General features: G+C 45.1%; 9 protein-coding genes and 2 long non-coding RNA genes across 16 annotated transcripts; 6 read left to right on the forward strand and 5 right to left on the reverse strand.

Annotated features, from left to right (window-relative positions):
• The first annotated feature begins 2,138 nt into the window (after positions 1 to 2,138).
• On the forward strand, positions 2,139 to 21,350 carry DNAJA2 (DnaJ heat shock protein family (Hsp40) member A2). The gene is made up of 9 exons (XM_081015550.1): positions 2,139 to 2,456; positions 7,487 to 7,546; positions 8,318 to 8,541; positions 12,400 to 12,480; positions 13,086 to 13,219; positions 16,427 to 16,623; positions 19,227 to 19,371; positions 19,510 to 19,637; positions 20,531 to 21,350. The coding sequence occupies exons 1-9, from the start codon at positions 2,379 to 2,381 to the stop codon at positions 20,717 to 20,719; spliced, it is 1,236 nt and encodes a 411-aa protein (XP_080871676.1). The 5' UTR covers positions 2,139 to 2,378; the 3' UTR covers positions 20,720 to 21,350.
• Positions 21,351 to 24,064: 2,714 nt separating this feature from the next.
• On the reverse strand, positions 24,065 to 35,342 carry LOC308482867 (borealin-2-like). 2 transcript variants are annotated; one of them, XM_081016349.1, is made up of 10 exons: positions 35,131 to 35,342; positions 34,186 to 34,314; positions 31,503 to 31,555; positions 30,269 to 30,326; positions 28,475 to 28,551; positions 27,478 to 27,545; positions 26,020 to 26,121; positions 25,374 to 25,503; positions 24,844 to 24,930; positions 24,065 to 24,226 (listed from the first exon to the last, which is right to left on the reverse strand). In XM_081016349.1, the coding sequence occupies exons 1-10, from the start codon at positions 35,264 to 35,266 to the stop codon at positions 24,185 to 24,187; spliced, it is 882 nt and encodes a 293-aa protein (XP_080872475.1). In that variant the 5' UTR covers positions 35,267 to 35,342; the 3' UTR covers positions 24,065 to 24,184. The 2 variants fall into 2 exon arrangements, with proteins under 2 accessions (XP_080872475.1, XP_080872474.1); XM_081016348.1 differs by having other exon boundaries at positions 30,269 to 30,329.
• Positions 35,343 to 37,878: 2,536 nt separating this feature from the next.
• Positions 37,879 to 67,942, reverse strand: GPT2 (glutamic--pyruvic transaminase 2). The gene is made up of 11 exons (XM_081015533.1): positions 66,842 to 67,942; positions 51,703 to 51,792; positions 50,214 to 50,322; positions 45,688 to 45,821; positions 42,806 to 43,049; positions 42,282 to 42,361; positions 42,061 to 42,197; positions 40,338 to 40,512; positions 39,809 to 39,964; positions 39,099 to 39,211; positions 37,879 to 38,973 (listed from the first exon to the last, which is right to left on the reverse strand). The coding sequence occupies exons 1-11, from the start codon at positions 67,157 to 67,159 to the stop codon at positions 38,883 to 38,885; spliced, it is 1,647 nt and encodes a 548-aa protein (XP_080871659.1). The 5' UTR covers positions 67,160 to 67,942; the 3' UTR covers positions 37,879 to 38,882.
• A 1,956-nt stretch (positions 67,943 to 69,898) lies between these two features.
• LOC308482466 lies at positions 69,899 to 76,509 on the forward strand. Its single transcript, XR_013989289.1, has 2 exons — positions 69,899 to 73,062; positions 74,160 to 76,509. It is a non-coding gene; the product is annotated as an uncharacterized lncRNA (long non-coding RNA).
• On the reverse strand, positions 74,282 to 76,903 carry LOC308482462. Its single transcript, XR_013989283.1, has 2 exons — positions 76,765 to 76,903; positions 74,282 to 74,474 (listed from the first exon to the last, which is right to left on the reverse strand). It is a non-coding gene; the product is annotated as an uncharacterized lncRNA (long non-coding RNA).
• A 141-nt stretch (positions 76,904 to 77,044) lies between these two features.
• Positions 77,045 to 89,288, forward strand: LOC308482450 (UPF0547 protein C16orf87). The gene is made up of 4 exons (XM_081015567.1): positions 77,045 to 77,199; positions 85,241 to 85,334; positions 86,471 to 86,653; positions 88,581 to 89,288. The coding sequence occupies exons 1-4, from the start codon at positions 77,134 to 77,136 to the stop codon at positions 88,697 to 88,699; spliced, it is 462 nt and encodes a 153-aa protein (XP_080871693.1). The 5' UTR covers positions 77,045 to 77,133; the 3' UTR covers positions 88,700 to 89,288.
• A 4,861-nt stretch (positions 89,289 to 94,149) lies between these two features.
• On the forward strand, positions 94,150 to 128,316 carry MYLK3 (myosin light chain kinase 3). 5 transcript variants are annotated; one of them, XM_081015517.1, is made up of 15 exons: positions 94,150 to 94,302; positions 94,395 to 94,517; positions 106,738 to 106,828; positions 107,958 to 108,369; positions 110,000 to 110,562; positions 111,686 to 111,791; positions 113,608 to 113,701; positions 115,179 to 115,288; positions 116,606 to 116,747; positions 119,640 to 119,710; positions 120,239 to 120,367; positions 121,001 to 121,153; positions 122,331 to 122,463; positions 124,226 to 124,631; positions 128,108 to 128,316. In XM_081015517.1, exons 2-14 carry the CDS (start codon positions 94,467 to 94,469, stop codon positions 124,295 to 124,297), a joined length of 2,127 nt encoding a protein of 708 aa, XP_080871643.1. In that variant the 5' UTR covers positions 94,150 to 94,302; positions 94,395 to 94,466; the 3' UTR covers positions 124,298 to 124,631; positions 128,108 to 128,316. The 5 variants fall into 5 exon arrangements, with proteins under 5 accessions (XP_080871643.1, XP_080871641.1, XP_080871642.1 ...); XM_081015515.1 differs by lacking the exons at positions 94,150 to 94,302; positions 94,395 to 94,517 and adding an exon at positions 98,702 to 98,914; XM_081015516.1 differs by lacking the exons at positions 94,150 to 94,302; positions 94,395 to 94,517 and adding an exon at positions 98,702 to 98,914 and having other exon boundaries at positions 106,738 to 106,810.
• An 856-nt stretch (positions 128,317 to 129,172) lies between these two features.
• On the reverse strand, positions 129,173 to 137,205 carry ORC6 (origin recognition complex subunit 6). The gene is made up of 7 exons (XM_081015566.1): positions 136,968 to 137,205; positions 135,955 to 136,084; positions 134,370 to 134,533; positions 133,759 to 133,848; positions 132,904 to 133,016; positions 132,598 to 132,672; positions 129,173 to 129,996 (listed from the first exon to the last, which is right to left on the reverse strand). Exons 1-7 carry the CDS (start codon positions 137,030 to 137,032, stop codon positions 129,869 to 129,871), a joined length of 765 nt encoding a protein of 254 aa, XP_080871692.1. The 5' UTR covers positions 137,033 to 137,205; the 3' UTR covers positions 129,173 to 129,868.
• A 303-nt stretch (positions 137,206 to 137,508) lies between these two features.
• Positions 137,509 to 174,779, forward strand: VPS35 (VPS35 retromer complex component). The gene is made up of 17 exons (XM_081015522.1): positions 137,509 to 137,625; positions 142,334 to 142,432; positions 143,078 to 143,174; positions 143,935 to 144,058; positions 144,373 to 144,555; positions 146,611 to 146,824; positions 148,315 to 148,398; positions 159,367 to 159,476; positions 163,380 to 163,476; positions 164,942 to 165,090; positions 166,199 to 166,406; positions 166,615 to 166,770; positions 167,798 to 167,920; positions 168,849 to 169,028; positions 170,461 to 170,700; positions 172,325 to 172,468; positions 173,607 to 174,779. Exons 1-17 carry the CDS (start codon positions 137,623 to 137,625, stop codon positions 173,784 to 173,786), a joined length of 2,391 nt encoding a protein of 796 aa, XP_080871648.1. The 5' UTR covers positions 137,509 to 137,622; the 3' UTR covers positions 173,787 to 174,779.
• A 3,105-nt stretch (positions 174,780 to 177,884) lies between these two features.
• Positions 177,885 to 184,954, reverse strand: LOC308482356 (histamine H3 receptor-like). The gene is made up of 3 exons (XM_081015377.1): positions 184,259 to 184,954; positions 181,737 to 181,903; positions 177,885 to 179,881 (listed from the first exon to the last, which is right to left on the reverse strand). The coding sequence occupies exons 1-3, from the start codon at positions 184,524 to 184,526 to the stop codon at positions 178,997 to 178,999; spliced, it is 1,320 nt and encodes a 439-aa protein (XP_080871503.1). The 5' UTR covers positions 184,527 to 184,954; the 3' UTR covers positions 177,885 to 178,996.
• A 27,624-nt stretch (positions 184,955 to 212,578) lies between these two features.
• SHCBP1 (SHC binding and spindle associated 1) lies at positions 212,579 to 234,273 on the forward strand. The gene is made up of 13 exons (XM_081015370.1): positions 212,579 to 212,967; positions 214,763 to 214,948; positions 216,437 to 216,552; positions 217,464 to 217,675; positions 218,302 to 218,394; positions 221,344 to 221,577; positions 222,716 to 222,884; positions 223,663 to 223,783; positions 228,677 to 228,808; positions 230,894 to 231,012; positions 231,473 to 231,559; positions 232,512 to 232,662; positions 233,343 to 234,273. Exons 1-13 carry the CDS (start codon positions 212,703 to 212,705, stop codon positions 233,654 to 233,656), a joined length of 2,199 nt encoding a protein of 732 aa, XP_080871496.1. The 5' UTR covers positions 212,579 to 212,702; the 3' UTR covers positions 233,657 to 234,273.
• The last annotated feature ends 50,894 nt before the right edge of the window (positions 234,274 to 285,167 follow it).

Below are 285,167 nucleotides of genomic sequence, written 5' to 3' on the forward strand. Positions count from 1 at the left end.
CAGCATTTAAGTATAAAGTTCGAGGAAAGCACACGCCTAAATCTCCCAAATGTTTGAAAATAGCTTATGGGTACAACTCAAAGTGCTGCTTTTGATCTTTAAGGCCTTAAACCTCTTGGGATCAGTTAACCCACAAGGACCATATACTGTAAGCTGACGTGGATCCTTAGTTCTTCTTCATAGCCTCTTCTTCAGAAGTTGTGATGGGGAGCTTGACTTGCAATAGGACCTTTAGGAAGCTGAAGGTAGCGTGCATGGCTCCTCCATTATAGATTCACAACAACCCTGTGAAGTAGGTGATGCTGAGAGACAATGGTTGAGAGACAGCAATGGGGATGCTGCTTTGCCAGGGATCTAGATTCAGGTAGGTAGCCGTGTTGGTCTGACGCAGTCGAAATATATATAAAAATAAAAAAAATTGTCCAGTATACCAAGAACAAACTTAGTTGGTCTCTAAGGTGCTACTTGCCAGGAATGTTATGGAGTTGTCCAACCCCATTCTAGACCCCATGAAATTATTCTTCAAGAGCATCAGCATCTGTGGCCAGTAGGGATGCTGGAGAATTCCGACGGAAACAGGAGCACAAATTGCCAGCGTTCATTTATCTGCCCCATGTCTGGAATGGAAAGTAATCCAGCAGACACCCTCCATATTCAATTTTGTTGCTTCTGCTTTCGGTTTCCAAAGGATACATAATTTATTACGTGTTTGTTTGTGTGTGTGTGTGTGTGTGTGTGTGTCCCCATTTTGCACTGTGTTTCCTTTCCATTGAAATGAATGGGGTGTAATAATGCAAGGACAACATAATTTACATAATTTCAAGAGCATCGGCATTTGTGGTCAGTAGGGCTTGATTACACAAATAATAGATGAACCAGAATGGGTTGGAAAACAGTGCCTTCTCACATCCCTAGGGGCCAGTTACTGTATTTGTCACTATTATCGTGAACAATCCACTTGGCCCGCACATTGCCTGTGCACAAATTACTGCAATGTGTCTGGTTCAGAAACTCCAGCTGGTGCAGAATGCAGCAGCCAGACTGCTAAGGGGAGCTTCTGGTTGAGAACATGTGACGCCAGCTGCAATGGCTGTCCCTCTACTACTGAGACAGGTTCAAGCTCCTTGTATGAGTTTACAAAGCCCTGAACAACTTAGGTCCAGGATACCTCAGGGGCATCCCAGCTTGATAACAGAGATAATCGGCAGGAGTGTTGCTGGTCATTTCCTGAGTTGCTGAGGCTCCTTGACAAAAAAAAACCTGAACCAAGCCTTTAGTGCCATCAGCCCAATCCTGTGGAATGCTCTGCCAAAAGAGATTCAGGGGCACAAAAACAGAGGGTGGAAGGGATTATCATTATTACTAAGATGTTTACATTTGATTTTTGTTAAGCCTCAATGGTGTCATCCTGGGAACTTCGTTAGACTTCTCTGTACTCCGCTCCACACCCTTTCCCCATTTTTTCCTGCTCTCTTTCAATAAACTAAGGAGCGTCCTACTAATGTAGATCAAAATAATGCAAGGAATTCAGATCCAAGTTTTTATTATTGATAAGTTTTTCTGCGTTATGCGTACTGGATTTGTTTTTCCTCACATACACACACACACACACACACACACACACACACGCATATTGTGTGTGTGTGTGTGTGTGTGTGTGTGTAAACGTGATATGCAAAGTTATATGACATACACACACACCCCTATAAAAATAATGCACATTATGTCATTTGGGCTTAATTACCTTGTTTTTATTTTGAATTATATATGCGGAGGTTGGGGGAACACAATCACCTTTTCACCTCTAAAAGGCCTTTAATCCGCCCCTGCCCAGAACTACAATTCCCAGCATACACTAGGGAAAAAGGGGGCGGCAGTGGCGACAACTAACGTTCAGCACAAACTCCTAAGAACCCCGATCCCTTCGGTCTAACTCCACTCCCGTGTTTCCCCTCCCCCTTCTCCCCTTCACTTCCTGGAGTTCGCGCGGAGCAGAAAGCGGAGGCGGGGCGTTCTTTCGCCGCGAGGCCGGTGCGAGTGGGCGGGGCCTCCTCCTCCCCGCCCACCAACCCTCTCCCTCTCGCTCCCCTGTCATCCGGGTGTGCGCTGCGGTGCGTGCGTCGCGACGTGACGACGTCGACGCGTGCGTGGCGGAGGGCCTTCCCCCTTCTTCCACTCACCCGTTCTCTCTCTCTCTCTCTCGCGCTCTCTCTCTCCTCTTTTCCCCCCTCCCTCCCTTCCTTCTTTCCCTCACACACACACACACGCGGGGGCGCGCGCGCGGCCTCCTCCTCCCGGCCTTTCTCCCCGCAACCTACCCGGGCGGCTTCATCGTCGTCGTCTTCGTCGCCCTTCCCTCCTCCTCCCAGCCGGCCGCCATGGCGAACGTAGCCGACACGAAACTGTACGACATCCTCGGAGTGCCGCCGGGGGCCTCGGACAACGAGCTCAAGAAGGTCTGCCTGGCGGGGGGGGGGAGCCGGGGGGCGGCAGCGGTGAGAGGGAGGCCCAGGCGGGAGGGAGGCCGGCTTGTGACCGGGGTCATTGGAGACGCCCGGGGTTGGAGCAGGCCTCGCCTGGCTAGGCCTGGCCGGGGGTCGGGCGGTGGGGGGAGGCGGCGGCGGCCTGGATGGGGCCTTCGGGGCCGGTTGCGGGGAGGGGGAGGCGGCAGGAGCTCAGGGTCAGGCCCAGGCTTGTTGGGTAGCGTTGGGTGGCCGTGTTTGTATGTGGTGGAGGAGGAGGAGGAAGGGAAGGCCGCTTGTGGGGGGGGGGAGGTGGGAGTGAGCTCTCGGCGTGTGCTGGCCCTGGAAGGTGGCCCTCCTGCCAGGAGGAGGGGGAGGGAAGATTATACATATATAATTTGCTTATATAATTATACATATATAATTTGCTTATGGCGCTTGTATCCAACCTATGCACACACACAAACACACACCTCCGCGCTCACCATGCCGGTTAGTGGTGGGTGTTGTGTGGAGGAGGAAGGGCCACCGGTTGAGGCGGGAGCCGGTGTTTGTTGTGGTGTTGGCTCTGGAAGGTAAGTAGGCCCTGAAGGAGAAGGTGGATGCTGTGTTGTGTTGGATTGATTGGGTTTATATCCTAGAGTCACTTCTCTTTCCACACCATTGAAATATACATTTGGGTGGGGGTTGCTTATGCATCCCCCCTGCCATCTTACTTGGACAAATTTGTGGAGGAAAGAGCTGATGGTGTCTGCTAGCCACAATGGCAAAGTGGATGCTTTTGAATACCAGTTGTTGGACGGGGGACGGAGTGCTCTTGTGCTTGGGTCCTTCTTGAGGGTTTCTCATAATAGGCATCTGGTTGAGCACTATGAGAACAGGATTCTGGACTACATGGGTCAGACAGAGACAAGCTTTCTTTTTTCCTTCTCTTCCCCCTCCCGTCTTTAGTGTTGTTATCTAACCCATAATACTTTACTAGATAGAAAGGTATGTTCAGAAGCAACAATAACCCATCCCAGCTTCCCAGTAGTTTGTACCTTGGGGATTGTTTTTAGAGTGGCAGTGAGGGAAAGCTGGATGCTGCCCCCTCCCCATTTTCTTTCCTGTGTACCGCTCCCCTAGATGAGAGTTAAGACTTGCTTCATGATCACAAGGAGGGGAGGAATATTTTCTTGTTAATTCCACTCTTTATCCTCTCCACCCTTTGCAGACTTTATTATTTAATTTGTTGCCTGACCTTCAGTGGATTTCAGCATTAAAACCTAACATTCTATCCAGAACCACAGCACCCATAGATTTTATATGGCTGGTGAGTTATTTTTACGGTGGCAAGAAGAAAGACCTGGGGATTAGGTCCCCCATTTTTAAAAATTCTGTGTGCCTTGCTTCATGGTGGCAAGGGTGAGCCAGAGGCTGGCCTTCCTTTTCTCTCCCCATTTTCTCTTTGCCGCCTTCTTGTACCCCCCATAAAAAACCCTTTTGTGCCTTGAAAGTTAAACTTAGGGTAGCAGTAAGGGAAAACAGAGACTATTTCACCAATATTCTTATTTCCTCCCCACAGTTGAGGCTTGCTGCATGGTATCAAGAGCCTACTTGTCTTCCCTCTCCTCACAAGTTTGTGCCTTTCTGGATTGGCCATGTGAGAACATGGATGACCTATCAGTTTCCAGTCTCACCATTTTTTATTCCCCTTGTCACTCCATCTCCTGTAACCTTGAGGAGTTTCTTATGATGGTGAGGGAAATCTGGAGCTTAGCTCTTTGCCCTTTTATTTTCTACTCTTCTGTCCATTACCAACCCCCAACCCAGGCATGGCCAAACTTGGCCCTCCATCTGTTTTGGGACTACAACTCCCACCATCCCTAGCTAACAGGACCAGTGGTCAGGGATGAATTGTAGTCCCAAAACAGCTGGAGGGCCAAGTTTGGCCATGCCTGCCCCAATCCCATGCCTCCTGGGAATTGCTTTTACCTGAAGATCATTTCTCCACTTCATTCTTGGGGAGGGTAATAAGAATGGTATCCCAACCTATATTCTCTTTATTTCTACTTCCACGTATGCTGAATCTCATTTGGGCACATTCTGTTTCTGTCTACAAAAGCACAGGCTTCATTCTTGGCCTTCATTCCTCTGTAGGTGATCCCTTCTCATCCTGGCTGTTCAAAAAGGGGAGTGGGGTGGAAAGGTCAAAAGTCCCTAGGTAACATAACCCCTTCATGTTAACCCTTTCAAGCTTAATTGCCCTTAACTTGTTTTTGTTAGGCACAACCCACTTCTTTTCCTCATCTAGTCTTTGAGAACCCCATCCCACATCAGAGCCTTCAGCTGGTTAATAACCATGTCCTGCCTGTTTGTGACGGAAGGGTGGTGCTACTGGGGAATAGATCCTCTTCATCTGAGCGTGTAATAGCATAATTTGTTTGGGCTGGGTATTCGTAGTTATGGAAGCAGGTATTTTGGAGGAAGCATAAGCAATAAGAGGGTTCTGAGGTTAACAGGAAATAAGTTCCTTCATGTAGATTCAGAAAAATCCTATTTATATTCTGTGAACACGTTCCTCCTTTAAAGTGGTGTTTGGTCACTACAATGATAGGTGATTGCTTACTAAGGGCTGCTGAGATTTAGCAATGTCTTATCCCTTTAAAATGAAAGTTTAGGTGAGTAGCAAAATTAACTATGCCCTGATATTCCTTTTGACTATGTCCCTTTAAAAATAGAACATATCCAGGAAAACTTCATGGAAGTTACATTGATAGGTGATTTTTGTTTTTGAACCACTTGCATGATCTAAACTTTTCAAAAAATAGAAAGTCAAATTAGGGTGTAATTTTGAATAACTGTTGCCGTTTTAATATTTCAGAAATAGATGCTTTCTAAGTGAGAGGCAAACATTTAACTGGACTTGCTAGCAGGATTGTGTTGCACTTGCATATATTTTGGAGAAATATATTCCAGAGGCTAGAGAACCTTCTTTTCACAAATGCACATATTGCTTATCACAGCAAGCAGTTTTTGAGCCCTGGGAATATCAAAGGCAGCTAACAGTGTGGCATGGGAAGGCTTCTGTGTGGGAATCAAAATTCCCACTGCTTATTTGTAAGCTTTGGTACATACAGAATGATGGTCTCAGAATTGCAATCATTGGATATAACTGATGGCTGAAGACGCCATTTGACTTTTTAAAGGTTATTCTTTAATTATTAGATTAGGACCTGGAAGTGGGTTGCGTTCCAGCCTATGTTGGTTTGCACTAGTACTACCATAATTTTGCTTTTTTTTCCTTTTGGAAGGAGAAAATTAAAACAGTAAAGGTTAAAAATTCAGGATGACTTGAAGTAGAGGGCAGAGCTACATTACTTTTAATTAATGTATAAGAAAATTCTCATGTAACAGCTTGCACATGTAAAATTTCCGTCCATCTTTGGTCACTAGAGAGAAGAGATTCATTCAGTGAAACAATTGCTAGTTTGTGCCTGCTTTGGTTTAAAGATAGGTCCTAGGTCTTAAAATATGAAGTTGTGTCCTGATGAGCAACATTGTAAATCTTAATGCTACTTCATTGCATAGTCTAACAAAATACAGTGGTACCTCGGGTTATATACGCTTCAGGTTACAGACTCCGCTAACCCAGAAATAGTACCTCAGGTTAAGAACTTTGCTTCAGGATAAGAACAGAAATCGTGCTCTCGCGGTGCGGCAGCAGCAGGAGGCCCCATTAGCTAAAGTGGTGCTTCAGGTTAAGAACAGTTTCAGGTTAAGAATGGACCTCCGGAACGAATTAAGTACTTAACCCAAGGTACCACTGTATGTAGAGGAAAGCGTAGTTGTGTCCAGGAATTGGGATACTGTAAAAAATAGAGAGATGGTCCATTCAGATAGGTACCAATGGTGATGTCATTAATGGAAACAGTTCAGGATGGCTGATATTTCTGACAATGTTTGTAATCCTAGTAGCATCTCAACTTCAATAGTTTGGCACACTGTATTAACTCAGAGCAGTCACTGAAAATACTTTTCAGTCTTGGTCATGTTACAGAATTACTTCTTAGCAACTATGGCTTTTCTCACTGAAAGTTGATCAGTCACACAGATTTTTAGTGAAGCTTCACTATAACCAACTCCAAATTGTTCTCATTGTTTATTTTTGGAGATTCTTGCTGACTTTGAGGAAATAGTAATGTGTCTTGTTGAGAATTAACTTTTTATTTGTGGGCCCTATTTCCATTTGTGCATGTGGACTTTGAGCACATATCAAACCTTTAGTGGTGATCTTCTTAAGGGGATGGTTGCAAGATTAAACACAAACAGTTATAAAGCACATATTAAAAGCACTAGGTCATATTTAATTGTAGAAGTAGTGGTTGCTGTTAATGTAAACAGGGAGAGTATGAATAATGAATTGGTTGAGAATTCACACCATTTTATTAAGGGCAGATTTTTTTATGGCAGCAGCAAATATGAATAGGATTTGTGTGCATGGAAGAGATTGAGAAACTCAAGGATATTCAAAAGAGCAAGCATAATTTTAATTTTCTAAGCTGCCACGAATAATGTGGTTAACAGCTACCAGGCAGTCTTTTATTGCACTTCAGTGGTGCTATAGTATGATACATGAACCCCTATGGAAATACTGTAGACAGCTATAAAGTTTTCCCTCAGGAGGATGTATCTGAGATGTGTTGGGCTTTGATAAGGTTATTATACATCTGCACTGTTCTGAAGCCTCTTCAGATTACTGTAGCTATTCCTGTTCAGACTGCTAAAGTTTGGCCATGCTCGAATAATTGCTGTTGAATTGGGTTCAATCTTTGATAACCTAATGCTGTTTAATCTAGTTTCATTTCAATGGGGGCTCATATGCAAGCTTGTTCTTGTAATGGATTTTTAAAAAATAAAAAATAGGTTTTTCAAGCACTAGTTGACTTCAGGGGCTTTTTTGGGAGTGGGGAAGGACAAGCTGAACTCAAAATCTGTATTCATTTCCCCACTAACTAGTTATGTTGGTTCCTTTTGCCATTTAGGCATACCGGAAGCTTGCCAAGGAGTACCACCCTGATAAGAATCCAAATGCAGGTGACAAGGTAAGACTTCTCCTGCAAATTGTTGCATTTTAAGATGAACAAGACACAGTGCTGGCCAAAATAGCTTGTGAACACGTAGTCTGAGAAGAACTGAAAAGAGGAAAATGTGTGGAAAATGGTGAAAATGTGCCATCGGTGAGGTGTAGGTAGTACTCAGCTTTAACTGGATGAAATGTTGGTTTAAATCCATACTCTGTGGTGAAGCTTACTTAACAGCCCAAGTTCTATCTCAGAGCTGTTGTGAGAATAAAATGGAACAATATTCATGTGCATTAAACTAGTCTCTTTGGAGTAGCAGTGGGATGTGAATGTTATAAGATAATCAAAGCTGCCTTCTTGCCATTAGCTGTGCTTTGACACATGACTGCAGAGAGCAGTTTGTTCAAATCAATGTGAGTAATGGAGAAAGTTCATGAATGACACAGATGTGACATGCTTGTGTAGTGAATCACTGAGATGCCTGAGAGCAAAGCACAGAAGGATGGATCAGCTGTGCAGAGCAGGATATACCTAGTCCTCCTCAGAAGCAAAGGAGAGGCCTGTTCTTTGAAGATAGATCAGTATAGGAATGCAGGAGAGTTGGATGCCCAGAGTTGGCTCACCTGCCTGTTGCTAGAGTCCAGACTGGGCTGGCATTTTGCATATATCTGCTTATACAACAGTAATTGTAATGTAGTAGAAGCGTATCTGCCGAAACACTTTCCTTTCCTATTGTACATATATTGCCAAACATGCAAATAATAGGCATTTCATTTACGTTTACCTCCTTAGTTCAAAGAAATAAGCTTTGCCTATGAAGTTCTCTCAAATCCCGAGAAACGCGAATTGTATGACCGGTATGGAGAACAAGGCCTCCGAGAAGGTAGTGGTGGAGGTGGAGGAATGGACGATATTTTCTCCCACATATTTGGTGGGGGACTGTTCAGTTTCATGGGTAGTCAGAGTAGAAGTCGCAATGGAAGAAGAAGAGGTGAAGATATGATGCATCCACTCAAGTAAGTACCTGGCTTATTGTCTCTGGGGGAAGTTCCTGTCTTGAATGCATAATTGCTCTATTGGTGGGCTGACGTTCTCATGACAAACTGAAGGACTTTCAAGTACACATGATTTAAAATTATCTGAAGCTACCTGATACCAAAATAGCCTTGGCGATCCACCATATATTTGTTGGTTTTTTTAAGTCTACCCTGCCTTATTTTCCAAGGAAACTTAAGACAACTAAATAATAATACAGTATTGTACACACAACATTCCATACCAAACCCAACAAAACAAATCCAGTTATTAAAATATACACAACTTAAGCCAGCACAACATTTAAAAGCTGTCTTTAAAAGCCATGTTGTCACCAGGCACCTGAAAGGATGCAGTGATGGGTCTGGTGCATCTCACCTGGCAATCAACTTACGTAGAGTGGCACCACAGCAGGAAAACCCTTCACTTTTTTAAGGCTGAAACCTTACCTGCAGAGTTTGTGTAACACCTGACTCAACACAAATGATTAGCATGACCCTTCCATTGTGAGTGTAGGTGGGACAAGATCTCCATAGGGCCCAATGTTGCCCCTTTTGGTATACCTCCATTGCCACATCCAACCTTTACAAAAGATTAATGTTCTTCCTGCTTCTCCATGGAGCCTTCTCTCTCTCATCAGATGAGTTGTTTGTTTTTTATTCAGATGGGGTTTTTAAAAATGCTAGAGAAAAAAAATTCTGGATTTAGCCTTGAACACAAAAAAGTAATCCAGCATTGTAATAGATAGTCCCAAGGAACTGGTACCTGGTTATGTGTTGGTTTGTTTCTGCCAAGGCAAGTTACTAAAGAAATAAGGCCAAGCCTCTAAATCATCAGTGAGTGGAATATTAAAGCCTCACCCATGCTCTAGGTAACTTGATACATTTACAAGACGGGTTGGACTAATCATTGCAGCAAAACCACTTATTAACAGCCCAGTGAATAGATCGCTTTAAACCTGAGGCTATCGTTCTACCAAGTCAATGTGATTAAAAACATTGAAGTTCAAGTTGTTCAGAATCCCTTACAATGAAAAGCAGACAAGTAGGAACAGCAGACTGTTCCAAGCAGATCAGGTGAGAAAGCAAGCCTTCGCAAGAGCAAATGGAGTGAGGCAGGTATTCTGAAATTCTAGTTTAACGCAGCAGGTGGACTAGGCAGGCAGTGATGGGTACAGAATTGAGTAACCTGAAATTTATTTTTTAAAGAACAAAAAACCCTACCCTTTATAGCCAGTAAGATGCTAAGTGTATTTATCTTAAAGTATTGGTGAGCCGGTTTTTTTGGCAGGAGGCGAGCTTAATGTTCTGCATAGCTCCTTTCCCCAGTCTTTAACTACGCCTTGATTGGGTGCCAAGTGCAGAAAGGCAGCATATAAAATTGAAGCAATAAAAAACAGAAGCAAAATTAATGGTGCAAAATTAAGCAAATGCCAGGTTGCTTCCATTAATTATGCAAGTTGCAAAATTTAGATTACATTGGTGCAGAAATGGTTTGTTGGTTTGTTTATTTGATTCATTTTAAAGTGAGTATACAGAAGCCTGAGCAGGAGCTAGCCAAGTGTTACTTCTACTTTAGAATGCTGCATTCTGACAGAGCAAATGTACTAGAGGAATTGTAGCATATAGTTCTTATTCCATGAATGTGTCCCAAGTCAAAACAAAATCCTTAATTTCACCTGAGGTGGGTTGGGAGTTAACCAGGAAGAGCCTTTTCAGTGCCATTGCTCCATTTGTGGAATTTTCTGACATTTATGAGTTGCCCCATTAACAGAGTTGTAGGGTGATGATCATTGTTGGTTTTGTTTTTTGCTTTTAACTTGCATACCAACATCTTGTCATGTGAAACAGCCATGTGTTAGCAGATAACATAATTTCATCCATAGTCATGTTAAAGAGAGCCACAAAACATCCTCATTGAGCTTAAACCACAGTGAAATTCAGAGATTAGAATATTAATGTAAATAATTTTAAATGATGTTAAAAGCCCGGGTGGGGAGGGGGGAAATACTTGACTCGTACGAAAAATATATTAAAGAAGGTTCCTTCCCAGGCTGGCCCAAATAGTGCTAACATTGTTATCCTTTCAGTGCCAACAAAATATATTTTTGTTTCCCTGGCCTTCTAAATGTATTTTGATGTCTGTTTTTTCTCTCTCAATATGATATGTATTTTATATTGGGGGGTTTTTTAATCTCCCTGGAAGCTGAAGGGTCATATACAGATCTTTCAAACAAATAATGTGTGAAATAGTCCATTAAAATGTCTCCATCTGGAATTCAGTGATATTTTATTTTTCCTGCTGAAAGCATAAACTGGAATCTGCTGCCTTTAAAATCTGTATTTTTCACTAAAAGGCTGTAGAAACTGGCTGCAGCTTTTAACTGTGGTTTGTAAAATCCTTCCATTTTAATCTTCAGCTGATGGCTTTTATTGGTTATGCTGCTACAGTATGTGTTATCATATTTTTGCGTTGCTCTTGGAAAAACCAGTGGTACAAAGGAAAAACAACCATGCGCTATGAGATTAGGTCTAAAATGGTTGCTGTGTTGGGTGTGAAAGTCCTCGCTATGCTGCTTGAGAAAGGATGGGCAGCAATTAAGGGAAAGAGGACAGCAATAAAAACTAGTGGCTATTCCTCTCGTCAAAATTTGAATTAAAGATTTCCATGAAACAGCTGAAGCCTCTTGATTTACGGAACACCTTGGTTTGCTGTCATAATCATGTATTTGAAATGTTTGTAGCCTGCCTTTTGAACATAGAATCACTAAAATATCTTACATGTCACCAGACTAAGATAATTGTATATTTAAAAGTCCACACTTAATCATTCAGGCTGCCAGATTTCCTTCAACAGAAACCATCATCATCATCATTATTATTATTAAAATTTGTATACTGCCATATACTCATAGGTTTGAAGGTGGTTCATAACATAAAATTACAATATAAAAAAGAGAAACCCCATTGGGAAGGTCAGGAAAGATCAGGGTTCTAGATATTGCTGTATGCCTGTGTGAACAGGAACACTGAGCTGGTGCTTAAATGCTAATACAGACTTCTGAGAGATACACACAAGGCAGCAGTTGCTTACTTGCAGAGCCACCTGGTAGCCACCTGCCTTAACCTCTCCCTGAAGGTGAAGGCACCAAGAACACAGCCTCCACTGAAGACCTTGATAGGAGTAAGACAGTCCTTTGTTGTGGTGAGAGAGCTGAGGTAGAACTGGAGAAACCCAAGTTCAAATCTCCACTGAATTACTGGGTGACCTTGGACCTGTTGCTAGCTCTCAGGCCAGGGTTAGCCCTTGCCATGCCTTCCAGATATTGTTGGACTACAGCCTTTATCAGCCGCAATGGCAATGGTCAGGGACAATGGGAATTATAGTCAAACAATCTGTCAAGGGTGCCAAGTTGAGTATCTCTGTTTTGGGCTAATTGCCCCACAGGGCTATGTGAGGATGAATTAGAAGGTTCATGTATGTTGAGTTCATTGGAAGGAAGGTAGAGTATACATGTAGTAATGATGCATTGCTATGCTAAGGAGTATGGATACTTTGGTGCATGTGTGAAATCCTGGTAAGAGAACATAGAGCTACCGTATAATGGCAACAAGTTGGTGGGCATACCTTTCTACATTGCAGCTCATCTATCTCTTGGGCTGGTCTAAAAACAATAGTGCTAACATTTTTTACCAGTGTATATTCGGTATCTGGAATAAGTTTTTGCCACTTCATGTAGCCTTTCAATAGTTGAGCCTGCAAGTATGTTAAAACAAGATGTGTTCATTCTTCTGATACTTGAACCAAAACCTAAAGTACAATCTTTTTCCTTTACTCAGAGTTTCTTTAGAAGATCTTTATAATGGAAAGACTACCAAACTACAACTTAGCAAGAATGTCCTTTGTAGTTCATGTAACGGGTGAGTTGTTTTTTTTTGTTTGCTTGTTTGTTTGTTTTTTTGCATTCATCTGTCTTCAAAAGATTAATGATTTGATTCTTGAAAAATTGAGCAAAGATTTAAAAATGAAAATTAAATATAATTTTTTGTTTAGACAAGCCTATCCAGATATGTAGAACGTTAGCATGAGTTCTAATCTGATTTTAGCTTATCACTGTTTTTAATTGTTGTTTTTTTTAAAAAATAGCTGTTTTTACTGATAATTTTATTGGTTTCTTTTTGTAAATCGCTTGGGGGTTTTCTATAGTCAGTTGGTATATAAATTGCTGGAATCTAATAACTGCTAACAAAAAAGTCCATGTCCACCTAAGGTTCAGTTGTTTGTAGGGTTACATTGTTCAGCTTTGCAACAAGATGCCCTTGTGTGTGTATTGTCTGCATCCTGCTCTTCCTTGCTAAGTGCTTATACAATTTTTCAAGTGGGCTGCTATCCAAAGCACTAAGACCTGCATCTCCTAAGCTTTAAGACTTGCTACAGGATTAGCTGTCCCCAGGCTCCAAAAATGTAAAACTACATTTCCTTTTTGTGTTTATAATAATATGAAATCAACATATTTTTGATCTAGCCAAGGGGGTAAATCTGGAGCAGTTCAGAAGTGCGCGGCTTGCCGAGGCAGAGGTGTTCGTATCATGATCAGGCAGCTGGCTCCTGGGATGGTTCAGCAGATGCAGTCTGTCTGCTCTGACTGCAATGGAGAAGGTAAGCCAATCAATTCACCACAAGCATCTGATCTCAAGAAAAGTCCCTTAAGTTTCAATACATTATGATAGCTAAAACTAGGGTGCAAGTTAGCAAGATGAGAAGCTCATAAATCCCTGCTCCCCATTGAATTGTTTAGAGACATTGGCAACATGGTTTGCCCTTTGCCTTGCTTTCATTGGTGTGGTTTGTCAATGCAGTGGGAATATAGAACTCTTAAGGATGATACACATACAACTAGCCATCTACAGTCATACCTCGGCTTGCGAACACTGCGGGTTGTGCGTTTTTGGGTTGCGGACCGTGCCAAACCCAGAAGTACTGGATAGGGTTACTTCCAGGTTTCTGCGCAGAAGCACAAAATGACATCATGCGCAGAAGCGCCGGATCATGTGTGCAGACGCACCGCTGTGGGTTGCCAATGCTGCAGGTTGCCACCGTGCCTCCCACACGGATCATGTTCGCAACCTGATATACTAGATGCTTCAGTGGCAGTTGCATTATGACACCTTAGGCATAACTCCTACATTGCAGGAGTGGTGCAGTGGTTGTTCCAGTAATGTAGGAGTATAGAAAGCATGTGCAAGAAATGACATGGAAGGAACTGGTCTACATTCCTCATAACCTGATCAGCATGGTCATGGGTGATCAGCAGCTCAGCTGTTCCTGAATAGTTGCAAGTTGGCTCCTCCTGTGGTGGGGTCAGGTATCTTAGCCTTAGCCTGTCTTCCTGCTTTAAATGACACGCATTTGAATGGGGAAGTTCCTTTTTTTTTTTTTTTTTTTAAATAACATTTATTAAGATTTTCAAAAAAAAAGAAAATACAGAAAGCAAGAATTAAAATACGTTCATAGCCTTATTTTCATATATCCACTTTCTGGGACTCCCCCCTTCCCCCACCCCTACCATATTCCTTTTTCATATTGTTGGCTCCACAAGCTCTCAGTTCTAATTAAAAACTTAATTTGTTCAAACCATTATTCGAATTTAAAATTTCTACACTCCACATCAATACCCTTAATAAAACACAAAAAAATTTTTTCCCAGGGCCCACCCCATTTTCATTCCACAATTTCCCTTTTTTTAATAATAAAAACACCCCACATAATAAAAGTATCAAAAATAAGAAATAAAGAGTATAACAGATGAGACAAAGCCAGTTCAAAAAAAGAAGTTAACAAGCCTTTGGATTTTAGTTCTCCCCCCTGTCCCCGGTTTAATTTCCCCCTGACCACCAAACCATGTTATCCGCCTGGGATTCTTACAATCCCTAAATCACCTATTTCCCCCAACTCCTTGCTGGTTTTTTCTTTTTTTTTTTCCCTTTCATAATCATTTTTAGAACACTTAACTTCAGATCTTTAATAAAGCTCCCCCCATTGTTCTTTCCAAATTGTAGTCCAGTTTCCTCTTGTTCCGCTGCTGAAACGTTCTAATTCAGAAGCTTAGTAAGTCTGCAGGGATTATTATTATTCAGGAACAAAAACTTGCGTTCAGTCCCTTCCTTTCTTCAATAGAAAATTCTATTGTCTCCTTTAGCTGAACACCCTGTAGACAAAATATTATTTCCGTTTCGCAGCTTTCCCAGAAGATAACCAGTCCTGTAAAATTCCAATGGTGTTTTTTTCACTTACGACCATCTTTGTAATGTCCCGAAACTCCTCTAGGGGGATTGTTATAACTTTGTCTTCTCTAGTCCAAAAGTCCGATTGTTATCCATGTTTTCGCCATTTTGTATCCAAGTTTTAACAAGTTGTAGCAAATTGTAACAAATTTAGCCAGCAAAGTTCTCATAATAAAATCCTCTCTGCTTTCCGACTTTGACAGCTACTTTGACAGCTGTCAAAATCTCCGACTCTTTTCACCAGGCTCTCTCTTCAATCACCCCGGTTCCCAGGGGGGGGGGGTTACGTTTCTTCTCCCTCAGTTCATCCTCCAGCACAGTTCTTATAATTCCCCATCGTGGAATTCTTAGTTTTTATCAGCAATACAAATCTTTTTGGACCTTGGTTGCCCCGTCCTTGTCTTGAAAGGTTTACAATAGGGGGGGGGACTGACTTCCTTTTTGGATCCCCCCCCGCTCGTATCCAATTCAAAAAGAAATTCTTTTTTTCCTCCTTTTAAACCCAGTTTCCAAATTACTCACGGGTTGTTGTCTAAAAGTCCGAATTTCCAATAGAAGAAGTCAGCGCTCTCCGCCGGATGGCATGCGGCTGCGCTCGGCAGGGATAGCAGAGGACTCAAAGCACCACGCTTCTCCCCGGCACCCGATCCTTAGCCTTTAAAAAGGCTCCTTCACGAGTCGGGAGGGCGCTAGCGGTGCCAGCCGAGTCTCCATGTCCACGACCCTCGTGGCCGTGGTTTTTAAGGGTCCCCGCATCGCCGGTGCGGTAGGACCCAGCCCCTGCCGAGCAGGCTCCCTCCGGAGCTCGGAGGGAGTCCGCCATTCGGCGATGGCGCCAACCCGGAAGTCCTTGAATGGGGAAGTTCCTGACCTGGTTTTAGCGAACCACATTGAGACACCAGCAGCACTTGTTGGTAGGTGTGCCTTGCATCTTAGTAAAGAAGCAAACTACGTAGCCGGACTAAGGAACCATTTTATTATTGGAGTGGGGGGAGATTCTTGTAGATTGCTTTCTATCATAAACCCAAAAGGGTTTCCATAATAAAACGAAATGATACCAGTGAAATACAGTTTAAACATACAAGAATAAAATAAGCATCAATATGATTGAGACCAGGGCTAACGGTAATCGAAGCACGGCCTCCAAAAGTTTGTGAAAACACGGGGGACTTCAACATGCAACAGAATCCCATCAGCGCGGGGGGATTCAAAGGGCCACATTCTCATTTGGGCAACCTTCCAGGGGCCATGTGTAAGTGACATGGTGGCCAGGGGCAGAAAATGGGTGTGGCAGCAGATGTGACCCCTGTCTTTGTTCAGTGGGTTGCATTCTGACTTCACAAGTCAAAGCATGTCCACACACACTCCATGCAGGCAAGCCATAGGCATTATCACAGTTGGGCACATTCCAGCCAGGCAAAGGCACTCCGGGAGGGTGCAGAATAGGACTGTGGACAAGCGTGGTCTGGGGAAAGTCGCATGGGCCGGATAAAAAGGCCTGGAGGGCTGTGTTTGTCCCGCATGCCAGATGTTTTCCACCCCTTGAAACTGGGTCATAACTGGCCGTCTCTCTCTTTTCAAGGGGAAGTAATTAATGAAAAAGATCGCTGTAAAAAATGTGAAGGGAAGAAGGTGATCAAAGAAGTGAAGATCCTTGAAGTCCATGTAGATAAAGGCATGAAGCACGGGCAGAGAATCACCTTTACTGGAGAGGCTGATCAAGCCCCCGGAGTGGAGCCAGGCGACATCGTTCTCCTGCTTCAGGAAAAGGAGCATGAGGTAACTTGCTGCCTGAAATTCAAAGCTGTCTTTTTATTGCAGACCTTTGGAGCCTTTTGAATACTGAGGCTGGCGGCGGTTTGGGGGGGGGGTGTAGTGGTGCTCCATTAAATGTGTGGATGATAATGGAGTTGAACTTAGATAGCCATGAGCAAAAGGAAAATTGCTGCTGGTGCTGTTCTGCCTGTTTGTGCAATAGTGTGAGTAGTTCTTGTGTTTCGGCTTCTCAGGAGATATTGCACCACCTCTTGAAGTTAGAATCACCTTTTGCACTTGGTGTCTTGCCACATGGTGTAAAAAACATGCTTCCCATGAGCAGAAGAAACATGTATACAGAAGTGCACTTTTTTGTATCTAACCCAGGGGTGGGGAACCTCCAGATTCTGACCCTCCATATACAGTATTGTTGTCTTCTGTTAGCCCCAGCCAGCATGCCCAGCGGTCAGGAGGGACACAGGCTTTTCCCAGTTTAACCTGTGATAATTTGTGTGAACAAATTAGTTGACAGTAGCAGAGAGAAATCTGGGACCATGGGGCCCCATCCAGTAGATTCAGCCAAGGGACCGTGGGCCGCTTGGCCCCAGTTATCAGCAGCCCAGTCTCTGTTCAAGCTGGTCATTTATATGAACTACTGTACTATGTGTGATTAGTCTCTTCTCTTTTTCCCTATGTGTCTAATCTTTTTTAGAAATGTAGGCCTGTGGGCAGGGCCTATCATGTTTTTAAATCTGTGTACAGCATTTGGTACATTCTAGGCACCTAATTGTTACCTAGCAATTAAAATAGGTATGACTGTGTTGCTTGTTTCCATGCTTTACATATGCGCAACTAGAGAAAGATAACATAGCAGAGCTGCTGCTATTTTAAATACGCATTCTGGAAACCAGAGAAGCTAGCAGTGGGCAACTCCTCATAATGGTCAGAGGCCATTTGAGACATGGTTGCTTTTGTTCTCGTACCTTTCCCAGTAAAATGTATTGTGAACTCCTTGCTGTTGTGACCTGAGCTATTTGAAATACACTTGGCTGCTATTCAGAATTAAACAAAAAACAATTGAATGTTCAGAAGTAAAGCAAAAGTCTTTCAGCCCAAAGCTTTGTATTTTTGCTCACAAGTCTCTCTGGGCTGCATCCAGCTAAGCCATGTTTTGAAGTATCCCCATTGAAACAAATGAAACTGGTCATAACTAAGTTTACTGAGTTCATCTTCATGAATCTTAAGTCAGTATATAATGTTTTGATGAGAAATAATAGACGGAGGTCTATATTTGTCTTTTCTAATTTTTGCCACAATGTGTGTCTTGGGACCGTATCAATAGCTGACTTTAGATCGATAAAAGCAACATATAATTTTTGCTTCAAATTATGGATGTATTTACATAGCAGAAAGTTCAGCACAAAGCACTGGTCCAATGTGGATTTCCCTCTTTGGAAACCTGCCTGGACTTCAGATATCACCTTATTTGTATCTGCCCATTCTTCTAGTCTCCCAAGAAGGAGCCTGGCATATAGTTTGGAGGCTACATCTAACAAACTAATGGGTCTATAATTGGCAGGGTTTTTCTTATCACCCTTTTTATATATTGGGGCAATTATACTCAACTTCCACCCTTCAGGTATGCGACCTGAGCTGTTAATTTTAAGTCAGATGGCCCCACTGAATTCTGTGAGTTGTCCTAGTCCTGGAGTTGTCATAGCCATGGCAATTTCTGCTATTTCCCCCTCCCCCAGTTCTACTCTCGAAATTCATATACAGTGGTACCTTGGGTTACATACGCTTCAGGTTACAGACTCTGCTAATCCAGAAATATTACCTTGGGTTAAGAACTTTGCTTCAGGATGAGAACAGAAATTGTGCTCAGGTGGTGCGGCAGCAGCGGGAGGCCCCATTAGCTAAAGTGGTGCTTCAGGTTAAGAACAGTTTCAGGTTAAGTACGGACCTCTGGAACAAATTAAGTATGTAACCAGAGGTACCTCTGTATAGGAGTGTAGCCAGATGTAAATGTAAGATACTCCTGTATGTGATACTTTTTGTCTACCTGTGAGATTTTAGTGTAACACAAAGCATATACACACTAGGAATTTGTGATCTAGAGGCCAGTACCCATTTTTTCCCTTCCCTCACAATGGTTCCTACCTGTTTGCAGGTAGCTCAAGACAGACAGACAGCCTGGTCTGGACCCTGCATTATCATCTGAAGTTCTTCTCTGTGTGCCCCCTTCATGGGATGAGAATGGGCCTTTTCACTAGTAGCTCTCTGCTTGTGAAGTGCTCTCCCCAGGGAGACATGCCTGGCACCATCTTTATCTATTTTTAGGTGACAGCCAAAGGCTTGTCTTTGTACCCAGGCTTTTGGCCCTAAATTTTGAAGGGTTTCTCGTATTTGTGGTCTCTTTTTCTCCTTTTTTTAGTGGGTCACGATCAGTAATACGTGTATTTTATTTGTGTATTTTATTGATTTTGTTACAATTGGGTTTTACTGTTTATATTTTTGGGGTCACTTGTGTAAGCAACAATTTTGTTTTTTTGTTTTTTTTATCGTTGTTATGGTAGCCCATCTGCTCATGCATTTGCCGCTGAACTACTTTCCCTCCCTTTTCCAAGGTGTTCCAAAGAGATGGGAATGACTTGCACATGACGCACAAAATAGGACTTGTTGAAGCACTGTGTGGCTTTCAGTTCACATTTAAGCACCTTGACGGACGTCAAATTGTGGTGAAATACCCTCCAGGAAAAGTAATTGAACCAGGTAAAAAACCTCATGGGCTTTTGGAGCTGTTTGGAAGCCTGTTACCCTGTATTTTGCCTGTTAATGTATTTTATTTTACACAGAGGGGAAAACTATAGGTTGCCTCTTAACAACAATTGCCTTTGTCCATTCCTGCAGGCTGTGTCCGTGTTGTTCGGGGGGAAGGAATGCCACAGTACCGCAATCCCTTTGAAAAGGGAGATCTTTATATAAAGTTTGACGTGCATTTTCCTGAAAACAACTGGATTAGCCCAGAAAAGCTTACAGTGAGTACCCCAGGATGTATCTCTAAATGCTCACCTCTTCTGCAAGCCAGCTGCAGAATATGTGGAAGTTGCACATCACCATTACATCTGATCACTATAGGAAACAGTTTTATCCATCTGTGTTCCTCTGCTCGGAGTAGACTCACTGAAGGTGAAATTGACTTAGCTCCACTACCGTATTTTTCGCACCATAGGACGCACCGGACAATAGGACGCACTTTGTTTTAGAGGGGGGAGAACAAGAAAAAAAAATTCTCCCCCTCTCTGCCCAGCACCCCTTCAGCGAAGTGGCAGGAGGCGCTGTGCAGAGAGGGGGAGAACTTTCCCCCTCTTGTTTTCCCGCTCTAAAACAAGGTGCCGTGCGTCACCTCTCCAGCCGGGAGAGGGTCGCGGGGCTATGGCGTCTTCGCTTCATAGGACGCACACACATTTTCCCTTCATTTTTCAAGGGGAAAAAGTGCGTCCTATAGAGCGAAAAATACGATAATTTCATTGGACCTACTCTGAGTAGGTCCAACATTGGCTGCTCGATCAGACGACACATCTGCCTGATTCTGCAAGCATAGATTTAAGGATGGTGATAAAAACACAAGTTCTAAAACAATTGTACTGGGGGGAGGGCACAGTGTATGTAAAAAGGCCAGATCAGTGGAGAAAATGGTACTGACCAAGCCATGGCTTGAAACTTTAAATAAAACATAAAACCAAAAAAATAAAAAAAATAAAAAGCAGACATCAGTTAACCATTGTAGAAGGATTTCTTCTTAATTTTCTACATGGGCCTGGTGGAATAGGAAAGCTTTCAGCAGGTGTTCAAAGGTTGGTGCAGAAGGCGCCTGCTGGAACATGTGTTCCTGCGAGTACTACATTTTTGCATCACTCTTTCTTTTTAGGAACTTGAAGATCTTCTGCCTGCCAGACCAGAAATCTCCAACATAATTAGTGATGCAGAGGAGGTAGAACTTCAAGAATTTGATACCACTCGTGGTTCAGGTGGCGGCCAGAGGCGTGAAGCTTACAACGATAGTTCTGATGACGAAAGCGGCCATCATGGACCTGGGGTGCAGTGTGCCCATCAGTAAAAGTTTTGTCTGGGGGTGGGGGCGGGGGGAAGTTACACATGGATTTTTCTCTTCAAATTTGCCTGACTTGTTTCCAGCAATCCAGTTGGATTGTGTGAGCAATCCACACGAACCCGATGGACATCTGTTGCTATATGTGTAACTTTTAAATTGGTCCATAGTATCTACAGAGTGTATAATTTAAACTAACCACACAAAAAAGCTTTTTTTTTCTACTGTTCTGTAGCAGAATAAAGGCACTTGAAAGGAAGATGAGATTCTCTCCTTTTCACCTGGGTTAAGTTTCAGTCCTTGTACTTGTGCTTGATTTTTACCAGTTTTTGTGTAGATTTTAAGTTCTATATTTTAAAAATTCAAATTCTACATTGTAAAGTTTTTGTGTAAAACTTTGTCCCGAGGCTTGGTATTTGGCTGCACCTGCATAAGCTGCTACAATAGAATAAAGAATTTCATAGCCTGTATCTATCACTTTAGATGCATGGTAAGTTATTGGACTTGGCACACAGTGGGGTTAGAACTGATGGGAAACCATGGAAGAGAGAGAGGAAAAATGAGAAGTGGTTGTAAAAGTTTTTTACCATCTTGTGAAAGGTTTCTGAAACTAAATAAAAGCCGTTGGTGTATGATGATACTTCTTGTAACCTTTTTCTTTCCATAAATTCACACCTACAATTACTCTTGAAATAGATTTTTTATTTCCAGTATTAACCTCTTAAACTGAAGGCTCAGAATGGGTGGGTGGGCAGTTGTATGGCTCCTGGGCTCAATGCTTTGTTGGCCAGTGCCCCTGAGTTTTAAAACCCCTGATGAAACAGACAGTGGACCATCCTGAATAGCTTGAAACCTCAAGCAGAGAGCAACTCAGAAACAGTTAAGGAAATGGTTAACAAACGGTTACAAGGCAAATCCTGTGGTCTGTGCACACTCCTATAACACAGAAATAAATTTGTAAGTAGAAATTTTATCAAAGGGAACTTAAGAAAAGCAATGCAACATTTTGCAGTAGAACATTGCAAACCTCAGCACAACTGCAGGAAGTTGGAATAGTACCTACAAAACTGCTTCATGATTACCTAGCCACATACTGTTTTACCTGATCAATAGAAAACCCTACAATCCATGGTATAGGTCATTTTGAGCCCCCCTAAGGAGGTTCCTTCAGCCCCTTTCCTTTGCTCATTTTAGCTGCCATTAAGCAATTTAGCAGTGCACCAAACCAACAAGTTTTCTTTGAAAGCTTAGAATGCGTCTTAATTATCCTAATTGTCTATTTACCTGCAGTGTGGAAACAGCCCTTCCAACAGTACAGAGGTCATGAGACATGCATTACTCTCGTGTCTTTGTGATCATGAACCACTGTTCAAGGTTAGTCATAATTGCAGAAGTAACATTTTGGTACTGGTGTTTTAGGAAGTACATCTAACATAAGTTAACATCTCCCTTAAGGCAGATGGCCAGATGACTTGCTTTGAGGGCCTTCTGATAAATTATTAGTCCTACAATTAGGGAAAACACAAAATGGCATAGTTACACAGCTAAAGGTGTAATTGAAGATACCAACAGTTGCCAATGTCTTTTGTGATTCCTACAACTTTTTACATATCTGGCAGTCCAGCAAAAAAGAAGACCAAAGGATGTTTGCACATTTTATTTTGCTGAGTATTTAACTACAACATCTTCAATCCGAGGAAAATGATTGACCCATTTTTAGGTGCAGTAGTCACAATATTAGTTCAACAGATACTAGGTTAGCCTAAGTATGATTCTACCAGGCTTTGAGTCAAACTCCAAGGGAGCATTGGAGAAAAAAATTCAACTAAGGTCAACACTGCTGAAGCTTTAGGAAAGGTTTTCCCAACTAGCAAGCACCCCTTGAGCTAGGACTTGCCTGATCTCGCTTCCCCCCCCCCAAAAAAAACCATTAGTCAAATACTAGCGACAATTTAAAGTATATTAGTTTCCAATGGAGTTTAACATGACTGTTTGTTTAGCCACTTCTGACCCACTAACTTTCAAGTTAAAACATACCTTGCTCTCTAGATTAGGGCCTGCAAACCCTGTGTTTATTGCTTTGCTCCCTGATGATAGCTCTTACAATGGGGATGAGTGGTCCTCCAGAAGCTGAACCTAACTACTAGTCAGTGGTCAGCAGTTGCAGTCCAACAACTGGCAAGCCACCCATGGTTTCAATTGTAAGACAGCCACAGCACTGACTTAGTTGCAAGAGACCTAGGACTACAAGCAGTAAAATCCTATTCTAAAAGCAGGACTTAACATGGAAATATCCCTGCTGCAAAACTTCCATTAGGTTCTTGGAAACCATCCAGGCTACACTGCTGGAATATTTCTCCAGCCATTTTAGTTCAGCCAGACTGTTTTTAGACAGCCTTAACTTAATGCAGGGAGCAACACGGCATCTGCTGTTAGCTAGGAGCTTGCTGCGAGTTAGATCACTGGTCCAGGTGCAAAAACAAACTACAACACTGGATGTCGTAAGGTTGGTGTTAAAGGCGACACAATAGAGCCATGCAAGATCATGCAATGTGTGGAGAAAGTGGATAGAGGGAAGCTTTTGTCTCCATCTCTTTACACTGGAATTCAGTGACCGTCAATGAAGCTGAATGGTGGAAGATTCGGGACAGACAAAAGGTTGTACCTCTAGCTGTTGACAGCTTTACATGGTGCTCTGCTGGCTGGCTCTGATGGGAGTTGGGAGTCCCAACTGTCTCTGGAGGACCACAAAGGGGTCCCCATCCCTCACTGAAGTAGAACTTTAAGCAGATGAGGAGACAATACACTTTAGAAGGAAGCTCCACTGGCTTCCATATAGGATCCAGGTCTCCAATTAAGCGCTAGTCATATATTTCTGAAACAATGTAGAACCAGACCACAGGAAAGTACCCTACCACCACATCCTCCAACTTGGTCTGGTGACATCTGGGCTTAAATATGCTTTGGATCAGGGCACTCCAGTAGATGATGGATGCAGCAAGAGAGCCAGTGTGGTGTAGTGGTTAAGAGCGGTGGAGTTGTAATCTGGTGAACCGGGTTCGCTTCCCCGCTCCTCCACATGCAGCTGCTGGGTGACCTTGGGCCAGTCACACTTCTCTGAAGTCTCTCAGCCCCACTCACCTCACAGAGTGTTTGTTGTGGGGGAGGAAGGGAAAGGACAATGTTAGCCGCTTTGAGACTCCTTAGGGTAGTGATAAAGCGGGATATCAAATCCAAACTCCTCCTCCTCTTCTTCCTTATATCTGAACTATGGGGCACAACAAACATATAGCCCGTGTATGGCACTCTTTTAGAGCAAGCACCATTCACCCTGAAAAAATGCCAGCAAGCCTCCATAGAGAAATAACAAGTTTAATAGTACTTTTAAAAAAAAGCCTGTCTATTTAAACATAAGGAACCAAGGATATTCAGATCCAAGAATGAAAAAAAGGTTGTTTATGGAGTCCATCAACTTCACTTAACGGTTGCTTTTCCGCAAAGGACTGTCAACTGGTTCTAAGAAAGGGGGGAAAGAAAAAAAGGATGGGCAATTGATGGAGCTCTCCAAACATCCCTCTGAACCACCAAAACTCCAGATTCTATGCAAGGAATGCCTTACACAGAAGTACAGTGGTGCCTCGCAAGACGAAATTAATCCGTTCCACAAGTGTCTTCGTCTAGCGGTTTTTTCGCCTTGCGAAGCAACCCTATTAGCGGCTTAACGGATTAGCGCTATTAGCGGTTTAGCGGCTATTAAAGGCTTATCGGCTTAGCGGATTAGCTGCTAAAAGGCTATTAAAGGCTTAGCGGCTTAGATAAAGGGGGGGGGGGAGCGAAAAAAAAATCTCAAGACTCGCAAGACATTTTCATCTTGCGAAGCAAGCCCATAGAGAAATTCGTCCTGCGAAGCAACTCAAAAACGGAAAACCCTTTCGTCTAGCGGGTTTTCCGTCTTGCGAGGCATTCGTCTTGCGGGGCACCACTGTATTTCTGAGAACTACTTGCATGGATTTTTCAGACATAAGAAGGAACAGTGCAGATTGGCACAGCTGACAACGATGTTATGACGAACCCTGCCAGCCCCCCTGCAGGGACAGAGCCATTTCCAAGGTTTATTTGTTCTGCACACTTACCACAAGGCTGTGGATATGCTGGACGGTGTCCTCATTCAATAATTCCACATTGACGTTCTGGAGGTCATCGCCAGCCGAGCAGAGAGTCTGAACAAGAGCAGAAAGTTGTTGTTTGCAAGCCACATAGGTCGTGCGCGTGCACCATTACGCATGTTATTGCTTCGTGTCACATAGAGAAAGTGGGCAAAGAAAAGTTCCTCTCCATCTTTCCTAACACTAGAACTCGTGGTTATCCAATATAGCTGAACGTTGGAAGAGTCAGGGCGTAGGACTTATTCATGCAGCACAGAGCTGAACTATGGAACACTCTCCCACAGGAAGAAGCAATGGCCACCAAACTGGATGGTTATAAAAGTTGATTAGACAAATTCGTGGCAGAGAGGGCTGCTGGTGGCTACCTGGCCATGGTGGCTATGCTCTGCCTCCACAGCTGGAAGCAGCAATGAAAGGGGTTTGGATGTGTGTCTCAACCTGGATGCATTTATATTTGCAAATCAAAGATTCACAGCCCTCCTCGGCTGATACAGTACCTTCCCATCAGACAAAGGGATGTTGACAAAGGGAACTGAGCTTTCGTGGGGCATCGACATACTCCGGAGCGTCACCGCCTGCGTTCTCTCCGAGGCAGATGCACTTTTGGAGAAACCCCTTTGTGGAAATCTAGGCACCAGAAAGGGGTGGGGAAGGGGGGTGGAGGAGAGGGAAGGCGGTTCAGAAAAGGGCAAAACAACTGATCGAGGAGATGGCACAAGATCCCTATAAGGAGAGGGTCCAGACATTTGGCGATGTTTGAGGAGGTTAGTTTTAAGGAAAAGGTCAGACGAGCCATGATAGAGGTGCATGGAATTGCACACAGTGTATTGAAAGTGGACAGAGATAAGTTTTTCTTCCTCATAATACATTACAATTTAGCAATATCCAATGAAACTGAATGTTGGGAGATTTGGGACAAAGGAAAGGAAGTACCAGCTCAAACCTCTTCCCACACTGAGCTTCTCAGGTAGACTGGAAGGCTTTATTACCTAGTTCTTCCCAAGGTGAGGAAAAGGGGGCATAGCTAAACCTGGCAGGACAGCTTACTTGATTGTATTACTAACCCCTTCATGCATTCATTGGACTTAAGTAGGTTGGCTGTATGAGTCTTGATTATCCCACAATATAAACAGTATGGCTTGCCTTTTAGAGCCCAACGAGATGCACTTGGCAGCAGACACCGGCCGCTCCCGCATCGAGGTCGATCGCTCAATGGTTCTCCCATTTGGCGTGGCGTTTGCAGACCTGATGGGACACAGGGGGCATTTACAGGATTTTAAGGTTGCAGCAGCAGTTCCTCCTATGCCTGCTCCTGTGAGAATTCTCTATAAGGAGAGGTCAAATGGCAGACAGAATGATCACAAGGAGCGGAGCTGTTGCAGCTGCAGAGACTTCCCCATGTAGTCCGTAGATCACTTCATGCTTCTCTCAGGTAGTTCATAACATTATAAAAACATCAAAAGTACAAAGTAATGCCACATTTTAAAGCAAAAACAGAATGATTAGGGGGCAAAATTCTCTTAAACATCAAGATAAACCCAATTAAAAGATATAATAACCAGTGCTTTTTCTGGGAATATGCATACCTCTAAACATCTTTGTACTTTTGTCCATTTACTGTATTTATTTTTCCCAATTTGAACAATAAAATGGTGATTATCTTGAATCAAAATAAGAGTACCCCTAAACATTTTTTAGAAAAAAAAGCACTGATCATAACTACTAGCAGATAAGAATAGCACATAATAACTAACTGATAATAATAATAATAATAGCAGATATTATCATTATTATTTATTTATTTGCTTATTTATTAGCTGCTCCTCACCCTAATAATAACTAATAGCACATAATAGTTACCAGCAGATTTAAAACACAGAAATGCAACAGAGACAAGAAGTCCTACCTACCTAATATGCAAGCAGACAGAGATGCCTGGAGAACCACATTTAGTTCCCAAGGCCTGAGGTTTCTTCAAAGCTTCCTAGTACAACCATGAGGGCTAGCAACCTGCTTTTTCTAAGACTATTCTCATAAGCAGCTTCATGAAGCCTCTTTTTAAAACATAAGGCATTTGGCCATCAACAGCCATCACTTACAAGGAGCAGAAGCGGCTTCCAGCCAGTTAAAAGCTCCATTGATTTCATGCTTGCAGCCTCCCCCATCGAAATATGTAGAACTTGGTTTTTAGCTGGACACCACCATAGTTTACTGGGTGTTAAATATGGCGCAGCAGTCAGCAAACTTTTTCAGCAGGGGGCCGGTCCACTGTCCCTCAGACCATGTGGTGGGCCAGACTATATTTTGAAGGGGGGGGGAATGAACGAATTCCTATGCCTCGCAAATAACCCAGAGATGCATTTTAAAGAAAAGGACACATTCTACTCATGTAAAAACAGGCTGATTCCCGGACCATCCACGGGCTGGATTCAGAAGGCGATTGGGCCGGATCTGGCCCCTGGGCCTTAGTTTGCCTACCCATGGCATAGGCGTAGGGTCTCTTGTGCCATAGGCAGAGCTGCTCCTTTGAAAGCCAACGCACTTCGCTGCCTCACAAGAAGAACCAAAAACAATGTAGCAAGAATATAGGGTTACTCTTACCTGGACGGAGTCCCTTGCTTTCCCTTTACAGCAGAAGCCAAGGAAGCCAGAGAATTTGTTTTAAATGCCTGCAAGGGTGTTAAGCAGCAAAACAGGGCATTAGGCCACAAAGGTAGTCCAAGGAAAAATCAAAGTTGTTTAGCATTCCTAAAAGTCACCCGATTCTCCACTGTTTGGAACAGCAATCTAATTTTGCATATTTATAGGCAATGGGATGTTGAATAATGTGGGACTTGTATGTCTGTTTCCTCCCGCCAGCAAATAACCCCTGTGTGTCACACAAAGCATTTCCCAGCTCACATGCACTACCTCACGCACAGAATGCTGCACAAGATCAGCATATACACTTTTGTGCCCTGGTGCTAGTATCAGAATTGAGGGGGGCAAGGGATTTCAGGTAGAGCCTGTCCCTCCCAGCACCTGTCGGGATCTGATCTTGCCATGCACACAAAATTCTCACGCTGACTTCTGTTGATGCTGACTGCACAGAGAACCTTGGGGGAATGGGCCCTTTGCCAATCTTGGGGGCCACTGAATATTCAACCTCACCAGGATCACTCCATTTCCAGGGTTGCAGAGACAAAGAACTCTCCAGGCCACACTGCTAAAGAGGGTAGCTTTGAATCAGCAAAAAAGGGTAGCCTGTCTTACATATTGGACCTGCAACAAAACAGTGAGAGTGCCCTCATGCAGGTTTCTAGACTGCGGAGCCCTTTCCCAGGATATTCCATTCCATTCCCAACCTCAGTTTTGTTCCCAGGACACTCAGCATTGCATGTGCATTTAGCGTACTCGGTCCTCGTTGAGCTATCTTCAGGTCGTTTCCCCATCTAAGGTTTTTTTGGGTTTTTTGGTACATCCACAAACCTCCAGGTTCCTCAGAGCTACCTAATGTCTCCCTCTTGTGCATGGATAGTACTGTTTTGGCTACAGAAGGATCCACACTTAAGAGAATGAATTTGCTATGAGCACATATGGGATACTTTCCCCCACTTACCTTTCGAGACAGTTTCCTGGCCGGGGCTCCACTCCCTTCTTCCTCTCCCTTGTATTCCACAATTGTCGTGACCTTAACTAGAAGGGGCAATTTGGTCAAGGGTTATTATAGGCATGTTATGCATGCATCTTACATCAGTCTCTCCAAAGCTATGGCAGGATACTTTGGCTTGGATCAAACTGTTAGGATTTTACGTAAGCCGATGCTGGCTAGTGTGATTAGTATAAATCACATGAGATGTCTGAGAAGAGTGTGGGAACGGAAGACTGTCTTATCTCTTCCGTCTGAGAGTGTTATTGGACTATACTTTCGTTTTTGCTGTATGCTTTCTGTTTCTGCCAGAGTTTGGAGAACACAGACGTGATTATGGATTCTCTGTATATATTGTGAATAAAATGTAGTTGAGATCTACGGATGTTTCTATCTTCTTGCTGTGTGATGCCAGAAGACTTGTGTGCACTTTTCATATGAGAAGTGTCACAGAGGGGCACTCTGGAGTGAAGGGACATGCCATTCCAGAGACGTGCCTACTGGGAGATGCTCGGAGGTACTGGGGGTTTACCGTTCCCCCCAGGAGTGTTTGCCAACACAAACAGCATCAGGTTTTGCACACTCATGAACTTTCCTCTTCTTCTGTCTCATGGGGAAGAAAGAACACTCCTAAGGGCCCAAGGAAATAAAATGCTCATAGCATAATGCCATTCCAGAAATCTATGGTGTGACCACATCTGAAATTCTATGTACTGTTCTGGTCGCCTCACCTCAAAAAGGATGTGGAGCGATCCGACTGCGAGGGGAAATGGCAGCACTGGGGTTTTTATTAGTTTAGGTAAAAGAGATAGTATGATAGAAGCTTATGGAATTATGAGTGGCATGGAGAAAGCAGATAAGGAAAAAAATTGTCTCCTTTCATCACACTAGAAGTCGTGGACATCCTATTAAGCTGAATGTTGGAAGATTCGCAGAGGAAGATAAAAGAAAGGACTTATTCATGCAGTGCATAGCTAAATTAAGGAACTCAATCCCACAGGAGGCAGAGAAGTCAAGCAACGTGAATGGCTTTAAAAGAGGATTGGACAAATTCATGGAGGAGGGGGCTATCGAGGGCTACTAGCAATGAAGGCTACTAGCCATGATGACTATAGTCTGCTTTCATGGTAGGAGGCAGTAAATGCTTCTGAATACCAGTTATTGGAAACAACAGGAGGGAAAGTGTGCTCTTGTCTGTTCCCACAGGCATCTAGTTTGCCACTGTGAGAAGAGGAGGCTGGAGTAGATGGGCCGTTGGGCCTGATCCAGCAGGCTTCTTATGACCCCCCCCCCGAACAACTGGTAAGCCAGTTCTTCTGCATTTTGGGCCCCAGATGTCTACTCCAAAGTCCAGCCCTGACAGCATCACTGCCATCGAACATTGACCTGCTTGGCATGGAACAGCAAGTCAAACCTTGGCCAAGCACGAACATTCTCAAACCATAGTTTAGCACGTTCCCAGAGAGGAGATTGCACCCAGTTTGTTTCTCCCCTGCTACTCCATCCGAGCTAAGCTGCGGTTTGGCTCAGCATATCCTCCACATCCAGGTTCTTGGGTTTATTTTGCTCCAAACAAACCTTGGCTACTACTACTGTAGTTAGATAAACCACAAGCCCTGATCTGGAGGATATACTAAGCCAAACCATGGTTTGGCACAGCTGTAGAGGGACTGAGAAGCAGCAGCAGCAGCAGCAGCGATCTCCCTTGCGTGAAACTGGGCAACCCTCCCTCCAAGAACTGTTAAGCTTGGAAGGTCAGCTTACCTCGTTTGCTGTTGGTCCTCACTAGTCTGGGAGTTGGCATATCTGCTGCGCAGCAATCCTTCTGTGGACAGGAGGGAGAAAGAGGTGGTATTATCAGGCCAGAATCTGTTGTGGGTTTGGTTGCTGGATCCAAAGAGTTGGACACATGGATGAATGTCAGAAGAGGCAGGTGACTGGGGCATGTGGAAATCACCTATGAAAAAACTTCCCTCTCGATCAGGGTCATCATCCCATGGGAAGTTGACTTATACTGAGACAGACCAATGGTCCATTTATCTCAGTATTGTCTACACTGACTGACAGCAGTTCTCAAAGATACCAGGCAGGAGATATTTCCCAGCCCTACTGAGAGATGCCAGGAATTGAATCTGGGACCTTCTGCATGCAAAGCAGATGTTCTATCAATGATCTACTTAGAATCATAGAACTGTAGAGTTGGAAGGGATCCGGGGGGGGGAGGCATCTAATTCAACTCTCTGCAGTGCAGAAATCAACACTCAGCTCCCCCCCCCCCCACCATCCACTTTGAAACCATTCTGGACCTTGCTTAGCTTTGCAAATGTGCTAGCAGTTTTATTCCCCAAAGGACCTGGGACAAATATCAGAGGCCACCCAGAGCTTGCCAGAGCTTTGACAAATAGGGCTGGCTTCTACTCCAATCTGCCTCTCCCACCCACCATTTAAAACTGCTTTCTCACCGCTTCCAGTGGTGTCCAAACTTTTTTCAATGAGGTCCAGATTTGATGAAGTGAGGGACCATGACCTTTTTTTTGGGGTTGAACTTGTTGAGCTTTTTTTTTTAGGGCTGAAGTTTGAAGTTGTTGAGGGTTTTTTTAGGATTGAAGTTTGTTCAGGTTTTTTTAGAATTTCACCCCAGGAAATAAACTGCCACAGGGGCCAGATTAAAATGACTGGTAGGCCGTATTAGGCCCCCAAAACGGACTTTGGACATGCCTGGCTTATACCTACGAAGTAAGGCATTCTGGTAAGGTGACACAGATCTGGCACCTGCATTCTCCTGGCTCATATCACGCAGAATACCTTGCTCTGAGAAAGGAATCCCTTTTATTAATGGGTAGACTAAAGGAGGAGGAGTGGGGGCAGTGCAATACTTTGCACTACTGTAGGCTTTGGGGCAGTTGCCCCAATCTGCCCCAACCTGAGAGCAGCATTGCTCAAGATCTATTACTGTTTTTTTTTAAAAAGCATTTCCGTGTTACTAGGCCATACTTACTGCCATGGCAGTGGCGATGATTGTGGCAGCGGCAGCTTCTTCTTCCTTAAGATCTGTGGTGCGGAGACAGGCAATTATACCAAGGCAGACAGTTGGCAGACAACCACACATTCTTTATAAAATAAAGGTTGGAGCAAAATATGAGCACAATAAGAGCCTGCTGGATCAGGCCAATGGCCCATCTAGTTCTGTTCTCACAGCAGCCAACCAGATGCCCATAAGCAGGACCCGAGCACAAGAGCACTCTTCCCTCCTGCAGTTTCCAGCAACTGGTATAAGGAAGCATTAATGCTTCTGACCATGGAATCAGCGAAAAGTTGTACAAATCTGCCTAATCTAAGCTGGTGGCCATCCTGTGGGAGGGAGTCCCCCAGTTTAACAATGCGCTGCATGAAAAAGTACTAAGAAGTGGGAAGGGGGAAAGGAAGGTATTAAAACTGCACATAGTTAAGATATGGTGTTTGTTGATGACCACCAACTAAGTTGGCTTTACAAAGGAGTCAGACAAATTCATGGAGGAGAGGGGCCATCAGCAGGTACAAGAAAATGACTTTATATTGCTTCCAGTATCAGGGGCATTATGCCTCTGTATATAGCTGCTGGGGAGCACTGTTGAGAAGAATGCAATTGCACAGGGGAAGAATGCAATTGCACCTGGGACTTGCTTTTGGGCTTTAGGCTTTTGGTTGGCCACTGTGAGCAGGGCTGGCTTACCCATAGGCACTCTCAGGGGCACCAGGCAGAGAGTCCGGGGCCCAAGAGTTGTGTCCAGGGAAGTCAGAGCGCCGCAACGGGCTATTCTGTTGCGGGTGGCTCTGTGCCACGAGTTCGGGGGCGACTGAGTCAGTGAGACTCTGAGGCGGCTGGCTGGCTCTGCCCTCCTGCGTGCCTGGGACTGGGCAATCGGGGGGGGGGCGGACCGGGCGGATCTCTGCACCCCGGCGCCGCATATGCTTAAGACAGCCCTGACTGTGAGAACAGGATTTTGGACTCGATGGGCCACTGGCCTGGTCCAGCACATTCTTCTTATGTTTTATTAACAGGCTTGTACCTGACTTTGCACAGGAAGTCTTAAGTAACCAAAAAACTGTGTAGTTGTGAATTCAGCAGTTAATATCTGTGTGGTTATAAAGGCTCAGTCACGATTCATAATGGCAAGCAATCTTATCCAAACATTAATAATAATAAATAATAATAATAATAATAATAATAATAATAATAATAAATTTTATTTCTATCCCGCCCTCCCCAGCCGAAGCTGGGCTCCTTGATCTCAGGATCTATCATGCAAAATTTGGTTGAGTGTCCGAATGCACAACAAACAAACCAAGAAACCACTTTTCAAAATATATATTAGATGATGGGGCCAAATGCAGGCTTCCAGGTCTCTATCCCTGGCACTCAGGAGTCTCCCTAGGCCACACAGCCCTCACTGCCCTTGCTTTGCACCCTCCTTGTACTCTGATCGTGCTTCCTGCTTGCCTGGGTGGAGGGCAGAGATGGGGGTGTGAGTGTCTGCAGAAACTAGCCTACTGTGCAAAGGTAAAATTGACATTAGCGGCTACCTATTTTAGAGTGGTTTAACAGTCCATCCTTCTTCCAAGGGAACTCTGGTAATTGTAGTTAAACCACAGAGCCTAGGACTTGCCGATCAGAAGGTCGGTGGTTCGAATCCCTGCAATGGGGTGAGCTCCCGTTGCTTGGTCCCTGCTCCTGCCAACCTAGCAGTTCGAAAGTACGTCAAAGTGCAAGTAGATAAATAGGTACCGCTTCGGCGGGAAGGTAAACGGCGTTTCCGTGCGCTGCTCTGGTTCACCAGAAGCGGTTTAGTCATGCTGGCCACATGACCTGGAAGCTGTATGCCGGCTCCCTTGGCCAATAAAGCAAGATGAGCGCCGCAACCCCAGAGTCGGCCACGACTGGACCTAATGGTCAGGGGTCCCTTTACCTTTACTATTTTAGAGTGGTTTAACAGTCCATCCTTCTTCCAAGGGAACTCTGGGAATTGTAGGGAAATAGGCATCTCCTACCCACTCTGAGGGACATGGGTGGCGCTGTGGGTAAAACCTCAGTGCCTAGGACTTGCCGATCGCATGGTCGGCGGTTCGAATCCCCGCGGCGGGGTGAGCTCCCGTCCTTCGGTCCCAGCTCCTTCCCACCTAGCAGTTCGAAAGCACCCCTAAGTGCAAGTAGATAAATAGGTGCCACTTTATAGCGGGAAGGTAAACGGCGTTTCCGTGTGCTGCGCTGGTGCTGGCTCACCAGAGCAGCTTCGTCACGCTGGCCATGTGACCCGGAAGTGTCTCCGGACAGTGCTGGCTCCCGGCCTCTTAAGTGAGATGAGTGCACAACCCTAGAGTCGGACACGACAGGCCCGTACGGGCAGGGGTACCTTTACCTTTTACCCACTCTGAGCAGCCTAAGCCAACCACAGTTCCCAGAGTTCTTTAGAGGAAGCCCTGACTATCTAAAGTGGTGTGATACTGCTTTAACTGTATAGTACAGATGGGGACTTAGTTGGGAGCAAGCCCCATTGAGAAAGTGGCTGAGCAAAGTCACAAGCACCTACCTACATGATAATTCACTCAACACAATTCTAACCACGTCTACTCAGAAGTATATCTGTCTGAATTCAACAAGTCTTACTCCCAGCAGGTAAGTGGGGTTGGGATAGCAGCCTCACCAATCAAGTCCTCCCTCCTCATTTTTCTCATGACCACCGGCATGGCCAACAGCTCCACCTGGAATGCCTTCTCAGCTGTCTGCAGAAGTGAAGCCAGCTCTTTCTTCAAATCTCGCAGGTTTTCCTTTGCTTGGAGAAAGGGAGAAAGATGGAGGAAGATGCCTTATGCTGAATCAGTCCATTCGTCTATCTACCTCAGTATTGTCTACACTGACTGGCAGCAGCTCTCCAGGCTGTGTTCTCTCCCCCAGGTCTACCTCCATATGCCGACCAGGGACATTCTGCAGCAACAAAGATGCTCTAACCACTGGACAATATGGCCCTTGGCAGAAACACAGCACTGCAAGACCCTGAAATCAATAATCAAGTGAAGCAGCTAGAACTGAGGCATTTCTGTCCTTTGGGAGACAAAAGTGCTAGCACATTTGCAAAGCTAAGCAAGGTCCAGAATGGAATGGATGGGGGACTGAGCCTTGAGACTCATGCATTGCAGGGGTTTGGACTAGATGACCCTTGGAGGTCCCTTTCAAGTCTACAGTTCTATGATTCTATTCTTCTAAGCCCCACTCCTTGCTTTTCACTCCACTTCTCCAAGATTCATTTATTTATGCACCACATGGACCTCAAGGTGGCTTATACATGGTTCTCCTCCTCACTTAATCCCCAAACATCCCTGCAAGGTAGGTTAGGTTGAAAGGCAGTGATTGAGCAGGGCTTTGAACCCTGGTGTTTCCCAGGTCCTGCCCCAGCACCCTTTCTCAACCTTAGGTCCCCAGATGTTGTTGGACTACAACTCCCATCACCCCTGACCACTGGCCCTGCTAGCTAGGGATGATGGGAGTTGTAGCCCAAGGTTGAGAAAGGCGGCTCTTACCGCTACGCCAGACTGGTTCACATTTGCTCACTCAGCCCACCCGTTTTGCCCGCCCCATCCCGAGGCCTCACCCTGGTGCTGGAAATCCCGCAGAAAGAGACTGATGCGCTGGTCCCTCTGCTCCTTGCTCAAGAGGCTCCGATCCGACTCCACGCCGGAGTCCGCGCTGCGCTTCTTCGCCTCGTTCAGGTGTTTCCTTAGCGCCATGTCTCGCTCCCAGCTCACAAATCGGAAAAGCTCAGAAAGGAGGAAGCATCTCTCTCTGTGTGGCTTTATTGCAGTTCCCCGCCCTGGCTGTGGACACGCCCACTTAGGACCCTGGAGAAGGGGGGGGGCGCTGATTGCAGGTGCAAGGCACGCTCTTTCCCTGAAGAAGCCAAAACTAGCCCTGGGGATGGAGGAATCAGCTGCATGGAGCTGTTCCTTTGTGGGTGCATTTAGCTCTCCCAGTTTATTGAAAGAAGGGGTGTTTTCACAACAGACTTGGCTTAAAAAAAGTGGGAGCCTCAATTCCTGGATTAGTTTTCCTCCATTAATGTCTTTTTCCTATATATCTCAGCATGGTGGTGCAGTGATAGATTTCACCTGCTGAATTTCAGTTGTTAAAAGGCATGGAGTGAGTAGATATTGTTGCATGTGAACAAATGGCTGTATTCAGTTGGGTTTACTCAAGAATAACTCTGCTTAGGGTCACAACCCTGGGGTAGTTTTGTCAGTGTCTAATTTTTTTACAAGAGTTTTGTTGGCCTAATGACCGAGACAGAAAGGTGCTTGGAAATCTAGGTGGCCATTTTTGCTCGTTTTCTCCCTTGCATCCTAGTGGGCTGTGTTGCTTTAAAAAAAAAACACCTGTGGCAGATTTTAACCTCCTATATAAGAGCCTTGCTGCATCAGACCAACTCTCTAACTCTATATATGCCAGCTTCTTATGTTCCTAAGTGTCAGATGTGAGAAAGAAGGCTTCTAGAAAACTCATTAAAATATAGAAAGCACCATGACAACACAGTTTCCAACCATTATTTTATTTAATTTTTCGAAGTTGTAGGTACGTTTAAAAAGTCATCCCAAGAACAGCATGAGGAGCACCTGTAGGAAATGTGAACCTACGAGCATGCATCACAATGTTTAGATATTGCCTTACTCATTAAGGGCGTACATTTTTTAAAAAGAGAGAACAAAAACTCAGTGTAGTAACATTCTCCACCTGCAATCTTTAAACCGTTTATTTGGGAATTGCATCCACTGAGGTCCACTCTGGAATAGATTCCAAGGATGACCGCCTTGCCTCCAGGACAACCAAGTTCAATTTTAGCAGCTCATCACAGTACTTACAAATGTGTCAAATCAACTGTGGAAGGATCGTACCATTTCTCAAAAGATGCAGGAAAAAACAACAACAAACCCATTCATTCTCCCTCGGCGTACCAGAAATCAAAAGGCACCGTAACAGTGTTTAGAAAACACAAAGGAAGGTAGGTCAGCATCCTTGATTTAATAACTAAACCTCTAAGGATTCCTGCTCCCATTTTTATAAAGGCAGGAAGCAACAGGTGTGGGAGGAAAAAGCAAACCCTTTAAAACATCCCTGCAAAAAGAGTTCTTTAGAAACATGTAAACCTTGCATCGTTTTCAGGAACACTGGGTGTAAACACAAGGTAAATAGAAAACCCACTGGCTTGTTAAGACTACAAATACTACCCTTCCCTCCCACCCTTCCCAAACCCAATGGGGGAATAAAACTTACAAAAGTATATAAAAATATATAGTAATCACGAGTAGCGCACAGAATTCTCTTGCACTGTATGTTCAATGACGGCCCTTCCCAAGCAGTGAGCCCAAAGCCAGATTTCAGGGAGGGAAAGTGCAATTCCTTTTTTTGTTTAAACTGCAGTGTTCCAAGAGTGAAACATGCTAGTTTTCAGTAGTTCACATAATCAATGCTTAGGAAACCGTGCCAAGCAGTTGCGCCAGCAAGCTGAGTGTTCTGTTCATTCAGCATTCCGATATCCCCATCCTTCTCAGTAAAATGGTAGGTTTAAGGGGACAAAAATGCAGAAAGTACGTTTCTGCTGCTCTGGGATGGCAATGTGTCCATTTAGAATTAATGCCAGCCATAAGACACAATTGTTTGCCCCTCTGGAATTCAACTCAGCAATATAGTCAAGTACGCAGGGTAATCTGCAGTCGTAATTGCTTTGTTCACTTGGGCCATTCTGGAAACTTGGGTCAGCAACAGCAGCAGTCCCCAATAAAGTTAAGCCAGGTTTATGTACACAGGAGCCAACTCCTAGGGGCCAAGGGGCCTTTGCTCCCCCACAATAAAATATTTGAGGGGGCCAGCTCACCCCACAAGTTGCTAGGCATTGCCATTCAAACGATGTGCATGCGCTGCATCGTGTGATTATGTGTGGCAGGGCTTACCTGCTCCCCCAATATTGAAATTGGCACCCCTATTTATGTACAAGACTGAGATGGATTAATGGGGGAGGAAATGGTACTTTCACACTGTATCGTAAAATGAAGCCCAGTTGGACCAACACGGGAGACTCTTAGATCTACTGTAGGAGAGCAAAGTGTCATGAACCTGGGCGATAGTAGCAGTCAGGCAGTCCACTCCACTCTGGATAGCCATGCTAAATAGCCTACTGGCATTCTTGCAATCTCAGATTGGACCCTTTCTCACTGTGACATTTCCACATTCCTTCAACGTTGGACCTTATTATTATCGGTCAGTGATCAAAATATGCTTCTTTTTTGCAGAGTATGTTGTTGAACAAAATTGGCAGATCATTTCGCACATAGGAAAATGCTCCCTCTGGTATCGGCATCTTGTATTTATTTGCTACCGTGCTGAGGTGCATTCCAATTTATAGCTAAGAAGCGTCTCCTTTGCTTAGCTAATTTACTCAATATCTACATTCTAAAGCAGCACCTAGCCAAATGAAAGGAGGATAGTTCTGTGTCCTGATTATAGCAGTTCCACGCCTCCCTCTTATAGGCTCTCAATTTTATTTATTTAGCTCATACTTGTGATTCTTTTCCATGCAAAGACCATAACTGGCATCAGTTCACATGCTGGGGCAGTCTAGTCTGGGTTCACTAGGTTCTCAGAGAATAAATTTGGGGCATTTCTTAAATCCTGAAACAGAAAAGAATGACATACCTAATGCCCACAGCATGGCATAGTGCTCAAATGTTGAGTCTGAACAGGACATCCACCACAAAATGTATCTGTTGCAGCCTTGCTTAGGCCAAGGAGAACCGCACAACAGTTTACACGAACCATATTATACCCAATTTACTGGAAGCATGCAGCTTTTAAAATATGGAAGATAGAAGGGGATGCCTTGTTAAAATACACAAAGTAAGGGATTTTTTTTTAATTCTATAGCAGGGTGTTTATTGACACTCAATTGCCAGCTTAGTTAAATTTTGCTTTCATATTTAAGACCAAAGGTAAATTTTGTAGGGTTGCTGTTTCGAAATAGGGAAATTCTCGATGAGAATTATTGGAACTATTACTATCTTTTTTTTTCATCAGACCAGCCAGCCACACAAGCTAAGAAATAAAAATTGAGTCAAGGCACTCTTTCCCCTGCCCCCCAATTCTTGCCCTTATTTCCATTTCTTTCCATGAAATTAAAGCAACAGTACACACTCAGGCTGGAGGTACACAAATTTCATAGCTGGGCTCTAGCCGTTCTAGTGTGGATTTGATTGATTAAAAGAAGACAAAGAACATTTTCCCCTCACAGCTTTGTTTGGATTTCCCAGATTTACTCTGGAAAGAGAGAGCGAGAGCAGAAGAGAGTCTTAATTTTGCTTAAGAGTACTCTTTGAGAAACTTTATGTGGAAGTCTTTCACTTTCTCCAGCAAGATCTTTAGCTTCTCTACTGGAGGGAGAATGGTCATCCTGGGGAAACAGGAGGGAAAAAAGTATTATAAAATGACTTTTAGAAGCATGGAGACCATGTCATCAAAAAGAAAGAAAATTTAGCTCAGCTGCTAACACTGCAGCATGCTTTGTCAACCCTGTACCTAAAGTGGTAAGTGCCTTCTCTTTGGCCAAAGCCACTTCCAGGAACAACACAGATCCCCGTTTCCTCCAGAAGTTTCATACAGTAGAACATGTCAGGAGCCATTTTATGAACCTGCAGAAATAAAAACGATGTAATAATTAGAAACTAGAGAGTGAATAGCAAGTCCCATTTTCATGGAATCATAGAGCTACAAGAAACCTTAGCAGCCACCTAGTCTATTGAGCAGTTACGTTCCTTTCATTATAAAAAAGGATGCTTCCAAATACTTTTATCTGTTCATCTATCTGGCAAAGCTAAAGTTGGTCACACCAGGGACTGTCAACTTGTCCCTGTGTTTCTTTAACAGCTGTTTGACAGACATGAACCAGACGGGTGGTGTGTTCACCACAATGTTTCCATAAACATTATTATTGATTGTCAAAGGACCAATATCAAAGGGTAGGAATATAATCATACTAGTGTGCTACAGATGGCCCAAGATGAGATCCTGCAAATCCAGGACACGCCACCCCTGTTGAGTAATGGAGCTTCAGGAAAATTCAATTTAGCTCCTGTAAAAAAAGTACTGATGTCTCCCCAAACCAGTACAGCAGCTCCAGAAAAGCATCAAAGCTCCCCTGGCCTGGAGAATGGCTCCTCCAAAACTGGAATGGCAACAATTGTACAGCTGCAGCAAAAGTAATAGCAGTGGTTGGGGAGAAGTCTCACCTTTGCTGCCTCGATGGCCTTGGAAGGGATGAAGATTCGTGGGAAAGCATACATAGCCCCCTGAAGAGGGTTGCAGTGGATCCCCGGTACTTGATTGAACATGTCTTCTGTCAGTTTGGCTTTTTTGGCGAGGTTGTTCAAGACAGACTCTTTTTCCTGATTTGAGGGGAAACACACAGCAACGTCACACCAAAGGCAAAGGAACTATGTATCACAGAAATGGCTTGCGTTGCCCTGCAGTTCCTCTCTTCCTTAGCTTCTCAAAACTTCTGAGCAGAGCCCTCCACTTTCTAAACTTCCTAGGCCTTCTGTCATCCCCCTCCCACCCCACCCTGCCGAGCAACCAAACCACCTTAGTTTAACAGATGTGTGCAAAGGGAGCTTTGGTGAAGTGTTGTGTATCCCAGCACTGAATATAAGAATCTGCGTGTGGATTCAGGAGATGCAGGTATCACTTTAGCTTCCCTCTGATACTTGTCATTCTGATTCTCTTGTTATTACTGCACAAGGTAGATGTAGACACACACACCTTGATGAACTGTGCATATGATTCCTCCCCAGGTACAGGAGGATTCACGACAATATCCATGGCTGCTTGACCTGAGACCGGCGGACAAAGACGGACTGACAGAAGCTTCACAAGTTGCCCTTTAATATCTGGGTGCAAGTTAATCACCTCCATGTAGCCGCCTCTGTAGCCACACCTGAGAAAAATGGGATAGCCAGGAGGGTGGGGGTAGCGAATAGAAAAATAGGAAAGGAGAAAAAACAACACATTCTGAAACTCTCAGGATGATGATAGCATTGCATGTATTACATGCCACCTGTTGCTTCTCAACACCTTGAACATTATTTGATTGAAAGGCAGGGTAGAAAAATCTTAAAATAAAATCAGTCCACTAGTATAAAACCTCAAGGAAGCGTTGAATTTTAGAACACAAGAGGGACAAATCTCAAGCCAAAGGGGGGGGGGTGTCCCAATGCATTGCCCTGTTGGACTCCAGCTCCCAGCAGCCCCAGCTGATGGGCTAGGGATGCTGGGAGCTGAAACCCAGCAACATCTGGAGAGTACAGCAGATGTCAATTGGTATGTGGAGGTCATTAGCATCTTTACTGGGCAGTCATGAAGCAGCTGGAGTGGCGTCTGTACAGCCAAAGATGTTATGAATTCTCTCTGTAGCTCAGTAAAATGGACAAGCCTTTTAAAAATAAAAACACAATTTACTTTTTGGAAAAGTAAAGAGGGGAAAGGGTAAACAGAATAAAGAGGGATGGTGGGGGTGAAGTCCCTTACATGTAATAATAAATAATAATAATAAAATTTTATTTATATCCCGCCCTCCCCAGCCGAAGCCGGGCTCAGAGCGGCTAACAACATTAAAATGATACAACATTCTAAAATCATTTCATTATAAAACCAATTCAAATCAGATTAATGGCAACCATTGGGCTAGAGTTCTGTGAAGATTACCAAAGGAGGGGGTCAGGCTGCGCCTTGACCAAAGGCCTGGTGGAAGAGCTGTGTCTTGCAGGCCCTGCAGAAAGTTGTCCTGCAGTCCTGCAGGGCCCTAGTCTCTTGTGACAGAGCGTTCCACCAGATCGGAGGCACAGCCAAAAAAGCCCTGGCTCTGGTTGAGGCCAGCCTAACCTCTCTGTGGCCCTGGACCTCCAAGATGTTTTTGTTTGAAGACCATAAGGTCCTCTGTGGGACATACCAGGAGAGGCAGTCCCGTAGGTACGAGGGTCCTAGGCCTATGTAGGTGCATAGCTGCAGACCGCCATACATTTAACACACACAGCTGCCCCAAAGAATCCTGGGAACTGTAGTCTGAAAGGGTGCCAGGAAGCACATGCCACCTGCTTGTGATTCCTAGCAACTGGCATTCAAGGGCTTCAACAGTGGAGGATGAACATAGTCACCACAGCCAGTTGGTGGCCATCACTACTTCTTGTGGGGAGAAACATCTAAGATGCTGCGTGAAGGAGTACTTTCTTCTGTCTGCCCTGAATCTTCGAACATTCGGCTTCATTGAATACCCCCAAATTCTAGTGTCATGAGAAGAGGGCGAAGTTGATTTGGCAAGACACCATCCTGCACTGACCTCAATAGCCCAGCAGGGAGCATAGCTGGTAGAAACTCCTCTCTGGGAGTCAGCATGGTTGGGTGGACTAGAGAAACGAAGCTCCAGCTTATTGAGATACGAGAACCAGGACACAGTCAAGAAAAACAAGGAGGCACTACGAAAACTTACTCGCCCATGTATCCTTTAGAGGTCGAATGAAAAGAAGCAAGCTCCACATTGTTACAGTAATCTGGTCCCATCTCATAAAGGATCTTTTTGAAGGAGTGAAACTGACAGCTCTCCGAGTAGACATTATCTTGATAAACCTGTAGCCAGCAGAAAAAGGCACATGTATTCTTTGTTTATGAACAAAGTAAAAGATGCGGCCTGCAATTTAATGCTTTTATTACCTCATCAGCTAGAAGGAACAACTTCTCTTCCCAGGCAAAGTGGATCACATCTTCAATGCATTTTCTGTTTTGAACCTGACCTAAATTAGGAGGTGGGGGAGAAAACAGAGAGCTCTGATTCATAAAAATCTGTAAGCAATAAATCTGTAATCTTTCAATCCCAGAACAAAAATTAAGTGTGTGTGTGTTCTGTTTTAAAGCCCTTTGCAAAAATGCTCACTGAAGCAGCCCCATGCTTCTCTAAGTAAGTGATGGGGGAGGAGAGACTCCTTGCTTCTCCCCCCTCCTCTCCATTAAAAGAGAAGCACACAGCTGCTTCAAAGGGACTTTTGCAAAGGGTCTTAACCCCCACTCACGAGCAAGGATTTAATTCTGCTGCCTTGGCATGCAGCCAAGGCAGGATGAAAAGCTGTCCTCCTGCCCATCGCCTAACATCACCACTGATGTCACTTGATGAGCAGGTGGGTGAAAAGTCATTAGAGAAGGAAAATTACAGCATGAAGACAAAGAGGAGTTCTGCAAACCTGTGGGATTTCCAGGGTTGATGATGCAGAGGACCTTTGGATTGCAGTATGTTTTGGCTTCATTCAAGGACCGGCGTAGTTCATTGACGTCTAGGGCCCAACAGTTCTCTTCGTCAAGGTAATAGTTGATCTGAATGGCATCCAATTCCGATATAGCAGCTGAATACAAGGGATACTGGGGGATTGGGATCATCACTCCAGTTCGGGATCTTCCGCCCCCTGAGACAAGGATCTTTAGAATAGTCTGGAGGGGGAGGGAAAGGTTATTTAACAAGTTTGTGTTTCATTTCTCCCCTAAACAAATAAGCATCAACATTACAACAATATTTTGCAGGCTTTTCTAAAAAGTGCTTAAATTTCTTCTTGAGGGTGTTTGAAAAACCAAGCATGTTTGGGGAAGGGCAGTATAATAAGCCCTGTGGTTCATCTAGTTAGGCATTGTCTACACTGATTTTCAGCAGCCCTCCAGGATTTAAGACAGGGGTTTGTCCCAGCCCCACCTGGTAAATGAACCAGGGATCTTCTGCTTACAAAGCACATGCTCCCCCACTAAGTTACAGGTGGAACTTTGGTCTGATCCAACCAGGTTCTTTTTATATTTGGAACACAGAGCAGAGATGGGGGAACCTCAGCCCCAGGGGCCAAATACTATCTGCCCCTCGGAACACTCCCCAAGCCACACCCCCTTACTGACCCTCCTTTGCCCTCTCCTGGGGGTGTTTTTGCTTGGCTTTGAACTCTCTTGCTGGCTTGGATGGGCACAGGCCATGCAAACCCTCCAAAATAATGATCCACCACTGAGCTCCAGCTGAATTTGATTAATTGCTGGCTTTTAGGGATAATGAATCTAAAGAAGCGATTCCTGCTTCTCCAAGAAGAAAAGGAGCAAGTGCGGCCAAGTACAGAGATGTGTGCCGTTTCTGGCAAAGCTTTACATAAGCAGCCAGTAGTCCACCTCGATCCACTGCCAACCCAGAGGCCAAGAACACTGGGTGAATCAATAAAACTGCGGGCCCAACAGTGCTGCAATACCAAACTGTGCCAGGCGATGGCATTTTCATTAAGGTTTTTTTTTGCAAGGCAGCCAAAGTGCCTGAATGTATAAGCAGGATGGGGGAGTGAGGTGTAGGATTTCAAAGTTACATATTGACAGACTCCCCATTTGCAGCAAACCTACGCCACCCTATAGATACTGAAGCCGAGGTGGGTTTCCTGCTGAAGGTCAACAAATATTGCACTGGCATTATTTCACCCACTTGGGTTGCCAATGTTAGTGGGAGGGAAGGGGGCGAGGTCTGGGGGAGGAGATCTTGCAGCATGTTTAACTATGCGTTATGTCCTTTAACCATGGGTCCCTATACAACTCACACCATCTGCAGAGAGTTTAGGCAATGGTCAGGAATGATAGGGGACCCAAGGTTGAAGAGCATTAGTTTACAGAATAAAGGAATTTCCCCCTCAATGTGCTGAACAAAATCAGTTTCCCCCCCAACGGTTCTCGTTTTGGTTGTTAGATCAAGCCAGGCCACTGACACACAAACAGGGCCTTGATCTTGTTTTTCAGGGAGAGAAACCTTGCAAGCAGGGCCTCCACATGAACAGGTCCTGACATAGAAGCTTTCATTCCTTTGAAATGCCTGGGGCCAGAGAGACAAAGAACTGAAGCAATTATATGGGGGGGGGGGGGATGATCATAAACAGAGAGAAGAATGCCCGTTCACTTCTGCACCGTATGAAGGCCGCGGCTAGAAATTTCAAAACTAGGAATATTTCTTTGCCCATCTCATTCCTTGTATGGCTGCTTCTATATTCCTTCCCCCCTTCATCTCCTCTTTTCTCTCCGGACAACTGCAAAACAAATATTCAAACCCTGCAGAAGCTCAGAAGTAGCTGTCAGAGTAACGTGTGCTGTCCAAGTATAGCTCGGCAGAGCGTGAGACTCTTAATCTCAGCACCATGGGTTCGAGACCCACATTGAGCAAAAGATTCCTGCATTGCAGGGGGTTGGACCAGATGGCCTTCGTGGTCCCTTCCAACTCTACTATTATAGGAATCTAGGGATTTATGTACAGTACATTCACTCAGGCTATGCTGCTCATGCCAAACAATAGGTTTGCATTTTATATGGTCAGAGTACACCCAGCTTGGGGTCTCAATGTCTAGAGCTAGTGGGGTGTAGATGTTAGAAGACTGGACTAGGACAGAGAAACTTTTTAAACCTGAGGGATGCAGTTCCTTCTGGGCAACCTTCCAGGGCCACATATCAGTGCTGAGCAGGGACTGAGGCAAAAAATAATAATGGGTGGAGCAATGAATGTAAACTTTTCCTTTGTACAGTAGGCTAACGTCTACACATACTCACACACCCCTCTCTGTCCTCCGTCCAGGGAAGTAGGAGGCGTCATCAGAGTTTAAGAGCGCATTCCAACCAGGCAAAAAATACTTGAGGAGGGCATGATGGGAGGGAGCATGAGGCCTGAGGTTCTCCACTTGAGGGCTAGGGCCCTGGCCACCAGCATTCAAATACGAAACTCACTGGGTGACCTCAGCCTATTATTTATCATGTTATGACGATAAAACATATATACTACCTCAAGTTCCTTGGAGGAAAGAAGGGATAGAAATATAAATATAATGATTCCTGCAGTTTTATCCCACCTTTGCTGCAAGGAGCTGAAGGGAAGGTTCTCCCCCTGCCACTTAATCCCCACAACAACCCTGTGAGGTAGGTTAGGCTGAGAGACAGTGACTGGCCCAAGGTCACCAAGGGAGCTTGATAGCTGAGTGGGGACTTGAACCCTGGGCTCGCAGGTCCTAGTCTGACACTAACCACCGAACCACACTATCATAAGAACAATAATATATTAAAAAACAAAACATACAGCAATACCGTCGCTAGCTCCCGTGGTCAGGTATATGTTCTCTGGATCTGCAGGAACGCCTCCATCCCGTCGCTCAATGTAGGCTGCAACATCTTCACGGATACAGTTCACCCCTTGGCTGGCACTGTAGGAACCTGTAAGGGAAATGGGGTCATCATTGGAGATTTGCACTCAGACAAGCAGAAACATTTGGAATCCCAGAACAGGTTTGTCACTGAGATGTCCAGGACAAAACTCAGCCGCCCTTCAAAATCCACTCTGAATTTTGCAATGCAGCTCCCCAGCCAGGTAGTATTTACTAAAACAAACAAAAAACAAAAAAACACTCATAAAAATATTAGTGAAAACAGGCCAAAGCTATATTAGGAAAAACTACTTGGAAAAAAAAAAGGTAGCATTAGGCAAAATTGCATACAAAAATGGATACAAGGAAAGATTTGCACAAAAATGCTGACAAATTTTCCTGATGACTTTAAAAAAAAAACCAAACAGATAATGGTAGTGTGGAGAACCAAACTTAAGTGTAAAAAATGAGAAATTAAAAACCACGAGAAAACTCGAAATTGACAAGTTTACCTATCCCTACTACCGGCCCATTTCTTTCCCTTTGAAATGTTTAGAGGCAGAGGCAGTCCTAATCACACTTGTGCAAGTGGCTCTTCTGCTTACCCGTTTTCAAATGCATGGGTAGGTTTTCCTAGTAGGAAGAGCTGCAACAACGGCTCTTCCGTGTTAACTCTCTGCATCACCTTTACTACCAAGTCAGTTATGAGCACATGCCTGAGAGATGCAGATTAACTCATCCAGCAGCCTACTTATAGCTAAGAAGGCCCTGCAGTCTCCATAGCAGAATGCATTCAGTAAGCTGCGTACTTGTCTCTTCCTTCTCTATCAACCGTGAGTCCTAATACCTTCAATTAATCTTGAAGGAGGCTGCAAGTCTTTCCTTTCTTTTGTGAGCACAGCCAGCCTAGGATGAAAGACCTGCTTTTTAGAACCAAGCACAACACTTACCACACACAATACAGTGGTACCTCGGGTTAAGTATTTAATTTGTTCTGGAGGTCCGTTCTTAACCTGAAACCGTTCTTAACCTGAAGCACCACTTTAGCTAATGGGGCCTCCTGCTGCCGGAGCACGATTTCTGTTCTTATCCTGAAGCAAAGTTCTTAACCCAAGGTACTATTTCTGGGTTAGCAGAGTCTGTAACCTGAAGCATATGTAACCCGAGGTACCACTGTACTTGTGGTACTAGGATGGCTTTGTATAGGAACTAACTAACTGAGACTCTGCATTCAAGTAGTGTGCCTGTGATAATAGCAGAGCTAAGGCTGCTACCTACCAGTGTCTAGCATCACAGGGACTAGAAACTTCCCTTGTGAAGAAAACTTTTGCTTTTTTCCCCTGGGTCAAATGAGACTCCTCATTACACAGCAAAGAGAGATGGGAACTGGCTGGCTTCCCTCTCACACAGTCGCACTTCCTTATAGATCTAGTTAAACTAGTTTCAAAATTGAATCAATATTAGGCAAATCTTTATGGTCTAGGAAGTTGTGCACGAGTGGGAGTGGAAGGACAGAGAACACAAAGGCAGGCATTTGCTACGTGGCTACTTAAAATCAGCCCGGCAAGGGATTTTATCTGCCAGCTGGCCAAGGTTATTGAAGTTCAGATTTACTGTTGAGCAACAGGGAGTATTTAATGTGCAGCTTTTAAATTTTCTTGCTGTATCTCATTAAGAAATTACTGTTCAGCCATCCTCCAGATGCAGGTAGCAGTCTTAGAAGTTGGCTCTTATCTCTCATGGGGGATAAGACAAAACAAACAAACCCACACAGAACTTATGAACCTTCATCACTTGTCCAATGCCAAGGTTTCTGAGCACATCCTGGTCTTCAAGACACAACATGTCTGCTTATCAGTGTGCTTTCAAAAAATGTTACATGCCGCTCTGGTCCTTCAGGAGTAAGTAGACTAGCACACAAAATACTTACATCAGGAAAAAGCAGCAGCTGCAATGTTGTTTCTGCTTCACTGAAAACAAAAATCACTGTGGGATGGGGGCTGTGCTGATCTGGAAATGGTCCTTTTGGTTTTGGTTTTTTAAAAAAAGAAATTGCAATGTTCAGAATAGGCAGGATTGAAGCCATTAGAAGCGAGCCTGTTGTAAGCTGCTAACATTCCTTTATAATGGTTTAAAAAGATATTTTTGCAGTGAGATACACTGAAGGCCATCAAAGTGCTGGGAAATGCAAAATAAATAAATAAAAATGTCACATGCCAAACTAGGAGCAGAGCTGCTAGTCAGAATTCAAGGCTGCCTACCACACACACACACACACACACAGAGAGAGAGAGAGAGAGAGAGAGAGAGGCGAGAAAGTCACTTCCCTATGGTGTGATCTCATTTCACTGTAGTATGCATGTGAATCCCAGAACCAAATTGGTGGAGCCAAATTTGAGTCTTTCCCACCCTACCTTTGTACTCTGTTTGGACAATGATCAGATGGAAATAATTAATGCAACTGACCTTCCCCATGATTCCTGTATTTGAGAGAATATGGCCGGTATGTGAAATCACACAAGAAAGTGGCGTGTGTGTGTGTGTGTGTGTGTGTGAGAGAGAGAGAGAGAGAGAGAGAGAGAGATTTGCATGTAAGTTCCCAGAATCAATCCCCAGCATCTCCAGCTGGAGCTGGGAGTTGTCCCCTGTCTGAAAACCCAGAACTCCTCTGCCAATTGGTGTAGACAATACTGAGCTAGATGGACGCATGTGTCCAATTCAGTATAAGGGAACTTCACATGTTCCCATCTGAAAAATAAAAGACCTAGGTTGACATTCTGAAGATAACAGAATCTGAAAGGGTATGTTCACATATCCCAATCCAGGCAAAACTCAAATTTGGGCTGGTGCTGATTTCACAGTATGTAAAAGGAGTTAATGGTGAAAACAGACCTTGGGCAATTAGCCACATTTACACTGGAAATACCCAAGCGTGAATGTATCCTTTATTCAATGACAACTCTGCTTTGTGCTTGTTGCTTTTCACAGGTCGTGAATGGATTCCGGATTGGCTGGCTCCTACAGCCCAGTCTGTTAATGCACAAAAAGCCTTCAAGTGATTTCATGAAAAGGAAAACAGTCAAGAGAAAGGAAGGAGGCCAAGCACAACCTTGAAGAACAAGCAAGGCAAACATACAGGCTGCCCCAACCTGGTGCTGCCCAGATAATTTTGGACTTCAACGCCCACCGGCCCCAAGCAATGGTCATGCTGGCTGGGGCTGATGGGAATTGTAGTCCACAGCATTTAAAGGGCACCAGGTTGGGGATGGCTGAGCCTCAGAACAATATAAAAATATTCAATGGAAACAGGGAGCAGCACTGAATGTTATCTAATGCAAGTGACTGTACTTCCCTCACGTTTGATTTTGATTGGTCCTGCCAAATGTCAAGTAGGCACTTATCACAAAAAAATTAGGAACAGTTCTTTTATTTTAATTATGCCTTTAGTCATGCCATGATAACTCTCTTTTCCTGCCTGGAAAGGAAGTAATAAAGGCTGTCAGATTCTGTAGTTCTGTCATACCCTACAACAAAAGCACTACCTAGATAACAGCAGCATAAACACATTTTCTCTTAACTTTTCTTTGGGGGGGGGTGGAGAATTATGGCACTGGGTTAAATTAGGCTGCAATTTTATGTACACCTGTTTGGGAATAAGTCACGTGGAAACCAGTGGGACTTACTTCCCAATAAACCAGGCTGGGATCGAGAACTTAAATGCATGTAAGAGTGAGCCCCTGAGAGTGAGTCATCTTTGAACACAGCAGGACTCACTATTGAGATGTGCCTAAGACAGTATTGTTGGCCTCGTATTTACTTGGGCTCCCTATTCCTGAGGAGGACAGGCTTGAGCAATGGGAATTCTGTTTTGCCTGATTTTCCTGTTTGCAGGAAAGTTAATTCATCTGAACATGGCTTGAGCCTAAAAGGCTTTTTGGTCTGCAAGAAAACAAAGAATGGGAAAGAGGAGTTGGCTACATGATGCAACTATGTACAGCGTCCCACAAAGCTTTCAGAAGTAATTCCGCCACTTTCCAGAGTGGCTTAACAATTCAGCTCTCTGCCCCAGGGAACTCTCGGAATGGGTACTCTGTGAAGGGGGAATAGGGGCCTCCTAACAATTCTCAGCACCCTTAACCAACTACAGTTCCCAGCAGCCTTTTGGGGGGGAGTCACAGCTGTTTAAAGTAGTACAATACTGATGTAAATGCATAGTGCAAATGAGGCCCAGGAAAGAAAATACACAAAGTTGTCAACGCTACCCAAACTGGTGTGCAGATTGTGGAAGGTTGGGTAAGAAAAGGCAGGAGCATTGATAAAATGTACATGGAAAAAATGATCTGGATGTTCTCCTTTCTTTAAAAGCCCAAATAAATATGGCTATATACTAACACCCCATGATTAAAACCATTGCCATGGAAGATCTATAATTTAAATTAAATTAGTAATATGAGAGGAGTACCTAAGCTGTTCCCTCCGCAACCCTGCAAGATCCGTCTCGCTCTCTTCTTAGAGTCCTCTGGGAAGCTTGGGCTGTCCAACAGGTTTGGGTACGTACAAAGTGCAACTACCTACATGGTTGAGAAAAAACAAAGCACACAAAACTGGTTTTCAAACATAAAAAAACCTCACTGCTACTAAACATTCCTTGTTCTATTTTCAAACATCATTTTTCAACCTTCCTCCATTACCTCAAGTACCTGGTAAGTTTCAAATGAGGACCACTGCTTAGTTTTTAAGTCAGAAAGGTCATTAAAAAAAAACAAAAAAGTCCCTTAGGATTTGCCAGTAAAGTCTGGCAGCTCCAGAGTGATCAATGGCAGCTGATCAATAGGCACCAGGGCCTTAATGCTAACACAAGCAGCTTTTCAGGGATCTGGGTGTGTGTGTTTTTTGAGGGTGGTAGCTGCTTGCCCTTGTCTTAGGGCAGAGATCAGCAATGTGGCATCCACAAGGACACACACACACAACTGCAGAGGCTTTCCCTGGTGCCAACAGGGTTCCTCCTCCTCCAACTCAAACTTGGCTTAAAGTGCTTCTATTGTAGCTTAAGCTGTGGTTTGTGCTTGGTAGAGAGATATTTGTGTGTGGTTCCAACAGCAATTTCTTCAGTTTGCAAAAGAACCCGTCGGGTGTAGTGGTTAAGACTGCTGGGACCAGGGTCTGGGAGACCAGGGTTCAAATCCACACTTGGCCATGAAGCTCACTGGGGGACCTTGAGCCAGACAGTGTCTTTCAGCCCAGCCTACCTTACAGGGCTGTTGTGATGGTAAAATGGGAAGAGGAAAACCTTGAGCTCCTTAGAGGAAAGGTGGGATATAACTAAAATAAAATAATAATAATAATAATAATAATAATAATAATAATAATAATGTGTTCATGAGTCCAAACAGGTTGGCAAGCTCTGGATTAATGCTTGAAAACGGCACACCCTCTATTTTTATTTTTTAAGATTTTTATTGATACAGCAAGAAAAAAGAAAAAAACACAAATACCAAATTACACACAGGAATAACCATAGACACATAATTTTCTTAGCAAACAATAAAACATATATTGGTCTTAACACTAAAGACCCAAACTCCCATCTATTCCATATTTCGATTTCATATTACTTATTGAAAATGGCACACCCTCTAGCCTAGCCTTCCTCTTTGACAGCAGCTTGAACTGCAGCAAGTGTGAATTGATTACATCTGAATCCCACTTTGCTTCCATAGAAGTCAAGGCCTCCTAGTCTTCTATCCAGGTACCTCCTTAGCTTCTGCAAAAACAATGCTGCCCTCGTAAAACCGAGCAGGGAGAAGGATGGGGACAAAACTAGAATAAGTTTGCTCTAATTGTCACTGGTGAGTCTACCGGCTGTTGGGTGCCCTGCCTCCTGCCCTACCAGTTGCAATGGGCACCAGCAACTACTGGGAGAGCCCGCAATGGCTTGAGAAACATCGTACCTGACGAAGGAAGGTGATGGGCTGTTGACCCATGGCATGTGCGTCCCCAATGTTGGCCTTGATGACCTCCGTGAAAGGCTTTTTGATCCCCTAAGAGGAGAAAGCACAGGAACAGTACATCAGAGCTTTATTCAGATACAGCAGATTGGAAGGGCACACTGTATTGCTTTTTACATGCATTACCAATTGCAAAGGACGACGGCAACAAAACAACACTGGCGAAGAACAGAAGGCTCTCCAGAGAATCAAGGTGCTGGAAGTTTTGCCTACCGCTATCAGGGGTGAAAGAAGGAATTGTACCTGGTCCCCCACAAAAGGCAGAAGCCCAGAGACAAGAGTGTTTAGGTTAAGCCAGCACGGTGGGAAAACACTGGCTTTAAACCCTGCACATTTGCAGCAAAACAAAAACCCTTGCAACACCTTTTTCCGGGGGCGGCGCGAATGGCAATGGCGGTCCTCTTCTGAACGGGAGAGGAGGCTCCACAGACAACGGGTCGTCCGCTACGGCGAAGCGGAGACCCACTCCGGAAAACCACAGGCAGCAAGAGCCTGTGGTCTTGAGGCTCGGTGGGCGCCTTAAGTGACCCTCCAAACGCTAAAGGAACCCCGTAAGGGGCTCCGGAGCGTGGAGGGGGGTTGCGGCGCTGAGAGCTGTTTCACAGTCTGCGGAGCGAAGCCGCGCTGCTGCTGCCGGTGAGCGCTGATCCCTTTTCCTGTCAAAATTCGGATTCGGACGAAAAGCAACTTACTTGTGAGTAAAGACTGAATCACTTGAAATTAGAGACTTTAAATCAAAAATCTGAATTTGCTTGAACTTGGCTGAAAGCGGAGAGACGTGGAAACAGGAAGTCCGTCTTCCGCTGCCATTGAACTTGAAAAAAGCAACTAGTTGGAGGAGTGGAGGCTGAAAGAAAGAGATTTTAAATTTTACAGATCTAAGCACCCACTGAACCTGCATCCTAAAGTAAAGATCCTAAGTTAAAGATTTGGAATTATTATTTGCACTTGACTTTCCTCCTTTTATTGGATTACAATCAAAAGGTGAAACCCAGGGTCCGGAGCTGCCTGAGCTTTGAGAGACTGAGCTGTCAGTACTGCAGATTTGGATATTGTATATTGGAACTTGCAACAATCTGAGGGTATTGAGACCTTTTAATTTGAAACATTCTTTTTGGAGACAAATAAGCACTGTCTGTAACAAAGTGATTATTTATTAACTCTGCTAAATATTTGTATCTGAAGGTTCCTGGATACTAAACTAGACTCTGAAAGACATTTTAAGCTCCCTCTAGAGGATTGGATTAAAACAGTGACTTTACATTTACATTTACTTTCGATTCCCTTGCCGTTTGCTTGCTCTGGGCCTTTCTATTCCCATGGGAATAACTCAGTGTGACCTTGACTGATAGATAACGTTGGAATGAGTGGCACAAGAAGAAGAGGAAGAGTTAGACAAACAACTTTAACAACTCTAACCTCAGCCTCGCAGACACGCAGATCATCTGTACCTACTTTGCCCTCAGAAGTAGAAGTAGAAGAAGTTGCCTCGTTACAGGCAAAAGAGGGAGAGGGTGAAGTAGAGCAGTTACAATTGGAAGATATGGCCTCAGGAGCATCTGTTTCTGTTTTAGACAAAATCTTTGAAAAATTGGAAGCTTTGGACAAGAAAGTAGATGTGCAATCAGCAAAGATTGACAAAAATACAGAATGCTTAAATAAATTAACTATACAAGTGGTACAGAATACACAAGCAATTGGACAGTTAACGGAGGCCACAGCAGAAAATCGGAAATTGGCTGAGGATAACAGACAAAAATTGGAAAATTTAGAACAAGAGGTAAGACCACTCACTAAACAAGTTGGGGAACATCAGATCTATCTTTCTATGATAGAACTCCGAAATCGTGAGAATAATTTGAGAATTAGATCACTACAAGAGGCAGAAGAAGGAAATCTAGCTGAGTTTTTGACCAAAGAATTCTCCAAGTTCTGGAATTTGGAAGAAAAGGACTTTAAAATTGTGTCAGCTTTCAGACTTGGAAGATTTACAAAGAAGGAGAGGCCCAGAGACTGTTTGATAACATTGAGATCAAAGGAGGAAAGGGACAAGATTTTGGGCCTACATTACGGAAAGTCACTGGAGGTTTTGGACAGAAGAATTGAAATTTACAAAGATATTCCAAGACAACTGTTGGATCTTAGAGCCGCCTACTCTGAACTTGCCAAACTACTAAGGAGCAACGCAATTCCATTTAGGTGGGAATTTCCCCAAGGAATATCTTTTACCTTTAGAGGGAGAAAGGTCAAAATTAGAACATTGGAAGAGAGAGATAAATTTTTGTCTACACACGGAGAGGACCTTCAAAAAGGAATTGAACTACCTTCTGGGCCTGGGGCAACGCCAGCACCAACACCAGCACCTGGGGAACCTGAAGATCCAGAGAAGATACCACCCCTGGAGAAATAACCAGATCAATTCAGGATGTCTCTGCAATTGTTGAGTTGGAATATTAATGGTTGTAACATTCCGGAAAAAAGGAAGAAAATATTTCATATACTAAAAAAAGAACAATTGGACATTATTTGTTTACAAGAAACACATGTGACGAGGCTCCATAGAAAAGTGTTAATAAATAAAAGATTGGGCCAGGAATTTGTATCGTCGGATAAAGTTAAGAAGAGAGGCGTGGTGATATATGCAAAAGAGAGCCTGTCACCCAAATTCTTATTTAAAGATGAACATGGAAGAAGTTTGGCTATTGAGATACAATATCAAGGAGAGAAACTGTTGATATTAGGAATCTATGCACCTAATGAAGGGAAATCGGAATTTTACAAGAAGTTGCAGGAGACAATGCTGGATTATCTGGACTACAACAACATCATAATGATGGGAGATATGAATGGGGTCGTATCAACTAACATGGACAAGTCACAAAGTCAAAATGTTACAAAAGATGGCAGACTACCTAAAACCTTTTTTGAAATGACAGACAATATGGATTTGATTGATGTTTGGAGGACAAAGAACCCACTAGGAAGAGAGGGAACATTCTTTTCTGAAGCCCAACTGACCTGGACAAGAATCGACCAAATATGGATTTCTAGAGGCCTGGCACCTAAGGTCAGAAAAGTGGAAATCTGCCCAAAGACCTGTTCCGACCATAATGCAGTAAAGATGGATATGACACTACTACCAACTGGATCCTTTAGATGGAAGATGAATGACAATTTGTTCAGAGATCAGGAAATTACTAAGAAGGCCCAAAAAGTTTTGAAGGATTATTTTGAGATAAATATGAATCCCACTTCCATTTTCAAGTCCTGGGAAAAACACGTGGTTGGAGTGTTACATTTGAACTGGAAAGATGTGGATTCAAATCTCTGCTCATTCCAGAAGCAAGCTGGGTGGTCATGGGCAAATCAGTGTATTCAGATATCACATTTCCAGTTCTCTAGTCTAGATCATGGCTTGGAGGATCAGTAAAATGTCCTATGTTGACACATTCTCTTCACCCTTTGCAGGTCTGGTTTAATGAATAATATCCTGGCTTGACCAAACCATAAGAGTCCTGCAGGATCAGACCAAAGGTTCATCTTACTCAGCCTTGTGTTTCCAACCATGACCAACTGACTGTTTCAGAAAAGCCCAGAATCAAGAACATAATGGCAATAACTCTCTCCGGTTTTTCTCTCCTAGTAGTTGGTATGAAGAGGCATGGAGGAAAGAGCATCTCACCTGGTGGAGCAGAACTATAGCAGTAGCCTGCTGGCACTGGCATCACGGCAGAAAGGGGATAGGTGAAACTAGAATGAAGATGGGGCTGCATGGACATTCTGGCTAGAGTGCAGGATTGGCTCTGCCAGTGTGCCCATGCAGCCCCAACAATGCTGCCACCTCACCCCTCCAAGAAAGAAGCAGGGATGCTGGTGCGTGGAGGCTATTGCTGCAGCTCTGCCTCACTGGATGACTAACATCACTATTTGCAGTTACGTTGGAAACAGCAAACTATGGTTTGATCAAACCCGCCTTTCCAGGATTGCAAATCAGGATCAAACTGTGGCGTTCAATCATGAATAAATAAGGAAGCTTGCTCAAATGACAGTTTTCCAATGAAAACAACAAGTGATCAAACCAGGAAGGAACACATGAACTACAGGGCTTGCTTCCCATCCTCCAAACCATAGTTTGTAGAATTGGAAACATGGAACCTAAGAACAGCCACTGTCTCCAACCCTAGCCTGTCTCACAGATGCTGCCTGTTCAAATCAGCAGAGGTTCACCATGGTATCTTGAAAAGATCTTTCCCAAAACTGCCATGGGAAATTGAGCCGCCCAATCTCTGGGCTAAACATGAAATCTTGCTAATCACCTAAATTGACTTTTTGGGAAACTGTCCTGACCCTATGCTTTGACAGAGGGTTATTTTTAATTATCTCCTTTTAGACTGAGCCTAAAACACAGGAACATAGGAAGCTGTCATATACTGAAGGAGACCATTGGTCCACCTAGCACAATTTTGTCAAAGCTGAGTGGTGGTGGCTCTCCAGGCTTTAAGATAGGGGTCTCTCAGACCTACCGAGAGATGCAAGGGGTTGAATCTGGATCCTTCTGACTGCAAAACAGATGCAGACGAGAGCCATGGCCCTTTCCTGCTGCAGTAACTCTATACTGACTGACTAAGTATAAGGTAACTCTATACTGGCAATATAAGGAAAAGAATGTACTTTGGGCGTATTTTGAACAAGCAATGACGGAGACCAAAACTAGAAAAATAAGAGAGACAGCAAATGGAAGATTTGGATGTCTTGCAAAAATTATAAAGAGAAAAGGGGGGGGGGATAATCTTTTACAAGCATATTGCTGAGCACTGATTAACTAGACCTATCTGTTGCATGTTTATGCTGCCATTTCTTTTGTTTCTACAATCTCTTAGTTTCACACTGTGCTTGGTACAAGGACTTCTGATATTAAAAGTATTGACATACATTTGAAAGGTACGCCATGGCCCTTAATCCTTACAAGTTACAGCTCCAGTGTTGCTGCTTTTTCCTTTTCTTTTTTGCTGAGAACAAACCTTTTGCTGAGAACAAACATTTGATGAGCGCTGGCTTGCCATCAAGCTCTCTTTATATTAAAATGAAGAACCCTGCTGAAAACATTTTGCTAAGCATATATATTTACAATATTCAGTCAGCATGTGCAAAGATGTACAAAGGCCAAGCTTGTTCTCGGTCTCCCATCAAGAGTGACAAAGCTTGGAATTAAGGGAATGTTTTTGTTTTCCCAAAGAAAAACATCAGGCAACCCCTGGATATAGTTACTAAAGCAATGGCTGTCATGGATACAAGGTTAGAGGGGTTTGAAACATGGGGTTCAGGAAAGGGAGGATATGTTGTATTAGATGAAGTAAGTCAGGTCCTCATCCTGGTCCCATTAAAAGCACTGACAAAAGTAGAAAGGCTGTCCAGAAACTGACTGTAAATTGAAAAAACAAAACAGAACCACCACCCCAGGCAGGGATCTAATTTCATTTACACAGGGCATCTCAGAGAAAAGGTCTTCCTTGACATGAAAAACACCAGGGGGCTATTTGCTGAAACACAGCAGGGCTGCAAACCTTCCTACTGGCAGGGCCCCTGGCAAAAATCCAGGGTACGAAAGGCAGAAATCCAGTTGAAACTTCCCTCCCTGCCATACCAGAAGAGACTTAGCTTGTGCAATTCCTAGTTTTCATGTAGAATGCTTATATTTCTACTAATACTTCAAAACTGGCAACCTTGGAATAGAGTCAGTTGGCCATTGATCTGCAGGCTCTCTTTCCCATCGCCTCTAAGAAATGACAACCAGCCCCTCCACTTATTTGGAATTATAGAGAAAAAGGCATCTAGGTCAGAAGGCAGGATAGAGAGGAATTGCCCCCCCCCCCCAAGCTCTCATAGGAACACAGGACAATATCTTCATCTAGCTCAGTACAGTGGTACCTCGGGTTACATACGCTTCAGGTTACAGACTCCGCTAACCCAGAAATAGTGCTTCAGGTTAAGAACTTTGCTTCAGGATGAGAACAGAAATCGTGCTCTGGCGGCACAGCGGCAGTAGGAGGCCCCATTAGCTAAAGTGGTGCTTCAGGTTAAGAACAGTTTCAGGTTAAGAACGGACCTCCGGAACGAATTAAGTACTTAACCCGAGGTACCACTGTACTGTTTACTCTGACTGGCAGCAGCTCACCAGGATTTTTATCAGAGGCCTCTCCCAGCTCTCACCTGGACATACTGACTATTGAATATGGGACATTTTACACACAAGTAAGAACATAACAGAAGCCTGATGGATCAAGGCAACAGCCCATTTTGTCCAGCATCCTGTTCTCTTAGTGGCCAACTAGATGCCTATGGGAAGCCCAAAGGCAGAATCTGAGTGCAAGAGCACTCTCCCCACTTGAGATTTCTAGCAACTGCCATTCAGAGCATAGCTGTCAACGTTTCCCTTTTTTTAAGGGAAATTCCCTTATTCCGAATAGGATTCCTCGCAAGAAAAGGGAAAAGTTGACAGCTATGATTCAGAGGCACACTGCTTCTGACAGTGCAGGTAAAGATAGCAATCTGAGTCTCTGAATACTGAACACCTTTGATATATATATTAGGAAGCATAAAACTTGTGTCCAAACAACTATGCAAAGCATTGCTGCAACTGACTGCAAACTTGGGAATAAAGAACCAGCGAACTCAGCTGCATTCAACTTCCATGAAAATGTGCAAAGGATGGGGCTGTGAACCAACCTTCTTTTCCCGTAAGAGAAAACCAATTTAAGCACGAGTCAATTCAGCTTCATAACAGACCGATAATAATAATAATAATAATAAATTTTATTTATATCCCGCCCTCCCCAGCCGAAGCCGGGCTCAGGGCGGCTAACAACAATAAAACAGTACAAAAGTACAGCATAAACAACAGTCTAAAATCATTCGTTATAAAATTAATTAATTCAAGCCACTGGCAACTATTGGGCCAGAGCTCCGCGAAGATTGCCGAGGGAGGGAGTCAGGCTGTGCCCTGGCCAAAGGCCTGGTGGAACAGCTCTGTCTTGCAGGCCCTGCGGAAAGATGTCAAGTCCCGCAGGGCCCTGGTCTCTTGTGACAGAGTGTTCCACCAGATCGGAGCCACAGCCGAAAAAGCCCTGGCTCTAGTTGAGGCCAGCCTAACTTCTCTGTGGCCTGGGACCTTCAAGATGTTTTTATTCGAAGACCGTAAGTTTCTCTGTGGGGCATACCAGGAGAGGCGGTCCCGTAGGTACGAGGGTCCTAGGCCGTATAGGGCTTTAAAGGTTAAAACCAGCACCTTAAACCTGATCCTGTACTCCACCGGGAGCCAGTGCAGCTGGTATAGCACCGGATGAATGTGGTCTCGCAGCGAAGACCCCGTAAGGAGTCTCGCTGCAGCATTCTGCACCCGCTGGAGTTTCTGGGTCAGTCTCAAGGGCAGCCCCACGTAGAGCGAGTTACAATAATCCAGTCTGGAGGTGACCGTCGCATGGATCACAGTGGCTAGGTCAGGGCGAGAGAGGTAAGGAGCCAACTGCTTAGCTTGGCGGAGATGGAAAAATGCCGCCTTTGTTATAGCTGCAATCTGCGCCTCCATGGAAAGGGAGGTGTCGAAGATTACACCCAAACTCTTAACGGACGGTGCTGGCACTAATTGCGTCCCCGCAAGAGATGGGAGTTGTCCCCCCAATCCCATATCGCCCCGTCCCAGCCACAGGACCTCTGTCTTCGAAGGATTTAGCTTCAACCGGCTCCCACGTAACCATCCAGCCACAGCTTCCAAACATCTGGTCAATGTGTCTGGGGCCGAGTCAGGATGGCCATCCATCAACAGATAGAGTTGGGTGTCATCGGCATACTGATGGCAACCCAGCCCAAAACTCCGAACAAGCTGGGCGAGGGGGCGCATGAAGATGTTGAAAAGCATCGGGGAGAGTATCGCACCCTGAGGTACTCCACACACCAAGGAGTGGCGCGATGACAATTCCCCTCCAAGCGCCACCCTCTGTCCCCGACCAGAGAGAAACGAGCGCAGCCATTGAAGGACTGTGCCCTGGATCCCCACGTCGGCAAGGCGGTGGTCCAGAAGTTCATGATCGACCATGTCGAAAGCTGCTGACAGATCTAGAAGAATCAGCAGCCCCGACCCGCCTCGATCCAGCTGTCTACGAAGATCATCTGTTAGGGCAACCAGAGCCGTCTCGGTCCCATGACCAGCGCGGAAGCCGGACTGGAATGGATCCAGAGCCGATGTTTCATCCAGAAGCCCACCAAGCTGTTCAGCAACCGCTCTCTCAATCACCTTACCCAGGAACGGAAGATTCGAAACCGGGCGGTAATTGGATAGATCTAAAGCATCTTTTAAAGCTGTCCTCGGCTGTCCTTGTGGCACTTAAGCAGTGGCAGGCTGGCAGTGCGATCCTGCGTGCATCTACTCAGAAGGAAGTCCCGCTAAGTTCAGTCTAACGGGGCCAGCCTGTACACACCTGTCTGGGGGTAAGCCCCATTGAGCTCAGTGGGGCTAACCTCTAATGGTGCAATCCTACACGCGCCTATGCAATCTCCTGTTATCAAACAGGTTCACCGCAGATGCAACTGTCCTGCTTGTCAAACCAGCTTTACTCTGGGCTGGTGTCATCTCGGTGTAATTGAAGCCGACAAGAGCTGTAGCTGAAGGGGGAGGCTAAACAGTCTTGATAGTGACCTCAAATGGCACCGGACTGTTTGATGAGCCTTACGGCTCCCTAGAAAGGGGTGATGTAACTAGAAGGAACTGAAGTATATTGCTATGCCTTAGCAATGTAAGTGTGAATGGGCTTTTCTGATGAATAGCCTCATTTTAACGTTATTATTTGTATGTATTTATCTAAGAAAATGTATATGCTGTTTAATTGTAAGTAAAACCTCTAACAAACAGAGGATGTCACTGTACATTACTCCTCATATTAAGGGAACCTTGAAAGGAGAGTGGTCAATTTGGAATAATTTGTAAGAAAATAAAATTAGGGCAGGGGAAGGAAAGCCTCAGGTCTTTTAGGCTGCAATTCTCTTGTAACGTTGCGTTACCTTGTAAAACCAATGGCTCAAGTCTTGAATTTAGCATGGGGAAACATGCTGCAGGCTTATGATGTACAACACATTACTATCAGCACTTAGTATATAGCATACCCTCCACCATTTCTCCAATGAAAATAGGGAGTAGTAGTAATAATAATAATAATAATAATAATAATAATGCCCCATCCATCTGACTGGGTTGCCCCCACTGAACTGGGCAGCTTCCAACATATATAAAAACATAATAAAACATTAAAAATTTAAAAACTTCCCTATGCAGGGCTGCCTTTAGATGTCTTCTAAAGGTTGTATAATTACTTATCTCCTTTGCATAACTCCATACCCTTCCAACATTTCTGCAATGACAATAGGGCTGTTCTCAGGAAAAGCAGGAAATTTCTGGATCAAATCAGAAATTGGGATGACTTCTGTAAATCCGGGGCTATCTCTGGAAAATAGGGACACTTGGAGGGTCTGAGATGCAGTATCTAATACCCATCATTACAAGCACATTGGAGGGTTTTGTACCTTTCTGTGGAAAGCTGAGGAGGAGGGAACATTTGGTGTTCTCTATCCCACTAGGAGCTGCCACAATTCATACGTCTGCTTGCTACATGTCTTTCCTGTTCCAATTCTTCCAATTCTCCTCTAACTCAACTGGCAAACAATTCATTTTATTTATTTGACCAAGTTGTTACACCTCTTGATTGCAAAAACGCCTCTAAGCAGTTTTCATAAATATAAAAGGGTAACAACAAGCCCACAAAGTGCTTACAATCTAAACTGATATAGGAAGGACACACTGCAGTGCCTTCATTGCCTTTATATACTGTCCAGCCTCTACCTTCAAGGAGCTCAATGTGGTATACATGGTTTTTCCCTACTCCCCTGTGAGGTAGGTTAGATGAGATATACTGCAGTGACTTGCTCAAGACCAGCCAAGTGGGGATTTGAACTTGGACCTTTCTGGGCCTAGTCAGTCATCCAAACCACTGCATCAAACTGCATCCCTTGTACGGAAAACCTGGTCACTACAGTGGTACCTCTGGTTACGAACTTAATGCGTTCCAGAGGTCCGTTCTTAACCTGAAACTGTTCTTAACTTGAGGTAACACTTTAGCTAATGGGGCCTCCCGCTGCCGCCGCTTGATTTCTGTTCTCATCCTGAAGCAAAATTCTTAACCCGAGGTACTATTTCTGGGTTAGCGGAGTCTGTAACCTTAAGCGTTTGTAACCCAAAGCAGTTGTAACCCGAGGTACCACTGTACACTGTAAGGAACAGGAGGAATGAGCAGGGCTTTTTAAGGGTAGGCTGTGTGCAAATAAACATGGCATAGGCCAGAACCAGGTATCACTTTGTTTTTCTGGTATGGATCCAGGTACAGGATCCCGGATTCTTGTTGAGTCGTGTCCTTGGCACAATTCCATGTATGTATTCAAAAGATTTATTCCCTCTCTCTTTTATTTAAAGAAACATGTTTCGTTGGGAGAGGCTCGAAATAACTTAAGCGATGCCAATAAAGCTCCGTCCTCGTTGATGTTGTACGCAAATTGGACAAGAGTTGTGACAAAACACACATACTCATTTTCCCTCTGTGCTGGCATAGATCCAAAGCATTTTTCAGGTGTGCTCAAGAAAGGGCTCTGCACCTCAGCAAGTCAAACATGGTACATGGGTCACAAATGGCAGCTCACAAGGAGTGGGGCCAATAAGTCTTTGGGGGCTTCAGTCAATTTGGTAGAGCCCAAAAGGGGGTCCAACATTATGCCAGCCTGCCTCCAGGCTTGGAGCATATCCAGAGGAACTTTTGATTGTGTTCTTTGAAAATCTGATTCCATGCTATATCATGATCCATACAGTGGTGAGGCTAACTTCCGAGTGGACATGTGTAGGAATGCATTGAGCTGTCCGACCTTTTTGGCTCTACAGGCCAGATCCTTGTCATAGAAGTACAACCATTGGCCAAATTTGACAAGTGGGAGGGGCTACCCACCTGTCAATCACACATCTTTAGGAAGTGGGGAAACTTTTGTGTTTCTGTTTGAAAACAACGAACTAAAAGCCCCCTTGGGTGTATGAAATTAGTTATAATTCTCTGGCCATTCACAATTTGGCACAGTGACATCTAGGAATCACTACACTGGATAACACTTAGATTTTGTGTGTGTGTCTGAGGGAAGGGTGATAGTGGTAAAGAATGGAACTGAGTTAAGTGTCACCAAGTTGCTGATGATGTTTTAGACTAAATATAGACCCAGCATGAGCCTTTAAAAAATGGGGTTTTTACTGCTATGAATGACTTCCTTCTATGTTTGCAGACAGCCATGTGCTACGCATATTGGATGAAGAGGATTTCCCTACCTGCAACTGAAATTAAGGAAAAGCAGTGCAACATTTACAAATTATGCTGCATAAAAATTTACTCTCGGGTCATAAAGGGTCAAATAACCAGAGCAGTGACTAAGTACCGTATTGACTCGAGTCTAATGTGTCATTGAATCTAACACGCACCTCCATTGTCAGAACGCAACGCAATTTGACCAAAAAATGTGAGCATTAGATTCGAGGAAATACGCTATCTGCTACAAAGACCTCATTTCATACTTATGGTTATATTCAAGTAAGGCCTACTCAGAGTAGACCTATTGATGCGAATGAACCAAAGTTAGCCATGTCCATTAACTTCAATGGGACTATTCTGAGTAGGGCTAACACTGAATACCACCCTAGGAATTGTTGCAGATGCATTTACTCACCCCTTCACACCAACACTACCTGCAGGTGGCACATTTTATTTGTCTTACATGTGCACAGAGAGCCTAAATGCGAATTGCTGGTAATAGCACCTTGGTAGGTTGATCTTAAGGGACACGGGTGGCGCTGTGGGTTAAACCACAGAGCCTAGGACTTGCCGATCAGAAGGTCAGCGGTTCGAATCCCCACGACGGGGTGAGCTCCCGTTGCTCGGTCCCTGCTCCTGCCAACCTAGCAGTTCGAAAGCACCTCAAAGTGCAAGTAGATAAATAGGTACTGCTCCAGCGGGAAGGTAAACAGCGTTTCCATGTGCTGCTCTGGTTCACCAGAAGCGGCTTAGTCATGCTGGCCACATGACACGGAAGCTGTATGCCGGCTCCCTCGGCCAATAAACATAGATGAACGCCGCAATCCCAGAGTCGGCCACGACTGGACCTAATGGTCAGGGGTCCCTTTACCTTTAGGTTGATCTTAAGAGGAGTGCAGTAAAGCATTTTTACACCACCTTTCTTCAAACAGCCATGTTTTATGTTTCTAATTAGAAATAAACTGAACCAAAACAAAAGTTCCCCCAAGGTTACTCTTCCCCCATCTTGGCAGTGTATACGGCTGGTGAATTCTTGGGTCATGTGCAAACACGCATCAAGACTCATGGCCCTAAAGCCTGAGTAAAATGCAAAACAACTAAAGTAAACTGAATCTGAAAAAAGCATTAGCTCAGAGTTGAACTTGTGCCTGAAGAATGCAGCTGCAGGCTCATGCACATTATTACTTTCCTCTATACAAATAATAATAATAAATCTCTGTACAAATAAGTCTAGCATGTTTGGAAAGGTTCTAAGCCTAGCCTCCTTCAGGACATGGTAGCTTACTGTGTGGAGGCTCACATGAAGTTTAGTCACCCAACTGAGAACTACACTATGCAAGGGGAACATGTGGCTTTCCAAATATTTGAACCACATTATCCCTAACCATTGACCATGCTGGCTGGGGTTGATGCGAGTTAGAGTCCAGCAACATCTGGAAGGCACCAAGTTTCTTAATCCCTGAAGTAGGGCTTAACAATGCACTAAAATGAAATTATCTTAATTAGCAGTGTTCTCTAGATCAGTGGGAAAAACAGTTTGTAAAATAGCAAACATTGTTTTAATATCCACTGGAGGGGAAAAAACCAAGGTATTAAGCCAAAAGGTACCTGGGCCCAACCCAAGGTCAATTCTGACAGTTACTATAGGCATATGTTCCATTGTTGCAAGTTTCCCAATGCTTTGGGGATTAAGGGCATACAACTTCTGAGATAGGATCCAAGCATAGCCAAGCAAAGGGCCAAACAACCTAGGTATGAATCACTAAGTCAGGCAAACCTCTCTGTTCTCCTCAATCTCTCCATTTGCAATAAGTAGGATGTTACCGACTTAAACAACTAAAGAGGTAAGGCAACAAAATGAGCTTTGTGAAACAGCTGAATACTTTGAGGTGTTATACAAATAAAAATATTTTAACATCATTCAGAAAGGACTATTGATTTGAAACAATCTGAGAAAACATAAAACATATGAGCCGGAGAAAGGGATTCAGAAGTGAGAGATGCAATGGAAGAGTTTAATTTATAGTGGTTTCTTTCTGTAACAGGAACTGACTCCAGGTTAACTCTAAAGAATCTGCAAACGAAGCACTGAATGGCAAAACCAAACAAAGATTCTCATGGCGCCTTTAAAATTTATTACATGTATCGTGGTGTCAGGGTTTGCTGGAACAGACTTAGCATGGCTAACCTTCTGAAAAACTGACCAGTTATCTATTACCCCTTTACATAAGACAAAGGAGTCATTGATTACATCAGAGGGCGGCAGAGGCAGAAGCAAAGTAAATATTAATTTATAAAGTATCTGATCACAAAATGACGCAATTGGATGACACAGATTGTGGGAGGGGGATATTTGCTTTTTTGGTTGGCTTTTTAAAAAAGAGTTCTGAGTGATTGCCTAGCAAAAATGTTAGGCTGTAAAAAATAAAAATGGATATGATATGCAGCTTGAAGCTCATCATTCTAGTTTCTTAATTCTTTAAAACAAAGCACTTTTTACTGTTCTTTCCTGATGTCAGTTTTACGTGCCTGTAGATCGCCCATCCCAAAAAATGTCTAATTGAAAGTAGACCCAACTTTTTAGTGTGGTAAGAAAACAAAGTGAAGATTCTCAAAAACTATCTTGGAAAATATTACTGAAAAATAAATCTATGCTAACATGATTACCTCAAAGATTTTTTTTTCCAGCAAAACTTTATTTCCATGGTCACAAACCTATTTACGTGGAAACAAGTTCTGCTGAAATCCATTGAACTTACTTCAGTGAAAACTGTAGGCTCTACAATTAAGGTTGCAATCCTTAAAACACTCAGTAAACCCCACTAGGATTACTTCTGAGTAAGCACACATAGGATCACTCTATGCAAAAGCTTTTACAGTATTCTACTGAAACCAGTATTCGAACATGGCTGTTATTTTAAAATGGTGTAAGTGTAATTTTATTCAAAGCAAGGGCGGCCATGGAAAGTTAGGTCCAAGGATTAACGCCAGAGAAGTTCTCTTTCCATACGCCTGGTAGCATAATGGACAAGATCTGCAGGAATATCTTAAGCATGTTTAATCAGAACCAAACCAGCCATTTTTGGGACGGGGATTTGCGCTTGCCTCCCCTCCCCGGGACAATTGTCCTATGTAATGCAATTGCCCTAGAACTATTAATTAGTAAAGCCAGAAGCTTGGAAAGTTACAGGGCCATTCGCAACCCTTGAAGTGTGTGCGTAAAACAGAATTAATGCCGTTCGGAGATGTTGTCCGCTAGCCTCCGCCGCGTTCCCTCCCTGGGCCAAACTCTGTCCCGGTTGTTGATGCAAAAAGCAGCGTGCCTCCTTCGCTCCATGCGGGCTGGCAGGCCTCCCTCGCCTGCCCCAATCAAGAGCCGCAGCGGCGGAGGAGTGGCCCGGGGGCGGCGGCCCAGGCCGGCGGCGAGAAGAGCTGCAAGCGGCGGAGGGGGAGGGGGAGGCGTGAAAGGGAAAGGAACAAAAGCAACCTCTTTCTCCGTTGAAACCGGCCAGGTACCAACTGTTATGCCTATGACACTTCTAGTACCAGAGTCATTAGGCACATATTTCCGGGAGGGGGGTGTCATTTCCCGCATGCAAATAGGGGATGTCTTTATTTTTTCCACCCTTTTTTCCCCATTGCAACAAAGCTAATTCATTCAGGCAGCCGAAACCCGCCGCTCCCCACCCGCTTACCTTCCGCAGCTCGTTCTCGATCTCGCCCGCTTTCAAGACGATGGGCCCCCGCACGGCGTACTCCACCGCTTTGACCTGGGGGTTCATGGATTCCAGCGTGAGGATCTTTTCTCGGGTCTGCTTCTCCTTGATCGGTATCGCAGAGGCCTTGGCAGCGCTGCTCCAGTCTTTCCCCGGCGGCCGGCGGGGCCGGGCGGCCGATCTCGGCTGCTTGTTGCCGGCCACGAGCGAGGAGACGAAGCGCACGGCCGCCTCTGTCCGTTCATTCTTGCTGCTCGGGCGAGCGGCTTCTTTCGCGAGTCCCGAGAGGCGATGCATGCTCCCCCTTGGAGGGTGCAAATTCCAGAGGTGGTGGGGAAAGCAATCACATCCACCTCTAAAAAAAAGCAACAACAAAAACACCCCCCAAATAACCCACTGTTATTTCGCAACAGAGGTGCAGTAAGACCTCACGAGCAAAATTTTAAAATAAAATAAAATCAACGTTGCCCGGGTACAAGTGCATGCTTGGCAAGGTTCTTTTTTTCCTCCTCCAAGCTTCCAAGCAACTTGACGGAAAGAGGGCAGAGTTGGGTCTTTACAAGAAAGAGCAGTTATGCTCTCGCCCAATGAGGAGGAAGACTCCCAGCACTGCAAGGATTAGGTCCTCGCAGTCGCAATCTGTATTCTCTGCAGAGGAGCAAAGTCCGGGGAAATCCCATCCGGCCAAAGACCCGAGACACCCCCAACTGCAAGCCCGCCCCTCCAAGACCCTCTTTTCCCCGCTACCGCCTGTGGAGATAAGAGATTGCACCAGCCAGGACTGTCAGCCGCGCTGCCTGGTGGGTCTTGTAGTCCTGCTTGCCTCTAGCTGAGCCAACCCAGTAGCACCAGGTGGTGACATATAAAACTACCACGCCCAGAATCCCCTCCTAGGTAGAGCAGCCTTGTGCTTGTATTTTGTCATTGTGCTTGCGAGGATGTGGGATGGAGTTGGCTGCGTGGGTAATAATGGGGAGATCACGCCACGTCTAAAATGCCATCTCCTTAAATAGTAGCTTGTGTAGTTTGCTGGCTTTTAATTTTAAAAGGCGAGGCTATTTGAGAAACGTTGGCGTAATTATTCTTTCCCCCACGGCGGTGCAGTTCCAAATTGAAGAAGGCTCCCCAGGTCGCGCAAACAGGGCATGGATTAAAGAGAACCTGGAAGAGAAATGCGCCTGCAATTTCAAAGCCCGTGATAAAGGCTACAATCCTGTCGTGTCCTGTGCATACTAATAGCGTGGTCATTATCCGTGTGCAGATGATTGTGCAGCGACAATGGAACCAGCTGCAGGAAACGCCAAAGTATACACCAGTAAAAATCTCACACAGAGAGAAAAACAAAGGGAAAAGCCTTCTCTAAATACAACCCAATGAAAACTCAACAGGCTTTGTGGTCACAGAGTACAGGGCTAGGGGGTGGAATGGAGTATCCTAATAAAGGGCATGGCTTGCAGCACACTGTACAGGTGCAGCTATACTGCAACATTCTGTTGCAGGCACACTTAATCACAATTTCTAGGGATATGGCTCCACTGAGCTGGATGTGACATCCAGAGAAACTTGTTTAAGATAAAAACTGTAAAGTGTCTTGGCTGCACTGTAAAACTCACCCATAAGGATATAAGAAGAGCCTAGTCCACAATCCTGTTCTCACGATGGCCAGCCGGGTGCCTGTTTGAAGCCTGCAAACAAGGCCAGAACTCAACAGTCTACAGTTTCCAGCAATGTATTCAGAAACATTACTGCCTCCAATCATGGATCTCATGGTTGCTGGTTCGAGCCCCACATTGTGCAGAAAGGTTCCTGCATTGCAGGGGGTCAGACTAGATGACCCTTGTGGTCCCTTCCAACTCTTTTGTTCTATGATTCTTTGGAACCAGAGCATACATATTATGGTTAGTAGCCATTGGTAGCCTTATCCTTCATAAATTTGTCCAACTCCCCCCTCCCCACAATGAAATCTCTGGATGTTGCTCAGAAACTTTCAGCAGTGAAAAATAAGATTGTTAATACAGTATTATTACCTACAGCTGGACAAGGTTAAATCCTCATGTTGCTTCATCCTGTGCAGGGGTGGAATTAGGTTTGATGAGGCCCAAGCTACTGAAGGTAATGGGGCCCTTTATATGTCCAGCTGTCCTTTGTCAAAAACAAATTGTTGTTGTTTTTTTGTGTTGAATATAAGCTATATGGTAATTTATGGACCTACTAGGTATCTAAAACCATTTGCCACTGTTGCTGTATGCAGGTTTTATTTTATTTGTTTTTTATCTTATATTTTGGAAATGTACATCCATTTTTTTCCCCTTTAAATTTTTTTGGGCCCCCCAAAAGAGTGGGGCCCTAAGCTATACCTTGTTTAGCTTATACGTAAAACCGGCACTTATCCTGTGTATCTATCAACTGGCTAGAAGCTTGCACAAGATGTGAGTGGCTTGTCCTATTCTCAAAACAGATTTTCAAAGGTAGTTCCCCTCTAGTAAATGTGCCTAGGATTAAGGCCCTAAGGCTAAAGCAAAGAAAGAAAAAGTGGGAGTACAACCACTTTTGTACAAGGAAGAGCATTTATGACTCAATATAAGCCACCAGCAACGATAAGAGAACAGCATTGACCTGTTGCACAATTAATTGGGCCTGTTCAGCAACAGTGTTTTTCCACTAATGATGCTTACATTTTTGACATGGAAAATAACTATGCAGTCTGATGACTTTATATGTAAATTTGAGAGCCATGGGTCTTGCTCCCAGGTAAGTGTATATTGAAAGTACAGTAGTACCTCAGGTTAAGTATTTAATTCGTTCCGGAGGTCTGTTCTTAACCTGAAACTGTTCTTAACCTGAAGCACCACTTTAGCTAATGGGGCCTCCTGCTGCTGCCGCGCCGCCGGAGCCCAATTTTTGTTCTTATCCTGAAGCAAAGTTCTTAACCTGAAGCACTATTTCTGGGTTAGCAGAGTGTGTAACCTGAAGCGTATGTAACCTAACCTGAAGCATATGTAACCTGAAGGTACCACTGTAATAAGAAGCTGCTGGATCAGTATACTGTATACTGTTTTCATAGTGGCCATTCAAATGCCTGTAGCAAACCAGCAAGCAGGATTTGAGCACAAGAGCTCTCTTCCTTCCTGTGTTTTCCAGCAACTGGTATTCAGAGACCTTGCTGCCTCCAGTTGTGGAGGCAGAGCATAGCCATCATGGGTATTGGATGGGTCCATACATTTGTGCGGCCAACAAGAAAATAATAATTGACAACAATGATGTTCTATTCACTATGAATGATAGTTGTGTGTACTAATCTACAGCACATGGCACATAAGGCTTTACATAGAGAATAACCAAATCCAGCACATGCTTTCATATGACAGCCCTTCAGGACGCATTTAATTGGCATCTCTTACAAAATCCAGTGCACATGCTTGAGAAGAGGGCATATAATTAATTTGAATACAGTCATACCTCATGTTACGTGTGCTTCATGTTACGTTCTTTCAGGTTACATCCCATGGTGACCCGGAAGTACCGGAAAGGGTTACTTCTGGGTTTCGCTGCTCGCGCATGCACAGAAGTGCAAAAGACGTCACGCGCATGCGCAGAAGCGGCAAATTGCAACCCACGCGTGCACAGACACCCCGCTGTGGGTTGCGCTCTTTTCATGTTGCGAACGGGCCTCCAGAACGGATCCCGTTCGCAACCAGAGGTACCACTGTACATATATTATAATATACACACTGCTTGTTTTTTTGATTAAAAAAAGATTTTAAGGGGAATTGAATATTTCTGAACCATTTAAAGCTCATCTACACAGAATGGAAGATGGCAGAATCCCCAAGGACATACTCTATGGGGAGCTGGCTTCAGACAATGGGCTTGTGGGCAGAAAAACTCTACGTTACAAAGATATCTGCAAAAGGTGTTGGCAACATCAACCCCGCCTTATGGGAATCCCTTGCCTGGAGACAGTCAATTTGTGTATCCACAGCAGTGACTAGAGCAGGAATGACTCCTGGGAGGAGTGCAAAAAGAAGAAATGCCATAGTGCACCTGTAGAAGCAAAACCAGATGCCTATATCTGCCCCACCTGCAATAAAACATGTCTCTCCTGCATTGGTCTCTACAGCCAGAGCAGGCGCTGTAACTCTCCAGTGGTTTAATTTTATCTCCAGGCGCATTCTTCCATTGTCTCCCAAGACAGATGCCAACAAATTTAAAGGCTGTTTTAACAATATGTAGAAAAGGCCCATGCATATCTACACAGAAGCAACAGCAAAATCCTAGTCATGTCCACTCAGAAATGAGTCTTGGTGATTTCAGTGGGATTTATTTCCAGGTAATCATGTACAGAATTGCAACCGTAGGCAACAATCCTATACCCATTGAATTCAATGTGCCTTCTGTATATGCAGGTATAGGATCGCTTGTCAGTGTTACAAGCTGCACTGCCTGTAAGTTTGATTCACAAGCCAATTACGTAGAAGTACTTTGATTTAAAATGAATTTCCAAAATCTTCTGATTCATCAGTTGTACGTGTCTCAGTATGCAGCACTGTAGGCTGTGACACAACAATGCCATCTCTATGATTAACAAAAAGCTGCTGGATATTGTTGTTGCTGTGCAGGTTGGTAATCTTTGATGTTGCATGAGAACTATTGGCAGAACTATGACCTTTGTAAAATAATGATGTAAATACTCTGTCTTCACCAGTTTTGATGTTTACTTAAATTTCTGACTGTTGCACAAATAACTTGTGTGTGTCAAGTTAATTAAGTAAAGAGACTGTGTTGTTACATTCTTGGTTCGGAGAAATCTAGTATGATCAAACAAGTACTTTGGCTATAGGTGCTTCATTAAATTAAAAAGAAAACTAACAACATTCCAGGCCTCATTTAACTAATGCCCCAAGGGATAACCGTTTCATTCGTTGGTATTATACTAAATTTTACTCAGAGTAAATAACTGAAATTAATGAACATGACTTAGTTAAGTCCATTAATTTCAGTTGGTCTACTCTGAGTAAAACTTAGTTGACTGCTACCCATTCCGTCTAGTTTTTGTTCAGGAATTAAACTCACTTTGTATGCGAGTTTATTTTTTATTTATTTTTTGCTACAATGTATATATCAGAGGAAGAATGTTTGAATAGCATGCTACAGCCAGTGTTATTCTGAGCCAAAATGAGAAAAGTTGATATGCTCTAAAAATAGAGATTAATTATCTCAGTAACTAGGTGCATAATTGGAGTGTTCTTTATTAAAAGGCATGTATTGCAAGGTCCCTGGTCCAACCCACAGCTCATATGGGAACTTCCTAGATGGCTTTATATGCCATATTTCTTAGCCTTAGCATCTCATTTTAATCTGAAGACAAGCCATTTGTGAATATTATTCAGGGTGCATTCGCACCTATGTTTTCAAACAGCTGCAGTTAGCAAAACCTTCAGCAGGAAAATACTTCTCTTCTGTACTGTCTGCACTGTGAAATGTGAAGCACTAGAGAACTTAATAAATGCATTGTGCAAATACAGTACAGTAATAAGCATTTAGCATTCTGCAGGTGTGGAGCAACTATGCCCTTGTTTTTTGCTTTCCCATCTAGGATGGAGAGAGTTAAGTTCAAGCAAGAACTATAAACGAAGGCTATATATAAGTGCAAAGAGGATAGCTGAAATTATTAGGCACTGCTTCTGACAATATTTCTGAAATGTTACTAAGTTTAAAAAAGATAAAAAGAAAATAATATACTAATGCTGGCACAGTAAAATTAGACAGTGATGAGAAGGGATAACTTTATGTAACTGAATAAGTAAAGGGAAGGGCCTTTCCAATATATTTTGGTGCCAATGTATAAAGTCTGATTTATGTTTTTCCTTAATGATAAATATATACTAATACATTAAATAGCATAAAATCTTCAGTCCTTTAATGGTGCTTGAAATCTGCCACTGGAAGCAGCTCCTATGAGTTACATCACTTCTAGAGCCAAGATTATTGTATGCTGCCTACACTGGAAAAGACAGCATTGCAAGTACATCTTTGTAATAATGTTGACAGGTCTATGGGCTGTCTAAAGCAATAATCTTCAGAGAGATTCCCCTGCCTGGAGACCTCATCCTCCTGGATGCATTATGAAATCAAAGTGTGGAAACAGAATGAGAAGAAATGAATTAACATTTTGTTCAAAATAAGAACATTGCATAATTGTAAGGTGGAATTTCCCCTCTTAAATATGATGTTCTCTGTGTTAGGTGCATGGAATTAGTAGGTTGTTCCCAGATATGACTAAGGTCTTCATTGTAAAAACTTTTAGGGGCTCTTTAATAAAGATGTATAAAATAAATACGTATTCTCAGGGGGGAAGTATTAAAATAATAGAATTTTAGAGTTGGAAGGGACGCTGAGGATCATCTAGTCCAGCCCCCAGCAATGCAGAAATATGCAGCTATCTCATATGGGGATCAAATCTGCAACCCTGGTGTTTTCAGCAGCATGCTCTAACCAACTGAGCTACCCAGGCAGGGTGTGGGAAAAGATGTAATATGTAGGAATTTTTAAATATCTGGGTGGCGCTGTGGGTTAAACCACAGAGCCTAGGGCTTGCTGATCAGAAGGTCGCGGTTCGAATCCCCGCGATGGGGTGAGCTCCCATTGCTCGGTCCCAGCTCCTGCCCACCTAGCAGTTCGAAAGCACGGCAAAGTGCAAGTAGATAAATAGGTACTGCTCCAACGGGAAGGTAAACGGCGTTTCCCTGTGCTGCTCTGGTTCACCAGAAGTGGCTTAGTCATGCTGGCCACATGACTTGGAAGCTACGCCGGCTCCCTCGGCCAATAAAGTGAGATGAGTGCCGCAACCCCAGAGTCGGCCACGACTGGACCTAATGGTCAGGGGTCCCTTTACCCTTTACTAACAAAATAATAGTATTAACATTGAAAAAATGGGAGAGGAGTTTAATACAAATGGTAGAGCCAGACATGACAAATATAGGTTTATAATCCTCACATATGGCTGTTTTGCCCATTAAATGCTTCTTTTGCCCTGATTCTTTATCTTGTGGGCAGAGAGGTGATGGATTCTGAATTCTTTACTCAATTATGTAGACTAGAAGGTCTGCTTGTTTTATGAAAACAACAGAGGTTATCAAAATTCTATCACTATCATCTTTGTTACTCATCTCTGTCCTAAAGTTTAAAGTGTCTTCTTAATTTCCTTTATTTTTGTGATCACTTTGCATTTTTATAGAGCAGTCAGCTGTGAAAGTGGTTAATGTGTAAAAGTCATTGTCCTTGAATAACACCACAGAGACAAATCAGGAAGACAGCCTCGCTACAAGGACTTGTGAAGAAAACCTCTTTGCTAGGCCCCTGCAGCAAGTATAGTACCTGAATGTATGAGGAAATCATTTGGAAGCTACGCAGAAGAGACAAGATTAAACTTGCTTTACTTTGGCAGATGTTTTTGCTTGAGCTGTTTATTTTTTTCCATTTTAAGTGAAGGACTTCACTTCTGTTGGCATTCACCCATATCATTTCAGCGGCAAACTAAAGTGCTTCATGTTGAAGAGCACAAGAATATGGCAATAGCAAATATCAGGCAGAAGAATGTCTCTGTGGGTCTCTGTTGAATACATATGAGAAAACATGGGTCTGTGAGAAATATCTTCAAATTAAGTTACAACTAGGGATGGAGGAAAATTTCTTTTTCTTTTGCATTGTAAAGTGAACCTACCTAATTTGCACTTCTTGAACCAACGTATGAATTGAAACACAGCTATCCTTCAAAATTTACACTTCTCCAAATTTTGTGAGGCAGTTCTCCAACCAAACAATATATGCAAAAATGCATAGTTTGGAGGGTAATGTACATAAAACACACTAGTGAAAATAACATACAAAAATCCTTTATATTAGGGCAAATTGTTTACAATAATGTTTACAAAGATTACATAGAAAAATGTGTTTATTAGGAGAAATTTGCCCTGAAACGTTGACTAATTTTCATGTTTGTTTTTTTAACTTGTTACAGAAATGTGAAGAATTGGATTTAAGATTGGAAAAATGAGAAATGTAGAGAAACAAAAGTGACAGGTTCATCCATCCCTAGTTACAACCTTTGCTTTGAGCTGGAAGCCTGTTTGAACAGTGTCTATGCTCTGAGTCTTTGGAATCTGTCCTGTGTGAACCAATTATGATATCATTTTGTGAATACCATTTTGTGGAAATTTCAAAATGTAAAAACCAGGACACCCCAAAAGTTGTAGAAAATTGACTTGCCTAAGATCCAGGGCAAAGTGCCGCCTTTTGGAAATTCCCCCCAGATGTCAATTCCCCCTTTGAAATCCCTGTAATGTCCAGGAAAATCTGGACGTATGGCAGCCCTGTGTAACATACTATATTTTGCAGAGTGTGGTTTGAGTATCTCCTTGATTCAGATAGATGAATCCATAAGAATTAACCCCATGGTTCTATATTTGATGACTCCCCCAATTTAGAACTTCCTTTCCCCTTGAGGCTTTGGAAGTGTGCTGTTTCCAGCAGGAGTTTATCTACAAACCTTGCTATTAAAGTCACTCTGGATTGCTAGTACTGTACAAAAGGCCATGCAGCCTCCCCACCCCCACCCCTGCAAGCATTCATAGGAAGCTGCCTTGTATTGAGTCCGGCCATCTAGCTCAGTATTGTCTACTCTGACTGGCAGCAGCTCTCCAGTTTCAGACAGGAGACATTCCTGGCCGAACCTGGAGATGCCAAAGATTGAAAATGGGATGTCCTGGATTCAGTGCTGATCCCCTACCATGGAGCTATGGATCTTGCCCAAAGAGAGCTGGAGTGGAACCAGTAACAATTTAATCACCAGGCTTTCAAGTTTTGTCTTTAAGGGCACTCAGCAAGGACTAGTTACCCCCTAACATCCCTAGGTTTGAGAGGGTGTGGGGCATTGCCTTCCCTGAGTTATGAAACAAGACCATTTTGATGTTGTCTTGTTTCCATTTGTGTGTTTTTGAGACAAAAAATATGGTGCTGCATGGGCGCCCAACAACACGTCTCTATGTGGCAAGCTTACCATATCAATATGTGACACTTATTCAAAAATGTCCTTTCGCAGAATCTATTTTATTGTATGGCTCTTCTGTTTATTTTATTCTAACTTCAATAATGCACTCCATTGGTCATTTTAAAAAAATTATAATTATCTTGTTTGTATGTTGTTCTTTTTGAAAACTGAATAAGCACCTCATTTTTTAAAAAATAAAATCCCCTAGCTATCCTGCCACACGAAGAATCAGAATGACTGAGGGGTGTAAAAAAAGAAAAGAAAAAGGGTGTGCTCCTCCTGTGTCTTTTTTCTATCTTTGAGACCTCCAGATACTAAGCGGTCTATAAATACTCTTAATAATAATAAAAATATGAATAGTAAAATGTGTTTATAATGAGCAGGCATGCCTAGGATGGCGCTGTTAATAAGAGAATAAGTTGAATTATGTTTCAAATGTTTTTCTTTGCTGCCTTTGTAAATAGATGCTACTCTTTTTATTTTTAAGATATTGTATATTCAGTGTTGATATGATTTGCACAAGTATGATCTATGTGAGTTTACTGAACTTTTTTGAATTTTGAAAAATAATAATCGAAAACTGAATATTAACTTTTTTTTTAAAAATATGTCGTCGTCCCCTTCTCCCCCGTTTCTAATCCATGCCTGCTTCTTTTATTTGATGTATTTCCCGCCTTTTCCTCCTCAGCCGTATCCCCTTCCCCTTCTGCTCCATCAACCCCCAAACCGTCACTGAGGCGACTCTCCAAGCCCTCCCCTCTTGCCCCCACCCTCGGCGCCGTCTTTCATATCTAATTCCACCAATCCCAGAGTGAAAACGAGCCTTGTCATTTCATAAGCTCCGCCCCTTTACCTCTCGCAACTGATAAAGAGGTGTGGCTTTTGGCAGTAGGAAAACGGTTTCCTGTTTCGGCTTTGAAAAGCCTCCGTTGTGCCCGCGCGCGCGCGCACACGCACGCACGAGCGTCCCCAGGGTTTGGCAGTGGTCGGGCCGCCGGCGGAGCTTTGGAGGTCCAGCCCGCGCGCGCGCACAGAAGGGGAGGGAGGGGGGAGTGTGGGCAGGCGCGTGCGCGGCGGCGGCGACTGCTACCGGCTGTGATTGGCGCGAGGGCTTAGTTCCATCCAGGTGGGAGGGGCGGCTCGCTCTCGGTCTCTCTGTGTCTCCTTTGCAAGCTGAGCAGTAAGTAGCATCTGCTGCTGTGCGCGAGACCAGGCAAGGAGCATGTCTGCAGGCAGGGCCAAGAAAGTGAAGATGGCCACCAAGTCCTGCCCAGAGTGCGACCAGCAGGTAAGGCTTTAGTAGTGTGAATAAGGAGATCGACCCGAAAACGTGGACCACGTCCTCCCTGGCTCAGGTTGTGGGTAAAGGAGGACACATCGAAATGCCCCAAGTGCTTTTTCTCCATCCTGAGTTTAACAGCTTACCTTAAGCATCCAGGTGTGTTGCATTGCATTGCATTGCATGCCCACATAGGCATTGCATGCCCACATAGGTATTGCATGCCCACATAGGCATGTCGAGGACGAGGATGGCACTCCTCCCCCCCCGCAAAAGTCTTTGCCTGAAATCCTGCACTGAATAATTCTATTACATTTGTAGAATGCATTTAAAAACAAATATTTTGCTTTACACCCCCCGAAGTATTTGCTGCAAATGTCATTGCATTGTATTGTTGGCAGCTGCAGTTCCTTGGCAAGAGGACAAGAGGAGGTTTGGATTGGTGACTTGTGAAGCTTTAAATAAAGGAATCCTGTGCTTTTAGCCCCTGCCCTATATAATTTTGTGGCGCTGCGAGTGTTCTGAATAAATACATTCAGTATGTTCTCTTGAAGAGTTATCTGGAAGAGGTGACAGATGGAAGAATAATAAGGCTGTTGAACTTGCAATATTAATATTTCCTGATGAACAGGATTAGGGATTGGCAGTGCACTCCTATGCACGTCTACTCAGAAGAATGTCTTACTGATTTAATCAGGGCATATTCCCAGGGAAGTATGTATAAGATTTCAGCCTTAGGAGCTGAAAATGAGACTGAAGACTTATGTATGCTCATATATTGATTTTTGTCTTTTAAAAATACTGCTGTGCTACTTCCTGTAAATGATGGTGTTTGTTCTTGCCCATGTTTTGTGATTATATCAGTCAAGTTTGACTCTGCCACTATTCCTTTCAAAAGATGTAGCAGAGGTTTTGAGGTGTTACAACTGTATGTAGCCCACTGCTGCCCTATTTATTGCATGTTTGAGCTGGAGATATATACACACAGGTACTGTTGTGACCAGGTCACTCAGTGGCTAAACATCCTTACATTTGACACCTTGTGTTGCAGTTGAGAATTGGCTGTTCTTCATTCTGCTGGGTGAAAAGGTTCATGAAACTCAAATAATTATATACCCCACAGTATTGGTATGGTAAAAAATATTGTGTGTTTCATACCTTGTTGAAATAACACAGAAACTTTAATTATATTGAAGAAAGAAGCCTGTTTTTCTTTTTTCAATTCCCAGATGCTATATTTAATTGTCATTTTCCTCTGTCCTTAACCTGTTTTGTTTAAGGGGATTCTTATTGCAATTCTCTCCTTAAAACTGAGATTATAAAATACTGGAAGTTGCCTTGGTAGGGGGTCAATACTAGCAGAACACTGTTGTTGACTCTTAGAAATGTTATGTCTGTGGACAGAGCTGGTACATGTTGCTGCCACTATGACCTTTTATTTGCTGATTTATTAATTTCAATCTTTCATTTTCCCCAAATTGCTCAGGGGTGCAGTGAGCCCCCCCCCCCACATTTAATCCTCACAACAACCCTGTGAAGTAGGTTATGCTGAGAGAGACTGACTAGTCTAAGCTCATCCACAGCTCAGTAGGGATTTGGTCTTGGGGCCCCCTGGTTTCTCTGTTGGGCACATTAATTACTGTTGATTGGATTATGGTAGCATTTGTCTTTTAAGCTTCAAGTTGATTTAGTTGATCTAGTTGATCTTAGTAGGCCTAGAATCACTCAAGCTCAAATCTGTTGGTTCAATTCATCTCCTCACAATGCTTAATGGGTTTAAGCTGGGTTTGAAACTACTTAACTAGCTTTAGCTCCACACTTCATGTGACAAACATGTTGCTGCATGTAAACTGGGTGTTTACTGTAGCAAACATGTAAAGTGTGGATGGCGCGTCTTTGAAAGCCTCAATATGCCCTTTGGGGAAATCCATCTCAGTCGGGTTTTCTAGATGCTCCCTTTCTCCCCCAGTTTATGCGTATGCTTTAGGAATCACTACCGTATGCGCAACAGATACATTTTCCATGTAAAGTGTGGAGCTGCTTTTAATTATGGCATTTTCCTGATGCAACTTCTCAATGCTACGCAGTTCCTCACAAAGCAAGGGTTCCTATTTTGTCAGATGGGTGTATTTTACACAGCATGGAAAAGTTATTCTGAGAGTACAAGTTTGTAAGTAGCTTATGGGATGTCTTGTGGCCCTATAAGGCCTTGTTTCGCTTGCCCCAGTGAGAATCTGCTCAGAGTTTATTTTACCCTCTAAGACTCCTGCATCACAAACAGCTGTCTCTGGATATGTTGGAGTTTATGCAGTTGTGTCTGGCGTCCGTGTCTTGATCTTCAACCTTGTGAAAGCAGGCCAACTCGGTTTCCTTTTTTCCCATCCTAGAGATTGCCTTTGGAAGGAGTTTGCTCTGTGCAATCTGTCCTTACCACCCAAGAAGGAGCCTGACTCAAATGTGGGGGATTCTGCATAGCTATTGCTGTCTCTGCCTGTGCTCCAGTTCTTTCCATATGCTCCATTCACTCTTACCACACTTTTTCGTGTTCTGAGGGGGTTTGCTGAATGTGTAATAGGGAGGTAGTCATCGTGCTCTGGCAGAGTTGTGCCGAATAAACCGTTCCCCCCCCTCACAGGCCTTGTGGCACACAGCTGTGAAGAATGAGAAATTAAAAAAAAAAAGAGAGCTTATTATAAAACAGCTTCTGATCTTTAGCATTTAAACACGCCACCCGGCCAGCTTGCTGCTTAGTCATTTCACGGCTGTAATTTTTTAATATTACGTACATACTGTGTTGTGTTAGTGCTCTGATAAAAGGGCTTGCGGCGGCCCCTCAGTTTGACAATGTCTCAGCCTAACCTGCCTAACAGGAGAGACCCCATTGCCCTCACAGAGATACAATTCTCAAGAGTGGTTTAAGAAGCACCCCTTCTCCCCAGGGAATTGTAGCTCTGTGAGGTTGAATAAGGGTCTCCTAACCTGGAGGTTAGTGCCAGAGCTTGGCTAACCGTAGCCAGGCTGTTGCTGTCCAGGTGGGGTTGCAAGCTGGTGTACCAACTCGATTGGTGAAATGTACCCAATGTCACCAGAGACTGCGTTCCTGATCCTTGACGGGAGTGCAGCCCCATCAAGAACAGGTTGGACAGATGAACCATCTCTTGACAGCACATCAGGACAAATACTAAAAGGAAGTACTTCTCCATGCAGCACGTAGTTAAACTGTGGAAGTCCCACAGGAGGTAGTGATGGCCACAACATTGAATGGCTTTAAAAGAGAATTAGGCAAATAAATTCATGGAGAAGAGGGTTCTCAGTGGCTACTAGCTATGATGCTGTACTGCCACAGTTGGCAGCAGTAATGCATCCAAAGGCTAGTTGCCGGAAACAACAGGAAGAGAGTGTGCTTGAATCCTGCTTCAAGGTTTCCCAAAAGAGGCACCTGGCTGGCCACTATGAGAATAGGATACTGGACTAGATGGGCCATTGGCCTGATCCAGAAGACTGTTCTTATGTTCTTTGTTGTCGGGGTGAGCTTTAGTTTATTGGCTGACATCCAGTCCACAACTGATTCTGAGAATGACTCGGCACTTCCTCACATGAATGTGAGAGAAAGGGGAGGGAATTGTGAAAATATTAATGCCGTCCACCTTCAGAAGACATCTCATTCTGTGGTTGTAAAAAGTGGGAGGGGGATGCCACAGAGCTGAAGTCTAGTCTTTTAGTATCATATTCTGAAATGGGCCCTCCAGAGAGGTGGAAGATCACTCAAACACTGTTTTTTCAACTCCCTATCCAGAGGGTCAAATCAAACCGAGTACTATTCGGAGTAGGCCCATTGAAGTCGGTGAATGCAGGTTAGTCATGGCCAGGTAGTTCAGTTGGTAGAACATGAGACTTAATCTCAGGGCAGTGGGTCCCAGCCCCATGTTGGGTGAAAGATTCCTGCATTGCAGAGGGTTGGGCTAGATGATTCTTGTGGTCCTTTCCAACTCTATGATCCTTTGGTTAATTTCAGTAGGTCTCCTACTAAGAGGTATTGGATGAAAACCAGAGAGCCTATACTGAATTTTGGATGAAAACCAGAGAGCCTATACTGAAGGGTGCCATGGCTGATGTTATCAGAAGCCTCTGAGGGATTGAGGAAAATTGGCAGGGCACACTCCCTCTGTCCTGCTGGTTAACATGTCATCAATCAGGGTGCCCAAGATGGCTTCTGTATTGAAAATAGGCCAAGCTGAAACAGATCCAAATTAACAGTTGCATCCAGGAGTGCCTGAAGTTGTGTGCATCTTCTTAATTCTGACAGTCTGCTGCTGTTTGGAGGAGGCTGCTAGTCTTTGCATTTCCAATAATTAGGTGTTTGTGTCGAGGCTGATTTCAGCATGCCTCTGCTTTGAGTGAAGGCTTCCCATTGACATTTACAATAGTAGATCTAACGCAAATCTTTCAGGCTGCCATCCTAAACAGGCCTGCCTAGGTGTAAGACCCACTGGAAGAAGAGGTCCTTGTTTCTGAATGAGCATGTTTAGGATTGTACTGTGGTGCTGTTACCTTTTTTTAGCTTTATACAGTTATATAGGTTTTGTGGCCTGGCCTCTTTCATGCTTTAAGTCTGCAGGCCTTTGCTGACACTGACAAGTTCAGCTAAGCATGACATAGTTTCCTGAGCTAAACAAGTTAAATTCTCATCTTTTGGGCCTGGGACGAAAACAATAATCACAGAGAATCTACTGTGGCATAAATGTGTTTTTGAGGAGTTTGGGTTTTATTTGTTTTCATATGGTCCTTCACTAATTATTTTGAATTTGTAGGTTAATATTTACAACTACTCAGAGTGTCTTTTCTCAAGTTCTTTGGTGGAAACCTTCGGGGTCCTTACCAAAGGGAGAAAAGTCTGATTTGTATGAGTTCTCTATGAGATGCTGACATACAGATTTGGGTAGGAAAATAAATTGGCTGTTGAATAGAGTGCCTCTGATGAAATGTTAACAAAAGTAGCACCGATTTTTAATCCTCTGCCACATGTAAAAAAGCACATTCCTCAGGTTGCAATCCTGTACTTTTCTTAGCCTGAGGACTGCATTCTGGGCAACTTTCTGAAGGCCATATGCCAGTGGTAGCCCGAGCCAGAGGCAAAAGTGGGCGGAACCAGAAATGTGAATTTTACCTTTCTACAATATGCTGTACAACCTACAATAGGTTTTGACACACACATGTTCCTCTGTCTCTTCCATGCGGACAAGGCCTGAGACGGAGTTTAAGGACCTATTCCAGCCAGGCAAAGATACTTGAGGTGTGAAGCCTAGAGGAGCCAGATTAAGAGACATGAGGGCCACATCCAGATTAAGAGACATGAGGCTCTCCACCTCTGCTGCACGTATTTAACTGGGTTGATTGCCAACCCCACTGGTGTGAGAAGACACATCCAACAAATGTGGGTTCGGACAGAGCACCGCTCTCCACATTATATCAAAATGCACAGAAGGCCATTCATGCGTGGGGATCTCTTAAGAGAGTGGCAAATGAATTTTGGGTCTTCTTTATGATGACAGAAGCTTTAATATTAGTCAGCTGCTTAACCGTAGCTGCATGCTAGGCTGTAATCAAAACTAGCCAATGCAACCGAAAGAACTGCAGGGTGTTAACTTAAAAGGGGTTGCTGACGTTTTCCTGGAAATGGCAGAATAGATGGTTGTCGATTAAGGAATCAGTGTTTCCACTGAAGCGAGCCTTTTTGTATGCAAGCATAGATCGCTTCATGAGCAATGGAACTCCTTCCTTTCTCTGAATAGCAACTTTGTGCTGCCTCGGAAACTGCTTCTGAAAATTGTTGTGGGGGTGGGACGCTTCTTCCTGTTTTCTTCACTGGATGTGGAAGCTCCATGACTTCTGGCTCTTGCAAGGGAAGCAGCAGTAATAAATACCACTGCAGTCTTAAGATTGCGTGTGAGTGGTGTTCTGAAAGAATGCCTTTCTCATTTTTGTTTTTCAAATGGGCTTATTCATAAAAATTACGTGAATGAGATTATCAATGAAGGTTGCCTTGGGGTTTTTTGATCCAATTAATTACCTCCAAGTGCATCATGAATGGGGCCCATTGTGAATAACGCAGAGCCTTGGCAGATAATGCACGACCCAGGAAGAGCAATAATCTGCTGTATGAGGGCTGTCTGCTCGTAAACTTGCATCTGCATGTGGGGTTGCACAGGAAACGGAGCCCTACCTCAGGTGGCACTAATAACTCAGTGTGATGCATACAGTAGGAATATTCTTGCCCCTTTTCAAAGAAATGCAGAGGCTGAATACCATTTGTTCTTCAAATGAAATGAAAGGGAAACCCATGTGTGGTTGGGACAGCTTCAAGGTTTCATTCTAATTTAGCCTGGGTCTAAGCTGTTTTAGCAAAGCTATCTGAAAGACCATGTTTTTAATGAAAGGGGCACTGTTGTTGTTATAATATGTATTTTTAATACACATTCTTAATATATTGTTTTAAATCCATTACTGCTTAATTACTTTTTCTTTGTTTTCAGCGGTTTCCATTTTATCTGTGTTTTGTACTTTTTGCCTGTTATCCGCCTTCATCCCTGGTCTGGGGAAAGGGCATGGTATAAAGAAATATAATAAAAATTGAAATTTATCAGGACTAACGGCAGGCACAATGACGAGCGCTATGGCAGCTGGCAGGCGTAGATTTGCGATGTGCTCGTTGTGACAGACGTAGAACACGTAATCAATACCTGGCCTGTTAATAACAGGTGTGATAACTGGGCAGCAGATCCTTCTGCCATGATGCTGTTTTGTTAACATTTCCCGTGGCACAACCTCTTTATTGCACGGTTCGTTTATCGTTAAGATAATGACATTATGAATCAGAATGAGTTGAGTAGATCATTTACAGTGGAATCCCATGCTTGGGAACATGGGGGGAGGTTGCGTTACATTTTGAACCGGGCCATTGGTCCATCTAGCTCAGGATGGTCTACACTGAGTAGCAGCAACAGCTGTCCAGAGTTTCAGATGGAGGACACTCCCAGCCATATCTGGAGATGCCAGAGATTGAACCTGAGACCTCCTTCATTCAAAGTAGATGCTTGACCACTAGTGCTTGCAGCCCTTGTCCATGTCTACTCAGAAGGAAGTCCCACTGAGTTCAGTATGGCTTACTCTCAGGAAACTGGAGTTGCAACCTTAAAGTATCAGTATCACCAACAGGTATTCTGCACAAACCACAGATGACGTCATAAAATTGTTCCTTGGACTGCGTAGCCAGAGATGGTAGTTGAACACTGGAGTGTTTACCCATTAAAAATTGAAGAGATTGTCTCCTCCCCTCTCCCCCAGCCAGCCAGCCTTCCCCAAACTATTGCAATCCAGATATTGATGGGTGAAAGCTCTCATCAGTCACAGCCAGCATGGGCAATGGTCATGGTCAATGGGGGCTGGAATAAGCATTTGGACCACACATAATTGCAGTCTAAAATATATGGGGGAAATTGCTATAGCTCAGTGCATAATCCTTGCATGGTAAAGATCCTGGGTTTATTTCCTAGCATATGACTGTCTGAATCCCCGGAGAGCTGCTGCCAGTCAGTATATAGAGAAGGCTGTGCTAGATAAGGACCTAAGAGGCTGCTGGATCAGGCCAGTGGCCCATCTAGTCCAACATCCTGTTCTCATAGTGGCCAACCAAGTAGGAGCTAAGCACAAGAGCGTCCTTCCCTCCAGTGGTTTCCAGCAACTGGTATTCAGAAGCATTTCTGCTACTGTGGACGGCAGAGCAGTCTCATTATGGGCCGGTAGCCATCAATAGCCTTTTCCTGCATGAATTTGTCTAATCCTCTTTTGAAGCCATCCACGTTGGTACTTTTGGAGAAGTACTTTCTTTGATCAGTAATAGATTTTCCAACAGATGGACCCACGGCCTCACTCAGTGTAAGGCAACTTCTCATGTTCCTGTGTAAAGCAGTGCAGTCCTGGGGCAGTTTTTAACCTGATATTTGTCAGTTCTCTTGAAATGTAGTCCTTTTCTCTTTTGTCTCTCTTCCAGGTTCCTGTTGCATGCAAATCCTGTCCGTGCGGCTATATATTTATCAGTCGAAAACTCTTGCATGCTAAACGTTCTGAAAGGCTGCCGTCCTCAGGTACTTTTCTACTTGATGGTTTTGCTTAGATTATTGTGGTTTTAAAAGAGTACAGCCAAAGGGGAAGGATTAAGTAGTGTCCCCACCCTCCAGGATATCCCTGGGTGCCAGCTTCCACTCCTGGCTCCTGGCACAGACCAAGTCTGCTATATATCTCTACTATATAATATCTGTTTTGTCCGGGTGTTGTAATGGGTATTCTGCTGCTGGCATATCAGTTGGGCAAAATGTGGGTTTTCTTTTGACACAGAGGTTCAGAAATGTTTTCTGTCTCTGGCTTTGTTTACCCAACCCTTTCCCTACCTCCTTCCTCTGCTTTCTTCTGTATCTCTTGTACAGTGGTACCTCCGGTTAAGAACTTAATTCATTCTGGAGGTCTGTTCTTAACCTGAAATTGTTCTTAACCTGAAGCACCACTTTAGCTAATGGGGCCTGCCGCTGCGCTGCCACTGCACAATTTCTTTTCTCATCCTGAAGCAAAGTTCTTAACCTGAGGTAATATTTCTGGGTTAGCAGGGTCTGTAACCTGAAGCGTATGTAACCCGAGGTACCACTGTACTCCTTTTCATTTATGCCAACTCGTGCCTGTTTGATGAGTTCTCTCTTTCTCTTTCTCTTTCTCTTTCTCTCTTTCCCTTTCCCTTCCTTCCTTTCTTACCAGCCATTTGATTTTTAACCAGTTTCTGTCAACCTGTTGCCCTTCAGATGCTTTAGACTGCATTTCCCATCAGCCTTCTGATGGGAATTTTAGTTCTAAGCATTTGGAGGGTGCCACTAGCTTGGCAAAAGCTGCTCTTACTTCCTGTACACCTCTGCTCCTGTTTTCTTTCTGGTTCAGCAATTTGGGTATTATTCATTGTGCAGATTGTGGCAAGAAAAAGGCGGATCGGTTTGGTTACGTGATCTTTTGAAGAACTGGATTTAGAAAGAAAAGCATCACTGGTTATAGAGGCAATTTCATTTTGACATTTATGCTTCGTGAATAATATCACTTTAAAAATAGCTGGGTGAAGAGGCTGGGGTGGTGCAGATAAACACTATGGTGGAGTCAAAGGGCTCACATTGAGCAATGTCAGAGAAGCAGATCTTAAAATGTACAGTATCATAATAATGGTGGTGATAATGTGTTGAAACAGAAAGCAGAAGTGAAGCTAAGAGGAGACGGACAGAGAGAGTCACAAGAGAGAGGATAAACTCCGTGGTAAATAAAGATTTAGAAAACAGGAGAAGATCCAGATCAAACAGCCATTCGGATCACAGTAGAAGAGGAAGAGGACGACCAAAGACCACCTCAGCGAAAAAACACGAGGAGGAAAGAGGTATAAAAGGCAGAGAGCTGCTGCTTGCTGATCTTAGCATGCTGCAGAGGCCACAAGCATGTGAGGGTCTGTGAATTTCTTTCCCCCTCACACACATGAGGAAGAAGGGGAGGGGAGCTTCCTTTTTGCCTTTGTGATGATTTCCTCATTTTGGTCGAACGGACTGGGGACTGTTGTGGTAGGGAAGGCAAACATCCTTCCTTCTGAGGAAATTAGAGTTGTATTATAAGCTATGCTTACAGTGCTGCCTTGTGAACCTACCCAGCCTTTGCTTCTGAGGCTGCCTCTTACTTGCAGAGATAATCACTGGGTGGGAAATGGAAGAGGTCAAAACATCAAACACCCCATCACATTTCCAGTGTCAAACCTAGATTGGGCAGGTCAGGGAGTGGGGGAGCAGGATACTGTCACTGGCTTCATGTGAGGCACAATGCAAAGTCACATTGGCACAGGGCAGGATCCTGGTGGCCACAGCAAACCGCCAGTCAGATAGAGTGGACCGCTGAGGATCAAGCTTAAACACTGATGTGGTTTGCCAGTGGTAAACTGTGGCTTGTCGTGAATGAGACAGCCTGCTTGTGCCACTGTGGCTGTTTTGCTCTTCCTCAAGTCCTACTGCTGCCACCACACTAGGCATGGTTTGGCTTATTGTTTCGTGCAAACCTGGGCTCATGGCTTGTCTCATTCTGAACAAACCATGTTTTTTTCCTTGGCATGTTCCAAACAAACCACAAGCCTGGGTTCAGATGCATTGCTAAGCTAGGCCACGTCTTAACTCATAGCCACAGGAGTGGGGGAGGAGTGAAGCAGCTACAGTCGTCGCCCTGTGCACCCTGCATACATGTCCATCTGTGGTAAGCCATAGTTTGGCTTACAGTGGCATGCAAATGAAGCCATTATGATGATTATAAAATCAAGGCAGTCCCAGCTGTCTTAATTTGCCATGGGGAGCTCCCATTGTGAGTGCAGTAAGTAGGACAAATAAAAGAAAGCCTGCTAAGAAATTGTTAGTTACAGCACTTCAAAGATTTCTGACTTGAAGTGCAGTTTATAATATATCCTGCCCCCTCCCCCCAGCCACCTAAAATATACCTCCTAGCTTTTCCTTTCTTCAGGTTTAGGTTGTCTCAAAAATTACAGGGATCTGTTTTGGTAAAATTTCTGTTTTTCTTTAACTATTTGGTTCATTAAAGTAATGTTCTCATTTCTGAAAAATTGGCTCATAAATTAAGGGGATCTTGGGGTGCAACTAAACTTACAGATTCTGCCTCTTTGGTAGCTGTGTTTCTTATGACAGGCCGATCATGGGTGTTCATACCAGTTGTTTTGTCTTTTCTGTATATCTGGTTGGTTTTTTTAATCCAATGTGTAGTCTCTTGAGAATATACTTTATTTTATGAGATAATGGCTGTGAACCCTGTTTGTTTTGTACAGTTTTTTTTATTTTAAAAAGAGTTCATATTTCTTACTTGGTTGTTACTTTCACTTCATAATAAAGCCTTGAAAATTATATATTAAAAATACCTGACACATTAATAACATTAACTGTTAAAACCTCATTTTTCATGGTGTATACATTTGAGTCACAATCTGTTCATTTTATCTCTATGCGACATGGCTGTATATAACTAGAATGACTGAAATGACCTAAATTAGGGTCATTCTTTTATAGGAAGGTATCTGTCTTCACATAATCTTCATATTGGCAAAGTGCACAGCATAATTAATTGCATGGCTTAAATCAACAGAGCGATTATTGACCGCTGTCAGGTTTTATACAAGCCGGTTTTTCTTCATGGGGGGAATGTGGCTAAATATATTTAGACCAACACAGCAAAAAGAGTGTTCGTCTGCGTGTCCAATTCCCACTTTTAAAAAGTGGCTGAAATAATATTTGGCTCATGCAGTGCCTTTTCTTTTTCTGCAGAGAAACAAGAGAAAGAAGTTGACATGTATGCAAACCTATCTGACGAAAAGGCTTTCGTATTTTCCGTGGCCTTGGCAGAAATAAACAGAAAAATAATCAACCAGAGGCTTATTCTGTGATTGCCTGGCCCAGGACCTATGCATGCTATGGTGTTTAAGCCAGGCAGTGGATTTCGAACTGTCGGTGGCCTCTCAAGCAAGGAATGCCGCTGCCTGCCTTAGTGAAGGCTGTATGTCTCTTTTCCTTGCTGACCTTCTGCTGCGGCTGCTGCTCTTTGGATCATGCAGACTTCTTGTTCCAGCTAATTGTCAAGAAGGAAGACGACCAGCACTTTGCTTGGGGCGGGGGAAGAAATCAAAATCTGATGAACGTGGCATCTTGAAGAACTCAACAGAGTTGTTAAAAACTGTTCTTTTGAACACTTCTGCAATTAAAATGCAATGTTTTAATTAATTTAAATCTCCTTCACCATAGAGGTCAGATTTTGCAGCTTTATTGAAGCTTACATGTACATAGTTAAGCTAACTTCTTAATAAATCGATATTCTGGTGTTTGTTTTTATTAATCTGCTGAATTGATCTGGGAGCCATAGCGTGTTTTTACTTCTGGTTTAAGAGAGTATGAATAAATGCTTCTTAAGTCAGCATACAGATCATTTGTGCACAGAGCATAAGTGTGATGTATGGGCAATAAAGTGAAAATCAATTACCGTATTTTTTTGCACCATAACACTCACTTTTTTCCTCCTAGAAAGTAAGGGAAAATGTCTGTGCGTGTTATGGAGGAAATGCCTACGGGTGGCATGCCTACGGATTTTCCTCCTCTAAAAACTACGTGCGTGTTATGGTCGGGTGCGTGTTATAGAGCGAAAAATACTGTATTCCTCTTTTTTTCCAGAAGCATTGATGCATTTGTGTTGGACTGTCACTCCTTTAATCTCAGCTGCAGAATCAAACTAGTTTGATTAAACGACCCATACTTTTGCTGTAAGACTAAAAGGGTTTTTAACAGGGAAGACCTGAAATCTTGCTAGGAAATCTTCCAGAAGGGGATTGTATAGATTCCATGTTGGGCTGTTTTAGGTTTTTCCCCTAGAGATGCTTTGCACTTGTGCAAACCTTGTTTCTTTTATTTATAGAAGTATTTCCACAGCTTATCTGCAAGTGGTCCCATTTTGGATACATAGTCAACAACACTCATACTTGAACATTGAAAATAGAGGGAGCCAGCTGGGCCTGCAAGAAAAGGCAACAGTATGGAGTACTGTTTCTAGCTGGCTAGCAGACACACTGCCCTTTTCCAGGACACTCTGTTACATCCCCTCTTAATTTTATGCCTGCCCCTTCCAACAGTCATTCCATGGCCACTGAGCTTGCTCAGACTCCACAGCCTGGGGCCGCCACAATTCCATCAGAGGCCGAGTTTGGGCCGTGAGCCACCTACTGGTTCAATCCTGGTACTGCTAGTGCATTTAGCTTACTTGAAATTCTTTCCTTTTGCATGCTGATGATAAGAATTCCTTTTTCCAGGGGGCATCATGGACCCTTGCGACTGAGTGGGCTAAGTGAGTGCCTTGAAGGGCTTTCTAATGAGGATAAGCAGAACAGCCCACTAAAAGCTGTTGACAGTCGAATGGAGAAAACAAAATTCCCAACATCTTTCAGAATGCAATCATTCATATATATATATATATGAAGATCTCCTTTAAAAAATGGAAACAAATTTCTTTGGTAAAACATATATCTTGTCTTTTGGGAAACCATCTCAAGAAACCAACTTCTGCGCAGGGAAAAAAATAAGCTGTTGCCTCTTTAATTTCGAATGTGATTAAAAATAACTCTCGACATCACTGGAAAATCATTTCACTTCCTGCAAGCAAAGCCTATAATTTATAACATTGTGGGGAGCTTTTGTTTCTGTTGTGTGGTTTCTCTCCCCCCCCCCGCCTTTACCTTCCTGCCCAGTTCTCTTGCTCTTCAAATTGTAGGCTGTGCCTCTACATTTTTAATTCGTTGTGCATGGAGAACATTGGTGCTGAGTTGTCTTTGAGTCCTTGAAAGCTGGAGCTTGAAAGCTGGACTTCGAGTGCTTATTTACAGCAAGCGGGCAAGCTTGCCGTTGCTTTAAGTATTTGAGGCCAGGAGCAATTATGGAAATAGGATTGTAGAACTAAAAAGATGTGTCTCTCTCCCTACCCCCCCAAAAAAACCAATACCCATATGGACAACTTGGAACAACTTTGGAAAAGCACCAATATCGTATTAATTTACATTTAGACCAACAGCAGCAATTTGGAATGTAAGAGCAGAAGTGCCCTGCTGGATCAGGCCAGTGATCCATCTAGCCCAGCATCCTGTTCTCACTGTGACCAGCCAGATGCCGGTGGGAAGCCAGCAAGCTGGACCTGAGCAGAGCAGCACACTGTGTATACCAGCAAGTGGCATTCAGAGGCAAGATGTATCTGACAGTGGAGGTAGAGCTTAGCTATTGTGGCTAGTAGCCACCAATAGCCCTCTCCCATTATTTATTCCAATCTTTTAAAGCTATCTAGGTTGGTGGCCATCACTGCATCCTGCATCCATACTTTTAACTGCTGCATGAAGGGGGACTTTTCTCTGTCTTGCATCTTCCAACATTCAGCTTCGTTGGATGCCAACTAGTTCTGTCGTTATGAGACGGGGAGAAAAACTTTCCTATCCATTCCCCCCCCCCCCCCATGCCATGCATAATTTTATGAACTTCTAATCATGCCACCATGGGTGACACGTGTGAAGCTTGTATCTTTCCAGGTGGTTGTTGGACTCCCAACTCCTATCGGTGTCAGGTCAACATCTGGTTAACAGAAAGATGCAGAAACGCTAGGAATGGAGGAAAAAATCAAATTGTATCAAATTTGCCTTTTGAAAATACGCAAACCGAAACAGCTATCATTTGAAATTCGCACTTACCTGAATTTTCTAACAAGGTTCTCCAACATTCACAAAAATGCATATATTAGGGGAAAGCACACATGGAAATGAAAATATCAGTGACTATGCTGTATATGCTGTATATTCGGGAAAATAGCTTGCAAAACTATTTGTCAAAACAATATAAAAAGTGTTTATTGGGAAAAATAAACACTTTTTGAAGATAGAATCGGTGCAAAATGTAGAAAAACAGAATTTAAGAGTGAGAAACAGAGATCCAAAATTACCTCTCATCTCTAATAAACATCCTACAAGCCTTTCAGAAGGGATACACATTGCTGCATAAACCACACTGCTAACAAAATGAAGATCAATGCTCTGCGGATTGGGATCAATGCTCATCTGGAGGATGTATTTGGGACTTTCTTTATCTAGCAGTTATTCATGCTTGGCACCTATTGAAAATCAAAATTCGGATGAGGCAGCTTCTCTTTCCCCATTCTACACTTCTTGCTCAAAGTAATCAGAGATGAAAGCAAAACTGCAGAGCTCAATGATGTACACATGATTTGCATTCTTTCAAACAACATTCCAGATGCACACAGGAAAGAAAAATGTGATTAACAATAAATCGGAGCAAATGCTTGTCAAAGCCCAGGCATAATAAAAAACAACAACTGTAAGCTTTATTTATGCAAACAAGATCAGGGCGGCTGCTCATTTAGCAGGCTGGCCTGGAGGGGGAGCTCCATGACATTCTCTTGCTTTAAAGCCTGACTTGGGGGGGGGGGGGGGGAGATACATGGCAACTTCTACGGCTAGGTGGCAGTATGTTCCTAAGAGAGAAAAAAACACAGTATACTGCTGTACTGTGGCTATTTGGTCATTAGAAGCAATGGGCATGCCATGCTGCTGCCTGGTAGCCCTGGCTGCCCCTTCTTATTTGCAAAGCACCCTCGGGAGGGAGCGATTTGCATCTGAGAAATATGAAGAAGGCTGTGCCTTACCCTTTCCTTGCCACATGCTTTCAGCTGAAACTGCTTTCTGGCCCACACCCAATACTTTTACTGCTGGGATGCTCCAGGCCCATGCTAGTGAGCTGTTTATTTTTTAAACACCTCATCCATCATTCTGGAAGGTTGCCTGGATGGAAAAGTGGCCATTAGGTTGGAAACCCTCCACTGTTTTACGTCTCCTTTCATTATACATTTCCTCTTCTTTTCGGTGAAGCCTAAGTTGGCACCCTGGGCCTTGATGGTGGTGGTGTTGAGTAAAAACATGCCCTGCGTGCCCCTCTGGCAGATAGAGAGGAGAAGACCATTGGGTCAAGAAGGCGGTTTTTGCATATGATATACAGTATATAGAATAAATGTTCATAAATGTACAAGGCAAACACACACGCATAAGTACAGTGTCTGAAACAGTACAGGAGAGCAACCCTGAAGCCATTTTGACTCTCCCAAATTAACCTCAAATATTTATTTGCAAGGAGGAAGGTAATGGGAGAAGCTTTCCAGTTGTCTTTGGCCTGTAGGGGCTTACACCTCCCTTTGCAAATACAGTCTGGCAAGTATCTGTTAAGCTGAGCAAACTATCAATATATGTAAGAGATTCAGGAACTACAGTATTTACCATCACAAAAGAACAGCCAGAGTGCCCAGGTTGAGCAATGATTGACCATTATCAGGTATCCTGATGGTGGTCTTGGGGGGGTGGTCTAGTGTGGTGTAGTGGTTAAGAGCGGTAGTCTCGTAATCTGGGGAACCGGGTTCGTGTCTCCGCTCCTCCACATGCAGCTGCTGGGTGACCTTGGGCTAGTCACACTTCTCTTAAGTCTCAGCCCCACTCACCTCACAGAGTGTTTGTTGTGGGGGAGGAAGGGAAAGGAGAATGTTAGCCGCTTTGAGACTCCTGAAGGGGAGTGAAAGGCAGGGTATCAAATCCAAACTCCTCCTCTTCTTCTTGAGCTACAGGGGATGCAATTTTAAAAGTCTATATAAGAGCTTGCACACCATTGTTCGGGGTTCCTCTCCTCCCTCCCTGCGTGCGTGTGGTGAGCGGGGGACCCTGTTGCAACAGTTTAATAATGATCATGCTTACTTGCTGCTTTGCTTCTTAATATTCTCTGGTTGGCCTCTGTTATTTTCTCCTACCGATAGAGAACCTACTTAAGGACTCTGTACGGGCTCCTGGATACCCCATAAGGGAAAAGGAGCAGTATTTTCTTATAACACTTGGAAACATTATCATTTTTATTAGAGCAACTGATTAAGGTGGAAGCCAACATGTTTTGCTTTAAGAAATTACATTTTCTGTTTTCTGCTCACTGTAATAAATACACACAAACAAACAAGCACACTTTCTTTTTCTTTAAAAAGAGGCCATGGCCTAAACTCGTCTCCAGAGGGCAACCTACACTGGCAAACTGCATTTTATAAACAAGAAACAAGCCCTGATTTTCTCCCCAGCCTCATGTAGCCTACCTCAAAAATGAGAAACAGCCGGGAGAAGTGTCTTGTCCCTGGCAATGTTGCCAGGATGTATATGTAGGTGATCAGCCTTCTGGGGGAAGGTTTAAAAATGGAACGCCTTTGGTCCTGGGGGGATTTCCTCCCTGTGTGTTAAGAGATGCAGGAGACAAATAGATACTAATTAGCTGTGGAGAGAGCCTTGTGGCTCCCTGACCTTTCGCTCTAATCCATTTGGAGCGGAGCACCCTATTGAAATATGTTTGTGCCAAGGCAGGACAGTCAGTGTAGCTCAGGCTGCTGCGTGATGCCTCTTCTGCTAGAGACCTTGACAGATCCATAAGTGTTTGTTTCCCTTTCCTCCTTTCCCCCCAATAACAGTCTGCAACGGTCCTTTTACATCTTTGTTTTGTTATTTAAGGCTTCTGCCCTCCCAGCCCATCTTCCAGGCTTTCAGTGTTGCGTTGCATTCCTTCGTCTCCCCTGCTGCTGCTCCTCGGAAGTGCTATATGCTGGTATCCAATGCGGCTTTGGTGCACGGATGGAAGACGAATGAAAGGGTAGGTACCAGTGGAACGGGCAATGCTGGCTTTTCTTTCTATTTGTGGCTCTTTCAGGCATATTTCTTGTGAATCATGAATGTGACGTTGCAGCCTGGGGCCCCCTTCCAGGCTGCTGTTTTTCTGTGGCTGCATCCTGCAACATGCTATCGTAATGGATTAGTGGTGGAATTATCCTGGGCCGTCCACACATCATGCTGCTTTCTTAGCATTCCTGTCAAGATGCAACAGGTGCATGCTATCTGCACTTTCTGGAAACAATTGAAGACATGCGTGTTCTGACAAGCTTTCCCAGGATCAAAGCAGTTTGATCAAAAAGGATAAAATGATAATTTTTTTCAATAAAGACAACGGACAACAATAATTTAAAACAATTGAACAAATTTAAAGCAGCAATAAACAAATAACTGAAATAAGCATGAACATTCTGACTATCTTGGTAGGCTTGTCTAAAGAAAAATGCTTTAAGCAGAAGCTCAGAAGAGTACAGTGAAGGCACCTGCCTGGTATCAATAGGCGGGAAGTGTGGGTTCTTCTGTCTTGATTTAAATATATATGTTTCTGTGTTTGCAACTCTTTTTAACCATCTTACGTCTAAATCGCCTTGTGGCGGTGGTTTAGAAGATGATTAATAAATCAGTAACAACCACAATATAATGTTTTGTAATACCTCCTGAATGTTGTTGCATTATTGCCATCTGGAGGGACACTCTTGTTCCACAGAGCAACAAAACAATAACCCCAGAACATTGGCAGTATGAAAAGTTAGAGGATTTTATCAGGAAGTTGTAGGACACACAATGATTGCAAATGAAGCAGTCTGTCCACCCAGGAACTTTTGCAGACACAAAGAGTAGGCAAAGTGGGATTGCATCTCTCTGCCCTGAATGTGAGCACAAATCATATGTCTCTTATTCCCATTTAGTTCCACTCTTTGAATTCAACCGTCACACTGTCTCATTGTAACACGAGCAGTATATGCTCTCTTGTGGGAACGGGGCACATTTTCTTGTTATGTTTTCTTGATCTCTCGCATAATATTGAAAATTGTCAGCTACTTGGCTGACAGTGCTATTTGACTCAGTTCAGACAAAATGGCAAAATGTAGCTCGGACCTATGAAAGCAAGCCTTGAAAGAGGCACACACACCCCTCCCCTCACATCCTCAGAGTAATTGGCTGCTTCCTGGGTTTTAGAAAACCATAGCTGGTTGTTACATCGAAACAGGAAACGATGGGTTGGGTCCAGAGATCCCTAAACAGAAGTCTGCTCATGAACCAGCGTTCTTTTATCTCCTGCAAGTGGAAGGGTGTCGTGTGTGTGTGTGTGGTACAGCCATTTTTATGGGAAATGGCAAGGGGGCTGCAGGCAGCAGTGAAATATCTGTGTAAGTCTTTGTTGGATTGCAGCCTCTTCTGCAAATGGAAGGGCACTCTTGTTTAGATATCCGAGTCTATGGGTTTCAAACCATAACCAGACACCAGTTTGCAATTCTGATTTGCAGGACAGTTGTAAACTACAGCTTGGCAGTTCAGATATAATGACAAACTATGGTTTGCTGCAAACCAGGAAGTAGTACAAAAGGAGAAGGAAGCTGTGTATGAGCTTTAGACTTCCAGGTACCTTTGTGTATCACCAAACTATGGACTAGCCTTTGTCTTGGGAATTTGATGGCTTGACTTTGCTAGTGCATATTTTTGAAATGTTATTAAAGTCTAGTGTTTGGGAACCGTTCTGTTTAGAGTAGGTGGCATAAGAAGTTTTTTGTTTTTTTTACCTTCAGTTTCTGAAATGATCTGTGCTGCAAAACCTCTCATGGAAGCAGTTCTCTCACAGCCATGTTCCTGCTTCCAATATTCTCTTGGGAACAGTGTGGGTTAACAGATTTGTAACGCCAAATGAAGAACATGCTGGCCATTTGACTTTTCCTCCCAAATGCCAAACACGTTTGCTTTCTCCCTGCCTGCCTCTTTTTGAATCTGAGAAATATGAAGAGGAACAACATATTCTGGCTTGCAGAAGATAAAGCAGAATGGCTCAGAGAAGCTGATTGATCAGTGGAATTATCTCCACGAATTGCATGTAAGACATGCATTGATTGAAGACAATGCAGGATGGGCGAGGTGTCCTTTTACACTAGCATTCTCTATTTAGAGCCGCTAATGGAGGGTGGCAGGGTGGTGAGTGTGTTTGTTCCAGCCTGGCTGCCAAATTTCCTAACGGGGACCCACTCGATCACGCAAGCCTTGTCCTTTTTCTTCTTTGGCACTCGCTAGTTCTACGTGCATTTGCCGCTATCTGAACGCCTCCCCTCTGCAAAGCACAGGATAATAGTGTTATTTGCAAACAAAAATATTGACTTGCCTCAAGTGCCTCTATCTAGACATGAGTGTTTATCACATTTGCATCACTTCCTTCAATAAGCTCTTTTTCTCTGCGGGTGGAGCTTAATGGCTAAGATCTATGATCCAGAAAGTTCGCTGTCTGAATTTTGCCTCTGTCGCTAGGGGATAAGACTGATGCACATAGCTTCAGCTGAGAGCGGCAGGTAGCTCGTTTGTTGCAAAACAGACCATTGTTCCATTTTGTTCAATACTATCTCACAGGGAATGGCTCTCCAGGGTTTCAGACAGGGGCCTTTTCCAGCACTAGCTAGATATGCTGGTTCTTGAACCTGGGACCTTTTGCATGCAGCTGTGAAGAGCCTTCTGGGAACATTCACTTCAGGTTTCTATTTGTTTATTTGTCATTTAATCTCAATCAGACAGAGGTTCATCTTAGCTGTGGTTAGTGGAAACAAGGTGACCTCAAGCCATAGTTCATGGGGTGGGGAGGGCTATCAGTGGCTACTAGCCATGATGGCTATGCTGTGCCTCCACATCTGGAAGCATCTGCTTGGCTATTGTGTGAACAGGACTGCTGTACTACATGGGCCTTTGGCCTGATCCAGCAGGCTCTTCTTATGAGAAATTAAATTCAGTTTTCATTTAATGGTGCACTTGCCGAGTTCATACTTTCTGAAACAATATACCTTTCCAAAATGACATAGCCCTCCTTCAAGAGTTGCACATGAGATACTAAGAGAAACTGAGATTGACATAGTTGCCCTAGGACAAACAAGCTAGCCTGGCCCAGTGGATTAAAACTGCCTCGGAGACAAGCACTCCAGGTAGTTTGAGGTAAGTCTCCCCAACTCGGGGCATCATGTGGGGGGCGGGCAGGGAGAATCAGCCCTCCCTGTGTTTTGAGGCCTCGTGACTATTCCTGTTGAGCACTTGTATTGTCAATCAGCCTATTCCGTCCTATGCACTGTGTTTCACAGGCAAAAGGAAGCCCGTCCCCCACCCTCAAGGGCAAATAAGCATTGTGAAAAGGAGAGAGAAGTATTGGGGATGGAGGGATATGGTCTAGTGGATTCACACCATTATTCAAAAGCTAGATCCTCATTGTTGGCGATGAGGACCAAGAGAATTTCTGGCCAACTCAATGGATTCTGTACAGTGATGGCGCAGCAAACCATAGTTTGGTGTTACAAGAATGGGCATGGCCTCCCGCTGGGCTCACACTTCCCTTCCTCTGGTCTAGTCAAAAAGAGGTCAGAAGCTTTCCCTTCTGTTTAGTGCATTGCCTGAACCCTCATCTGTGCCTAACCATAACTATGGTTGATGAATACAAGGCAGATTCATAAGCTTCATAAGTTTCCAGCAACTGGTATTCAGACACTGCCTCTGACTGTGGAGGCAGAGCACAGCCATCCTGCTGAGTAGCCATCAACATTATTATTTTATTCTTATTTATTGAATTTATATACCGCCCTATACATGGAGGTCTCAGGGCGGTTCACAGAACAAAATCAAAATACAAAATCACAAAATATATCATCAAAATAAAAACCCAATAACCCCCCTTCTCCTCCATGAATTTGTCTAATCCTCTTTTAAAGCCAACCAAGTTGTGCTCATCCTTACACCTTTCACACACATTTTTTGCTCATCCAATAGCCCAATTACAAGGGGTAACAATGTGGAGGGGGGAGGGTGCCCTCTTGGGGGGACTTCAAATTAACAGCATCCTCTGTTTTTGCACCCACAGACTTTATCAGTGACCCAGGAAATGAGCTGTAGGAATACAGATAAAAGCCAGGGCTTGGGAGATAAGGAAGTGGCTGAAATGCCTTGTGTAGTGGCAGATAAAGCGGAATGCCTGTTATGGCAATGTCCACAGAGGCTTTGTTTCTTAATGCAGTCAATAGCTGCAGGGCGCCTTGGTGGTTTGGCCCAGCAACAAGGCCAAAGGGGGAGGGAATGGGGACGCTGTATCAAGGATCCCCGTTGCATAAGACGCTTCGCTTGAGCATGGGAGGGTCTTGCGTTTCCGATTACATAAAGAAGTTTGCGGTAAGCAAATATATATATTTATATATTTGTAAATATATATATATATTAAAGTAACTTTAAAAACTGCTTGTATGTAAGGTCTAATTGACTGTGTCGCATTTTGTCTCGGATATATCCAGACCCTTTCCAAGTTAGCTGAGGCTGTTGCAGCTAACCTAGAGATGTGTGCTGGTTTTGGTTTTAATTGTATGTTTCTTTTTTTTTGGTAAATCTCATTGATGTGCACTGTTTTGATGCATGCTACGCTGCAATCCTGTCTGATGAATAGTGGCATAAGAGAGGACCAGATTATGATAATAATGAATAAAAAGTCATAAATACAACAAGGGATCTGTGTGTGTGTTTGTCCAGAATGGATCCTATTTAAATTATTTTCATTTTGTTCTGCTTTTCTTCCAAATCTTAGCACCATTGTGTTGTTGTTTTCCTCTGTCCTGTCCTAGATGTGTTAATAATACATCATCATTGGAGTTTGGGGGGGGGGGTAAGGTCTGGAATGGTTTCACCGGAAAACTGTCACAAATCATGCAAAGAGAGGGATGAACTTCAAGGAGTTTCCTGCTGAAAACTGTTCAGTTATTCTTCTTTTTGCCCAAGAAAGCAACATAGCATAAAATGAAAATCAGATAGGTGGGACTTGGGGAAGCCCACTTAACAATGTTTAGAAAAATAAGGATATGACAAGAATTTGTTCTTATTGTTTGTCTTTTCTGTTTGTGTTTTTGATTTGTGTTATAAAATGAATAAAAAATTTTTGGGGAAAAAGAAAGCAACATAACTAGATTCTTCGTTTCTAGTTTTTCTCTGAGTATGTCACTTAATCATTTATCAGAGATGGCAGGGAGAGAGGGAGCTTTTGAGGGGCGGGGAATGAGTAATAACCTTGGTGGTTTACTTAAAGGATAGAAACCTTTGCTTTTAAATGTGCATTCCTCTAATCCTGGGACTGGGGACCTTGTGACGCTCCAGATGTTGTTGAGCTCCATCACTCATCAGAACCAGCCAGTAAATCTAGAAGTAAGAATTGTAGTGGAGACCTAAAGTTGTCCACAATTTTTCTAATCCCTTAAATCCACAATTTATTTTCAGCGAAGAACAGTAATGCAGCTAGGGCTGGACTTTGGTGCTGAAATTCTAGGCCCCACAGCCCCACCCTGCTCCATCCACAAATGACCACACGGTTAAAGGCAGATGGTGTGGCAGTTGCAAACAGGCTCCATATCAGCAGCTTACTTGGCACTGATATCGTAGAATTCTCTTCTGTTGTCTTCATCACCGTCATTTTATAATTGACGGGCAACCAGCCAACTATAGAGATGTTATGGTAGTTACAGGTGCTTCTCTTACTGTTTCACCTTGAAAACATATCATACTTTTCTACATAAAAATGAGGGCTTATTTCCAAGCAAATGTGTTGATCGTTAGATGGCCACCAATTTGGATGGCTTTAAAAGAGGGTTGGACAAAGTCATGGAGGATAATGCTATCAATGGCTGCTAGCCACAATGGCTCAGCTCTGCCTCCATTGTGGGAAACCACAGGAGGGGAGAGGGCTTTTGCACTGGGGGCCTGCTTGTGGGTAGGTAAGAAATAAAGTAGACAGGAATAGTTGTGGTATAAAAAGTTGCAGAATTTTGGCAAGGAGTTGATTGGAAGTGAAACAGTATGTCCACCCTGAAATTTTTGCAGGTGCAAACAATATTGAAAACGCATCACATATAACTGCCCCAATACAAATAATCATGGATGCACAATGGAAAGGGTATCTGAAGGGGCCATTAATGGCCTAACTTGTGCGTCATGGTAAGCCAAACCATGGTTTACCTGGGACCACATGAATGCAGCTTCCTATGCTCCCTCCATAACTTTTTACTCCTACATCATGCTGAGCTAAGCCAAAGATTTGCTCCACATGTACTCTGAACCCAGGCTCATGGGCCCCATCTGCATGTTACATTTTAAGTATCTTCATATGACTTTAAACGGTCATAGGTTCCCTCAAAGAACCGTGGGAACTGTTGTTTGTTAAGGGTGCTGAGAGTTGTTAGGAGACCTCTGTTCCCTGCACAGAACTGCAGCCTCCAGTGTGGTTTAAAAATCTACCCCCCTTCGCAGGGAACTCTGGGATTTTGCCAGGACTATACTTGTTTTTAGAGGCAAGTTGATTCATTTGGAGGCTTCTGTAGGTGGTCAGTTGCTGCTGGCAGACCAGACCTGGTAATGTGGCTCCAAGTGGAGACACCAAAAGGAAGACATCAAAAGAGTTTATCTCTTTTAGGTATCTCCTTTGGGATATGGTGAGGCTGAGAACATTCCCTTTGATGATGGTTCTGAGGATGGGCTTGCTCCTGGGTGATAGAGAGAAGCAGGTGCAAAGATGTGAGTCAACGTGACTTCTACACGAGGGGTAGATGCTGAGGAGCTGTATCTCTGGTGACAGTATGAATGTGGCTCATGTATGTATTTTCCATATGATTGATGGTGCTTCTGGTGGTTTTTGTTCTTTTATATTTGTATTAACTTATTGTATTTATTTATTGTGCATTTGCATTTGTATTTACTGTACTTCTATTATATCCTGTATTTGTTTTAACAGGTTTCCCGCTTGTGTGTTCGGGGGGGCAGTTTGGGCGAAAAGCAGTACAGTGGTACCTCTGGTTACAAACTTAATTTTTTCTGGAGGTCTGTTCTTAACCTGAAAGCGTTCTTAACCTGAGGTACCACTTTAGCTAATGGGGCCTCCCACTGCCGCCGTGTGATTTCTGTTATCATCCTGAGGTAAAGTTCTTAACCCGAGGTACTACTTCCTGGTTAGTGGAGACTGTAACCCGAAGCATTTGTAACCTGAAGCATTTGTAACCTGAGGTACCACTGTATATAAATAAGCCAATGAATGAATACTATGGTTAGGTGATCGGAAACTCTTGCTTCTCTGCTAGAAATCACCCAGAGATCTACCAGTAGATTCAGATTTACCTTCTGTGCACACCTGTGGTAAATAAAATAGTCTTCATTGCCTTTCCTACAGCAGACAGTGAAGGAACCAGGCATATCATTCTTGAGAGCTCATTAGCCAAATCCAGATGTTGCAAGGCACCAATTGGCAAAGTATTAAGATCCAAGAACTTCTTCTCAAAATACCAGTAGCTTTTAAAAATTAATTAAGCTGTGAATGAAAGAGTTCTTGGTCTGAATTGCATCTGTGCTGTGAATGCGCTGGATATTCTTCTTGGAAGGACTCGGACTCCTGCCCCCACAGTAGGAAGATAATGGTCTTGGCCTACCTCATAGGGTCGTTGTGAGGTTTGCGACAAGAGAACCAATGTGCAGTGCTTTGAATGATTGACAGCTAAGTATTACTGTTGCCAGGCATGACTGCTCCTCTGCTCAAGCTGTTACCCCTTCCTTGGCTCTCTGTTGTTGTGGAACTGCTGAGCCTAAGCTTCATAAATTATTCTTGTACGTGCGACTGACGTCAAATGAAAATGTCATAGAGATCTAAGTTGGCAGGTGAGCATGTGCCAGAGAGCACACACTGAGAGGAAGGTTGTGGGAGACCCCGGTATCAAAAGGGACTGCTTGGGGAGCTATTCCCATGGTTGGTGTGGTGGCTGGGAGTTGTCCCTGCCCCTCCAGGAAATACTCCAGTTACTGCTAATGGAAAGAAGATACTGACTCTCTCTCTCTCTCTCTCTCTCACACACACACACACACACACACGCACACGCACACACACACACACACACACACCTTGGTACAGATGGAACTGCCGAAACAAACACATAATCAAAAGCTTGTAAGAATTAACCTGGCCCAAGAGATTCAGGTACTGCAAACATTTCCAGCATTAGAACCTCAGTAATTTTTGTGGGAAAATCATTTTTGAGGGTTAATTATTTTACCGTTAATTGTGGAAACAATGTTGACATGCCATTCTGCGGAGATTTTCTCTCCCCCCTTTTTCCTTTTACACTGGGGGCTCTCTTGGCACCGAATGAAGAATTCAGTTTGAGTTGTTTCAGTTGACAAAGGCATGCTGGCAGTAGATATATACTCCATATCGCTGTCATGATGGTCTATTTTTAAATTTCAACTGCCGGCCAAGCTTGGGCGCGGAAGGCATGTATGTGTTTTGATCATTGTGCGTGCATTTCTGTTTTCATAATGCTGGCTTCTTTTAGGCCATACCATGTTGTATCCAGCTCAATTCCATCCTTTCCTTTTGGGACGAAGCAAAGCATTTTATGTGGTTTCAGTGCACACCGCTGGCCTTCCCCAAGGAGTAGGGGAAAAACAGCAAAACATTCTTGCCCTCTCCTTTCTCTGGGTGGGGATGTCTGCTACATGACCATTGCCAATTCTCAACATGCTTGGTTATCAACAGCCTCTCAAGGAAAGAATTTTAAACGATTCTGTGACGTCAGAAGGCCAAGAGGGAGGGGGAGACATCCCTCAAGCCCACCACCAAGTTAAGATCATCATTATAAGCCTGCAGGAGGAATATCTTACATAGCAGCTAATTAGTGACGCCCTCACAAAGTGTTCTAGAATTTTCCTTCCTTTCCAACTCGAGATGGAATTTCATAGAGCTATCCTCTAATTTCAACAAGTAATGGGGCTACCTGCCTAATCCATTTTTATTTTTTTTTGCCACGATGTCTGAAAGCAACCAGGAGATTGACGAAGAGTTTGTAAATAAGTCACGGGTTACGAAAGGGAACAGTTTAAGCACAATGGACCAAAAACTGAACCTGCTCAACGAGAAGGTAGACAAACTGCTGAATTTTCAAGAAGACATGACGGGAAAGCTTCAGAAGGTTAACCAAGGGATCGATGATTTGGGGAAAGGCCTTCACAGGCTCACCGTCTCACGGACGCCTGCCGACCAGATCAGTGGAGTAAAAAGGGGCCTGAAATTTGAAGACGGGGTTCACCAAATGGACACCCAAAGCACATGTACCGAGATCCTGAAGCTTATGAAAGTGACCCATCAAGATGCTTCAAAGTACAGGGAGAGGCTGGAGAAGATGGAGAAAATGGTGGACTCGGTGGACAAGGTTGTGAGATGTTTGGGAGAGACTTTCAAAAACTCAAAGGTGGTGGATTTTATCCTGAAGGGTGTTGTCCCTTGGCAGAAAGGGAGCCTGGATGAAACCGCAGAAGAGGTGAGTCCCCCTCTCCACACGTTGCTTGTTCAAGACCTCCCGCATTAGAAATCATATCACATTTATTTAGAGGGATGGGGAACCCATGACCCTCCAGGTAGTGTTGGCCTCTAACTTCTATCAGTCCCAGCTAGCATGGTCAATGGCCAGCGATGTTGGGAGCTGTGGTCCAACAATATAAGGGCTACCGGTCCCCACCCTGCTTTAGATCCCCTCCCACTGTGTATGATTTTATATTCCAGACAACTGGTCTTCAACTGATGAGTCAGGACCTTGAAGTGGTAAAAAAATATGAAAATAGAAAACCAAGTATACATAACAAAGGAACATATTTTCAATATTTGCTGGATTAATATTTCCCATGGGCAGCTGGCTGACCACTGAGAGAAACTGGATGTAATGTTGATAGTTTTTGAATAAAATTGTTTGTGCCCTGGAACGGTAGGATTCAATGCTAAGTTTAGCATTCTCTATGTCATGGTATTTTGCCCATCATTTCATCTGATTATCCTTCCTTAAAGAGAAATAAATTGTTAGTTTTCAGGCAGACATATTGTATAAGCCTTTACGTTCTTTTTTTGTCTCGGTTTATGAATTGCTAAAAGAGCTGTCTTGACACATAGCAGCATTGTTTCATTGTATTTGTTTATGTGTTCAGTTAATTTTATCTGTTTTGCCTTTGTTATGTGTTGTCTAAATTTCAGTAAGTCATCACCAAGACGGCTGGACCAGATGGTTCCCCCCCCCCCCCGATCCAGCCAATCTCTCCTTAAGTTCTTTTGTCTGGATAGACCTGTTGAGACTCATTTGTAGCAGGAGACGGTGTCAGTATTATCAAGTGTAACAGCATTAGCAAGGGGGGGCAGGCCTGGTGTGCATGTGCGCGCACATGAAAATCACCCCAGAAATATGTCTCCAGTTATCTTTGTAAGGTCGTGAGTTTAGACAAGAGCTGGGAACTGAGCAGCAGGAGAAATGGCAAGGCGGTATGAAGGTAGACTGCTGGAAACGATAGAGTGCATCACATATATGCATGTGGCAATGTGCTGCAGCTGTCGCGGCGAGATCAAATGGCAAGAGAAGCTTCTAGTTCTCATGGCACTACGGCACAGAGATGTGCATTCCCCCCCCCGCCCTTCCTCCTCGCCTCACTCTGGATGCTTTAAGTACTTGGGTCATGTAAAATGTAGTAGTTTCTAATATGTCTATTGTAGTACAGTGGTACCTCGGGTTAAGTACTTCATTCGTTCCGGAGGTCCGTTCTTAACCTGAAACTGTTCTTAACCTGAAGCACCACTTTAGCTAATGGGGCCTCCCGTTGCCACCGCGCTGCCGGTGCACAATTTCTGTTCTCATCCTGAAGCAAAGTTCTTAACTTGAAGCACTATTTCTGGGTTAGCGGAGTCTGTAACCTGAAGTGTATGTAACCTGAAGCATATGTAACCCGAGGTACCACTGTAAAGTGATTTTTTTGGTGTGTTTGTGTGTTGCCGACACAGCTCCTTGACAAGGGCAACCCTAGGTATGCCTCCGGCCTAACGTTAAACATGCAGGGAGTTTCAAAGCACTGGTGCTGCTACACCGAAAGATGCAACTCTGAATGCAGGCAGAACAAACAGCCTTGCAGAAACGTTCATTGCGCACATCGAAGTGGTGGAGCAAGGAGGTCGAGAAACCGCCTCCTCTTACTTGCTGTGCAGTGCTATGGATTGGGTCCAGAGGGAGAGGGCAAGGGAAGGAACATTGATTTCCATGGGAAGGGCACTGAGGCCATTTTGACCAAATGCTTCCCAGCCCGAATCTGAAAATGACACCGAGGGAAGTAAATGAGGGGAAAGGTTATATAACCTTTGCAAATTAACCGTGGCAAGTGGGTGGCTATTAGCCGCAATGGCTATGTTCCCCCTCCATTATTGGATGAAGCCCTAAACATCATTGGTCCCGTATACCTGAAGGAGCGTCTCCACCCCCATTGTCCAGCCCAGACACTGAGGTCCAGCTCCGAGGGCCTTCTGGAAGTTCCCTCGCTGTGAGAAGTGAGGTTATAGGGAACCAGGCAGAGGGCATTCTCGGTAGTGGTGCCTGCCCTGTGGAACGCCCTCCCAGCAGATGTCAAGGCAATAAGCAACTATTTTACTTTTAAAATACAACTGAAGGCAGCCCTGTTTAGTGAAGTTTTTAATGTTTGATGCTGTATTGTTTTTAATATTTGGTTGGAAGCTGCCCAGAGTGGTTGGGGAAACCCAGCCAGATGGGTGGGATATAAATAAAAATTATTATTATTATTATTATTATTCCTCTGAATATCCAGCACCTGAGAATCACAAATGGGGAGAGTGCAGATTCCCTCAGGTGTTGTTTTGGGCTTCTTGTAGGCAGAGTTCTTCTAATGTTCCTTTGCTCATCCCTGACCACAAGATTTTGGGATGGCCACCGACTTGCACGGCTTGCAGGAGGGAGGGATAAGACAAACTCACGAAGGCTAAGACTTGTCAAGAGCTACTAGTCCTGCTCTTGCACTCATTGCCTGCTTGCAGGCTTCCCATTGAGGCATCTGGTTGGCCCCTGTGAGAACAGAATATGGGACTAGATGGGCCATTGGCCCTGATCCAGCAGGCTCTTCTTACACTGACCGGACTTTCCCTTTCCCCCTTTTAGACTAAAGATAAACCAGAAGAAAAAGGTGCAAAAGGGAAGCATGCACCTAGCAGCAAAGGAATCCAGGCAGAAGGCAAGTACTCCTTGAAAGGTATCTACAAATGCATCACGCTGAACAGATTTGCAGAGCGGGCACAGAGTCCATTGCTGAGAAATTTCATGGCACTCTGGCCAGTATCAGGACCTTCACTCGAGTTGGGGTCTTAATAAGATAAGAAATGCAACAAATGAGCTAAATGTTTATTTTATTTATTGATTTCAAATATTCGTTATACACCTTTAGGTGCCAGGCAAAAATGTTTCTCTTTAACCAGGCCTTTGGTTGATCGACATCCAATGCCCTTTTAAAATGTGTGTGTGTGTGGGGGGGGAGTTATTGGGTTGTTTTTGTTTTTATTGTGATTTTATCTTGTGAACTGCCCTGAAATCTGGGTATAAGCTGGTATACAAATAATAATAATAATAATAATAATAATAATAATAATAATGGAGTGCACACACAGAATGGAAGGCGAGATGTGGTTGTGGCACCCAATTTTGGCCTCGCACAGGGCAACGCTGAAATTTGAAAGACCAGAGTCTACCCCTGATACCACTTTACAGTAGCTGCTCCCAAAGAATCCTGGGAACTGCATGTGTTTCTGTTTCTCTTTTAAAAAAAAAGTGTTCAGTGACTCTTACTTTCCTCCCAGAGGTACAATTTTCAGAGTGGTTTAACAGCTGATCCTTCTTCCTAAGGAACTCTGGGAATTGTAGCTCTAAGGGGGAAATAGGGGGCCTCCAAAAAACTCTCAGCACCCTCAACAAACTACAGTTCCCAGGCTGCAGGTTCGATTCCTGCATTGCAGGGTCCCTTCCAACTCTAAAATTCTATGATTCTAATACTTTCCCCCAGATAATATACATCCTTATTCAGAGGCTCCCCAAAGTTTTTACAATGAAGACACACCTATCAAGCCTTAGTCTTACTTGGGACCAACATACACATCCCATGCAACTGATACAGGGAACATCATTTTTAAGATTCTATGGGAGAAGTAATAACTGTTTGAAACAGTGTGGTGCTGCTTTAAATGTACAGTACAAATGGAGCCTTAGGCAGCACTCTCCCATCCTTTTTTCTTTTTTCTTTTGCAAAGTGGGTCCTCCACCCCATATATACTGCCTTCCACTAATGGTTCATCTATTGTTTTTTCTGTTGGTATCGTTTCTGTCCTTAGGAAACAAAAGGGAGAAAAAGTTGGATGGCGGTGATGGAGCATGTGAAAAGGTGAACGTGGCTGGTCGGGTCCTTTCGAAAGTTGACTGCAGTCCACATACAGAACAGCAGGCAGACCAGTTGGAAACCAAAGAAGCTCAGGGACAGGCAGGTGACCCCAAAGCTTGCCCAAAGCAAAAGGACGCTGCTGGGGTCAGTGCTGTGCTCCAGAACAATGGCCTCTCCTGCGTAAGCAGCGGCAATCCAGCTGGATGCCAGAAGACAGACAAAGCCTCTGGCCTGGAAGATCCTCTTAAGAAGAATGTCAACCCAAAAGCAAAGGGAAATGAAAACGAGGTTTCCCGGCTTGGTGCTCCTTCTGTGAAAACTGTGTCATCTGCCTCTAAGCCTGGTGGTGAAGTTATACGGACAAGGTAATGGCATAGCCTAGAGGTGGGCAAAGCTTTTTCGCCCGAAGGGCAGCATTCCCTTGCGGACAAGGCTTCCGGGGACTGCATGCTAGTGGTGGTCAGGGATAAAAGTGGTTGGAGCAACAGAGGTGACTCATAATTTTGTAGGGGAGGCTACGTTCCAACCATGCAAAAGCCAGAGCCTTTGAGAGACAGGTCTGTCTCTCCTCCCAGGCAAGCAAGGGATGTGATTGCAATTCAAGGACACATTCTAAGTAGGCGAAAGTTCTCAAGGGAGGCATCAGCACAGGGTAGCTGAGGGGTATTACCTGGGGAAGGGGCCTGGGGAAAGTCCTGAGGGCTGGATAGAAAAGCCCAGAGAGCCACATTCAGACATTGGGTTCCCCACCTTTGGCATAGCTTCTTATTTTCTCGTAAAATGCTTCAGAATGCCAGTTGCTGGAAAACACAGGAGAGAGTGCACTCATGCTTGGGTCTTGCTTGTGGGTTTCTCATTGCAGGCATCTGGTTGGCAGCTGTGAGAATAGGATGCTGAGCTAGGTGGGTCATTGGCCTAATCCAGCAGGCTCTTCTTACGTTCTTATCTGGACTGGAGGGCACCATGTTGGCCACTCTTGAACTAGAGTACGAAAGCTGTATACAAAATGTGGCCGGGGAGGGGCATTGCTCATGCTACAAGATGCTCTTTAGATCCAGGGTTATATACTTAAAACAAACAAACAAACACAAAAAAAATCCCTCCACTGCAGGCTTTTGGAACAATGTTATTGACAAGTAAATCTATTCAGCAACCAGGGACAGCCTGCGCATGAGGCTAGGGGAAGCAATTGCTTTTGGGTGGCAGGCTCTGGACTGTTGCAGAGAGGCAGGGAAAGACAAGGGACCGCAAGTTTGCATAGGTTGTGTCCAGCAGATGGCAGTATTAGAAATACAGGCATTGCACCAAACAGGTTACTTTGTGTTCCTGCCATGTTGAAAACTTGATCAGGCGATACCTTGAATTACGGTCAGATTGGTCATGCTGCAAAAACTGAAGTTTTCACCTTGCAATAGTCTTAAGTGAAGGAAGTATTCTGCAGATTTAATTAGGGTAGGTCAGCCTTCCGCAACCTCTAGGTGTTTGGAACTACAACTCCCATCATCCTCAGCTGGCACAGCTGCTCTGAATCATATTTCCAGTAGGAAGAAAAAACCCCACAAAGGTAATACCTTCATTAGGGCCAGCTAAAACAGTGGCTCCCAAATGGGGCAGTGGGATTATCTAGTAGGGCGCTAAGAGGCAAGGGTTTGGCAGGGAGGTGCTAGAGATGCAAATGACCGTCAGACTTTGAAAAGCTGGTATCAGAGGATCAAGTTCATCCATTTGGTCGATTTAATTAAACTAAATAGTTTTAGTTGGATTTTGACTAAATGTGCAATTAATTGTTACTGCTTTGAATTTTATTGTCGTATTATCTTCTTTAGTGGGTTGTGCAGAATGCAGTTGTGAACAATGCTTTTCATGGGGTAGGATAGGGAGCACTGAGGATGAGTTTGTGGAACTAAAGGGGGAAGTGGCCCAAATAAGTTTGGGAACCACGGAGCTAAAAGTTCACAAGGAAACATCTGAAACTGAAAAGTGTTTGCTCCGCAGGCTTTCGATCAACATGGAAATGAGCGATGCCCAAGACAAAGCGTCGAAGGGGAAAGAAGCTGGTGTTGGAAGCCAAGGAGGCAACAGCAACGGAGCATCAGCAATTTGCCCACCGCTATCAAAAGGTGAAGGAACAAAATGCTTGCCAGACTCTTGTAAAGCTAAGCAGCCCTCGAAGAACAGCAGGGCTGAGCCAGCCCAAGAACTAAGAGGGGCAAAGTCTTCGGATAAGCAATCTGAGCAAGCGCCCAAACTGATGGGTCCTCCTCCTCCATCACCATTTAAGAAGACCGAAGGGAGAGCAGAGGTCAAATGCAAAATGGCTCCATGCCCAAATTCAGTGGCGAGGGACTCTGGGAAAGATCCAGGAGGCAAAGTGAAAGCTCCCAAGGAAACAACAAGGATAACGAAAGACTCTGTGAAAGACAGCAGATTGGAGACTGTGGAATCAGGTAGCTCAACTGCAGAAAGGGAAGAGAGAAGAAGACCCAGTCAGGTTGCCACGAAACCGACTGAAGATGCTGCGTCTTTAGCAGCCGGTAAAGTGGAGGAGGTCATCATTGGTAAGAAGCTGGACATGTGCTACCTAGACACGCCTGGGTCACATGGACACTACAAATCTAAAATATTTTGAAACTGATTCAGTGGCATTGAGGAGGGGGTTGGACACTATGTCCATTGAGTGCAGTATTGCCCACACTGACTGGCAGTAGCTCTCCAGGATTTCAGGAAGGGGGTTCTTGTGGTCCTACCTGGAGATGCCAGGAGTTGAATCTGGGACCTTCTGCATGCCAAGCAAATGCTCCACCAGGGAGCTTTGACTCTTTCCCTTGTAGAGTTTCATTAGCAGTTTCCTATCCACCCACTGGCCAGACCAAGACCTGTTTAGGTCCAGCAAGGGAGGACTTTCATTTTTTTTTTTAATTGGAAATTTTATTTACAACATGACATAAACCCCCCACCCCCCAATACACCTTCATTAAACGTGAACATAACATGGGCTTTCAGACCAGGGGTGGGGGGGGACAGTAGGGGCTTAATTTGCAAATAGTTCATTGAGATGAATTGGTCAATTCTGGCTCCCTTCAGTTTCTCATTTTTCCAATCTTAAATTCCATTCCTTTCATTTCCACTTCACTTTGCATTAAAAAAAAAAGTCCCGATGAAAATTCACCAGTATCTTAGTGTTAATTTGGTATGCCACTTTGCCTAACATGCACAAGAGGTTCCTAATGTAATGCATTTTTGCATACTAATATATGCATTTTGTATGCACACTTTAACCCCAGTACATACATTTTTGTACACATTCCCTTGGCTGGTGAAAGGCATGGCAAAACTGTGAGGAAGACAATGATTTTCAAGTGGGTGGGACATCACACAATATAGGCGTAATTGCCTACAGCGTACAGATATGCTTTTGACATTTTCACCTTGTGTCTTAACAGCCTCTCATGTCAAACTGGTTGGGCAGATTTCGGAAGCACTCGAAGACCTATAAGGCTGCATGGAATAATTAGTTGAGCGGTACTCACCATAACCAGTTATGATCAGATCAAGTTAATAGATTCCGTTGATTTAATACATTTTGTTGATTTATTTAAACTAAATAGTTTTGCTTGGTTTTTGACTACATGTGCACACAAGAAAAACTAGTGCAATAAGCACCATTTGTTTCTGCTTCAGACGACAGCCCTCCGCCTCCTGCTCCTTTTGAACATCGGATCGTGAGCATCAAGCAAACTGAGCTGACGGCGTGTTACTCTGTGTGCCATCACGAAGTCTTGGGAGGGTGAGTCCCGCTAAAACGCCCTCATTATTTTTATATATTTAAAAATCATACCAGGTATGATAACATCTAAACCCAGGGGTGAGAGACGGGATACGGTTGCCAAACCAGAAGAGGAGGGAAGATCAGTGTTGCCCAAAGTGGGCAGTAGTGGCCTCTGGGGGTTGGTGGGGTTACCTAAGCAAGCAGGCATGCCAACTTTAATAAAATATTGGAAGGAGGCCCAGGTAAGCCATATCCTGCATAAGCGATCACATGATGTGGTGCATGCACACCAGGCTCCCCCATCAACTTAGGGGGAGCCTGGCCCCCTCAAATACTTTATTGTAGGGCTGAAGATGCCTCAGAGTTGACTCCTAAGCAAGGGGGTGGCAGTGGGGCAGTGGAGATGGAAATGACTATCAGACTTTGAAAAGCTAGTACCACTGGATCAAGTCCATCAGTTCTGTTGAATTAATTCAACTACATTATTTTAATTGGATTTTGAATACATGAGAAATTAATTGTTACTGTTTCTATTTTTTATCATGCTGTTATCTTTATAATTATCATTATTATTCATTTCATTTGTATACCACTTTATATATGTTTTAAAAAATAATCTAAAAGCGGTTTGCAATAAAGCATCCAATGAAACAGTCCAGAATAAAACATTGCTGAAGAAAGTAAAGTATAAAATAGAGTACTGTACATTCAAAGCAACTTGATTAACGGGAACCTGAAATACTACCTGAAAAGATTTCAAAACAAAACATTGCCAAGGAGGTGAAGTACAGAATACATTTAACGCAGCAGAGTAAACAACAAACTCAAAACCAATTATCTTAACATTTCAGTGGAAAACATTATAAAGAAAGTCAAATGTAAAATGCACATTTAAAACAACATAATTGGTGAGAGAATAAAGCATTATTCTCCAATGATGCTGCTGTTGCTATCAGTCTTGCCAATGCTGGTTCATGTTAGGCAATGGCTGTCGAAGTTTGGGCTTGATGATCTGGGTCTGCACTAAGAGGCAGCTAAGATGGTCTTCCTTAGTGTGTTGTGCAAACCGCAGTTCTGAATAATGCCCTTTTAATTCCCACAGTGGTTTAACAACTAGTCTCTTTTCCTAGGAGACTCTGGAAACTGTGTTGGAAACTGTGTAGCCGTATGGGTCTCCTAACAACTCTCATAACCCTTAACAAACCAGAGTTCCCAGGATTCTTTAGGGTGGAGCCATGCCTGTTTAAAGTGCTATGATACTGCTTTAAACACGTCGTGCAGATGGGGCCTTACTCAGGTCCTTTCATGTGAATGGGTCTGTTCTGGGTAGGACTTAGTGAAGAAAACCCTACATGTTAGGTTGACATTTCCCAACATCTGGACTGAGGTTGTAATGTAGAAATTGAGAATGCCCGCCCGTAGCTATTGACTCTGGCATCATTTAGAAACAAACAGATTTAGCACAGAAATATCCACTCGAAGGAAGCTTCGGTAATGTGTTGCTAAAGGACAGAGACCAGGCGTGTCCAGTTACGGAACCCAACGCAGACCACCGTCAGGTTGTCATTCCACGGTGAAAACGAGGAATACAAATGGGGTGTAATATTTTAACGTAAGCACTGGACAACTGGCTGGAAAGATCAAGCCTAATCCCACCCTAAGCTGGGAGAAAGAAGAGCCCTTAGACCTCCCGACCTCCACAATTCCGTTCCCTTTGTACCAAGTTATTTTTAATTGACGATAAGAATAGTTTGTCTCCGGAGGCGTCTGCGGTGAGTGGGCCTCTAAGCCGCTTCCCCTCCGGGCTTCACTGCTTTGTCTTCTCCATCAACAGGGGGCGTTTTGGTCAAGTTCACAAGTGCACCGAAAAGTCAACGGGACTCTGCCTGGCAGCCAAGATCATCAAAGTGAAAGTAGCAAAAGAAAGGGTAATTATATCCTCGTTAAAAATAAAAAAGCAAGGCAAAGAGTGGGGACCTTTTCTTTCAAGCCAAGTCTAGGCATTGCCTCCAAGCAAGACATCCTACTCTCCCTTTCTAGCTGTCTCTCTAAACCCCATGGCTACAGAGCATCCTCAGTCCTGATTAGGTTGTTCTAGGGCTCTTCTGCTCTTTGGGATTTTTTGTGTGCATTTTTGCAAACCTTGAGGTCTCCCCAAACATGGTGATACCAACCTCCTCTCTCAGCTGAATCTGTTTTGGTTACAAACTTGGCAACACTTGCCAGTCGAGTTTGCTGTTAGAAGGACTGGATAGTTCTTCCCACAATCTAAAGCCCAGTGGGGTTAGATCCTGGGACTAATTGGGGTTTGTGAGAAGAGATCAGGAACGGTACGCAGGTACACAGTACACAGGTTCGCATTTGATCACAAATAGCAGATCCAGGCCTGCAAATGCACAACAGTGAGTATTGATTCCTTTTAGGCTATGCACTTGGTTTGTGGTGGGCAGTTTGTTGGTGCGACCCAAAGACCTTTTAACTGGAAGCTAGACTCCATTGAAATCAGCAAATCACACTTCCAGGCTGCTTGCATTTTGGGATACAGCTTACTCCCAAGCAGGCTAATGTTTATGGGAAAGTGTCAGGATTCGGGGCTCAGCTTCCTCTCGCCCTTGGCTGTAGATAAGCAGTACAAAGCAATCTCTTACCAGTAACAGAAATGTTTAATGAATGCAGCAAAAGAACAAGTGACCATTCTCGGAGTGCAGGTGCTCCCAGTTAAGGTTCCCCCCATTTCCCTCTAATCACTTCCGTCCTCTCATCTCCTAACCTCCTGATCTCTCAGCCATTGAGCCTTTTGCACAGCCACCTTATCTAATCTTCCAGCCTTGGGACTGAGAGGCTGCACATCTTCCAGTGAGAGAGAGTCTGCTAGCTCACACTCTTCCCGGCCTTCTTCTTGCTGTTCACCTCCCAGTTCTGTCTGACTATTGTCTTCCGAATTGTGCCCCTCAGCAAACCATTGTTCCAAATCAACACTACTCCACTGCTCCTGTGGAGTTTCAGGATCCTGGCCATGAGCAGGGGGAGGGGAGGCTCCCACCATTAGTCATCAGAGTTGTACTTCTCAGCCTGGTTTCTGACAGAAAGCCACCTTAGCAGTGCAGGATCACCCAGATCCCAGAGCCCTAGCAATGGACAAATAAGTCAATAGAAATAAGTTCATAGAAATCTCACTGGAACCCGCCACTGTTGCTGTGCCTGTGTGGGTGCCGCCATGTTACCCAGCTAAGGGAGGCTGCAGCGGGTGGGTTGGTGTGGCCTGCAACCGGTGGGGGGGGGCAGCTTTCTGTTTTGCCTCAGGCTGCTCCTGCTGTGTGCCTTCTAAACCCCCCACCCTGCTGAAACGCAATGTCTGCAGACTGCTGCTAATGCTCACAATACTCTTAACCTCTAATATTTCAGGAGGAGGTGAAAAATGAGATCAACATCATGAACCAGCTAAACCATGTGAATTTGATCCAGCTCTATGATGCTTTTGAGTGCAAGAACAACCTCACCTTAATCATGGAATAGTGAGTCATAAAATATCTTTTGAGTGTCTTGTGTGAGCAACTGCAGGAGAAACGCTATAGAACTTGTCTGTTATAACATTGCATAAACCTGCCCTCCCCGCCGGGTGCCTTCCAGATGTTTTGGACTACAACTCCCATCATCCTCGATCACTGGCCAGACTGACTGGGGCTGATGGCAGTTGTAGTTAAGGGCACAAGGCTGGCAAAAGTTTGAGCAAACAAAATAATATATAATATATAATATATAAAACAGCTTGGGTTGCCCTTTATTCCCAACTTTACCAATTGAAATTGAACCTTGCTGATCTATTGATAAATCAGCTAAACCTGTGATCCTGTGCACACTTACTACAGGATGAGTTCTACTGAGTTCCACTCCTGTTCCCTCTCACAGAGCTACAATTCCCAGGGTGGTTTTATCACCAATCCCTCTTCCCAAGGGGCTCTGGGGGCTGTAGCTTTCTGAGGTCTGCTAGCACCTCTCAGCACCCTTAACAAACTACAGTTCCTGGGATTCTTTTTTTGGGGGGGTGGGAAGCCATCACTGTTTAAGTGGTATGGTACTGTTTTAAATAGGGATGTGGGTGGTGTTGTGGTCTAAACCACTGAGCCTAGGACTTGCTGATCGGAAGGTCGGCGGTTCGAATCTCCGCGACGGGGTGAGCTCCCATTGCTCTGTGCCAGCTCCTGCCAACCTAGCAGTTCGAAAGCATGTCAAAGTGCAAGTAGATAAATAGGTACCTCTCCGGCAGGAAGGTAAACAGTGTTTCCGTGCACTGCTCTGGTTTCGCCAGAAGCGGCTTAGTCATGCTGGCCACATGACCCGGCCAGTAAAGCGAGATGAGCACCACAACCCCAGAGTTGTTCGCGACTGGACTTAACTGTCAGGGGTCCTTTACCTTTACCTTTACTGTTTTAAATGCATATTGTGGATGGGGCTATCAGTGGCTCTACCTGTCATTGACTCAGGCTCCACCTCCTAGCTGCCCTGCTTTCTGCTCCAGTTGTTCCAGCAGGTACCGCCACTGCCTGATCCATCAGGTTCAAATTGCAACACAAGGGATTTTCACTAAAGATTAGGAAGAACTTCTTGGTGGCACAAGCTTTCTGACAGTGGAATAGGCTGCTTTGGAAAATGGTGGACTTAGGCTGGATGGCTCAGTTGGGATAGTTGGCTAGATAACTTTTGATGTCCTTCCAACACTTATGAGCCTACGACTGATGTCTGCTGAAGTTGGGACCTAATGTATGTAAATCAATTGAGCTGAAAAGAGGATACCCATCTCCCTTCCATGTTCTGTTCTGTCTCCTTATTAGTGTTGATGGTGGTGAACTGTTTGACCGGATCACAGATGAAAACTACAACCTCACTGAACTAGACGCTATCCTTTTCACCAAACAAATATGTGAGGGCATCTATTACCTGCACCAACAGTACATCCTTCATCTGGATCTGAAGGTGATGGAAATTCCTGCTCCATGCCAATTTATAGCCAAAATAATTGCAGCTTATGCAATTGCAGCCAAGAAAATCTGAGCAAGAATTTTGAACCAAACCCCCGTAAGAACAACCCCAAGAAGTTCCAAGGTTGATTTAAATTTGATTCAGTTTTAACCAGAGATTATAGGAGACTTCTGCTTTGTGCATTTTTATTCATTTCATTGACTTATGGCTATGAACAATCAATATTTATTGTATTGTTAAAATTCAGTAACACCTCCCATTCACAATCCAATGAGAATGGTGGCACCATTTTTTTCCTGATCTTTTTTTTTTTTTAATGATATTTATTGAGAATTTAAAATTACAAAGAAGAGGGAAAAAAAGAAAAAGGAAAAAAGATAGACAAAAAAAAGAGGAATTCAACAATACAAGTCAATAAAAAGGAAAAAAGGAAAAAACAAAACACACAATGCATCAAAACCAAAAACAAAAGCAGACAAAAATTTAAAAACCAAATCCAATATTCCCAAATCTTTATCTTTCATTAACTTGTTTCATCGACCTCCTCACACCTCCCTTTTTTGTATTCTAGTTATTAATTATCTCAGCAAATCCTTTCCATCTTTCACTATATTCTGTCATTAAATTACCTTAATTTATTTTAACCTTATTGTACCATAAAAAGCCCTAAAGCTTAAAACTTAAAACTTATTTATACATAATTCCTTAAAGCATTTCTACTAAAGCCAAATAGTTTCATTCCAACATTTTTTCTAACACTCATTAATTTTACAAAAATTCTCTAAATGAATTTTTTAAACTTTCTTCTAATCTTCATCCATCGTCTCTTCTTCCTGGTCTCGGGTTTTGTCAGTCCTTTCTATCCCTTCCATCTAGTCCATCAACCTGGTGACCTTCTATCCGAGGCTCTTAAGTCTTTTCCATGTCCCTTCTGCAGGTCTTCTTCATATTTATACCTGCACTTTACTTTGTCTTCTGCTGATCTTATTCTTAATTTCCTTCCTTTCTCACTGAGGGGTAGATCTCGGGGAGACTCCAACTTGACAGTATCTTTATCCCTTCTCGACAGGTCAGCCCATTCTCCATAGTCAGCACTGAAATCCAAAAGATATTTGAAGGCATATTTCAAAGTCCCTCCAAGGTTAAGGGCCCCCACAACTCCAAACTCCCCCTGACCCAAAACCAGATCCCAAATGTCAAAACATCCCTGCATAGGGGGGTCTATCCAACTTCCCATCTCCAAACCAAACAGTACTCCATCTCTCCAAATCTGACTTTTTCCAGGTTCAGTCGTCAGAAACAACAACTTATGTTCCTGCAAGGCCGCAACTCTCTCCATTTCTGTTACTTGAGGTTCAGCAACAATCTCCTCCTTTGTCTCCTGCACAACTTGCCCTGTCAAAGCAAATTCCTGGATTGGTTCCTGTGTGGTTTCTATATAGGTATTCACTGTTTGTCCAAAATTGCTAACTGCAACAGTCATCAAATCCATCTTCTCATGTAGCTGTTCCAGTAAAGCGTTTGTCTTGCAAAAAGCAAGCACTAAAACTTCTTCTGGGCACATTCTTATTCAAGGTCAAATGTCTGGTTCTCACGATCTTTAATCTCCACAGCTGTAGAATTCCCCAGATCGACTCCGGCAACAGTTTCACAAGCTCCCTCTAGAGGAAACAATTTCTGTTTGTATCCGTCTTTTTAAAAGCAGATCCAGCAACAAAATTCCTTTCGTTTTTCAGATATTTTGTTCCTTTTAAGTGCAAAACGAAACATTGGAATCAATATGTTTCTCTTTTTTAACCATGTCAAAACACGTTTTATTCACAGTCAATGAACTTCCCCAAAGCGTCTGTCTCTGACACCCCGTTCCCAGGTTCAAGACGGTGGAAATTTATCTTTCTTTACTCTCTCTCCTGCAGGTTTAAACAGTCTAGGATTTCCCCCCTCTTCTCCTGCTTCCAAGGGGGGTTTGGTAGTTTTAAATGATGGAGATTTAGTCCTTTACAAACGACTTTCCAGACTTTAGCTTGCAATGTCTTTGCTTCAATCTATTTACAAAAGCGGAAGGCGGACTTCCTGTTTAGACCTTCCCGCTTCGGTGCCAAATTAAGATGTTTCATAATCCAATTTTCCGTTCTACTCACGGGCAGTTGTTTAAAATCCAATTGTCCACAGGAAAAAGTCAGCGCTCTCCGGCAACAGCAATGCGGCTTCACTCCGTGAAAAGAGCAGTCGATTCGAAGCACCGCACCGCTCACCCCACGTCGCTCCGGATCCCCTACACCGGGTTTCCCCGCGAGTAGGGGAGGCGCAAAAGGTGCCGGCCAAATCCCACGTCCACAGGCTTCTCCCGCCTGTGGTTTTTAGTGGGTCTCCGCCTTGCCGTGGCGGTCCAGACCCTAGTTTCACGAAGCGGATTCCTCCCGGTCAGAGGAAATCCGCCATTGCCGGAGGCGCTAACCCGGAAGTCTCATTCCCCCCCCCCCCGATCTTTTATACTTTACTTACTTTAAAAAAACAGTTTTTTGTTTGTTTTAAAAACAGCTTTATCATAATTTAAGGTTATGTGTTGTTGATATCTGTGTTGCCAAAGTCAGCTGGTAAGCTTCATGGCTAAGTGAGGATTTCAACCCGGGTCTGTCTGGTCCTAGTCCAACAGGCTAATCACAACACTTCATTTGAAATATCAAAGTCAGGCATCCAAGGCTAAAACCCAGTGGGCAAAATTCATCATGTTTTGGCGCCTGAGCAAATAGCATTTGAGCTTGGGGCTTTCCCCTTGCCATGCTGAAACATAATTTTACACAGATGAGCTTTGTAATCACATACAAAGATTGCAGATGACGACTTCTCAGATTAATCTAAGCATGCTTTCTTCTTCCTCTGCAGCCTGAGAACATACTGTGTGTGAATCGCACAGGAAACCAGATTAAAATAATTGATTTTGGATTAGCAAGGAGGTAAGCCTCCCCACCCCTCCACTTCTTTTGGCTGCAAATTTTTTTTTAATCTAATACTTTATATCCATGTTTGGGAGTTCACGCAATAATGTTCACGCTAATGCAACAGGTTCCCCCCTTACTTCTTCCCCTGACCCCACACCCCTTGGCTCTTGAGGGGATGTTGGAAAAACGCCTTGAACAGTGCACAGAGTGGGGGGGCAGGGGGGGATTGTTCTATTCAGCAAGCTGAAATGCTTGAGCTGATATCATAATAGCATGATGCTGAATTCCTCTCCTTGCAATGGAAAGGCGAAGCCTGCGTGTTTTCAGTGTTTAGCTATGCAGAATAGTACAGCCAGGAACCTCCAGCTCCCATCAGCCCCAGTCAATGTAGCCATTGGTCAAGCACGATGGGAGTTGTAGTCCAACAACCAACACGGTCAGGTTCATCATCTATGCATGGTCCATGCGCCTGCCTACTGGAGCACCACATCATCGATGACAAATCTGCACCTCTCTCTTTCTTTTTCCTCATTGTTCATCAAGGTACAAGCCCCGTGAGAAGCTGAAAGTTAATTTTGGCACGCCGGAGTTTTTGGCTCCCGAAGTGGTGAACTATGACTTTGTGTCGTTCCCGACAGACATGTGGAGCGTGGGCGTCATAGCATACATGCTGTGAGTAAACGCTCTGGAGAACATTAGCTCCGTAGAAAAGGCCACCGAGTGGCATTTTGTAAGGTCAGGATGCAGAAGACTTCTGTCGAGAGACTTTGTGGGCCACCAGGGAGTGGATCATTGCGTTATCCTCCAGTGTGGGGATGATGGATATGGAAAAGAGAAGAGGAGTGGTGTCACATAGCAAAAGAGGGAAAACCCCTTGTGACGCAGCTATATTTACACACTCAGACCGTAGCACCAAAGCAGCACTAGTTGGAGCGCATTGGCACATTTTATTTATTTATCTTATTATTATTTATTAAATTTATTGGCCCTCCAGATGTTGTTGCAGTCCAGCCTCAGCCAGAACGGCCAGTATTCAGGGAAGCTGATGATGGGACTTGTAGTCCAGCAACAACTGGAGTGCTGCGGATTACCCATCTCTATAGGCTGGATTGCTGCCCCCTTGCAGAATGTTCCAGAGAGTTGGAGCAGCCCCCGAGAAGGCCCTGCACACTGTGCTGGTCTTCCACTGTATCAGACTAGACAGGTTGCACAGCCTTTTCAGAAACCTTTCTCCCAGGTAGAGAGGCACCTGACATGCAAAGAGGTAGGCGTGTCTCCATATGACACCTTGGTTTCCTGTTTCAGAGTGAGCGGCTTGTCACCCTTCTTGGGAGAAACTGACACGGAGACCATGAATTACATTGTCAATTGCAGCTGGGATTTTGATGCAGAAGCGTTTGAACAAGTGTCGGAAGAAGCAAAAGACTTTGTTTCCAGGCTCCTGATAAAGGAGAAAAGGTACAGTGCCTCTCGTTTGAAAAAGCAATTTATTCCTAATAATTCTTGTTGCCACCCCTTGACTTGGATACAATCACCCAGCCTGCCAGATTCCCTTGAAAATTCTCAGCCCAGCTGAATCCACCTCTGTCCTTGTGCCCAATGAACCTGCTTCCCATCTGTTGCACACCAAAGGGATGGAGGGGAATGGGCTTCTATGGTCTGCATGTATACTGAGATATGGAATCTTTCTCAAACCAAAGAATGAGTCCAGGACTGGTGCACTCTCTGTGGGTCGTTTCTGATGCATGGCAGGGCATGCATCAGATTCAGAATTCCTGCACAGGCTTGTCTCTTACCTACAGCATTAAGATCTGAGATGAGTCTCTGCCTGCTATGCCTTAAAAGAAGCAGAATCTTGTCTCCAGTGGTGCTAATACAGGTAATAAGAGATCCCTTGTCTTCCAGTCTTAGCAGTCGGTGCTCAGATTGCAGATAACAGATCTTGCGGATGTGATTGGCCCAGAGTTGGAAAGATGACAAAGTCCCTACCAGAGAATAATGGCAAACCAAGTTGATGGACTATGCCGAGATGGCAAAGCTGACTGGAAAACTCAGAAACCAAGGGGATAAAAACTTTATAAAAGAATGGGAAAAAATTGTAAGTTATCTAGGAGACCACTGTAAGCAGATGGAAACAAGAGCAGGATTCTGACACACTTGTAGTGTAAAAAACATTATGGATAATATGGTTCAATATATAAACTGGAGTACAGACTAATATGCAGTTGTGGATATTTAAAATAAGACTCTATGGACGGGATGGGGGGAAGTCTTGAGATTTGGAGAATCTCCACATACAGTATGACTTTATTGATGTTTGTTTATTTGTATTTTTTATTTGTAAAACTAATAAAATTTCTTGAAAATAGATAACAGATCTCAGTGACTGACAGGTGGGTGTGATTTGCCTAAAACGACCTCGCAGACCAAATTCAGAGGCCCGCAGGCTAGAACTTCCCCACCACTGATGTAGACCATCCCTGCAACCTGTTTGCTTTCATTTGGTTCCAAAATAATCAAACAAGACATTCAAGCCTAATGCTGAATGACTGTTGTTTCATTTCCAGAGAAGGTCAGATTCCACCTCATGTGTCCATTCACAAATTCTCTTCCACCCTCCCTCGTATCTTCACAGTGGCAGAACAAGTGCCGCAAATTGCCTTAAACACGAATGGCTGGCAGACCTGCCTGGCAAAGCCAAGAAGTCCAAGGTGCGCTTGAGGTCTCAGCTGCTACTACGGCGTTACATGGCTCAGAGGAAATGGAAAGTAAGCTCTGCATTGACTTCTGACACTTTTTCCAAGCACCATTCAAGGTTATTGTGACTGTCATCCATGATGCCCACTGGCTGCCTCTCTCAGCTTGCCAGGCCATGTTCAGGTTCTTCTTACTCAGAAATGAAAACCCTAAACAACTTGGGACCAGGGGTGCCTCCAGACGACCGTTCTGTTAGCAAGCATATTCTGTAATATGTCATTGAGGCTCACCTGGCACCATGATTACATGTATTTAGGCACCAGGCAAAAACTTCCCTTTTTAATCAGGCCTTTGGCTTTTATCTATGGCCTTTTTGAGTGGGTGGGATGTTTTCATGTAGGCTTCATGTTTTGTTTTTTGCTTAAAGTATTGTAAGTCGCTTGAAGTTGCCATGGCAAAAAAGGTGATCAATTTAATTACAGTGGTACCTCGGGTTACAAACGCTTTGGGTTACAAACGCTTAAGGTTACAGACTCCACTAACCCGGAAGCAGTACCTCGGGTTAAGAACTTTACCTCAGGATGAGAACAGAAATTGCGTGGTGGCGGTGCAGTGGCAGCGGTAGGCCCCATTAGCTAAAGTGGTACCTCAGGTTAAGAACGGGTTCAGGTTAAGAACGGACCTCCGAAATGAATTAAGTTCGTAACCAGAGGTGCCACTGTAATTAATAACAATTGATGCAACAATGGTGCATTTATGCAGTCAGTGTGCTTCTGAGTATCAGCTGCAGGAGATGGCCGTTGCCTTCCAGCCCACCATTTGTGGGCTTCCAAAACACATCTGCTTGGCCACTGTGCTAAACACAACACAGGATTGATCCAGCAGGAGTTTTCTTACATTCTTATGAGATTTCCCGACAGAACATCTGCTTTGCATGCAAGAGGTTCTAGGTTCAATCTCCAGGTGGGCCTGGGAGAGTACCCTGCCTGGAATCTGCTGCCGGCCAGTGCAGACAACACTGAACTAGATGCACCAAGAACCTGACTTGGTGTAAGGCAGGCATAGGCAAACTCGACCCTCCAGGTGTTTTGGGACTACAGCTCCCATCACCCCTAGCTAACAGGACCAGTGGCCAGGGATAATGGGAATTGTAGTCTCAAAACATCTGGAGGGCCGAGTTTGCCTATGCCTGGTATAAGGGAACTCCCTCTGTTTCCAGTCCATTTGAATCTGACATTTCCTGTATGGCCATTGCTATTCTTCAGTATCTGAGCTGTCTTGGTTGCAGTGCTGGAGGAGTAACCACAAGAAAGGCAGTGACTGCAAAAAGGCGTTTGCTCCACAAAGATATTAAGAATTTCATGTTCCGCCTCCCCAGGAGGGTTCAGGTATCGCTCTGCATTGTCTGCGTGACAAAGACCAGAGGCAGCTGCTGCTTTGTTCTTTGAGCCTGTCAACACCTTGACATGCCCCAAATGGTTGCAATTAACAGCAGGGTACCTCCAGGCATTGAGTATGCTGGCAACTGGGCAGAAAAAGGATACCCAGCAGGCTAGATGAGTAGGAAGCTGTCCAAAAGGTCCCCGTGAGCCGAAAGAGGGCATATGCATGTGAGGCCCTCATCAAGAGCCAATACGCCTCTGAATGAGAGTTGCCGAGAATCGCAGGTGGGGAGAAGGCTCTTGCGCTTGCATCCTGGGCTAGATGGGCCATTGGCCTGATCCAGTAGTGTCGATACGATGAAGCAAGATTCAAACCATTTCCAGCTCCATTTCCTGTGTGACACAACACTCAACCCTGTCACTCTTAACATCCCGGTGTTTTCTTTTGCAGAAGCATTTCTACGTGGTGGCCGCTGCCAACAGGCTGAGGAGGTTCCCAAGCATGACTGAGAATCCTGCATAACCTGTTGTAGAAGACCGAAAATGGAAGGACTCTGGTTTTTAGCCATTGGCCCACCCTCACCCGTTTTGGCAGTTAGGATGCATTTCCTCCTCTCCCATTATCCCATAGCCACAAGCGTGCTGAAGTTTCTGCCTTTGAGCTCTAATAGGATAGAACGGGACTTGCTATACAAGGAGGAAATGGGTTCTGTTGTGGAGGGGGACAGCGACCATGAGTTGCCTCATAATACCTTCATTTCTCTAATTATATCTTAGTGCTTAGCAGTGACCCTATCTGAGTGGGACTGGTTTCCTTTGAGTAGTTTGAGAACTGTGAGGCGTATGCTATAAGGCCTGTGAGGCGTATCGCTGCTGCCGCTCTGCCTATGAGTCTTGGGGAGGACCGCTCCCCCTTGAAGCCCATTTTCCACCTTGGGCATGGGGGCGGGCCCCATACTCGCCTCCGCAGCTTATGGGGCTCCAGGGAGGCCTCGGGTGTGTGGGGTGGGGTGGGTGTTTAGTTGGGTGTGGGAATTTGTTTAATTTAATTATGTTGTGTTTGTAATTTTGTTTTTTGTTTTTATAGTTTTATTGTTCTGTTAGTTTGTTTTTTGTATAGGCTTTAATTTGATTTTAAGGGGAGGGGTCAGGGCTGCCTGGGAGTGGGTCCCAGCAAACAAAATGGCTGGGGCAGGTTCCACAGGGGGGGATGCACTCGGACAACCGATCTCAGTGATCACGGGTAGGAGGAGGAGTTACGCTAAGACCAGACCATGTCATTACCGAGGAAGCAGGCTTAGTCGTTGTTTGAGGACTATCCCTGCCTCCAGGTCTGGTCCTGACCGGAAGGATACTGGAATCAACAAGGGAAACCCACATGACCTGAAAGTGTTGCTGTGCAATGCCAGGTCAATGATGAATAAAACCTCTGCCATCCACGACCTGATTGTGGATGGAGGATTTGACCTGGCATGTGTGACAGAGACCTGGTTGGATGAAGCAGATGGGCCCGTCCTTGCCGCTGCTTGTCCACCAGGTTTCTCTTACGCACAGCAACCCAGGCCTTGTGGGCGGGGAGGGGGGGTTGCAGTGATTTTTAGGAAGTCATTAGTTTGCACCAGGCGTCCTATTGGAAAGACCCAGTTCTCTGAGTGCATGTTCTGGAAGTTGGGCAATAGGGGCAGTACAGGATTCCTATTGGTGTACCGACCTCCCCGCTGCACCAAGGATTCCCTGCCCGAGCTGCTTCAGGTCGTGGCGGATGTCCTCCTGGAGACACCTAGTTTGGTTGTCCTAGGGGACTTTAACATCCATGCCGACACGACCTTACAAGGGGCCGCTCGGGACTTCGTGGAAAGCATGGCCTCCATGGGGCTGTCCCTGAATAAGTCTGGCCCAACTCATAGCCACGGGCATGCCTTAGACCTGGTGTTCACCTCTATGGATGTTGGTGATCTGACATTAAGTAAAAGCGAAACCAAAGAAGTGCCATGGTCAGATCACTTCCTGGTGCAACTGGACTTCTCCGTGACCCTTCCCCTCTGCAGGGAGGCGGGACCGATTCAGATGGTCCGCCCCCGCCACTTAATGGATCCAAATGGTTTCCAGAGAGTGGTAGGGGATGTTTTATCCCATGTTGATGGCCTTTCAGCTGATTCCCTGGTGGCCCGCTGGAATGTGGAGTTAACCAGGGCTATTGACTGTTTGGCTCCAAAGCGCCCTCTCCGATTGCATGGAGTCCGGACAGCCCCGTGGTTTTCCACGGATCTGAGGGCAATGAAACAATCGCTGAGACGGCTAGAGCGCCGGTGGCGGATAACCCATTCCGAATCTGACCGGACACGGGTTAGAGCTCAATGTCGAGCCTACCAAGTGGCGATAGCGACGGCGAAGAAGACTTTCTTCACCGCCTCTATTGCATCTGCGGAAAACAGCAGCAGGAGACTCTTTCAGGTGGTTCGCAATTTAGCGGAACCACCTGCTCCATCAGGGCCCAGTAGCGGCCACATGATCTCCTGCAATGACTTTGCAAAGTTTTTTGCAGATAAAGTCGCTCAGATTCGAGAAGAGGTAGACTCCACCGTGGGAGCAGGGCCGGGGCGGGAGAGTGCTAGAGTCCTGTCTAGTCAAGTTGTGTGGGATCAATTCCAATCTGTTACCCCCGAGGATGTGGACAGGCTGCTTGGACGAGTGAAACCAACCACTTGCCTCCTTGATCCTTGCCCATCCTGGCTTATAAAAGCTAGCCGGGAAGGACTGGGCGATGGGCTTCGTGGGGTGGTGAATGCTTCCCTCCGTGAGGGAGCCTTCCCAGACCCGCTGAAAGAGGCGGTTATTAAACCGCTTCTTAAAAAACCATCTTTAGATGCGGCCACGATAGCCAACTATCGCCCAGTCTCAAATCTTCCATTCTTGGGCAAGGTGATTGAGCGAGTGGTTGCTGAACAACTCCAGGCACGCCTGGAAGAAGCGGACCATTTGGATCCCTTCCAGTCGGGATTCAGGCCTCATCATGGGACTGAAACTGCCTTGGTCGCACTGGTTGATGATCTCCGGCGGGCTAGGGACAAAGGTGAGAGCTGTTTCCTAGTTCTGCTGGATCTCTCAGCGGCGTTTGATACCATCGACCATAACATCCTTCTGGACCGTCTTGAGGGGTTGGGAGCTGGGGGCACTGTTATACAGTGGTTCCACTCCTTCCTCCTGGGCCGTGTTCAGAAAGTGGTGGTGGGGGATGAGTGTTCAGACCCCTGGGCCCTCACTTGTGGGGTGCCTCAGGGTTCTGTCCTCTCCCCCATGCTTTTCAACATCTACATGAAGCCGCTGGGAGAGATCATCAGGGGATTTGGGCTGGGTGTTCATCAGTATGCAGATGATACCCAGCTCTACCTCTCTTTCAAATCAGAACCAGTGAAGGCAGTGAAGGCCCTGTGTGAGTGCCTGGAGGCGGTTGGAGGTTGGATGGCGGCTAACAGATTGAGGTTGAATCCTGACAAGACAGAAGTACTGTTTTTGGGGGACAGGAGGCGGGCAGGTGTGGAGGATTCCCTGGTCCTGAATGGGGTAACTGTGCCCCTGAAGGACCAGGTGCGCAGCCTGGGAGTCATTTTGGACTCACAGCTGTCCATGGAGGCACAGGTCAAATCTGTGTCCAGGGCAGCTGTTTACCAGCTCCATCTGGTACGCAGGCTGAGACCCTATCTGCCTGCGGACTGCCTCGCCAGAGTGGTGCATGCTCTGGTTATCTCCCGCTTGGATTACTGCAATGCGCTCTACGTGGGGCTACCTTTGAAGGTGACCCGGAAACTACAACTAATCCAGAACGCGGCAGCTAGACTGGTGACTGGGAGCGGCCGCAGAGACCACATAACACCGGTCTTGAAAGACCTACATTGGCTCCCAGTACGTTTCCGAGCACAATTCAAAGTGTTGGTGCTGACCTTTAAAGCCCTAAACGGCCTTGGTCCAGTATATCTGAAGGAGCGTCTCCTCCCCCATCGTTCTACCCGGACACTGAGGTCCAGCATTGAGGGCCTTCTGGCGGTTCCCTCACTGCGAGAAGCCAAGTTACAGGGAACCAGGCAGAGGGCCTTCTCGGTAGTGGCGCCTTCCCTGTGGAACACCCTCCCACCAGATGTCAAAGAGAACAACAACTACCAGGCTTTTAGAAGACATCTGAAGGCAGCCCTGTTTCGGGAAGCTTTTAATGTTTGATGTATTATAGTATTTTAATATTCTTTTGGAAGCCGCCCAGAGTGGCCGGGGAAGCCCAGCCAGATGGGCGGGGTATAAATAATAAATTATTATTATTATTATTATTATTATAACAAAGCAACACAGTGTGTCCTTGCCTACAGCTGATTTCAGCCTGTTTGCTTTCAGCTTAGTACATTGGGTGGGTACGATGAAACAAATTGTGTATCTTCCCAAACATTTGTTTCCCATTGGACACTTTTGCTTCCTCTGCTGCTTCTTGATCCCATTTGCCTCCTTCCGCTTTGTCGCCACTGCTGGTTGCAATAAATAATTATATTAATTCAGGATGAAGGGTAGAGATGTTTCAGGCTTGCGGGATTTACTTTCTATTTTACAATAATACTGAGGTCCCTTCACCTGAGCCAGGTGTAAAAACAGTGGCTATGAGGGCAGCACCACTTACCTTAAGCATCACACGAGCCTCACAGTGGGACAACTTACACAGACAAGTGTGAATGTTCATCAAAGTTCCTGCAGATCAAGAAGTTGATCTCCAAATTCTTAAAATCAGCCAGCAGACACTCAAAAGGCAACCAAGTAACACTTCTCTTTTGGTGAGGACAAGATGAGCAATTGAAAAAAACCAACCAGCTATCACAGCAAATTAATTCTTTTTCTTTATGTTTACTTAGTTGGAAATTCTTGCAGATAGACCTACCACAAATCAGTAATTACAAATTACATCCTGATGACACACCTGTTTAAGCCCCAATTGCCTGTGGTGATCCACACAAATGTTTGCTGTGATCCATAACATCAGTTATTATCGACTTATTACAAGACACCTAAGGAGGGAGGTGCAGTCTCACTTTGTGGGGAAGGCAGGATATATTAGGGATCAACCTTTTGGGGCCTGTTTGCAAACTGGAGAAACTGTCATTCAACATGCTAAACCACTACACTACCAACTGGCTATTCTCAGTAGGGCGGGTTTTCTTTTTTTACACTTCCTTCAGCAGCCTCAGGCATGCATATTTTAAACTTCCACATAGGGGATTCATCAATGACAAGTTCTGCATGCATATGATAATTTGGAATGCGGTTGACTGGCAGTAAGATAGGGAAACAACACTAACTCTGATTTATATATTGATCTCTGTCATTTGTAAAACAAGACTAAAAAGGAGAAGAAGAAAAAATATAGAAATAAAAGTATTTATTGATGTTGCTGCAAGGAAGTAATGTCTTACACAAAGCCACAATAAAAATAAACCTGAGAGACAGAGTTAAAATGCGGAGTTAAAAATTGTGTTGTCTAAAAAGATTTTGGAAGTGGGAATGAGTTGGCAGCAGGCATATTCAAATACCAAATCTTTGCACCCTGATTTGAAGTGTCTTCCAGGGAAGCAACTTCCATTGCAAATAATGGTTTACACCCGAGCAAGCATGGTTATGGCTGAGATGCCTGGATTGCCAAATCCAGAATTTGTTGTAACATGCAAGGTTTCCTCCACCTCCAAAAATCTGAGCTGCGGCACAGAAGTTCTTTCTCACTGCAAAAACACTTCCAAGCTTCCTTGAACAATATAACACTGAGTTCACACAGGCCCTTAACAGCAAAATAAAGAGCCCACACGTTTTGAGGGCCATTTCAGTAGTGTAGCCTTCCTGACCAAGGAGAACCAATCAGTAGGGCGGGCTTTCTGCACTCATCCCAGAAGCCTCCAGGGGAGGAAGCAGGAAGCAGAGGCCAATTCCCACAATCCATGTTTTGTGCTACGACACCCAGCTGGGAAGTGTGCACGCTCAAACCAGTGCCCAAGAAAAACCATCACGAAGGTTGCTGGCCTAAAAATACAATCGATTCTAAAAATCCCAGAGGAGCTGCCTGCTCAGGTCAAACACTGTCCCTTTGTGATTTAGCTGCGCTTTCCAAAATTCTCCTCTTCCATTCTTCATACTCTTCTTTTGCCTCCGTTTCAATTTTCGGACGCTTGCGAGGGGCCTCTGCTTCCGTTTCATTTGCTGTTGTGGGGTGGAAAAGAGAGAGAAGACTTTGGAGAAGATGCTCGTACAACAAGTAGTCTGGAAGAACCCAAATCAAGTATACTTCTAGCTGGTCAAGGACTTGCTCCACCCTCAGTCATCAAGTTCTTTCCCCCCCAAAGATATATTTACGTATGAAAGTATTTATAGTCCTGCCTTCTTGCAAAGCATCAGGGCAGTGTGCAACCATATTAAAATAGTAATAAAAGAAATGCAAAACAATCATTAAAAGGTCTGGTTGCTCAAGGGACCTTTCAGACAGCTGCATAGGCCTGCTGGCATGAATAAAGGCCTTCAATAGATGCTGGAAATTTATAAGGGAGAATGCTTGACAAATCTCCGCTGGAAGAGGGCTCCACAGAACGGAGGCCAGTCAATCTTATTTAACACTGAGGACAAGTATTAGCATCTCTTTCTGCTATATGTCTGCAAACTTTGGGGCTCCTTTCAGCTTGCAGACACCTCCCTCTTGTGGCTAGATAGCAAATGCTTTAGCTAGATAAGCAACAGCACAACATTGGGAATAAAGGGAGCAATAGATGTGGCAGAGTTCTCTTGATTCATCCCCAGTTCTAACATTTGCGGAGAATCAAGATGACTAGTGTGTCCTTGTCTTCCCTTTTTATTTTACTCTTATTTATATCCTGCCTGCTGTTTCAGAATTCAAAATGGAGCCCATCCAGGCACTGCCCGAATCATGACCAGTTTAGCTTATGCCAGGTTCCCACATTTGGTTGCCAAACGTGGACCCAATCTTCCAGGCCAGGAATGTGGCTTTGCACAATTGCTTGAGAAACACAGTTATGTCTGACTTGAATGCAGAACACTTCCATCGCTGGAGGAACCTGTTTCCTGCTGCAGACATTAACTCAGAGGCAGGGGCTCAGCATGAATTGTAAGGGTGGGCAAAGGTCTTGCAGGAGATGGTTGGCTTAGAACAGCTGTGGGGATGGGGGAACCTCCAGCTCTGAAACCTAATTAAATTCCCTATTTGGTCCACGGGGCTTTTTTTGGCCAAGCTACGTCCACCTGCCCTGTACCTGGCATCAGGTGTGTGTGGCGCTGTGGGTTAAAACACTGAGCCTAGGGCTTGCCGATCAGAAGGTCGGTGGTTTAAATCCCCATGACAGGGTGAGCTCCTGTTGCTCGGTCCCAGCTCCTGCCAACCTAGCAGTTCGGAAGCACGACAAAGTGCAAGTAGATAAATAGGTACCGCTCTGGCGGGAAGGTAAACGGCATTTGCGTGCACTCCTCTGGTTCGTCAGAAGTGGCTTAGTCCTGCTGGCCACATGACCTGGAAGCTGTACACCGGCTCCCTCGGCCAATAAAGCGAGATAAGCGCCGCAACCCCAGAGTTGGCCACGACTGGACCTAATGGTCAGGGGTCCCTTTACCTTTATGTCCACCTGCCCTGTACCTGGCATCAGGTGTGTGTGTGTGTAACAAAATGTGTGTAACAGGTAACAAAGTAGCTCCTGCGTGATTTCAGGCACTGCTGATCACAGATGCTCGCAAAGCACCATGCCAGCATGACAGGTAGGTGGCTAACCACACCTATCAAAGCTGGTCCACATGTGTGTCTGCGTGGAGCTAAGAATCCAGTGGTGCCTATTCCTCACCTACAGCACATGGATGCACACACCAGCTCCTGTGGCCTTTACACAGACAAGAAGATGATCGGGTCTATCTATAAATATATAAAATGTGGTATGTCGTGGAATGTCGCCAAAATTGTGGTATTACTATTTTATGCCAATTGCTACCTTGTTAAGTTCAAGGTCTTGGTACTAACATAATACAGTGGTACCTCGGGTTACATATGCTTCAGGTTACAGACTCCGCTAACCCAGAAATAGTACCTCGGGTTAAGAACTTTGCTTCAGAATAAGAACAGAAATCGTGCAGTGGCAGCAGGAGGCGCTATTAGCTAAAGTGGTGCTTCAGGTTAAGAACAGTTTCAGGTTAAGAACAGACCTCCAGAATGAACCCGAGGTACTTAACCCGAGGTACCACTGTAAGACCCTTTACAACTTAGTACTAGGTTACCTTAACCCATAGTAGATCGCTATGGTCTGTGGGAGAGTTTATCCTACCAGTTCCAAAGATCTCAGAAGCCTGCTCTGCAGTAACTCAGAGCGGGGCTTTTAGTGTGGCTGCCCCTGTTCTCTGCAATACACTTTCCCGGGGAGATACTCTCTGTACTTTCCAGAAACAACCGAAGACGTTTTAGTTCTGAAAAACCTTCCCAGCTGAACGAAAAGGCTGCAAGGACTACTCTGTATGGTTTTAGTTTGGTTTTAAATGTATTGGCTGTTTTTTGTTTTTAACTATCTTTACCGCACCTTGGTTGTTTAGAATGCAACTAATAAAAACAACAAAACATCGCTCTAAATATCACTATAAAAACAGCAAGACGACTTTTTGACTTTTACCAACCCTGGATGCCCCAAACTGGTTCATCCAACACAGCTGAAAACACTTTCCTATCACTGAAGCTGCTCTTAGAGCCTGGCTCCCAAGTTTCCAACAAAGGACCCTGTTTTGCAGAAGCAGTAGGCGAGCGAGTCAAGTTTCACCTACCAGCATTCTTGCCAAGGCCTTCCAGCAAGGTCTCCTGAGGTTTGGAGGCCTCCGTGGCCAATGGAACACTTTCACCTTTGGAAGAAGAGAGAACAACCTCCTCAGTGTGGTTTATGTGAAATCTGGACTTCTAGACCAGGGTGGGAAGTCGTTACCACCATCCAGCCAATTTTCAGGGATGATGGGAGGTGGCATTCAGCAGCTTCACAGGCTCGCCACCTCTGTTTCAGATCATGGGTAAAATTTATCACCTGCACATGCTGGAGAGAGGACTGAGGCTACAAGAGATGAGTAAGAAATACGTACGGCCCATTTGCTGGCTTATCTTCTCTAGCTGGCCGTGGAGACGGTCAAATATGGCTTTCTTCACCCCAGACGCAGCTACCATTTTGTTCTTATCCACTTTAAGTTTCAAACACCTGCAAGAAGAGGCTGGTTGATTTTCAAAAGGATCATCCAACCAAATATTTCACCATACTCTTCACTCTGATTGTAAACAGTCATTTGCCTGTAGCAAGTAAGAGTTGCCTGCAGGAAGCCTGACATCTCGAAAATGCAGGGGTGGCCAAAAATAGTGCCCTAAAGATCCTGCTGAACTACAACTCCCATCAGCCCCAGCAAGCATGACCCATGGCCAGGTGAAATGGGTGCTGTAGTTCATCTACATCTGGAGTTCCTTGAAGTGCAACTATGATGGAAAGGACAATGCTAGGGAGGGCAATCCTTGTGTACTGTCTTCTAAACTGAACTGCACTCCCCTCTGTCCATGAGCTGTTGGGCAGGCTGGGGACAGGATGATATTGATGGGGAGTGTGTGTGTGTGTGTGTGTGAGAAATCCTGTGTTGCGGAGGATGGACTAGGTGAACGTTGGAGCCCTTCCAATTCTGCAATATTAAGCTTCTATGAATGGGTCCATTTACCATCAGCTCAGGCCCCAGCCATGAGTATGTGGCCCTTGAGTGCCTACTCCCTGCTGTGTGTGGCCCTCTGGGGCAAAAAAATCTGCTAACTTCTGTTCTAAACAATCTCTGCATTTTGTCCTGGTGCAGAATCCTAGTTGCTATCCCCACCTGCCCATCACCTGAGCAGAATGAACACAAGGAGCACTTCTTAGTCCCAACGCCACCCCAAATACAAAATGGAACCTGGCCAAACTTTACCTGCAAGCTGTAAACAATGCTGCGGTGGTGAATAAGGACTTGGACAAATCGAGATCCATCTTCTGAGCTTCTGGCAGGCTGGATTCATATCTGAAAGAGCAAAGCCACTTTCTGAAACTGCAGCTGTTTTATCGTGACACTAACAGAGGTTGCCCAGAAGGAAGTGAAGCTCTCAGGCAGAGAGTTGATGCAGCCAAACTGCACCATCCATACATGGGATGGGCATCAGATGATGTAGGCAGCTTTCCAAAAGCAGCCCAATATGGACTGAGCATGCTCCGGGGCCATAGAACATAGTATCCTCAGCAGCTAGAAATCTGAACAGGAATATAGGTAGCAATCGTTTTAGGCACATTTGATATGTGCGTGACTGCACACCCACACATTGTGCCAAACCCGGAAGTGTCACAAAAAGGGATTTGCAGGCTTTTCAATGGTGTTTCAAATATACATGATTTCACTTAAATGTGTGGTGCCTTGGAATGTAACCCCCGTGTAAATTTGGACTTGCCTGTACAACAAACCAGAACGTTTTGTTGCTGGCCCCGCTGACCTTTCCTAAAAGCAAGGGTAAAAGCTTGGGCTGCAGGGTCTCCTTAAAAATTCCCTACCTTTGCAATATTTTTGAGGCCATATTCACTGCCTCCAGGCAGCAAAACTGAACAGCCAGATCTCGGATGCCAAGGCTGGAGTTCACACCCAGGAGGCTCTCAAAGGACCTCAAGCAGCTCTGGTAAGTAGTCTTGTTCATGCCAGAAAGTTTCACTAAATAAGCCTTGAGTGGGAAGAAAAGCACAGAAAATCATGAGGCAATTTCTCCTTGCAAGTAACAGCCTCTTACCTAGTTGCTTGGGGGTAAATAAGGATCTCTTCTATGTGACCAGCTTAACAGAAGGTGGTCTTGCATAGATATATGTAGTGTGAGAAAGAAGAGACACAAGAAACTAACTTCTGTTGAGTTTTCTGCTCTTGTTGCAAGGCTGGGATCCTTCTCACAGCTGGCTTGATTGCAAGCCCAGCACTGATGCATCAGACTTGCAATGTAGATGGGCAGTTCTAGTGTTAAGAGTGAGAATGCCACGTGCACAGATTTCATCATGCAGGTGGGTTCAACACAGAGCCACCCTGATGCATCTCCCTGTGTCTTGTAGCCTCCAAGCATCTGGAATGCCTTGAAGCTAGAATAACAAGGGGCTTAACTGTCCAAAGCAGTAAGAACATAAGAGCCCAGCTGGATGAGAGCAAAAAAGATCCATCTAGTCCAGCCCTGTTACTCAAAGCAGCCAACCAGATGCTCATGAGAATCCCCCAAGTAAGATGTGAGGGCAGCAGCTCTCCCACACCCCCTCTAACAGCTTGCCCTCCAGCAACATGTATCATGGAGAAGGCGACTGTCAGTGGCTACTAGCCACAAAGACTATGATCTGTCTCCACAGTCAGATGCAGCAATGCTTCTGAATGCCAGTTTCTGGAAACCACAGGAAGGGGGAGTGCTGTTTTGCTTGAGTTCTGCTTTCAGGCTTCCCACAGGCACCTGGTTGGCCACTATGAGAGAAGGATGCTGGACTAGGTGATCCAGCAGGCTATTCTTATGTTCTTAATTGACTATGTCAGCTCAGGCTGATGGGAGTTGCAGTGCACCAAGATCCATTCTATTCACTATGTCGTCCAATAGCCATTGACGGCTCTGTTTCCTACCAATTTGTCAGATATCCTGTTAAAACCCATCTAAACCTGCAGGCAAGCAGGGTGCCAGCGCCTGGGATGCTGGAAGGCAAAGGCTGCTGCCCCCAGGCCCACTATGGTCGACACTGGCTTATCTTTAATTCCCTTCCTCCTGAGAAAGATAATCATTAGCGGCTGGTGCTACGAAGGGAAGAACAAAACCAGGAGGCTACAAGCACAGTTCACTGCCATTTTTATGATCTCCAATGCACCTCATCTAAGCTGAGTATTGTGTACAATGACTGGCAGTGGCTCCCCAATGTTTCAGGTAAGAGGCTTTCTATTTGAAGATGCTGGGGCTTGAACCTGGGCCCTTCTGGATGATCTAGCCACTGAACTACACAGCCCTTCCCTAGATCTGTCCAATCCTGCATCTGAAGCAAAGGTTTCTAGTTGCCATGTGCAGTCAAAAGAGATGGCTTAAGAAAAAAGCACTTGGGGTGGGGAGGTGGTCGTATAACCATTTATTACTTTGTCCACGGGGTTCTTTGTGAAGGCAGCAGCCAAGTCCAGGCAGATCACGGCTTTGCTTGTGGCAGTCATCTGAGCCAGCAAGGTGGCACATTTCACTTGAGACAGGCGCAGATACTCTTCAGCTTTTCTGTGGTACAGCAAAGAGAAGAGACGGTTAATTCCATTTTCACAGCCAGGACAGCCAAACAGAACTTGCATATATCCTATACCTTTAAAGCACTTTCAAACCACATGCTTTCCTGCAAAGGATCCAGGGCACTGTAGCTAACACCTCATGAAGCTGCAATTCCCAGCAGTCTTTAAGGAACTACAATACCCAGAATCCTTTGAGGGAAAGCAAGCACTTTGGATATGCTTTAAAAGTACAGCGTGCACAAGGCTAGAGCCTTCAGTCCAATCCAGCAACTGGGCCCTTGTAGCGTTTAGGGAAACTTTTAGGTTATCATGAAATTAATATTTTTGTGTTGTGCCAATTTGAATGCAGCTGGTTTATACAGGTCTGAACATTTGGGAAAGGACCCAGAGGACTTAACTAAAGGAAAGACAAAGAAATACATTCTATGAACCTCCAAGGTCATTAAAGGCAAGATAGTTTCTAACCCAAACTGCTTTTCGATGTTTTAATTGCAACTGCTTTCAGAAATGTTTTGATTGTTTTAGAATATTTTTGCTTTTCTCTTTGCTTTTAAATAACGGTGTGTCTGTTTGCCTCCCTTTGAAGGATGGGATAGAAATAAACCATCATTGTTAATTTATTGGTCGCTCCCTGCCACCTCCTCCCCGTAACTCAAAACGACAATACGTAAACGAACACATACATTAGTACCGGCATAAAGGGGGGGGGGGGACAAAGAAAAATCTAAAAGTTATTTTTAAGGCAGGATTAAAACATCCCTCTAACTTCAAGGAGGCCACAGATAATAAAATACCAAAGGCCTTTAAATAAACAAATACAAAAATTCAATGAATGAATGAATGAAATAAAATAAAACCCCCTGCCCCCAATTCACCTGATAACTCCGGGCGCAGTGACGCCCAGCTTGGAAGCCAAACACTGGATCACTTCGCGCTCCATTCCCGGCCCGCTAAACTCAGCCTACGCCTCCACTGCTACGATCCTCCTTTGCTTTCCCGCGCGCGCATGGAACGACGCGACACCTTCAAAGCCTGCCGGGAACGTTGCGACACGCTTGCCGCGCCCCTTTCGAACGCTCGGCTGCCTCTCCGAACGTTCCCGCCCTGGCTCCACCCACTCCTCTGCTGTCACTCGCCGGAGGCTCTCCTCAACCCACTCCTTCCCTTCCTTCCTTCTCCGGAACGTGACGTAGCGCCGTTCCATCCTATTACAGCTGTCCAGGAGGAAGGGCTGGTGAAGAGGCACCTAATCAGTCAGGAAGACGAGCCCGGGGAGCGTGGAGGCCCTATTGGCGGAGCGGAGCGTCCGTCGCTGCTCCCGAAAGCCAATCACTGCAGCGGAAGGGAGTCTTCCCTCTTCGGCTTTCGGCCAATGGGAAGCGAGAGTAGAAGAAAAAGAGGCGGGGTCCAGAGCGGGTTTCCTTTGTCACATGACAGTGGTGGGAAGTGGGGGGGGCGGCTGAGCAGGCGCCTAGCTAGGAGGGGGTTTGTTGCAAGCGCTGCGGGGGTTGCAGTGAGCGACGCGCCACTATGGTGAGTAAGAAAAAAGGAAGGGGGTGGTAAAGAGGGGTGGGGGTGGGGGTCGCCCTGGCAAGAGGGGCTGCTCAGGCCTCCTCCTCCTCCGCAGTCCTTTCTATGGGGCAAGGCTGTTGGCCTGGCTGTTGTTGGTTATTCACCCCCCTCCCCAATTAAATCTATTAAGCCTTATCAGTTAATTGGGTCTATTTATATCGCCAACGTTAAGTGTTCTTTGGGTGCATTGCAGTCAAAATGAAACTGCAGAGCTGGACTACTGCAATGTGCTTTCCGTGGGGCTGCATCTTGAAGACGGCTTGGGGAACTTCAGTTGCTGCCAAAGGAAGCTGTCAGGGCGCTAAAAGTGAACGGGACGGGAGGTTTGAACACGCGACATGACTTTTGTGTTTAGTTGTGCTGACTGCTGGTGTGTTTCTCAGCGCAACTCAAAAGGGCTGGTATTAACCTTTAAGCCCCCCAAGCCCACCTTTCCTCAACCTCTGGAACAGGTGTGGGCGACCTTTGACCCTCCAGATGTTGCTGAAGAACAACTTCCGTGGTCTCTGACCATTGGGCATGCTTGCTAAGGCTTTGGGAGTTGTAGCGCAGGTTCTCCGCTGTTGCTCTAGAGATGTTTTGGGCTGTAATTCCCAGGTAGTGCAGCTGTGCTGACCTGGACTGATGGGAGGGCACATTGTTGGGGAAGGCTACCCTAAATTGGTTGGGAATGAATTACTTAAAGATTGCCTGCACTCCTGTGATACTGCCTGTAATCCAAGACTTGGATATGTGCTTGTGTACTGACTGGAGAATTTGGTTAGGTTCATTAGCATTCACCAGAAGACCTTATTGGTGGTGGCCTCACAGTTGTGGAAGTTTTCCGGTTAATATTTATTTGGACCCCTTCACGTCAGGCGTTGAGAATGTCTGCCAAACTTCTTACTAATACCTTTCCTTAAGAGAATTTTGGTGATCTTAAGAATCTCTTACACATCTGTCTTCGGCCACTCAGTGCTTTGTACTGTAATGTTCATTTTTCTCCATGGCTTTATAAGGGATTGGCTCTGAAAAGGGACGAACATATAACACATCAATATTAAAAATGCAACAATAATTGAACATTTTAATGCCACTCTTTATTGTTTCAGGTTCAGGACAGTGTACAGCATAAAACATTTATTTTATTTTTTAAACCCCCACAATACACACTTCAAAAAAAGAAGTTGAGCACAATCCTAAGTATGTTTACTATTGAGCTCAGTGGGGGTTTATTATCTTCAAGAAGTGTGCTTAGAATTGCACTCTACAACTAAAGTAATTTAAACTGCTAAATTAAAAGACCATTTGAATTAAGGAAGTCTCAAGTTCATGTGGAGCTGCAAAGGCCCTGCTTAGCTAGCAAATACTTTTTCCAGAAAAGGGAAGCAGTAAATAGCCCCAGGTGTGGCTTCCTTCATGACTAATGCTGCCATCCTGTGGGAGCCTACTCAGAAGTAAGCCCCACACTATCTAGTAGTGCCCTAGTAAGTACAGAGTCTTGCAGCACCTTAAAATACTGAGATGTTAGGGTAGGGCTGATGGGAAATGGGGGTCTGGCAACATCTGGCGGTCCAAAGGTTCCCTGCTCTTACATTGGGTGCTTTGTGTACATGGAAACTTCTTCATATGCAGATACAGAAATAACATACAAAAGAGAGGAACAAATGTGAAATCTGGGTCAACAGTAAAGGTTATGAATTTGATGGGCTCGTGAGAGAGCCATTCATGCCTTGGAGTCGTTTATATTTTTTGTTACCATGTGTGACTTAAGACCTTGTTAGGTCTTGCATCAGCGGTTGAGCATCTGAGTGGTCAAATACTGTGCAAATATTTTAAAATTGTTAGAACATCAGAACAATGAAAAAGTTACCTCGATCAACAACCAGGTTTGATATATATGCTCATTGCAACCCCCCCCCAAAGTCCTACATAAGTTTGTGCAAACAGGAACTCCTAGATTTGGGTAGCTTTCTTGCGTACCATTCTTTTGTTGGAAAGGCACCTTCTTTGAACCCAAAGAGTTCCTCTGGTGTTGGGATAGCCAACATGGAGTCTTCCAGAGATTATTGGACAACAACTCCCACCATCCCCACCTTTTGGAAGCACTGGCTGGGGCTGATGGGATTTGTAATCCAAAACATCTGATGAGTATCACTTTGAGGAAGACTGCATTATGCAGCTGCATGGAAAAGCTGGCATTGAGGTAGATCAGTGATGGCCAAACTTGGCCCTCCAGCTGTTTTGGGACTACAATTCCCATCACCTCTCACCACTGGTCCTGTTAGCTAGGGATGATAGGAGTTGTAGTCTCAAAACAGCTGGAGGGCCAAGTTTGGCCATCACTGAGGTAGATGGTTGGAGGTCAGGAACACTATTGAATCTTGAGCTGAGGAACTTAAAAGCTCTGAGTGTGTTTGAAAATGGTAGGGATGAATAATCTTCAGATCAGAGCAGGGATAAATCATCTTCACTCAAGGAGCTTGTTGAAATGGCTGGACCAAGAGTGATGATTAATTTGTCAGCTTATTCTGCGTGGTTGATTGCCTTGCTGGCTGTTATGATCATCATTGAAGGTCTTCCTCTTGGTGCCTGCACCATCAGATGTGACATGGGTGGCATCCTCGTTTCTGGAACCCTCCCCATTTCTATTCATCCGGCGCCAACTGTAATTTATATAGTTAATTTATCAGGATATATACTTGTCCCCACCACCAGAATTCCCAGGGTGGCTTCCAGAATATGAAAGTACAATAAAGCAAATCAGGTTAATGGTCTTTGGGTGTCGGCTAGAAACACTTTTGCTTATGGGGACATTCAGAGGCCTTGACATAGAGTAGCTGGACCATGCCAGCAGGGGCTGATGGGAGTTGGATACCAAAACATCTGGAGGGCACCAGTTTGGACTCCCAACTCCCATCCGCTCCAGCCAGCACGATTGTGCAGAAGGGTACCAGTTTGGTGAAGGCTGGGTGAAGACAGTGTTCTTCAACCCTAAGTCCCCAGATGTTGCTGGACTACAACTCCCATTATCTCTGGTGATCGGCTAAGCTAGCTGAGGATGATGGGAATTGTAGTCTAACAACCTCTCGGGACCCAATGTTGAGGAATACAAGAATATTTAGATTGCAGCCCTGTACTCACTCACCTGAGAATGAGTGAACTAAATGGGCTTTACTTTTTAAGTAGAGACAAGCTTGCAGTTTGGGTCTCCACTGTGTTTTATGTTTTATGTTGCATTGTTTGAAAACTTAGATTGTCAGGTTGTCCTGAAAATGTGTCTTAAATGATACACTTTTAAAAATATAAACTAAGAGTGTTGGGCGTGTTTTTCAAGAAATGAAGGAAATGAGTCATGATTGTTAGCTGTCAGTATACATATGGCTATAGAATATATTTTTTAAGATTACTGAAAGATACGGGGGTGGGGTGGGGAGACTATAACAGCATGGACTTCTAAAAGCAAATGTACTTCAGAGAGTACAATTATTCAAAATAATATACTTGGAACATACCGTAATTGGCTTTCTACACTAAAATAAATGCATTTCCTCTGCAATTTTGGTAAATCATTGAATGTGGTAACCAAGAAAAATAAAACCATTATAAAAGTTGGCTGTATTGGCATTTCATTAAATGGAAACAAGGAAACTTTGCAAGACATGTGAAATCCTTTCTAGGCTAGACTTTCTTGTGCTACCTTGGAAGAAAATCCCATGTGTTGACACTCTGCAGGACCTTATTTACTTACTGTGAGGTGTTTATATCTTGCCATTCAATCAAGGAATCCTCAAGGTGGCTTACAACAGATTGCACCAATACAGGTCAAACAAAGACCGCACGTCCAGCCCCACAGCCTTCAGTTCTTTGGCCGGTGGGTGGGGTGAGAGTGTGCTTCTCTATGGCCATAATGGACTTTCTACTTTTACATCTGCAGTCCCAGGTCCTTGCTGATCCTAGCGTCTGGTTGTCTTTGCCTACTCTTGGGCAGCTAAGTGCAGCATTCTCCATCAGTGATCACCAGTAGCGTTGGTTGTACAAGAAACATTAGCTTATTCCCACAATGGATAATTAACTTAAGAAATTTGTTGCCGGGAGATGGGCTCCTGGGCCCCTAAACTCAGGTTATTTTAAAAGAGATTTAGACAAATTTAGGGAGCAGAGGGTGATCAGCTGCTGCCTTAAAAGACCTCCCCCTTTCCATAAGGTTCTAGGTGGGGTTACAACAGTATGATGTACAGTTATGAGAACAGATTGAACCACTGCAATTAGGAAAGAAGGAGAGTTGTTCCAAGTGGAATGGAGCCGTATAAACGACATTTAGCCATGTGACCTTATTTAAGAAGTTCCTTACCTGCCCTTCACCACAAGGTTGCAGAGTGGATCCCCAACCATACAGTAATGAACCCAATAAAGCAAATGAAAGGATGTACATCAGGCAGCAGAGGTATAGGGATCCTGTGTTGTTTGAAGATTGCACGCCAGTGGAAATGAATTCCTGGGGGGCAACAGCAGGGGAGAATGGTAGCTTCCTAGAAGCCTACAAGGAGGGCTTGAAGGTTTCTGATTGGTTTCTGGTTGGGGGAAGCGGGGTGATGGACTAGGTGGAATATCACTCTGACCCAGCAGCTCCTGCTCCTATGTTCTTGCTAGGAAGTAATCACCTGTTTCCCTTACCCCTTTTTCCTAGCCGACTACACAGCAGTCTCCTCAGGATGAGCAAGAGAAGCTCCTGGATGAAGCCATTCAAGCTGTCAAGGTCCAGTCCTTCCAAATGAAGCGGTGTTTGGTAAGAACTGTGGGGCTTGAATCCCTTAATAGTTTGGGCCCAGAGTTCTTCAACCTCAGGCCCCTCAGATGTTGTTGGACTGCAGCTCCCATTATCCTCAGCCAGCTGTCGTTGATGATGGGTGTTGCAGCACAGCAACATCTGGCCCAGTGTCTGTTAAGGAGCGCCATCTCCCCTATGAAGCTACCACTTACTAAGGTCTGCCAAGAAGACCCATCTCTTCAAGGCAATGCAGAACACCACAGGCTGCTGCTCTGGAGTATTCTTCCCCAAAGGCTGCCTCTCCAACCATTTTTAAGCATAAAATTACATTTCTTGTTCTTCTCAATTCATTGATTTCTGACATTGTGTTTTCAGCTTCTGCTGTTTTATTTGTGTTTTGTGTTTTAATTTCATTTATCTTTGGATATAATCTTACTGCTGTAAAACTGCCTTTGAATGCCTATTCAAAATAGTGGCCTAGATGTCATATCAAAAATATATTTCGGGTTGCTCTGGAAGGGTGAATTGGCAGGTTGCTCCTTGACCTCCAGAGCACTGGATATTCCTGAAAGTTACAAAAGGCAGTCACTGCCTGGAGGGGAACTAACTGGGAAATGAGATATGCGACCAATACTCTTACTTTTAAATGTTTTGTTTTGTTAGGACAAGAACAAACTAATGGATGCCCTGAAACATGCTTCTAACATGCTTGGTGAGCTGCGGACTTCAATGCTTTCACCAAAGAGCTATTATGAGCTCTGTATCCTCTTGAGACTTACCTTACAGCTAGCTGAGTCTTGTTTGGGGTGATGGTGATAGGGAGGGAATGAACTTGGAACAACACCTGCAGATGGAGGAGCAATGGGAGTGATTTTCTTGCTCATCGTATGATCCAAATCCCTGCTTCCATGCAGGGAATCCAGAACTGTATTATTTATTACATTTCTCAAGGTTGGGTTAGCATAGTGGTTCTCAAACTTTTTCAGACTACCGCCCCCTTGGTTCCACAAATTAATCCTCAGTGCCCCCATCCCTATTAAAAGCATTATTCAGAACAGCGGTCTGCGCAACTCACTAGGGATAATAAAAACATAATAACATTTACGCGCACATTTATTCGAAATCCAGTTGAGCCATTAAGTTGAATTAATTCAGCATAATTGATGAACTTGATTTAGTGATACCAGCTAATAGTTATTTACATCTCCAGCACTCCCTGCCATCCGCTTGCCTCCTAGGTAATCCCACCACCTGCAAAGGTTGATACAACTCACTTTGGGAACCATTGGATTTCAAAGTCTTTCCCTCTTCCTCTTGCCTAGCTATCTCTGCTTGAAGACTTGAACTTTTTGCCCTCTGAAATGTCAGCGCCTTCCTTCCTGCTGTCCCCTTCACCTGCTTTAAATTCTGAACTCTTCCAGGGCTACTGATTTTCCCTTGGTATTTCCGGGTAGTCACACACCCACACAGCATATCACCTACCTGCTGCTCTAGTCTGAATCCTTAACCGCAAGGAAAAGATATGGCGATCTCCGATGAGCTACACTACCTGGAGGTGTACCTGACGGATGAGTTTGCCAAGGGAAGGAAGGTGACGGATCTCTATGAACTGGTGCAGTATGCTGGAAACATCATCCCGCGGCTGTAAGTAAATAAGAATCGAGGGTGACGTCTTGCGTTCTGGGCCCAGTAATCTGCTTTCTGCAACTGCAGTAGCTTTTCCATATCACCTGAAATTTTCTTGTGGTAGAAGGGAGCATTGTTTGGTGGGCAGCAAGTAAGTGGCCTCACTTGGGCAGATGTTTTGGACTACAACTCCCATCACCCATAACAACCACACAATGGGAGTTGTAGTCCAAAACATCCAGAGAGTACAGCGCATGAGAAGGTTGCTTTTGCTTCTGTGATTTCACTTAAGTATCCTTAACCATTTCTCTTTCTCCTCCCTCCTCCCCTAGATATTTACTCATAACCGTTGGGGTTGTCTACGTGAAGTCCTTTCCTCAGTCCAGGAAAGATATCTTAAAAGACCTGGTGGAAATGTGCCGTGGTGTCCAGCACCCTCTGAGGGGCCTGTTTCTGCGCAACTATCTCCTTCAGTGCACGCGGAACATCTTGCCTGATGATGGGGAACAGACAGAGTAAGGAGCCTGGTGGGGCAGAAGTGGAGCTTTCATAAGTGTGTTGCGTGTGTTTGGTAGGCAGACACTGGAGCAAAGCTGCCTGTTCCCCAGGCATGGGCTGAGGTCACCTGAGGGTAGCAGCAGCAGGTGCAATTACCGTATTTTTCGCTCTATAAGACACACTAGACCACAAGACGCACCTAGTTTTTGGAGGAGGAAAACAAGAAAAAAAATATTCTGAATCTCAGAAGCCAGAACAGCAAGAAGGATTGCTGCGCAGTGAAAGCAGCCATCCCTCTTGCTGTTCTGGCTTCTGGGATAACTGTTCAGCCTGCATTCGCTCCATAAGACGCACACACATTCCCCCTTACTTTCTAGGAGGGAAAAAGTGAGTCTTATAGAGCAAAAAATACGGTAGTTACTGGAAGAGAGGTCACCTAAGACCCCTGTGTCTTGGTTCCAAGATGGAAGACGGTGGAGTGTAAATGGAGAGTCCAATCAGGAGCTACCAATTTCACCTCTGATAACAGCAATGGCTCCCAACTTGGGCAGCTTTCTAAGCAGATTAGACAAATTCATGGGAGGATAAGGCTGTCAATGGCTGCTAGCTGCCATGGCTGTGTTAAGAATATAAGAGGAGCCTGCTGGATCAGGCCAGCATCCTGTTCTCTCAGTGGACCAAGCTGATGCCCCTATGGAAAGCTGGCAAGCAGGACCAGAGCACAGACACAGTCTCCAGCAGCTCTTGAGACCCAAGATGCTGAGTTAGATGGGCCCTTGGTCTGATCCAACAGGGTTTCCGTGCAGTTTGCCAATCATTTGAGGTTCCTTTTCCAGGCTGCAGAGCGGCCCAGAAAGTCTTCCAGGATCATCTTTCTCAGTTCAGCTCATCTTCTGGCAGATTCCCATGTGGGAGTGAACACCTCACCCATTCCAGTTCTGCTTAAAATAATTAACTTGAAGAGTTAGCGTTACAACTTATACAACTGCTGGTCTAAGGAAAACAAAGTAAGAAACTATGTACAGAGAATCCTTCCTTCCTGTCTGCTCTGGACAGAGTAACACCCACCTCTTTCAGAGCCCGTCTAATATAGAAGTCGGTTGCTGGGGAGAAAACTTGTTGCTAGGGGCAAAACTGTGCAAGGATCATTTCAAGCCTTATTTTTTAGACTACACTTACACAGAGCTCTTCTGATGTTCTTAAGTCGTGGTTGGGCAGGGGAAGGGCGGAAACCTGGCTCTCTGCTTTGGGACGTTTGCCAGCTATGCAAGTTGCTTCCCAGGAAGCTGAACATTGCAAGTTGGTTGCATTCTTTCGCTTTCGTTCCTTGTTTAAGAAACAAAATAGCTTGGCCCTCCCTCCAAAGTTATGAGCTGATCTTCTATTGCAGCCCCAGGGGTAGAACGTGCTCCTCTAGCCTTCTCTCTCTGGCCTTGGGACTCTTACCGAGGGCACGGCCATCACTGGCCCTGCCATTTTCCCTCCTGGAGTGTTTTCTGCAGGGTGGAATGTGCCCTTGAATTCTGAGAAGGACTCTTGTTTATCTGGATGGAAGATAGAGAGGGTTGTGTGTGTGTATGTAGAAACTAGCCTACTGTACAAAAGCTAAGTTTGTATTGATTTATTTGCCTACTTTTCCTTGAAAGGAAAGGACCCCCCCTTCACCCCATTGCCTGATATATTGTCATGCACAAAACCTCCCTAGCTGAGCACTTTTATGGGAAGAGACTATGTACAGGAGCACAGCTTCATGTCCATGAAAAGGACACTCACATCTTGTTTGGAAGAGATGCAAATTGTATGTTACAGTGTGCGGCTTTCTCCCTAATCTGGCACAGGCTTTTAAAATGGAGTGGTTCCCAGCGTGTGTTTAAATCCAGACAGGGGTTCTTCAAGCTGCATATATTTAGCCCAAAGAGGGCTCTTTTTAACGAGCATCTCTCTTTGTGGTTCAAAGAGGATGCTGCTTTGTTTTATTTAAAATATGGATTTGACCCTCATCTTGAAAGCAAATCCTCTCTGTCCTCCTGAACATCCGTAAAAAGGAAGTGCTTGCTCTCTTGACTTTACAGCGAAGAAACGACCGGAGACATCAGCGATTCCATGGACTTTGTGCTGCTGAACTTTGCTGAGATGAACAAGCTCTGGGTGCGAATGCAGCACCAGGGGCACAGTCGTGACAGAGAGAAGAGGGAGCGCGAGAGGCAGGAGCTGAGAATCCTGGTGGGAACCAACCTGGTTCGGCTGAGTCAGCTGGAAGGGGTCAATGTGGAGAGATATAAGCAGGTGAGATGGTTTCTTGGCTTGGCTTGGCTCCAGTTCTGAGTGGGCCTTTTCAGGTGTGGCTCCCTGCTTGTGGCATGCTCTTCTGTATTCAGGCACACCTGGTGCCATCACTGTGTCTATTTCTAGGCAAAAGGCAAAATCATTCCTTTTCAACCAGGCTTTGGGCCCTTAATTTGGAGGGGTTTAAGTACCGTAAATTTGTGGTCACTTTCTTGCTTATCTTTTAGCCGTTGGGTTGTGTTAAACCTGCCTTTCTACGTACATTATGGAGGTGTTTTTCGATTTTTCTTTGGGTTTTAATTTTTGTGTTACTTTGTAAATTGCTCTGGGTAATCTTTTATGAAAAAGTGTGATAATATGCTATTAATAATAAGAACAGCAACAATAAAAATAAATTGGTTAGTTGTAGTTTCTTACAGCTGCAGAAAATGAAAGTTATATAATTTTGTCCCCAGTAGTCATAGCTTTTAATTCAGCTTGTTAGTCACCTAACAGAGAGTTTTCTCTAGGCCAGTGGTTTTCAAGCAGTGTGCCGTGGCACCCTGGGGTACTTTGAATGATGGTCAGGGGTGCTGCAGGCAACACTGACATCTGTTCCTCTTTCCTTCACTCCCTCCTCTGACACCCTCTCCTGTTTCTGCCTTCCCAAGGCTTGCACAGCTATTTGTTGTAGCAGCCCTGGCTGCAGGTTCCCCAGGTGAATGGTGCCTCTGCGGCTGGCCAGGGGGTGCTTCCCAGGCCCCTGTGGGGCAGTGTGAGGAGTCACTTCTCTTTGGGGTGGGGGGGGCAGCTCAGAGACCAGGGGCAGCAACTGCAGCTGCTCAGAGGATTCCCAAGAAGAGGGGAGATGACTGAGGGAACACTCCACAAGGGAGGGTTTGAGAAAGGGCGAGGGGCTGCCAGCTCTGCAGGCAAGGGGTGACATAACTGGGCTCCTGAGCCCCACAGGGGTGCCGCAGAAAGAATGTAGTTGGTCCAGGGAGCCTTGGATTCAAAAAGGTTGATAGCCTCTGCTCCAGGCAACTAAGAATACAACTTAAAAACCACACAAAATCAAACATCAACCACCAGCCATCAAATTTAACAAATCAGTAGCAAAACCACCAGCAGCCTCCACAGGAAACAAAACAAACCAGCAGCTCTGAGCAACGCTAACATAAAAATTTGGCACAGCTGGATCACATTCAGTCCAAGTGCTGGGGCGAAGATGAAAGTCCTAACCTGGTGTTGGAAAGCTTGGTGGTGACACCAGGCAGGCCTCATTCCAGAAAGTGTTCTGTGTTGGTGGTAGGGGAGTGGACAAGTGAAAAAGCAGCCTTCCAAGTCTTGGAGGGAAACACCAGATGAGGGTCTTGGAGGGTCTGGGTACGTGCATCCTGGGAGAAGTGTTTAAGTGGGGAATAGATTTTAGAGATGGGAGCAAGCGGGCAAGCTTGGAGAAGGCCCAAGGGAGGGAATTGACACACAGCTCTTTTTTTTCTTCTGACCAGATTGTCTTGCCTGGCATATTGGAGCAAGTTGTCAACTGCAGGGATGCCTTAGCTCAGGAATACCTCATGGAGTGCATCATACAGGTGAGCCTGCAGAGGGAGATTACAGACGGCTTTGGTTAAGTGGCATGGCCAATATATAACCAGCATGCAGGGTGTTTCTTCCTTTCGACTCTTCTTGGCCAAGGAAATAGGAACCAACACTTCTGGGGGCGGCGCGAACGGCAATGGCGGTCCTCTTCCACTAGCGAGGAGGAGGCTCCACAGAAAAGGGTCGTCCGCTACGGCGAAGCGGAGACCCACGTCGGAAACCCACAGGCAGCAAGAGCCTGTGGTCCTGAGGCTCGGTGGGCGCCAGAAGCGACCCTCTAAGCGGTAAAGGAACCCCGTAAGGGGCTCCGGAACGTGGAGGGGGGTTGCGGCGCTGTGAGCCGTTTCGCGATCTGCGGAGCGAAGCCGCGCTGCTGCTGCCGGTGAGCGCTGATCCCTTTTCCTGCAAATTTTGGATCCGGAAGAAAACAACAACTTATTCGTGAGTAAAGACTGAAATATTTCAAATTTGAGACTAAAAGCTGAAATTAAAATATTGAACTTGGCTGAAAGCGGAGAGACGTGGAAACAGGAAGTCCGTCTTCCGCTGCCATTGAACTTTAAAAAGCAAAGAGCTGGAGGAGTGGAGGCTTAAAAAGAACTTTCAACCTTATTGATCTGAGCACCCACTGAATCTGCTATATAAAGTAAAGACTTTAAGTTTATGACTTGGAACTACCTATTTGCATTTGACTTATCTTTCTTCTATTGGAATTACAATTGGAATGAGAAACCCAGGGTCCGGAGCTGCCTGAGCTCTTTGAGAGACTGAGCTGTCAGTTTTGCAGATTTGGCTATTGTGTATCAGAACTTGTAACAATCTGAGGGTATTTGGACCTGCTAATTTGAAACATCTTTTGGAGACCAGTAAGCACTGTTTGAAACAAAGTGACTATTAACATCGACTCTGCTAAATATTTGTATTTGAAGGTTCTTGGACATTAAATCAGACTCTTACTATATTAGAATTCTTCCCTAAAGACATCTTAAGCTCCCTCTAGAGGATTGGAGATTTAAAACAGTGACTTTACATTTACTTTCTATTTCTCGGCCGCTTGTTTTCTCTGGGCCTCTCTTTTCCCATGGGAATAACTCAGCGTGACCTTGACTGTTAGATAACGTTGGAATGAGTGGCACAAGAAGAAGAGGAAGAGCTAGACAAACAACTTTGACAACCCTAACCTCAGCCTCGCAGATACGTAGATCATCTGTACCTACTCTGCCTTCAGAAGTAGAAGAAGCCGTTCTGCCACAGGCAAAGGAGGGAGAAATAGAGCAGTTACAATTGGAAGATATGGCCTCAGGATCATCTGCTTCTATTTTAGAGAAAATTTATGAAAAATTGGAAGCTTTGGATAAGAAAGCAGATGAGCAAACAGCTAAGATTGATCAAAATACAGAATGCCTAAATAAATTAACTGGACAAGTTGCACAGAACACACAGGCAATTGGACAGTTGACGGAGGCCACAGCAGAAAATCGGAAATTGGCTGAGGACACTAGTCAAAAATTAGAAAACTTAGAACAAGAGGTAAGACCACTCAGCAAACAAGTAGGGGAACATCAGATTTATCTCTCTATGATAGAACTGCGAAATCGTGAGAATAATCTAAGGATTAGGTCGCTACAAGAAGCAGAAGAAGGCAACCTAGCTGAGTTTTTAACTAAAGAATTCTCCAAGTTTTGGAACTTAGAGGAAAAGGACTTTAAAATTGTGTCAGCTTTCAGGCTTGGAAGATTCATAAAAAAGGAGAGGCCCAGAGATTGCCTGATAACATTGAGGTCAAAGGAGGAAAGGGACAAGATTTTGGGCCTACACTACGGAAAGTCACTGGACATTCTGGACAGAAGAATTGAAATCTACAAAGATATTCCTAGGCAACTGTTGGACCTCAGAGCCGCCTATTCTGAACTTGTTAAATTATTAAGGAGCAACTCAATTGCTTTCAGGTGGGAATTCCCCCAAGGAATATCCTTTACCTTTAGAGGGAAGAAGGTCAAAATTAGAACACCGGAAGAGAGAGACAAATTTCTGTCTACATACGAAGAGGACCTCCAAAAAGGAATTGAACTACCTTCTGGGCCTGGAGCACCGGCAGTACCGGCACCTGTGGAACCTGAAGATCCTGTGAATAAGATACCACCCCTAGAAAAATAATCAGATTTATTCAGGATGTCTCTGCAACTTTTGAGCTGGAATATAAATGGCTGTAACATTCCGGAAAAAAGGAAGAAAATATTTCATATATTAAAAAAAGAACAATTGGACATTATTTGCTTACAGGAAACACATGTGTCAGGGGTTCAGGAGCAGAGGCAAGGGCAAGGGAGGAAACAGAGAGCGAGGGGGAGGAGGCAGAAGAAAAGATGAGTGATGACGACGACCCGAGATCTCCGAGTCTTTCCAGTGAATCAGAAGATTCACAGAAAGGAGCACCAGTGGCCAGGGCAAGGGGGGAGCCTAGGGGGACACCCCAGGAAGATAGAGCCAGAGGGGACTCAGAGGGGAGCAGTTGGAAATCGGGACCAGCGTCACCGCCAGAGAGCAGGGAAGAGGAAGGGCGCCAGGGGTCAAGCGCTGGCAGCTCACAACAGGGGGGAGGGCACGAGTCAGGAGTGGCCACACCTCCATCGGGGAGCGAAGAAACGGTCAGACGGAAGGTGGAAGGTTGGGCGCGCGCACCAAGTTCAAATGCACAGGAAGGTGGCGCAGTAGGCAGCCCGGAAAGGGAGCCAGGTCCTAAAGCCCGCCGAAAGGAGGGAGAAGAGTCAGGGGGGTCAGCGTCAGCGTCAGAGGAATCCCGGAAGGAAGAGACCCCGGGGGGCAGAGGGACCCAGAGAAGAACAGTCAGGCGGAAAAGGTGGAGCAAGGCTAGGATATTAAGTTGGTGTACAAAGGGCGGAGACTCAGATGGAGCTTCGCCGATCTAACCATGAGACGTAGAGTTGCACGCAGCAGCTTGAGAATGGAAACTGTAACTCAATAAAGACTTTTATTTAATGATCGCTGGCTAGCGTGATCCTCTGTGAGCTAGGATCTGGAAGCAGCTCTGACAGTAAGCTCCATCTCTAGATTGTGGGCATCTACGTCCTCGCGGAGAGGAGAGAAAGCGGGTGCCTACTAGCGAGCTCACGAACGGCAGACAACATGACGGCCGAACAGCAGATAGTGGAACTCAGAGAAGCAGTGACACGACTGAATGCCGAGGCTCTTGCATCCAGGAAGAGAGAGGAGGACGCAGCTGCCGCCTACAGGGATCTCCAGGTCAGGTTGGAAGTGCTTACGAAGCAAGGGCAACTGACACCCAAACCGGAGGGGATTGGGTTGGGGAGACGAACAGGCGGTCTGGTCTCTCACTTCGATGGGAATTTGCAACAGTACCCCAACTTTAGAGCAGATGTAATGTGTGCACTGCAACTGCTGAACAAAGACTTTAGAGATGAGCAAGAGAAAGTGGGATTCATCATGTCCCATTTGCATGGAGATGCTAAAGCATGGCTGCGCAATTTGTGGAGAGATAAGGATCCGGCGCTCCAAAATGCGGATGCCTTTATTAAAGCGATGGATGGGTGCTTTTTATCAAGCATTGACGTGGATCTTGCTCGGCAGGAGATACATGGACTGAAGCAAGGGAGGGCCAGCGTAAGGCAGTACCATGCCCGCTTTTTCGCTTTGGTCAGTGCCCTGGAATGGGACAGAGATTCGGCTCCTGTAAGAGACCTGTTTTGGGAGGGATTGCACGGCTCGGTTAAAGATGAAATTGCGAGGGGGGAGAGACCCCGGACCACGCAGGAGATCGTTCAGAGGGCGCTGGCGGTGGGGGTGCGGCTGGAAGGACGTCCGTGGAGCAGGGACGAAGGGCGTGGAGGGCGCGAACCAGCCAGGGGCTCCTCCTTCCTTCCCAGAGAAGCAGCGCGTGCGCAATCCACGCCTCCGCCAGGAGGAGGAGCGGAACCTATGGAGGTTGGAGGTGCAAGGGCTCAGTCAGCAGCCAGAGCCCTAGCACCGGCAGCAGTGAAAGCGAAGCCTCCTAGAGGGAACAGGAAGTGTTACATCTGCGATGATCCACAGCATATGGCGAAAGAGTGTCCCCAGAGGCTCCACAAGCACACTGCAGCCTCAGCAATGGTAACTGCAGCAACGCAGCAAGGACAACCACAGCAGGGAAACGAAGGAGTCTGGTTGGAAGAAGAGGCACTGGGGCCCAGCCAGACGTGTCAGTGAAGCAGTCCCCAGAGATTTTACAGCCCATGGACCCCCTCCCGCCCAAACCGGTAGTGAAGCTCACCGCGTCGCTCCAGCTGCCCAATGGAATCACCATGGACGTGCCAATCACCATTGACTCCGGAAGCAATGCGGACTTTATAGGGCAGGACTTTGTCGACCGACACGCTATACAGTTGCTGCCTGCCACGCTGCCCCTGCAGGTTGTCACGGTGGATGGCAGGGAGCTGCTAGGGGGGCAAGTGGTGAAGCAGACGCCACCAATGGTGATGCGACTTGGGAATCACAGGGAAATCATCAGCTTCAATGTCACTCAACTGTCGGACACGCCCATTGTATTGGGCATGAGTTGGCTGGACAAGCACAGCCCGACGCTGGCTTGGTACCAGAGGCAGCTGACCTTCGGCTCTTCCTTTTGCGCTGAACACTGCATCGTGCCCCGGCAGGAAGGAGAGGAAGAGGAGTCACAGCTGCAGCTAGGCACGCTGCAAGCGGTTCCCCACAAGTACGCGGAATTTTTGGAGGTTTTCTGCGAGAAGGAGGCAGACAGGCTACCCCCCCACAGACCATATGACTGCAAAATTGACCTGCTGCCGGGGGCGGCGCTGCCCAAAGGGAAGCTGTATTCCATGTCTGAGGACGAACTGCAGGAACTCAAAGAGTTCATAGATCATAATTTGGAGCGCGGTTTCATCCGAGAGTCCAAGGCAGCGGGGGGCAGTCCGGTATTCTTTGTTAAGAAGCGGGACACGCCCCAAAAAAGACTTGTAGTGGACTTTCGCATCTTGAACAGTGTGACCAAGCCATCGGACTTCCCCATGCCCCGAATCGACGACCTCCTCGCAAAGGTACGGAAGGGCAGAGTGTTCACCAAGTTGGACCTGCGAGGGGCATACAACCTCATTCGCATGCGGGAAGGAGATGAGTGGAAGACAGCCATGTTCACGCCCCTGGGCACCTACGAATATAGAGTTATGCCTTTTGGATTGCAAAATGGCTCCCACGTTTTTCAAGCTTTCATGCATCACGTGTTGGCGGGGCTCCTCTACAAGACGTGCGTCTGTTTCTTGGATGACATCCTGATCTTTTCGGAATCGCAGCAGGAGCATGACAGACACGTCAAGGAAGTGCTGAGCAGGCTACAGCAACATAGGCTTTACGCCAAGCTGGAGAAGTGCCAATTCGACGTGACGGAGGTGGATTTCCTGGGCTACAAGTTGTCTGATAAAGGGCTCGCCATGGACAGCGCCAAGGTCCGAGCAGTGTTGGATTGGAAAAGCCCACGCAACCGGAAGGAGGTCCAACGGTTTGTCGGCTTCGCGAACTTCTATCGCAAGTTTATCAAAGGCTTTGCGATGCAGACAGCGGCCATCACGGATACGCTCAGCTCCAAGAAAAAGAAGTTCATCTGGACAGAGCAGGCGGAGCAGTCCTTTCAGGCACTCAAGCGTCTCTTCGCGTCGGAAGAGCAGCTGCTTCATGTCAACCCCAGCAGGCCGATGAGGGTGGAGACAGACGCTTCAGACAGAGCCGTGGGAGCAGTCCTGCTGCAGAAAGACCCGCAGGGGGTTTGGAGGCCGGGAGCGTTTTATTCAAGGAAGCTCAGCAAGTCCGAACAGAACTACACCATCTGGGACAGGGAGTTGCTGGCCATTCATGCAGCGTTCAAAGCGTGGAGGCACTTCCTGATCGGCGCCAAGCACACGGTGCAGGTCTGCACGGACCACAAGAATCTAGAGCACTGGCGCACGGCACAGTTCCTGAACCAGAGGCAGATACGTTGGGCTGAGTTCTTTGCGAATTTCGACTTCCGAATAGAATATGTCCCGGGGGACACCAACATCATGGCGGATGCTCTCTCCCGTAAGCCACAGTATCTGGAGGAGGCAACGCCAGCGGCCGCCATGCACATCTTCGCACCGACAGTGTGGGCGTGCGCGGCGGCAACAGTTGACCTGGATGCGGTGCGACGAGCGTTGCAGGATGACTCCTTCGCGCAAGCAAAGATGGCAGAGGTGCACAGGGGCACGGCAGCGACCGACGAGTTCCAGCTGCGAGATGGTTTGCTCATCCGTAAAGGGGCCATCTACGTGCCGGGAGACGAACTTCGCGCCAAGGTACTGCAGCAGCTGCACGACGCGCCCACTGCCGGGCACTTTGGCAAGGAGAAGACGGTGGAATTAGTAGCCAGAGACTTCTGGTGGCCCGGAATGAGAGGGGAAGTCGCGGACTACGTGGCGAGGTGTGACACCTGCCAGAGGGCCAAACCAGTGCACAGACCGCCGGCCGGACTGCTGGAACCGCTGCAAACTCCGTTCGAACCATGGGAGAGAGTGGCCCTGGACTTTGTCACAGATCTGCCCAGCTCGAGGGGCAAGACGGCTGTGCTGGTGGTGGTGGACTTGTTCTCCAAGATGGCACATTTCATTCCGTGTGCGAAGGTGGCCACGGCGGAACAAACCGCCAAACTGTTCATAGACCACGTGTTCAAGGTTCACGGTCTGCCGCGGTCTATTCTGTCCGACCGAGGGCGACAGTTCATCTCGAACTTCTGGCAGAGGCTGATGGGCTTCCTGAACGTCAAGATCAACCTGGCGTCGGCTAGACACCCGCAGACCAACGGGCAAGCGGAGCGGGTCAATGCCATCATGCAGCAGTACCTGAGATGTTATGCGAATCAACAGCCTGCGACGTGGGTGGATTACCTGCCTCTCGCCGAGTTCGCCTACAACAACACGAAGCACGTGTCCACGGGGGTCACGCCGTTCTTCGCCAACAACGGGAGGCACCCCAGAACCTTCCCGGGACTGGAAAGAATGGGGGAGGGGGAGCCGCAGACAGCAGATGCGTTCACGTCGGAGTTGCAGGAGGTCCACGATCAGCTGCGGCGGCACCTGGAGCTGGCTAAACACGCATACAAGGTACAAGCGGACAAACACAGAAGGGTTGGCGAAGAGATCCATGTGGGAGACTGGGTCTGGTTAGCAGCCCACGCAGTGCCGGCCAGGTCGTTGGCGAAGAAGAAACTAGGGCATAAACAACTGGGGCCCTACCAAGTCGAAGAACAGGTCAACCCGGTGGCTTTCAGGCTGGCTCTTCCGGAGGGTTCCAGAATGCATCCGGTGTTCCACAGATCGGTGCTCACTCCCTACAAGGCACCTCACAGGTTTCAGGAACCAGGAACGGCACCGGGTCCGCTCCGAGAGAGAACCGGGCAAGGGGGAGTGGCACAGGAGGAGCGCATCAACGAAGTCACGGAGATTTTGGACTCCAGATGGGGGGAAGAGGGGGTAGAATACCTTCTCGCCAAGGAGGGCACCCCGGCCAGTGCCAACAGCTGGGTGCCGGGCTACGCTTTAGACGAACCTCTGCTCAAAGAAGAGTTTCATGCCCTCTTCCCACATAGGCCAATGCCAGCAGACTTTTTCGACGACTGGCTTTTCACGCCCACGCTTTCAGCCAGCACATTCCGGGGGTTCGACTCGGACGAGGAACCGACACGTGACGCCCGTTCCCCGGAGGGGTCACCCTCGGGATCTGCTTCAGAACCCTCGTATTGGTGGGATGATCGACCAGAGGAGCAGTTCCGCAGAAGGTGGCTGGAGGGTCCAGGACGAGCAACGTCTCCAGAAGGCAACGAGGGAGAGACGGACATGGACGTTTTCGGGGACGACCCGGGTTTCGAGCACGGCGGCACAGAGATGGAAGCGGAGGTGACCGTCGTCAACGAGAGCAGGGAGGAAGAACCGGAAGACTTCGGATGGCGGCCCGACACGGGAAGCGAACTGTATCCGACATTCGTCCCCCTGACACAGCAGCACCCAGATCCCGCACCGGAAGGAGGGGAGGGGGGAAGAGGGGGCTTCGAGGGGGGGATGGATGTCAGGGGTTCAGGAGCAGAGGCAAGGGCAAGGGAGGAAACAGAGAGCGAGGGGGAGGAGGCAGAAGAAAAGATGAGTGATGACGACGACCCGAGATCTCCGAGTCTTTCCAGTGAATCAGAAGATTCACAGAAAGGAGCACCAGTGGCCAGGGCAAGGGGGGAGCCTAGGGGGACACCCCAGGAAGATAGAGCCAGAGGGGACTCAGAGGGGAGCAGTTGGAAATCGGGACCAGCGTCACCGCCAGAGAGCAGGGAAGAGGAAGGGCGCCAGGGGTCAAGCGCTGGCAGCTCACAACAGGGGGGAGGGCACGAGTCAGGAGTGGCCACACCTCCATCGGGGAGCGAAGAAACGGTCAGACGGAAGGTGGAAGGTTGGGCGCGCGCACCAAGTTCAAATGCACAGGAAGGTGGCGCAGTAGGCAGCCCGGAAAGGGAGCCAGGTCCTAAAGCCCGCCGAAAGGAGGGAGAAGAGTCAGGGGGGTCAGCGTCAGCGTCAGAGGAATCCCGGAAGGAAGAGACCCCGGGGGGCAGAGGGACCCAGAGAAGAACAGTCAGGCGGAAAAGGTGGAGCAAGGCTAGGATATTAAGTTGGTGTACAAAGGGCGGAGACTCAGATGGAGCTTCGCCGATCTAACCATGAGACGTAGAGTTGCACGCAGCAGCTTGAGAATGGAAACTGTAACTCAATAAAGACTTTTATTTAATGATCGCTGGCTAGCGTGATCCTCTGTGAGCTAGGATCTGGAAGCAGCTCTGACAACATGTGACAAGGCTCCACAGAAAAGTGCTAATAAACAAAAGATTGGGCCAGGAATTTATATCTTCGGACAGAGTGAAGAAGAGAGGTGTGGTGATATATGCGAAAGAGAGCCTGTCACCCAAATTCTTATTTAAAGATGAACATGGAAGAATTTTGGCAATTGAGATACAACACCAAGGAGAGAAACTTTTGATATTAGGAATCTACGCACCTAACGAAGGGAAATCGGAATTCTACAAGAAGTTGCATGAGACTATGCTGGATTATCTGGACTATAACAACATCATAATGATGGGAGACATGAATGGGGTCGTATCAACCAACATGGACAAGTCACAAAGTCAAAATGTTACAAAAGACGGCAGACTACCTAAAACTTTTTTTTGAAATGACAGACAATATGGATTTGATTGACATCTGGAGGACAAAGAACCCCCTAGGAAGAGAGGGAACATTCTTTTCTGAAGCCCAACTGACCTGGACAAGAATCGACCAAATATGGATATCTAGAGGCCTGGCACCTAAGGCTAGAAAAGTGGAAATCTGCCCAAAGACCTGCTCCGACCATAATGCAGTAAAGATGGACATACACTATTACCAACCGGCTCTTTTAGATGGAAGATGAATGACAATTTGCTTAGAGATCAGGAAATTACCAAGAAGGCCCAAAAAGCTTTGAAGGACTATTTTGAGATAAATATGAACACCACGGTGGAAAAAAGAATCGTCTGGGACGCAAGTAAAGCTGTAATGAGGGGATTCTTGATACAACAGAATGCTGTAAAGAAAAGGACACAAAATGAGAAAAAAGACAAGATTCTGGACAAAATAAAAGAATTAGAGAAGAAGCTAAGATTAAACCCGAAGTCACAGCCAACTCTGAGAGAAATTTGCAGAGTTTGGAGAAAATGAAGGATAAAGTGCGAGACTGGTTACATTACGCTCAGATTAAAGAAGTTTTTAAAAATGACAAGAAACTAGGGTTCCAGGTGGAGAAATCGAAACTAGAAACAGAACTGTTAGAACCAAAGACTAAGGTACTTTCAAGGATGTATAACTTGCTGTTAAAATGGAATACACAAGATGAAATGGTTAAATCGGCCATGATAAGGTGGGCACAGGACATTGGGTATAATATCATGTTTGAGGACTGGGAAAGGTTGTGGAGTACTGGGTTGAACTTTACTGCATGCAATGCTTTGAAAGAAAATGTAATGAAAATGATATATAGATGGTATATGACCCCAGTCAAACTTGCAAAAATATCCCACCTGTCTGATAATAAGTGTTGGAAATGTAAAGAGAGTGAAGGAACATTCTTCCACCTCTGGTGGACCTGCCCTAAAGTGAAGGCGTTCTGGGAAATGATTTATAATGAACTGAAAAAGGTATTTAAGTATACCTTCACAAAGAAACCAGAGGCCTTTCTTTTGGGTATTGTCGGCCAAGGGGTGGTAAAGAAGGACCGGACATTTTTTATGTATGCAACAACAGCAGCAAGGATACTACTTGCAAAGCACTGGAAAGCTCAAGATCTACCCACACTGGAAGAATGGCAGATGCAACTGATAGACTACATGGAACTGGCCGAGATGACCGGCAGAATTCGCGACCTGGGAGAAGAGAAGATGGAGGAGGATTGGAAGAAATTTAAGAATTATTTACAAAAATATTGCAATTTGAGTGAATGCTAAGCAGGATGCTAGATCATAAATAATTGAGCACCACTAACTTAGATGACTTGAGATAATAAGTGAGATTGAGAAAATATAACCCTTTTTGAGAATTATAAGATTATAAATATATAGATGGGATACAAGAATGTAAATAAGATAATAAATTGCTGGTAAAAAGTTATAACGATGAAAGTGGGAGCGGGAGATGTGAGGAAGTCCAAAAAAAAATGTGAAAGTATGTTAAGATATTTGTTATATTGCTTGTTATATTTATTCTTATTGTAAACCCCAATAAATATTTAAAAAAAAAAAAAAGGAACCAACTGGGCATAGTGGTGAGTCTATGGGAAGTATGGCAAGCATAGAGAAACCATTGCCCTGCTCTGCTCAGCCAACTGACTCTTCCTGTTCTGTCTAGGTCTTCCCGGATGAATTTCACCTTCAGACCTTGAACCCTTTTCTACGAGCCTGTGCAGAGTTGCACCAAAATGTGAATGTGAAGAATATCATCATTGCTTTAATTGACAGGTGCGTAAGGAAGCATTTTAATTACACTGCAGGTGGGGAGGAAACCGATAGGCACTCAGAGAGAGCAGGTTATCTATCTTTTCCCAGTTATGAATTTCTCTTCATGGTTTCCAGGTCCTTTGCTCCATGCAGTCTTGTTATCTTAAGCAAAAAAAGCCCCCCTGGTACAATTCCTTCCAGTGATTGGTGGAGCTCCTGTGATGTCATGGAATGCTCACAACCTTTCTTTGGAGGCTGGCAAGACTTAACCCAGGGAAGTCTTATAGACAGTGTAGCTTTCTGTTGGGATTAAAACACACAGTTGGGGGTTAAAAAAAGGAAAGCTGGTCTTGTTGGTAAGAATTAAATTGGACTGGGAGTTTGATAGAAAGTGGAAGCAGGGGTAGGGTAAGCAGTAGACTGAGAAGAAGGAGCCAGAGTGAAGGCTGGGCAAAAAGGCTGCAGGAAAAGTTTCATTAAGGGGGGAATGCATGTTGCTGCTAAGCTATATGCTGCTGAACTCCCAAAGCATGAAGATGCATATTTAAAATACACAATATAACGATTCCATCAGAATAAACACCCACAATTAAAATGTGCGAAGAAGCAAGCCAGTTAAAACAGCACGGCAATTAAAACTGCTTAAATAGCCATTATAAAACAGGAGGTCAGGTCAGGTGGAACGCTTGTCTGCAGCCGGCGTGCTTTTCAAGAGCCCACTCTGCAAAATCATAATTGAGGAAATGAGGTTTTATCTGATCTTTGTTTTTGTTTTTTGGAGGGGGCAGAAGAGATCTAGCATTGGCAAACCAGAATAGGGATTCTCAAGCTCACATGTGGCCCTCTGGATCTCTCTCTCTGGCCCTCGGGAGCCTTCCCAGGCCATAGCCCTCACTGCCCTTACTTCACATCTTCCATGCGTGTTTTTGCCTGCCTGAAATGTGCCCTCGAAGTCTAGTAATGCCTCTTGCTTGCCTGCGTGGAGGGCATGTGCAGAAACCAGCCTACTGTGCAAAGGTAAAATTTATATCCCTTGCTCTGCCCACGTTTGCATGTGGCCCCCAAAAGGTTACCCAGAAGGTAATGCGGCCCCCGGACTGGAAAAGGTTATCCACCCCTGCTTTCAACAGTAGCAGTTGCGTGCTGTTGGCAGGGAGGAGGGAAGGATGTCTGCAAGCCAGCAAAAGCTCTTGTCTATTCCGACAGCTTGCCAGCAGGATTGGGGCATGTGCTGTTGTCAGAAAAGAGTATTGCTGGGTTTGGGTGCTTGGAGGGCAGAAGAAATAAGACACATAGAGGCAACAGGAAGGTTGAATTTCACACGGATTGTTAAGCTAGCCAGCCATGCCTGTTTTGCAGGTTTTGGCATGGTGGTTTGGGAGATGTCGAAGCAGAGTTCTGCCATTCCCTCTTGCCTTTCTCCGTTCCCTTTCTGCAGATGGATAGCTGTGGTTGGAGGCAACAATGCTTCTGAATGCCAGTTCAGGAGGGGAGACGGCTCTTGTGTTCTGGTCCTGCTTGCTGGATTCCCATTGCAGGCATCCGGTAGGACGCTGGACTAGATGAGCGATGGGCCTGATCCATCAGACACCTCTTTTTAAGTTGTTGGTTGCATCCAGCTAAGCTTTACTCAGAGTAGACCTACTGAAATGAATGGACCCCAATTAAGTCGTGCTCATACGCTTCTACTCCAAGTAGGTCTGTCTAGTGTTGGATACAAGCTCAGATGGCAGCGTTATCAGCATCTTTCCAAGAAATGTGTGTGGTTGCATCGGTGTCTGTGTTTATAAAGCTGATTGCCTTTTAAACATTGGCAAAAGTTTGCTTTTGCATGGCGGGCAGGGATAAGCTGTGCATTTGTGTGGGAGCAATGGGTGATTCAGCCGCTCGGAGTGAGCTGAGCGCCTGTATGTTTGGAGGTGGCTTTGCTTTGACGACCTCTCTGACTCACGCAGAGAGGTTTGCATTGCTTCTGGAAAAGCCTTTGTACAACCTGAAGCAGGCAACCTTTGGGTGACTTTTTGTACTCTCTCGCTTGAGTGTTTCCCCCGGTTATTTCTCTGGAACATCTAGTCCTCTCTGCAGCTTGAAATGGCGAGAGATGCGGGTGCAAACCATCCATTTATTTCTCTATTTCCAGTGTTAAAAGCCCAGCGCTTGACAGATTCCCCACCCCCCCAGTTCATCCTTTTGGCATCTAATGCCTCTAATGCAGGGAGAGACTGACTTGCTCAGTTTGCTGGCTTAAATCTGTGGATAAGTTTGCACAGATCTGGTTTTTGAAGGCCTGTGACCTGGCCACCTTCGGAAGCCAGTGGCGGGACCAGGGGGAAACAAAAAATATGGGGTGGCACAGGAGGGGCAAAGTATATTTCTAGGTGGGCAAGAAATTAAAATAACAGTGTATGCTAATGACAGGTGTTCAGAAATGGGGGGCAAGTGATGGGATGAGCTCCTTGTTAGCAGGGGGCATTTCACTGTACCCTTTTTGGTGCCTGATAAAACAGGTGGCACTGTGGTCTAAGCCACTGAGCCTCTTGGGCTTGCCGATCGGAAGGTCGGTGGTTCGAATCACCATGATGGAGTGAGCTCCCATTGCTCTGTCCCAGCTCCTGCCAACCTAGCAGTTTGAAAGCACACCAGTGCAAGTAAATAAATAGGTACTGCTGTGGCAGGAAGGTAAACAGCATTTCCATGCGTTCTAGTTTCCGTCACTGTGTTCTGTTGCGCCAGAAGCGGTTTAGTCCTGCTGGCCACATGACCCGGAAAGCTGTCTGTGGACAAACACCTTGGCCTGAAGCAAGATGAGCGCTGCAACCCTATAGTCGCCTTTGACTGGACTTAACTGTCCAGGGGTCCTTTACCTTTTACCTTAAAACAGGTTTGTTTAGACACAGATGTTTGGAAAGTTGATGCGAGTTTTAATCTGTTTTTGGTCTATAGTTGTTTTACCTTTTCGAATGTCTTAATCGGTGTACATTTTTCTTAGTGATTTTATTGTTTTATCATTTTTGTAAACCTCTTTGAGGTTTTTTCTTTCTTTCTCTCAGTCAAGTGGTGTATAAATGTGAAATGACAGAGAAGTAAATAGAAAAATAAATAATGACCTAGAGTAAAAATTAGATGGGCATCGTCAACTTAAAAGATGCAATCCTGCCTCAAAAGTGAAAGAGCAAAATGTTTACGAAGTGTCTGGGATCAGTTTCTGGCAGGTTTCGCTTACTGCAGCAGAATATTTGGCCGCACTCAGAGGTACAAATGCATGTTGATCTGAGCAGAAGGACATAAAATGATTGCCCTGGCAGATTTGGTAATATGGGTTCAATAAAGGTTTTATGCAAGCCGCGGTAGAAGGAGCAGCACAGGAAGATTTGCATCTCTGACTCAACCTCTCCAAAGCTTCAGGAGCACTTACATTTTTGGACTCCAACTCCCATCAGCCTCGGCCATCCTGGAGAATGGGTCAGGAATGATGGGAACTGTAGTCCAAGAATCTGAAGGGCCACACATACTGATATAATGCTTCCTAATGTAATGCCCACAGGGGCTAGGAATTGTAAGGCGGCAGCTCACCATACATTTAAAGTGCATTCAACACATACTGGAAGCACTGATTTCCCGCTCCAAAGAATTCTGGGAAGTGTAGTTCCCCCTCATAGACTTACAATCCCCAGTACACTTAACAAACTATGGCTCCCAGGATTCTTCGGTGGAAGCAATGTGCTCTTAAATGGGCGTTGGATATATTTTAAATGTAGGATGTCTGTACGCTCTTGAAACCTAGATTTTACTTTGAGAGGAAGTAGATGCTAACGCCCCAACTCTCAAGCACCCTGACTTGGGAAAGAGCTTCAGTGGGTATTGCTTATGAGTAGGATTGGCCTGCAAATCACATTTCCACAAACTTCCTTCCCACTGCTTTAGGCTTGCGCTCTTTGCTCACCGAGAGGATGGGCCAGGGATCCCTGCTGACATTAAGCTCTTCGACATTTTCTCCCAGCAGGTGGCTACTGTCATACAGGTAAGTGGAGAGTTTGGCCACTTCCCTCAGCGGTTTTTAAAAAACTCGGGCTTACTCTGGGTAGTCCACAAGTGCAGCTGCTGAGTCTGACGTCCTTGCAGTGGGCTTCGGAGACCCTTCAAAGTGGCATCTACCGGCCCCACCTCTGGTGTAGGGCTGGTGGGTGTGGCTTACCTGAAACAACTTCACAGGCCAAATGGGAAGGTGTGGTGGGCCAAATATGGCCTGCAGTCCAGAGGTTTCCTGCTCCTGGTGAAGTTTGTTGAGGGCATCTGAAGGCAGCCCTGTTTAGGGAAGTTTTTAATGACTGATGTTTTAATGTATTTTTAATCTTTTGTTGGAAGCCTCCCAGAGTGGCTGGGGAAACCCCAGTGGCTGGGCGGGGTATAAGTAATCATTTTTTATTATTATATTATTATTATTATTATCAGCTCCATCCTAGCTTCCTTGGGTTGCACGGGAAAATCTGAAAGATTCTTCTAAGCCTGTTTCTCCCAAACTTGGGTCTCCAGCTGTTTTTTGAACTACAGTTCCCATCATCCCTGACCACTGGTCCTGCTAGCTAGGGGTGGTCGGAGTTGTAGTCCAAAAACAGACCCAAGTTTGGGAAACACTGTTCCTAAGGGTAGTGTGACCTTTTGGTGCACTTCCAATTCCCCAGTTCTGTGATTCTATGAAAAGCCTCCCTGCAGTTAGGGTCCCTGACTGCTTAATGCAGAAAGGTTGGGACAGAGGAGCTGGTGTTGGGACTCACTTTATGCACCCCTAACCCATTTTGCAGTGGGGACGCGGGTGGTGCTGTGGTTTAAACCACAGAGCCTAGGACTTGCTGATCAGAAGGTCAGCGGTTCGAATCCCCGTGGCAGGGTGAGCTCTCATTGCTCGGTCCCTGCTCCTGCCAACCTAGCAGTTCGAAAGCACGTCAAAGTGCAAGTAGATAAATAGGTACCGCTCTGGCGGGAAGGTAAATGGCGTTTTCCGTGTGCTGCTCTGGTTCGCCAGAAGCGGCTTAGTCATGCTGGCCACATGACCCGGAAGCTGTACACCGGCTCCCTTGGCCAATAAAGCGAGATGAGCACTGCAACCCCAGAGTCAGCCACGACTGGACCTAATGGTCAGGGGTCCCTTTACCTTTAACCCATTTTGCACCTTTATACATCTGTCCTGAGTGCCTCAGCAGTGCTTGTGTGTGTTAAGAAGGCATTTGGGAATCCAAAAGAGTCTCCGTATGAGTGCCTCTTCCAGTTCTGATGCGTGTAGGCCTTTGACGTGGACATCTTGCAGAAGTTGCACAAGCCTGGGCCTGAGCAGCGTCTGAAGGAGAGAGCACCTGTCCCGTCCCCCCCACCAATGCTGCCCTGTGTCTGTGCGTGAATTATAAATGTAATAAATGCAAGTGCCCTTTCTGCAGCCGCCTGACATGCAGATCTCCTCTTTATTTTCCCCGCGCTGTCCGCAACTCCAGTCTAGACAAGATATGCCTTCGGAGGACGTGGTGTCGCTTCAGGTCTCTCTCATTAACCTGGCGATGAAGTGCTACCCGGATCGTGTTGACTATGTCGACAAAGTGCTGGAGACAACGGTGGAAATCTTTAACAAGCTGAACCTGGAGCAGTGAGTGGAGGCCGTCTGGCTCGCGGCAGAGCAGGCCGCGCTCCCTGCTAATTGGGGGTGGTGGGCGGAAGGGGACCGAAACCAATTAAGTCTGCCTGGCTAAATTGGCCTGGCTCTTTTTCTTCCAAGTGCAGCAGATGGTTCTGTCCTAACAATGAATTGTTGCTGAATGGCTGAACCTTGACAACAGGAGGTCTAAATGTTTGCATTGGGCAAATATCACTTTGCTTCTAGATCTGTTTCTGCTGTTTTTCCCTCTCTATTGTCCTGAGATGTCAGCTTCCAAAAGTGGGGCCAGGGGGTAGAATCCATTTGTTGTTTTTCTCCGGAAGCCAGAGGGCCCTTGAGTGTCTCCTGCGGCAAAAGAAATGAAGTAGAAGTAGAAAAAAGAAAAGAATATTGAGCCTAGGGAAACTGGTTTATGAAACCAAACTTGTCTGGAAACCAAGCCCTCATGGGGTCACATTTAAAGGAGCTGGGGATATTTAGCCTGGAGAAAATGAGTCTGAGAGGTGGCAGTGTAGAAATCTTTAAATGTACAAAGGGTTTTCTCAGGGAAGATGGAGCAAGCTTGTTTTCTGCTGCTCCGGAGAGTTGAACCCGAACCAATGACAAGAAAAGAGATTCCAACTAAACATTAAGAAGGACTTTGAGGGTAATTGCTGTTTGACAATGGAACAGACTAGCTTGGAAGGTGGTAGACTCTCCTTCCTTGGCAGTTTTAAGGCAGGCGTTGGACAGCCATCTGCCAGGGAAACTTCAGTTGCCATTCCTGCATTCAGTTGCCATTCCTGCCATTCCAACTTTACAATTCTGTGAGAGTACCAGAGAGCTCACAGCCCTTCCATTCTCATGTTTTTACTCCTGGTTTACTCCTAGGCAACCTTTATTTCAGTAATATAATTTGGGGGCGTGGAGTCACTTTGTTCCTGTTATGAAAACAACTGGGAGTCAAGAAATCCTTTGCTGCTCTGCTGAAAATCACCCAGAAATCTACCAACAGATCCTGATCCCTCCTCTTCTTCACCTGTGTCCTAAACTATAGGAAGCCTGATACATGCCAGTCCATTGTTGCCTGCTTAATTCTTAATTCATTTCTTTTTTTTAGCATCGCCACAAGCAGCGCTGTATCCAAGGAGCTGACAAGGCTCTTGAAGATCCCGGTCGACACCTACAACAATGTCCTGACTGTCTTGAAACTGAAACATTTCCACCCGCTCTTTGAGTACTTCGACTACGAGTCCAGGAAGAGCATGAGTTGTTACGTGCTCAGCAACGTGCTGGATTACAACACGGAAATCGTCTCTCAAGACCAGGTAGGGAAAGAGCGTAATGGAGTTGGCAGGACCCGTACTTCAGAACTGCCCCCTCCCTGTTGGCATGAATACCTTAGTTGTATTTCTTTCGGTGCCTGCCTAAAACCTTTGGGCTCGTGGCTGTTTGATCCAGGCCAGTATGCGTTGCATACTGAGCTGCAGGGAGCATGAGCTGGGCCTCACTGCCCTTATCCTCCGCCTCCTGCAGGTAGATGCCATCATGAACCTCGTGTCGACGCTGATCCAGGACCAGCCAGACCAGCCGGCTGAGGATCCAGACCCCGAGGATTTTGCAGACGAACAGGGCCTCGTGGGCAGGTTTATTCACCTCCTCCGTTCCGACGATCCTGATCAGCAGTACCTGGTATGGCTTCTTTAAAGCGTTGGAGTGGGGCTGCTTCAAAGAGATGCTTTTTCATCTAGTTCAGCGGTGGGGGAATGCAGCCCCCCCCAACCACTCTTTCTGACCCTTGGGGCTCTCCCCAGGCCACACCCCCTTCCTTGGCCACACCCCTTAGTGGCCCTTGCTTTACACTCCTGAGCACAAAAGCAACTGTATCCTAACTTGTGATTCCCAGCAACTGCCATTCAAAAGCCTTGCTGCTTCTAACTGTGGAGGCAGAGCATAGTCATCAGCCCTCAATAGCCCCCTCCTCCATCGATTTGTCAAATCTTTGTTTGAAGAGAGCCAGCGTGGTGTAGTGGTTAAGAGGGGTGGACACGTCATCTGGGGAACCAGGTTCGCTTCCCTGCTCCTCCACATGCAGCTGCTGGGTGACCTTGGGCCAGTCACACCTATCTGAAGTCTCTCAGCCTCACTTACCTCACAAAGTGTTTGTTGTGGGGGAGGAAGGGAAAGCTGCTTTGAGACTCCTTAAAGGGAGTGAAAGGCGGGATATCAAGTCCAATCTCCTCCTCTTCTTCTTCTTCTTCTTCTTCTTCTTCTTCCATCCAAGTTGGTGGCCATCCCTAGCTCCTGTGGGAGGGAGTCCCACAGTTTTAATACTGAGCTGTGTGAAGGAAGCAAACCTGATACTTATTTTAAACTGGAAGGGCTGAGAACTGAACCTGCATGCAAAGAATCTGCTTTGCTACTGAACTGTGGATCCTCCATAGCCATCCTTCTCTCGTGCATGCACATTGGCAAACAAGATTGCCTGCTGACTTGTAGAATCGTAGAATTGTAGAGGTGGGAGGTCACCCCCCCTCCTGGGTCTTCTAGTCCAGCCTCCTGCGATGCAGGGATCTTCCAAGCCCAGGTTGATGCCTGTTATTTAGTTGATAAAGCAGGGTGTTTGTTTCTTCGGATGGGGTGGGGGTGGCGCCTCCCATCTTGCCTCCCGTCAGTTATGGACATATCATCGTGTCATACATATATTCTCTTGATTTAGATTTTAAACACGGCCCGGAAACACTTTGGCGCGGGAGGAAACCAGCGCATCCGTTTCACGTTGCCCCCCTTGGTCTTCGCTGCCTACCAGCTCGCTTTCCGCTATAAGGAGAATTCTAAAGTGGTGAGTGAACCGAGCCCAAGATGCAAATCCTGACAGGTTTTTCCTCTCTTAAGAACATAAGAAGAGCCTGCTGGACCAGGCCAGTGGCGCATCTAGTCCAGCATCCTGTTCTCACGGTGGCCAACCAGGGAGAGGCTTCTTCTGGGAAGCCTGCAAGCAGAATTCAAGTACCAGAGCACACTCTCCTCCTGTGGCTTCCAGCAACTAGTATTCAGAAGCATTGCTGCCTCTGAAAGGGGAGGCTGAGCATAGCCATCATGACTAGCAGCCGTCAGTGGCCTTTATCCTCCATTAGATAGGGCTTGGGTAGAAACAGTTGAATAAGAGACAGTAAAATGGCAAGCTGCAAGAGATAAAGTGCTTAAAGAGAGAGGGAGAGAGACATATTCAGTGATCAAGGGTTAAATACAGTGGTACCTCGGGTTACAGACGCTTCAGGTTACAGACTCCGCTAACCCAGAAATAGTACCTCGGGTTAAGAACTTTGCTTCAGGATGAGAACAGAAATTGTGCAGCGGCAGTAGGAGGCCCCATTAGCTAAAGTGGTACCTCAGGTTAGGAACAGTTTCAGGTTAAGAACGGACCTCCAGAACGAATTAAGTTCTTAACCCAAGGTACCACTGTATCTTAAAACTTTCAGGAACTGCCCCCCACATGGAATAGAGCAACAACAAAAAGCTGTTTCCTTGAGCCTATCTACATGGGACTGGAACCCTTGTCAACCTGGGATATAAATATTCACAGATTTGGGTTTTCCGTAATTTGTTCACGTTGCAGAATTCCAGTTCTTGTTGCAGACAATGTGGAAATGTTAAGTGGAGCCCTCTTCTTGGTCCTCTCTACCAAGTTTGCTTCTTGTTTCTGTTGTACTTTTTTTGACACAGTATTTTCCTTTGATGTCTTGGGGTGGTTTCCCCCCTACTTTTAGGATGACAAATGGGAAAAGAAATGCCAGAAGATCTTCTCGTTTGCGCACCAGACGATCAGCGCTTTGATCAAGGCCGAGCTGGCAGAGCTCCCTCTGCGGCTGTTCCTCCAGGGGGCGCTGGCGGCAGGAGAGATCGGGTTTGAGAACCATGAAACGGTGGCTTACGAATTCATGTCCCAGGTGGGCTCGGCAAAGGTTTTTCTTCCCACTGTTTCCAAAAACATAAGTTCGATGTGTAGACTGGTCTGATAACAGAGTTGCACATGCTTATTCTATGGGGTTGAACCCTGTGCCGGATCAAGAGCCTTAACTGAATAAGGACCTAATTAGTGTTCTACTGGAGAGCATCCTGTTCTCACCAGTAGCTATCAATAGCCCTTCATGAATTTTCTTATCTTTTAAAGCCATCCAAGTTGGTGGCCCTCACTGCCTCCTATGGGAAGGTGTTTTGTAGATTAAGTATGCACTGCATAAAGTACTTCCTTTTATGTGTCCTGAATCTTCTAGCACCCAGTCTCATTGGACGTCCCTGGCATGCATAATTTTATAAACTTCTATCATGTCACCCCTTCCTTGCCTGTTCTCTCAAAGTCCTATATTGGATGTCTGCCTGCAATTGATGGACTATATTTGGTTTTCATAGCTCGGTCCTTCCTTTCTATGGAATGGAAATGTGTGTGATAAACTTCAATACAGTGAATGTAGGAAGATGCCTTTGAGTGCGCCCAACTTAATTCAAGTGTTTCACTGGTATCTCCTTTTCTGGATCTTAAGGCAGGTGGCTTCCCCAGCTCTGCTGCCTGAGACCCTTTTAATACCCAGAGATTTCAGGGACTGATGCAGAGACTTCGCACATGGGAATCAGGTGCTCAACCCACTCCCCGCTCTCCCTAAAAAGAGCAAAAGATCCTGTATAGCTACCCTCTCCTGGCAAGGAGATCCAACTGAAATGATCTTACGAAGCAGAGCAAGATGTGCTATAGACAGTGTGCTAGGAGACTGGCCAGAAGCATGGCATCGAGACATCAGAGAAGTACTTCATCCTCCAAAGTGCCATGCAAACAATTTTATTAATTTCATAAAATTTGTACATCACTGAATTGGAGAACAACAACAACCCTCAAAAGTGGTTTACCAAAGATAAAATAATGACACGATCACTAAGAAAAGTTGACAATATTTTACAACTAGCAGTACTTTATGACTAATAATTTAAAATAACAATAGACTAAAAACAGATTAGAACTCGCATCAACTTTATAAAACACCTGAGTTAGGCTTGTCCTAAACAAAAGTGGTGTAAGGGGATCATATAGGCCAGGGTTTCCCAAACTTGGGTCTCCAGCTGTTTTTGGATTACAGTTTCCATCATCCTTGACCACTGGTCCTGCTGGCTAGGGATCATGGGAGTTAAAACAACTGCAGGGCCTCATATTCCCCATTCCTGGTGTAGAAAGTCGTCTTGAACATCCCCTTCTCTCGTGTTCCAGGGAGCTGAGAGCTCTAGCTTTCTTCGCTTGTTTGTTTTTGTGAAAGCCAGGAATTGCCACAAAGCCAGTAATCAAAACTTCCGGCTGCCCGTCCTCCCTCCCTCATTTCTCTTCTGAATCAGGCGTTCTCTCTGTACGAAGACGAAATCAGTGACTCAAAAGCCCAGCTGGCTGCAATCACCCTGATAATTGGGACATTTGAGCGGATGAAATGTTTTGGTGAGGAGAACCACGAGCCCCTGAGGACCCAGTGCGCCCTGGCGGCTTCCAAGCTGCTGAAGAAGCCGGATCAGTGCCGAGCTGTCAGTACCTGCGCCCATCTCTTCTGGTCCGGCCGGAACATGGACAAGAACGGAGAGGAGGTGAGGGGGTGACTTGGACCGCAGCTCTTCCATCAGCTCCAGGAAGCCCAGCAGCTGCCTGGCCCTGCTCCTGGGGTGGGGTGGGAGTCTGCTACTGTCCCAGAATCTGCCCAGCCTTTCCACTTACTGATGCTGATTCTGACTTGGATTTGAGGGGTTGTCTGTGTGCCGAGGGTGTGGTCCTCTACGTGATCCTAAGACATTACTGCGTTGCGGGGGTTGGATTATAGATGACTACTTGCATCCCTTCCAGTTCTGCCATTCTCTGATTCTGTGGTCTAAAAGCAAACTTTCTGAAGTTAAGCAGGCGTGAGTCTGATCAGTGCCTGGATGACAGACTCTAGGGCTGGGCGATTCCTGGTTTTCAACATTGCAATATATCACCAGCTAAACATTGTGATAAACTGATATATCACAATGTCTGAAATAAGGATGGAGCTGTGTAGAGGCGCTGGCTGGCTTCACAGTTTTTCCCATGTCGTGGTTTGCATAGTGCGCACACGCATCATGATTCGCAATATATTGTCCAGTCAAAAATTATGAAACCGATCTCACAATATGGACTTCAAATCAATTTTGGACGATATATCGCCCAGCCCTAACACACATCATGATTTGTGATATATTCCCCGGTCAAAAATTATGAAACTGATATCACAATATGGGCTTCAAACCAATATCTCTCCCAGCCCTATGATAGACTGCCTGGTAACCTTGCATTCTCTGCCTTGGGTTTCATGACGGAAGCAAGGTGGGAAGAGAAATGTGCTTCAGTCAGGGGTAGGGAACCAAAAGTGCCCCTCGTGGCTTCCCTTTCTGGCCATTAGGACTCTCCCCAGACTACACCTTTTACCAGTCTTCCTCCACACTCTCCTCTTGAGTGTTTTTCGCCTGGGAAGAATGTGTCCTTGAGCTCTCAACTTTGGCTTTCCTGAACAGTGGGGGATTAGAGAAGGGCAGTGTGTGCTCGCCCTACTCTACCAAGCTATGTTTTGTTCCTTTGCCCACTTTTGCCTCTGGTCCCACCCAGTGCTGGAATGTGGCTCTCACCAGGTTGCTTAGAATGGAATGTGGCCCCTCTGGCTTTGGATAACTTCATAGGCTGAGGTGAACACTGAAGCTGAGAAAGGATCCCCACTCCTGTACTAAATGAAATAGCTTCTTGCAAAATAGCCCCGTTGAATATGGCTGGGCTAAGCCGAGTAAATACTCATAGGTTGGAGGTGGAAAAACAAGTTGGTGGTGACAGTGACTGTGTAGCTATTTGCATGCAGTTGGGACTTGCTGGCTGAGTTGCAGTTGCAGTGGGGTGAGGGCAGGAACGGGGTAAGTTATGCCCCAAGAAAGTAAGACTTGGGTACAGTCATACCTCATGTTACGTTTGCTTCATGTTATGTTCTTTCAGGTTACGTCCCGCGGCAACCCGGAAGTACAGGAAAGGGTTACTTCCGGGTTTTGCCACTCTCACATGCGCAAAATGACGTCATGCGCATGCACAGACATGCCGCTGTGGGTTGCGTTCTTTTCATGTTGCGAACAGGTCTCCGGAACGGATCCTGTTTGCAACCAGAGGTACCACTGTATATGGAAGATGCTGACCAGCTCTTTTCTGTTTGGTGCTTAGCTCCACGGCGGGAAGAGAGTCATGGAGTGCTTGAAAAAGGCATTAAAAATAGCAAATCAGTGCATGGACCCCTCTCTCCAAGTCCAGCTCTTCATAGAAATTCTCAACAGATACATCTACTTCTACGAAAAAGAGAACGATGCGGTAAGCGGAAGAGTGCCGAAACAGCACATGTGTTTGGAGGTCTTCTCAGTGGGGAAGGCTGGGCTTGGATGCCAGTGGCCTCCCAGATGTTGCTGAACTACAGCTCCCATCATCCCTGCCTGTTGGCCTTCCAAACTGGCTAGGACAGATGGGCATTGGAGTCCAGCAACATCTGGAAGACTGCAGGCCCCCCCCCAGTCTAAATAAATACTTGATATGTGATAGAAGCCTGACAGCTCCGCGTTTTCCTCTGAATAGCAGTGGAGTTTTCCCTCTGTTCCCTTTCCCCCGCATCCAAGTTGTTCGTTCCATCTTTTGGAGATCCTGGGTATTTCACAAGCCGGTCGAAGACCCTGCATGGGAAAAGCAGCTGTGATGGAGGGAATGCATTAAACGCTCCATTCACACTGGCAGCGAGTTCCTGCCTTGTGGATCTGTTTTGCAGTGTGGCTGCAGACCTACAGAGTAGGGGTGTGTGTGTGTCCACTTGCTGGGGATAATGGGAGTCAGAGTCCGGCACAATCTGGAAGGCTGCAGATTCCTTATCCCTGATTTATGTAGTTACTTAGGGTTGTGCTCAACATATCGCTAGGCAAAATATTACACCAGTGTCCGGATTTCACCATGTGCAGCAGAGCCTTGTCCCCTTCCCCTGTGCCTCCAGCTAAATCTGTTCTTTGAACTCCCCCAACCCTCTAGAGCCAGATTAGGGGACTGCAGGGTATGCATTGGGGGAGGGGAAGAGCATTTGGGGTAGGGTGGCCATTGGAGCTAATCCTTACACTATCACAATTATGTAGTTGAATACCGCCCCTGATCATCTTAGTCCCAAGCACTGCGAGGAAAAATAGTTGCAGGGTAGCTTATCTGCAGCTACCGATTTCTTCACTGGGAAGCACCCAGAATATTTTTTATTTTATTTTATCTGTTTCTATAGAGCCGTTCTTCAAAGCAGATTGCAGGGCGGGAACCGCTGCATGATTCAGTTGGGCGGCTAGTTCCATGGACTAATAAACCCAGCTGCCTTTTGCATCCTGCCTTCGTTATACACATTGCTCTCTTCCTTCTGATCGAAGGTTTTGACTTCCTGTTTTTTCCCCCCACACGCTGGGCTTTGTTGGTTCTTTTCCTTTCTCAGGTGACAATTCAGGTTTTGAATCAGCTCATACAGAAAATCCGGGAAGACCTCCCTAACCTTGAATCGACCGAGGAAACGGAACAGATCAACAAACACTTTCACAACACGCTGGAGCACCTGCGCTTGAGGAGAGAGTCCCCCGAGTCGGAGGGCCCCATCTACGAAGGGCTGGTCATATAGAGGGGGAGCCTCCTGTGCGTTTGCACCACACCCAACCGGATCACCTTTCCATTTACAACACAGTACCTGGGTTTTGTTTTTATTACGGCGATGCTAGAGTTTTCATAGATTTGTGCCTTTCAGAAGTGCCAAGTTAGGCTATCTGCGCTCTCTCTCTCTCCTTTTTTTGCTTTCGTTTCTGTACTTGGCATGTATGTGCGACATGTTCAGCGCTTTGCTTCCAAGCACTTGCGTTCACCACTTCTACCAGGTTTCTTCCCCCCCCCCCACCCCAACCTCTTGGACCAGCAGCTCTGTAGAGACCATCAGAAAAATTAGCATGGCTGAAGTCATTCCTTCCTTTTAAAATAAATAAATAAATAAATAAAACCCATGTGGCAATGCCTCCCCCTGCCTCTCTCTCTCCCCCCTCTCTTGCATTCTAATTTGTCTTAGATAACGTCTCTTCTCTGCCCCCCCCAGCTCAGAAACCTTTAATGTCCTAACCTGGCTTTCCACCTGCAAGTGTTAATAGGTAGGGGGTGTGTGTTGGTTAGTTTTTACAGAGAGCTTTCATTTTCTTTATAGGTTGGATTCTGCTTCTACCCTTTCCCCCCTCCCCACCCCCTGAGGTTATGTCAGATTTTTCTTCCCTCCTATCCCTCCCCCACCCCTCTTAAAAACTAGAATATATTAATGCATGTTTTTGGAGTTGTAAAGCACCATGCTTAAAAATTAAATTCAGAAGTTTATATTTTGCATATGGAGGCTCTGTGACCTGCGGTGGAGGGCCAGTCATTGTGCACAGGGCGCTATTTATCAAGGAAACTTTATTTCCGCATAGTATTGAGGAGGAGGAGGTGGAGAAAAGTAATAGATGAATTGTGGTCTCTATATAGTTCTATGTATAACCTTCGTTACTGTAAAATTTAGAGGGGTGGGGGAACGCATTACACAGTTCTGCTCCGTATCATGAATTTGCACCAGTGAAACCAATAAAGTTGCTATTAACGAGTCTGGCTCTGAATGTCTCCCATTGCGTCTAAAGCGGAGGGGTAGCCATCGTGGTGTCCTGTGGGTGCCGTTGAGCTACAGCTCCCATTGTCTCTGCCCCGTTGGCCATGCTGGCTGGAGCCGATGGGAATTGGAGTACAACAACGTCCAGGCAGGGACACAGGTTCTCCACTCTGTTTTAAAGGTTGGGTTTCTCCCCTGCCCAAGTTTGAACAAGGTTCCATCATCCCCCCCCCCAAAAAAAAACCCAAGAAAGGACAGCCTTTTGGCTTAAGCTAGGGATGGGGAACCTGTGACCCAATGGTCGGGGCCATAATGGGAGTCATAGGCCATCAACAACACCTGTCTTGTGTCTGTCCCTACCCCAAACTCATTCAACACCAGGCGTCTATCTACAGCAGGCATAGGCAAACGCCGGCCCTCCAGATGTTTGGGACTACAATTCCCATCATCCCTGACCACTGGTCCTGTTAGCTAGGGATGATGGGAATTGTAGTCCCAAACATCTGGAGGGCCGGAGTTTGCCTATGCCTGGTCTGCAGTGTGAGCAAGCAGATGGTCAGGTTTATATTTATAGTTATTCTTGGTTGTAGTTGGCTCTTCCACCCGTAGATACCTGGAGCGACCTGCAGAAAAAAGGGGGCAGAAACACTAAAAGCAACCCCTGTTAAACCATCACTGAAAGTGGCAACTAAAACAGCAGCAGAATTGGATAGTAAAGCCCAGAGGAAAAGATACAAAAATCCAGCACTGTCAGAAGGGAGGGACCCATTGCAACGAGTAATGTTTGATGTTTTATCATGTTTTTAATATTTTGCTGGGAGCCGCCCAGAGTGTCTGGGGAAACCCAGCCAGATGGGCGGGGTATAAAGAAATTATTATTATAGTAACCACATGTAGCACAACTTAATTTTAAATGGATGTAAAACGGCCCCTGGGGGCAGGGATTTAATGTCAAAATTCAGCACTGATCAAACAGAAAGGCCACTGAAAAGCAGACGTCTCCTACAAACTCTGTGAGCTCCTCAGAAACTAGTCTCCTGTGTGCCACCTGGAGGCGACTCCTATGCCTGGTCTACTGCTTCATGTTTTCAAGTGACTCTTGGCCACTTTGATGCCGACGCTGTTAGGGTGGTGAGCCAAAAGCTTTCTGGTATGGAGATGCTGGCCTGGATCCAAAGAGCACTTGCATGAATGGAAAGGCACTTTCACTCTTGGAAGACTCCCGCTTGTGGTACAGCACCTTCTCCCTCCCTCCTGGGAATGTCTCACCACCTGCCGTTTTAGAAGGTCATTGATCCTTGGGAATGCTGGCTGCCATCTGATTGTGTTAGATCCTGCCAAGCTGTCAGTCTACAGCAGGAAGTGCAGAACATAAGAGTCTGCTGAGTCAGGCCAATGGTCCGCCTAGGCCAACATCCGTTCAATCCCCAATGGCATCTCCTAGTGAGTCTGGGAGATGCTGTTACCTAGACGCTGCTGACAGTCAGTGTAGGCAATACTGAACTAGATGGACTAAATGGTAGGCAGCTTCATGTGTTTCTGTGATATACATGGAGTGGGTGGTGCTGTGGGTTAAACCACAGAGCCTAGGACTTGCCAATCAGAAGGTTGGCGATTCGAATCCCCACGACGGGGTGAGCTCCCATTGCTCGGTCCCTGCTCCTGCCAACCTAGCAGTTCGAAAGCACGTCAAAGTGCAAGTAGATAAATAGGTACCGCTCCGGCGGGAAGGTAAACGGCGTTTCCGTGCGCTGCTCTGATTTGCCAGAAGTGGCTTGGTCATGCTGGCCACATGACCCGGAAGCTGTACGCCAGCTCCCTTGGCCAGTAAAGCGAGATGAGCGCCGCAATCCCAGAGTCAGCCATGACTGGACCTAATGGTCAGGGGTCCCTTTACCTCCTTAGAAGATGGTCCTATCTAGCCCAGGACTGGCCCTCTCCAGATGTTAGAGTCAATTCCCATTTGCCCCAGGAGGCATGACCAATGATTAGGGGAGAGGGGAGTTGTTTAGTCCATGAAACATCTGCAGAGAAGTTTGCACTGGTATGGCAGCAACTCTGAAAGAGTTCCAGGTCTTTTAGTAGGAAATGGAATTGGGCCCCTTTGGGCATGCAAATCTTGTCATCTGCTAAGCACAGAGCTGATGCCAATAAACCCACATCTTAGCAGCTTTCTGTGTTTATTTTCCAAGTTAGCAAGGTGCCTTCCTTAAAGCATTTCCATAACATGTTAAAGGTGCTTCACAATCATGAAAGCCGATAAGCTGACTTTGACTAGAACATCAAAGTGGATTAGCTAAGGTTGAGCAAATCACCTCCTTTTGACCCAGTTCTCCAATATTAAAAACATTTATGAAATACATACAAATGCACCATTGACCTACCAAAGGCTAGACCAGTTCACGGTTCATGATGCCAATTTATTATGATACAATGAAGCATGGGATTCTTGAGGTGGGAGATGCTAAGAGACACTGACTACAGGAAATATCTCTAAAATACATAGGATGCGGAAGTCTGTTGAACTGAACTTCAGCAGGCCTGAATGGGTCATGTTGCTAATCTTTCCATCTGTAGGAAAATTATGTACAGGCGGTAACAGCCCTGTCTGATGAACTGCAGTGACTGCTGTGTTGGAGCAACTTGCAGTGCTAAGCTATGTTATGCTGTCCTTTGTAGCTATACACATCAGGGGTGGAGGAACCCGTGAACCTCCAGCTGTGGTTCTGCTCTCACAAGGTCTCACCAGCATGGCCAATGGCCAACCCTAAACGACTCGGGCCCCAAGAACCTGAAAGACTGCCTCCTTCCCTACAGACCCTCTTGGGTGCTGAGATTGGCAGACGGGAGCCTCTAGGGCAGGGGTGTCCAAACTTGTTGAGCTTTTGTTAGGATTGAAGTTGCTGACCTTGTTTTACGATTTTACCCCAGGTGGGCAGGGTTAGGCTCCCGGGCCGGACTTTGGACATGCCTGCTCTAGGGTGTTCCTCTGCCATCAGAAGCACGGGGAGGTGGCCTTTTCTGTGGCAGCCCCTAAGTTGTGGAACTCCTTCCACACAGAGGTGCACCTGGTACTTTCTATTACACAGTTTCCAGAATTAAATTGATTGCTGACATTTGTATATCACCAATTTTTCCAAGGAGCTCAAGGTGCTGTACATGGTTTTCCCCTCCCGATTTTATCCTCACAACAACCCTGTGAAGTAGGCTAGGCTGAGAAACTGGACCAAGGTCACCCAGTGAGCTGCATGGCAGAGTGAGGATTTGAAGCCTGGTCTCTCCCATGTCCTAGTCTTGACACTCTAACCATTTACACCACACTAGCTCTAAAATGCAGATGACATAAGTCTTTAACCTGGCTTTTGACACTTGAGATGTGTATCTTTAGGTTTGTTTTGATACACAGGCAGCCACAATAATCCAACTATTGAAGGCAACTCATCATCTGCTTTAGCACGTATCTTGGGAGTGGTCTTGAATTCAACTGCACTAGAATCTGCAGCTAACTAAAAACCTTTCAGGTTAAAGCTGCTGTGTTAAATCTTGCTGCCCTGTTACACCTGCTTGCCTCGGGTTAAGCCTTTCCTCCCCATTTGCACCTCTGCAATGCAAATGCCCCCTACAGCCAATGCAGCAATCAGGCTTGGAAACAGCCTTCCATTGGCTCTAATAGAAAAGGGGGGAAAGGAGGCAGTGGGGTAGATTGAAAGCTCCATGGGCCTCATCTGGCCTCCCATCCCATAATTCCCCACCCCTGCTTGAATGAAAACCTTGATCATTATTTTTTGCAGTTAAGTGCACAAACATACAGTGTTAAATAGGCAGTGCATTTCATAGCATTGCAGACAGAATTCCACTGACTGCTAACTCTTAAGAGCTAAGGCTCCAGTTTTAAGATGCCCAATGTATGAATTGAGTTTCCTTACAACAATATCAATAATCGATCAGTCCTCATTGAGCATACATTAGCACTGCAGGATATTAGTTGCAAAGTCTTGTATTTTCTCAAAACAGCGCTGAATTTTCTAAATTTCTGCAGCACTGCAAAATAAAATATAAAAATCCAGCACATGTTTGAGGGTAGAATGTTGCAAGGCCATCTTTCGAATGCAGACAAGTCTTTAGGTCTTCAGACTAGCGTACAATCAATGTTTCTTTCTCAAATGAAAAAAAACACATCACTCTTAAAACCTGTTCTCTCGCCTTAAATGTTCTCACAGGAACATATTGGGGTGGATCTTAGCTTTCCCCGGGCACAACAGTTTGAAAAAAGCTTTTCTGAAACTCATGTGGCACAAAGGGTATAAAATGGGGTTAATGGCTGAATTCAACCACAGGAGCCAAAAGGAGGCTTCGTAGAGAGCATGTGGGATGCATTTCCCATGGCAAGCTGCTCTGATGATCATCAGCAGTGTGTAAGGAGCCCAACAAAGAGCGAAAATGCAGACGATGATGGCCAAAGATTTGGCCACTTTTTTATCTCGGGAAAGCCGGAACCTGCTAGCCATGGTGTTGGCAACCTCTGTTTTTCTCTTGGTGGTGGAAAGACTCTCCAGGGCTTTGTAGAAACCATCCCATGGGGATTTAGTCTGAAGATCTACTTGCAAAGGCAGAAGGTCTTGGTTGACGTTAAAATCGGCCGGCTGGCTCTGGAGGTGACCAATGCTGAGCTGCTGGACTGCAGGTTCAGCAAAGGAGGAGCTGCTTGCTGTCTTCTCCTTACTCCTTTTCTGGCTCACTTTCATAAAAAAGTTGGGGTGTTCTTGCTTCTCCCGGGGGCGACTTTTGCCGCCTCTGTGACTGAGTGGCAGCGTCTCCCTCCTCAGTGGGGTCCTCTTCCTAATGTTGATGTAAATGCTTAAGTTGAAGTAGGAGACGCTGATGAAAGGAGTGAAGAACTCTATCGTGGAGGCAATCATGAGGAAGTACCAATTGTAGAAGAACTCAGCATAACACTCTTTCTCGGGCAGGATGCTTCGATGTGCAATGTATTCCCAGCTGATGATCGCTGGGCCATAAAGGAGAAATGCTGCTACCCAGACCATGACCATTTTTACCACTGTGTTCCTGGTCATCCCCTTCTGAGCTCTGTAACTCACCTAGGTGGAAAGGTAAGAGGAAGAGTCAGGTGATGACTATACCATTAAAAACCCATTGCCATTAAAAAACCCCATGTTGTTTCTGGGATTGTGGAAGTGCTCATGGAATAGCTGCACTAGCTGCTGCTCTCGGCCACAGGCTGAAATTAATTTTCAGCCTTTCTGCAGCCAGGTGTGTGAAGGTTGAAAACAGGTTTGTCCTGCTCCCTTAGGGCAAGAAATGCAAATAGGTCTGAGAAGAGGGCTGGGATCGGTGTGATGGCTGCTGGTGTCCCAAAGTTTTCTGCTTAGAGCAGGGGAAAGTGGTGGGGACTGTGATATTAGCTCAGCAGGGATGCTGAGATGCTTAGTGGGAATTGGAATGATGTGATGAAGTTGGGCAGAATAAGGAAGAGTGGCTTGAGCATCACAATAGTGGGTGCCAGAGAGCCAGGGGTGGAGGGAGGTCACAAAGGAATTGGGACAGGACGAAGAACAGCTTGGCAGAAAATGAATGGTAAATGGGGGCTTTGGGAGGGGGTTTTATTTCTTTTGCAGAGGGGCAGCTATGGGTCCCAGAAGCAATTTTGTTGGGGTGGGGAGAGGTAAATACCACGCCTCTGAAATTTTTAGCTACAGGTCCTTGAACAGACAAATGCAAGAAGTTTCCTAACATTCAAGCTATGACAGGAGTGTACATTTTTGCTTTGATAAGTGACTTCTCATGGCTGTTCTTTTGTACCAAGAAGCTCCTTGCATGTGGATGAAATGGATGCACTCAAGCCACTTTGCATTTTACTCTGGCTTGTGTTTACAATGCTAGAGGTGGTGGAGAAAGAGAGGAGGGGAGGAGAGCTTATTTTCCAAAGGAATGTGAAAGCCTCACAGCATGCATCTGATTACCATAGGGCAGTGAGGGCTGAGATTAATACCTAGAGGAAATTATGGTAGCGCCACGAACAAAACGTTGGGAAGAGGAATGCAATAAAAGCACTTCACCGCAAGCCCTTTGATAAAGGGAAAGCGATCTCAATGATAGAACGAGGTCCAGAATAAAGTTGGTTTTGCTGCGGGTTTAGCTCTCACAGCTCCCTGAAGGTCACTCAAATTATTCAGGGTGGTTGGCTGGTGCAGTCCTGAAATGCTAGCGACAAAGATCTGGAGCAGGGTTCGGCACCCTGCAGTACTAAGGCCACATGTGTCTGCCAAGGCTAATTTTATGTGGTCCTTGCACTAATTTCAGGTGGGTAGTAAGGAAAGGTGAAAAGAGGGGAAAGGGAGTGGAAGAGAGAGATAAGGGGATGGCAGGGAGAGAGGGAGGTAGAGAGTGAGAGAGTGAATGAGAAAGGGGTGGAAGAGAGGAAGAGAAGGGTTGGCAGAAATAGAGAAAAGGAGAAAGAGAGAGATGGCAAAAAGAAAAGGGAATTGGGGTGGCAGAATGGGATGGCACAGAGAGAGGCACAAAGAGAGAAAGGGTGGCATAAAAAGAGAGGGAAGGGGGTAAGGGAGGGCAGAGAAAGAGATAAAAGACACACAGAGAGAAAGAGATAAAAGATACACACAGAGAGAGAAAGGGAAGAGGTGGAAGAAAGATAAGAGTCCCCACTCACTTTGACTCTGGCCTCATCCACAAATATTATGCAGCCCCTGAAAGATTACCCCCTAGGGAATTTGGCCCTCAGCAATTACAGAGAAAAATGGAGCTACACAGCATATAACCAATTTTTCATAATTGGGAGGTATTGATAATGGGAATTAACATACTGATGGAGTAACAGGAGAGCAAACAAAAGCAACTTCCTAGTCCCAAAGCCCTGGGACTTTGGAAGGCCTTAAGAAGCTCAGGGTGTCAGTAGTAGAAAGCGATGCCCCTTACCGCCTTTGTCACAGAGATGAATCTGTCAAAACTGATCAAAACAATGTTGAAGACGGAGGCGCTGCAGACCAGGTAATCGGCCACCAGCCAGAGCTTGCACAAGCCCTTTCCAAACTTCCACTCGCCTGTCAGGATGTAAGGGATGTACAGAGGGATGCAAAATCCACCTGTGGATATTGACCAAGAAACAGCACTGGTGAGAGAGTCTTAGCCCAGCTTTCTTACCAGAGAGACAGGTTTTGAGGTGGAGGAACTTTCAAACAAATATACATCCCACCCTCCCCATTACACAGAACATGAATTCGGAGGTGGCACAGTCAAATATCAGTTGGAGACCTCCATTTTGTCAGAATACTTAAGGCAGGGGTAGGCTAGGTGATTATTGTTTGCACTCCAATTGTCCAGCTGGGGCTCTAGTTTTGTGTCTGCAATGAGGTTAGCTGACACAAGAGGGGGAGTCTTCCTTTGGTGGCCCCGCACTTGTGGAAATCTGTTCCTATGCAATACATCAGACTCCATCACTGCAGGGCTTTAAATAAAGTGTGTGTGTGTGTGTGTGTGTGTGTGTGTGTGTGTGTGTGTATACGTGCATATGTAATAATTCATGCTTGTGAATGGGGGTGTATGCCATTCCAGGACATATTTTATTTTCCATTCTGTGTCAAAAACTACATTATGGCAGTGTCTTCCTGGTGTATGTAGTGAGATGAACCAAACACATTCTGCAACCTTTCTCACACCACAACAAAATCATACAGCTTGTACAGCAGAAATCAGTTCTCAGTCTGCTTTCTCCAGACTGTCATTTGCTGCAAACAGACAGCCAGTGCTACTAAATAGTACACTAAAGGTTCCTTAAAGATTTAGTTTAGCACATGTTTGTAGGCTCAAATACACGAGTGATTTCATATATTGCATGGTATTACAAGATAATCACTCCTGAGTGGAAAGCCCTCCCTTATTCCAGATGTTGCAATTGATTAGATGCCACATAAAAATAAAAACCACCTTTAAGAGCCAGTGTGGTATAGTGGTCAGAGTATTGGACTAGGACCCGGAAGACCAGGGTTCAAATCTCTACTTGCCCATGAAGCTCACAGGGTGACTTTGAGCCAGTCCCTGCCTCATTGCCTAACCTACTTTGCAGGGTTGTTGTGGAGATGAAGAGAGGAGGGGGAGAACTATACACACCACCTTGAGTTCCTTGGAGAGCAAACAATACTTATTGAGAAGTGGTGGAAGCAACCTAATGTGATGTCTACTGATACAGCTACAAGCTACGAATTTTCTCATGTACAATTAACCCAACGATGTGTTGTTGATCATCTGTATAATGCATATGCAAAAACATTTTCTAATCCTGTTTGTGCTTACAAATACACCTGCATAGTGACTTCCTCTATCTACTTACATACATGGTAAGCTGAGGCTGAGAAAGATAAAGCCACATAGAGGCCATTTCAATGGAAGCATCTTGGCTGCAGTTTACTGTTTATCATTTATACAGCGTGTTCATTTTGCCAAGTACCGTACTTTCATCTTGGGTTTCCCTTCACCAAAATCCCCATTGTGTATTATTGTTGTGTTTATATATCTATATATCTATATCTATCTATCTATATCTATCTATCTATCTATCTATCTATCTATCTACATACCCCCCCCAACTTTAAACCCTGCCTTTGCTCCAAAGAGTTCAAGGGAGCCACATGCTTCTCTTCAATTTGATCCTCACAACAACCATGTTGGGTAGGTACAGCTGAGAGACAGTGACTGGCTGAAGCCTCTTCCAGTGAGTTCCATAGATAAGTGAGGATTTGAAACATGGGTCTTTTGGGGCTTAATCTGACATACCAGCCACTACACTGCACTGATTTTGTTACACACACACACACACACACACACACACACACAATTTTTCAGTTAATGTTTCCAAAGTGGTGCCCAAGTAAATAACTGCATTAAAACAATTAAAAATATAAATATCAAATTAGCCTAGCACACAGGAAAAACAGTATTAAAACCCCCACCAATCAGCAGGAAATAGGCAACTTATTAAAAGAGGTTCTGTTCCAAAAGCCCAGCAAAACTAGTTTGCTCACACTTTTGTTAGGGAGCCATATGAAAGAGAATGAAAAATGACAAAGGGTGTTCTGTGGGCTGCAACCATGAAGTTTCTGCTGCTTGAGGAATCAGTCACACCTCCAAATAAGTTGGAACTTGAAACACAGTTTCATTGGCTGATTTTAAACATTGGGGGCTTTCCATATATAATTATTAGTGTGTCCCCCCATTGGGAAAAGGGGCCAAGAGAGGAAGCTTGGGGCCAGATTTCACTTCACCAGATCCAACTTTCTCGATCCCCTGGCCCAGGGTCCTTCAACCTTGTAGCCCAGAAACATCTGGGGACACAACTCCCATCACTCATGACGATTGGCTGAACCGGCCAAGGGTGAAGAATACTGTCCTGGTCCTTGCCCCAAACTCAAGTTGTTTGTGGGGAGCTCCCTGGCTTCACTCACCTACTAAAAGATCAGCAATGGCCAAGTTGAGGAAGAAGAAATTCCCTTGGGTCCGGAGGCTCTTGTCCACCACGAAAGCCAAGATGACCAGCGCGTTGCCCAGCACCGTGATCAGAACCACGAGTCCCATCAGCGAGGCCAGTAGGGCGGAGACGGGCGCGGAGAACTGTCCGTGGTGCTGAAAGTGCCGTTCCTCTCCGGCTGCGCACCCGTTACCCAGCGAGGCTGAGACGCTGGAGAAATTGGTATCCAGCCGCTCTTCCGCCATAGCTGCAGGGAGAGGGGAGGAGAGAAGAAGAGGCAGGGCGGCCGGGGACCCCCAAATTGCAAGGGCGCGATTTCCCCCCAAAAAAGTATTCGTGTTACAAGAGCGAGGAGAAGGGTTTCATCCCTCGACTGAGACGCTCTACTTGGGAGGGCGAGTGAAGCTTCTGGCTTGAGCGCGGGACTTGGTCGGCTTGAGTGAGTCAGCGGTCGTTGGGCTCCCCCCGTCCTCCGTCTGGTGGGGGAGGACGGAAAATGAACGGAGGGACGCGGCCGGGGGATCCGAAAAAGAAGCGGCGGAGATGGAGAGGCGATACAGCCTGCTTTCCTACCTAGTGCATCTGCCAGAATCTGCATCCAATTCAATGCCATTCCCTTGTAAGCTTGAAACTTGCAGAAGGTGTGTGTGTGTGTGTGTGTGTGTGTGTGTGTCCGTGTCCCTCTCCCGCTTAGTGCTGGACTACCGAGTGAACAGACTAAGCACATGCTTAGGTCACCAGCAAAAAAAGAAAAAAGAGAGAGGTTTTTTTTAAAAGAAAGAATTTGATATTTCAAACGACGACAAAGACATAAAGACAACCAAGAGCACCCAAGTGCAGTAGGGGAAAATCAGAACTTTGATAGACGTCCTATCTCCCAACGCCACACTCTCCCCACATTTTTCTGTTCTCTTTTTATTATTCATCCCCACCTAAACTAGGGGGTGTCCAACAAAAGCAGATCAAAATAGCGTGAAAAAAATAGATCTGGTCTTGATCCATGCTTTGTTATTTTAAAATTTTGTTTTTATGCTTGAATTACATATGGGGGGGGGGGGAGATACTATAATCCTTTCAGTGCTTAGAGACTCCAAACGTCTTAAATCCAGCCCTGGCCCCACTATATGGACTTTGGTTCTTTCCCCTCCAGATTTTGCAGTTCTCCCTCCCTGTGGATTCCAGAGCTTTGCTGAATATTACTTCATTTGAAAGCATTGCAAGGTACAAAATGGCTCCTGTTGTCCAGCGGAAAATGCCTACAGCTGCAGACGGCAGGTACCATGCTTTCCCCTCTAGCCAATTTGGGGGGGGGGGGATAGGAACAAGACTTATCCTACAAACTTTTGGGAAAAAAAGTGATTGTGGTTAAGTCAGCACAAATGGACTAGTTTCTAGAACGGAGGAGGTGGATGTGTGGCCCTCCAGATGATGCTGGACTACAGGTGACCAGAGAACATGCTAACTGCAGCCGATCCAATGTGAATCAGGCTTGGGGAACTTGGCTGCCTCCATCCCAAATGTTGGACTGCAACACATTTTCTTTTGCCTTAAGCTTTGTTCTGGACAAGTAACTCTGAAACAGGATGATGCCACAAAGCCAGTTTTTTCCTCTTTTTTGCCACTCATACACCAACAAAGCTCACTGACAAACTGGTGCAGGTGCAGAGAAGTTCAACCAGGTTGGTGAAACCAAGTCTGATAATGAATTGTTGAAAGAGCTGGACACGTCTAGGCTAGAGAAGGGATGACTAAGAGGAGACGTGCTAGAGGTCTTCAAGTGGTTTAACATTGAGAATGGCTTGAGGAAAATAAGTCTCTGTCTCTCTCCCAACCCCAGCTGTCTGAGAACAAATTTGCTTTGTGTGCATGTGTTGTTGTTGTTGCTTTAAAAAAACACTTCCCCAATTTTTTTCTTCTGCATATGTGGATGTTGAGTATATCCACATGCTCCCTGCATACTTGATTGTTTGGCAAAAATATTCCCTGAACATTTAGATCTCCCATAATATTTGGATTTAGTGTTTGACAAAATGGGACAAAGAATAGTGTTCAATATTTGGTAGCTGCCATGAAGTGATATTTCATTCTTGCCAGCATCTGATGGCTGCTGTACAATGGCATTTAAAGTGCGAGATTGAATTTGCTAGATGACATGCAGTCACATTTAATATTTAGTATTGCAGAAAGAAAATAATGTGGTAAGACTGCTGGTTGAAAGAATAAAGGCTCTTTATAAAGGAACTCCTAGCAAACCCCTGATGCTTAAAGTTGGGGTATTGTGTAGTGGGTTTTGTTGCTGCTATTATTCCCCATTGGTTAAAATGTTGTCAATTGTCTTTAACTGCTTTTTAAACTCATGTGTTTTAAAGTTGGGTTTTTGTTGTTGTTGTTGTTGAATTGATGTGGGATGTGTCTGGGAAGAGAGGAACTGGGGAGATCAGGGGGTCCCCAATCACAGCGGTTCTGGGTAGGAGGAGCTAGGGTGTAGGAAGCTGGGCAGGCCTGGTAAGGGACGCGGCTCTGAGTAGGACCTCCCTCATCCATGACTTGATTATGGATGAGGAGGCTGATCTGGTCTGTATCACAGAGAACTGGGTGGATGCGCAGAGTGGAGTTGGTCTCATCTGGCTACTCAGGGCAGCATCAGGGTAGATGAGAGTTGGGGAGGGGAAATTGCTGTAGTCTCTATAGATTCCATCTCTTTCTCTAGCCTTTCTGTCCAGTTGTGGGGGGGATCCAGAATGTAACTACCAGTCAGTTATTTTTGTTTTGTTATACATTTTGTGTTATTTGTTGTATTTTTATGTTGTGAACCACCCTGCGACCTTTGGATGAAGGGCAGTATACAAATTAGGTAGAGCCATTCTGAATACAAGCTTGGTGTCATGGTGCCATGACATTAACAAAAGTCAAGTCCAAGACTAGCTGACTGAAGAGTAGGAAGGAAGTGAAGCCTGGAAAAACAGGTGGTTACATAACAAGGAATCTGTGAGGGAGGAGTATGTTACCTCTCTGTCTATTGCCCCCACCCCCTGCTCTAGTCCAGGCAACTTATTGCAAGTGCTGTTGCTTTACTTCCAACCAGAAGAGAACAACCCTCCTCCCAGCTTAAGAATTGGTCTTCAGGTGTGTATATGAAGGAACAACAGAAGCATTTTGGGGATCAGAGGCACAGACAGATACAGCATATGACAGACCGCCAAAGAGCTAGCTGGAGGCTCAAAGCTGTTTTGGAGTACTGGGGTGCCACTGTGGATCAGATGGGGTTAGGAGATTGTAGATTTGCACCTTCAGCTGTTTGCCTGCGTAATAACATACGAAGAGCCTGCTGGATCAGGCCAATGGCCCATCTAGTCTAGCATCCTGTTCTCACAGTGGCCAACCAGTTGCCTGTAGAGATAGAGCATAGCCATCATGGCTAGTACCATCAGCAGTCCTCTCCTCCATGAATTTGTCTAATCCTCTTCTGATGTCATCTAGGTTGGTGGCTATCACTGCTTTCTGTGGGAGCAAAGTCCTCAGTTTAACTATGTGCTGTGTGAAGAAGGGCTTTCTTTTCTCTGACTTGAATCTTCCAACATTCAGTTTCACTGGATGTCCTTGAGTTCTAGTGTTGATATGAGAGAGGGAGAAAAACATTAATCTATCCACTTTCTTTGTGTCATGAATTATTTTATAAATTTCTATCATGTCACCTCTGACTTGCCTTTTCTCTAAGCTAAAACATCCCAAATGCTTCAGCCTTTCCTCATAGAGGAGTTGCTCCATCCTGTTGATAATTTTACTTGTCTTTTCCAACTCCACAATATCCTTTTGCAGCTTTTCCCTGCAAAGCACTATATTCACAATATATACTTGCAGTTCTCTGAGGCCATGAAAAGGAACGTTTCTGTATGTATCCTGAAAACAAAACATCGCCGGAAAAGCAAAGCAAAGACAAAGAAATGGCAATAATAGTATACGCTAGGCTCACGGGAATGCCCAATAACCAAGCCATACTACAGGGTATAATGTATATTGCCTACGCCTATTGCAATTGACCTTTAGCTCAGTGATGGAACACATGGTTTACAGAGCCTGGGTTCAATCCTCAGCATATTCTGCTCACAGAATCTCAAAAAAACAACTGCTGGGCTGGGAATGATCTGTGTCCAAGATCTTGGAGAGCTGCTGCCAGTCAGAGCAGGGGATTCTGGACTGGTGGACCCATTAGGGTGGGGGACGGGGGACGAGACCTAAAGCCCTTCAGATATAGTTGGACTTCAACTCCCATCAGACAGCATGCTGAATAGGCATGGAAACTGTTTTCCAGCAACATCTGGGAACCTGCTAGGTTCTCATCCCTGCATTAGGGTTGTATTCAACTCAGTCATACTTAGAGTTGTGTTAGCAGAATTACTTCAATAATGCATATGGAGTCAAGAGGGAAAAGAAACCAATAATTCTTTACTGTGGTAAATTGAACGAAAGCAGGGTATAACATGAGCGGAAATAAACAGAGAGCTTTTGTCCTTCTTAATAGTTCAAGTCCAGTTTGTAGCAGGAAGATTTTCAGCATATAGGGGGAAATTCCCTACGACCTACACAGAAAGCCAGAGCATGAGTTACCTCAGCAAGGATCATGCCATTCTGACTGCTTGCTAGTCAACAATCCCCTTGTTTGGCTGACTAATTGTCAACAGAGTTAACCCTTACATGACTAACTGAATGATCCCTGCTGCTGTACTTCTAAGAAGCAGGCCATTTGAGATTAATAGACCTATGTTAATCATGCCTAATAATTTCAATACTTCTAATCTGAGTATGACACAATTGGAGGCAACCCTTGGGGTCTGACTCAGTAGAAAGGACCTTGGCATGCAAATGTTGCTGGCTGGAAGTGTCTGAGGATGTTTTATGAAAAGAGTAAGGCGGCAGGAATTACTTGATCACAGGCTGCAAATCATTCACAGCCAGATTTGAGCTTTGACTCCCTGTGGTGCACTAAGAAGATTGATCTATAAATGTTAGAGATTGGTAGTTAAGAAAGTGCTTCAGTTCAACCCGGCTCTGAAAGGTTGCAGCCAACGATTTATCAGCCAGAGAAATCAAAAAGCTTTCATTAGAAAAGTCTAAATTTAATTAAGTGGCTGGAGAAAATCTATCACACTCATTTCCTATCTGCTTACTTGGCTGCGCTTGACAAATTAACATTTTTGCATCCACATGGATTTATTTGTGGTTACAGCATCTCCGCTGCCCTTGGGTCACTTCCAGGCAAATAATAAAATCTTAGTTTGTTTACAGGAGTGACTCTTTCCTCTACATGCCTGCACTGTAGAGTGAAAATGACAGGAGGAGTTGGCTGCAAATTCCTGAATCGTTTACTTGTGGAGAGAATGCAGTTAGAGCCCCTCACTGGCATGACCCAGCCATGCTGCCACCTGCAGCCCTCCTCCAACAGGGTCCCAGAAACTTTTCAGTGGTGAGCAGCAATCCTGCTTTTGAATGGAGTCCCTTTCAACTCTACATTTCTGTGTTTCTAGGAACAGGCACCCAGCTCAGTTCTCTTACGCAATGGCTGCACACCATTTTAAGTGACTCAGAATTTTAATGTTCTGGCCCATAGATCTATTGCTTTGATAGATCTCTTGACTGAGACATTGTATTTTGGTTAAGATGGCTTAACCAAAGACCCTTTATCATCTTTGTCACCCTCCCCTGCACACATTCCTTCTAAACTTGTGGTGCCCAGAACTGGACAGGTGGGGTCTAACTAAGACAGAATACAGTGGTATGTTTACTTCATTTTATCTGGGTCTTATGCATCTCTTGATGCAGTCTAGAATTGCGTTAGCTTTTTTGGGGGTGCTGCATCACACTGTTGTCTCATTTTAAGCTATATCCCTTTAACATGTATATGTCAAGCCAGGTGTCCCCCATCCTATACTTGGGCTTCCGGTTATTCTTTCCTAACTGTAGAACCTTACATTGGTCCCTACTGAAATTCATTTTGTTGATTTTTGCCCAGTTCTCCAAACTGTTCATGTCATCTTGAATTTTGATTCTACCTTCTGCAGTATTAGCTGCTCCTCCCAGTTTGGTGTCTTCTGCATGTTTGATGATCATTTTCAGCTGCAGCAATGTGATCTGGAGGTGAGGAGAGCAGGGATTGGCATGGAGAAAGAACTGAGTCAGATTCAGCTTGGGTTGGGTTAGCCCCGGAACATCCTGAGTCAGAACAGCCCAAAGCACCAGACTGAACTCCAAACTGGATCCATGGGCCTGTGCACAGCCCTAGTTTCCATCACCATATCTTGTGGGGAGAAATAGGTACTTTGTTTTGCCTTGGCACACATCTGTGCTCCTTGGGGGAAACCATCACCTGTAGCACTGGCAATTATTGTTCTGTAAAGTGCTCAGTCTGAGCTGAAATGGAAAATGTTCCATCTTCTTGACAGCATGTTCAGTATGCCAACTATGGCAGGAACACTGGCCCAAATGACAGGGAACTGACACCCGTCTGCTTGCTTTTCTGGCAGGCTTGCACCAATATGTTCCAGTGGAATGGTGCTAATTTGGAGCTGAAGCAAGGGTGCATTGGCAGAAATTTATTTCATTTCATTTACGTATTGCTTCCTATTAAACATGATTGTGTCCTGTATTGCTGCTAAAGAAAACAATATAGTGGTTGTTACATCCATGTGAGGTACCATTCAAACAGAGTCTGGCTCTTGTGAACACCTGATCTGTTGCTGTGATCACATATACCCTTTGCATAAACATTCTTTCACCCATAAGAACATGCTCTATCTGCTTTGTACATTTCATGCTTGTTGATGTCTCATAGTACTAAAACTGGCAGCCTCAAGTGGGATATATCATTTAAAAAACAAAATCTGAACACAACTGATGAGCCTTCTAATTTTCCTGAGTGCTTGGGGTTAATTAGCACTTGTTAGCTGAGCAGCAGAAGATCAAACCTATCCATTCTGAAGGAAATCAGCCCTGAGTGCTCACTGGAAGGACAGATCCTGAAGCTGAGGCTCCAATATTTTGGCCACCTCATGAGAAGAGAAGACTCCCTGGAAAAGACCCTGATGTTGGGAAAGATTGAGGGCACACGGAGAAGAGGACGACAGAGAACGAGATGGTTAGACAGTGTTATTGAAGCTACGAACATGAGTTTGACCAAACTGCGGGAGGCAGTGGAAGACAAGAGTGCCTGGCGTGCTCTGGTTCATGGGGTCACGAAGCGTTGGACATGACTAAACAACTAAACAACAACAAAGCTGAGTAGCATTGGATGAATGTGTATACACTCTTAATTTCCCAGATGACAAAAGGAGTTTGAAACAGGGAGTTTTGAAAACTATTTTTTTAAACTTTCATTTTTAAAAGATGGCAACCAATTTATTTTAATTGAGACAGGGATTTATCCATAGAAGTAAAATAACACCATTCTAATGATAAAAAGTATTGAAACCAATAATGAAATGACGGCAGCAAACGGCTAGACTACACCTCTCTCTCTTACTAGCTTACTGTATAATAAGATTGTAAGGTGGTTGTCGCATTGCAGCATCACTCCCCAGGTCACAGTAAGGGAAGTAACATCAGGTAATGTTGCATTGAGTAGATTCACATTCAGTAAGGCCACACTAAGTAGAGCCATTCTGGTTAATGGTTGGATAAAGGGAACTGTAGCATGGCTCGTTCACGTGCAGGAAAACTAGACGGAAACCCTGGAAAGCTCACAGTGTGCTATGACCACTGGGAGCTCATAGGAAGTCATTCATTTAGCAAAGCGTTGACCTCATCTGAATTGATTGACTGATTGAATTTATATCTCACCTTTCCTCTTCTCCCTGTCTCCATTCTTACCTGCACAACAACCCTGTGAGGTAGGTCAGGCTGAGAGGCAGTGACTGGCCCACGGTCACCTGGTGGGATAAAAATACAAAGATGGTAAAATAATACCCTTATCAGGATGAACACTCACATCTTTTAAATGCTGTGTTCTGTACTCTCTGTATTTCATCTCCCTGAACTAATTAAAACTGGGAAACACCCCCCACCCTGTTCAAAGGCTGGCAGGTATTTATGATTGAAAGCTTGGTGGTTATTTAATAATTAGTGAGTGGCAAAAGGGCAGGGGGAATAGGGTGGGGATTTGAATGGGGCAGAGGGATGCTCCTACTTCATCCTGGCAACCAGTGGCGTAGCGTGGGTTCTCAGCACCCGGGGCAAGGCAAGTAATTTGCGCCCCCTAACCCGGGGCAAGGCAAGTAATTTGCGCCCCCTAACCCGTGGATTTTAGCGCTCGAGTCTCTTCCGCACCCCCTCCAGATGTTGCGCCAGGTGCAGCAGGCCCCCCTGCACCCCCCACGCTACACCACTGCTCCCACCACAAGTCTTCAGGACAGCCATCCGAAGGCTGGCGCGGGGAGAAGGTCTCTCCGCCCGACCGCCAGGCTTCGGAGCAGCCTTCCGAAGGCTGGTGCGGGGAGAAGGTCTCTCCGCCCCACCGCCAGGCTTCGGAGCAGCCTTCCGAAGGCTGGCGCGGGGAGAAGGTCTCTCCGCCCGACCGCCAGGCTTCGGAGCAGCCTTCCGAAGGCTGGCGCGGGGAGAAGGTCTCTCCGCCCCACCGCCAGGCTTCGGAGCATCCTTCCGAAGGCTGGCGCGGGGAGAAGGTCTCTCCGCCCCACCGCCAGGCTTCGGAGCAGCCATCCGAAGGCTGGCGCGGGGAGAAGGTCTCTCCGCCCCACCGCCAGGCTTCGGAGGAGCCTTCCGAAGGCTGGCGGTGGGGCGGAGAAACCTCCTCCCGCCGCCAGGCTTCGGAGCAGCCTTCCGAAGGCTGGCGGTGGGGCGGAGAGCCCTCCTCCCGCCCCCAGCCTTCGGAGCAGCCTTCCGAAGCCTGGCGGCGGGAGGAGGTCTCTCCGCCCCACCGCCAGGCTTCGGAGCAGCCTTCCGAAGGCTGGCGCGGGGAGAAGGTCTCTCCGCCTCACCGCCAGGCTTCGGAGCAGCCTTCCGAAGGCTGGCGCGGGGAGGAGGTCTCTCCGCCCCACCGCCAGCCTTCGGAGGAGGTCCGAGGACAGTGGGGTTCCTGCTTCCTCCAGGAGGGCCGGCCAAACGCGCCCCCCCCCAAATGTTGCGCCCGGTGCGGCCGGCACCCCTGGCACCCCCCACGCTACGCCACTGCTGGCAACAATGGAAACTAATAACCCATCATTGTTCACACCAGTGGGATGGAAAACCGGGAGTGCTTTAGAGAGCTCTTTAGAACATCATGAGGAAATGGTAGGGGTTCTCAAACAGAAATTAGACAGAATGGCAAGCTAATTATTAGCTGAAACAATGAGAATACAAAATACAACATGAATGGACACTACATTTAATTATAAGAGCTAGCAAACCTTAACCTTTCCATTAAAATTGAATATTGCTGATACAAATGGACATCTATACTAATTTAGACTCTCCACCCAACACCCTTCCTCCAAATTTAGCAGGAGGATTAAATTTGTATGATCAAAACTAAACGCTTTGCAATATAGCTCTTTTGATCAGCTTGCGGAGGATCAGAGATGTGCCGCAAGATGCTTAGCTTTAATCCAGCAAGTCTGGTTCTTGAGCTGCTAAATTGCTCAATAACCATGACTCTGTGCAGATATTTGGTTTAAGGGTGGAGGAGGGTAATGATCACACCAGGCCTGAGACCCTCACTCTTCTTGATATCTATATATTACACATAAAAGAGTTGGTTCATGCTTAATGTAAGCCCCATTGAGCTCAATGGTTCTGCACTAAGCATGACTAAGTTTGAATTCTGTACGAAGAGTCAAGCCCTACCATTAGGCAGAACGAGGCAGCAGATGCTGCAGTGCAGAGAGGCCTCTCTAGTAGGGGTGCATAAGTGGCCTGCCTATTCCAGTTAGCAGGTCCTGTCTGTGGAGGTGGCATTGGGTGGGGGATGGGCTGCCGAGGAGGCAGCAGATCTGACCTCAAAGGAGCGTGCCTTCATGGCGGCAGCAGCGGGCAATGCATTCCTCGGAGGCCAGATCTGCTGCCTTTGTGGAGCCTGCCGCCTGAGGTGGTTGCCTCCCCTTGCCTCATAGGTGGGCCTCTAGTTCTCTTTGCTCCATTCTCCTGGCTGAGTTCTACAAGAACATTGCTGAGAGTGAGGAGGAGGAAGTTGACAGCCCTTCTACTGGATGTAAGTAGTTAGGGAATCAAGGAGTGGGGCTGAGTGAGGACAGCATCAAGTTGGTGGGGCAGCATTCCATTTGCCCTAAGGGACCAGTCTCCACTGTCTCAAACCTTGGTGTAATTCACCTAAATCAAGGGATGGGGAACATATGGTCTTCTAGATGTTGTTGGACTATGTTTCCCATCATAAGAACGTAAGGACATAAGAAGAGCCAAGTCAATGGCCCATCTACTCCAGCATCCTTGTCTCACAGAGGCCTACCGGAGGCACGTGGGAAACCCACAAGCTGGACCTGAGAGCAAGAGCACTCTCCGTTCCTGGCCATGCTGCCTGGGGATTCTGGGAGCTGGAGTCTAATGACATCTGGAGAGCCATCAGTTGCTCACCTAAATGTTCCCTTTGTTGTCAGCTGATGTGTTGGATGCATGCATTTCTTCCTCCTTATTATTCAAACTGCTGCAATGCCATCTATGGAAGCGTTCTGCCTTTGTTACCTTCTTTGTCAATGGAGATTGAGTATCCGAGTCTCCATGGTAATGTGACCCCATATTTCCTGTTTCTTGGGCACGGTACAATTGACATAATTATGTCTGCTTGCTGAATGGGAGGCATCATTTGTGAGTTTTTAGTTTTTAATAGCATCGCGGTTCAAGCAGAGAGATGGTGTTTCATTCTAATTCATCTTGTGTGGTTCAAAAGCATCAATTCTTTGGCGATCAGCCTTCTTTATGGTCCAGCTCTAACTTCCATACATCACTACTGGGAAAAACATAGCTTTAACTATATGGACTTTTGTTGGCAAGGTGATGTCTCTCCTTTTTAAGAAAAGCACTAAGGCAAATTCAGACATGGAAGGTCCCTTTATGATAATCATAGCCATGCCCTCATCTAAGATTATACAATAAACTTATAATTGTGCAACAATCATAATAAATAGGGATGCATTGCAACAATGCATGTGCTACCTTATAGCAAGACCTACCATGGTCTGTGTACGTACATGGGCAAGTGATTTGGAGTGCTCCAATATCTTCCTTCAGTGTGACTTAGGTTGTGTTTTCTGCGAAATTCCATTATATGTGACAGAATTTGTATACTCTTCCCTTGAAACTGTAGCACCTTGTGTTGGCAGGTTAACTTTGGAGCACACAGAACAAATCCTCCTTGGTGTTCTTCCTACACACCTTTTCTAGACCGTCACCCTAGGAGCCAATCCTCACTGGTTCACTAGACTCCTTTCACTCTGATTGACTCCAAACCTCCCATTTCAAGCTGATTGCATGGAACTAGGTGGTTTCAGGCCGGGACCCTGCTGCAGGAAGAATAACCAGTCTTTGAGCCACAACCTCGGACCACAATAGCCCTGAGTTCACTTAAAGAAGGGGAAACTGTGGCCTTCCAAATGCTGCTGTAACTACAGTTTTCATCACTCCTGCCCATTGACTTTGCTGCCTGGGATTGATGGGCCTTGCAATCCAATGAGAGAAAGTCGCTATGTGCACTCAGGTAGCTACTTTGCTCTCAAGAGCTGGGGAACTCTAGCAGCTTAACCATGGACTCTGTCTGTAGCCTTGGGCTAGCCACTTCGTAACCTCACAAAGATGCCCCTTCAGCATCTGCAGTACGGAACTGTTGTTGACATCTTTACGAAGGTCAAAAGCGAGGGGGAAGGGGGAGGCAGACAGTGCCTGCCAACTGGACTAGGGAGGCCACTTATGCATCCCTACAAGAGAAGACAGAGATTTGCACAAAATTTGCAAGTGCTGATTTATAAGCATCAATGCCAATTTAGAGAAAACTGTTGTTTCAATAGAAAGGCAATTGTTATCACTGTAACGCAGGGTAAAGACAGTGCCCATGTGGTCTGTGTGCTTCCTCAGCCTGCTGTCTAGGTACCAGAGGTGGATTTAGGGCAGCACAGCCAGTTCCCCTGCCAAGGGGGGTGCCGCCAAGGGGGCCAAGGGGTTGCCGCAGGGCATCACAACTTTGACATAGTGCACACTCAAAACGGAAGGCGAGTGGCGGGGGGTGGGCTCTGCTGAAAGACCAAAGTCTGCCAGTGCAGGAACGGACTGTCAATAGACTATGGTTACCAGATGTTCCCGTTCCCCAGGGACAGTCCCCGGATTTACAAATCTGTCCCCGGACAAAATCTGTCCCTGGAATGCATTTAATGTCCCTGGATTTATTTTTTAAGTGTTGTAGATTTATTAGTAGGGAATGAAAGTTCCATGATTGGTTCAGTGGCACAAGACACAACATATGGGGACTTCCGGCAAGGCAAAATGGCGGGCGCCACGGCAGCGAGCAGCTCCTGAAGCCAGCCAGAGCCAACCACGCTACCAGGCTGGCTCTGGGCTGCTGAGACTGCTGCTGCCACTGCCGAGGGGGAACCAGGGACACCCGGCGCATCAACTGGGGGAACTGCTGACCCCCTTCCCTGCGACCCAAAATGAGCCAGGAGCAAGAGCGCCCAGCCACCTGGCTGAATGCCCAGCGGTGCTCTGGGGTGATAAAAACCCCAGAGACAATGCAGGGAGAAGGAGGAGAGGAGAAGGAGAAGGAAGAGAAAGAAAGAGGAACGAGAAAAAAAGAGGGGAGCCCCGACCTTGCCGCTGAGGAGAGGTAGGAGAGCACCGGGAGGGCAAGGACACATGGCCAAGGCCAGGCCCCGCCCTACTCCACGGCGGCTAGCACTCCAAGAGAGCAGACCAGGGCCCAGAGGAAGGCTGTGTGATAGAGGAGACCACAGAAGAGAAGATATTACTTCTTTTTTTAAAAAAACAACACAACTTTTTAAAAATAACTTTTTCCCCTCTTTTTTTTAAAAAAGTGTCTCCGGATTCTTCGAAATTTTTTTGGTAACCTTACAATAGACAGCTCTGTCTTTAAACTAGGCTTGGGTCAGACTACCTCTGACAGCTCTTCAAATAAAAAAGTAGGACACGTGGCCACTCTACATTGGATGCTTTAGCAGAGGGCAAATTTTCAAAATCAAGAGTTTAGCCATCACCGCATGTATTGTTCCTTGTAGACATTTTCACTCCACGGTCCTTGACAGACATGAAAGAGCTCAGATGTTCAAGTCTGGCCTCAATTAACTTTTGATTTCAATAACTGTTCAGACAGCCTTCCACTGTACAAATTGCAATGCAACCTTGCCTTGTACTGCTGGAAATGTTGATACGTTTGCTCACTAGGCCTGGCTCTTGTGTCAATCTGTATTCATGGAATAAACATGTGGATTTAGACACCTTGTTGCTAGGACTGAGGACGTCTCCCTCCTCCCACCCTTGTTTTAACTGGGACAGTGTGTTGGACTTGCGGTTGGCTCACTTGCTGATCAACAATGAACCTTTCAGCTGGTTTTTGGGCACAGCTCATATATTCAGCCATCTATATAACAACAATCGCAGTGTCATTATTCACCATGGCTACACCACTTCCAGGATCAGAGGTAGCATGGAGGATATAACGAGACCTGACTGCTATGCTCTTCTCTCCATTGTTGGAGGCAGTGATGTTCCTGAATTCCAGTTGCTGGAAACTGCAGGAGGAGAGAGTGGTCTTGTGCTTGGGTCTGGATTGTGCACTACCGCCCTATACCCTCAGGTCCCAGGGCAGTTCAAAGAATACGATACGATATGAAATGATACGATAATCTTTATTGTCACTGTCCCATACAGAACAATGAAATTGCAAAAAATCTACATCAGACATTCAAAAACCAACAAGCCTGCTATCCCAGCTATCCCAGCCTGGTTAGCCCCCTAAAAACTCTGATACCCTATAATTAAGTACAATATACTCCCATAGAGACTACCTTATTTAAAACCAAAATCGCATTTGGATAGAAACTGTTTCTCAGGTGGCTAGTCCTTGTCTTTATAACCCTGTACCTTCTTCCAGAAGGCAGAAGCTGAAAGAGATAATTTCTGGGGTGCACACTATACTGCAACATCTCTGCAGCTTTCTTATGACTCCTGGAAGTGTAGATTTGATCCAAGGTGGGAAGAGTGCACCCAGTTATTCTCTATGCAGTCTTTACAACCCTGGACAGCATTGTTAAATGGAAGATTATGGCTATCAAGATTATTGCCATCATTTCCTCCCATTTGTCCTCTTTCCATAGGTATCTGGTGAACCACTGTGGGAAACACGAGGCAGGAACACTAGAACTCTTCCAAGCTGAAACTTGGAAGATTCTGGAGAGATAAAAGCAAGTCCTTCATGCGGCACATACTTAAACTATGGAACTCACTCCCGTGGGAGGCAGCAATGGCCACCAACCTAGATGGCTTCAAAAGAAGATGCATGGAGGAGAAGGCTATTGATGGTTATTAGGCATGATGGCTAAGCTCTGCCTCCATGTTTGGATGTAGCAATGCTTCTGAATACTAGTTTCTGGGAACCACAGGAGGGAAGAGTGCTTGCAGACTTCTCACAGACATCTCGTTGGCCACTGTGAGAACGGGTTGCTTGACTAGATGGGCTATTGGCCTGAGCTCTTCTTTCATTCATAGTAATTCTCAGTTGATTTAGTAGGATTGCCAACTAGGATTTTCTTGGTTACAGGATGCTGTTTGTACCTGGGTTCCCCCTACCGGGGATGCCTGGTCTGGCCATGGAGACAGCTCCTTCTAGCCCTCTCCTGAGGTCCAGATGTGCTCCCTCAATGTAACCCTGTGTTTCAGGGATGCTGAAGGTCATAAAGGGCTCCAATCATGGGAACTGCAATCCAATTGTGAAATGGCAATAAATAGGCATTCCGTTGATAGCAGCTAATTGCAAGAGTTTGGCAGGCTGATGATGCTACGCAGAGCTGCCAGGTGCAAATTTACTCTCCCAACCTCCACTGCGTGGGATGTGTAACCTTTACATAATCAACACATTCCCTTTGGGAAGACCTGCTTCATCGCAGCAGGACAATGGCAAAAAAAAGGAGTGTGAGGTTCTGAATCACAGCGGATTGCATTGCCAAGCGAATCTCTGGGTGGGCTGTAAACAGTAGGGGAGCAGCAGCAGGATGTGTTTGGTGCCTTTGAGAGCTGCAATTCTTTGTTTCCCCTATTGTCTGAGCTGTGAATACTATCACATTTTGCAATTATTCAAGATGCAGCCTCGCTTCCATTTTATTTTGCCGTGCTCAGAGGTGCCCCCGAGGAATATCCACAGCCCGCTCTGCCTTGGTAAACCTAAAGAGTTTAATAGCTCCTTTAAGCACTCCTTGTTATAGCATTTATGTTGTCATCACTATTTGGAAATAAAGTGGGTCCAGGAAAACGGAGGGGGACATATTGACATGGCCTTGGATATAGGTCAGTTGCTCTGATGGGGAGATAGATCCACTCCCCAGTTCTTGACACAGCTGCTCCCCAGTCCTCTCCATGTCGCTCCCCAGAACTACCACCTCTTCCTCTGAATCACAAGGGACGCAGGTGGTGCTGTGGTCTAAACCACTGAGCCTCTTGGGTTTGCTGATCAGAAGGTCGGCAGTCTGAATCCCCACAACGGGGTGAGCTCCTATTGCTCTGTCCCAGCCAGCCTAGCAGTTCGAAAGCATGCCAATGCAAGTAGATAAATAGGTACCACTCCGGCGGGAAGGTAAACAGCGTTTCCGTGCAATCTGGCTTCCGTTACAGTGTCCCGTAAGCAGTTTAGTCATGCTGGCCAAATGACCCAGAAAGCTGTCTGTGGATAAATGCCAACTCCCTTGGCCTGAAGGTGAGATGAGCACTGCAACCCCATAGTCACCTTTGACTGGACTTAACTATCCAGGGGTCCTTTACCTACCTTTTACCTGAATCTCGAGACACCCCTGGCACAGAAGCCACCCCCTCTCCAGCAAGAACAATACAATGCACTTCTACTTCCCAATATTTATATTCTCAACTAGCATAAAGTAGCTGACAGTTTCAGTGACAAGCTTTAGGAGAGGCAAGGCTGAAGCTTAGCTTAGACTACTGCAGGCAAGCCAATACTGGTTAACATGACACATCAGAAAGGAATGAGTATGCTATAAAACCAAGGTTGAAATGTCAATTCTCATGTATTGTGCTATGTATTGGACTGAGAAGCTAACGGGAACATGATGCTCTCCGTGTTGAAAGGCATGGTTGTAGCTGAAAAGGAGTGGGTCCGAGATATTAATTCTCTAGGATCAGGAACATCTTTTTGTCCTGGAATGTATTGTTATCTTATAGAAGAGCATTGAAAGGTGACTAATAGAGTGTGAGCTGAAGTGCAGAAACCAGAGGGGCTGTGCGTCAAAAGTATTATTCTATTCTTGTATTTATTTGTAAGAGTATTCACACACCAGCTTCTCATAAAATATCAGGGCAGTTATTTAGAGGGAGCTAAACTGGAACTGTATCTTGTAAAAATAAAAGTTGCTCCTACACATGTTTTGTGTCTGTGTTGCATGAACATGTTGTTCAGCTGCTATCATGATTGTATCTCCCTATACATATAAAAATGTAAGGTTGCCATCGCACAGCCCCCATTGGAGGATCTATAGTGCTGCATTACAATCTTGGATTTCCATGATGGCAGGGGAGCAAAAGGGGGAAATGGTGGTTTAAAATAATGGCAGGAGTTTCAGTCAAGCAAGGATGGAGTAAATTGAGAGGAAAATGCATTTTTTGGTATAAAAATATATATAAAATTGATTTTCAGGTATTACAACAATAAAAGAACAAAAGAAAAAAACCACAATGAAAACATAGGAAGTCCAAAAAGAAGCTTCTCTCAGGGTTATCTCCAGTGAACATACTATTGTTTTCCAGAAAAGAGTTTAAGATATAAATAGAAAATTGCATGATTTCTTTTTACAATGGCAGATTTGAGTAAAAACCTTCATATAATGGACTATCTGAGGGCTCTGCAGCCTTTAGTTCTCTCACCCGAGGCAGCTGAGAAATGGAAGAGGGAGAAGTTTGATCACAGTGAGAAGGGAGGAACACTGAAAAGAAGTAAGTGGCTATTTTCAAAGAGTCCCCTCCAAAAAAAAATCTTATTGATTTTGCAATGTTATACATTAAATGAACATAATAAACAATGAGAAAATATAAACATCTCCTCTCCACTTCTCACACCAGAAGCCAGGGAAGTCTTCTTGTTTTCCATTGTATGATCTTCACTCGTGCTTGTTTACTGTCTATTTTTACCATTCCTTCAGCAGGCATATTGTATATCTTATTTGTTTATATATCTCACCTGTTTCTCCAAGGAGCTCAAGGTGATGTGCACGGTTCTCCTCCTCCTCATTTAATTCCACAACAACACTGTGAGGCAGGTGAGGCTGAGATGGAGTGACCGGCCCAAGAGCGCTTCCAGAGAGATTCATGGCTGAGTGGGGATTCGAACTGTGATCTCCCAGGTCCTAGTCCGGCCCTCTGATTGCTATTCCACATTGGCTCCCATATCATCACTGTCTCCATCAACCAAAGGAACCAGAACACACACAAGCATAGTTCTAACAAAGAGAAAGCAATCAGATAGTCCAGAACTGCCCTAATGTAGCTGACATGGTGTTCTCCAATTCCGGATGTATTAATATGTCTAATAAATGGCCACCAACTGGCACGGAAAGCTTCTGGTTTCTTTCCCCCCTTCAATACTGCTACAATATTTTGCTGCAGGTTCCACTTGCTCCCTCTGCAAGTGCTGCTGCCTATGTAGCCCAAATTGCTGCCAGAAATAACAATTTCCTGCCCTTTCATGATACAGTACCCTGAATCAACTGCCTGAGACGGATGCCTCAGTCTGTCTAATTGTAGGACTGGCTCTGTTTATGCATCACTTTGGTTGCATGATTTATTTTATGCTGTACTCTGTTGAACACCCCTGGCTGGGGCACCTGTTTCTACAGTCCTCCTCTTGCTTTGTGGAAAGCTACACAGGGAATTCTCAACTCATGGCTTTTATTAGGCATTAAGTCTTACACAGCACCCTCTCCTTACCCCAGCCAACACCAGTGATGCCTCCCCCTGCATGTTAAACGAGTCTTCTTGCATTAGGGGTTTACACCAGGGGTGGGAACTGTATTGACCCACTGCTGCCTTCATTCCCTTACCCCTCACTCTCTAAATTTACATGTAGGGACAGGCCCCACCTGTCAATTGGGTGATAGGGTGCTTTGAAGTCCCTTCCTCCCCAAACCTCTGAACTTCAAAGCACCATGCCAGGCTTGAAAAGAGCCTTGCTGGATCCACTGAAGTGCTGATATCCCCTATTCCCCATCCAGATCTATGGTTCTCAGAGTTTCCTGTGAGGAGGGTCTAATTGTTACACAACAGGGAGGGGAATAGAGGCCTCTTAACAACTCTCAGTGCGCTTAACAAATGACAGCTCCCAGAATTCTTTGGCAGAAGCCCATGCCTGTTTAAAGTGGTATCATGCTGCTTTAAATGTATGGTGTGAATGAAGCCGCCATCTAGCTCCTTTTATGAAAAAGCCACTATTGCTATTTTGGAATATTTATGTTTTCCTAATGTACTTCGGCTTCAATTCAGTGAAAGCCACAGAAATAGCAACAAACTCTGGACCAGGGACACAGTGTTCTAACGATAAATGAAGGAACTGTGACCCCATCAAGGCTTGCTAACACAGAAGTTCGACACACTTTTGAGGTGGAAATCAAGCATCTTTTGTACATGCAACAAAGGAAGAAAGCAAAGGAACAGCCTTGGGAGCCCTATTAGGCCACTTAAGCAAAATAAATATCCTGTCAAGAGACAGGATATTTATGGACGCTCTGGAAAGCATGTTTTCCAGACATTTTTCGCTGTCTGCTTTCCAGCTAGTTAATAGTAATAATAATAATAATAATAATAATAATAATAATAATAAAAAAGCAGCGTCTGGATTAGGTATGGTTATTGAACAGCACTGCCATTTTCATAGACCAAGGGTTGACTTGTTTATTCTACATTCCACCCCTTCGAGATAAATGTTATGTACCCAAGGGGCAGCTCACAAAGCACTTGAGTATAACGAAATAGGAAATAGGAAATGAAGGTATATAACCCCCACCATCAAAAGCAGCAGCATCCCTTTCAAATAGACAGAAATAGCAATAACAATATAAGCAGTTTTTAAATATAAAAAAATCATTGAGCAAAATATTTCTAGCCCATCTTTCTGCCTCACAAAGTAGAACCCTCCATCCTAAGACGACCAGCAATGAAGGGTTGATTCTAGTGCTAATCCTACTCAGAGCAAACCTATTGAAGCTAATAGGCAATACTATTGTAGACCCATTAATTTCAATGGGTCTAGTCTGAGTAATATTTACCGTAGTCTGACACGACCCTAACTTGTATTTTAGTTTAAAAAAGCAAACAGCAATCAGCAGCAAAAGCACCAAAACAAACCCAAGACAAGAAAACCCATTAATTAAGATATGCAAACAGAAAAAGGAGAGACCTTAGCTGTCTTCCCAAAGGAAGTCAAAATGAAACAGCTTAACTCAATGTTAAAATATATATAGAGGGAACCAAATGAGCCTCCTGCAGTTAGGAATCTCAAAGTCTTGGTGCCACAAGCAAGAAGTCCTTGGTCACAACATGCATTTAAAGCAAATTTATAGCACTTTAACAGTCAGGTAGGATGGGGAAAAGCTCCCACCTGGAACCCTGGAGTGTTGCTGCCACTCAGCAATGCTGAGCTCGATGGCTTAATGGTCTGACTCTGCATAAGGCAGATTCCTATGTTCCTTACTATAGATGCTGGATTGATCTTGGGAAGTTTGGCATGCAGAGCATCGGTTTCCTCGTTCAGACTTTATATATTACCTTCACAATAGCAAGCATTGGGATAACTAGTGACTGTTTCCTCTTGGCTTGAGAAAAAGCTATGGGCAGTGTGGGCTGGTCCCCATTAGGACTGGTAGGGCAAAAAGGAGGCGGGGCAACAGTAGGAGGAGCCAGTGTCAATAATGGTTGGAGCCACCGGATTCTAGACCCCATTGACCTCCTCCCTTATAAGCTGTACAAGGGCAACATTGAGTCCAAGGAGAAAGAAGCTGAGTAGTGGCAGGCAGTACAGTGGTACCTCGGGTTAAGTACTTAATTCATTCTGGAGGTCTGTTCTTAACCTGAAACTGTTCTTAACCTGAAGCACCATTTTAGCTAATGGGACCTCCTGCTGCTGCCGCGCCGCCGGAGCATGATTTCTGTTCTCATCCTGAAGCAAAGTTCTTAACCTGAGGTACTATTTCTGGGTTAGTGGAGTCTGTAACCTGAAGCATCTGTAACCTGAAGTGTATGTAGCCCGAGGTACCACTGCAATGTCTTTGGAGAAGATGGTGCCCTGATTTTACTATCCTTTCCTACCTGTGGTCTTTTATTAGAAATTAATGTGCACTCCTCTTAAACAATTTTTTACAAAATGGCTACCACAGGTCCTGAGCCAGGGATCCTTGAATGGTAAATCTTAGGTGCTTGATCCTTATCTCCGTCACACAAATAGCGAAAATATTTCAAGCTCTTCTGTTCCCAACATGACAGCTAAGCAGACAGGGCAAGAAAAACCTCAAGAAGATTATGGCACCTTTGCAGGGCTTGTTCTACAGTTGAGCAACAATGTATTTCAAGAATGGTGGAAGACAACAACTCCTCTGAAATAAGAAACAGCTTGCCTCTCAGAAGCTCTATCGGACTTAGCAAAAACAGCAGATGGAGCCTCTGAACAAAACATCATGAATAGAACAGCTGTAAAGCAAATCAAATGCACACAGGTCAATGTAAAACTTCAGCTTGAGGACCTCTGTGATTGCAGAAGACAATTAAATATTAAGGCTGGGGAAAAGGATCCAGCCACTGCATTCACAGACTGGACACTACTTTCCCTACTGCTAAAGTGCAACTGCAAGTTTAAGAGACAAGGTGAGAGACAAGGGACATCATAAAACAATTTGTACGTTTCTTGGTTAGAAATTCTTTAACGCAGCTCTTTTGTGCAGCGGGGGTCTGTTAAATGCAAGGTCCAAGAGGCATAAAAGGAGGAGGAAGCTGCCAGGCAGGGCCACTTTCTAGGAGTAAGTAAGAAGGCAGTCAGGTGGGGGCTGGTTTAGGGCAGTGTGAAGCTGGCGGGGCAGTTACCCATTTGCCCCAATGGCTTAGCTTCCACTGCCCAAGAAAACAGCGCCTGCACTTTCTAGAATAAACCTGTCACTTAGACTTCCTAATCGGGTGTATAGTACATCATGTTATGAGCCATTATTACTAGAAGACATTAAGCTGACACACCATATGATTCAGTGGATGTCCTCAGATGCTTCCACATACTTAGACACCGATGAACACCCACATATAAAGACAAATGAGGACACCACAGAGTGAGCATAAGATAAGCACATGAGATCAGACCAAAGGCCTGTCTAGTCTGATTCTCTTTTTTATTTTTTTTATATTTTTTTTCCATGCTTATTACATACAAAAACGGGAATAATAATAATAATTTATTTGTACCCTGCCCATCTGGCTGGGTTTCCCCAGCCACTCTGGGCTGCTTCCAACAAAGATTAAAAATACATCAAAATGCCACACATTAAAAACTTCACTGAACAATACTGAAAAGAGGGTACAACTTAAGAGGGGAGGGAAAAGGAAAGAAAAGGAAATTTACACAATCTGTTATTAAGATAAAAATTATGACAAAAAATTGTGGTTACAATTTCATGTTGCAATAAAAGTAAAAAATCCCATTATCTTTTATACCCGCCTTCCCATTTATTCCTTAATTCTTTTTGCATAAATTTACTGCCATATCAAAATACTATTTATGTTAATATTTTCACAATTTATAAATGTTTATATTTATATAAGCAATTAATAAAAACTGAGGGATCACTCAAAAGCTGCTACAGATTTTAACATGGTATAATTTTGTTTAAGATATATTCTGAAGGCCTCCCATTTTGATACAAATTCAATTCTCGGTTTGTTTTTTATTTTTTCAGATAGACTATCCAATTCAGCATATTCAGTCAATTTTCGTATCCACTCTTTTCTAGAAGGAATTATGTCGCTCGTCCACCTTGTAGCTATAAGAACTCTCGCTGCCAGTGTTGGATACAAAAAAAGATCTTTCGGTTTTTTAGGAATATCTGTCTAGTCTGATTCTCATGTTGGCCAACCAGAGGCCTCTGAGCAGAGATGCCCATGAGCAGAACATGAGCACAACAGCCTTCTCCCTCTTCTGTTTCCCAGTAACTAGTTTTCAGGGACATAATTGCCTCTGATCTTGAAGGTACTACATGGCCATCATGATGACAACTAGTAGCCATTGGAAATAGCCTTCGCCTGCACAAATTTGTGTAAGCCCCTTTCAGTGCCCATTATGTCGGCATCCATCGCTAGATCTTGAGGTAGTGACTAAATAAGGAAGTAAATAAGTACTTCCTTTTGTCTGTGTGGCATACACAACTCTATTACTTACAGAGGACGGGGGCAGGGAGCGGGGGAACCTGAGCACGAAAGGTTTCTGCTTCCCAGCAACAGGCAACAGGACAGCATTCTCTCTGCCTAATGATAGGGCCGGCCCTGATTCCAGATAGTAGCTGTGGAACCCCCTCCCCAAAATATTCCTTTTTTGAAGACTGCTTTCCTATCAGAATAAAAAGGGGGTCAGCAACAGAATCCAAGACGCAAAGAGAGAAGTCAGTCTCAAAACAGGGCATTCTCTCTCACACACATACATGGGACACATCCAGGCACACAATAACCCCTGCCCCCACAGCTAATCAGTGATTTATTGCCCAGGGTTGTGTTAATACTGTACTTTAAAAAGGTTTGTTGTTGTTGTCGTTTCTGCTGCCTGGACGGGATAAAAAATTACCCAGGGCTCCCCATCAGGTCCCTGAATTGGGGGGTTGGGCACTCTCAGTACAGACCATTTAATTATGAAAAGCAACATATTTGTACAAGGCAAAACCAATTATTCATTCAAAGAAGTAACCAACGCCGTGTTCCTATCCCAGAAACAATGTGATTTTGTGTCGATCACATTTATTATACAGGATAGGTGAAGGACTAAGGGGGAAGTGATGGCTTATGTTGCCAAATAAATTCTTTCTTTTATCAATTTCCCCCACAAGAGCTCTGGGGAAATGTTGGCGAAGACTTTTAGTTAGGAAGAAAGAGAGAAAGAGATTGTCAAGAAATAGCAGGTTACCCTTGCACATCTTGCACGTGGTTGCTTCATCTCCCAAGAACTAGCTGTTCTTGGCCTGCTAGCATGTGTGACAATCTGCCTCCCTCCTGCCTTTCATCGGTAGCTAAGCTTTCAGGCGACCTAGGGAGATCGAGACCCTTGATGTGCTAAACCCAAATTGCATTAATAAAAGATGATGTTAGTGGGCTCTAATCTGGCCAGCCTTGAACTAGCAGGCATCCCAAAAACCATACACAGGCCACGTTTCCATCCCCACGTATATAGCACATTGCAATAGGCATCATATTGAAACATAATCCAGGAAGGTAGGCTCCCAACTGCCTTGTAGGAAGGATCCTGATAATCTATGCTACTGTATTGTATTTTAATTATGCATTTTCATTGGTGTTGCTAGTAAGCTGCCTTCGTAGGATCAGTATCCTGAAAGGTTGGATATAAAGATTTGAAATACAGAAGTACGGTAATAGGGGGATTTGCTCAATGGGGCTTATTCAACCTAGCAAGCATGTTTATGATGGCAGTTTAACAGTGCAATCTTATACATTTCCAGTTAGAGCAGGGGTCAGCAAACTTTTTCAGCAGGGGGCCAGTCCACTGTCCCTCAGACCTTGTGGGGAGCCCGGAGTATATTTTTTGGGTGGAAATGATCGAATTCCTATGCCCAACAAATAACCCAGAGATGCATTTTAAATAAAAGCACACATTCTACTCATGTAAAAACACGCTGATTCCCAGGCCATCTGCGGGCTGGATATAGAAGGCGACTGGGCCAGATCCAGCCCCTGGGCCCTAGTTTGCCTACCCATGAGTTAGAGGAAAGCCCCATTCAGTTCAATTGGATTTTCTCCCAGATCATGGAGCAAAAAGGATTGTAGCCTAAATCATGTTTGCTACATCTCTTTGTGGAAATTACTTACAAAGGAAACCTCTTGTAACAGAAAGTGAAGCCTCAACAGAGCAAGGCTCAGACTAACAAAAACCAATAAAATCTCTATTACTTCCAACTCAGGAAGGATTTATCCTTTAATCATTTGAATGCAGTGCCTTCTTGCATCTACTTAATGAGACAGCTCATTCTGTTCTGAGAATTACAGAGAGCATTGTGGTTTATGGGCAATCAAACTAATAAGGTTGTTTATCGAAAAATGGATTACCAGGCAAGAATCTGACCATGGAAGCAGAGTGCCTGTTTCCAAGGGCTTCATTAATGGACACTTAAAACAAAAACAAAAAACCATATGTTTACTGCAGGCTGTCACTCACCTAGCAAAAACAAAACACAAAAAATGACATCTATTCCACACCATAGATATACACACACTTCCAAAGTTCCATCTCTTAGTTACACAAGTCCTTTCTGAAGGTGTAGTTCCATCAGACATCTTCTCTGTGGCCTGCCTATCTCTAGATCAACAAGTCTGGGACTTGCAAACAGGGATGCAGCTGGTCACCTGGGGTGAAGATACGGTAAATCTTTTCCAGGTGACCAAATGGGTAAAGTTTGAATTCTTCTTCTTATTTTTCAAATTTATATAATGCCATTCATCTGAGGGTGACAGGGTGGTTTAACAATATAAAAACACAAAAAAAAATTATTTATGCATTGCATTTATAGCCCACTTTTCCCTCTCCAAGCTCAAGGTGGCACACATGATTCTTCCTCTCCTCAGGTGAAATATACTCAGAGTCGAGAGTGGATTTCATGCTCTGTATTCAGCTCATAGTGGTGAGGAGGAATGAATGTCCTCTCAAAGTATCTGCTTTATATACATTATTTACACAATGGGCTGCACGTGATTGGATAATTCCGGTATTCTCCTGTTGGCCAATTCACTTCCACCTGGAGCTGGATTGGGTGGCTCCTGCAGACCAATCATACTGCTGCACTGTTCTAGGACCAATCCGACTGCTGCATTCTGAAGCCTATTGTTCTAGGACCAATCAGACTGCTGCATTTTGGATCCTATTCAACTCAGTACATAACCCCTCATTTGATCCTCATAACAACCCGGTGAGATGAGCTGACAGAAGACTGTGATTAGTCCAGGGTCACCACGTGTGCTTCGTGGCTGAGTGGGGATTTGAAGCCTGGACTCCGTGAGACAGGAGTGTGCAAAGTGCTGGCAACTTCCTCACCCAGGATGTTGGTTTTCGTCAAGCTGATGGTGAGGCCAAACTCCCCGTAGGCTTGGGCAAAACGGTTGATTAGCCTCTGTAGAGCTTCTTTGGAGCGTGAGGGCAAGGCTGTGCCATCTGCAAACACATCTTTCAAATAAAGACCTGGCATACTTTTGTCTTGGGGCAGAGATGTGCCAGGTTGAGTCCCGTCGTTCCTGGAATGAAAGGACACATCTCACACCGCTGTAAATAAATCACACTTCCTAGCTTCCCATTGTTTGTGTTTCCCCTCTTATAAGCTCCCTGAAACAGAAGCATTGGCTGCTGTGCAATTTGATGCTTCTCCTTCTCAGGCTGAAAAAAAAGGATGGCCGTTTTTTTTTGTATACTGAACAGACAAGAGAGTAGATGGGGTAGACATTGCACTGGAATCTGAGTTTTCCAACAGGATTTGAAATGTTACATTGCCCCCTTGTGGCAGTTCTAATCAATTCCGAATCCTTCTCAGCTAGTCTATTTCATACAGCCTGGAAGGTTACAGGCTATACAGACTATAGCCCTTGATTTCTTTTAACTTTCCCTGCCAAACCACTTACTGAGGCTGCACCCTACCATCGTGAGCTTGAAAGCAGACACAAGGTGAGGCATTTAACGAAACCCTTCTTCTGCTGTGCACTTTAGATTATTTCTATTTAGGAGGGATGAGGAATCTGGTGGCCCTCTAGTTGGTTGTTGGACTATTTATTTATTTATCCCTAGCAAAGATTCAAGACAGATTACAACTAAAATAGGAACAGCTAAACACACATACATATAAAGCAATCATTAAAAAAAACTTTAGTAGACTATATAATTTTATTCTGATATATTGTAATGCTTTGTTTGATATATTAATTTACATTGTCAACGTCTTTGAATTTTTTAAAATATATAAAGCAGCATTGAAATGATTTAAATAAAACTTGCTTAGAAGTAAGTCCTGTTGTATCACAGAGTATCACAGAATTGTACAGCTGGAAGGGACCCTGATAGTCATCTAGTTCAACCCCCTGAAATCTTTTGCCCAACATGGGGCTCAAACCTTCAGATTAAGAGTTTCATGCTCTGTTCAAAGAGAGTTTCTCTCTTTCTCTTTTGCGCACACATATACACACTCCCTCTCTATATGTATATGTTTTCCTATATATATAACAAAATAAAATTACACAAATGAAACAATAACAGAAACACTATACATAAACAATATACTCCCAACGTTGTATTGCATTCTATTTATTGCACTGTCTTATGTTTCACTTTGTGTGTGTGTGTTGTACTCAACCCTGCTCCCTGTTTGGCTGGACATAGGAGAGCTCTGCTGTTGTACCAATCTAAACCACCATACTGTCTCCCCAATGACCAACCAGTTGCCCATTTGGGAATCCCGCAAGCGGAACCTGAGCGCAACAGCAACTCTCCCCACTTGTGATTCTTAGCAATTGGGATATGGAGGCACATACTGCCGCTCAAAGCAGAGGTAGCAGAGACATTGCGGCTAGAAGCCACTGAAAAACGTATGTCTTTTAATTTTTTTAAATTTTTTATTAAAAAAAATATTGAATAATACATGAATATCAAATCAAATTTCAAACATATCCATATACACATAATTATTTACATATTTGCCAAACGAAGACTATAGAAAAAGATAAAGAAGGGAAAAATTTTAAAAAAAGAAAAAATACTTTCCATAAACAATAATATGAAATTTGTACTTACACACATTACAAAATACAAATCTTAGTTAAAATATTTTAAAAGACTTCCATCGCCTAAACCACACGTCTTTTATTATCTAGTTCACCTTAACTCTGTTATTCACTTCCTTCCCTTAAGTTCTTCCCTAATCCATTAAATCTTTGTATTCTTTATAGTCCTCACAAGGTTAATCTAAACACAACCAAATTTTCGTGGTTGAGTCCTGTTTATGTAAACATTCATTTAAACAATCCCACTGTTTCTGTACCATAGTTTTGGATTTTTGCCTTATTAAGTCTGTCAATTTAGCTAACTCCAGGTACTCACATAGTTTACTTAACCATTCTCTTTTTGTTGGGATATTATTTCCTTTCCAGGGGCTGGCTATCAGTATTCTCGCTGCTGTTGTTGCATATAAAAATATATTGATTTTGTCTTTAGGGATATCTTTACTTAAGATTCCTATGTGTTAAGAGCAGTGCTGGATTTACGAATAAGCTAAACAAGCTATAGCTCAGGGCCCCAAAAAAATTAAAGGAAAAAAACCCCTGGATGTACATTTCCAAAATATAAGATAAAAAACAAATAAAATAAAACCTACATAATTTTAAGTTAGAGCTTAATAATTATTTCACTATTAATATACTTCTTCTTAATTGCATTTCAGTTCAACAATTACTTTGATAAAATACATATTTTGTTATATGCAAATAGCTTTAGATACCTATTAGGTCCATAAATTACCATACAGCATATATGCAACACAAAAAACAGCGACAATTTGTTGTTGACAAGGGACAGCTGGACATATAAAGGGCCCCATTACATTCAGTAGCTTAGGGCCTCATCAAACCGAAATCCGGCCCTGCTTAAGAGAGATTTCAGAGCTGTCTCTCTGCACTTCCCTTCTCAACCTTCCATTACTTCCTTTTCCCCGCCCACTTCGAACGCTGGGACACCGCCCTGAAGTCTCAACGTTCCACAACTCCCCCGCTGCCAGCGCACCGATTGGCTCCCGCGACGTTCCGAGTCTCCCCTTTCGGCCAATCCGAGCTCTCCCGCGCCGTTTCGCAGAGGAAGACGGTGAGCTCATTGCCCGGGAAGGTTTGAAATTTACAAGGAAAGGCTTGTTTGGCCGCTTGGCTGTCGTTGAGGGTTGAAGTTGCGGGGACCCGGGCCGGGTTGAAGGAGGAGGGGGACGATGGCTGATCCGGCGCCCGAATCGTTGACGCCGCCGCTGCCGCTGGAAGAGGCAGCGATGGAGACAGAGGCCTCGGATGCCCCAGCGAGAGGGGAGGAAGCGAATGAGAACGGACCAGGCGAGACGGTGAAGGGCGCTGTGATCCTGGAGACGGAAGCAGGAGAAACGGAAGAAGGGCGTGATGGACGGGGAGAAGAGTCCCTGGAGCCCGCGCCAAATGCCCGCATTTCTGAGCCACAGGAAGAACCAGAAAACCTTAAACTAGGTAAACAAGTGGTTTGTTTGTTTGTTTGTTTACCTTCTGCCTCCTTTCACAAATCTCATTATTGCGTACTTGTTTTAAATCCTATAACTGATTACTCACATTGGGGTTTTTGTTTTCCAAACTAAGCTGTATTACAAAAGTACAATATGGATCACAGCGTAACTATAAGTTTATGCTACCCCCTCTATGAACAGTTTTCCAGGATTCAGATTACATTTGATTGAAACACAATCCATTCTATGAGTAGGATTAAGTATCTTGTTAATATATTTGTTCTACTACAATACAGTAGTACCTTGGGTTACATACGCTTCAGGTTACATGCGCTTCAGGTTACAGACTCCGCTAACCCAGAAACATTACCTTGGGTTAAGAACTTTGCTTCAGGATGAGAACAGAAATCGTGCAGTGGCAGCGCAGCGGCAGCAGGAGGCCCCATTAGCTAAAGTGGTGCTTCAGGTTAAGAACAGTTTCAGGTTAAGAACAGACCTCCAGAACAAATTAAGTACGTAACCAGAGGTACCACTGTATCTAGTTCTAATTTCCCCCTCTTTACAGTGTTCATTGTTTCCCATAACGTATAACCAAAACAAATGATGCCTTTAGTTAACTCCACATTTCATTTTTTTAATTAATCCAACCCTTCTTCAGTTGATCCTGTTTTCCATTTAAAAAGACCAAACCATTTTATCTGTAGTTGGAGCTGACGTTGGTTACAATTTTTTACATTTTCCATGCCATTGTTCCTTCCAAAGAACTTGGCTTGGTGCAAATCCTGTTGTTGTTGTTTTGTAACAACCACCTTGTTAGGTAGGTTAACCTGAGAGGCTGATGCAGTGACCCCTCTGAACAAAGAGCCTCTTTTCCTAAACATAATGCTGTCAGCAAAACCTACTGTGTGAATGTATTTGGAACAGTGCGTACAGTTCTGATTGGCTCACCTCAGAACAGTCTAAATGTAGAGTTGGAAAAAGTTAAGAAAAGGGTAAGCAAAATGATCAAAGAGATGAAGTAACTCCTCTATGACTGAAGGTTGCAGCATTGGGGATTTTTTAGTTTAGAGAGCAGGTGAGTAAGAGCTGACATGATAGAAGTTTATAAAATTATGTGTATACACACACACACACACACAGTGGTACCTCGGGTTACATATGCTTCAGGTTACATACGCTTCAGGTTACAGACTCCACTAACCCAGAAATATTACCTTGGGTTAAGAACTTTGCTTCAGGATGAGAACAGAAATTGTGCAGCGGCGGCAGCAGGAGGCCCCATTAGCTAAAGTGGTGCTTCAGGTTAAGAACAGTTTCAGGTTAAGAACAGACCTCCAGAACGAATTAAGTTCTTAACCCGAGGTACCACTGTATATATACTTCCCATTGTGGCCACTGTGAGAGCAGGATGCTGGACTAGATGGGCCACTGCCCTGATCCAGCCAGAGCTCTTCATATGTCCTTACACTGGGACCTCTGAACCTGAAGGAATACTTCTTCCCATATGAAGCCACCAAGGCCTTAAAATCAGCAACCCAGCAACATCTGGAGCACAGCTGGGTCCCTACCTAGGAATTAGGCCTTGCACTTTAGTAGAAAGGCATTATGGGTGTGCTAAAAGCGACCAGTGTTTAATGCATCACAAGTTTTCTATATGTTCTGTGTGGAACTGCAAAATATTTAAGTAGCATGTTTTTTAAAAAAAGAGTTCATCTGATGTGTTCAAGAATAAATCAATTGGACGTATGATTTCTCTCTCTCTCTCTCTCTCTCTCTCTCTTTCTCTCTCTCTCTGGTCTAAGACGAGGGTGAAGGTGGAGAAAGCGATAGTGAATGCAGCAGCTGCAGCGATTATGGGAGTCATGGCAAGCCAGGGACCTCTTTGCAAAGGCTTGTGCCAGAGAGGAATGCCCTCTTCCCAGACACTTTCCAGACAAACAACCTCCTGTTCTATGAGCGGTTTAAGACCTATCAGGACTACATGTTGGGTGAGTAGCCTCTTGGTTTCCGAGACTGTGCTCTTGATATCGGGGTTCCAGATTTATTTACGGTTTCTGTATTTGTCAATTTATTTACACCTTTCCTGTTTCAGGTGCAAACCTTCACAAGGTGGCTTACAGAATGACCAATAAATGAATAAGTATAGGCATGAAAACTGATGAGTTAAAATGGCAGCAGCTAAAACATTACACTTGGAGAGTCAGTAAAGCCAGGCAGAACAACAACAGCGAGTCTGTTTTAAAATGAGGGTTGTGCGGGGGTTGAATTCTGTTTATTGCCATTTCAGCACAGGTTAATATCACCATTAAGCTGCAAGTTCAAACCTGCGTCTGAGTTAACTACAGGCCAGGGATTCTACCAGCTGAGCGCTTCCCCCCTTTAAAATCTGGCTGGGATTCAGGCACCATTTCTGAGCTGCAAATCACCCAGTGATTCACCAGTAGATTCCAACCTCTTATCTTCTCTCTGCCCAAATGGAAACTATACCCCATTGTTGCAAGCCTTCTCTCCTAGGAGGTATTTGTGTGGGTTTGCAGCAGATTGTGAGCCCCTCCTAGTTTCTGCAAGGTCTGTGCTGCTCAAATTCTTGCAACTAGCGAAAGGGGGTTGGGGACTTGCGGCTTCTCCATATTTCATTGTCTCCAACCCTGCTCAGCCCAAGCTAGCATGGCCAGTGGTCAGGGAAGATGGGAGCTGGAGTCCTGCAGCACTTGCAATGCCTTGGGTTCCCTAACCCTGGCCTGTTGGCTTCCTTAATGTTGCCCAGTAACAATTGAGCAGTTCTCATTGTATCTCTTTGTGCATTGAAAGTGCTCACCTAAAATCATCATCATCATCATCATCATCATCATCATCATCATCATTTATACCCCGCCCATCTGGCTGAGTTTCCGCAGCCACTCTGGGCGGCTCCCAATCAAGTGTTAAAAACAATACAGCATTAAATATTAAAAACTTCCCTAAACCGGGCTGCCTTCAGATGTCTTTTAAAGATAGGATAGCTGCTTATTTCCTTCACATTCTAAGGGAGAGCATTCTACAGGGTGGGCGCCACTACCGAGAAGGCCCTCTGTCTGGTTCCCTGTAACCTCACTTCTTGCAATGAGGGAACGGCCAGAAGGCCCTCGACGCTGGATCTCAGTGTCTGGGCTAAACGATGGGGGTGGAGATGCTCCTTCAGGTATACAGGACTGAGGCCGTTTAGGGCTTTAAAGGTCAGCACCAACACTTTGAATTGTGCTCGGAAACGTACTGGGAGCCAGTGCAGATCTCTCAGGACCGGTGTTATGTGGTCCCGGTGGCCACTCCCAGTCACCAGTCTAGCTGCCGCATTCTGGATTAATTGCAGTTTCCGGGTGACTCCTTTTCATTTGTTTTCTGTCTGCTCTGCTCACAAACACATTCAGGGCATTGCCTGTGTATTTTCTGATGCGTGGATGTGTGTAATCTCCCCTCCCCCCCCATTTGATTTCCAGCTGACTGCAAAGCCTCAGAGGTCCAAGAATTCACAGCATCGTATTTGGAGAAGGTCCTTGAGCCATCTGGGTGGCAGGCAGTGTGGCGCACCAGCGTGTTTGAGGTCCTGGTTGAAGTAAGTGCAGCCAGGCAGCCCAGAGGCTTGGTTCCACGTGAATCATTGACAAGAGCTGGGTGTTTAGATGCTCGCCTTCTGCTAGGGGGATTGCTTTCGTTGCATGACCCAATGTGCAATATAATAACAAAATAAAAATTCAAAACATTATTATTTGCACGTTTACTCAAAATCCAGTGAAAACTGTTTCATTTAATTCAGCACCATTGATGATTTTGATCCAGCAGTACCAGCTTTTCACAGTCTCTTTTTAAATAATATTTTTTCCATATAGAAAATTACATTTGTTACTCAACAATTATATAACAAGAGTTAAACATACCTCCAGCATTGCCCTGCATCCCCCTTGCCTCTTACCACCCCACTAGGTATTCCCTCCACCCCCAGATGGCAGTACCAGCCCTGTTGGGAGCTACTGTTTTTAACAGGGTGTTTTAATTGTTGTAATCCACCCTGGGATGTTACAGTGAAGGACGAGGTGTTGTTAGAACCATAGAATTGTGGAATTGCTCTGGTTCCCAAGGGTCCTCAAGTCCACCCCATTGCAGTGCATGTGTTGCAGCTAAAGCATCCCGGACAGGTGGCCACCCAGTCTCTGTTTGGAAACCTGCAACAAAAGAGAGTCCACTTTCCAAGGGCTTCCGTTCCACTACCAAAAGCAGATCTCAGCATCCAAAATTCCTTCCGAATGTTTAGTCGGAATTCTCGTAACTTGAATCCAGTGATTCGAGTCCTACCCTCCTCTGGAGCAGCAGAAAACAAGCTGCTTGTTATTAATGAATAGTATTATTAATACTATTCTTATTACATTGAATTTTTTTGGAGGGTCCTTGAAGCCATCCTCCTGCCCCCAGATGGTGCTGCGCAGACCATGAAGGTGCCTCTTCTTGCCTCTCTTTTTAACACAACAGGTTGTTGATGTGGATTACTCTGCTCTGAAGGCGGTGGTGCACCTCTGTGACCCTTTCCTGTGTGAGACTCGTGAGGGCGATGCCTTCACTCAGGAGTGTATACAGGAGCTTTTAGAAGTGAAGGCGCAGAAGCTGCCGTTGCGGGAGTTGTGGGTTGTCTTTGACGAGTCGGGGGAATTTGACCACACCGCACTGGCTGTCGAGCACGTCAGGTAAGATTACGTGGCCTGCCTATGCTGTGGACCTGCTCGCCCATGGCTTGGCTCTAGACCCAACATGATAGACATTTATGAAAGAGAGAGAGAGAGTGTGTTTTCTCTCTCATAACCTAGAACTCATGGACATCTAATGAAGCTGAATGTTGGAAGATTCAGGACAGGCAAAAGAAAGCACCTTTTCATGCATTAATGTATTTTAATATTTTGTTGGAAGCTGCCCAGAGTGGCTGGGGGAGCCAAGCCAGATAGGTGGGGTATAAATAATAAATTATTATTATTATTACTATTATTATTATTATTTATTATTATTAAACTGTGGAACTCAATGCCACAGGAGGATGTGGCATTGGATGGCTTTAAAAGAGGATTGGGCAAATTTATGGAATAAAGTTCTTCCAAAGGCTGCTAGCCAAGATGGCTATGCCCTGCCTCCATGGTCAGAGGCAGCAATGCTTCTGAATGCCAGTTGCTGGAAACCACAGAGGTATTTTTGTCCTGCTTTCCCATAGGCATCTGGTCGGCCACTGTGAGAACAGGATACAGGACTAGATGGGCCACTGTCTTGATCCAGCAGGCTCTTCCTTGACATCCTTAACATTTCCCCCTTTTTGTTTTTGAAGGTTTTTCTACAAGCACCTCTGGCGGAGCTGGGATGAAGAGGACGACGACGACTTCGATTATTTTGGCAGATGTGTTGAACCTCGGCTCAGGCTGTAAGTCCCTCTTGAAAACATTTCTGAGCTTCTGCTCCCAACTCCAAAGGAGTTATGTTGTATTGCAAATGTGCTGGTGGCAGTGAATCTTCCCACGTAGTTTTGGCACAGAGTTGGTGTCCTGGCTGGGAATGCTCAGTTACTTGGGCAACAAACCCACTTGCAGTGCAGCTCCTGTGAGGGAAGGGGAAGTTGTCAGCTTGACTGAGTGTGAAACCTTATTGGCGAGGATGGAGAACTGGAAAGGTCCCAAGAAGCATGTGGGGTTAAGAGGCAAGAAAAGGGTGCAGAGGAGGAACACATAGGAAGTGTATGTGGAGAATGAGGCGAGGCTTGAAGAGATGGGGAATTGAGTTGAGAGGTTAACTGGAGAGCGAGCTCTGAAGAAACGTCAGCACAATACTGGGGCCACCCAATGAAGGGGAATAGGAGAAGCTTACAGGACAAGTAAGAAGAAATACTTTGGTCAGTGCTTAGTTGGACTATGTAATTCACTGCCGCAACACTTAGAGATGACTTTAAATTGGCACCAGACAGATTGGTGGAGGAAAATGCTGTCAAAGACTATATACTAGTCATGATGGCTATATACTAGGGCTGTGCATTGGTTTTGTGTGTACTCCGAGTAACAAGGCAAATCAGGGCGATTTGGGTCAGACTCTCACGTTCCTGAGTCAGATAGCACGGTTAGCAAGCTGTCTCAAATTGCATCATGGACTGTCTAAGCTTCTGAACCTTTCTGTGGCTTTGGCTGCCTCAAAACGTAAACACGCAACTCCCTGACCCCTCCACTTTAGTTCTGAAAACATTGCTGTGGAAGCAATCATGGGGACAGTTCTAGGAGTGTTTTCTAAATTATATCACATGCATGGGGTCACTTTACCTCTAGGTGGTGCTGTAACACCAACAGTAGGATTTTATAGGCAAGAAGAGGCACTTTGAGGAGTTCTGTCCAAATTAAAATAAAATTGGGCGTTCTGAGTTTCCCTGCAGTGGCCCAGGGCTGTATGATAGATTTAAAACAGGGTTTTATCCCCTTTCTCCCCCCTCTTTTTTTGGCTGAGTCCATCTTAAAAATTACCCACTTCCCCACCTGTTTCTTGCTTCACAACTCTCTTTTGCTCTGAAAGATTTTACTGTTCCATTTCTGGTACACCTCCCCCCCCCCCCCCCGCCGGATCTCAAAGTGGCATAGACCTCTCCATCTCATCCGCACAACAACCTTGTGAGGTATGTTAGGCTGTGAGGGTTGGGTGACCGGCCCAAGGTCACCCAGTGATGTTTGTAGCAGAGGAGGAGTTCTGAACCCTGGTCTCCCAGGTCCTAGTCCAGCAAATCTAACCACTACACCACACTGGCTCCAAAGTATTGCAGGTCATATTACGAACCCAAAGTATCAAATGTGGTGACAGTAATAATAATAATACAACAAAACAACACCACCACAAACTGGCTTATAAGTATAAAACCAAATTTACTAGAATACAGTGGTACCTCGGGTTAAGTACTTAATTCGTTCCGGAGGTCCGTTCTTAACCTGAAACTGTTCTTAACCTGAAGCACCACTTTAGCTAATAGGGCCTCCTGCTGCTGCCACGCCGCTGGAGCACGATTTCTGTTCTCATCCTGAAGCAAAGTTCTTAACCTGAAGCACTATTTCTGGGTTAGCGGAGTCTGTAACCTGAAGCGTATGTAACCCGAGGTACCACTGTAATAGCTAGAATAGAGATCGACTTGTAACCATTCAAACAACAAAGATACTGTAAACATGTAGAGGATAAATATACAACTGTATCTCCAGGCTTTGTCTTACACATGGCACCTTAGTATGTTTGTTGTTTGAATGGTTATAAGTCTATCTCTATTCTAGCTGCTATTTTGGTAAATTTGGTTTTATACTTATAAGCCAGTTTGCGGTGGTGTTGTTTTGTTGTATCGTATTACGAACCCAGCCTTAAGAAGAACGGCTGAGGGAGCTGGGTATATTTAGCCTGGAGAAGAGCGAGTGGTGATATGATAGCCCTCTCCAGGTATCTGAAGGGCTGTCATGTGGAAGATGGAGGAAGCTTGTTTTCCTCTGCTCTGGAGGGCAGAATCCGAACCAGTGAATTCAAATGACAAGAAAGGAGAGCCTGACTGAGCATGAGGAAGAACTTTCTGACTGTAAGAGCTGTTTGGCCATGGAGCAGCCTCCCTTGGCAGGCGGTGAGCAATCCATCCCTGGAGATTTTTAAACAGGGGTTGGATGGCCACTGTCAGATGGCTGTTGCAGTTGCTCGAGAGTAAGCAGGCAGGACTCCGACCTGTCTTTTACAGGCTTTATTTTGGTGCAAACTATTTAGAGTGAAGAGCGTCATAAGTTCATGTCTGGCTCAATCGCTATTAGAATCCAGGAGTGGTCTTTTTTTGTACCTCCCCCAACATAAAAGTTTCGTTACCCCCCACCGTTTCCGCCCCTCCCTGCGCCTCAGACTACTGCGCGATGGCAAGGGCGTGCTTCCCTCCTCTCCGACTTGCTCAGGAGCGGTGTTAAGGCTCTCACTAGCATCCTCTGGTCCTTGCACCTCTTCTCCACTAGAGGTGGGGCTTTCCTCCTCCCCAAAAGAGGAACTGCTTCAGATTTTCGGAGGCTCCCTGTAACACGACTGCCCTTCTATTTTTTGCCTCTGAGCCGATGGCAGTTCCCTGACAGCCACCTGTCAGGGATTCATTAGCTGTGATTTCTGCATTGCAGAGGGTTGGACTAGATGAGCCTTGGGTGTTCCTTCCAACCCTAGATTTTTATGATTCTAAGGTGCTACTAGACTCTGGGTTGTAGTCTCTCCCCCCCCCCCCAGCAGACTACCCTAGCTGTTCCTCCTGGAATTTCTTTATTCTGGCTTCCTTCCTGCAATGTTTGATTCTTGGGCCTCTTCCCCCAGTCAATGACATCCTAATTTTGAATTCCAGGTACTATGACATGGCTGAAGATCGTGTCCCTTCCGCGCTGGTGGCGGACTACCACGGCCTTCTCTCCCAGTGTGAAGAGCTCTACCGCAGATTTCTAGTCCTCAGGAACAGCCTCGCAAGTAGCGATTCCGACACAGAAGCAGAGAATGTCTCTGTGGTGGAAGGGATGAAACTCTACAACAGGATAGAGCACCTGAAACAAAAGTTAAAGCTTATTGAAAACCCTCTTTTGAGGTAATGCATTTTCATTTTAATTGAATATATATATATATTTACTGCCTTTTGAATAAAAAAATAACAAAGCTGTAGGGCTTAGTGACCAGGGTTGCATTTGGGATCTTGGAAGATCTTTTCTTCCTGGATTCAGTCCAACCATGGATTAATCTTGGGTGGCTTTGCCCAGTCTTGGGGACAAGACAGACAATATTTTAAACATGTGACTGCATGTTTAATCTGTCCCCCCCCCCCCCTTTTTAAAAAATAGCTTGTGTGTGAGGGTGGGTGGGGTAAGCTATCAGGACCATGGGGAGGGGGCTTAACCCTTTCTTTCCCACACTGTCTTCCATTCTGGTGGGATACTGGTATAATGGCCACATTCCTCCAAGAACAAGTAACTGCTTGGGAGTGGGAGTCCCACCTCCCCGTCCCCCGGGTCTAAAAAGGATTAGACAAATTCATGGAGAATAAGGCTTGCAGTGGCTGCTTGCCATGATGGCTGAGCTCCACCTCCATAATCAGAGGCCGTCATGTTTCTGAATCCCAGTTGCTGGAAGCCACAAGTGGAGACAGTGCTCAAATCCTGCTTCCTGGTTTTCCCACAGGCATCTGGTACCTCGGGTTAAGTTCTTAATTCGTTCCGGAGGTCCGTACTTAACCTGAAACTGTTCTTAACCTGAAGCACCACTTTAGGTAATGGGGCCTCCTGCTGCCGCTGCGCCGCCAGAGCACGATTTCTGTTCTCATCCTGAAGCAAAGTTCTTAACCTGAAGCACTATTTCTGGGCTAGCGGAGTCTGTAACCTGAAGTGTATGTAACCTGAAGTGTATGTAACCCAAGGTACCACTGTATGAGAACAGGATGCTGGACTAGAAGGGCCCCCTTTGGCCTGATCCTGCAGGTTGTTCTTATGTTCTCATGGTGCCATTGTTGACTGACGGGAAATGTAGTGCCTCACATAGGCTACCCATGGGTTAATCCTGAACTCTACCTTCCCCCACATACTATAGTCCTGACCCTGATTTTTGTGTGGGTGGGGTGAGGTGTGTGTCCTCTATTTTTACAAGAGAAAATATGTTCTGTACAATTATTCATTTGTCTGCACCGTCCATCTAGGAACTGAACGTGCTTAAGGAACATTCTCTCTTTCTTGCAGGTATGTGTTTGGCTACCAGAAGCACGCTCGCCTCCAGGCGAGGGGAGTGCGCCCCTCGGGCGCCACCATCACCCATATTGTGTCTGCCACCATGATGTCAAGCCTGCTGCAGTGTCTGCTCAGGGACAAATTTTCTCCAGAGTCTTGTAATGAAGAAATGGAAATACAGGTACGGTGGTCCAGGGTTGTTTGGAATGTTGTTGTTGTTGTTTGCCTGCATCACAGAATCATAGAATTGTAGAGTTGGAAGGGACCCTGAGGATCATTCAGTGCAGGAATATGCAACCCCATATGGGGATTGAACCTGCAACCATGGCGTTATCTGCACCATGCTCTAACCAACTGAGCTATCCAGGCTGAAAGCTTTGCTGTAGGGAAGCAGTGCTTTCTTGACATATGGGGAAGTTGCAGTTGGAAGTGGTGACTGCATGCTGTAGGTTGTCCATCCATGAATTAACATTATTTAAGGCAGAATTAAAATTTCTGGAAAGAGACAGAGTCTTTAGGTAGCTGCCAATGTTCCTAGACTACAACTCCCATCATTCCCAGCCGGCATGGCTGATGGGAGCTGTAATCCATCAACAACATCTCAAGGCCACCAGGTTGCTGAAGGCTTGGAGCATGGCATTGACTTGGTCAGGCATCTTCCCATTTTCGTGTGATTTTTTCCAGGTAATGGATGGGTGGAGAGAACCTTGATGTGGCCTTCCAGCTGTTGCTGGACTACCCCTCCCATCGTCCTTTGCCCTTCCCATTGGCCACAGTGACCAGGGTTTGTGGGTGTTGGAGTTCCACATCATCTGAGTGGCCAAAGCTTTCCCACCACTGCCACAACGTCCTGGGCACATGTCCTCTAAAACTGTGAAGACCTGGAATGGAGAGAAGGTCTGAGTCCTCTCCCAGCATCTGAACATTGCTTTTGATGTTATCTCTTTCCTCTTCCTCAGTTCCACAGCAACCCGCTGTCTGCTATGAATGCCTGCTATGCAGGGGACAGGATCGTGGTTTGCCCTGGTCACTACCTTGTGGAGGGCACCTTGTGCATCGCCGACAGCATTGAACTGGAAGGTTAGAGCTTGTGTTTGCTAAAAGTCTTGGTGGGTTTTCCTTCTTCTCTATGAAACCAGGAGTGGGGGAACCTGGACTCCAACTCCCATCAGCCTCAGCCTATATGGGACTTCAATCCCAGGAGAAATTGGGTAGGGAGAAGTATTATTTCTCCTTTTTTCCTGAAACTAAAACTCGCGGACATCCAACGAAGGTTCAGGACAGATAAAGGAAAGGAAGGACTTATTTATGAAGTAAATAGTTTAACCGTGGAACTCGGTCCCATAGGAGGCAGTTATGGCCACTGACTTAAAGGTAAAGGGACCCCTGACCATTGGGTCCAATCGTGGCCGACTCTGGGGCTGCGGCGCTCATCTCGCTTTATTGGCTGAGGGAGCCGGCGTACAGCTTCCGGGTCATGTGGCCAGCATGACTAAGCCGCTTCTGGTGAATCAGAGCAGCGCACAGAAACACCGTTTACCTTCCCACCGGAGCGGTACCTATTTATCTACTTGCACTTTGAGGTGCCACCGACTTAGAAGGCTTTAAAAGACAATTACAGTAGTCAAATTCATGGAGGAGGAGAGGGCGATTGATGGCTACGCGCCATGATGGCTTGGTTCCACCTCCACAGTTGGCTTCTGAATACCAGTGGCTGGAAACCACAGGAGGGGAGGGGGATCTTGAGCTGAATCCTCCTTCTGGATTTCCCACAGGCACCAGGTTGGCCACCGTGAGATCAGGATTCTGGACTAGATGGGCCATTGTCCTGCAGGAGCCAGATATTTGCCCTCAAACGGGTGGGAGAGGAGACTGTACAATGGGGCTTACACATGTGTAGGTCTTTATGTGGAGTAGCTGTCTAACATGTTCTGCACATCATGGAGGAAGGGGCATGTGTGAGGGAGCAGCACCCCTTTCCGGTTAAGTCAGTGGGCCTGTCCCCTTCTTCTGCACAGAAATTTAATAGATAAAATATAGGAAGAAACTCCTCTTCTATAGAAATGTGTATATATAAGAGCTATGGCGATCAGTCAATCCTTTTAGCTCTGTTGCTATTCCTTCATGTTCTGATATTTCACTGACACTGACTGGACTCTCTGAAGTGTATCTCCATAGCTAGCCACCCTCATCCAGGAATATGGGTCCAAAATGAAATGCTTATTTATTTGTAAAAACGTTTGTATCATTAAAATAACCAAAACAGTTTACAGCATTAAAAACATAGAACTAAAACTAAAAACAAGCATCAATTAACCATGGTAGAGGGATGTATTCTTAATTGCCTGCATAGGCCTGGTGAAATAGAAAAAAGTTTTCAGTAGGCGTTTAAAAGTTGGCACAGAAGTTCTAGTGGCAGTGAGTTCCACAGGACTGGAGCAATGTCAAACGAGCCTCGCCAACTCATGATCCTGCAGGTTATCTCCCTGACTGAGCTTGGATATATAAGGGTTCATTCAGGCAGTGCTGGAAATGCTTCTGTCTTGTTTTGGAGAAACAGACACGAACCCCTTTTTGTTTCCACCCTGTAATTCTCTCCCTGGACTTTCTTCACTGCGGACAGCTCCACCTCCCTTAAGTTTGCCAAAAGAACCTGGGGTCTGCTGTGCGGTTGTTAGCATAATAGGTTGTGCGTTGCTGTGGGGCTTATGTTGCAGTCGCTATCTTTCTCTTGTCAAAAGTCTTTAGTGGAAAAAGAGCCGAGGGTTTAATTTCCTGCTGTTCAGACTCTTTCCAACCCCCCCCCTCTTGCCGGCCTCCTTTAAAAAAACAACAAAAAACCCAACAACTTTTGCTTCTTTTATTTTTATGACAATGATTTTCTTTTTCTCCCAGTCTTTCTCGAATGTTTGATTTATATAGATATGCATGCCAGTGTGTGGTACCCCTGCAGGACAGAGGCTTTCAATAAATTTCTTTATCAGTAGGAGTGAGAATAAGATGGCTCGGGAACTCGGGGTGGTATTTATGACAAATCGCATCCTATCAAGAGAGGTCAGGCGAATGTGAGCAAGCAAATTAAAGCGTAGTAGACCAGACATCGCCACGAGCTTTTAAGGAACAAAAGCCGACATCTAGTTTATTCATCGAGTCGACGCTTCTGATTGAACAAGTGCCAGGAAGTCTTATTGCTTGTCGTTTGATAGATCTGCTTTTTCCTTTTTTGGAAGCTGTGAAAAATAAAAGCAGTGGGTGGCATTTTAGCAACGTGGTCTGTTAATGATGTTGGATGGGTGTTAATGATAAGGGAGGAGTCTCTCTCTCTCTCTCTCTCTCTGTGTGTGTGTGTGTGTGTGTGTGTCTGTGTGTGTGTTTGTGTGTGTTTGTGTTTGTATGGACCAATTTGACCCATTGAATGTTATTGTTGGTGCATGACATGCAGCAGTACAGTGGCAAATCCAGAAGGGCAGGGTCCTTTCCTGATAGTCAGGGCTACACCCCTTCCAAGATTATACTTCCTAGAATTATATAATGGGGAATGCATTGCAACGGTCGGTACAGATCTCCATGTGTTGCCTTTCACCCAGACCTGTGCAGGTACGTGGGCAAATGATCTGGAGTGCTCTAATATCTTCTTTTGAAGTCCCACCATACAGTACAGAACTTGCACACTCCCTTCCCTTGAAATGGAAGCAACTTGTGTTTCCAATTTCCCCAAGTGCTTAGCTTTGGAGCGTTTGGGAACAACTCCTCTGTGTTCTCCCCTTGCGACTTCTCCAGAGCTGACCCTAGGAGCCGATCCTCGGTGGCTGACTCCGCCTCCTTCACTCTGATTGGCTCCAGTTAGCCCAGAGGGTGAGAGAACTTATTTTCAGTGGCTAAAAAGCTCTCTTTCCAAGCTGATTGGGTGGCTCTCTAGGACAATGTAGGGCAGGGGGCCCTGCTACAGAAACAGTAACGGGTCTTTAACACACACTCCCAGTGACCCTAGGCCCCTATACTAATGTTAGCATGGACTCCTTTTTGGAAAGGGAGCGGTAGCTTTACTGATAAATTGATCCAAGACTTTTAAAGTGAGCCCACCAACGCATGCTCCTCTTAGCCGCACCAAAAATTGTGGTCAAATGAAAGTATCTGTATTTGTATGTTGATGTACAGTACCGGTTCACACTTAAAAGGGGGAAACCGTGGATTCCTGCCATGTGAATGAGCCTTGGGAAGCCCCTTGGGAAGAAACTGGGAACTGAAGCCACTTAGAATTGTAGAGTTGGAAGGGACCACGAGGGTCATCCAGTCCAGCCCCCTGCCAATGCAGGAATCTTGTCCCCAAAGTGGGTCTCAAACCCATGGCGCTGAGTTTTAAGAGTCTCATGCTCTACCAAGTGAGCTATCTCTGCAGCTAACGTCGCTGCTTTGTGCTGACTAGAGTTTGAAGCAAACCACAGTTTCCCAAGTTTGGACTTCAAAGGAAACAGTGATTTAGTTAAAAGTGGGTGTTCCCAATTTCCTCCTTGCTGTGAAAGGAGAGGTGAGGCCAAGACTCGTTGGAAGGTTCGTTCACATAGTGGGGGAGCCATGGCTTCCCCACTACATTTGAACAAGTGGAAGTTTAGCACTTCTGTGTAGATTGCTACAAGAGAGAGAGAGAGAGAATGAGAGAGGGAGAGAGAAATCCCGTTGCAACTCCATTAACCCAGAAAAGAGCAGGAGCCAAGTGACAAAATTTGGGGTGGTAAATCAGCAAATGGTTCTTCCTGGCCATTTCCGTGGGTGAATCGTGGGGGAACAGAAGTGTGCATGTGTGGAAAGGGTGGGGGAGTAGTTGCATGGCCAGTGTTTAGGGTGACCTGCCAGTATATCAGTAAAAAACAACAGCAACCCCAAAGTTCCGTGATGCAACAGTTCCTGCAGTGTGAAAGGAATGTTACAAATGAGCACAGAAGTGCCAGCATCCTAACTGGGAAAATGCTGCAATAAATCCCGCGTCTGAATTCAGCCTTGCTATGGTTCCTAGTGCTTTCTTCATAGAGTTGGAGAACTGTAGAGTTGGAAAGGATTCCAAGGGTCATTTAGTACAACCCAGAACCACAGCTAAAGAGCTACTTTTTAGAAGATTCCTCCTTGCTTGATGTGCCTTGTGAACAAGAGTTCCTGCACTTTCTTTCTAATTCCAGAAAGATCTCATGGCTCTCTAATGGCGTCGTTATTATCGCTTGCCTTGTTGTTTGTTCTTGCTAGTGACGAGCCATAAATTTTTTTTTACATGCTCGTAAATTTCTCTTAAGTGCTTCAGAGCGAGCGACTGTTGAGAGCTTAGTTAACTCAGCGTTGCAGCCTTAAAAAGGAGGGGGGGGGCCCGGACATTTGTTGTGTATGTCATTTAACTAAATGCCGTAGAACTGAGCAGACCGTCCCTCCTAAAATGCAGAAGTGTGTAAAAAGGAAGCTGGTTTATTGTTACAAGTATATCCCACCTTTTCTCCATGGAGCTCAAGGTGGTAGACGTGATTCTTCTCCTTTGCTGTGTTATCCCCAAAAGGTTAGTGCTGAGACTTAGTTACTGGACCGAGGCCACTCTCTGAGTTTTGTGGCCAAGAGCGGGATTTGAACTCTGGTCTCCCAGGCCCTACTCTGATGTTCTAACCACTACAGCACATTGGCTGGTGGTGTGGCTGCTACAGGGTGGTAATAATAACAACAACGATAATGATAATATTATTTATACCTTGCCCATCTGGCTGGGTTTCCCCAACCACTGTGGGCAGCTTACAGCATATCTAAAAACATCAAGCGTTAAAAACCTTCCGATACAGGGCTGCCTTCAGGTGTCTTCTAAAAGTTGTGTAATTCTTTATCACCTTGACATCTGAGGGGAGGGTGCCACTACTGAGAAGGCCCTCTGCCTGGTCCCTGAATTTGTTGCAGCCTGCCAAAACTATTCTTTCCTTCTGCCTCCTGAAACTTTCTCCGCAGGCTACGGTTTGCCAGACGACATTGTGATAGAGAAACGAGGGAAGGGGGACGCTTTTGTGGAGTGCAGTGCCGCGGATGTGAAAATCTCCAGTGTGAAGCTGGTCCAGCACGATGCCGTGGAGGGCATCTTGAGTAAGTACCTTAAGCTTGCCACCTGGCTTTGGCGTGCCACCCCCTAGGCTGGACTGAGGAACTAAGTGGTGGATTGGGCCCCGTCCCTCTTCTGCTGTGCCAACCCTAATAACAGGTGAAATAGACAGTCTAGGACGATTGCCGTAACTTGATCCATGCCTGGATGACTTCTGTTACTACTCGTGTATGGTGGGATTGAAATACCCCAAGATTTTTCTGCCTTGGTGGTGCTGCCAAAGAGGAGAGGGTTGCCTTAACCCAGCAGGCCAGCATGCAAGGCTCATGATTTGGCTTGCAAATTGTCCAGGCACCACCCCCATTCTTCATCTGTTGTTTTTTTCTTGCTCTTTCCCTTCCTCCTTATCTGAATTTGGGGTGGGGAGGCCCAGATCTGTAATTCCGCAGAGGAGTGGTTCCGAATACCAGTTTCTGTTTACCACAGGAGGGCAGAGAGCAAGTCACACTGCAGTGCTGTTCACAGGCTTCCCATTGGGGAATCTGGCTGGCCACTGTGAGAACAGGATGCTGGACTCGATGAGCCATTGGCCTGATCCAGCAGGCTCTTTTTATGTTCCTACCCTTTAATGGTAGGGACCCAGTTTAATTCTTAGAAACATCATATTCCTAACATCATCCCCCCTGCATCTGTTGCATCAAAGCAGCACCTATTTGTTCTAATTCAAGTTTCATCTTCTTACCTTTCACCTCTGCTTTTATTAATAATCTCGTTCTGCTGTCACCATTGTGGTTCGCCCTCCAGATGTGTTGGGCTGTGACTCCAATCAACCATGCTGGCGGATGTTGTGCTGGCTGCGGCTGATGGGAGTGGACATCCAAAACATTGGGGGGGGGGGGACCTCGTTGGCAGCTGGTGATCGATGGTCTGTTCCAGAGAGGCATGTCATAACATGGATACTTTACCCGCCCGCCCCCATCGTTTGATATCAAAAGTTTAATTTTTAAATTTTTGTTCCATAATGGGAATCTGGCACCCCTCCACCCCTATCTGAATTTGACAACAATCTTGTTGGCTCTGCCCTTCTGTCTTCTGGAGCAGGTGATAATTAACACTTCGTCATCGAGAGGTAGATTTGAATAACAAATGTTACATGGGCTAGCAAGACTATTTCAGCACCTTCTACATGTGAAAATATATTCACGCACCACGAAAAGAGAGGGTTCTTGGGCCACTGCTCGAGAGAAGTTACTAACTGTATGTCCCTAAAATGTTCTTACGAAGAGTAACTTTCTGTAAAAATTCTGGCTGTCGCAATAAATACTTAATGGCGGGTAGGGAGGAGAAAAATAGGAGGTCCAGAGGCCAAATCTGGCCTGCAAAGGCTTCCTGTTCAGTTCCAGCGTTGCCCCTGCTTCCAAAGGACCTTCTCACCCCACATACACAATTGTTCATTTGTTTAGAAGATTTTCACCTGCCTCTCAATAGGACACTTCTCCAAAGTGGGTAGCGACAACTCAAACCACAAAATGCAATCCAAAAACAACAACAACAAACCACTTGAGAAAACGATTCAGCAGGAAAAGTTTCCAGCAGCTAATAATTGTAGACCTGGTGCAACTTCCAGCATGGCAATATGTCCTGAAAATAAGCCACTGAAATGTTCCCCCTAAAGACGAATCCATCACTCTAGAACTAATGAGTGACAATTTTGCAGTGGACCAGCAACCAAAGGTTATAGTGTGAAGAGTTTCTGTTCGTGATGCTTTTGCATCTGTCCGTCCAACCCCTGGTCTCCTGCCCCCCCCGCTGCACAAAAGACACTTGGGTCTTCTGTTGCCTTCTACTGAATCAGGCCACTGGTCTCTCTAGCTCAGGATCCTTGATACAGAATGGCAGAGCTCTAGTGTTCAACACAGGGGACATTCCCAGACCTACCTGGATGTGCTGGAACCTGGGACCTTCTGCATGCAAAGCACATTCTCTACCACTGAGCTTCCCCAGGCTTGCATAACTCGAACACTCTAGAATTCCTTGCTTGTGTTTGTTGGGGTTCACCAGGAACCACTTCTAAATCTGGGCTACAGGTGCAGCAGCTCAGAGCGTTCTTCTCTCTCCCTCCCACCCAGGTGTTCATCAAGGGAAGACCACCCTGGAGAACTGTGTGTTGCAGTGCGAGACCACAGGGGTGGCAGTGCGAACATCGGCTGAGCTTTTAATGAAAAATTCCGACTTGTACGGTGCTAAGGTAGGAATTGATGCTCTTCTTGCGATTGACAGATGCATTGAAAAGGAAACAAAAGCAGCTTCGGTAGATACGTTCGACGCCGGCTAATAATCCGCTCCTCTTTCAAAAGCACACGCGAGGCGCTTCCTCGGATACGCTAGAAAATTACAGAAATTGCAAGAAGATTACAAACAGTTACTATAAAATAGGTTTGCCCTTTCAAATCAGTTTATCTAGCATTGTGTGGCGTTTGCAACGTGTGACAGGGCTTTTGAGCAACTTTTTGTTGTTCTGGTTAGAGCAGAATGTGGACCACGCAAATGCCACCCTCACCAGGCATCGCTCGCCGCATGCGCACTTGAACTGTTGACCAGAGCAAAGTTCATTTGTCGATTATCCAGGAGTCTAGGCCTTATTGATTTCTCCAACAGCCTCTTAGAATTGCCTATTGATTAGCAACATCTCCGCCTCTTAATTGCAGGGTGCCGGTGTAGAAATCTATCCGGGCAGCATGTGTACGTTGATGGGGAACGGCATACACCATTGCAAAGAAGGAATCCTAATAAAAGTGAGTGTGTGAGCAGAATTGGGGTTAGCAGGGCTGCTTCCTATGCTTCTGGTAACATCAGATTGGCAGAGCTGTGTGGGCAGAGAGAAGGGCATAGTTTCATGAGCTCTCATTGGTTTGAATGTCTCTGTAAGCTGCACATCAGCTGTGGGAAACCTGTGATTCTTCAGATGCAGCTGATCTGGAGTTCCCACCATTGGCCATGCTTGGCTGGGGCTGTTGGGAAGATGCAGCCCAAGAACACCTTGGGGGGGGGGCACCTCAACCCTGCCATAAACTATGACTTAGACTGTGCGACCAAATTGCACTCTTTTTGCTCCTCCTGGCTCACTCTAGGAGGAAAGAAGTCACCACCCCTGGCTTAGTGTTATGCTGGAACCTGCTTTTGGTCTCTCCATCGTGGTCATTATTGTCCACTGTGATCTGATGGGGAGGATCTGTTGATTGGATTACACAGCACCTGGCTGTGGTCTAGAAGAGGGCCTTCTCTGTAGTGGCACCTACCCTGTGACCTCCCTATTGGACTGCTGCCACTGGAAGTTAAAAATGTATTTATTTCCTCATACGATTCCCTGACCATTTTTCCCTTTCTAGTTTCTGGTGTTGATCTCGTTGTCTGTCTTTGATCTGACAGTTGAGTTTTGTTGATTTTGTTCTTATTAAATATTATCCTACATTTATTATTATTATGGGAACCGCTTTGACAATTGTCACAGTAGAGGAAAACAGAGTACAGTTGTACCTTGGATCCCGAATGTCCGACTTGGCTTCCACGGCTTCCTGCAGCCAATTGGAAGCCGTGCTTTGTTTTCCCAACATTTTGGAAGTCAAACGGATTCCGTTCGACTTCCGAGGTACCACTGTATAAACGTCCTAGTAATAAATATATGAAATGAGAAGACGAGCAATCTTACCTTCTGGACTGGGAATCTCTCTCACCCTTGGCTTTTAGGACTTTTTGGATGAAAATTATGACGTTCCCAAGATAACAATGGTGAACAATGTAATACATAATAATGAAGGGTATGGAGTGGTCCTGGTGAAGCCTACTGTCAAAGAGAGCGCTCCAGAAAGCTCAGGAGGCACATTCTTAAGTGGCCCAGGTAAGTTAATGAAAGGCAACAATACCTGTGAACTGCCCTGAGGCCTGCGGGTATAGGGCCGTATATAAATTCAATAAATTATTAATAATAATAATGCCTATTCTGAACCCCAGGATAAGAGGAGCCATGCTGGATCAGGCCAGTGGCCCATCTGGTCCAGCATCCTGTTCTCACAGTGGCCAACCAGAGACCCCAATGGGACGCCTGCAAGCTGGCCATGAGCACAGAAGCTGTGGCCTCCTGTGGTTTCCAGCAACTGGCATTCAGGACCGTTGCTGCCTCCAACCATGGAGGCAGACATAGCCAGGATGGCTAATAGCCCTTCCCATGATGAACTGCTTTGCCTTTGGCCAGGTTGATGCATTCAGAAGGGGGCTCTCTTGGCAGTTCCTCCACCCACAGAGTCTTGGGGGGTGGCAGCCTGGGCGAGGACCCTTCCCTGTGGCAGCTCCTAAGCTGTGGAACTCCCCACAGAGGTATGTTTAGCACCTTCATTATACAGTTTCAGGAGGATGCTGAAGATGCATCTTTTGTCCCTGGTTTTTTGACACTTGAGGTGTACATTTTCAGGTCCTGTCTTATTGTTAGGATTCAAAGTTTCAAACTGTTTTTAAGATGTGGTAGTCAATGAAATCAATCGTACGTATGGATTCCACTTAATGTCGTTGTTTCTGGCTTAGAGCAAGCAAAGGACCTTCATCCCACGGGCGACGTCTCCATCCCGGTTTGCGAAGATGCACATCAACAGGTCGGTGGTGGGTGGGAGCCTCATGGAAGGGCAGGCATTTCTGAGCACACGGAAGGCAATTCTGAAATCGCCAACGAACTTTCCGCCGCATCTCTCAAGAAGAGCCATCTGCGTAAGAAGAGGCTGAGCAACCTGGGCATCACGGAAGCGGACGACAACCTGATGTCTCAGGAGATGTTTGTGTCCATTGTGGGCAACCACTTCAAGCGAAATGGCAAAGGGAGCTTTGGCACATTTCTCTACTAGATTTCCTTAGTAGAATGGCATTGGAATAATATATAGCCTGGCTGCCGGCTGGCTTGCTGCCGAGTAGCTGAAACTGTTGACATCCATCCCTTAAAAATAATTATTATTATTTGGCTCCATTCCTTGCTTGCGTGTGATTCCAGTGTATTTATTCTCCTATGCAGCACGTCTGTTGCACAACTGAAATTTCTACTCCTTGGTGTGAGTTTTGAACCCAGCACTTGAGAGTAAAAGAAAACTTCCCCGTGGAACCTTTCGAATGGATATGCTCCCTTTCTACTTGCTATACATACATACATACATACATACATACATACATACATACATATATCACTTACTGTATTTATTTCTGATAGAAGACACCTTATTAAAAAATACATTTGAAGCTCCAGCTGCAGGAGGAAGGAGGCTGTTCACAGTACCGTAAAACTGTTGACCTCTTAACCACAGCTGAAAAGTGTGCTTTGCTTCCTACGTAGTAGTGGTGGTCTATTATTTTCAGCTGTTTTTAAATAAAACTTTTTTAAAAATATATATTTAGGAAATTGTTCCCCCTCTTTGTTTTGTACAGAGTTCTGTCGGTCCCTTTCAATAAACATTACCTGTTACACAGCTGATCCATGTGAGCATTCTTAAAATATATTAGGGTGTAGAACTGCAGTGCTTAGATTTATTTTTTTTTTTTTAAATAATATTTATTAAAATTTTCAAAAATACAGAAAGTAAAAATTAAAATACATTCATAGCCCTATTTTCATATATCCACTTTCTGGGACTCCCCCCTTCCCCCACCCCTACCATATTCCTTTTTCATATTGTTGGCTCCACAAGCTCTCAGTTCTGATTAAAAACTTAATTTGTTTAAACCATTATTCGAATTTAAAATTTCTACACTCCTCATCAATACCCTTAATAAAAACACAAAAAATTTCTTTCCCAGGGCCCACCCCATTTTCATTCCACAATTTCCCTTTTTTTTAATAATAAAGACACCCCACATAATAGAAATATCAGAAATAAGAAATAAAAGGTATAATAGATAAAACAAAGCCAGTTCAATAAAAAGAAGTTGACAAGCCTTTGGATTTTAGTTCTCCCCCCCTGTCCCCGGTTCAATTTCCCCCTGACCACCAAACCATGTTATCCGCCTGGAATTCTTACAATCCATAAATCACCTATTTCCCCCAACTCCTTGCTGGTTTTTTTTTTTTTTTCCTTTCATAGTTATTTTTAGAACACTTAACTTCAGATCTTTAATAAAGCTCCCCCCATTGTTCTTTCCAAATTGTAGTCCAGTTTCCTCTTGTTCCGCTGCTGAAACGTTCTAATTCAGAAGCTTAGTAAGTCTGCAGGGATTATTATTATTCAGGAACAAAAACTTGCGTTCAGTCCCTTCCTTTCTTCAATAGAAAATTCTATTGTCTCCTTTAGCTGAACACCCTGTAGACAAAATATTATTTCCGTTTTGCAGCTTTCCCAGAAGATAACCAGTCCTGTGAAATTCCAATGGTATTTTTCCACTTACGACCATCTTTGTAATGTCCCGAAACTCCTCTAGGGGGATTGTTGTAACTTTGTCTTCTCTAGTCCAAAAGTCCGATTGTTATCCATGTTTTCGCCATTTTGTATCCAAGTTTTAACAAGTTGTAGCAAATTGTAACAAATTTAGCCAGCAAAGTTCTCATAGTAAAATCCTCTCTGCTTTCCGACTTTGACAGCTACTTTGACAGCTGTCAAAATCTCCGACTCTTTTCACCAGGCTCTCTCTTCAATCACCCCGGTTCCCAGGGGGGGGGGGTACGTTTCTTCTCCCTCAATTCATCCTCCAGCACAGTTCTTATGATTCCCCATCGTGGAATTCTTAGTTTTTATCAGCAATACAAATCTTTTTGGACCTAGGTTTCCCCGTCCTTGTCTTGGAAGGTCTACAATAGGGGGGGGGACTGACTTCCTTTTTGGATCCCCCCCCGCTCGTGTCCAATTCAAAAAGAAGTTCTTTTTTTTCCTCCTTTTAAACCCAGTTTCCAAATTACTCACGGGTTGTTGTCTAAAAGTCCGAATTTTCAATGGAAGAAGTCAGCGCTCTCCGCCGGATGGCATGCGGCTGCGCTCGGCAGGGATAGCAGAGGACTCAAAGCACCACGCTTCTCCCCGGCACCCGATCCGTAGCCTTTAAAAAGGCTCCTTCACGAGTCGGGAGGGCGCTAGCGGTGCCAGCCGAGTCTCCATGTCCACGACCCTCGTGGCCGTGGTTTTTAAGGGTCCCCGCATCGCCGGTGCGGTAGGACCCAGCCCCTGCCGAGCAGGCTCCCTCCGGAGCTCGGAGGGAGTCCGCCATTCGGCGATGGCGCCAACCCGGAAGTTGCAGTGCTTAGATTTAACGGGTGTTAGAAAACCGTGTAGTCTTGTGCTTTGGTGAAGAAAGACCTGGTGATTCTCAGGGCGGTCTCAGTTAACTCAGAAAACGTTTCCCCGAGTGAGAGGTTTGGAAAGGTATGGGCGAGATGGAAGATCTTTGAACTTGGAGGAATGAGAGAGGCGTGGTCGTCTGTCCGAATGCTCGGGAGTTCTTGCGAGTAGCTGAGAGGGGAACTGGCGTTGTACCAGGGCCAGGAATGTGCATCTGGTGGATTTCTTCAATAAACACCACTGAGGCAGCTTTGCTTTCGTCAAAACAACAGTGGTCAAAACGACGAGTCCACAGGCCTGTAATGACACAATGCTTCTTTAGAGAAATTCTCTTGCCTTAGCTTGACATGTGCGTAGAGATTGTCATGTTCGCAGAGGAAAAGCATGCCTGCATTATCAGAGCTGGATGCCCAATTCAGCAAAAAGAGTAGGGTGCCTACTCTCTGTCAGGTTAGCTCAAGGCTAAGGGAAATTGGCTCCTAAATGTGGCTACCTGGGAGTCACTCATCCAGGCCCTGACAGAGTAGCAATGGAGACTGGGGAAACATATTCCTGCCTATCTGCTTGGAGTTGGTTCCCAGCGGTCTTGTGCGGGTGATGCTGTTTTGGCTATGTAAAGCAGCACTTATGCCTGAACATCAGAAATGGAGGGAAGGATGACCGAGTGGTAGCTCCATAAAAGGTTCTTTGCTCCATTCTCTACTGTGAGATATACCTGTGTATTGCTCATGCACAAATGCACATCCCTTGGACTGAGAAATGTTCCCTAACCCCTGTTTTAGTGTTAGATTTGCTTTCTCCCCATCCCCCTATTGCAGGCATAGGCAAACTCGGCCCTCCAGATGTTTTGGGACTACAACTTCCATCATCCCTGACCACGGGTCCTGTTGGCTAGGGATGATGGGAGTTGTAGTCCCAAAACATCTTTAGGGCTGAGGTTGACGAAGCCTGGCTTAGGACAGAAAGGCATGAACTGTGTTTGGTCAAGGTATAACTCCCAGGACTTTTAAAATCGGGGCAATCAATAATCAAGTTCTATAGAAAGCATCCTTCCTCGTGCTGCCTTTAGGGCTGTTGCTTCTGATGTGCTGCTAGCTTGCTTCAAACAAGTTTTTGGCAAAGGCCTTGTAAACTGAAAATTGCAAACTTGCCGGTCCATGGTGCTCATTGTGGAAGGCTTTCCAAAGGAGATGCAGTCTAGTATAGTGCAGATGTTACATCACAGTTTCTCCACTCGTGACATTTTATGTACAGTGGTTCCTTGGGTTACAGACGCTTCAGGTTACAGACTCCGCTAACCCAGAAATAGTACCTCGGGTTAAGAACTTTGCTTCAGGATGAGAACAGAAACCGTGCTCCGGCGGCAGCAGGAGGCCCCATATTAGCTAAAGTGGTGCTTCAGGTTAAGAACAGTTTCAGGTTAAGAATGGACCTCCGGAACGAATTAAGTACCATATTTATCGCTCTATAACACGCACCCGACCATAACACGCACGTAGTTTTTAGAGGAGGAAAATCCGTAGGCATGCCACCTGTAGGCATTCCCTCCATAACACGCACAGACATTTCCCCTTACTTTTTAGGAGGAAAAAAGTGAGTGTTATGGTGCAAAAAATATGGTACTTAACCCAAGGTACCAATGTATTTTACTTTTCATGCACCTCTGAAAACTTATTCAGGCGTAGGGACAGACCAGGTGAGCGTGCTGGGCTGTACAAATTTCAGCATTCTTGGATAGGGAGTAACTTTTTAGAGTCAAAGAAGCATGTTGGGAGGAGAAGCAGAATCTGTCCCTCACTTCAACCTATTTTTCTGGGCTTGGCTGATTTAAGCAGTTCTCCTGCCCCGGCCTATGTAAGGTCCCAGGCTCAGTCCCCACTTGGGGAAAAAAACCTCCTGTCTAGACACCTGGCGAGACACTGCCGGTCAGTGTCGGTCCGGAAGAGGGAAATCAAAATGCTCAAGCAGGTAGAGTGACTCCCCTGTTAGGAAAGGTTGCAGCGTTTAGGGGAAAGATGAATAAGAGGCGACATGATAGAAGTGTATAAAATTATGCACTGGACAGAGAAAGTGGATAGTGGGAGGGTTTCCCCCCCTCTCTCATAACACCAGAAATCGAGGACATCCAGTGAAGCTGAATGAATGTGCTTCTTCATGCATAGTCAAACTATGGAACTCCACTCCTGCAAGAAGTAATGATGGGCACCAACTTGGATGGCTTTAAAAGAGGATTGGACAAATTCATGGAGGACAAGGCCACTAGCCATGAGGACTGTGCTCTGTCTCCACAGTTGGAGGCCGCAATGCTGCTGAATACAAGTTGCTGGAAACCACAGGAGGGGAGAGGGCTCCTTGTGGGACAACCAGCCTCATACAGCCAACATGCTTAAGTCTAATTAGTGCATGAAAGGGTTACTACCATAGAGTAAGCTGTCCTGCCAGACTTAGCTGTGTCCCTTCTCCTTACCTTGGGAGGAAATAGGTAATCAAGTCTTTGTTCCCTTCCCAGTCTACCTGAGAATCCAGTGTGAGGAGGTGTGAACTGGTTGTTCCAGTTCAGCCAAATCACTTTCTTTCTTTCTTTCTTTCTTTCTTTCTTTCTTTCTTGCTTGCTTGCTTGCTTGCTTGCTTGCTTGCTTGCTTGCTTGCTTGCAAGAATACAGTCTGAAAGCAATGTTTTCTTATACCAATAGTTTAGGAATTTGTACTCATTTGTAACTAAGCTACGTTTTACTGCTTGTGCAACTTTTTCTGACTGATGTAAAGAAAAGCACATGAATCTGACCTTAGGAAAATTTGTAAGCAAACATTTTTCAACTTACCAAAGTGTGGTCTTTTCTGTGTTAGGGGAAATGGGAAACTTTGGAACTCACTTGGAGGAGCACATTTTTAAATGCTTTTCAGTCTACATTTTACTTTGCTTTACGTTGCTGATTTTAAATCTCTTCAGGGGTGCTCTCACCGGAGTTTTTGTCCCCTGAATTGGATTCCTAGCATCAGAGGAAATTCTCCTTTTATGTTTTTCCTTGAACCAATGCCCGTGTGCTTAGATTCTGCTTGTGGTATTTTGGTAGCCACTGTGAGAATAGGATGCTGGATTAGGTAGTCCCTTGGCCTGATCCTGCAGGCTCTTCTTAGTGTAAGCATCCAGCATTCCTGGATATGTGTACTGAAAAGGCAGAGTTTTGTTCTTAATGAAATAATGTTAATAGCTCATTACTCCTTTTTTATATATGAACTAGTATACCATTTTTACAGGCTGAACTGTAATTCATCTTTTCCTCTGGCAGCGGAAAGGCCTGTGCTTCTGTTTCCCCACCATGCCTTTACTCTTCTCCGAAGACTTCTTGCCAACGCAGATGCTCGTATAACTAAGCGCTGATATTTAGATGTCTTCATCTCGGTCAATAAAGTGGAATGTAAAATACTTTCTCCGTGTAAGTAGCTGTGTGCCTTGGGGGCTTGTGAATGGTCCTTTGTGGCAAATCAATAACTCCAGAGCTGCTCTTCAAAAAAAACACCCTTTGATAAATGATTAAAAAGGCAAGTTAAGAGCGATCGATGCTGGAATATATTGTCACCTTGCTGTTTACTCTTGTGCATTCAGCTTTTTTTGGAGAGGGAGATGGGGGTGGGGGGCAGATAGCGAGAGAGAGAGAGAGAGAAGAAGAAGCTGAGATAAATGAACATTCCCCCCCTTTTTTCAAATGAGAAAAAGAGATGTGTTTCCAAAATAAAACAGGGACTGTTCCTATTGAACATCTTTTGCATCAAGGTTCCAGCTGCTTTTCAGATAGTCTGCCTAGTTTTCAGAGTTAATATGGATTAGTTTCTTTGGGTTTGCCAAACTTAAAGCTGCCTGAAGCCTGTTTTTCATGAGAACTTGAATACTACTTGGTTCTAATGCCTAACTTTTCATTTCAAGGTTTTCATTCATCTGGGTGAGGCATACTGCAGTTCAATGTTTCTTGCTATTTATTTTCTCACATTTTCTCACATTGGGTTCTTCCACCATGGAACCCAACAGGGGTGCCAACCTGAATAAAATATTGTGGGCGCCCAAGTAAGCCCTGCCCCTCATAACTGATCACATAATTGCACACACATCATGGGAATGTCCATAAACTTATGGGGCCCCACCCCCTTAAATATTTTGTTGTGTGGGCCGAAGCCCCCACGGCCCCTAGGAGTTGGCTCCTATGGAACCCAAGGTGGAGATCATGAAGTCATCATGCAGTCTCCCTTTCAGGCACTGACCACATCACGACCTGCTTAGCTTCAGCAAGGGAAGGGGGTGGCCTCATATACCTTCAGAGCATTCTTTGGGACCTTAGCTTGTCCACCTCTGCCCTTGGAGTGGCAGGACTTGACTTGATGATGGTGCCTACACTTCATGCTTTCAGATACCAACAATCCTAACCATGACTTCTAGGTCTGTGGGGTTAGGGTTGTAGTCTGACAGGAAGCAGCTCCTGCGCATAGGATCACAGATACAGTAGCTTCTTTATGACAAATCAAATCATGGTTCCATCTTGCTCAGTGCTGTCTACGCAGTGGCAGCTAATGGGCCACAGCCTGTTAGAGAGTTTTGGAAGAGAGACTCTTTCTCCTAGCAGAGTTAGTACAGTGGTGATTGCTACCAAGCACAATAAAGCTTTGTTAGATTTTACACCTGCCCTTATTTTTCTTTAAACAAACATTCCCCAGGAGAAATACTTAGGCTAGAATAAATTACAGACTGCTTTGCAAATAAGTGAAGATTTTACAGGGTTTCAGAAGTTAAAGCAAACAAGTCTCCATCTGTTGACAGGAATGATAAAGAAGAAAAAATGATTCCAAAAAGACTTAAAAAGAACGAACTTGGTTTCCTTGCAAAAGACTCATGCAGTCCTTGCATTAGCAAAAGCAGCAGAAATCCCATTTTGGAGAGATTTTCCATTCACATGATTTTTCTACATGAGCTGGGAGCAATACTCAGCTGCAGTGTCTTTGAGGAAACAGGAGAAGAGGGAGAGGTTGCAAAGGGATAGGGTTGCCATATGTCCAGAATTTATTGGACATAAACAATTTTCCTTAAAAATAGTTTGTTTTTTGTTTGAGTGTGAGACAGTAACTGTATATTACAACACATCTGACCCACTTGGTCAGACCTGGTTGGTCTATGAAGGACTCTTCATGCTCTTTAGAAAGTATATCTAAAGTGTAAGACAGAGTGCTTTATCTTCAAATCGGCTGGTAAAACTGGATCATGCTGACTGGGGCTAATGGGAGGGCCTTATAACACCTGGAGTGTCACAGATTAGTCCTTAACATGATGATTTAGCATGTTGTTCCTTAAGAGATTTGGATGTTGGTGTGATGCAACAATACTTAATATTTTGGCCCTTACAATATTGTGAACATACCCCAAAATGAGTAGTGTAGATTTGGGAGATCTGTCTATAAAGTGGCAGGCTTGTGTTAAAATATTCACTATAATTTCTAAGGGTGGTTTTCAACTTAATTTCACTTGGTGTAGACTTGCTGAAATGAATGGACCTAACATGCCCATTAATTTCAATGGATCTGCTTTGAATAAAGTATGAATACCACTGAAAGTTCTTCCCCTTAATTCTGCCTGACTTCTTCTTCTTCTTCTTCTGCTTCTGCTTCTGCTTCTGCTTCTTCTGCACTGCTGGCATACTTCCTTTTAAATACGTTTAAGCTACCACATTGTAATTTTATAATCTAGTATTATCTAGTCAGAAAAGAAATGGATGTCAAAATTACATTTAAGTGGGAGGGTGTTGGTGCTGGGGAAAGAGAAGAGATTATTAGCTGAATTACTCTTAAATAAACATCTCCCAATCTCGTTTTGGGGGTGGGGGAAGCCAACCTTGCCTCTAAAGTTTAAACCACAGCGTCGTACAAAGTTGAGGGTTGTGTGGCCCTTTGGATCTGAGGGACTCAAACTCCCATCATGGAAGAAGGGATGATGGGAGTTGTAGTCCTGCCGCATCTAGTGGGCCAATTGTATTTTACCTAGGGTGTGGGTGTGTAGGGCATCGAGAATTAGGGTCCTGTCCGATTATAATTCTTGTATCTATATATGTATATAAAGTTAAATACTGAAATGGCCTCAGCTTTGCCACTGTCCTTTTCACTTGCAAGCCAAGAAAGAGGCGAAACAGAGTATCATGCTAGCTTATGTGAAATTTTAAAAATATGTGCTTGATTTATCTTGTCAGAAGTGATAATTAAGTATTGTAATACAGCCAGCCTGCCAACAGCAGTATATTATCATGTGTTCGGAAAGATTTTTTTTTTCTAGGGCAAAGAAAGTGCTGTCAGCTGGCTGGGCCCCCACCCCATATTCACTCCTAATTAGTGGAAGTTATTTCTTTCTTAATTGGCAAGTACCAATTTCTTGGCGTGAATCTCGGTGTATCAGGATAGCACTGCTGTGCTGGTCCCACAGAACATGGGTGCTGAGTGAGTGCAACACTGAGAAACCTTGCTCACTTATCTGCGTGCAATAGTTGGCTGCGGCAGAAAAATATTATGGAGCGTTTCCACCCCAGAGAAATAATGTCCCAGTCTGCTAGTCGTGCTTTAGAGGGGAAGCAGTGTACAGTGGTACCTCGGGTTAAGAACTTAATTCGTTCCGGAGGTCCGTTCTTAACCTGAAACTGTTCTTAACCACTTTAGCTAATGGGGCCTGCCGCGCCACCGCTGCACGATTTCTGTTCTCATCCTGAAGCAAAGTTCTTAACCCGAGGTACTATTTCTGGGTTAGCGGAGTCTGTAACCTGAAGCGTATGTAACCTGAAGCGTCTGTAACCCGAGGTACCACTGTAGCTCAGTGGCAGAGCATCTGCCTTGCATTTAGGAAGGTCCCAGGTTCAATCCTCAACATTATCTCCACTCAGAGCTGGGATGTCCCTCGGTTGAAACCCTGGACCGCCTCTGCCAGCCAACGTAGACAGGACTCTGGCTTGGATTAAGGTGGCATCCTACGGCTAACCTGTTTTTAGCACAAAAATGTACAGGGGAATCCCCATTTACACAGGGGCTCTGTTCCCAGGGGGATGAAGGCAAGTCCGTCCTGTCCCGATCCCACTTCACCCCCTTCGGGCGCCAAAATTGGTGCACATTTCAGCCATGCGTGCATGTGCTGATCACTTGCAAGTGGTAGTGTGCCTGTAGCTGCAAGTTGTTTTAAAGTGTTTTTAATACTGTGTTTTAATACAGTGGTACCTGGGGTTACATACGCTTCAGGTTACATACGCTTCAGGTTTCAGACTCTGCTAACCCAGAAATAGTACCTCAGGTTAAGAAATTTGCTTCAGGATGAGAACAGAAATCATGCTCCGGCGGCGTGGCAGCAGCAGGAGGCCCCATTAGCTAAAGTGGTGCTTCAGGTTAAAAACAGTTTCAGGTTAAGAACGGACCTCCAGAACGAATTAAGTACTTAACCCAAGGTACCACTGTATAACCCTGCCCTGGGACCTTAGGATGAAGGGTGGGGTAATAAGAATAGTCATACTTTCCCCTCAATCTGGAATTGTTCATGCTTTTCCTCAACAGGCTGCTTTCTATCTAGATTGATTCTGGAATCCCGCCTCCCACAAAGGGTAGGTGTGATTCCTTGATACACATTTGAAAACCCCTCCCCTCGATTAGGCCTGCACATACCCCAGGTGAACGAAGAAGGAAATGGGGAGTACAATCCTGTTCCGTGCCCAGACACAACACCCGCCCACTTCCACTGCTGGGACCACCGCCTACATCTCTTTTTGAATGGACACGCCTGCTGGGGAATGCAGAATCAATCTGCAATGGGCATCAATGTTGCTCGAATACAACTCCCAATACTGGCTGGGGCTGATGGGAGTTGGAGTCCAATAGCATTAAGGGAGTTTAAAGTCCCCTCACTCCTGCGCTCAAGTAAGAGAAGGGGAGACATTTCTCGTCAAGCCTACCTGTGTCACCTTCGATGCTGTTCTGGAGGCTCCTCTGACCCTTGACAAGATTTTGAGGCACGACGGGGGGATCCTGCAGCGGGAAGGGTGACTAGATGAAAATCGCCTTGCTTTCCCTCATGTTGGCAGACGCCTCTACTGAATCAAAAGCTGTTCCATAAGCAGAACTGCGACACTGGAGTTCCCGCCTTCGTTTCTGAATTGCAAATTGATATTTTAATGAGGTTGGGTATGGACTGAAGCAGATGCCTAGGATACATCTGTCATTTACACCCTGATGGATTATTAGCTTTCTGTGCCATTCAACGGGTGTACAGCATTCCTTATTTTTAGGCACTGCTAATGAAACTTCTTTAACGTGCTCAGTGATTAGATAGGCTTATCTGTCAAATATCTGCCATGTAGTGCCAGGCCCTCAAACTCACACGCAGCATGAGATGTGAATTAATGGGATGACGTGCTCGTGTGCTTCCTCCTTCTTCCCATTCCCAATTTTCATTTTCCTCAAATAATCTGCCACGAATTTCCTACAGTTCATACACGGCCCATGCTGCTTTAAACAAAATGAACGAGCATTTATAGCTAGGCCTAGTTTGGAACTAGCTTGCTGGCTTGGATGAAGTCCTAAGTGCCTCCAGGAATAGCAGCAGAACCCCTTCCTCCTGCTTTCCAGCCCTCCTGGTCTAACCTGCAAGACATCTATATCCACTTAATCCAGATTAACCTCAGTGCCAGAAAATAGTTTCATGAAATGGGACATGAAAAAATTAAGACATGGAAGTAGTGCCAAGAAATAACAACAACAAATAATCATTAAAAAAGTGCCCTTATTCACACCCCAGCTACCCTTCTTTGTTTTTGGAGGATGTTGTGCTCTTAAATAATGTTGGAAATGAAACTGTCTTTAGTGTTGACACTTTCCCTTCAGATTGATAAAGATTTAGCAAGGAGAAACAATTACAGTGGTTGGGCATTGTTCATTTTTCATTTTTAGAACCTGTATTGATTCCACGTATACGATTCAGTTTCAAAGCTATTTAAAAACAGGTGCTGGTGTGTAGCCTGCCATGGTTATTCAGAAGGGTGTGATCAGTTGTGACAGTCTGGCTGAGGTGCTCCAGGCTATGTGCTTTGAGGCTGTGTTGAATCCACCCTCCCCCCCAAAATTACCTGTAGTTTCAGAGGGCTATTTTTACACCACCACCCCTCAAATTGAGCTCCGCTGAGATCTTTTCAGTTCAGCACTAATTAAAAGTCTAAGATCATTGCCGTCTGCTGATGTGCATAACATGCTTCCCTTTAAAACAAAACCCAAACCACACTCAGAATTCTCCCGATGAATATTTTTGATGCCTTTTGAGTGCTTTGCCCACGGTGTTGGGTTGCTGTTCTCAAGCAAGGTGCAAAAGGACCGGTGCTTGCTGTGATGAGCTCAGAATGGGAAATTTGACACAGAGAAAGGGGCGAGCAGAGTCAAGGAACTTCTGGACTTCCAGGTCTTGCTGAACTACATTTCCCATCATCCCTTGCCCACTGGCCATTTGGCTGGGACTGATGGAAGTTTTTATTTCTTTTATTTATACAAATATTTCTATACCACTAATTCAAAAGGTAAATATCAAAGTTGTTCACAACAATTGTACACAAAGCCATACAATAAAAACAATATAGATCTTTAAGATAAATCAGCTAGCTTTTGCAGGAATATGTATTCTTAATTGCCTGGATAAACTGGACGCAACAGAAAAGTTTTCAGCAGATGTTCAAAAGTTGAAATGGAAGGCACCTCTTGAATCTCTGTTAGCAGAGTGTTCCACAGAGCTCCTTTTCTTGTTGTTGTCAAATGAGCTTCGCCAACATGGAGAACAACCAATGATACTCCTGAAGATAATCTCCACAATCAAACTGGGATACAAGGGTTTGGGTGGTATCTGAGGTACCCAGGACCTAAATAGTTCAGGGCTTTGTCAATTAACACAAGGAACTTGAACCTGCTTCTGCGGTAGATAGGCAGCTGGTGTAGATGCTTTAACAAATGGTGCTACATGTTGTTGGCTAGATGGTCCCATTAGCAATCTGGCTGCCTCCTTCTGCACCTGCTGGAGCTTCTGAACCAGACCCCAGGGGAGCCCCACATAGAACACATTGCAGCAATCCAGTCTTGAGGTTACTAAGGCATGGGCCACAGTGGTCAGGCTAACTCTATCCAGGACTTCAACTTACATCAGATGCACCATGCGTTTCCAATCCTGCATTTAAGGATGTTGAGAAGGGAAGTCTTCCTGTTTCTTGGAAGGTGTTTCATGGATCTCTTGTTGGTTATTGTTCCTTGGTGTTTGAAATCCAGCTGCCTGATGTTCCCCTAGCTCTCCCTGCCATTTCATCTGTCTTCTCCACCCTCACTCCATTTTAATAATAATAATAATAATAATAATAATAATAATAATAATAATTTTTATTTATATCCCGCCCTCCCCAGCCAAAGCTGGGCTCAGGGAGGCTAACAACAATAAAATAATACAACATTCTAAAATCATTTCATTATAAAATTAATTCAAATCAAATTGATGATTTTATTCCCAACTGGCCCTTACGAGACCCCTCTTCCAGCTAAAAAGCAGCGTCGGTAAGAGGGACCACTCTGCTTCTGCGAAAATGTAGCAGAGAAGCTCTTCTGCTCTGCTGTCGTCATCCCCCCATGCCTCTGACAAATCTTTAAGAGACAGAACACAGAGACACAGCTCTCATTAACATTTGCAGCGACCCACCAGGTAGAACATTTTCTGTAATATTTTCACATTTGTCTTAACTGACACCTTCGACTGCGTGACATTTTTCACAAAACCAGAATTCCGCTATTGCTTCATTTTGTTACAGGAATGAGTTTTGGGGTGTGGGTAGGGGGTGGGGAACAAAGAGAAGCAATCTTTCCTCCCCCCCACCCCGCACATTAAAATGGGAAAACATTTTGTTTTGAATTTTTCACTTGGCTCGAGCAAATAAGCTGTTGGAAATCAACCAAATGGAAATCTGTTTCTCAACATCTGTTTCCTCTTTTATTTTTTATTTTTTAACGAAACCATGGCATTTACACATGGGTTTATTATATTCCAAGGCTGACTGCCCTTTTTTCTTTTTTCCTCAAAGGACCAAATACTCTTCTTTTTCCTTGGGACTGAACAACTGCTTCCTTTTGGGTGAATCATGCCACAGTTTGATTTATTTAAAAACATTTATATACCACCCACTTTTATAAAACTGTTATGTGCTGAAGTTCTCACCCTGGGCCAGCAGGGGGATACTGTAGATAGTTATGCAAATAAGGGATCAAAAGTGACGTTCAGTGATTGGATAGTTTTAGAAAATTGTTACAGTTATATAAATAATTTTTATTGAGATTTAAGATCACCCACCAACACCAGTAAAACATCAAATCTTATTACATATATCCTACTTTATGCTCCGTAGAGCTGTTGACTTCCGTCCTTCCCTTCCATCAGTTTTCCTATTCTATTCTATAGTTCACAGTTTCTTTGATTAGATATTACAACATGACATAAGATTTACTTCAATCCTGCCAAAGTTTTCAAATTTGTACAGTTCTCACTTATATAGATCAAAAATTTACACCATTCTTTTTGGTACTTTGTCTCCTCCTGATTGCGAATTCTGTGTGTCAATTTAGCCATCTCAGCGTATTCAACCAGCTTTATCTGCCATTCTCCTATTGTTGGCATCTCCTGTTGCTTCCACTTTTGAGCTGTCAGAACTCTAGCTGCTGTTGTTGCGTACAAATATAATCTTTGATCAGTCTTCTTAATATCTTCTCCCACCAAACCTAGCAAGAATTCTTCCGGCTTTTTGGGAAAGCTATACTTAAACATCTTTTTTAACTCGTTATAAATCGATTCCCAGAACTCTTTTAATTTATTACATGACCACCACATATGAAAGAAGTTGCCATCCTTTTCCTTGCATTTCCAGCAAGTTTTACTACTAGTTCTGTACATTTTTGCCAATTTGGTGGGAGTAAGATACCAACGATAGACCATCTTCATAACATTCTCTTTTAAGGCAGAACAAGCGGTGAATTTTATACTCTCATTCCAGAGTTTGGCCCATACATCATAGTCTATGTTGTGTCCTAGATCAATAGCCCATTTTATCATAGCCTCTTTTATAAGTTCGTCTTTTGTATTCCATTCTAATAGGAGATTATACATTTTTGAAAGTAGTTTAGACTTACTTTCTATAATGTCTATTTGAAATTTCGATTTTTTGTCTTCAAATCCTAATTTTTTGTCCTCTTTAAAAACATCATTGACTTGATGGTATTGCAACCATCCTGTCAATTTTCCAGCAATACAATCATAAGGCTTCAATTTCCAACCTTTTTCGTCCTTCATCAGAATCTCGTCATAGGTGGCCCCTCTCCCTTCTATGTTCAGTTTTTTAACTGTTAACATATCAATTGGTGACACCCACCACGGTGTTTTCCTTTCCAACAAATTCTTGTTTCTGTCCCAGACTTCAAATAGAGCACCCCTTATCACATGATTTGTAAACCCTTCATGCACTTTTGCCTTACCATACCAAAGATAGGAGTGACATCCAAATCTATTGTTGTGCCCCTCCAAATCTAACAAATCTGGGTTCTCCTGGGTTATCCACTCCTTTATCCAACATAAACACGCTGCTTCATAATAGAGTTTCAGATCAGGTACAGCGAACCCCCCTCTTTCTTTCTTATCTGTCAGTATTTTAAATTTGATCCTTGGTCTTCTCCCTTGCCATATAAAATGCGAGAGAGTCTTTTGCCACTCTTTAAATTGTCTTAAACCTCTTATTATCGGGATTGTCTGGAACAAAAATACCATTTTCGGTAATAAGTTCATTTTGATCGCTGACATTCTTCCAGTCATTGACAGCTTTAGTCTGTCCCATATTTCTAAATCTCTTTTAATCTCCTTCCAGACTGGTTGGTAATTGTCACTGAATAAGTTTATGTTCTTTGCCGACATCCAAATTCCCAAATATTTAACTTTTTTGACCACCTTGATTTCAGTTTCTTGTTCTAACCTTTCTACTTCACTTTTTTCTAAATTTTTGCCTAACATTTTCGTCTTTGTCTTATTGTTACAGTCACGTTGTACTGGAGCTCTATATAAGCAGGCTGACTGAACCCTTCAGTTCAGTTCTGTTCTGGCCTGTGAATAAACAAGAGCTGTTTGAAGAATCGCTGTGTCGTCTGATATGTTCACCCACAACTTAACAAAAACATCAAAGCAGCATACAACAATATTGTTTAAAGTTTTGGAGGGGGGATGTTAGGCTATATGCTTGAGCCCTGCTTCTAATGCCTGGATCCATCACAGATTCAATTGCTGGAATAGTGGCTTTGAATGAGAGAGCAAATGGGTTGGTCTCCCCCCTCTACTATCTGTTAGTTAGAAAGACAGAAGCTGAGAGCTGTGTTATGTGACAAGCTGGGTGCAAAAGTTGTTTTAATGGACCAGTGGTTGGGTAACCTGTGGCTCCCCCAGATTTTGATGGACTCCCACAAGCCCCAGCCAAAATGGCCAAAATTGACTATTATAATTATTACAATATATTTCTCGCCCTTCACCCTAAGGTCCCAGGGCAGGTTAAAACACAATATTAAAAACAGTTCTAAACAACTTAAAATTACAGAAACAAAATGAGTCCTAAACATATGCAACTCAATGTGTCAAAAGTATTGTACTTATTTAATGGAGAGAATCAGCCCATGGGATTTGGGTATATTTGGGGGCAGGGTGGAGGACAGGTGGGAGACAAATTCGAAATACAGAACTAATTATGGCCAAACGGATCATTTCACTAAAGAGACAATTCTAGATGTTGAGAGCAGAATTGGAAACAGCTGGGGAACAGTTTAATCAGCTGAAAGCAGCTTGCTTGGACTCCTTTAAGGGATGATAGATTTAATCGATGTGTGCTGCTTGGTTTAGCTGAGGAAGAGAATGATAACTCGAGTGAACGGAGGAGAGTAACCAGAGAAAACTGCTGCAGTGCAAAGCTCCAGGGGCCTTGGGGCCAAACATGATGCTTGCCATGTGATTTGCCATTGTGTAGATGCAAATATATAGATCTCTCTCTATATAAAAATGTGTGTGTGTGTATGGGCAGCGGCAGCAATTGGTCAAATCAGGCATTAGGCAAGGGCCCTTGACTCCAGCTGACTTCCTTGCAGCCACTCTCTCTTTTTCTGTGTGATTGGAATCGTGGTATGTGGGAGTCTCTCACTCTTCGCCCATGTTGTGGCTCCTGATTGGACATGGCCCCTGCACCTATTGTTCTCCAGAGTAGAAATGCTCCCATTGGTGCCAGCCAGGGTGATTGCTCCAACTGGCACCAAAGGGGGATGCCAGTCAGGACACAATGGGAGGAGCTAAAGTTTAAAGCCCTCTCTCACCCACACATTGATATCTGTCTGCCCCCTGCAACCTGCTAATTGTTATTAAATCACATTTGGTTTCATAGAGATTGAAGCGCTCCCCACACTCTCCATTCCTGCTTCTATCAAGTGCTCCGGTCTGAAAATGATGTAGGAGTTCATATTGTTTTCTTTTGTTTTGAAAGAGAGGGAGTGCATTGTGCAGAACATGACTTAAATTTATTGTGTGACTTGATTCCCCCTTTCATTTTTTTTAAAAACACAACCTTTCCACCTGATATATTATAACAAAATTAAAGTGCTCCAACTGCTATAGTGTATTATAAAAAGTTATAGTGCTCCAATATGTTTTGAAGTTGTCGTACTTTGTAGCTGGTTTTGGAGTTTGATAAAATTAGTTTCATATTTGTATAGTATTGTTGTTGTTGTTATTATTATTATTTGCAAGGCTTTGCTTTTTTTAAAAAAAAAATTAGAATACTTTATTGGCTTGCATTTGTATTTCACACAGCTACTGAGCCTGGCTTGGATATAAATTGGTGGAGATTCACGCTTCACAAACAGACGAGAAGAACAAATGATTGAGGTTTGCTGCTGTGTCTCTCCCTCTCCTAGCTTAAAATGTATGAAGGTCCTTCAGATCCTGTAGCATAGAAACTGTTCTTTGCTTCTGCCTAGAGCTGCCAACTCTTTCTGTTAACAATACCGACCCTCTGGGAGGGGGAGAGGGGATGGATGGATATGCCAATTGATTTGATTTGATTCAATCCATTTAATACTGCCAATGACCAGCATTCAAAAAGAAACTTTTTTTTACAAATATTGAAAACACACAATAAAAAAGCAGAATAGAGAGCCGCAAAATAAAGTTACTAATAACTATTGCTCACTATAGAATGCCAGGCATGGAAAACAGTGGTACCTTGGTTTTCTAATGCCTTGGTACTCAAACAACTTGGAACCCAAACACTGCAAACTTGGAAGTGTTCACAAAGAAGTTTGTGAACTTCTTTCAGAAGCCGAACATGCTCCGTTTTGAGTGTTATGCTTCCGTTTTGAGTGCCACACTTCCGTTCTGAATGTTACACTGATGATTTGAGTGTTACACTGAGGTCTGTCTGATTTTGCTATTTATTTTGCGGTTTTGTTTTTGCGGCTTTTTTGTTTTGTTTTTGTGACTGTGTGGAACCCAATTCAGCTACTGATTGATTGATTGTGTGACTGCAGTACATTGTTTATTGCTTTTATTTTATGAATCAATGGCCTCGTTAGATAGTAAAATCCATGTTAAATTGCTGTTTTAGGGGTTGTTTTTAAAAGTCTGGAACGGATTAATCCATTTTGCATTACTTTCTATGGGAAAGCGCGCCTTGGTTTTGGAATGCTTTGGTTTAGGAACAGACTTCCAGAACAGATTAAGTTTGAGAACCAAGGTGCCACTGTATAAGCTTACTAGAATTAGTCCCCAGTTAGTTTTACATTTAGCCACCCTGGAAGAGGGGGGTGCATTTTGATCTGAAACGAGTAAAAGAGCATAAAATACATATGATTGAACATCATGATCATTGCTACTACTACTACTACTACTACTACTACTACTAATTACCCAGCCTTCACCCTAATGTCCTAGGATGGGTTATAACATTAAAACACAATATTAGAAACAGTTTAAAACAACTTCCAATCACAAAAATAAGGTGGGATCTAAAAGTACACATCTCAATTGTCAAAAGCCAGGGTAAAGAGGTGCATCTTCATTATTCTCCAGAAGCTGTACAATGAAGGTGACAGATGAACCTCTATGGGGATGGAGTTCTACAACTTAGGGGCCATCACAGATAATGCCCTCTCCCAGGTCTTGCCCCTGTTGACTAATGTACATACCTTTTGTCCCTTAATATAATGCATTTCTCTATTTTATTTTCGGTAATGTTTTCATTTGCATGCCCCATGTCATGTAACATGTGCATACAAGCAACTCCCAATTTAGGTGGAGGTTACATTCCAAGGCACTGTGCATTTAAGTGAAATCACATATATTTGAAACACTGTTGAGAAAGCCTGCAAATACCGTATTCAGCCCCTGCATTGCCCCGTTCTGCCCCTTTTGGTGATTTTTGGGGGTCCCTTTTGAGTTTGGTGCGATGTGTGAGGTGGTGGTCGTGCACATATCAGATGCGCCTAAAATGGCCGTCTCCTGTATTTGCAAACGCTGTTTAGTTGGAGAACAGAATTGCAAGTTTCAGATAAATGTGAATGTCAAAGAATGATGGTGGTTCATTTCTCATGTTGTTTCAGAGTGTGTGAATCATGTGGGTTCCTAAGCTTGCTATATTTCAAAAAGTCTCCCCCAAAGTTGTTGAGCTTTTTCTAGGAAACCACTGAAATGGTTGAGCTTCACAACTACCCGCCTCGGTTTCTTAATTTTTTTAAACTTAATGCCTCCAGTCCAGCTGTGCTCATTCTGTTGCGGAAGGGGAACCCTCAAAGGCACCAGCTACCATCAGCAGGGAAGGTGACCGACAGCAGCAGAAGCTGTGGATTTCAAGGAGGAAGACAGAAAATGTGGAAGATTTTTCTACCCCAAACTGCAGTTGAAGTAGGGTTTTTATGAATAACCACCACCCCTCATGGAGGAGACCCACCAGCTTTCCTATAGCAGTACAGTGGTACCTCGGGTGAAGTACTTAATTCATTCCGGAGGTCCGTACTTACCCTGAAACTGTTCTTAACCTGAAGCACCACTTTAGCTAATGGGGCCTCCAGCTGCTGCCACGCCTCTGGAGCACGATTTCTGTTCTCATCCTGAAGCAAAGTTCTTAACCCGAGGTACTATTTTTGGGTTAGCGGAGTCTGTAACCTGAAGAGTCTGTAACCTGAAGCGTATGTAATCCAAGGTACCACTGTACTGTGACACTGCGGGGCGATTGCTGACCAGCACATCTGGATGGACACTCTGCCCAGCTCTGACAGGGGAAAAAACACCCCAGCGAAAACCCCCGGGAATCCCCACTAAAAAATCCAATAACGGCCAGGCTTGTGGTGGCTGCGTCACCTCCCTGCCCCCCCGGCCAACGAAAGTGACCTCTCATCACTTCCACTGCCATTGGGGTGCAGCCTCCCCTGTATTTCTTTTTAAAAATAAAATCAGAAAAAACACAGAAAACCGAAAAAAACCTGGGTTGCCATACGTCCCAGAAATTCCTGGCATCTCTTAAAATTCAAAAAAATTCTCCCGGACACTAATTTAGGCGTCCAATTTCTGCACAGGTTTGGAATTTTCCGGACGTATGGGAAGTTCTTCACTTTACATGAGAACTGAACCTGACTGGAGCTCATGGGAATGATGATCCAAAACAGCTGGAGGGCACCTGATTGGGGAATGCTTGCTCAGAGTTGAACAGCTGCTCCCGTAGCATTTCCCCCTTGCATTTTCAGAGAAGGATGCGATTCTTGAAAGCCTGCTTGCCCCCCCCCCGCTTTTTTAAAAAACGCAAGTATGGAAAGTGAGTCTTATTGCTCATCTTTATGCCCTGCCATTCTGCTTTTCTCTCCCCCTTTCAACAGAACATTCCTCTCGCTAGAGCCCCGCATCCTTGCATGCTAACTATTTAAGATTTAAATCCAGCGTTGCAACTTTATAGCTGAAGACGACTCCTGCTGCGGGAAGGGAATGGGACAGATGGCGTGAGATATGACTGTAATTTTACTGACAAAGCACTAAGCAACCCACAGAAGTAGTTCAAAATGCATCCATCTCTTTCCCAGTCGAAGGAAGTTTAGCAGTCACCAAAGCGCGGTCTTGATAATCGGTGGTTGTTGTTTGTGACGAGAAGGAAAAATTAGCTCTGTGAATAGGAAGGGGGAACGTTCACACTCTCTGCCTGCTTGTTTCCATCATCCCCAGGTTTTTTTTTTTAAATGAAAAACCCACACCATTCTATTTAAAATAAGTGCTGTGTTCACATATTTATCAAAAGCCACAGCAGAGCATGGGCTGCGCATAGAATCTGGACCCCTCCCATCTTGCTGTCTGGCCTTTATTAATTTAGCTCTGGTCTGTTTTATAGCACAAGCTCAGGCTTAAGATATTTGGAGCTCATTTGTACTGAATTGGAACAAAGCATTACACTCACCCCTGTCTCTGAGCATCTCTCCAGATGTTGCTAGACTCCATTAGCCCCAGCCAGCATGGGCAATGGTTCAGAATGATGGGTTTGGAGTTCAACATCTGGAGGGCTGCATGTTTCCCATTCCTGGATTAAACCACAAAAAGTCCAGGTAGGTCTGGGAAGCTCCAAACAGGGAATCAATGCACTCCCCTGTTGCTTATCTCTAGCACCTGTTATTCTTAAGGTATACTGCCCCTGTCCGTGCAGGTTCCCTATAGCTACCACAGCTCATAACTGCTCTATTCTTTCTGAAGTTATTTAATCCTTTTTTTTTTTTAAGTGTTCTGGTCTTTCAAACACATTTGTGAAATGTTATTGCGAGTCGGCTGTCGACACTCTCAGATGTTGACTACTACCCCATCAGCTGTCAAATGCTGACAGTTACGCATCAGACATTTTGAAACGTTGAGTGCTATTAACAAATCATTGGCTGTTCAGGGGATATTTGTGATCAAATATGCAGAGGAGAATTTCTGGAGGCCAATTTCTTTCATCGCAACCCAGAGTGCCTTCTGGTGTGGGGAGATGAAGGCGGCCTTCAGACTGCCATTCTTCTGCAAGAGGCATCCAAGGACGTCCTGGCACTGTAGTTTAATGCATTTAAAGTCGATTAAAGCTCCCTGTCTTCTCCAGAGGGACAAATGAACTTTTAAAAAGAAATGGGCTTTTTTTTGGGGGGGGGGTGTTTGGAAAGCGATGGGGAAATGCATTGAGAAGTGTGAGGTGAACAAATTACTAACATCTGCCCCCTGCTGCACAAGCAAGTCAGAATGAATGCACAGCAAAGACTGGATAGAATTAATTCATTTAAAAGCATCTCAAGATTACTTTTATTTATTTATTACATTTTCATCTCACCTTTCCTGAAGGTGGTGTACATAGGCCTCCCCCCCTCACCATTTTCACTTCACAACAACCCTGTGAGGTAGGTTAGGCTGAGTGTGAATGACTGGCCCGAGGTCACCCAGCGAGCTTTCATGGCTGAGTGGGGATTTGAAGCCTGGCCTGTCCCAGGCCCCACACTCTAACCACTGTGCCACATCGGCTGTTTCTGATAGTAACACCTGATTTCCCCCTAAAACTGTTGTGCCTTCCAGAGAAATGGGACGGCACATTTTGAAAACTAGTGAGCAATCGACTGATAAGAAATCAAGTGATGTACAGGCATGCTATGAGCCTAACCAGCATGCATCAAAGGCTACTTCTGATCCTAAATTAAAGATATGCTGGTCCACAGTGAGTTCATGTTTAATTTCAGAGCCAAATAAGAAGGAAACTATTTGAATAATAGATTGGAGGTGAGCATTCACAAATCCTCAGCCATGTCTGCCTTTTTCTCTGGGAATATGTAAGCGGGCCCAGCGGGTTCTCTGCACTCTGCGTCTCATTACTATTGACAAAGCATGAATTTATGTATTCGGAACGGCATGTGGCAAAATGTGTGTGAGGGGTTTTTATGAAAATCCTCCATTAGCCTTTTTTTTTCATATTTTCTGGAGCTATTAAAATGTCACTTGGGGTAAATAATACGTGATAATGTACCTGATAAATCTCACCTGCTTTTGTTTGCTGTCTCGATGTGGTTTGGCAATAATTCAGGCCTTGGATGGCTTCATTGGTGCTCGCTCCACCGCCATAAAGAAATCCAAGCTTTTCTGCTTGTAATTCCAATTTCATCAAACCCAATTCCGTTATTCAAGGTGTCATGCAATGGGAATTTAAACAGCATCCTTTGTGCAGTGCTGCAATGCATCATCCCCTCCGGCTCAAGCAGTCTTTAATTTACCACAGTTATGGATGCATTTTGGCTTCTGTTTATCAACAAGGATCCAGGCTTACTGTGTGGTAGAAGGTGGTAGAGAGCCTTTCCCAAGGAACCTGTGACTCTCCAGATGTTGTTGGACTGCATTTCCCATCAGCCCCTCCCATCATTAGCCATGTTAGGGCTGATGGGACTTTGTGTATAACGACATCTGGAATTCCCCATACTTGCTATTATAGGTTAGAGATCTGCACCAGTTTGGTTGGTTCACTTTGTGGAGCTTACTCCTCCCCTCCCTGATAGAATGGTCCACAGTTCCTGAGCCACGAAACCTCCCTTGTTTGTTTTCTTTCACAACAGCACTCGCTCTCTTCTGCCCCTGGACCCTGTGTGAGGTTTCCTCATGCTTCTTTAATACATAATTCTCTCAAGTGTTGTAGGTTTGAATAGTCAGTCTGGCTGTTGCCCCGAATCCCTTCCAATTCTTAGGGTCCTGTATCCGGTGAGGATTGGAATGCTGGCCACCGAAGAGTCCTCATCAGCCCCCTAAAAGAACAAGCTAGGTAGCAAAATCTACAACTAAGTGATGCCACCCTCCAGGTTCTCCACCCCACTCACCTAGCTGCTAGTTGTGGAGCAATAGCCAGGGAGTTGTATGTGAGCTGAACTGGAAGCAGGCTGGAAGCTGGAGACACAGAGACATGCTTGATCTATGATGGATCCAAAGTTGCAATGAATGGAGAAGCAAGATCTTCATAGAAAAGCTGTGAGCCCCTCCAACTTATGCTGAGGTTGTATATATGTGTAAATAAAACTGTACATATAGTATTATATTTCAAGCTGCTGTACTCAGCTCACTGCTTAATTTGGTCCCCTTGCATCAGCCAACTCTGAGATTTGTGCATTTTGATCTACCAGCTTCCAATTGGTTTCACAGCCTTCAGTTGCTCTCTTGACAGCATGCAGCCATTCCTAGACCCTGTCTGTGGCTTTTCTTAGCTGCACTAACCTCTAATTTTCCCAGGAGAAGCTGTATTGTTTGCTAACTTTCTGTTGACAACAGTTTCATTCTCCTTGATATATTAGAATGTTTCTAAACATTCCATGACTGCCCAGAAGCTCTTTCAATGACTTGCAGGATCTCAATGAACAGTAGTCAGGTTTTTACCCTATCAGGGATGTAAGTGTCAGCATCGCCCTAGAGCCAGTGCGCCAACTGGACTCATGCACCTCAACCCCGACTGGGCTAGGCGAGCTGGGTAGCACCGCCAGAGACCTCCTTTCTCACAGGAACAGGTCACAGTGCTGTGGACTCACAGCTTAGAGCTGAGAGCACCGGATTCACTGTCTCAGTAATACAGTCGTTGCGCAGCAGAGTTTTGCAGAGTCTTGCAGAGTATAAACCACTCGGAGAGCAGCTCTGTAGAATATCTTCCTTTTATTCTGTAACTACAACTATGATACAAAACTATATACAGAGCTGAATATTCTAAGCATAAATCAATGCTACACTGAGAGTCTGCAGCTGCTCTAACAGCAATCTTATCTCTAGGATCTCCAACACTCTCACTCTCTCCGATACACTGACTGACTGACTCTCTCTCTCTCACACACACAGATATGTTGCTGGGCAGAATAAGTAGATAGGCAGGACACGCCTCCTTCTCTCTGGAGAGTCAGCAGAGACCATCAGGAGATCATCAGGAGATTCTTGGGTATGGGAGGGGTGAAATCTCCTCATCCTCCCCCATTTCATCCGACCATTTCAAGAATCTTTAACATAACTGCAATTTGCACATACACTCCAAAAGTTGTTCTCTGCTTACAACCTTGGTTAACATATCTGCAGGTATCTCTCTCCCGGCATATAAAACACTTTTACAATACTCTTCGGATTATTCCGGACAAGAGTGTACACAGAGACTGAACATGGAGCCCGGCACCACTTCCGTTGCGAAACTCTGCAAGCTATCCGTGCCTCCTGCAAAAGTCCTCCTCAGGCCTCTTTCTCTTGCCGGTAGCAGAGCGAAACACAGCGGTGAGAAGCAAAATGCAGCACGTGTGGAATAAATCAGATCAGACACAAGGCAGTCCTTATCTCCCCTTGCTCTTTAATCATGAAGAATAACATCATAAATTCAGACCTGGCGAGAACTGACACATTCTCCCTTTCGCATGGCGTCCGAGAGTCAGACTGAAACACACGGAGTCAAACCCCTCCCTTAAGTGTTTCTAACCACGCCTCAGGAAAGAGACGTCACCAGAACTCTTTAACTCTGTGAGTTCTGAAACCATTAACACCCCCTCTCGTCACGAATCCTGAGGGAAACTGTGAACCCCTATTTACAGACCTCTTTGAGTTCAACTCACCTCCCATTGCCTTTTGCCTCCCACTGGCATCTATCCCAGGCAATTGTTGAATCCCTTCCACACTCCCAGAATCACACTGTGCGAAACCAACCCACGCACTGGTGACCTGAAACCTCTCCGGTGGAATGCCCTTTGTGGTCCGAGTTGACCGCCGGGGTACAACCTCGGGCGCTCCTCCTGACCCACTGGGGTCAGCAAGTGTGTCTCCAGCAAGCTCAGAAGACTCCCCCTCTGACTTGCTGCGTCTTCGGGCCTCCCGCACTTGGCTAACAGGAGATGAAGGCTCACTCTTGGTTTCTCTCTTAACCTGTGGAGAAACCCACCCCTGTGCTTGACCATCATCAGCAACCTGGTCTTCAGCAACAGGCTCCGCCTCTGCCTCTCCTTCCTCCCTTTCTTCCCCCTCAGAATCGGACAGACATTCTGAGAGAAAATCAGAACCATACCTAGGCTGTGACCAACCATCCTGCTCAAAGAACTCAGCATGCTTGCTGACCAGCAGCGTGGTCTGATCACCCTCTGGGTATGCAAACTTCCACCCATTTGTTACAGGATCATACCCACAGAAGATCATGTCCTGGTACCTAGGACCACCCTCCTTCCGTTGCGCTGTTGGTATTGGCACTGAAGCCTTGGAACCAAACGAACGGAAGAAATGCACCTGTGGCTTCCTCTTGTGCAACAGAAAATACGGTGTGTCACCTACATCGTGATTGTAGGACCTGTTAAAAACAAAGCTGGCAAACTTCCCAGCCTCACTCCAAAAGCTCTGAGGCAGCCCAGAGTCACACAGTAAAACCCTGACAACTTCAGCCAGTGCTTCACTCCTGTGCTCTGCCACGCCTCTCTCTTGAGGAGACTTTGCACCCGTCACCTGGTGACGAATTCCCTTTTCCTTGAAGAACTCCTTCAGAGCAGACCCAGTGAACTGTGACCCACGGTCGCTCCTGAACTCTTGCACCTTGGTGGAGAACCTTAGTTCCACCTCCGCAACCCAATCCTGGATGAGTTGCGCCGCCTCTCTCTGCGACCTGAGAGAAAAAGACCATAAATTCTGGGTAAAATCATCCGATATTAATAGCTGAAACCTGGCCCCACCCAGACTCTCACACTTCATTGGTCCCGTAAGGTCTGTGTGAATCAACTCAAAAGGTTTTGTGGTTACCCTCTTTACCCCGGGAAACCTGCACCTTTTGACCTTGCTGCATGCCCTGCACACTAGGGATCCCTCACATGGCGTGATTTTACAACCTTTGGTGCAGCCTGGCAGCCTTTTAACATCCTCCAGACAAGCATGAGACATTCTCTTGTGCCATACATGAACACATGAATCATGGCTGGGAACACTAGCACACTGCGCCTGTGCTTTCCCTGCATTCCCACCACCCTCCAGAGGTGTTTCCAGAACAAAGAGATTGTCCTTGCTCTCCACGTTGACAAGTTGCCTCCCCCCTCTGAAAATGGAACAGGTATTATTTTCAAAACAAATTTTGTATCCCTGCTTCGCCAGAGCAGAAACCGATAACAGGCAACACTTCATCCCTGGTACAATGAAGCACTCCAGCTCCGCCTGCAAAACAGAAATATAGACATTTGCCACTTTAGATACATTTCGTTTTTTCCCGTCAGCAAATTTACAAGTCGTTCCAGTTAAAACAGCCCTGCAATTCTGCAGTTCCCCAGCAGATGGCGTTATCAGGTGATGACTCGCTCCTGAGTCCAGCACCCACTTCACAGTTGTGTCCCTGCTGGCATTGCTCTGTAGCGTTGCCATGCCAACAAACGTCTGGCTGCACCTGTCCTTGGCAGCTTCCGTAACCGCAACTTCCTGCGTTCCTCTGAAGACTGGACTTATCTCAGAGTTCCCAGACAACTTTGCAGCACGTATCTCCCTCTGCAGCAGATGGCTGGCCTTGAAACTTTCAGCACTGTCCTGTTTCCCAGGCTTCGACTCACGACGCAAACAACTCTTGGCAGCCTTTGGAAAAAAAGGCTTTTCTGAGCTTTTACCGCTCACCGCCCCCCCACTGCTCCCAGGGCTCCCAGGACGCCTTCCTGCACCCCCAGTGATGGGTAAAGGGCCCCCAGCAGCTTGCCTCTCTCCAAGCTCCTCACGCAGACATGTTGCATCACCCACGCAGCTTTTAGACTCTGCTAAACCAGCAGCAGCAGCAGCAGCAGTGGCAACAGTCCCTTCGCCCCCCTCAGGGGTCCCACAGCCTTTCCCAGCTGTGCACCGGCTTTCAGTGCTTTCTTGCCTTTTTTTCTGTCCTGATGCAGCCATCTCCCGGCCCTGGCTCCTGCCCCCAGCTTTACACGCTTCCTGGAGAGCTACCCAAGCGACCTCAGGCTTCCTTGCATCCAGAACTATAGGCCTCAAATCAGCACTGACGTTCTCAGCCAGAAAAATAAGCACACGCTCCTCAGCTTCACGTTGGCTTGTACCAGCCCCAGCTGACATAGACATCGGCGTGACTGTTTCCCAGAGCTTGGCTCCAACTAGGGACAACTCTGCTAAATAACTCCACTCTAGCCACGAGTTAAGAGTTAGTTTCGCACACGGCAGCTTAAGCTCAAAGCCGTGTTCCTGGGACTGAGCCATCTCCTCCTCCCCGGGGGCTAAGCTTACTCACGTCTCCCGGCTCCGGCAGATCGGCTTCTCCTCCCAGCGAGCTCCTTCCAGCTTCAAAGACACAGCTCCAGAGCTCCAGCTGGACCCCAGCAACTTTCCTGCTGGCTTCCCCCACACGTGGGACGTTCCTGCAATGCTTCAAAGCTTTGGCGAGCTTCCATAACCTCTTTGGATTATTCCGGACAAGAGTGTACACAGAGACTGAACATGGAGCCCGGCACCACTTCCGTTGCGAAACTCTGCAAGCTATCCGTGCCTCCTGCAAAAGTCCTCCTCAGGCCTCTTTCTCTTGCCGGTAGCAGAGCGAAACACAGCGGTGAGAAGCAAAATGCAGCACGTGTGGAATAAATCAGATCAGACACAAGGCAGTCCTTATCTCCCCTTGCTCTTTAATCATGAAGAATAACATCATAAATTCAGACCTGGCGAGAACTGACACATTCTCCCTTTCGCATGGCGTCCGAGAGTCAGACTGAAACACACGGAGTCAAACCCCTCCCTTAAGTGTTTCTAACCACGCTTCAGGAAAGAGACGTCACCAGAACTCTTTAACTCTGTGAGTTCTGAAACCATTAACAAATACCATTGAATAAGCAGCTTCTGGAAAAATCTTCACACACATTTCTTCCTCTCAAATGCAAATTGACATCTCTAATTAGGCAGATTTGAACAATCTTTCAGAACTCAAATACACGCTTTCCTTCAAATATCAGGTAAGGAAATAAGTGCAGCGTTCTGTGCTATTACTCTCAGCACACTTCATGCCTGGTTTAAAAACCCCACCAGAGTTGCTCGTGACCGCAGTCTTTGCAAACTCTTCAGAAAACCTTTTCGGTGGTACACCCTTGGTTGTTCTCTCGGACCTGCGCAGAACTCTTTGATCCTCTTGTTCTGGTGCTTCCTCCTCTTTGGGAGAATGGGGAGCTAAAGTATATGAAGCTGCTAAGTCTGAGTCAGCGTCAGACTCACCTGAGGCTTTTGGGCTCTGATAACCTGTGCCATCATCTGGAACTACATTGGCATCAGGATTATCATCACCAACAACACTTGCCTCCCTCTTAACTTTCTTTGCCCCTTTTGCACCATCATCACAAATGGGATGGCACTGAAAAACGCCAACTCTGTCCCATTGTGGATTGTCATCAATACTCCTGGTCAGCCTTATGGTTTTCGTGTCTGTGATCAGAACACGATAAGACCCTTTCTCATATCCTAGGAAAACACCATGTTCTCCACGCTTGCTCAGTTTGTCACCCTGTGAGGTGTGCACCCAAACCTCCGAACCAAAATTTTTAAAATGCTTTACACATGGCTTTCTTCCGTGAAGCATCTCATATGGGGTGCAATTTACACTAGACTGGTATCTCCTGTTATACACATGACAGAAAAACGAAAGAGCTTCAGCCCAAAAAGGATTGGGCAGCCCTGAATCATGTAACAGCGTTCTGATTCCTTGCTGCAGAGTCTGGTTTACTCTCTCACATAAACCATTCTGCCAGGGTGATCTGGGCGTGGCTGTCCTATGCTCAATGCCCTGTTCAGAAAGAAAACTCTCAAACTCTTCTGAACAAAACTCTCCACCCCTGTCTGTGAAAAGAAAACGTACATTCTCATTATGTACATTTCTGAGCCATTTACAAAACTGGCGAAACTTGGTAAAGGCTTCAGACTTTTTCTGCAGCATATAGACCCAAACATATTTCGAATAGGAGTCTATCAGAACCATGAAAAACCTTGAATTGCCTCTAGAGAGCGCTAGAGGCCCCACTAAGTCTGCATGAATGACTTCATATGGTTTCTTGGCCTCTCTCCCAGACTCTGTACCTTTGGGAGCTTGCCTTGCCTTACTCTCTGCACAAGAAACACATTTCATGTGGTAGGGACATTCTTTCAACTTCATACCCTGAACCATATCAGGCATTTTTGCCACAGCCTGGAAATTCAAATGACCATAAACGCGATGGTAATAATGAATACATTGGTCATGCAACTTCTCATTCTTATCTACAGTTAAATTGCAACACTTTTTCTCAGTAGCTTCTGCAGTGCCTGTACCTGAAACAAAAGGCAATTGGTACAATCCATTTACACATTTTGCATACAGAATGAGCTTGCCATCTCTAAGAATTTCACAGCGAGATTTAGCAAACACCACCTTAAACCCTTGACGATCAAGCTGGGAAACACTCAACAAATTGTCCTGAATATCAGGCGCATACAGGACATTCTTAATAGTTGCATTCAGGCTCTTTAAGAACACAGTTCCCTGAGCCATACTCGTGAGAACTGTCCCATCTGCTTGATGAATTTCTTTCTCTTGCTTCTCAAGCTGAACAAAGAGATTCTTATCTTTGGCCACGTGGTTTGAACAGCCAGAGTCGACCACGAAGAAACTCCGCCCACGTTGACTGGAACAGCGAGAGATCAAGGCCTTTGAAGTAGCAGGTGCATGGGGATTTCGTCCTCCTCCCCCTCTGCCTCTGAAGTTTCCATTCTTCTTTGAAGACTTCTTACACTGGAAACTCAAATGGCCTTGTGCTCCACACGAAAAGCACCGCTTCAATTTCAAAGCTTTAACAGCAGCAGTTTCACTTTCACTTTCCCCTGCTGAAGACTCAGGCACATTTTCAAGCATATTTTTAACAGCACAGTCCCGGCTTTCTTTAACAGCCTGTCTGCGATCCCACTCATTCAAGAGCACGCTAGACACATAATCTTCTGTTAGCCGGTCAGAAGGCATTGTGGAAATCTGGGCAGCTACTCCATCATAAGACTCATCTAGGCTATTGATCATCAGCATTGCAAACACAGCCTCTGAAATAGCCAGGTCTCGCTGAACAAGGTCCTGTCTGAGACGCTTTAATTGAGATAGATGGCTAGGCAAATCACCACCTTTCTCCAACTGCAGCCTGCACAGCTTCTTAAAGAAAATCACACTGGAACCAGCATTTTGTCTAAGATGCTTATCTCTCAACTTATGCCAAACAGCTTGTGCAGTCTCTTGACCCTCTAAGTTCACCAGCAAGTGGTCTGAAACACTCAAAATAATTGTCCCTCGGGCTTTCATATCTGCAGCATGCCACTCAGCCCAATCATCATCATCCTTATCTGGAGGGTCATCTTCTATCGTGTGAAATAGCTTCTCCCTCTGTAAAAGCGCTTTCATCTTTACTTGCCAAACTGCATAGGTTTCAGGCGTGAGGAGAGGAAAGGACAGAGCCACCTGGCCAGAATGTGCACAAGCCATGTCTGCTATTACTTAGAGCAAGGCACTTCCCTCGTGCAACACAGATAAAGCCTTGACTCCCTCAGCCACTCTCTCTCCCACTCAGAGCGCAATTAACAGGCAAACAGGGATGCTATCTTCTTTCTTTGGCAGTCAGCAACATACCTCCATAAATCAAGCAGCAGCAACAGCAACAGCGGCAGCTTGAACACTCTGCTCCAAAACAGCTCTGCTTCTGGGCACCGCAAATCAGTCCAGCATGCAGCGTCCGTTCCACCGTCCAGCAATCAGCAACAGAAACCTCTGGCGACTGGGACGCCTGGGACGCCTGGGATGACTGGAACAACGCCAGGTCAGACGACTGGAACAACGACTGGGCCCATAACCGATGTCAGCATTGCCCTAGAGCCAGTGCGCCAACTGGACTCATGCACCTCAACCCCGACTGGGCTAGGCGAGCTGGGTAGCACCGCCAGAGACCTCCTTTCTCACAGGAACAGGTCACAGTGCTGTGGACTCACAGCTTAGAGCTGAGAGCACCGGATTCACTGTCTCAGTAATACAGTCGTTGCGCAGCAGAGTTTTGCAGAGTCTTGCAGAGTATAAACCACTCGGAGAGCAGCTCTGTAGAATATCTTCCTTTTATTCTGTAACTACAACTATGATACAAAACTATATACAGAGCTGAATATTCTAAGCATAAATCAATGCTACACTGAGAGTCTGCAGCTGCTCTAACAGCAATCTTATCTCTAGGATCTCCAACACTCTCACTCTCTCCGATACACTGACTGACTGACTCTCTCTCACACACACACACAGATATGTTGCTGGGCAGAATAAGTAGATAGGCAGGACACGCCTCCTTCTCTCTGGAGAGTCAGCAGAGACCATCAGGAGATCATCAGGAGATTCTTGGGTATGGGAGGGGTGAAATCTCCTCAGTAAGGACAGCCTAAACTGACTAAAGTTGCACTGCCACAACAGTACACATCCAATCAGATCTGACTATTTGCTGATATCGCTGAATATAAAAGAGGGCAATGATTCCTGGTCTGGTCATATAGAATCACTCAGTGAACTGATGGCGTAATTGAGGTCAAGCAAAGCCACACTGGCTAATGCTTAAAGCGAATACTTTCATAGCAATTTGTGGTTGCTCCTGAAACACCCCCCCCAGGTGAAATTGGAAGCAGAGAGATTTCTGTTGCTGATGAAAATGTTTGTGAATATTGCGTCTCTCTCCCTTTTTACTCTTTTGTTTAGTTTTAATGCTGAATACCTAAGCTGTGAACAAGCCATAACTGAGAATGTGCTTTAGGGTTATTCTCCTTGCATATCATGGACTCTAAAAAAATAAATAAATGTCAGATTCAAAATGCTAAATTTTATAATATAAAAGGGCAAACAGAAATAAACTTTACAAATAAATAAAAATGTGTGTGTGTGTGTGTGTGTGTGTGTGTGTGTGTACACAACCCCCCCTCTTCTATTGATGGTCCCTTACAATAAAATCAATAATCAAAATGCAAATACTGCATATAGCATGTTGCAGTGTTAAATGGAGACATAGGTAATGCCGAAAGTGTAATGGGCATGGAAAAAGAGTAGTATTGTGAGGGTGGTTTGGAGAGACTGGAAAGAGTTGGGGTTTTTGTGTGCTCTTGCACCATTCAAAGCTTCTGTCATTATGAAAGAGGTTCAAAGCAGATCCAGACTTGGCTCATGGTACAGTGATTGGCAGCAGCTTGCAGTCACATGGCTTAATCTGCCCATGGCATTGTGGGTGACGGTACTTGATGGCCTGGCAAAAAACATCCCCCAGCCATATCAATCTGTATTTCATGTCCTATAATATTCGACTTTAGTATCTGACAACATGGCACATTGTTGTCTCTTTCTGCCCTCTTACACTTTTGCTTAGTTTTAATGCTGACTACCTAGGCTGCGAAGCTCTTGGTGTTTTTTGGTAGGATTTGGTAGCTGCCACAAAGTCATCTTTCATTATTATTTTATTTATTTATATTTATAGCTCACCTTTCCTCCAAGGAGCTCAAGGTGGCATACAAGGTTCTCCCTCTCTTCATTTAATCCTCGCAACAACCCTAGGAAGTATGTTAGGCAGTGGCAGGGGAAGTTCACCCAGGGAACTTTATGGCTGAGAAGGGATTTGAACCCTGGTCTTCCAGGGGCTAGACCGGTACTCTAACCACTACGCCATGCTGGCTTTCTCGTGCTCAGGTTCAGCTTTCAGGCTTTTCATTGAGGCATCCAGTTAGCCGCTGTGAGAAGAAGACAATGGACTAGATGGGCCATTGGCCTGATCCAGATGGGCTATTCATATTCCCTTCTCTCCATAAAGCTTTCGAGAGTCTGCTTTCCAGGTTAGCACCAACCTACAAAGACTGCACGCCAAGCACTGCTGTGAGATACACACACACACACACACCTCAGACATTCTTAACATGTTGGCTTAGATCTTTCTTGGTTTTAAAATGGTTATCTTGTCTTTGGGAATAGAAGAGTCCCACCTCGGAGCCTCGCCAAGCAGCTGTATGATCAGCTAGAAAAAAGTATTACGAGCGACGCTGCTTAAAAATGCAAATGTGCCAAGTGTTTACAATTGCGTTTATGCTCCGTTGCCGTGTTTTTGCTGGGATTTCTGTTTAAGCACATTAAGATCCACATAATGAAAATGCAGCAGTGTATCCCCCGAGGCAAGCTGATTTATCTCTCCGAAAGTTTGCGACTGTAACTTAACGGATGCTTTCTCCCCCACTCCCCACTTTTGCTTAGCTTCGCCGGGGTCTTCCTTGTTAAGAAACAAGAACGTGAGAAGAGTCTGCTGAATCAGACCAATGGCCCATCTGGTCCAGCATCCTGCTCTCATAGAGGCTGACCAGATGCCTGTGGGAAACCTTCAAGCAGGATTGGACCACAAGATCACTCTCCCCTTCTGTGGTTTCCAGCTACTGGAGCTCAAGAGCATCACTGCCTCCAACTGTGGAGGCAAAGCATAGCCATCATGACTAGTGGCTATCAATGGCCATTTCCTCCATGAATTTGTCCAGTCTTCCTCTTAAAGCCATCCAGGTTGGTGGTCATCATTGCCTCCTGTGGAAGCGAGTTCCACCCCTTAACTACCGTATTTTTCGCTCCATAAGACGCACTCCCCCCCTTAAAATCTAAGGGGAAATGTCTGTGCATCTTAAGGAGCGAATGTGTGGTCCCTGGGGTTGGGCAGGGGGAACCCGGGCTTCCCCCGCAAGCTCCGGGAGAAGCTGTGAAGCTGTGCGCAGCAATGCCTCTTCCCCCCGACCTGTTTTGGGGGCTGGGGGCAGGGGAAGCTCGGGCTCCCCCCTCCCCCGCCCCACAAGCTCCGGGACCCGACCTGTTTTGGGGGCTGGGGGCGGGGGGAAACCTGAGCATTCCCCACCCCCAGCCCTAAAAACAGGTATTTTTTGGGGGTATTTTTTTAAAAATTACCCCCCCCCCCAAAAAAGTAGGTGCGCCTTATGGAGTGAAAAATACAGTATGCGCTGCGTGAAGGAGGACTTTCTTTGATCTTTTATCGGATGTCCACGATGAATTCTTGTGTGTTAACCTTTTTCTCGTTCAGTATAAAAGAAGGGAGAAAAGGAGCAGCCCTTTATTTATTTGTTCCTGGTCAAAAGAGGGCACTGTTCAATTTGATATCCTTGTTGTCCCTGCCTCTCCTTCCCCACCTGCAGTAGCTCATCTAAAGAGCAGTTAGCAAATGCAAACCAGAGTTAGAGACGTGGTTAGAGACCATCTTACATTGCTGGGTATATTAGAAGCGTTGGGCTTGCTGTTTGAAGACAGCTGCACTGGCTGCCAGTTCATTTCCAGCTCCAATGGAAGGTGCTTGTGCGATTGTTGAAAGCCCTAAACAACTTAGGCTCCCTAATATCTGAATAGTTTTCGCCTTCCCTACAGAAACTTATGAGTGTTCAGATTGGCTCTCTTGGTACTTCTAGCACCCTTTGATATTTGGCAGGTTGACAGCCAGGGAAAGAGTCCTGAGGCAGATTTAGGGGAGCACGAGTGGTTTGGTCGCACTAGGTGTGGAGCCTTGGGGGCATCACAGCGGACATCACACCTATGAAGTAGATTGGAGTCTGGGGCTTTGGTGTTGCACGGGGCGCCACTGAAATTTGAAACCCCAAGGTCTGCCACTAAAAGGGCCTTTGTTGTGGCAGCCCCAAAGTTGTGGGATTCCCTACCCACACAGGTGATTCTGAGCCTTCATTGTGTAGCTTTCGTGTTATTCTAAAGACGCACGTCTTTCCCCTGGCCTTTGACATTCTATTATCTTGATCGTAATGTGAAGGGCAGGAAAAGTTATTGCGTGACCAGGTGGCAACAGCCCCAGCCCCCAGGGATCATAAGGAAGGAATAAAGACTCTGACAACGTTATATGGAATTAAAATTAGGCCACAACTTTATTAAACTTCTGAATGTAGGAAGACCTTGGCTTAGGCCTTGGGTGTGTATTCCTCCCAGCCCCCCAGCCAGGGGAACTGGGGCACATCAGGGTAAATGGGATATGAGGGTGCTCTGTGAGACGTTAAGTGTAGCAGGCAGCCCAGCCCATATCACCACACGCAGGGTAGTTCACTGACAACCTTTTAGTGTATGGCCAGTGACACCCATTATATATAACCCCTTTAAGAGGGGACCCTGGAATCGCAGCTGCAGGAGGGGGGGTGAGTCATCTCTTTACCTGCCCCCCAAAAAGGGAAGAAAAGACGAAAGGATTCCACCCAATGCCATAACCGCCAAAGTTGTGACGAATTGCTATGGGGAAGACAAAACTTGCAAATGCAGGAAAATTTCTTTCTAGTCCTTAAACAGCAACCAGCCAGACCGTAGCAGCGCCCACTAAACAGGAAGAAAAACTTAACCTGCAAACAAGAAAACATTAAACTAAGGGAGGGTAGGGAGGGTGAATCTCCTAAGCCGACTGCCTGGATACTGGCTGGCTCCACTTCCCAGCAATGAAACTTGACTACTGAGGCTGGGCGTGAACCTCCAAAAATTAACACTGAGAGGCAGGCCAGTCCCTGTTTGCCAGTAAGTTCCCTGGGAACTGTAGCACTGCGCGTGATCTCGCAAAGGGCACCCATAATGTAAAGTGTGAGTGCTCATTGTATTATGTCTAAAGTGTTCACCTGATTGTTTAGATCAACCACTGCAGCAGGAAAGTGTCCTTTCCCAAAATTCATTAGGCATCAATAAAATTGGGCACTTATTGAGGAAAAATCCAGTTGTTTTCCTTATTGCTTTTACGGTAACCAACACGCCTCCCCCTTTTATTTCCTTGGACGCAGTGTGGCTACCATAATGTTGCTTCATCCTGACCTCTGACTGGGTGGACCTGAGCCATGACTGTCAACACACTGATTTGAGGCAGTCAAATGTAAGCAGAAATTAAGAAACTTAGCACTGGCACCATTTAGTGGCGCCTGGTTATTTTGAGCTGTCCTCAAGAGGCTGTGGACGTCAGCCCAGTTTCTATTTACACCCTCTGTATTTTCTTCACAGCGCAGAGATCTGCCAATTAGATCATGTGACTTAAACTGTTATGCGGCGATGGCTCAGAATGCTGGGGGCAGTGCCTTCACTTGCATCTCCTAAGATGGCACCGAAGAAGCCTTTTCATGGTGCACCTTGGAGATGTTAGAGCTACTTACCCTAAGGTGGTACTCTCCGGACATTACAGGACTCCAGCTAGGGATGGAGGAGAAATTGGATTCAGTTCAAACATAAAAACAAATCTACCTAATTCACACTTTTCGAAATGATGCATGAACCAAACCACAGCTTTCTTTCGAAAATTTGCACGTCTCTGAATTTTGCAATGCAGTTCTTTGTTCAAATCACCTGTACAAGCACTAGGGTAGCTTGTACATTGCAAAAAAAAATGCACCTATTACTGAAAATAACATGCACAAAGGCATTATATTGGGGGAAATTCTTTTGCAAAAATGTGTGTCAGGAGAAATTCACACTGGAATGTGAACGGATTTTCATGAGGACTGAAAAATACATTTTTATTTTTATTTTGCAAACTGATGTGGAGAACTGAACTTAAGAGTGAACAAATAAGAAACTAAGAAATTGAAGGGTTAGATTTACTTATCCATATCTCCATCCAACATGGCCAGTGCTCAGGGGTGATGGGGTTATAGCCCAGCAACCTCAGAAGGGCACCCGTTGGAGGAAGTTTCAGGGTCTTATTTACTATCTTGTTTTCGAGGCTTACCGTATTTTTTGCACCATAACACTCACTTTTTTCCTCCTAGAAAGTAAGGGGAAATGTCTGTGCGTGTTATGGAGCGACTGCCTGCGGGTGGTGGGGATCTGCTGCAATCGTGAGCAGAGGATCCATGGTTTCCCTTCCTTCCCTCCTCCGTGGTTACAAAGCATGGATCCACATGGATCCTCAGGATTTTTGCATTGGGCTACTTCAAACTCACTGTCAGATCACATGTCTGTGGCCACAGACAATCACAAAAATCATATATCCACTATTTCGTTTAGAATATATTTTTTCTTGTTTTCCTCCTCTAAAAACTACGTGCGTGCTATGGTCTGGTGCGTGTTATAGAGCGAAAAATACGGTAATAATGTAAGAACAGAAGAATATAAGAAGAGCCCTGACGGATCAGGCCACTGGCCCCTCTAGTCCAGCATCTTGTTCTTACAGTGACCAACCAGATGCCTATGGGAAACCATAAAGCAGGACTGGAGCACAAGAGACCTCTCCCTTCCTGTGGTTCCCATCAACTGGTATTCAGAAGCATTGCTGCCTCCAACTATGGAGGCAGAGCATAGCCATCATGGCTAGTAGCCATTGATAGCCCCCTCACCCAGGAATCTGTCTAATCTTCTTTTAGAGCCATCCAAGTTGGTGGCCATCACTGCCTCCTGTGAGTGCATGTAGGATTATTTTATTTTCTCTGCCATGAATCTTCCAACATTCAGCTTCCCTGGAACCTCACAAGTTCTAGTGTTAAGAAAGAGGGATACAAACTTCCTCTCTATCCACTTTCTCCATGCCATGTATATTTGATTTCATTTTTCCAATTAAAAAAATATTATTTTTTCGGTAAGAATTTCTCTCTGGCTATTTTATTTAGAGACTTGAAAGGGGTGGAAGGAGAAATGGCACCCTAGACATGGTAGAGCTGTCAGCACTGGTAATGCCACGTCTGTTAATTCAACCTACATTTGACAGCGTCTGGCTATTTCCAGCCGTCCTTATCGTTTGTGGATGTCAGTGCCGTTTTGAGTCACACTCTGTGTTTCCTTGTAGTGCTGAAACCGAGACTTCTTCTTCATCTTCTTCTTCTTCTTCTTCTTCTTCATCCATGAATAATTGCGAATGGGTCACACATTCAATGAAGTTCACTATGCATTCAGCTTCTGTGTCTCCAGGGAGGTATTCATACAGAAAATACAACCATGGCTGGAGTGTAATGATGGGTGCTGAAAACTGCTTATGTGATTGTCCTTGGAAAGCTGCAGCTATATTTAGAGGTGCTCCAGCCATACCTTTCTTTCTCTACCTGAATCAGCATGAAACAGGGGTTAAGTTTCCTTTGGGTGGTATCCAGCTAAGTCGTACCCACAGGAGTTCCATTGAAATCATTGGAGCTATGCCGAGACCACATTACACCAGCCTTGAAAGACCTACACTGGCTCCCAGTACGTTTTCGAGCACAATTCAAAGTGTTGGTGCTGACCTTTAAAGCCCTAAACAGCCTTGGTCCAGTATACCTGAAGGAGCATCTCTACCCCCATCGTTCTACCCGGACACTGAGGTCCAGTGCCGAGGGCCTTCTGGCAGTTCCCTCACTACGAGAAGGCAAGCTACAGGGAAGCAGGCAGAGGGCCTTCTCGGTAGTGGCACCCACCCTATGGAACACCCTCCCACCAGATGTCAAAGAGAAAAACAACTACCAGATTTTTAGAAGACATCTGAAGGCAGCCCTGTTTAGGGAAGCTTTTAATGTTTAATAGATTATTGTATTTTAATAGTCTGTTGGAAGCTGCCCAGAGTGGCTGGGGAAACCCAGCCAGATGGGCGGGGTATAAATAATAAATTATTATTATTATTATTACTCATGGGAAGAAGCACATGGTACAATGACAACAACTCCATTGGTGTCACTGGGTCTGTTCTGAGAATGACATAGGCTGGAATCCAAACTGTGCCCCAGGGATTTAGAATTATAGAATGTAAAGTTGGAAAGGACCCCAAGGATCATCCAGTTCAATTCCCTGCAATGTAGGAATCACAGGTAAAAAATCTCTGGCAAATGGCCATCCAACCTCTGCTCAAAAACTTCCAGTGATGGAGAGGGGAATAATTTCTAATATCTATTGTTTCCTACTTGAAGCAAGAGCCTCAGCAAGGTTAGACTGCAGTTCTTGGATGTGCGTGTTCTTCTATGGAACGCACCTCCCTTCAATTTGAAATGCTTTACCCGCTATCATCCTAGCTAGGTAACTTTGCTGATTGCAAATCCGGCTGCTCAACAAGATCTCCTGCTGCGATGCTTTGTAATCTCTGCTAGGTTTGTTGTTGTGAAACCGGGATTGTGGGAATCTGGAGGCAGGGGAGTTTGGGAGCTGGGGGAAAAAGGGCATCCCCTCTTGCTAGTGTGACGCTAATTACCAATGACACATCTAAATACCTCGTGTGCACAAGGGGCCCACGAAAGCATGAATAAAACATGTCCCAAACGACAAACTGTCAGAATGGTAAAGATGTCGCTGCCTGCTGCAAGCAGACGATGCTCCTTGCCAGTGGTGGTTTTGTTTGCAAATGTATACTAGATTGTGCTATTGCTCTCTTCGAAATACATCTCTACCTCCCTTGACGAAAAGAGGAATCAACCCACTTCCAACAACCACCCATTGTTTGGGGTTATGTCAAATGCAAACCATATTTAATGTGTTGTTGTTGTTGTTGTTGTTGTTGTTGTTGTTGTTGTTGTTGATGATGCTGTTGATGTTGTTACAGTTTGTTTATTTATTTCCTATTTTGATTTGATTTAATATTTGTAGTCAGCCTTTCCAAAAACAACAATGATGAGCTCAAAGTAGCTCGGGGTAATGTTAAAAGTTAAGAAACATTACAATCACTATAATTGCATCAAAAATGCAAAAGCGTATAAATAAGGTGAAAAACAAGTTAATCAAGCAATTAATACAATTCAGCGCAAAGTCATCGTGTTTCAAAATGCTAAAAATGGTTGCTGAGTACCAGCCCTGAGCCAGTTAGTTGAAGGGTCCTCTTTTTTCTTTTTACTTGTCATTTTGATTTTGAAAATAATCAACAGAGAAAATCCTTCCATTACAATTAAATTATTAATTGCCTTCTAAGCCCCCGTCTCCAAGTGATTTACACTAAAGTTAATTAAAAAACAGTTAAAAACAACAAATGCATTTAAAACAAAGCTAAAACCCCAACAAGTGGGCGCTCATGGTAAAGACCCATCTATCCAGCTGGGGAAATATTTCAGAACACAAATGTCTTTAACTGTTTCCAGAAAGTGGAGATAGTGGGTGCCTGCCATATTCCAGTGGGCTTCTGGGATCTTTGGATCTTGCAGGAGAAACTCTCCCACAGACCCCAGCAATCTACTCTCCCTCTTGCATGTGTGCACAAGATTTCTGTAAACACTTGGACTGCTTAAAGCACAAATAGGAAGGTAAGCAACCCAAGATGGATGGATATGTGGCCTTGGTTCTTTGTCACTTCTCCCTGTGTGATGTCACTGTTTGCTCCACTCAATAAGGTCATTGCCTAGCTACCTAATGGTAACTTTGCCTGTTACATGGATAGAAAGTGTGCATGTGCTTAGTAGTGTTAAGTTGGAAGCTTATAAAAGTTGATGTGCCTTTATGGGGTTGGAATCCATTTCCCCAGTGGCTGCTGCTTTGACCAAAATAAAGCTGACTTAAACGCCACAATTGGTGTCGTTACTGAAGAAATCCACAACACCACTGACTTTGTCTTGGGTTCTCATTTGTCTCGTTTGCCTCTCCCTTCAATACCTGCTTCCCTGCTTCACTGTTCACTCTTCAGGCCGCCAGCTCTGATGTGCCATGATGTTTTGGACCAGCCCCTTTTAAAGGAAATGAATGATGGAGCAGAATCCAAAGTCTCCACAAAAGGACTTGATTTATGGCAGGGAAGCCTCTCATTCAGATGCAGTTTTGTTTGGCTGAGCATCTGACTTGCAATGCCATGGAACTGATTCTCTAGGGAGAAAAGACGAACAGATGAAATTCAACCAGAGAATCTCAAAGCAAAGGGGAGAACCTGCAGCCTAGATCCAGCAAACCTGGGGAGCTGATTGCCAGAATGGAGCTGGTTGGCTCAAACTATACACCACTCTGCCATAGCTGAAGCTTGTGGAGCATCTCATCAGATGGGCCAGCCAAATAAAAGCAAATGGGCAGCAGGAGAAGTAAAGGGCTCGCTGCTCTCTGGCTTATGATTCATTTTCAGACATTGTGGCTGAATCTGTGTCTCCCAGATAGGCTGACATAACCCACAGCAGAGGCACAGAAGCACCATTGAACAGGAAGCCATTGGCACTGATGGCTCACTTAATCATCACAGCCATTATCACATTAAATCAGTTGCCCAGGAAGCTGCCACAGGGACTTGCCCCGGTAGTATCTTTCAGAAATCTCTCTGCATTAGCCATGATGGCCATGGCGGCAGCCTGTTGAATTTAATGCTGGGAAAAATGAGAACTTGAAATTAGAATAGCTGTCTAATTCTGTGAAGCAGAAGAAGCAAAGAACTTAGGAGACATGAATTAAAGTCCTCCTAGATGCAGAGCATGGTTAAACTATGGAACTCGCTTCCTCAGGAGGCAGTGAGGGCCACCAACTTGGAGAGCTTTTAAAGAGGATCAGACAAATTCATGGAGGAAAGGGCTATTGATGGCTACTAGCCGTGATGGAGGCTCTGCCTCCACAGCAGGAGGCAATAATGGTTCTTTTTTTTTAAAAAAAAAGATATTTATTAAGGTTTCCAATAAAAAGAACACATCGATAAAAAAATAAAAAATAAAAAAGAAATACACAATTCAAAAGTACACAATACATATTCCAGAAAAAAAACACACAAAAGATAAAAAAGAAAACAGTTAAAAACAATACCACCTTTTCATCTCCATTTTTAAATTTACTTATTTTCTGGACCTCCTCATACCTCCCTCTTTTGTATTCCAGTTCAAATTGTTTGTCCAGCAATTCCTTTCCCTCTTTTTTAATCCCAATCTTTAATCTTAATATAATATAACATTAAATTTTACCTCTTAAAAACCAAATTTCCATTTCCTTTAACTTTTTTAGTCCTAATCCTTAATCTTGATCTATATATAGCTTTAAATCCTGTACAGCTGGAAGCCACTTATTTTCAATCCAACATCACTCTAACATTCTTTAATTTTGCAATATTTCTGCAGATAGTCTTTAAATTTCTTCCAATCTTCCTAATGGTTCTGAATACCGGTTGCTGGAAACCACAGGAGGGAAGAGTCATCTGGTAGTCGAGTCCTGCTTAAGGGTTTCATGCAGGCATCTGATTGGCCACTTTGAGAAGAGGATTCTGGATGAGATGAGCCATTGGTCTAATCCAGCAGGCTCTTCTTAAGGAGCAGACTTTTTGAGGAGGCAAACAAGACAGATCCATCCTAGACATCCCTCCAGGGGTTAAACATCTTTTCCTGTATTGTCTGATGTTAGTGACTGTTCCTCAAATGGTCCTTGAACCCTTCCCCCCATCATCTTTGAGTGTATTTCATTTTTTACAGAAGGCTGCCTTGCACAACAGCAGCACTGTTTCCCCGCCACCACCAACGGAAAGGCCTTTTCTGCTTCATTAAAAATGAATTGATCATGAAATGCTTTTTCATTGTATTCCTTCCTTTGGTATTCAAGTAGTGCCATTTACCCCACAACAAAAAGAGGCAGCTGGAAAGAGCCATATCTCTGTCCCTAATGTTTGCATATCGACACACGGAGAGCATCTTGCTATTCATTATTTGACAGTAGCGTTTTTATTACGAGGGAACCTGTTCATTGACTGGAAGGAAGGGATGTGGGTGAAATCAACAGCAGAAGTGGTTCTTATAGACAAATTCATGGAGGAGAGGGCTATTGATGGCTACTGGCTATGATGCATATGCTCTACAAACACAGTTCTGTATACCAAGATAGGCGGGGTATAAATAATAAAATCATCATCATTATTTAATCCCTACAACAACCCATGTGAGGTAGGCTGAATGGGGATTCAAACCCTGGTCTCCTAGGTCCTAATCTGACACAGTACACCATGCTGCTTATCTTTCATTCTTCTCGCCCATTTTAACTTGTCTGTTAGCTTTTCAGTGAGACTACATGCCACACTCTTCTATACCAAAGTTTTAAAGTACAGTTGTACCTTGAATCTTGAATCTTGAACACCTTGGCTCCTGAACAAATCGGCCCCTGAACAATCTAAACCCAGAAGTGAGTGTTCTGGTTTTCGAACGATTTTTGGATGCCGAATGTCCGACAGGGCTTCTGCGGCTTCCGATTGGCTGCAGGAGCTTTCTGCAGCCAATCAGAAGCTGTACTTTGGTTTTTGAACATTTTGGAAGTCGGATGGACTTCCGGAATGGATTCCGTTCGACTTCCAAGGTATGACTGTAGCTCCTTTAAGGTGTTTCCAGAAGCTGGCGACGACCATATGTGCTACCACCAGAAGAAATCCAATTAAAGCTTTGTCAGTGAAGTCCTGATTTTCATTTGTAAATAGGCTCAACGGTGCCAACTCTGGGGTTTTCATGACTTGCCGGTGTGTGATTTTGTAAATTTCCTGCATTATCTGATCCCAGAACATTGACACTTTCAGGGATGGCTACTGTGTTAGGTGATTGACAGGTGGGTAGCCACACCCACTGGTCAGACTTGATTAGGTGATTAGGGGAGGTAAGGACCTGCTGGCCACACCCACACCTTGCTCTAAAAAATGTCACCAGATCTTCTGCAATGCACTAAGATTGCATGACTGACACTCAGTGATTCCATCGAAACTGCTTCACCTGGAAACACTAGGCTTTATTTCACCTGGGCCAAAGACGCAGTTTGGCACCCCCTATGTGCGTTGGCACACACAGGCTGGGACCCTCAATGGTGCCCCTCTGGAGGCTCCATCCAGGGCAAAAAACCTGGCTAGATCCCATGGAGCTACTGCTCTGCCTGTAGGTGGAAAGTTTTGTGTCTGGAAAGTGAATCATAAGAGTTTTAATTTCAGGGTTGTGGGTTCAAGGTCCACTTTGGGCAAAATATTCATGCAATGCAGGAGTTGGGACTAGATAACCCTCGTGGTCCCTTCCAACTCTATGATTCTATGACCTGGTTTCTCCTGTTTTAGGGAATTTCCTGCCTGGTACTACGTATATTTTCATTTGGCTGCTTTACTTTGATTTGCAGATCCTCTAGGAGGCTATATTTAATAAATATAAACTCTTCTCAATAATGCTGTGTACTGAGTCGTCTTTAAGGCAAGTTGGCAATGTGTCCACTGGTCCAAAAAGACTGGTGGCCCCCACCTTGCAACACTAGTCACCATAGCAGAGTTGTTATTGTTGAGTTGTTGTTGTTTGCTCTCATCCTGTGAACCCATTTCAGAGACCCCAGAGGCAAGGACCTTGGTTAATGGTTGCAGGCAAACTAAGGCCCGGGGGCCAGATCCAGCCCAATTGTCTTCTCAGTCCGGCCCACGGACGGTCCGGGAATCAGCGTGTTTTTACATGAGTAGAATGTGTGCTTTTATTTAAAATGCATCTCTGGGTTATTTGTGGGGCCTGCCTGGTGTTTTACATGAGTAGAATGTGTGCTTTTATTGAAAATGCATCTCTGGGTTATCTGTGGGGCACAGGAATTCATTCACCCCCCCCCCCCAAATATACAGTCCGGCCCACCACATGGTCTGAGGGATCGTGGACCGGCCCATGGCTGAAAAAGGTTGCTGACCCCTGGTTTAAGCCAGTGGTGGCAAAACTCAGCCCCCCAGATGTTTTGGGACTACAATTCCCATCATCCCTGACCACTGGTTCTGTTAGCTAGGGATGATGGGAGTTGTAGTCCCAAAACACCTGGAGGGCCTAGTTTGGCCTCCACTGGTTTAAGCTAATAGCAATCTGTTCAGCTCAGGCAGCTTCCAGCATCAAACAGAGACCACCAAGCTCCATTCCTGCTGGAAGGCAGACTGTTCAGTGTCAGGAGATCCAGTATTAATGTCCCATTACTAAGATATTATCTCCAGCTCATAGCGATGCCCATGCACAGTTCAGGTTAGGTTTAGCACTACATCAAGGAAGTTGATTTCATGCCAAGGCTGAATATGCAGTTCTTGCCCCCCCTCCCCTTGCTCAGGACTACAATCTTTTCCCTTTCATTATTAATCAAAGCGTTGGTCATTTTGACCCTCTGCAACACATCAGCTTCATTAGCCATCTGGCCTCCCATGGAAAGCTCCAACAAGCATTAAAGTCGAACAAATACTGCAGTTAAGCGTAGAGTGCAGCCACACTGGGACAGAAAACAGGGCTTTTTGCGGGGGGAGTTGGTAGTTACAAACAGGAGCATAGGATCTGAATTGTAGAGCTGGAAGGTATTCCCAAGGATCAACCCCCTGACCTGCAGAAAACAGCTAAAAAAACCTTGGCAGATGGCCATCCAACCTCTGTTGAGAAACCTCCAACAAAGGAGAGTCCACCAACTTCCAAGGTAGTCCATTAACTGTCAGACAGCTCTTAGCCTCAGAAAGCCATTCCTAATGTTTGTCTTGAATCTCCTTTCTTGACATTTTAATCCATTGGTTCGGGTCCTCCGCTCTGGAGCAGCAGAAAACAAGCTTGCTCTATCTTCCACATGGCAGCCCTTCAGATATTTGAAGATGGCTACCATCTCACCTCTCAGTCTTCTCTTCTCCAGGCTGAACATCCCCAACTCCTTCAGCTGTGGTTCCTTATAAGCGCTGGTTTCCATGAGAAGCCACACCTACCCAAATCATCTCTTCTGCCCAGTCTACAAAGGTGCTTGAGTCTTCAGCTGGTTCTAATTCCAATCATACCAATGCTCAATGTAGCTTTTAGATTATGGAATTAGGAACGTACCCCTCAAAATCTAGTTATTTGTGAAGCCTCATTCTGGGTGCATTATGTGTGAAGTGACTTTTCCTGGCAGTGCATGACCCAGAAAGCAGTGGGGAGGTGGCATCATGCTCTCATGGTACCTCCCAAGAAGTAGGATGGGCTGAGGCTTTGAAAGGTCTCACCCATGAGGGCTTGGGGCCATTTTGCCCCATAAGCTTCCCACCCACCCTCAGGTTACAGCCTAATGTAACTACTTGGGTCACTAGTTGATGGGGCCAGAAAGTAATTTGTTCCAAGTGACCTTAATTCACCATTGGTTGTCTCTCTGTTTTTTTTTTTTTTGGCCTTTCCCTCAGCAAAATATGACTTATCTATATTAGGCATTTGGCAATACAGTGGTACCTTGGGTTAAGTACTTAATTCGTTCCAGAGGTCCGTTCTTAACTTGAAACTGTTCTTAACCTGAAGCACCACTTTAGCTAATGGGGCCTCCCGCTGCCGCCGCACAATTTCTGTTCTCATCCTGAAGCAAAGTTCTTAACCTGAGGTACTATTTCTGGGTTAGCGGAGTCTGTAACCTGAAGCGTATGTAACCTGAAGTGCATGTAACCTGAGGTACCACTGTATTTTGTTCCAACTGTGGGTGGAAATGGTACAGGGCAGGATCAGCATAGGAAAGGGGCCTCTCTCTCTCTCTCTCTCTCTCTCTGTGTGTGTGTGTGTGTAGGATTCACCATGCCCTAAGCATCTCTTACCCTGGTAAGTGAGACCATGGCAGGGTTCAACGCTGGACACTTTTCATGTTGAGGGTTTGGATAGCTCCCAATCCCGGTGAATTCCATTCCATCAGCAGGAAATGAGTGGAAAGATGATCTGGCCCTCACCCTACTGTCATCCCAGCCCTGCCTGCCTGCCTGCTGCAGTCAGTAAATATTTGGCCTGATTTTTCACCCAACACCAGGTGTCCTGTTCCACTTATTTCACTGTTCTCATGGGCTGCAGTATGTGCCTGCCAGGGCAAGAGCTCTCAGCGTTAGCTTATAGAGTGCTTTCTTGCAGCAGATCCATTAGCTGCAGTAACCCAAACTAAAATGTTTTTGAGGATGGCATTTCTTGACTTGGGCTTTTTTTTTTTTTTTTTTAAAAAAAGAAGAGATCTGCACTTGCATGCACCCACCCAAATAAAACCCTAAAGCCAGAATTAATTCATGCAATTTAAAACATGACACACAATTAATATCTCAGTTCTTACTGTTTTAATTTTACCCCAGAACAATCCATCTGCTCAGTTATTGCAGCAAGCTAATAACTGTATTGGATTTCGCTGGATCATTTGTAGATTATCTTTTGCCCTGCTTTTTTCCCCCAAGAAAAGAAATGATACAAAAGTGAAAAAGCCTTGGTATGAAAGTTAACAATTAAATCAAAGTTGTTGTTTTTTTTTAAAGTAGTTTACAAATCCTTTTCCTTCTCACAGATCAGTCCCACTTCCCAGGGAACTCTGGGAATTGTAGCTCTGTGGTGGGAATAAGGGCTTCCTACAGTGCTGGATTTAGTTTAATGAGGACAGTTATCCTACACAGGGTGCCAAGCGGAAGGGCACCACAAAGTTGGGAAGATACATACTTGAGATCCTTTAGGGAGGCACCAAATTTTGGCCTCTCACAGGGCGCCATGTTATGAAAGAAAACTAAAGTCCACTCCTGGCCTCCTAACAACTCTAGGTACTCTTAACAAACTACAGCTCCCAGAAATCTTTGGGGGAAATCCATGATTGTTTAGAGTTGTATCATAGGGCTTTAAATGCATGGTGTGAGTGTGGTCTATGTCTAGGACATATGTAGAAGTATGGAGGGCATGGAGGAATGGAAGCATTCCTGTATATATTTTCTCCCCCACTGTTCAGGCCAAGCCAGAGACACAGAGTGGCTTTCACCATTCATTTACCTCCTTGATGGCCCCCCATATTGGCTTAATTCTTTGTCACCACAGCTCTCTTCATCTAATTCTGAATCTTTTGATATGGTGCTATCACACTCCCTTTGCCAGTTTCACAGGGCTGTTGCGAATCATTAGCTAGTTTTCCTGCCATTGTCACCTCCCAGACGGACTTGAAAGATGAGCTATAAGTGCAAAGTGCTATGATGAATATATTTTCTCTCTCCTTACCTTGAGTGGTCACTCGAGTTTCAAAGGGATGTTTTAGAAAAACTCTCCAACTTCTAGATGACACATCTGGGCATCTTTTTAAAAACAACAACAAATGAACATGGGGAAGAGATGTGCACATGCTTTGAGATGCCAGAGGTTCCTAATTCAGTTCCTGGCATCTCCAGAACAGATGGGGAAAAACCTCTGTCTGAAGGGATGCTACCACTTGACAATAGTGAGCTAGATAAGCCAATGGCCTAATTTAGCTTACTTTAGAGAAGAGGCATGTGAGAGGTGACATGACAGTAGTTTATAAAATTATGTATTTTTTCCTCCCTTTCTCCTAACACCCTAACTCATGGGCATCCAGTGAAATTGAATGAAGGAAGATTCAAGACAGAAAGGAAAACATTTCTTCATGCAGTGCATAGCTGACCTATGGAACCTGCTCCTGCAGGAGGCCGTGATGTCCACCAGCTTGGATCGCTTTAGAAGATTAGACAAATTCATGGAGGAGAAGACTATCAATGGCTGCTAGTTTTGAAGGCTACTAGTAATGCTTCTGAATACCAGTTGCTGGAAACCACAGGAGCAGAGAGTGCCCTTGTGCTTGCATCTTGCTTGTGGGTTTCCCACTTGGGTGTCTGGTTGGCCACTGTGAGAACAGGATGCCGGACTAGATGGGCCATTGGCTTAAGCCAGCAGGCTCTTCCTGTGTCTTTATGAATTATGGCCTATTGATTGGGAAAGGGATTCATTACTTTCCACAGACCGGTTTTCTGCCTTTGCTGTTACATACGAATGACGACCCTTCCATAATTTATACCACGCACAGAGCAACTGGAGGGACTTTTTCTTTTATGAGTTCAATTTATTTCATTTTGGGGAAATTTCATGTGACTAAAGAGGCGTCAAATTATTTTGATTTACAGGAGAGCTGGCAATGCATCCTTGGGCTCCACTTCATCTGACACCTTGGGACTCTGGATTTCATGCTTAGAAATGAACAGTGATAGAGGAGAGCAGAGTCAAGGACAATGGCGGGTGGCTACTGATTGATGCAGAACAGCCGTCAGATACACTTTGCTCACGCATTTGTTACTGGTGCTATAGATGCCATTCTGAAACTCTGTGCTGGGGCACCATAATGTTAATGTGCTGTACGAAACATGTTACTATTATTATTGCTTTTACAAGGTTCCAGGGTGCTCAAACTAGCCAGTCATAGGGAAGGTTGCCCCACCATGTCTCTGTATGCTTTGCTGCTCAGCTTCTGCTACAAGCAGGCAGTTTTGCTGAATCACTGCACTGGATGAGGTTCAGGGCTGGGTTCAGGGGCAGGCAACCTAGGTGACCTAGGCCAAGCTCCTGAGGGCCCTGTTATGAGCTATCTACTCAACCATCCATTCATACAAGTTCATCTTCACTTGTAAGGCTGGAACCGCTGACGTGTGTGGCCATGGTTGTATTAACAGTCATTGATTCATGGGAATGGTGACTGTCCATATCAGTTCCTCATCCCCCCCCCCCAATCCTAACGATTCTCAGAGCGGTTTCACACCCTTCTCCTTAGGGAACTCTGGGAACTGTAGCTCCATGAGAGGGAAATAAGTGTCCCCTAACAACTCTCAGCACTTATAGCAAGCTACAGATCCCAGGCTTTTTTGGGGTGGGTGGGAGGGAAGCCATGACTATTTAAATACTACTTTAAATGCAGAGTGCAGATGGGATCCTTGTGTCCTATTATCCAGGTTAAGGGTGAGAAACCAAACCTGTGGCACTCCATATGCTGTTGGATTCCAACGTCCATCAGCCAGTATGGCCAATCCAGGATGCTGGGATTTGGAATCTGTCAACATCTGGAGGATTGCAGGTGAGCCACCCTTGGTGTAGGTATCAAGGAAGGTGTACAAACCCATTAAAGTAGTTCTGAAGTAGCCTGGCTGGATTCAACCACAATCTATTTTCCACAGAGGTCAACCAGTTGCCTATGGGAAGCCTGTGAGCGAGACAGTGAGAACTCTAGCCCCCCTCTGCTGTCATTCCCCAGGGACTGGTATTCAGAAGCATGTTGCTTCCCATCTTGGATGTAGTGTTGTGACAAAAATATGCCCTTTGCTCGTTCCCTGGATAGGCAGAGCCCAATTTCCTGCCAAGAGATGGAGTCATGAACAACAAGAAAGGTGCATTTGCATTTTATTATTCCAACAGTTCTGTGTGGTCAACTCCCCGGCTCATGCTCCAAGGGGAATGACCCAGAACTCTGGGCTGTGCCCACCTCTTATACACAAATAAAGTCACGGCTAAAATGGCCGCTGTTTCTTTAATGCTTAAAAAGCTGGGTCAGCATGAGTCAGCGGCCTGCACCGGGTTGTATATATAGAGTGAGAAATGTTAGTTGGGTTGGTTGGTTGGTTAGTGAAAGCTGGTAATATTGATGTGTACAGTTGGTCAGTCGCTTTTGCAGAAAGACTTTTAAGAATAAAAGCAGAAAGTACTCTGCAAGGATACTTTTCTCGTGGACTCTTTTATGCTGACAAGGGTCCGAGGACCAGGCTGAGGCGACAAAGGGAGGTCAGAACCCCCCCTTTTTTTACAAACACTGACAAATAACACAATGATACTAGTCCAAGAAATTACGTATGGGCAAAAAGCAGTTAGAAGCAGTCTGAGCACTCTAAGGCAGGTACAGTGGTACCTCAGGTTACAGACGCTTCAGGTTACAGACTCCGCTAACCCAGAAATAGTACCTCGGGTTAAGAACTTTGCTTCAGGATGAGAACAGAAATTGCGCGGCGGCGGCGGTGCGGCAGCAGTGGGAGGCCCCATTAGCTAAAGTGGTACCTCAGGTTAAGAACAGTTTCAGGTTAAGAATGGACCTCCAGAACGAATTAAGTTCTTAACCTGAGGTACCACTGTATAAGCAGTTCATACTAGCTTTGGCCAGTTCTATGATGGCCAAGATAAGAAAGATTGTATTACCATACCATATATAGGTTTTCCTAGCTAACACATTCCTTAGGGGTTCAAATACAGGTCATCATGGCTGCACTTCAGCTAAGTGAGCAGATACAAAAAGCAAAGCAAGAGGCCATTTGATAGATATAAAAGTAAAATCCAAGAAGGTTTTCGCAACACCATTCTGACTAGTAGCCCTTGATAGCCTTCTCCTCTTTGAATGTATATCACGCCCCC

Source organism: Podarcis pityusensis (genome assembly GCF_964106645.2).
Source record: "Podarcis pityusensis genome assembly, chromosome: 8".
NCBI lineage: Eukaryota > Metazoa > Chordata > Lepidosauria > Squamata > Lacertidae > Podarcis > Podarcis pityusensis.

Excerpts from the sequence above, each read along its gene's own strand:
- SHCBP1 (XM_081015370.1), top strand. The coding sequence starts at position 212,703 with ATGGCTGATCCGGCGCCCGAATCGTTGACGCCGCCGCTGCCGCTGGAA. Across the intron at positions 216,553-217,463 it reads TGTTTGAGGTCCTGGTTGAA|GTTGTTGATGTGGATTACTC; the intron begins GTAAGTGCAGCC and ends TTAACACAACAG. Across the intron at positions 232,663-233,342 it reads CACATTCTTAAGTGGCCCAG|AGCAAGCAAAGGACCTTCAT; the intron begins GTAAGTTAATGA and ends TTTCTGGCTTAG.
- LOC308482356 (XM_081015377.1), bottom strand. The coding sequence starts at position 184,526 with ATGGCGGAAGAGCGGCTGGATACCAATTTCTCCAGCGTCTCAGCCTCG. Across the intron at positions 181,904-184,258 it reads CATTGCTGATCTTTTAGTAG|GTGGATTTTGCATCCCTCTG; the intron begins GTGAGTGAAGCC and ends CAATATCCACAG. Across the intron at positions 179,882-181,736 it reads TCATCTCTGTGACAAAGGCG|GTGAGTTACAGAGCTCAGAA; the intron begins GTAAGGGGCATC and ends CTTTCCACCTAG.
- LOC308482867 (XM_081016348.1), bottom strand. The coding sequence starts at position 35,266 with ATGGCGCTAAGGAAACACCTGAACGAGGCGAAGAAGCGCAGCGCGGAC. Across the intron at positions 31,556-34,185 it reads GAGGAGGGAGGACTTGATTG|ATCTTAAGGAAGAAGAAGCT; the intron begins GTGAGGCTGCTA and ends TCCGCACCACAG. Across the intron at positions 27,546-28,474 it reads CCAGGAAACTGTCTCGAAAG|GCATTTAAAACAAATTCTCT; the intron begins GTAAGTGGGGGA and ends ACACCCTTGCAG.
- GPT2 (XM_081015533.1), bottom strand. The coding sequence starts at position 67,159 with ATGCATCGCCTCTCGGGACTCGCGAAAGAAGCCGCTCGCCCGAGCAGC. Across the intron at positions 43,050-45,687 it reads GAGCTAGCGACGGTATTGCT|ACTATTCTAAAGATCCTTGT; the intron begins GTATGTTTTGTT and ends CTCCCCCTCCAG. Across the intron at positions 42,362-42,805 it reads CAACCCTGGAAATCCCACAG|GTCAGGTTCAAAACAGAAAA; the intron begins GTTTGCAGAACT and ends CTCCTAATTTAG.
- DNAJA2 (XM_081015550.1), top strand. The coding sequence starts at position 2,379 with ATGGCGAACGTAGCCGACACGAAACTGTACGACATCCTCGGAGTGCCG. Across the intron at positions 12,481-13,085 it reads CTTTGTAGTTCATGTAACGG|CCAAGGGGGTAAATCTGGAG; the intron begins GTGAGTTGTTTT and ends TTTTTGATCTAG. Across the intron at positions 19,372-19,509 it reads AGGAAAAGTAATTGAACCAG|GCTGTGTCCGTGTTGTTCGG; the intron begins GTAAAAAACCTC and ends CCATTCCTGCAG.
- MYLK3 (XM_081015513.1), top strand. The coding sequence starts at position 103,570 with ATGTCTGAAAGCAACCAGGAGATTGACGAAGAGTTTGTAAATAAGTCA. Across the intron at positions 115,289-116,605 it reads CTCACCTTAATCATGGAATA|TGTTGATGGTGGTGAACTGT; the intron begins GTGAGTCATAAA and ends TCTCCTTATTAG. Across the intron at positions 116,748-119,639 it reads TCCTTCATCTGGATCTGAAG|CCTGAGAACATACTGTGTGT; the intron begins GTGATGGAAATT and ends CTTCCTCTGCAG.
- LOC308482450 (XM_081015567.1), top strand. The coding sequence starts at position 77,134 with ATGTCTGCAGGCAGGGCCAAGAAAGTGAAGATGGCCACCAAGTCCTGC. Across the intron at positions 77,200-85,240 it reads GCCCAGAGTGCGACCAGCAG|GTTCCTGTTGCATGCAAATC; the intron begins GTAAGGCTTTAG and ends TCTCTCTTCCAG. Across the intron at positions 85,335-86,470 it reads TGAAAGGCTGCCGTCCTCAG|AAAGCAGAAGTGAAGCTAAG; the intron begins GTACTTTTCTAC and ends GTGTTGAAACAG.
- ORC6 (XM_081015566.1), bottom strand. The coding sequence starts at position 137,032 with ATGGAGCGCGAAGTGATCCAGTGTTTGGCTTCCAAGCTGGGCGTCACT. Across the intron at positions 132,673-132,903 it reads GATAAGCCAGCAAATGGGCC|GTGAAAGTGTTCCATTGGCC; the intron begins GTACGTATTTCT and ends CTTCTTCCAAAG. Across the intron at positions 129,997-132,597 it reads AGGCCTTGGCAAGAATGCTG|CAAATGAAACGGAAGCAGAG; the intron begins GTAGGTGAAACT and ends ACCCCACAACAG.
- VPS35 (XM_081015522.1), top strand. Across the intron at positions 144,556-146,610 it reads GATGATGGGGAACAGACAGA|CGAAGAAACGACCGGAGACA; the intron begins GTAAGGAGCCTG and ends TTGACTTTACAG. Across the intron at positions 159,477-163,379 it reads ATCATTGCTTTAATTGACAG|GCTTGCGCTCTTTGCTCACC; the intron begins GTGCGTAAGGAA and ends CCACTGCTTTAG.